Source organism: Erpetoichthys calabaricus, chromosome 9, assembly GCF_900747795.2.
Source record: "Erpetoichthys calabaricus chromosome 9, fErpCal1.3, whole genome shotgun sequence".
Taxonomy (NCBI): domain Eukaryota; kingdom Metazoa; phylum Chordata; class Cladistia; order Polypteriformes; family Polypteridae; genus Erpetoichthys; species Erpetoichthys calabaricus.
The window spans coordinates 163,034,652-163,323,009 of record NC_041402.2 but is presented as its reverse complement, the minus strand read 5'-3'; the positions used below and the strand labels follow the sequence as shown (position 1 = coordinate 163,323,009).

Here is a 288,358-nt window from a genome sequence, read left to right as displayed (position 1 = left end):
GGCTCAAGGATGGGTGTGTTCCTGTGATCCTCGTAGTAAAATAAACAAATTGCCATGTTTGGACGGTATGAATCTTGCCTTTCTTGCTGCCGCTACAACTTTACAGTCAAGATTATTTCTTGCTTGATTACTCTGTGTGTTTCTGCATATTGTCTTCTTATTCTTTTTTCATTCTTCATCACTTTGTCGATTATATTGAGCTAATAGACCTTTTCCATTCAAAATAGTTTTTTGTTGATGCTCAGCATGTGTCGCTGCTCTTATTTTTCTTTGTGGTATTCTAATTATTATCACTTGATTTCTTGATCGCTCTGCCATAAAAAAATGACCACAGGTTATGGACACCAGGTTGCCACTACCTACATTTTTTAGTTCTATCAGTTTTATTGTTGTTTGTGTCTTCTGTATCCCGCACTTGACATACAGCAGATGTTGCTGCTCTTCTTCTTCTTCTCATTAAGGGTGTTTTTCATCATGTAATCAGCTTTCACGATTTTCATGGTGCTAAGCAAATGTCAGTGCTCTTCTTTTTCTTTCTGCCATGTCACATGGTTTTGAGAGTACTTTGCCATAATAAACACACAACCAAAGGTCACTTTGCCAACATTGCCACTACACCATTTTTTTTTTTAATTTCCAGAGTGCATCAGGTCATTGGCTTTCGAATAAAACCAAGATTAAGGTCCTATCCCCAGTGGTTAGCAAGTAATCACATGATAGACAGACAGGCCTTAGCATTTTTATTATATATGATGATTAAATGTTTAGACTATAAATTCTCTCGGGTGTTAGAATACAGGCAATCAATGAACTTCCTTCAAGTGGCTCATTCCTGCAATAGGTGTTGACTGGTTTAACCATCTTCTTCCCAAGCAACATTCTTCCTTCTGCTATTGTACTTCCTTTGGGTTGCTCAGAGGGGAGAGGCAGCAGGTTTGGTTTGTCTCCATTAAGTCATTGTACACTCCAGCTCCTGGTGACTTGTGTGTGATCTCCATCTTCAGATTTTATACCTCTGGCTGGGTAACAGCTCCTTCCAATTGCAAGCTTTGCTTTGACATCAATAGATGTCTTCCTGGCCTTTCTTGTTTCCAGCATACAAACTCCTAACAGGAAGGCCTCTGTCCTGACCTTCTTTAAATGTCTGAGTTGCATGTGACCACTCAAGGAAAAAGCAGCAGTGCCCCCTAATGATCTCTAACACAATGCAACACCTCTTACTTAGAAAATTCATCTTCTTGTAAAGTGTGATGAGAGACTTAGTTTATTTTTGGATGGGTTGTAGTTCTAAGAGAAATGTAAATGCTAAAATGTGATGGTGCATGTTATTAATGACACCACATGAAACAAGGATCGATTGATTCATTGATTGAAAGACAACTGGGGGTCTGGGAGAGATGAATTAGGATGGACATATTGGAACATCTCTGCCTATTTCTTCATGTTACAGCTTGTAGACTGGACTGTCAGACTCACACTTGTTTATGCCTGCTTGTCTTCTGCTGCTGAATAAATCTGAATGTATTATTAAGCAATAAATGATGGTTGTTAATAGTGCCCTTGTAATTTAAAGCAATAAATGAGAGACACCAGTGGTAACTGGCTAAGGAACACCTCATGGATTGACTCCATGCCACTCCTTGCCAAGCACTGTCATAGAAATTGGATCAGGATGGCATCACTGCTGAAAAAAATGCCATACTTAAAAATCAACAACCACAAAGCATTAAAATGGCTTTCCCACTACCAAACTCAAATGGACGTTTCAGGGACAGAACAAAAATTAAGCATGCAAGGTAGGTGATTGACAGGGTTAATCGAGGTACAGGCTTCAGATTTCATTGGGTAACCATTCAGTGCAGACGCTGACTATAGAAGTACAGTATCTGTTACTGTTTCAATAATTAAGACAGATTCCTTTAAACTCCATTCATTTTTTCATTTGGCTGTTTCAGCTAGTGATATTTCTTGAGGCCCCTTTCCCCCAGACAGTTTTGAAGTCAGTGGTATAGCAGCTGAAGTCAAAGCCGGCAGTCTAGCAGACCCAAACTTCATTCATCTCCACGGCTGTGTCTGAAAGTCTGGATTTAATAAGGCTGGCCACAAGCCAGCTATATTTCCTGCAGAAAGTGGCCACTAGGGGGCTCTGCATCATAGGCTACATGCAGGAGAGAGAGAGAGAGAGAGAGAGAGAGAGAGGTGGTGGGGGGGGGGGGGGGGGGGGGGGGGGGGTTTGAAGATTATCAGCTGCATGAAACAAAACTGCCACACTTGAGGCTTTACTATCGATAAAAAATGCGGATGAAAAGCTTCAGATAAAAACACAACAGTACTAAAAAGGAAAAAAAGTTATCTGTGCATACTTCTGTTCATTTAATTTAATTTGAGATCTTAGGAGGAGGAGGTTGGGAACAGATGCTGATACAGTGTGTTGCCGCAGATCTTAGAGATAAAACAAATTAAAGTTTCAAAACCCTCCTTCAGGTTTTTATGAGAATATTTTAGATTTGTGATACAGTATTTTATAATTCTCCGTGAAGGTTCTTTAGTCACAGAACTCACAGGTCTGCTGTCACTTTCCTAATACATTTGAATAGATCTTCATTTATCCTCAGCCTTTTAGAGAAAACTCGTACTTGCTTGCTGGAACAAGTCTTTGTCATAGCTGAACCTTAGAACCAGAAGAGCAGCAATATGGATGTGGAAGAGTCAATCAACTCTTTGTTCTTTTGCAGATATTTAAGGGCTCAGGAGATCTTGCCAAACTTCTTTAGTCATTGTGAAGGCCTTCGACTGTGTACCTTGTGGTACCTCATTGAATAAAGCTTGAAAAGCGTAGGATTAATGGACCAAAGCAGTGCTGCCATTAAGTTTCATATTTGCAGAGAAAGTGTTGTGTTTGCATGCCTACCAATCAGCGCAGTCCATTCCGATTGGGTCTGCGACTCTACCAGCTGTACATTTTATTTCTTCTTCTGTTTGTGATTTTCTTAGACAAGGTATATACTGTACAGAGATAAGACAAGGCAAAGCCAACATTTTGGGGAGAAGACAATTTGTGTTGTTTGTGGATGAATTTGTCCTTGTGGCCTTGTCACACTACAGTCACCTGAGTACGCTGGAATGGTCCATAGTGGAGTGTGACACAGTCTTGGTTAGAATTAGCCTTTAAAATCTGAGCTCATAGTATCATAGTCCCTACAGGCAAAGTTTGAGTAAACACCCTGAGTGGAGAAGTTTGAATATGAAAGCATCTGTACTTAGATGGAAAAAATATATAAAAAGTAATAATGAGATTAACCAATTAATTAGTTCAATAGAAGCACTTTGTGGATTTTGTTTTAGGCCATGGTAGTGATGCCTGCCTTAAGTTGGACAAAGCTTTCAAATACCAGTCTGTCTATACTCCCATTCTCACCTATGGTCATCTCTTTAATGTGACTGAAATTTGGAGAATAGAAGGACATGCAGCTAAAATGAGTGTCCTACTCTCTGTTTTGAAACCCTGTACTATCTAACTGGGAATTGTCACTGTTAAACCCTGCACCAATATTCTATTCTCTTCTGTTCTATTCTCAGTCCCATTTAATCCAGTATAAAATTGTAGGCAAGCAAAGTTGATTTCAAAAGCACTGGACTGCAGGCTGGAACCAGCACTGGACTGGGCCCACTTGCACACACAAGAACAATTTGGAATCACCAGTTAACCTTTACCTGCGAGTCTTTAGTGGGATGTGACTGCAGGCACCATTATGAGATGTTTACAAAATAATAAGTGTGACAGAACTAATAATAATAATAATTCTTTGCATTTATATAGCACTTTTCTCACTACTCAAAGCGCTCAGCAATTGCAGGTTAAGGGCCTTGCTCAAAGGCCTAACAGAGCAGGGTCCCTATTGGCATTTATGGGATTCGAACCTGTAACCTTCCAATTGCCAGTGCAGATCCCTAGCCTCAGAGAAGTGGCACACAGAAAATCAAGAGAGATGATGTGCTCACAATCAAAAGATTGGCCGCATTAGGAGGTGGCACACACGAAATGGGAGATGCAACAGCAATTTGGTGTTGACTAGATAAATAAGATGCGTGCGGATCAGGGACGTCACAAGCTTCAGCAATTATTGGGGGCTTAGTCTCAGCTCTGTGACAAGTGGATTGGGGTTTTGCGCTATTGAAAGCCATTACCAGAATGATAAATGCTCGAGACCATAGCCTATATAAGATCAGTTTTTGGAGGACTCTCGAAGATGATGCTAAATGCCTGAAATCGGGGGCTGAAGTCCTGGAAGCTACCCTAATGACTCCACTGGTGTAGATTCAAAATGAAACAAGAAGGCTGGTTGGGGACATGATGTACTTTACATCAGAAATGTTTTATGGTGTAAAATAATTAAATAAATTATATATTTTTTTCTTTGAAAGAATAAAGAATGATTAGAAATTAATCTCTGTAAAATAATGTATTAATTTCTGTAATGCCTGGATTATTCTGTTCACTAATGAAGTGAAGCCTGTTTGGATATTGTTTGAATTTTGCATTTATTTTTATCCATTGCTCAATTCATGAATCACTAGGAAGAAGACACACAACAGCTAAACGTATAAGATACAGAGAAATAGATATTAAATGTGTATCAAAGTTTAAACTCCATTGTATGCCTGATTCAGACCATCCAGCTTTGTTATAATAGGGGTCTGCGTCGGAAACCTCCTATTAACACTTTAGCCAGGCCAGCCTTTAAAATACAGAGGGAAATAGAAGAAGATAAGTTTCTTCAGCTGCACAGTGACTAATGTGGCCAGTTTAGCTTCACAAAACTTGAAACATAATACTTTAAAGCAGAGGGAGATACAAAAAAGGAATAAAAATATCTGGGTTTTGATTGTTGTGAGCTGAAAAATAAGAAGAATAAGAGATGAGTTGTAGAAGTCACTGTCATGGTAACCTATTGCCCAGACTAGAAACATCAGCTAAACTGGGTTCACTGGATATGGAAGTGTAATGTTTAATTTTATCCTTCTGTTTCTGCCTTCACAAATCCTCGTTCAGAAACAGTTTGTCAAACTGTCCTCATGGAAAAATTCCAGAGATCTGGTTTTAATTCCCAGCACTATCTTTGGAATATGCATGCTTTGGTTATTTATTTGTACTCTGGATAGCTCACACATCTGTAAGACATGCATGCTTGGTTAGTGGTGACTCAAAACTGGCACTGTTTGGGTCAGTGTGGGTGCGTGCCTGTAGATGCCCTCTGTCTGGCCTCCTTTACAGGTCTGGCTGGTGTGGAATTAGTATTAGGAATAAAACTTTATCTGTCAAGCTTTTTTATTTAAAATTTGCTATAACTGGTTATAGTGTCAGTTGTATGTGCCTTTTGCTAAAATGAAAAATGAAATTTTATTAGTATATCTATCAAACTCTTGGAATGGGCATGTTAAGGGTGATGCCCTTGGGTCTGGATGTCCAGTGTGACTCACAGTTATTGTGGACTGCGTTTACACTCACTTGAATTCATTTTGATCTATAATTACATTTAATAACTAGACCAACTATCCACAATAACAACAACAACAACAACAACATTTATTTATATAGCACATTTTCATACAAAAAGTAGCTCAAAGTGCTTTACATAATGAAGAAAAGAAAAATAAAAGACAAAATACAAAATTAAAATAAGATAGCATTAGTTAACACAGAAAAGGGGTAAGGTCCGATGGCCAGGGTGGACAGAAAATACAAAAAAAAACTCCAGATGGCTGGAGAAAAAAATAAAATCTGCAGGGGTTCCAGGCCACGAGACCGCCCAGTCCCCCCTGGGCATTCTACCTAACATAAATGAAATAATCCTCTTTGTAGTTAGGGTTCTCACGGAGTCACTTGATGCTGATGGCCATACAGACTTCTGGCTTTTAATCCATCCATCATTGTTGGAACATCATGGAGCTTTGGGTAGATGGTGGTGGCACAAGCCACCACCAAAAGGACACCGGAAAAGGAAACAGAAGAGAGAGTAGGGGTTAGTACAGATTTTGAATGAATAGTTGTTATAATGAATTGGATATACAGAGTATCAGGATTAAATTACAGTGAAGTTATGAGAAGGCCATGTTAAAATAATGTGTTTTCAGCAGTTTTTTAAAATGCTCCACTGTATTAGCCTGGCGAATTCCTACTGGCAGGCTATTCCAGATTTTAGGTGCATAACAGCAGAAGGCCGCCTCACCACTTCTGATAAATAAAAGAAAATACCTCATTCAGATTGTTTCTATCCCTTAATTCAATACTTTATAAATGAACCATTGGAGAAAACAACAGCAATGACTGTTTTAGGAAATCTCTCTATAAGTATTTTAATCCATTCTTCTTTTTGGCCAAGCTATGAGTAATTACCTGCTGCTTCCTTTTGGTTCCAGTGCCCTGGGTCCAAATCGAAGCCTTGTTACCTTTAATGTGGTATTTAGGCTTTCAAGATATGGATGCCTTGGCCTCCCACAATTCAATATTGATATTATCTGGTTCAGAAAATGAATGTTGTATAGGAATCATCAGTGAGGTGAAATTCTCAGCTGCTCCCATATTCTCAACTAGACTGAGATGCAGGCTTTGGCTGAGCTCCTCCAGCATGGCTCTATGTTCAGGATCATTGTCATGGTGGAAAAAGTTTCATCCTTTAAGTAAAAGGTGTCTTATGCCGCTTTCTGCTAACAACTAGGTAGTAGATAGCAGCAGGCAAAATATACTTCTGTTTTGTAAGAGAAATTCTCAGTTTCCTGATCTGTATGAGAAACCCTTGTGAACTTGGAAGAGCCCAATGCAGGTCATGGGGGTGCTGCAATCACTGACTGGTTACACCCTGTGTCACTGTGCAGATGACAAGTCTGGAAAAGAAACGTTATTTCTATGCATGCTGTTTTTAATTTTCTATATTGCTTTGGGATCTTGTATCTTTTTTTGTCAAATTGAACGATAAGTGCAATGGAGAACTGATGAAGTGCATTATTAACAGCATTCAAAGCAGAACTCTCCTGAAATGAGAGTCCTGCAAAGCACCAAATACAGTGTAGAATAAAATAACACCAAAAACAGTATTAAAAAAATGACAATTAGGTCAACTATATTCCCACTATATTTATTTTAAGTTTGACCTTTACAAACCACTTTCTATTAATTTCATACCACTACCAGCTGCATGCTTCTTGGGTAATCCTGTGTGACCCCCTTGAACCCACCTCATACCATGCAACAACTCTACCATGGGGCATCAATTAGTCATAAAGAGAAAAAAAAAAGGTTGCGTGTGAGAGACACAGACAAGATGGTACCAAAAAGTTCAGGGGATTTGAAAATATCAGTTAAAGTGAAAAAAAAAACATACTGGTAAATCCATCCAAAATTTACAGTTCTTCTATGTACATAATTATGACAAAACATTCAGAAACAACAAGGGCCTTCCAAATCACAAGCAAAATGTAACTCCCATTCCTTTCTCCCTTTTTTTTGGGCTACTCGATGGGACCGCAAGGACTTTCACAGCCTAAAACAGAAACTCAACAAAAATCCCAGTCTTTTTTTCCACCAAAAAAAAAAAACCTTCAAAGAAAACAAATGTCCAGCTCACCACATTTATTCCCACTTCTCTGTGCTCTAGGGGATAAATAAGAGTGCGTTCATCCCCCTCCTACCAATGTTCAGGCTACTCAGTAGTTCAAGCTCCACTACGACAGACTCCACTGCCAATGAAGATGACCTCTGCTGGCCATCTTCCACTTCTTATAGGCCCCTGGGATTCCTTCCTCCAATCCTGAAAGATACCTCAGCTGACTTCCTCCAATTACCAACCCCATTTTACATAATTTGCTCTACGTGCTGTGATCCCAGAAGAATGCCTACAAATCTGTGCCCACACAGGCTCGTGTTTGATTGGCCACAGATGCTCCAATTATCGATTACCCTTCTTTAAGTAATCACTATCATGTTTCTCTCTCGGACGCTTCTCTCACACTGAATGGGCTTCACTAACATTTAATCCTGTACCTCACACCTGGAGGTCTCTTCACGTTCCGAAGGGGCTGACTCACATTTTGCAAAGTGAGACCTCTCCGCCCCCACTGCACCGTGAACGCAGCTGCCTTATTGTTCCACACTACCAGGGTTCTCTGTGGTACTACCTTACAGTGCTCAAAATAATGGCCACACATATAACTTTTTAAACTCAAGAGAAAATCTATAAATACTGTAGTTACATACACACACATGCAGGCAAACACGTTCACCATAGTGCTATCTACTGTACTGTACCACAGCATAGTATATGATATGCATTTTTTTTTGCATTTTATTGATTTTATTAAAATCAAAAAACATTCCATGCAAGCAATTGAAGTTTAGCAAAACTAGGTACGAAACACATCAACCCCCACCCATGAGAAAGAGAGCTAGGCCAGCAGAGTAAAACTTTAAACTAGTAAAAATAAGTAAATAGGTAAATTAATAAATGAATAAAAATAACTAGAATAAAAAAGAGGGGTGAGAATCTGCTTCCTCAATTTAAATGCTTTTTCTAAAATGTTATTGATTAGATCCTGCCAGGTTTTGAAAAAGTTTTGCACAGATCCTCTAAGTGAGAATTTGATTTTTTTCCAATTTTAGATAATATATGACATCAATTAGCCACTGACTTAAGAGAAGTGAGTTAGGATTCTTCCAGTTCAGCAAGATATGTCTACGTGCCCATAGTGTAGTAAAGTTTTATTGGGGTGCCAAGTCTGCACTCTGATTAGTTAGGATGGCATCAGGGTTTTATCAAATCACAGGCATTTGTTACGCTTGGTCTCAGAGTATTTTTCTGGCTGACATTTATTGGTATTTAAATATATCATGTTAATATGTGTCTTCAAGTAATGCCTTAATTTTGCTTTTTCCTATTAGTCCAGGTTTATTAAGCAACAGACAGTTATTGTCATATGACAGACTAGCACTCTTAAGAGGCCATCTTATGAGAATGTTCTTTTCTACACCAATTCATACTTGTGATATTTTTTCTGGATTTCTTTATATCGGACATCACTGTGCTTTGTAGAACTGTAAGTATTTTGAACACTGCATGCTATTCTTCTCCTGATTGGTGCATTTCAATAACTTATTATCAATTTTATCTGAATTATTGTTTGACTTCTGCTTTGCTGTTATTAATAATTTAGGAAAACTTCCTAAATTTTGTTTTCAATTTGACATTATCAATTGTAGCGCACACTCTTGAGCCATTCTCAAACCCTTTATACAAAGGTTTGTATAAAATAAAATTCAGACACGGGTGTCAGTTGGCTTTGCACCCTTGGAACCAAGTTACCTGAACTATTCTATAACATTTCAGTAACTATTTACCGCTCTGATGCTGATCTTTCTGATTATAAAATAGGTCATTACGATAGCAATTGATGAGAAGAATTCATAATTAATTGTAGAATTATGGTATTTGTGGGTTTCTCTAGAAGTTTCATTCTTTTTCACGATTTAGCTCAAAAAATAATCAGCACATCGTCATCTTATAACAGGCTCAAGTTTCGAGTTTGTTATTTTTACGTCCAGCTGTTTTAACTCTAGACTGTCCTCAAGAAACTGTAACAGACAGACACACAGCCATCATCAAGATATCAGTGTTTTCGGTATTGGGGACCCTAATACATCGAGATCCGTTGAAAACCAGAGATCAAAATTTTTGATGAATTTAAAGTTTCGCTCCTTCCCAATAGATGATGGTTATGGTGGGGGAGGGTGTAAAGCAATAAGAAATTTATATCACAAAAATAAATAACAAGGTGGTATTTGCAGTGGTAAACACAAAGTAATCAATGAGAAATAACAGGAGAAAAATCCTACTGCCTCTTTGGGTCTATCTAAATAGATCTTGATACCCTCTCCGGACGTGAGGTGTCTGAAGCACTTACCCACTACAAATAAGGCACAAGTACTTCTTTTACCAGCTGTATACCTCTGTTTTATACCGGGCCACTTTCCTTCCTACCAGCCGAAACCTTGTCCTTTCACTCCTCCTAACTTAATAAATAGAAAGGCCTTTTAAACCTGAGCATGTTAACATTCATGGGGTGGCTTTATGTTCCTTCAGTATTACTTCTGCGTCAGGGAATCATTTCCAGTTGAACCAATGACACCAAGATAGAGCTCCACCTATTGGCACCTGATATAGTTGTAATCCCAGACCAAATATTTGTTTTAAAGGGACTAAACACCATGGTGCCCTCTTAGCTGCCAGACACTGAAGGTCAACACAATCCCATGTGAGCACATTTAGGACATGTTACCCCCGAGTATCTTGAAAGAAAAATATATTTCCTCTCAAGTTACACCTCAGTTTTGACCCTGCCGGTGCTCTATTACGTACCCTGATGTGTAATATAAAGGATCTGGTTGGTAATCCCTTTTCAAGATGTTCTGTGCAGGCTATAGGACAAAAGTCAAAGTAAAATACAATAAGATTTAAAAGCCTAGTGCAACAAAGCTTTAAAAATTCCAGAGTGGTAATTAACAGCCACTGCATGGATGTACAATATATGCTCTTCTTCACTGTGCCAATATAGGAGTACATGGAAGACCAGCTATAAAGGGAATTGAGGATTATGGATCCTTCACTTACTGTTCTCCCCTTTTACAGGTAGGCACCGGAAACCTGAGCCCAGACAGACTGAATAATTTCATTGCTAAAAGTACTCATTGTTACTTTGTCAGCAGGGATGTGCAACTTTGTTTATAATGGCTGTCAGGTTTTCTTTTCATCCTCTCTTCCTCTACTACCTTGAACGTGTAAAGAGTTCAGTTTATAGTAACTGAGTCTGCTTTCATATTTAACTTTTATATACAGCAGAAAATCAAAATGTAAAGGTAATTTGAAAATTATACAGTAACCCCAATGGACAGAAGCTAACACAACACAGCATGGTTTATGGGTAATTCAAATATTCACAGCGCAGCACTCAGCCATTAGTCTAGTTGAAGTCAAGGTTAAATGAACATGGACCTCTGTGCGGGATTGCACCATTGTTGAACAACGTACTGTAAAGGTCTTAGGGACTTTAGATAGCTCTTCTAAATATTTGTCTTAGATAGTTATTCTATGTCAATTGAAAGCAGTGGGTTTTAGAGTTCCAAATATTTGCAGTGCTTGATTAAGGTGCTAATGATCAATGACATCATGTGTAGGTTGAACCAAACTGTAGAAAACAAACTCTGTAAACAAACTTCATCAAGAGGCAGGATGCATCAAAGACCAGACAAAGATTCTTTAGGAATAAGATATATAGACACATACAAACTAAATGATCAACAACAAATCAAAAATGAACAAAAAACACATAAAAAAGGAATTTGAACCGCAGCCAGAAGGGGAACCCTGGCTGAAACATAACTCAGACTAAAAAGCTGAGGTTGCAGTAGATGTAAATGTAAATCTTACAGTTAGGGCAAAGATCCAAGGATTCATCCTGCATCATCAAGGTCTCTCCTAATTAGAACCTTTGCAGTAGATAGATGTTTCTCAGATGTGCTGTCCAAGCTCTTTTGCAGAATCACAAACAAATGGGCCAGGCTAAGGGGTAGAAATGCACTGGTTGGCAAAGGAAACTGAGGGCAGCAAATGAGAAATCAGAAGATATCCAGCAACATTGTCAGTGCAGAACTGGCAGAAACCACTAGGACCATGGAAATCTCATCTATGGTATAGAGAAATCTTATCAGAAATGGTCTTCATGAAAGAGTTGTGACCAAAAAGTCATTCCTCTGAGATGGAAATAAATGCAATCTATTAGGGCCGCTGTGGTCTAAATGACATCTTGTTGTTGATGATTGCATTCCTGGAAACCACAGTCAAAGAGTCAGTCTGGTAGAAATGAATGTGACCTCAATTGTTTTTGGCTCCGTCTTCCTATATAATTGGGAAGGAAATGGAAATCACTGTTATAGTAAAAGTATCTATCTATCTATCTATCTATCTATCTATCTATCTATCTATCTATCTATCTATCTATCTATCTATCTATCTATCTATCTATCTATCTATCTATCTATCTATCTATCTATCTATCTATCTATCTATCTATCTATCTATCTATCTATCTATCTATCTATCTATCTATCTATCTATCTATCTATCTATCTAGTAGGTATAACCCTATTTCTACTCCCCCAGTACATCATGTATGTATGTATGTGTGTCACAAAGTCATGAATAGGAATATTTTCAGGGCTTCTACATTAGCAGCAACTTCACCCCAGATGATGAATTGGCATGCATCATTTCATCTTTTGTTCCCAGAGATGACATTGACATGCTGGAGGATCACTGAAGTCACTTTTGCTCATCCTCAGGAAGTCCTACCTCTTCCACCAGGACCTACTTAAAAACCACGGCCCACTGGAAGTAGGCAGTCATAACAGACTTGCATCTGCATGAGACATTTCGTTCTGGCAATGCATTGTTACTAATCTCTTTTTCTTTATTATTTTTGGAGAAACACCTGCCATTAAATGGAGTTCATCCTGTGGTGCCCAAATCCTTCTCATGTCTCCTTTCTTACAATCTCTCTCTCTGTATATATATATATATATATATATATATATATATATATATATATATATATATATATATATATATATATACAGTAACTATATATATATATATATATATATATATATATATATATATATATATATATACATACACATAGTATACAAATATAATACACAGCATACTTACAGAGATATTATTTAAGGTAGCAAAAGTGAATAATTAAAGTGCAGACAGTTTCTTTTTTTATGCAGTGTTATTTTTAGAGTCAAGACAGACGGGAAAAAATAAAAAAGGCCAAACTCAACAGGAGTCTTTAAAGAAAAAAAAGTGTACTTCAAAGAGCTGAAAATGAAGGAGTCAGCTCTGGATTGGGCACACATGTCTGAAATCGAGAACAAAATATCTTTATAAGAATCCCCAATGTCTCTAAAGTCGAATCAACTTATTTAAAACAGGTACATCACTAAATAGTCTAACTAGGAAAAAGTATCACTGTCAGTACTAGTATATTATTCTAATTCATATACACATGAAAAATCAAAAAACTCCAGTATTCAAGACTACCTAAGGACATGGGTAAGTTCTTCATCTGCTTGCTCTTCACAGCTGCATAGCATGAGGTGTATAATAAGTGCAGTCCCAGTGGCTGATTTCAATGAGACTAGAACACAGCAGTATCCGAAATTAAATTTTTAACCAACAGAGGGCACACATGAGCTTTCCCTTTGACAGTTTCTTCAGAAAGCAGATGCTGGCCATTCAAATAGTGTTGCACATTTTTAATGAAATGGAAGTCAAATTGAAATAAATACCTAAGCAGTTTCCAAAACTGAGGATTTTTCACACTGCAAATACTATGTTTGATGAGTGGTGTTACTGGTTCAGGAAAAATGCAAAGAATAGATCAAATCTATCTTTGTAATGCTGTGGCAGCTCAGCCTTCCTGACCCAAAATCATTCCTAACGCTCTGCATGCTGTGGTCCTATCCAGATGAATGGCTGTTTGGCCAGCTGTTTGTGAAATTTGTCTGCTCTCCCTGCCATACTGTCACTCTTATTTAAAAAGTTTCTAATGCTTTTTAGCTCAGTGAACTCTTCTCTGTTTTGACAAGTTTTAAAATGTTGTTTCAAACCATCTGGAAGCGTGGTTATTTAGATTTATGTTTATGCTGCAATTTCTAAATTTGTATTTTGTGTTTTTTATGAAGTGCTCTGTGGTGGTTGGTGGTCGTTGAACATTTGCTATTCATCTCCATCGCATGTCTGCTGAGCTTTGTGTGTTTCATGTGAACATTTGCAGAACCCTTGAGATCCTGACCCCGGTGATGGAATGAAAGAAAACTACCCGCCAAGTGGCCCTCATGGGCATAGTTAGTGTTCTAAAACATAATCACGCATCATTGTATTATTATTTTCTTGCTTAATTTTCTTCTACAGCATCACCACTATTCATGTGCCATTTATAGAACAAAGGCTTAATGAATGACTGGTTCTACAAAAATTATATTTTGGCACTTAATGATTGTTTATTGTGTGTAGAGCCTTGGAAGAAAAACATCATTATAAATCATACTTTTATTTATTTAGCAGATGCTTTTATCCAGCGTGACTTACAAATTACACTGGTACAGTTGTTGTTTGGAGTTCTCAGAATCACACATCTTGGTATTAGTGGGGTCTTAACGGTTAGTCTTAGGGGGTGCATCTCCCTCTTTTGGCCACTAGACTATGCTGCAGTCACAGATACTTCAACTCTAAATGAATGAGAATTATTAATGCATGATTAAGAAAAAAATAATTAGTAAAAAAGAATAATTATCACAGGTGGTAAATAGTGCATCTGTTAGCTTCAGAGCCTTCAATTTTATTCCCAGGTCCAGGGCACTGCCAATTAGGGATCTGCTCAGTCTTCCTGTGTCTACACTGTTATTCCCGACTATTCTTGACAGAAAGCATTTCTTGTAGCAAATATGCCTTGTTTGCTGGTGACCTTGTTTGATGAATTTTCTCCTGGAAATTTGCTCTGCAGCTGGCTCAGATGAATATTTTTCCCTAGTGCTCCATGATGCTTTGCAAGGCCAGGGGGACATCACACGTGTTGTAGCAGCCATGTCCAAGAATTGTCACACATACATTGCAATGGTACTCCACCTCACATTTAATGTCGCTGCCCATTCTCTTTTGTGAGTGTGTGACATCACTACCCACTTGTACTCCGGCCCACATCCATTAAAAAAAAACAAACTTTCAGTAATGTTATTTGAGGGGCACATTAGCTGGCCATAATGAGAATATTATGAGTACTGTTTCTGAGCATATAGCACTAATTCCTATTCACTTGCTCAGTCACAGCTGCACCACATGGCTAATTTCATATGCAGGCCAAATGCATTCTCGATTAGCCACATGCTTCAGCAATGAGTCAAAATAATCCTTAAAAGACCCCTCCCAAAAAAGATGTGCAGATTAGTTAGTTGCCAATTCAGAATTGGCCTTGTGTTAGTCAGTGGGTGTTTTGGTGAATTTCCACCTAATCCTTGGATTTTCAGCTCGGCTCATTATCACTGGCACACACCAGGTCTGTTCACAATCTTGGTGTAATGATCAGTGAATAGCTGTCTTTCAGTAACATTGTCACAATAGTCTATTGGCTTTGCAGATTCATTCTGTACAATATCGGTGAGATCAGACCATATCTAACAGAGCATGTGACACAGCTCCTGGTCCAGGCTTTGGTCTCGTTTCTGCTGGCAGGAGTAACAGCATGTGTCACCAACCACTACAGATGATTCAAAATGCAGTAGAACATCTGGTGTTCAACCAGTTGAGGTGGGCACATTTCATTCCTCTTTTCAGATCACTACATTGGCTGAACGGGCACATATTAGGTCCATATTCTTGATGCTTGCTTATAGAGTGGTCAGCGTGTCAACACCTATATATATGGAGACACACATGAGGTCCTATGCTCCTTCTCAACCACTCACGTCTGCTGATGAATGGTATGTGGCCGCTGCACTCTTTGATTGTGTGGGTGAAATGACCTGCCCAACTCCATTTAAAATTCTAACTTCCTCAAAGTGTTTAATAAGTTTATGAAGACTGTCTTATCTGGTGAATCTCTGTCTTATTGTTAAAGGCTTTGATAGGTTCTTGTAACCTAGGAATTGTAACTAGTTTGCATTTTGTTCTGAGCTCTTCAATTGTGATGATTAATTTTGTAACCTTTTCCTATAACACTATCTCAAAAACAGTCCCCCAGACTGCTATTTAATCAGTTATGTTGACCTCATTTGTAAGTCACTTTAAAAGTGTCTGCTAAGCAAATAAATGTGAATGTCAAACACTATCAACAGAAATACTGCTTAAGTAGTGAAATGAAGTAATACACCAAACAAAGTGTGTATAGAGCAACACCTATAAAAAGTAAAAGAATGTGAAGCACCCCCAAATGAAATGACCTCAAACTGCCAGTGAGAACAATAATAAATATTAAACGATTATAATAACACACCATACAAATAAAAACTAGTATCAGAAAAAACAATAACAATCCATAAATACTATTCTGAAATAAAACATTTTTAAAATGGTTTAACCTGACATCAGCCTTTGTCCTTATGATGTCCTCTTACACTGTATATAACATCTTGGAAGCTCTCACAGAAAAGGTCCTGTTACCTTTATTTTTTAATGATGTCTTTTTTATAATACGGAGTTCTCACTGGGAAGACTTCCACTCCTTCTTTGAATTGCAGGGCTCAAGTAGTTACGATAAAATGGCTAGGGCAAATCCATGTTACAATTTTAAAGTAAATCCAAAATGCACTGATAACCAGTGCAAGGATGCTAGTGTTGGGTTGTTCTTTAGTTCTTTACACTTGGTTAAAACCCTGTCTTAGTCACCTGGGAGGGAGAGGCTGGTTAGAATATTATATTAAATAATTTACAAAAAAATGTAATTAATAAACTAGAAAAATATAACATTGCCTTGATCAAAACATGACAAGTCAAGAGAATGTTTGTTAGGGCAAAAGACATAAGAATCAATTTTCAAAATATGTAACATAACATTCTCAAAAGTGCTATCACACACACACAAGCAAGCAAGCACATACGCACTTCCTCTGCACAACTGTTTTAATGTAAAGCTTCTCAGGATGGCGCCCCCCTTTCCTATAGTCTGTACCATCAAAATATTCATGTCTTTTACACCACTGCTTGCATGTGTCAAGATTAGGCTTTTACCTTATTTTTTTGCAGTTTCTCCTTGTCCTTTAAAAATAATTGAAACTTCATTTTGGGGGTTGTGGCAGTCATGGAATCGGGTTGTCACATTGTTTTTTGATCATTTTCATAAGTAAATATGTTCTGCCGCAGTGCTATCTTGGTTTTGTTGTGGGCACCTCTACTTACGGACATGTTCACTGGTTGATGGATGACGTCTCCCAGAAGTTGCGCCAAGCAGCAACATCAGAGTGATGACTCATAAGACGGCAGCAGGGAACATTCATTGTTCACATTTCTGGATACAACCTAATAACTAATGTTTTTATTTAAGCATTTAAAAGAATCTCTGCTTTTGAACTTTTTTTTTTTGCCCCTTGACTAAGATTTGCATCTAACATTTTGGCTTTGGGTCTATTCAGTACTTTTGTTTTCTGACATTTTCACTACAATTCTCTTCTTGTGATTTTTGTCTTATCTCTGAGGCAGTATTTAATAAATCTTGCCTTGCCACTTTTGATCTTAGCTGGTTATATTTTCTGCATTTCATCTTCCAGTTCCCTCTCCATTCAAAATGACTGCTGTTCTATGTAGTTAGTATAGCAAGTGTCTAATTTAGAGCCACCAGCTAACAAACCAGCATGTTTTTGATGGCGAGACAGAAAAGCCAGAGTACCTGGAGGAAAACTAATGTAGAAACCGAAATCACATGCCAACTCCTCACAGGCAATGACCACTAAAACCCAGAATGCTGAGTCTGGATCTACATGTAACTGCATTTACTAAATTAAAAGAAAATGCTATTATACTTGAGCTTCAAGTGCACCAGAAAAGCATAAGCTTTCCCCAAACTGACTAAACCAGTTTCAAGAGTATCCATCCATCCATCCATCCATCCATCCATCCATCCATCCATCCATCCATCCATCCATCCATCCATCCATCCATCCTCTTCTGCTTATCCAAGGTTGGGTCGCGGGGGCAGCAGCTTGAGCAGAGATGCCCAGACTTCCCTCTCCCCGGCCACTTCTTCTAGCTTTTCCGGGAGAATCCCAAGGTGTTCCCAGGCCAGCCGAGAGACATAGTCCCTCCAGCATGTCCTGGGTCTTCCGGGGCCTCCTCCCGGTTAGACGTGCCCGGAACACCTCACCAGGGGAGGCGTCCAGGAGGCATCCTGATCAGATGCCCGAGCCACCTCATCTGACTCCTCTCGATGCGGAGGAGCAGCGGCTCTACTCTGAGCCCCTCTCCCGGATGACTGAGCTTCTCACCCTATCTTTAAGGGAAAGCCCAGACACCCTGCGGAGGAAACTTATTTCAGCCGCTTGTATTCGCGATCTCATTCTTTCGGTCACTACCCATAGCTCATGACCATAGGTGAAGGTAGGAACATAGATTGACTGGTAAATTCACCACGACAGACCGATGCAGAGCCTGCATCACTACGGACGCTGCACCAATCCGCCTGTCGATCTCACGCTCCATTCTTCCCTCACTCGTGAACAAGACCCCGAGATACTTGAACTCCTCCACTTGGGGCAGGATCTCGCTCCCAACCCTGAGAGGGCACTCCACCCTTTTCCGGCTGAGGACCATGGTCTCGGATTTGGAGGTGCTGATTCCCATCCCAGCCGCTTCACACTCGGCTGTGAACCGATCCAGAGAGAGCTGAAGATCACGGCCTGATGAAGCAAACAGGACAACATCATCTGCAAAAAGCAGTGACCCAATCCTGAGTCCACAAAACCGGACCCCGTCAATGCCCTGGCTGCGCCTAGAAATTCTGTCCATAAAAGTTATGAACAGAATCGGTGACAAAGGGCAGCCCTGGCGGAGTCCAACTCTCACTGGAAACGGGTTTGACTTACTGCCGGCAATGTGGACCAAGCTCTGGCACTGATCGTACAGGGACCGAACAGCCCTTATCAGGGGGTCCGGTACCCCATACTCTCGGAGTACCCCCCACAGGATTCCCTGAGGGACACGGTCGAATGCCTTTTCCAAGTCCACAAAACACATGTAGACTGGTTGGGCAAACTCCCATGTACCCTCCAGAACCCTGCTAAGGGTGTAGAACTGGTCCACTGTTCTGCGACCAGGGCGAAAACCACACTGTTCCTCCTGAATCCGAGGTTCGACTATCCGACGGACCCTCCTCTCCAGGACCCCCGAATAGACTTTTCCAGGGAGGCTGAGGAGTGTGATCCCTCTGTAGTTGGAACACACCCTCCGGTCCCCTTTCTTAAAGAGGGGGACCACCACCCCAGTCTGCCAATCCAGAGGCACTGTCCCTGATGTCCATGCGATGTTGCAGAGGCTTTTCAACCAAGATAGTCCTACAACATCCAGAGCCTTGAGGAACTCCGGGCGTATCTCATCCACCCCTGGGGCCCTACCACCAAGGAGTTTTTTGACCACCTTGGTGACCTCAGTCCCAGAGATGGGGGAGCCCACCACTGAGTCCCCAGGCTTTGCTTCGGAGGTCTTCGAAGTACTCCCCCCACCGACCCACAACGTCCCGAGTCGAGGTCAGCAGCGCACCATCCCCACCATATACAGTGTTGACACTGCACTGCTTCCCCCTCCTGAGACGCCGGACCAGAATCTCCTCGAAGCCGTCCGAAAGTCATTCTCCATGGCCTCCCCAAATTCCTCCCACACCCAAGTTTTTGCCTCAGCAACCACCAAAGCCTATTTCTGCTTGGCCTGCCAGTACCTATCAGCTGCCTCCAGAGTCCCACAGGACAAAAGGGTCCTGTAGGACTCCTTCTTCAGCTTGATGGCATCTCTCACCGCCAGTGTCCACCAACGGGTTCGGGGATTGCCGCCACGACAGGCACTGACCACCTTACGGCCACAGCTCCTGTCAGCTGCCTCAACAATAGAGGCACGGAACATGGCCCATTCGGACTCAATGTCCCCCCACCTCCTTCGGGATGTGGTCAAAGTTCTGCCGGAGGTGGGAGTTGAAGCTACTTCTGACAGGGGGCTCTGCCAGACGTTCCCAGAAGACCCTCACAACACGTTTGGGCCTACCACGCCTGACCGGCATCCTCCCCCACCATCGAAGCCAACTCACCACCAGGTGGTGATCAGTTGACAGCTCCGCCCCTCTCTTCACCCGAGTGTCCAAGACATGTGGCCGCAAGTCCGATGACACGACCACAAAGTTGATCATCGAACTGAGGCCTAGGGTGTCCTGGTGCCAAGTGCACATATGAACACCCCTATGCTTGAACATGGTGTTTATTATGGACAATCCGTGATGAGCACAGAGTCCAATAACAAAACACCGCTCGGGTTCAGATCGGGGGGGCCATTCCTCCCAATCACGCCCATCCAGGTCTCACTGTCATTGCCCACGTGAGCATTGAAGTCTCCCAGCAGAACAAGGGAGTCCCTAGAAGGTATGCCCTCTAGCACCCCCTCCAAGGACTCCAAAAAGGGTGGGTACTCCGAACTGCTGTTCGGTGCATACGCACAAACAACAGTTAGGACCCGTCCCCCCACCTGAAGGCAGAGGGAGGCTACCCTCTCATCTACTGAGGTAACCCCAATGAACAGGCTCCAAGTCAGGGGTCAATAAGTATACCCACACCCGCTCGGCGCCTCTCACCGGGGGCAACTTCAGAGTGGTAGAGAGTCCAGCCCCTCTCAAGGAGATTGGTTCCAGAGTCCAAGCTGTGCGTCAAGGTGAGTCCGACTATATCTAGCCGGAACCTCTCAACCTCGCGCACTAGCTCAGGCTCCTTCCCTTTCAGAGAGGTGACATTCCACGTCCCAAGAGCCAGCTTCTGTAGCCGAGGATCGGACCACCAAGGTCCCCGCCTTCGGCCACCACCCAACTCACACTGTACCCGACCTCCTTGGCCCCTCTCATAGGTGGTGAACCCATGGGAAGGGGGACCCACATTGCCTCTTTGGGCTGTGCCCAGCTGAGCCCCATGGGTGCAGGCCTGGCTACCAGGCGCTCACCATCGAGCCCCACTTCCAGGCCTGGCTCCAGAGGGCGGCCCCGGTGACCCACATCCGGGCAAGGGAAAACGCCGTCCAAAGTTTTCATTCATCATAGAAGGTTTGAACCGCTCTTTGTCTCATCCTTCACCTAGGACCAGTTTGCCTTGGGTGGCCCTACCAGGGGCATAAGGCCCCGGACAACAGAGCTCTTAGGATCATTGGGACACGCAAACCCCTCCACCACGATAAGGTGGCGGTTAAAGGAGGGGGGTTAAAGGAGTTTCAAGAGTATGGTTGCCAATTTAATAAAACAAAACAGAAGAAATGTTATTAGAAGTACACAGCATTTTAATAAATGAGACTGCATGAGTAAACAGAAGGAAATATTTATAAACTGTAGGTACGGGATAGAGATTCTGGGATAAAAAAAGAAAAAATATTTTCCTCAGGTGCTTTTTTGCTGCAAATGGCCAAATCTGATATTTTTTTCTTATCCAAGCTGACTTAAAAATCAGAAGAGCATTGCAGCATTTAAATTAAACTAAAATTGAAGAACTGTAAACCACTTGGTTTATGGGTCCACAACTTAACTACTATGTCACCTTGTGTATTATAAATACTTTGGCAATAGCCAAGGTTGACGCAATTTTATCATGAGTTGTCCGCAATTGTGTTGTTTTTGCTTTCTAACCTGTTTGTGTCAGAAGTGGGTTTTCTCTCCAGTATGGACCATCCTAAGGTTACAGAAAACCTCGATTCCAGCTACTAACTAAGATAAGTTGTTTAATTAATTAGATGAATCTGAAAAGGGGTAGAGGGTGTCGTCATTAGGAATACTTGAAATGGTGTCTCACTCGCCATCTTTCATGGATGGTTCTGAGAATCAGTTCATGGAGAATAAAGAGAGAGAAAGGATTAAAAGAGAACAGAATGACATTATTTTGGTAAGACATTAAAACTTAGGGAAGGGAGGCTTATAGAACACCATAAAGTCTCCATGATGCTGCAACAAAGAATAACCATGTTTGTTTTAGCCAGCTTTATTAACATTTGAATTATTTGCTTTGTTGGGCATACACACTACGATATACTAATTCAAATAATGTTGAATGGGTCATTCAGTAGTACTCCATGTTCTATGGAAGCTGACTAGCACACATGCAGCCATCTATATATCCATTGTGTATGACTGACTTAATCTTGTTAGGGTGTTGGGGAGCCTGAGGCTATCATGAAATCAATGGCCACTAAGAAAGGGTTAGCCAGATTATTGTGGGATCTCCTCAAATACACACCTTCACTCAAATTATACCACACAGTATGTCTTTGGAGCCAGGACAAAATACACCAGAAGACAAAGAGAATCATTCAATCTGCACACCTCTCACATAGGAATGAAATCGGAAGGCAAGAATTTAGACAAAGCACTACTATTGAGGGTGCCATCACTATACTGGATTTTGTCCCTTTCATGTCTTTTATAACAGTTTCGTTTATGTTTATTTGGTACAATTAAAGGTACATGAGCTGTAGTTATCAAAGGCTGTCAGGTCTTATTTTCTTCAATGTTTAACAAACTTTGAGAACCTCCAGCAATTAATAATTTCCTTGTTTTGACGTAATTGTTTATAAAAAGATGGTTAGAGTTTTTATTTATAATTAATATCTTCTTTGGGGTAATCTGGATGATCCTGTATTTTATGATCTTGATAGCCTATGTGTTTGTAGCCCTTTAAAGCTTTGATCTAACAAGCTGCTGCAATTGTAAAAGTAAATTCACAACTAACACATACTGTTGATTTTATTGGCTTAGAAGAGACAGAAGTATTTAATACAAAACAAACTCATAACCATCTTCCTGTTCCTAAATCTTCCTAATCCTAAAAGATTATCCAAATAATCTTTTCTGGCTCAGACATATAAGCAATGAAAAAACAACACTTATAATTAGCAGAAGCACAAGGTCAATAGAAGAAAATTTGCCATAAAGTCTATTTTTTAGGTTTTGACCATAGACTTTCAATGATCCAACAAATCTCAGATGTTTCTTCCATAGCACCAAATAGTCCTTTGTTATCTTATTTCTACCACTAACTTGACGTTTTCCTTTATACATTTTTGCTACCAATGAGCAAAGCTTTGTGCATCTCTTAGCAAATGCAAAGATCAAATAAAGCGCATGCTGTATGTTTTTTTCCCAAAAAAGCTGACTGTGACATCATACACTGGTGGGCATTAGTTATGACGCACATAGCACAGCAACAGTTCTCTTGTCGGACCCTCCGAGTGATAGCATACAGACCGCAAAAAAAGGCAGGCTGTCCAAATAATTAGAGTGAGTGTGACAGTGCAGGTTGACTTCATGCTTCCACTCCTATTTTGGGAGCGTGAAGCCGACCCGTGCCATTACATTTGGTGGCAGCAGTGGGATAAGCCAAGGCAGTGAAGACTAAGACTGGACTAAGGAGCAGCAAGTGTGGATAGGTGCCTGACTTTAAAGAACCCACAGAAACTCAAGCCTGAGGAGGACATTTGTTAAATCTGAACTGTTGCTGTTCATTTTTTTATTGCTGATTTTTTATCGTTTTACAGTTCTTATTCTTTTAATGTCCTGATTTTTAAAGGGGGCTTGGGTTTTGTTTTAGGAATGGGAGTTTCTTTTATTGCTGTTATTATTTATTTGGTTTTAGCGCAGTGACACAGCCATTCCGTGGACCAGTGGCACTAGTTGAACGAGGTTGGTTGAGGCATGGAACCTTCCAGTGCAACTAGCGGCTTTAAGGGGGAAGGTATGTGGAAGGACAGGTCCACAGTTTAAGAATCAGAAGCTCATTTTAAATAAATGATCATTTACACTTGTGTCTTTGGGGGCATGGAAAGTGGTATCATGGCAGGAGAGGTTCAAGCGTGGGAATGTGCACTTTGTGCACACGTACAGGAGTGTCCACAACTCTAATTAGTTCTGGAACTGTGATTGCTGCAGCTATCCCTCACCCTTGCTTTAAAAGGGGAAGCGCGAGGGTTAAAAAAAAAAGAGAGAACAGAAATTGAGCCATGAGAACAGCATTGGAGAGGGTGGAGAGGTAGGACATGCCAGCCAGCGAGTGTAGGAAAAGCAGTGCAGCAGATGTCCCCATGATGGAGCGAAGGATTGGCACTCTAGGGTGGATCGTCCCCACTGACTTGTTGTTGAGGAGTAGGTGCAATTGAGGTGGCATCCTCCCCAGGGAAACGAGGTACCTGAGGGAGCTAGAAGGAAGGTGGGAGGACAACAGACCTCAAACAGTTTTGCTTAGCTGCTCAAGACAACTAAGATGAGGATTGGGAGGTGAGGACCTCAATTGCTAGTGGTTCCGCCAGCTGAGGGAGCAATGGGTGAGCTGGGTGGATGAAGAGGGTGTTGCGCTGGGCTCATCTGTTGGAGTAGGAAGGACCCAATGTCTGTTGGTTTTGTTCTTGTTTTATTGCGGATTTTAACTTCACGGAGTAAAACTGTTTTTTTGGATTATTTATTTCTTGAAGAGAGCACTGTACTTTAATTTGAACACTTTTGTTTTGACTGTTTTTAATAAAAGCACTGAGCACTTGTTACACCTATGTCTTGCTTTGTATGCGTCCTCGTCTGCCTAGCTCATCCCGGTCATGACTATTGATTTTGTCAGGTTCAAGAGGCTCCCAAGGCAGAAGTGGGAGCATGGAGCCGACCTGAAATCTATGGTGCTCACTTAGATTAAGCAATTTTAAATGTTTTTCCCGTAAGTGACTCCAACCAGTGTATTTGGAAGAGATAAATTAGATATTGATCTGTAATTAAAACGTACATTTAAAAAAATAATTTTTCAATAGGTTTATAAGTTTACATACATGTGTACATTTTACAAAACCAAAAAAATGCAACTTAAAGCTGTCAACAGTTACACATATATAATTTAAATAAACCGACAAAATAATGAGGTGCCACGCAAGGTTAATTGCTTTCTGTATGAGTTTCTGTTCCTGTAGAAGAAGAATTTTTCAAAGCTAAGATTTCTGGTTGCAGGGTAAGTGTATTTCTATGTTTCAAAAATACTATATTAAGAAGTTGACTTTTTTATTTTGATTAATTTAACAAAACTGTGTCTTCTCGAATTTAATTGATCAAGTTAAGTTTTTTTCATATTCATAAAGCACAACTGCAAGGTATTTGGCACCATGCAATGCCATGGCTAGACATTCCAGCTGGGGTTTCTTCACTTCTTCTTGTTTCAGAGCTGGGGTGGGTGAACTAAGGAAGTGATATCAACTCATTGACTGCTTTCCATGAATCTGCACATGCATATCCCATAAACACGGAGACCAGACTGTAATCCGAAACTCTGTGTCTGATTCTTTCAATAACTTAGTTGTCAATGGTTTTAGATTAATTGATCCAAAACTTGAACAGATTTGCAGTGTACATCTTATTTGAAGGTTGTGATGTTGTACACCATGCTTGTGTACTGGCAGTAGACATTGTTATCATAAACATGATTGCCTCCATGGAAAAAATGCAGACAATGGCAGTGCCCACAAAGGAATTCATCCAGAAAATGACAAATTGGTGACATCTTCAACATTATGTTGAAGGTAAATACATACTGTATGCAAGTACCAATAATGCAACAGCAAAAAAATTTAAAAGAAGTAACCCAAACATGGTCATCACACTGGGTTTTTATTTCAGTTTATTACATTAGAACAGCTTTGATGAGAATGGGCCATTCAACCTAACAAGCATGCCAGTCCTATTCACACCACTCAGTCGGAATGAAGATACTTGGAAAGAATCACATCATTCATGTAAAAGTTACTACTGTACTTTATAAATGAATAAACACTTAAATAAAAAGCAGGAAACTAAACATTATAAACAGCATTTAAATCCAGAGTATCAATGCAGAATTACTGGGGAATGAACCTATCAAAGCTGCATAGCAAAGCAAAAGTCAACCCTGGACAGGGCAGCAGTCACTCAGACACCCCAAAATGTCTGACCTTCTTAAACATACTGTGAAAATAAAGCAAACAGAGTTAGTCGAAAACACTGGGGTTCCAGACAGATAGCACATTTAATTGGTGGAATTATGGTAGAGAAAAAATATTGCATGCAAGGGTGTAAAAATAAAGGATCAAGCCTACAAGAAGAGCAAGAAAAGGGTACTCCAAGAGAGGTGTCGCTTCTGAAGCAGTTAATGTTCTCTACGGATGCGGTTCATTATATAAACAACTACTTTTGTTGGGCTATGGAATTACATGCATGTCTATCGGAAGTGGCGTGATTTCTTGTGATGGAGAGGAAGTGAGATCGTTCTTCATTTGGCTTGTGTACTCCCTGAAATGAAGACGTGAAAAGAGTTTTTTATTAGTGACAGCACACCCATTTCCACTTGCGGTGGTATTGTTAGCCTTTTTTGGAGCCTTGATGATGTCTCCTGCTTGCAAGTGCTTGACAACACCAATAAGAATGTCTTCTGATACTTACCTTTTTAGATTCCCCCAATGAACACCCATTCTTCATTGCTGTATCCTCTTTCTCTGAATCCCTCCTAATGTGTGTATAGGACTCTCTTTGGATACCAAAATGTAAATCCATCCTGGGGCTCCACGTTCCCTTCAGTGCACTTCAAAGCGGATATTCTTGTAAAATCTTATACATTTGCCGTATCCTAATTTCTTTGAAGTATTTTCAAGTGAATTCTGCTGTCTTTATCCGCCATTAGTCTTATTCGATTAATTGATTTATTAATTGGGCTTTGTAGAGAAAAGCCAAGCAAAAACTGGTTAGTTCTTTAATATTGCAAGTACATAAGAATATACATAAAATATTACTTATAGTATATTTTTAATAGTCAGATGATAAATCAAGCCTTAAAGAGTAAGTAAGCCATCGAGACAGCTTAATCAGGCAGGATTATGAAAGATAAAAATTTCATGACAATAATCACTAAAGGCAAACATCTTATTACATACTGTACAGTATAAATGTTGGTGGGCTAAGTGAAGATGGAGCATCAATCAAGCTCCACACCTCAGTTCTTGTATGTTTTGGATCAGATATACCAAATAGTGGACCATCATGCTGGGTCACTTATGTACATTTCCGTGTCACATTCATTCAATGAATTGTTTATTAAGAAAGTAGCTTTGGTTTGCTGTGTAGAAAACGTGACACTAGCTGAGCAACTGTAGAATTGCTGTAACCATATGCACATAGAACACTTTTTTTATACTATTTCCAATAGAAGCCAGATGCAGTGTTAAGGTTTAAAGTATGTAAATGTGTATGCGTCAAGGACTTCCTAGTGTACTGCTGGAGTGCTTCTCATGTGATGCAGATGTTCTGTTGAGTGTTAAAATATTGGAAAGCCAAAGGCCGTTGCATTCTTGCACAGTATAAATGTTACAGTATTTTTAAGTGACCATTGAAATATCCTCAACCAGTCCGACAAAGTCAAGTAAAAAGCGTTTTTTTTTTCCCCAGTGAGCCCATAGTTAATAGATTATTCCTTGTCCTCTGGCATAAAATTAACCACATGTTACAAATATTGCTAGAAACTTTAATCATTTTTTCTCCCAAAACATGTCTCAACACTGAATTCTGGAAGTGTTCACTTTTCTCTGAGCTCAGTTTGCACTTCTTAATCTTCATTTGTTAACTCATTGGTAAATTTGGGATTACAATAAAGAAATCTCATAGTGGCTTTGAAATCTCTATTAAAGCTTCATTTGTTATGATTCTTAATATTCTTCTATTTTGAATTGTTTCTAGTAATTTTTTAACATATATATTATGTTTTTCAATGATTTAGTTATTTTTATTTCATTTCCAGCAACTCCATTTTCTTTTTCTGGATTTGATGTGGTTGCTACCATTTGGTGTCTATCCTTATATGGCCACACTATTTGTTTCAATTTGAAGATTTGCTTGTTGATGGATAGTCGCAAAACCGCAACCTCTGGTTTAGAGATGAGCACTTTGCGGCATGAGCTCAATGGAGAGTTACATTTGTCAGCCACGCACAGCGTTTCCCTGAACACTGTGAGTGGTGTGCCAACTGATGACATCAGCTGATCTTTCTCTGTGTCAGCCCCCATCTTCACTTGTGTATTGTTGCACAATTATTATGTGACTATGAAGTCAGGTGGCATGTTGGGTCAGTTGCAGTGTACATGAAATAGTACTGTGCTAGCAGCGGATCCAGACTTAGACTATGTAGTACGGAACTAAGAGGAGATGATCCTCAAGTCTAAGTGCCGTCTCAGTGAAGACCAGAAGAAGATCAGTCCCAGGCTTAAATAATCTGCTGTTAGTCTTTTTTTGACCTCCTGTTTTTCCTCGGTTTGCTTAGCTGGCCATCTGATTGCCTGTTAACTAAGGTGCATTGGCAATTACCGCCACACCCTCTCTCAAATAACAATGTTCCTCTACAATTTCAAAGGGACAGAGCACAGAGAAAAGAGTTCATCTTCATGTAAACATAATAAAAAAATTGCAGTCTATGGTTGTTGGAAGGATTGCAGGTGTACAAATAGTACTAGGGTGTTGTACCATGTTAGCCATTATGAATGTAGAGAAAAGCCAAGCAAAATGACACCTTTTATTGGCTAACTAAAAAGATTACAATATGCAAGCTTTCGAGGCAACTCAGGCCCCTTCTTCAGGGGCCTGAGTTGCCTCGAAAGCTTGCATATTGTAATCTTTTTAGTTAGCCAATAAAAGGTGTCAAATAGAAATGTTGAGACGCCAACCTGGTCATCCCTGTTTAATCTAAAGAGAAGCACAGACAAAACACACGCTGAATGGCGCTAGAAACAAATAAAAAAAAAAAGGGTTTCCTTAAGCCTGGGGACCTCTCTCGGCTTTGCTGTGCATGGTTTTAGTCACTGGATTAGGAGCTCCATCCTCTGGTATTCTCTTGTATTGAGGGACGCCTCCTTCCGTGGACTGGAAGGGATGGAGTGAAATGCCATCACTAAGCATCTTCTCAGCATTATGAAGGGATATGAAGAGGATAAATTTAGCTACAATGCCCCCTCTCAACCCAGGTTGGTAATACATACCTCAGATGAGCCCAGACGATGATCCACTGATGCACATGCGTGACAAGTCATTAACCTACCAACATCGAATGGAGTGTCACAGTCACTATTCTAAACGTTAGTCACTTCATCCATATGAAAAGGCCCTGAAATCTATTGAAAGGGAATAGAAAGTAATGGTGTCAAGAGGTACGTATCAGAAGAATCATATCTGAAGCATAATTGTCTCTTTGTAATTTAATTCCCACTTACTTTGATAATCCAGCAACGTAAGAGTTGATCTTTGCCATTCATTATGTCCCAATCTTTTTATAATAGCTGAATTAATCCAACATTCACCAAAGTGTATCAAATATCACGCCAGCGGCAGGACAAAGAATGTTGCATTGCAGCACAACCTTCACAGTAGAGACTAAGCTCTATATAACACATATTACGAGAGATCTCATATCAGATCTGAAAGACACACACAATGCTGGAAGTTCTAATATGAATTAGTACGGTTTTTGGTTTTTATAGTATTAATAGTTTTCTTGAACTTTTATAACTAAGCATTTCACTACAGTTTTCACATTATGTATAATTGTATGTGACAAATAAAATTTGATCTGATTTGATACCTCCATGAAATGGCAATGGAATACACCATGAAAGAAACTTGCGGTATCGTTCAATGCATATTTTCTGAACTGGCATCCCAAGTGATTTCTAGCAACAGTGTTATACAAGAAAGTTAATCTTGTTATTGTAAATACCTACCAAGACCAGATCATTATAGGATTATCCCGAGCTCACAGCACACTGCAGCTGACCCCACATGTCATCACTCTCTACTTAATTAGGCTGCACACAGCTTCAAATTTCTTGCACAAATTCAAAGTCTTTTCATTTGTGTACTTCAAAGAATTTGTTTTGGTTAGGAATTCATTTTTGTTAGTTTTGTATTATTGCCCTTGACTATGTTTTTTGACCAAAGACTTCTGTTATGTATTTTGGTTTTGACATTTCTTAGTTTGTCCTTTTTGGAAATGACTTTTGTCTGTTCTTTTGATTTCACCTGCTCACTTTGTCTCACAGATGTGGACAAATTTCTTGTCACCCCTCCACAAAAAAAGAAGAACCCACAATTGTTTTTAAAATAACTTGAAACTGACATAAGTAATCGGCACTCATGATTGTTTATCCCGTATTTAACAAAACTCAGACTTTGCTTTACAGTTTTGATTCAACAGAATATTTCAAATAATAGCACAAATGAAAATGGCATGGACAAAAATAATGGGACCCTTAACCAAATGTTTTATTGCATAACCTAAAGAGTCAATAACTACAAACAAGCAAGTCCTCTAGCTCTCAATGAGACTTCTGCACCTGTCAACAGGTAGTTTGGCCCACTCTTCCTGAACAAACTGCTCCCACTGTGTCAGGTTTGAAGGGGTCTTTCTCCAGACTTCATATGTCAGTTCTTTCTATAGATCTTTGATATGATTCAGCACAGGTCTCATAGAAGGCAGCTGCAGAATAGTCCAATGTTTTGTTCTTAGCCATTCTTGGGTGCTTATAGCTGTGTGTTTTCATTATCCTGTTGGTGGATCCATGACCTGCGACTGAGACAGAGCTTCCTGACACTGGGCAGTACGTTTCACTCTAGAATGACTTGACAGTCTTGAGATTTCATTGTTTCCTACACAGACTCAGGGCATCCCATGCCAGATGCAGCAAAGCAATCCCAAACATAACCGAGTCTCTTTCATGTTTCACAGAGGGTATAGTGTCTTTTTTCTTTGAAAAGTTTCATTTTCATCTGTAGACATAGAGCTGATGTGACTTGTCAAAAAGCTCTTCTGGGTTGTCAGTATGTATTTTAGCAAATACCAGTCTGGTGTTTTTATGGTTTTCATTCAACAGTAGAGTCCTCCTGGATCTTCTTCCGTTGAGTCCACTGTTACTCAAAAAGTGACGAATGATGCAATCAGACACTTGATGGTCCTTGACCTTGGAGTTCAGCTTGTTTCTCTTTGGAAGCTGTCCTTGGCTTTTTGTCTACAATTCTCACTATCCTTCTGATCATACTGGTGTTGATTTTCTTTTTGCGGTCGCATCCAGGGAAGTTGGCTATAGTCCCATGAACCTTAAACTACTTAGTAATATTTGCAGCTGTGTTCACATTAATATCGAATTGATTAGAGATGGTCTTATATCATTTACCTTTGACATGCTTGCCTAAAATATTCCTTCTGATCTGCTCAGAAAATTCTCCTTTGCTTTCTCTGGTCCATATTCAATGTTGAGATACACAATGATACCAAACAGAGGAGTGAATACTTTTCTCCATTTAAAAAAATTTAGATGACACATTGCATGATTGAAGATGTGTGAAACTAATTAAAGAAAACAGCTAGTTTGAAAATCACTCTAATCCAATTATTTATATTTTCTAGGGGTATCAATAAATGTGTCCAGGCCATTTTAGAATATAAAATTAAGATTAAGATACCTTCATTGTCACTGTATAATCCAATGAAATATTATATGGAGCAAGCCTTTAGATTTGTTATATATTAAAAAATTAAGCAATATATTTAATCTTTTTTCACACTAGCTTTGCTTTATTTGGCAACTTATTAAAATGTCCAACACCTAGTGTCTGTGCCCAGGCATAATGGTGTCCAGCAACCACAGAATGGCAGGAGTGTCTGGAGAACAAAGAGAAGTGGCCGGCATAAGATGCATGCGGGTGTCATGTCATCCAACGTCCACAAAAGGCCTTGAATGTTCAACAAAGAAAGGCAACAAGAAGCACAAAGAAAGGGGGATGTTAGGGCTAGAATGTCTGATGAAAAAAGGCAGCAAGACACACAAAGAAAGAGGAATGTAAGGCGTATCTGTTGAATAGAGGCTCATAAATGCATAATGCCATCGAAACAGAGAGACTTGGCATTCAAACATTAAGCACATTATAATAAACAGTTGTTTTACTATGCTAATATAATCTTATTTACAAATGTCTACGCGTGGAAGTGTTTGTGTCTGTCTTTCCGGCCCAAAAGTGAGAGGTGGAGTCGGGGTAAGGGCTCCACCTCCAAGGAAAGATAAACTCATTTAGCTGCTAATACACAAGCGAGGTGAACACATCGGCAAAATGGCATCCCTATCTCTTTTCCTCCTGCTGCTAATAAACAACCGAGGCGAGCACGTCGACAAAACAAAACCTCTGAAGAAAGACAAAGTCGCTTAGCTGCTAATGCGCAAGCGATGTGAGCACATCGGCAAAACGAAACCTCCTAGGACAGAGACGCCCAGAGTAGTTCCTTTCAATTACCTGACATCTCTACATTTCATTTTTTTTCTGATGATTTCAATAGTTCCTATGACCCCTGGCTTTTTACAGTACAGGCTTATACAGCTAATATAATATAATCCATCCATCCATCCTTTATCCAACCCACTATATCCTATCTACAGGGTCACGGGGGTCTGCTGGAGCCAATCCCAGCCAACACACAGCACAAGGCAGGAAACAAACCCTGGGCAGGGCGCCTGCCCACCACAGGGCGCGCACACAAACACACACAAGCCAAGCACACAATATGGACAATTTAGAATCGCCAATCCACCTAACCTGCATGTCTTTGGACTGTGGGAGGAAACTGGAGCACCCGGAGGAAACCCACGCAGACACGGGAAGAACATGCAAACTCCACACAGGGAGGACCCAGGAAGTGAACCCAGGTCTCCTAACTGCGAGGCAGCAGCGCTACCCAATCCGCCACCGTGCCACCAATATAATATAATATAATATAATATAATATAATATAATATAATATAATATAATATAATATAATATAATATAATATAATATAATATAATATAATATAATATAATATAATATAGAATGACCTGGCGGTGCAGTGGTGAGTGCTAGAGAATGCCTGTGCCCAACTGCTCTCTGTATGGAAGCTACACATCTTTCCAGGTGTGACTGAATTTTTACTCAAATTTCTCATTTCTTCCCTCACCACAATGATGTGCATTTGGGTTAATTGCCAGTTCTAATTGGCTTGATGTGAGCGTGTATGAGTGAGCCATTTTATATTATATTATATTATATTATATTATATTATATTATATTATATTATATTATATTATATTATATTATATTATATTATATTATTCTTCTGTCGGCTACTCCTGTTAGGGGTTACCACAGTAGATCTTCTTCTTCCATATCATCCTATCCTCTCTCCATCTTTCTCTGTGACATCCATCACCTGCATGTCCTCTCTCACCACATCTATAAACCTTCTCTTAGGTCTTCCTCTTTTCCTCTTCCCTGGCAGCTCTATCCTTAGCATCTTTCTCCCAATATACTTAGCATCTCTCCTCTGCACATGTCCAAACCAACGCAATCTCGCCTCTCTGACTTTGTGTCCAAACCATCCAACTTGAGCTGACCCTCTAATGTCCTCATTCCTAATCCTGTCCATCCTCATCACACCCAATGCAAACCTTAGCATCTTTAACTCTGCTACCTCCAGCTCTGTCTCCTGCTTTCTGGTCAGTGCCACTGTCTCTAACCCGTATATTATATTATATTATATTATATTATATTATATTATATTATATTATATTATATTATATTATATTATATTATATTATATTATATTATATTATATTATATTATATTATATTATTCCTATGACACATTCTTAGCATACACCCACTGGAATTAGCTCTGCTTAATGGTCACTCTGGACTGGAGTTGTAGGATAAGGAAATAAGCAAATGAATGGATCATTGTTAACATTACATCTCTTGCTGTCTTGTTTCTCTAATCCACGTGAACATTAAAAATCAGTCTGTGAGATGTGCTCAGGTTAAAATTCTCCATGAATTCCCGGGATGTATGCAGTTATCTCATTGTAAGAAATATAAAATTTTTCTTTTTTCTTCATCTTATTAATTTTGTTGGGAATAGGTTAGACCTAAGGTCATGCAGCAGTAGTGTATGCAGCAATCTGTTTCAGCACTCTTTGTCTTTCTTTGTCAACATTCCTGTTACCTCTGATTAAACCCTTCAAAAAAAGAAAAAAAAAACCCTCTCCTTAAGGTGCCCCCAACCAGCGAATCCTGGACAGCCAGATTGATGATGGGGCAAAATTCAACACAGACTCAAAAACTCACCAATATGTTGCTGATAAGAAATTGGAAAGTTTTTAATAAGCAAGTGCTTGCGTAGACAAAAGAGAGCGAGAGAGGGAAAGCAGGCTAATCTGAGGCTTTACATCTGTTTCTTAACAGACTCATGACACAGGATAGAGTTTACATCCTAAAAATGTCAAAGTCTTCTAAAAATAACCCAGGGCTGTTCAAAGCATGTACAGAGTCTGGCAGTGGAGGGGGGGGTGGTGGGGGGGAGTGCAATCAATGTTTATGCAGACATGACCTGGCCTCCTGAAGCAGAGAGAAATGCTCCAGGAGCAGGGATAGGCACAGCCATTTAGCGATTAATTACTGGAGTGGATCTGTAAACATTTCTACAAGGAGGAACGACAGAGAATGTAGCTAGGGCTGAGATATTTTTTCTGAGAAGCAGATAGCATAAAGATTCTATTTGTTATTTATCTGAAACATTTTTTACTATGAAGATACAGGGTGGTAGCCTAAGGCATTTTACTCATAAGTAAAGCAAAGTGATGTTGACAAGGCAATGCATTTTTCTTTTGATTCCATGTTTTAAATAAGAGTTTTGTGATGTGAACTACCCTAAAAAATGCTATACAAAGATACACATTCATGCAAGCAGACTATTTGACTGACTCAATGTCACACCATAAGCTCTTAGCAGAATTTGGACTGATGTCGTTGGGTATTCAAGATCAAACTTATAATCAAAAGACTAAAATGTAGACCTTCTTCTTCTTTTGGCTGTTCCTGTTAGGGGTTGCCACAGCGGATCATCTTCTTCCACATCTTCCTGTTCTCTGCATCTTGCTCTGTTACACCCATCACCTGCATGTACTCTCTCACCACATCCATAAACCTTCTCTTAGGCCTTCCTCTTTTCCTCTTCCCTCTATCCTTAGCATCCTTCTCCCAATATACCCAGCATCTCTCCTCTGCACATGTCTAAACCAATGCAATCTCACCTCTCTGACTTTGTCTCCCAATCGTCCAACCTGAGCTGACCATCTAATGTACTCATTTCTAATCCTGTCCATCCTCATCACACCAATGCAAATCTTATCATCTTTAACTCTATTACCTCCAGCTCTGTCTCCTGCTTTCTGGTCAGTGCCACCGTCTCCAACCCATATAACATAGCTGGTCTCACTACTGTCCTGTAGACCTTCCCTTTCACTCTTGCTGAAACCCGTCTGTCACAAATCCCTCCTGACACTCTTCTCCACCCATTCCACCCTGCCTGCACTCTCTTTTTCACCTCTCTACCACAATTCCCATTACTCTGTACTGTTGTTTCCAAGTATTTAAACTCAGCCACCTTTGCCAACTCTACTCCTTGAATCCTCACCATTCCACTGACCTCCCTCTCATTTACACACATGTATTCTGTCTTGTTCCTACTGACCTTCATTCCTCTCCTCTCTAGAGCATATCTCCACCTCTCCAGGGTCTCCTCAATCTGCTCCCTACTGTCGCTACAGATCACAATGTCATCAGCAAACATCATAGTTCACGTCTAATCTTGTCTAATGTCAGGAAGGGCATCTGGTGTAAAATTTTGCCAAATCAGTATGCGGACAACAACTAAAATGTAGAGCAATTGGGGAATGTAATGTCACCTTGACATTGAACTTGGCAGAGAGGTTGATTTAGTGTTTAACCACCTAAAATGTTCAATAGGGTCTGTGTGCCTAGCCCCACAAAAAAATTCAGTATGCCCAGATCTCTAATATGCAACAAAAGGTCTCCTGAAAAATAACCCTCTTTGTGAAGGATCTTTCTCAGGTTTCATTACTTCATACCTGCATCCTGCACCTTTTGCTCTCAAGATAGAAACCCCAAGCAGAGGCATTTAAATGCTTTGGGTATATCACAGTTCTAAATAACAAACTTAAATTATACACCATGCTAAATCAACACAGTGTTAGAAAAATAAAAGTCAGTACACACAAGAGTAGTGATGAGCAAGATGAGCGAGAGGATTTGTCCAAACTGAATTCCCAGCTAAACTCAGTGTTTCACTTTGCAAAAAAAAAATTACAAGAAAAAAGGCGTTTAGTCCCTGTTTGAAAACACTTTCATGCATACGTCTGTCTGTCATTTAGTATTCAAAGAAAGATCTCCAGTGTATAAAAAAATAATCACTGGAAATCTGTATATCTTCAACTAGGATAAACCAGGTGCAGGAAAGGGTAGCAAAGTAACAAATCTCGGTGTAGTAAGAAAACACAATAATGTGCATGATGGTGTATTTTAGTGTGTCGCTGTATGGAAATCTTGTAGCATGTCACATTTTTAGTAAGCATACTGCACTTCTCCATGGTGACGTGAACGAGGGGCATTAACTGAATTGATTTTACCGGTGTGGTAAGGATTACATGCTTTACACAAATGAATGCAGAGGTGTAAATGAGGTAAATGGTGCTTTAAGGAGCAGTATTCCTGAAATCTCCAAAAAACCCTTTAGCGAGTTTCATGTTTTGTAGTTATGTAATCGCCTGTGACAATAATTTTAGTGTCAATTGCACAAATATATCTGTGAATCGAAACTTGCCTGTTTAGCTTCTTTACTAGTTAACAAAAATGTCCTTCTGGCTTTGCTGGGATTCACTGTAAATAATGGCAAGCAACATTTTGCCTTAAAATCAGCACAGTCAGACACTGAAAGGAAAAACCAAGCAGCCTTGAATCAAACCTGAAGTGCATCCATCAGTCTACTAATCATTGGGGACAACTCATTAACTCTCATTTAAGTTTGATGTATGAATTCTGCTTATACAACAAACTGCAACAACAGATGAAAATAAATAAAAAAAACAATGCATTTTTAGAATCTGATTCCTTTTTTGATGGCATCTTATCAAAATGGTTTATGTGCATATGCTGATTAACATCTCTGTTTGCCCTTATATATTTAAACATTTATTTATTTTACATCCCAAGTAGATGTTTTTGAAGAGTGCTTATCACAGTGGAAACTTTATTTCATATTTCATGTTGACATTTGCAAGTTGGCATGACTAAATGGTTAAGGTGTTGAACTGTTAACCACGAGGATGTAGGTCAAATATTACCTCTGATACACTAGCTGACCATGACTTAGTCACTTAACAAGGGGGCTCCGCCCCCTGCTCGCTTCGCTCGCCTACCCCCGGCGTTGGGTATCCTGAAATATATTAGTCGAGCTTGTTCGTTTTGGAGCTGTGGCTGCTTTGCCCACGGCATTTCAGACACGTGTTGTAGGCGCCTGCGTTCATTGATTTTATCCAGGCGGGCTCGTGTTTGTATCGTTGAGCTGTATTGTGTTTGAATTTGGTGTAAAGCGTTCAGCGGTTTGTACAATCCCAAGCAGCACATTATTCCTAACTTAACTCCGCAGTAGTGCCACTCACAATATGGTGGTGACGGCGGCTCGCTTCGCTCGCCTACCCCCGACGCTGGATATCCTGAAATACATTAGTCGAGCTCGTTCGTTTTGGAGCCGTGCCTGCTTTTCCCGCGGCATTTCAGACGCGCGTTGTAGGCGCCTGCGTTCATTGATTTTATCCAGGCGGGCTCGTGTTTGTATATCCATCAGTCGAGCTCGTTCGTTTTGAACCCGTGCCTTCTGTGCTTCCGCAGTTTCAGATGCACGTTGTAGGCGCCTGCATTCATTGATCTTACCCAGGTGGGCTCGTGTTTGTATCGTTGAGCTGTATTGTGTCTGAATTTGGTGTAAAGCGTTCAGCGGTTTGTACAATCCCAAGCAGCACATTATTCCTAACTTAACTCCGCAGTAGTGCCACTCACAATATGGTGGTGACGGCGGCTCGCTTCGCTCGCCTACCCCCGGCGCTGGGTATCCTGAAATACATTAGTCGAGCTCGTTCGTTTTGGAGCCGTGCCTGCTTTTCCCGCGGCATTTCAGACGCGCATTGTAGGCGCCTGCGTTCATTGATTTTATCCAGGCGGGCTCGTGTTTGTATATCCATCAGTCGAGCTCGTTCGTTTTAAACCCGTGCCTGCTGTGCTTCCGCAGTTTCAGATGCACGTTGTAGGCGCCTGCGTTCATTGATCTTATCCAGGTGGGCTCGTGTTTGTATCGTTGAGCTGTATTGTGTTTGAATTTGGTGTAAAGCGTTCAGAGGTTTGTACAACCCCAAGCAGCACATTATTCCTAACTTCACTCCGCAGTAGTGCCACTCACAATATGGCAGTGACGCCTGCGCCTTCACTCCGCACCATCTTTGTGGACCTGTGGGGCCTCCGTAGCCTCTTCCATTTGAATCTGGGCTGCAGCGCAGAATCCTCTTTTTTGTGTGGCTGTGTCAGTAGTCGTTAGCTATGGGCGCATTGTTGCTTCATTTCTCATTCATGTCAGTTGAGCTCTTTCGTTTTTGGGCTCTGACTCCTTCGTGTGCGGTGGATACGACTTCGCTTGCGGTTTATGAGACATGCGCTGTATGCGCCTGCGCAGTACGTCTCATGGTCCCATCGACGTGTACCTGCGTCCATGCCATCCGGTTTACCATTCTCGGTTAGTAATATGGATATTGCGGCCAAGATACATGTTAAATTTGAAAAAAGTAAATCTGTGCCTAATATTACAAAGAGGAGCAACTCTCATTGTAGTCTCCGCACACAATAATGCCAAAAATTTTAAAAAAGGCTGCATTTATTTAAAAGAAAAATTGGTTAAGGATGGATAAACAGAAGGGAGACTTCAAAACACAAAGTTAACAGAAGTGAAAAAACACTTCTGAAAGGCCGTCTCTCATGCCCCTCCAAGCTGTGCCCTCCTTACCGCGTTCTCTGTGTGTCTTTCACAACAGACCACTGCTCTATTCCTCCCACCAGGACACCTCTGCACCAAACTCTCCTCCTGGCTGTAGACTGAATAAACTCTCTGGCATGGAGTAGCATTAAAGGAACATTCCACCTCAAATTGTTGTTTTTTGTATTTGATGCTTACCCCATATAGTTTGTATTGACAGCAGATAAAAGTGTCAAATCTCATATTTTCTTTTACAACAGAAATCAGAAAGTTACAGATGAAGTAGGTCTCTGTGGTAACCAAAGCTGGATAACAGAAAACAATATAAAAAAATGTCAGATCATCCACATGTCACATCGTTCTCATGCCCATAACATCCCAAGCATATTTTTTATTAAAACATCGATAAATAAACCACTTCTAGTAAACCCTTTTCTGAGAGAAAATGGAAAGCATTTCAATGGAAGACCAGCGTCCCTTCTTCACATGATATCAACATTGCAAAGTGCACTATGAAATGGGTGCAAGTAAAGATTCAAAGTTAAGGAAAAGCGAGTGTAAATGTTATCGGGAAGAGAACCTACCTTGCATTTGTGTGAATCCGAGATGCTTCATTGAACAGATTATCAATTCATCTGTGCAGTTTCATAGGCTGCCACAAAGTAATCCTGAGGTACTCCATAATGTAACACCGGGAGGCAATTCTACAAATCAAATGACATGTGGATTGCGTAAAACGACTCGCGTGGAAACATTTTTGATATCTTTTGCTGTTTTCCAGTATGGTTACCAAAGATGCATATTCTCTCAGAAAGTTTATCTGTGCTCTGAAAGAAAACAAAAGATTCACAGTTTTCTCTGCCATGTTTACAAACTACTTGGGGAAAGTTCAAGTGGATAGCAAGAGAATTAAAGGAAAAGACGTTTTATACTTGATGTCTATAGGATTTGTTATTGAATATTTTATGTGTTATTACTCTGGTGACTCTTCCTATGAAGTCAGTAGATGGATTAGGAGAGCATGGGGGGGTCATGAGGTTGCTGGAAAGGGGTGTGTGGCGCTCCCAATATCTATGCAAAAGGATGAAGGTCCAAGTCTTTAAAGTCCTGGTGCTTCCTGTCTTGCTATATGGTTGTGAGACATGGACGCTATCCAGTGACCTGAGATGAAGACTTGACTCCTTTGGTACTGTGTCTCTCCGGAAAATCCTTGGGTACTGTTGGTTTGACTTTGTGTCGAATGAGCGGTTGCCCGAATGAGGCACATTACCTGCATTGTGAGGGAGCGTCAGTTACGGCACTACGGCCATGTGGCATGTTTCCCTGAGGGTGATCCGGCTTGTAAGATCCTCATTGTTGGGACCCGAGTGGCTGGACCAGGCCAAGGGGTCGCCCACGTAACACTTGGCTGCTACAGATATAGGGTCATTTCCAGAGGGTGGGACTGGACCGCGTGTCTGCCTGGGGGTTGCAAACTGGGATCCCGAGTTGTTTCGTCTTGTAGTGGGTGAAGCAATGCACTGTACCAGTGCATGCTACCCAACTTGACTTGACTTGACTTATTACTGATGGTTTAAAATGAATCATTAACCATCTCCATTTAAACATTATTAGGCGGAACAGCTGAACTTCAGGCAGGTATTGAACATTTAACTGAGCAAACTTAATGTGGTGTAAATTTGATTCAATGCACATAAATATGTTTATTGTTAAATATGGTCATTCCATATAATCTATGATTCACATAACATTATAATGATGAAAACAGCATGAATGTTTTATTCGTCATCTTCTCTTTTAGTGGTACTACATAGAGTCCTGAAAGTGTACTTGCAGCCATACATCTGATCAAAATATTTATATGTTCCAGTGGGGTATTCAGTTTTAGTACAGGGTTTTCATGCCTTTTGTGTTTTTAGTTATTTTATGTTTTATCTCCTGCATATTGAGCACAGTGCTCTGAGCTTAGAAATTCAGCTTGCTAGAAAAACACTTTAAAAGAACTGTGTGCTGAATTGTAATACTCACACAAAACTTGTCATGCAGTGTTAGGTTGGACCCCCCTCATGTGCTTTGTAAAAATGCGTTTGGTTAAAATAAATAAAGGTAACTATAAAAAGTATCCCGACATGCACATTCAAATCACTTGCTTTCCCCCAAAAGTTGAGATGTACATCTGGAATTACTTAACAAAGGGACACCTCCTCCTTGGCCTACCCATAGAATTTTTTGGCTCATTCTCCATATGAAGGACTTAAAAAATGATGAGGTGCTGCTCTTTATTAATGGAAATGAGATAGAAAGGGCAAAATAGCATCATGGAATGTTCATGAAGATCATCTAGCAGAAATCTATAAATTTGTTTTTTAAATATTAAACATTTTTAGATTTTTTTATGCACAGATAGCAACACATTTTCTAAACATTCTTGAAAAATCTGCCATTGTCCAGTGAAGTTTATAAAAATCACTTGCTCTTTATGGCGTCTTTGCAAAATATGTTCTCTGTTGAAATTCAAAATCATGTGTGGAAGCAGATTCTGGCTGTTACTCCTTTTGCCCATTTCCAATGTGTTCTTTTTTTATTATTTTCTTTTTAATTGCAGGTAATACTTCACACTAAGTGAAATTCACAGATGTATCTTTGGGATATAAACTCAATTACTCTGCCAAGATGTGCAGTTTTAGGAGATACAGCTGCACAAATGGCTGAAGATTATCTGAAAAATTATGTGTCAAAACTGTTTGCGTCTAGTGGAAACAGGCTGTTCCTTGAGGACTAACTCGTCAGAAAGCTCTACTACTTGCAAAATGAACTGTTGTATAAGTGCCCAGTTAAACCTCATTGCTCAAGATAAAAGAAAAAAGAAAAATTGCATTGTTCTGACTTTGGGGCAGAATCTCCAGTAACAACATTGTGCCTTTCCGGATCTCTCACACTCAGTGACGCAGCTAAAGAAGGTTAACTGGTGTTCTTTTTTGATACTGCCTTTGTTTTGAAAGTCTACTCCCACCATAATTAAAGAGAATTGTTATCAAGCACTCAGCACACTCCCTTCCTCATTAGGAGACAAGCATCTTGTTTTAGTGTCTAATTATGAATAAACCACTAATGTTTTGGACTAATGAGAGAAAGGGGGCTTCAGCTTATCTTGGCTCCCACCCAGCATATTGGATTCTACCCAAGAGTATATTCTAAGAGAAGTAGCCATCTCCTTAATGCTAATTTGCAAACTGTAGAAATACCTACATACTGTAATAAAAATGCATACATACACACACACATACAACATGCATGCATATAGGATAGATAGATAGATAGATAGATAGATAGATAGATAGATAGATAGATAGATAGATAGATAGATAGATCAGACTTCATCACCTTTTTCACATTTTGCAAAGTTGCAGCCTTGTGCTAAAAGTATTTAAATTCATTTTTCCCCACATCATGCAGAAATCAGTACCTCAGAAAAACAAACCAAAAACAGGATTTATTACAAATAAATACTGAAACATCACCTTGACACAAGTATTTAGACCCTTTACTCAGTAACTAGTTGAAGCATCTTTGGCAGCAATTACTGCCTGGAGTCTTCTTCAGTATGATGTGACCAGCTTTACGCACTTGAATTTGGTGATTTTCTGTCATTCTTTTTGTGGATCACTTCAAGCTTTGTCATGTTGGTTGGAGACAATTAGTGAACAACTGTTTTCAGGTATCTCCCAAGGGATCTTCCTTCATTACATCTTATTAATGACAATTAAAAATGAGCAGAGCATACACGCTGGCAAACAACACTGAATAATCAAGGACTGAAAGTACTTTAGCATCAGACCCACTAATTAGTAAATAATGGATTAATTAAACAATTAGAACACTTAGAAAGTAGAATGAAAATCAAGATGAAAATATTGTTAAAAAGAAAAAAATACATTATTCCTCTATAACTGCTTGATACATTTTAATATATATCCATCCATCCATTTTCCAACCCGCTGAATCCGAACACAGGGTCACGGGGGTCTGCTGGAGCCAATCCCAGCCAACACAGGGCACAAGGCAGGAACCAATCCCGGACAGGGTGCCAACCCACCGCAGGACACACACAAACACACCCACACACCAAGCACACAGTAGGGACAATTTAGAATCGCCAGTCTACCTAACCTGCATGTCTTTGGACTGTGGGAGGAAACCAGAGCACCCAGAGGAAACCCACACAGACACGGGGAAAACATGCAAACTCCATGCAGGGAGGACCCGGGGAGCGAACCTGTGTCTCCTAACTGCGAGGCAGCAGCGCTACCACTACGCCACCATGCCACCCTTTTAATATATATATTTTATTTTTTTTTTTACCAAACTTAATTTTCTAATTTCTATATTGTTCCCAAAACACAGAACTCGGGAAATAACAGTTCACTTAATTAGCCCAGGTGTCCAATTAAAAAACAGAAACTGGTTGGAACAAAAACCTGTAGCCACAGGGTGTCCACGGGACCGAGGATGGGAAACACTGATCTTGAGCAACTTTTCATTCTCTGTACTTTGCTCTGTTCAGTTTTTTCCTTAACTCTGTCTGGTCTCCTAGTCCCTACCAGTGAAAAACAACTCTATAGCATGATGCTGCCACCACCATGCTTCACTGCTGGACTGACATTGCACAGGAGATGAGTGGCGTCTTCCTCCAGACTTCCTTCATGTCTTCCTCCAGACATGATGATAATGTTAGTTTCATCAGACCAGAGAATCTCGTTTCTCACAGCCTCAGACTCTATTATGTGCCTTTTTGGAAACTCCGAGTGGGCTTCCATGTGTCTTGTACTGAAGTGAGACTCCTCTGTCTGACCACTCTGTCATAAAGCCCACATTGGTGGTGTCTTGCAGTGATGGATGTCCTTTTTGAAATTTTTCCATTCTCCATGCCAACTAACTACAATTTTGATTTTGCACACCAAGCTTGATTTCTAGATTATCAATCTCCCGTTAGTTCACCTTGGCTAATTTATATTTTTCCTTTTCTTCTGATTCCTTATCCTTTCAAAACTGCTGTCATCCTATGTAGTCAGTACAATTGGGCTCCTCCCTGTTAGTCCAGTTTTCTAATTATATATATATGAAATAAGTGACTTAGAGAGTAGTGCCATTGAAAGCATTTAAATATTTGCAATAAATAAGTTATAGATAAATAATCCATGAATACAGCCTGTTTGAGGTGGTAACCATATGGTAAGAAGCAGGCAGGGGTAAGGGCATCCCCAAGTTGTCACTTAGTCACATATTCAGCAGTAGAGGCTCTGAATAAGCATTAGTGGGAGTGCTGGAACCTCTAGGTTCTGTAGACTGTCATTTCTGGGGTCTCTTGGCACTCCAGACCCTCAATGTGCCCTAAATCAGGGAAGGCTAACACTGATCCTGGAGAGCTACCATGGCTGCAGGTTGTCCTTCCCTCTACTTTCTTAATCAGTGACCAATTTCTGCTGTTGATCGACTTCTTTTCCCTTGTTTTTAACTGCATCTCCTTTGAATTGCTTCTTTTTTTATTAAATGGCAATTAAACAAATATAAGATGTGAAGTGAACCAGCAGATGACCAGCTAAGCCGGGGCCTCGGGCTCCAACCAGTTTCACTGCAACCAGTTTCTTAATTAGAATTCAATTCTTGTTGTTAATTAAACCCATTATTTAATTCTGTTGCTTTTTAGTGTTGCCATTCTGCCACAGCAGACATTTCCAAAAACTGTTGATTATTTTTTTTTTCCTAGCACACAGTGAAAATGTCTGTGGGCCTGAGTAGATCAGATACCTTCACCTTTCTTTATCTTTATATATAATATGCTACCGTAACTGTCCGTTTGTCTGTCCAGGATTTTAAATCACCTGTAGCTCGCAAACTGTTTGACCTATTGACCTGAAATTTGGTACACATATACTACGTGACATCTACTAACCGCTTTCGGGGTGATGATGGACCTCCAGTGTTATTCCTCTTTTTATTTTTATTTTATTTTATTGTAGAATCAACCAGCAGGGTGGCCATGCAGTGCATGCGTACGGGCGCCGTTCTCATCCCTACCACCTTCGCCGTCACTTTCCCTACCTCTTCAGATCTTAAATCATTCTTGCAGCAGATTGAAGACTTAAGTGCCAGCTTAAGTGAAAAATTAAGGAAAATGTGCTAAGTTATTGCAACACCAGCGTTTCTCAACCTTTAAGTATTTGCGACCCGAGTTTTCATAACAGTTTTAATTGCGCCCCCCTAATGTTTTTTATGAAATCCTAATAAAATTTATTCCTATATTTTTTGCTGCCGATACACTGCTACAAGTTAAAAATTTCCCTACGAATAGCGAAATTACGCCACATATGGCAACATTCGCGCCCCACAGTTTGAGAACCACTGCACAACACAAACACTGACTTTATCAGTTTTAACGTAAAAAGATGCTGACGGAAGAAGACAAGAAGTGGGCAGCTAGGGTGGAGAAAAGAAGAGCTGCTCAGGAAGCAACAAGTGCCTCAACCTCTGAGCAAACGAATGCTAAACATACAGAGAAAGAGGATGAAAACTAGGAATGTTCAAGTCAAGTGTATTCACTGCACGTTATCGTGCAATGTCCCCTTTCTGGTTTTCAGATATTATATGATGTATACAGGATAGCTGGTCATGTGTTGGCTCGTTTTGTGTCTTGTTATTGTATTTTTTCCTGGGAACAAATGTTTTTGCCCAATGGAAGAATTCCAAGACATGTCCAAGTGACGTTATATTGGTATGCTTAGTTCGCTTGAAAGTTTTCAACTCAACCAAACTAACTGGAAATTGACACAAAGTAGCAAATTATCCCCTGATTTGGAACAAAGCAATAGACTAAGAGTGTGAAAATGCCCTAAGTCAAGCAGTAAATCAATTGAAATTAAGGCAAAAAGGGTATTTAGCAGCAAAACCTGCACCCTAATTAAGAAAGTGGTTAGAATAAAAACCTACAGCAACTGTAGCCCTCCAGGATCGGAGTTGGACACCCCTGCCCAATATCTCCTGACAGGGACTTCAGAATGAACAGTCATCTGGGCTGAACCATGTGCTGATCCCTGGTATACTAAAGGGCAGGTGATAAGGACTAACCCTGTGTTAGAGAGAATGAGGCCATGGACATTAGGGTGTGGCTGGCATGTTCCTTGATTAATAGGAAACAATACATGTATTTAAGACAGTACAATACCATTCTGCTGTTTTAAAGAGAAACCTCCAACCTGTTAGGTATGAACACGTAGACCCAGACTAGGAATACTGGAACAATGTAGCTTTTTTAGAAGAGGGAGAAGGACGCACTCTTGAATGAGTGGGCATTTTATGAGCAACTCTAACTCAGTAGTGCAGGGACACAGGTGGCCACTATAGGAAGTCATAGCTTAAAGTACATGGAGCAAAACAAGGCCACTGGAGATAGGGTAAGGTTCAATTCACCTGATGCCGCAGGACAAAGTCTCAACTGATGGGGGAAAAAGGTCAGGATCTAGTGAGATAGAGAGAAAGAGAGGGAAGGAGATGTGAGAGGTAAGAAAGGAATGCTTGCTGCTGCTGCTTTTGAGGTAGGTATATGAGTAGACCATGCCACTTGGCAAAAACAGTTCAAGATCTAGGGTGAATTTTCAAAAAACAATAAATCTTAGGGATTTAGAAGAAATGCATGCTTAATGTATGGGCACTTTTGTGTGTGCTTTCCAAAACCACTCTTTATTGGAGATTTTAGTGAGAGACAAGTATAGGAAAATACTTCTTTGTTTACCCATCCCTTGGAGTCACCTAGCAAAAAGCATCACAAGTCAATTTAAAAGAAAAATCAATTGGCAAATACTTTATTATAGTGTTGTTTTTGGTTTTTCAGTGGCATTAAAATAAAGTTGTGAAAAGTAATGTGAAGTAAATATAACATTGTAATTGTATAAGTAATGAAGCCAAAGACAATAAATAAGCACCTACTTTCTTAATGATAAAATGAGCACACACTGTAAAAAGTAAACCACAGTTTTCTAAAGAAGAGCTAGTTCTCCTTTCAAATGGCAACAGAGCATGGTTATTTATTAAGATACGTGACAGTCTTTCCAACAGCAAAAAGAAGTGAGATAAGTTAGAAATATACAAATAATAACTCAAGAACTCTTTTAATTAGAATCTGAAAAAGAAAGCAAAATATTTCTGTTAAAATCATAGTGATAGTACCACAGCAGCCTGGCACACATCCTCTGCTCAGAGATCCGGAGTTTTTCCCTGTGAAGTGTAGGTTTGCTGATGTGTTGCATTGCAGTCTTTACTGGCTGCCTTCTCTGGCCTGATTGTCTCAAATCACTTATCTCTGATGAGTTCAACAATTATTTTCTTTATTGTTTTTAATAAAGGCATTTTGAAGATATCATGTTCTTGGCCAAAAAAAAAGGCTTTACCTTAAAAAGGCAAAAAAATGAAAGGACCAGAAGATGAACTGAGCACAGGGAAAACAAAAGTATAATCAAAAGACTAGCAAGGGTTTTGCTGTCAGGATGCCAAAAAGTACTGTGCTCATCAGAACCAAAAAGACAAAAAGGTTCAGAGCCAACACTAGAAGTAGTAGATGCTAAACAGTAAAATAAAGCAGTAGCAGTACTTCGTGTAAGTTTATCCAAAAATCTTACTCCCTGTATGCATCATGCCATGTTTTATACCCATGCTACATTGGTGTCAATGTGTCACGCTACATGATTTATTGTGACTGGCAAGCTACTGTGGCAATCATAAACAGTATGGCTCTGCTCATATTGAAAACATAATAAAATGACAGCACTTGCATTAATCAAAATCGTATTATGTAAAAAATGAAGCAATAAAAAATGCATGATATTATAATGTCAAAAATATATCCCAGAAGGATCACAACTGTTTTGACTAGTATAGAGCTAACTGACAATGTCTGTGTCCCTGCTTTACCCGTCGTCTGACACTGCTATTATCTTGAAGTTCAGTCTCTGTGATTTCTTCCTTTGCAAGACATTCATTCACTATTTTAGAAATTACATATTTATATTAGCTATTTTTCAGACTGAATAAAAAATAACATATTTGAGGTGAGTGATGCCATTTTCCAATCATGAATATAACAATACATTCGATGAGCATGCTAGTTACACATTTGAGTAACTTTAGGTATTTATTTGTATTTAAACTGTACTTACTGTATTTCTTTCTGCACACCTCTCTTACATGTATAATACATGTAGTTGACCATTGTGAACGATAAAGTAGTTTTTATCAGAATAAATTCTCCATAACTTAAAAACTCGGCTGTCAAAGTATAAGACATCTTTACTGAAACTTAGATACTGTATGTGTCATGAGGTATTCCCATTAGTCAAATATGGAAAAAGGAAAAAACAAATTAAAATTGTGAATGACTAAAAGTAAGACTAAAATTTAAATTCAGGGTCGCTGAGGTTTAGAAAACCATTACAAGAAAACAACCAACTCTCAGTGTAGGTCCATATTAACAAAATCCGGTTAATATATCACAACATAGATAGATAGAAAAGATAAATATTACTTTTCCCAAGGGGGGTATTTGACTCAATAAATAAATAAATATAGCAAACAAATACAGACCAGAATTGCTAAAAACAAAGAAAACCCTGAACTTGGCTAAAGATAAGAGAATCTTCACAGTGAGGCATTATAAGACATATTTCTGTAGGTATGAAGGAGCCCTGCTAGTGTCTGTTGACACACTTCTGCTCAATAAGCTGTTGGCTGAAAGTCCTTAATGCTAGTGTGTGTGAAAGTGAATGTACTGCATTGTTTATAATGGCCATCGGTTTTGTCTTCATTCTGTCTCCTCTTCTGCTACCTCCAGGGGATTGAGAGTGCATCATAGAGTGTTGATCCATTGGGCCTCTCTTGAAGTGATGTTACTGGCCCACATCTCATCACTGCATCACAAACATTAATAATGCTTTAACACACCACATAGAAAATGCCATATAACAGAAACATATGCATTGCATTTGTTATTCCAACAGATGGAATAATGCATACCATTACTACAAATGTTTGTGATGTGCCATCTGTTGGAATGGGAAATGCAATGCATTTTATTACTACATGCATTACAAAATACATTCCAATAGATGGTGCACTGCAAACTGAGGTCTATACTGATTACTTGGATTTCAGTTCGTCTTAGACATGTAGCACAGCTATATCTGGTGTCTGTGCTCGGGTGTAATGTCATCTAACATACAGTAACATAAGAGGGCTGCAATGCCTCATAAACAAAGACAACATGAAGCACAAAGAAGGATTGCCGTAAGGGCTAAACACACTACCACATGCCACTTTAAGTTTAAAAAAGTTCAATGTTCAATAGTCAAAAAAAGCAACACTTACATTTGAGTATGAATTCTGACCATGTATGCACAATGCCCTGGAGGATTATCAACAGATGGGTTTCTAAATGCATGACGTGATTGAAATAGACAAATCTAGCATTGTGCCTGTTTAAATAAACAGGCGTTCCACTGTGCTGTTTAGTACAGGCCTGACTTGGTTAACACCGTTGGTTAATGACATTGCATTTTAATGGCGGAGCCTTACACTGAGATACAATAAATGAAATGACACAACAGCACATCCCTGTGTTCTGCTGGCGTGCGCTAAGTTTTTATCGTGTGACATTAGACACAGTGGCTCGCCCCCATCCTCTTAATATATATCAATGCCCTTAATCTGGAACTATAATTCAGAACCATATGCCATCATTAAGTGAGACACTATAGTACATGAAGAAAAAATCATCAAAACATACCTCATGACCCCTTTAATTAGTTATGCTCACACATAACTGTTTTTATTTATTTATTACCACATTTCTTGATAACATTTATTTATTTACACATTTATTTATTTAATTTTTTGAAATATTCCTTTAAAGAAATTGTCATTCATCTCCCAACAAGGACCATCTGCAGAGCAGCCTTTATAAACCAGTTCTTTGTCTTGCGGGTTAGCGGTCCTTCCTTTTTTTGTTATTTTTTTTGTTTGTTTATTCTTTCAAGGGGCTGATTCCTGTTAAATGGAGTTACTGCACTAGCTCCACAACATTGTTTCCTCCCAAAGTTCTTACAATGTCAGGTTTACATTTTCTTGATATTAGTACATGCCGGAATGTGCCCTGCAATAGATGGGTGCCCCATTGCTGACATACTGTTGTTCTGTGTCCAGTGGTGCTGGAATGGGCCTCAGTTTCTCTAAATTAGATTAAGTTGTTTAGATAATGGAGTGATGAGTGACTTTCACCAAGGAAACACTTTAAAAAGACAGAAATATCAGTGAAACAAAATATCCAACTACTCTGAAAGAAGCAGTACATTACAATAGATTAGATTAGGTTAGATAAACTTTATTAATCCCAACGGGAAATTCAGATGCATACAGCAGCAGAAACATAAAAAACAAGGATTCAGACTCATAGGACAGATACAGTAATACAGTGCTAATCAATCAATCAATCAATCAATCAATAAGTAAATAAATAAATAAAAATAAACTTAACAAGTACATCGGATGGAAGCATTGAATTGCCTGATAGCAGTGGGCAGAAAAGACCCCAAAGTGGCACTTCTTAGCACACTGTGGTGGAATGAGCCGGTGGCTAAAAGCATTCCAAGGGCGCACCTCCTGGAGGGGAAGGAGGCTATTTTACAAAATGGCATCCAATTTTGTCATCATCCTCTTTTCCACATCAGTTTCCAGTGTGCCCAGGGTTTTTTTTTTTTTATGTTCTTTATTTCGTCTTATACGATTTCTCGTATTAGAAATTTGTTAGTTTTCGCATACCCCTTGGCATCAGAGCGTAGGGTCAGCCATTGTACAGCGACCCTGGAGCAATTACAGGTTAAGGGTCTTGCTCAAGGGCCCAGCAGAGTAGGATCTCTTTTGGCAGTGAAGGGGATTCGAACCGGCAACCTTCAGGATACCAGCGCAGATCCTTAGCCTCAGAGCCACCACTCCACCGGGTTTGCCGGTAATGGAGCCGGCTTTCCTGATAAGTTTGCTCAGGTATTATGCTTCTTTTTTAGCTTAGGTTGCTTTCCCAGGAGACCACAGCATAAAACACCACACTAGCCTTTATGGACTGGTAGAACATTTTCAGCAGCCTGCTACACACATCAAAGTACCTGAGTCTCCTTAGCAAGTACAGCACCACTGTGTTGTCAGACCAGTCCAGTTTGTAGTTCATATGAACCCCTCAGGTACTTGTACCTCGACACCACTTCCATGTCCTCCTCTTGAATAGTGATTGGTCTCAGGGGCTTCTTGGCTTGCTCTTTATAGTCTTGTTGATGTTGAGTTGCAGGTTGTTGTCCCTGCACCACAAAACAAAGTCCTCAACAACCTTTGTGTTTTCTGACTCATCTCCATTATTAATATACTGCATATATATTTTAACACAATTTTAACTTCATATATTTGTGTATAGTAACAGATTCGACCAACATCTCATCAGAAAATAGTTAATTATCTGCTGTAAATTGCGCTGTGTGTTGATCATGGGAGTATGAGTGTATGTATGTGTGTATGTGTCCCGTCTGTTATGAAACAGTTTTCTGTCCAGGGTTTTCTTACTTCCTTGTGCTCATAGCTGCTAGGAAACTCTGCATCCCAATCCTGTATAAGAGCATGCACACAAATAGTGTTGATGGAAGAATGGACAATAGTCGTAACACTAAGCTGGTCTGTCTCATCTTTAAGCTCACATATGCTGGACACATTTTTTCCTCTGCTTTTTGAAGACCATGGGCTACTATTTGACAGCGCCTTTTGTGCTAGGAAGGCTCCATGAGAGGTCATTGGTCAACAATGCAGAGGTGATAACCTAGGCGTTTCTACACCCCTGACCTCCCCATACAATCAAGGTCGTGCCCCTAATGTCCTCAGCGCAATCAGCCTAGTATGCCCATTGCAAGCTAAACAATCTTGAGCCTATCTGTAACAGAAAGGCGGACATGTAACTCTTTCTTAGTTTTGACCACACAGCTTTTCTACAACATATGCCCTGTCTTTGACCTCATTAATTTATTATTTATTTTACTTCAAAAGCAAAAAAAAAAAATACTTAAACCTATGCATTGTGCAATATTCTATATCATTCACATTTGGACTGGGCTTAAATATGTTCTGCCCTCACTAATTAAATTAAAAACCCCTACAGCTCTTTATCCCTTGCAGAGCCAAGGGCCATGGGAAGCAAACTGAAGAGATTTCATGGCATCTCTCGCTCCTGTTAACAAATTAAACATTTGCTTTTCAGTGCTGTCGAGGGAAAGGCATTTTAATAAGGCTGTTATAAACACACACTTAAAGTCTCTGAGCTGTTTCTGTTAAAGCGCTTTCAAATGAAATGTGACCCACTAGCACTAAATGGCATTTTTATTCATCTCTTTTATTGAAAGGGGGGGCAAAGGAATGCACAGATTTATCAATATTTATAGCTGCAATATTTATCAACTATTTTTTTCTGTTTGTAAATAAAACGGTCTTCTTATAAAAATCAGGAGGTGTGTATTTTGTGCACGGGAATGATGTGAAAACCCGAATGAGTTGGAACAGCAATGTACCAATAAAAAACATGTAAAGCTCTCAGCTGCCATTTGTTACAACTTGATCCAACATTTGCTGTAACCAGCAGCAGATTCCAGACTTCCATTATCAGAAAATGTACATACTTAAGAGATCCTCTTTGTCTGTTTTTGGAGATATTTAAGTCCCCCTCGCTGTGCAGAAGATGACACGACTGTAGAAGGATATGGAGCCTTTTGTCGTAGAAGCCAGCAGAAAATAATTAATGGCAATGACTCAAGAAAATGTAACTCAATGAAGCTGAAAACAGAGGCGTACAAAGAAAGAGTGTTGAAGAAGATTACCAGTGACTGAAAGAATGATTTATGGACAGTGTGGAGAACAAAGCTGTCCTGTTTGCATCTGCTTTCAAAATGAGGCCCGACAAATCATATCAAGTCAATTCACATTTCCAATTAACGTTATGCTTCTGGTATTTAAAGAGATGACTAAAGTCAATCACTCAATCATTCATTCGTCATTTCAGCACTTATAAGAGAACAAAATAGAGAAAGAGAGAGAGAGGGGGAGAGAGCAATGAAGATATAGGGTTTGTCAAAAGTTGTGAAGTGTAAATTAATGTTTATTTGGTGACTTTGAGTAATTGGAATTTGCAAGTATATTTGACAATGTGTACATGTTAGTATCTGGCATGAGGTCTTATGTGGGCCATGTTCCACCCTAATAGACACTTGGCTGAACAAATACAATTGGTAGAATTTTATGGTTAGGACTGAACTAGAAGAATTAAAAAGAAAGTGTGCAGCATGTGAATGAAACATAAACAATTCATCTTAATAAAATGATGACGTGTCTGTGGATCTGTGTGTCTGTCTGGTTGCTTTGTCTGTCATTCCAACAGATGGCTCAACACAAACATTTTTAGTTATGCGTCTTATAGCTACAAATGTTTGTGTTGCATCTGTTGGAATGGCAAATGCAATGCATTTTATTACTTCATGTGTTGAAAAATATATTCCAATAGATGGTGAACTACAAACATTAATGCTGAGGTCTGCATTTGTTATTTAGAAATCAAATCAGATTAGGTGGGTGACACAGCTAGTCTATCTATCTATCTATCTATCTATCTATCTATCTATCTATCTATCTATCTATCTATCTATCTATCTATCTATCTATCTATCTATCTATCTATCTATCTATCTATCTATCTATCTATCTATATATATATATATATATATATATATATCTATATATATATATATATATATATACTGCGGTGGGCTGGCACCCTGCCCGGGATTGGTTCCTGCCTTGTGCCCTGTGTTGGCTGGGATTGGCTCCAGCAGACCCCCGTGACCCTGTGTTTGGATTCAGCGGGTTGGAAAATGGATGGATGGATGGATATATATATATATATATATATATATATATATATATATATATATATATATATATATATAATGTTAAGGTTTTTCTGTCATGGGATTACTCTGAAACTACTGGGCTAGAACCTTGATCATAGTCTTAATCAAAAGCTATGACCTGATATGTTCAGGAAACTTAAAAAAATTAGGGAGCTACATCCTACTGACCATAAAGGACAGAAACATGTGTTTATGGCACAGTGATTGAAAAAATATGATAACCACCATTATGGCAGAAAGAAAAAGAAGAGCAGCGACATCTGCTTAGTATCAAGCAAATTACAGAAGGAGCTTGATTGTTTAAAAACAGCAAAGAATGATAATCATAATAATAATAATACATTTAATAAAAGACAAGACACTGACAAACTTAAATACACAAAAGTAATGCTGAATATAACCTGCAATGTTCTGGAAATTCAAAAAGATTCGGGTTGTGGCCAATTTAGTGGTGGCCAGAAAAGTTTCTTGCAATAAAAGCACAGATCCCACAATCCCATCTGTTGATAATCCTCCAGGACATGGTGATAATAATGGTCAGAATTCATACTCAAATACAAAGAATTGCTTTTCTTGACTATTGAACATTGAACTTTTTTAAACTCAGAGTGTCCTGTGGTAGTGTGTTTATTTAAAAAGTGATTGCATTACAAAGTGCTAACCATGTAATGGCAGAAAGATAAAGAATAGCAGCAACATCTGTTAAGCATCAGGCAAATCCTAGAAGGTGATTAAGCAATGACCAGTGAGAAAGAATAAGAAGACAAGATGCTTAAGCACATAGACAAGCCAGAAGTAATCCTGAATATGGAACAACTAAGCAACGGACAAACACAATGGTTCATAGGCATACAAAACAAAGTCCAAAATACAGGGCAAGAACAAGAAGAAGAGAGAAATACATGTCGACATACAAGAAGTTCATCAATAGTCGAAACATCCAACCCTATGAAAGCATTGCTTTTACATCCTTACAGCAACGTTTCTTCCAAGAGCACTACTTACCAAAGTTAACTCACCAATGTGATCACTGTCAGGCTGTATTTTTTAATGTTGGTAACAATGTGTTGTCAAAATAGAGAAGTTCTGCTAGCTCTAGGTGAGCACCCAGAAGTAATAATAATAATAATAATAATAATTCATTACATTTATATAGTAATAAAATAGATTATGACTCCTAGAGCAACTGAAAGAGATAACTAGAAGACATAAGATGTGCAAACAGCTCCTTATCTTTAACTCGCCCTTTATTCACATTTTATTTTTGGACCGTAGGTCTGCATGTTCCACTAGAATACATTTATTGTGTTTTTCAAATAGGTGTTTTCTTCAGCTAGGTGTTTATTAGTCATATTCTTTCCTCTTTCTCCTCCAGTCTCTTTCATTTGGTGGAGATAACATTAGCTAGCTGAACAGAACTATGCTGCCATGATATGGATTTAGAACCATAATGAGAACCAAATTTAGAACCCAAAATAGTAGATTTCAGTTGAAAACTCCCAGCTCTATCTTGGTTTGCTTTTTTTCCCAGCTGTCACTATGATGAAGGTTGTTTTTAGATTCAACCCTCAGATAACTAGCTGCACCACAATCTGAAATAGTTATGACACAACACGTCATGTGACCAGCAATGAGTATATCGTCTGTAAAAAGTGTAATTGTGGCCATGCAAAGACAGTCACAAAATGTCAGACAACTTGTAAAGAAGACACAAAGGAGTGTGGTCAGAAAAATGACAGAGTAAATAAGTAGAACTCAGGATCCACATGTACCAAAAATAAAACAAATTAAATGTTTCTAATGTGTTATGGTTCAGCCATTATTTGTTTCTTCGTTTGTAATTATTTTCCATTTTTTTATTAATTTCTGTTGTTTTTAAATTATTATCTTTCATGTGGTTTCGTTTTTATGTAATTTTGGTTAATTTTATTATTATTTATTGTTTAGTAATCCCGTGCTGTGTATTTATGCTGTTCACTTATGTTCCTTATGTCTGGTGGATGGAGCCCCAAGAGGCAGGGCCAACATTATATCACTGCTGAGGGACCACCCTCAGCCTTTTTATTTCATGTGAAGAAGTCGGTCCCTCAGAGGTTCATTGAGGTTTGTAGAGTAAAGATTATTTATTATCCATCCATCCATTATCCAACCCTACTAACTACAGAGTCACGGGGGTCTGCTGGAGCCAATCCCAGCCAACACAGGGCGCAAGGCAGGAAACAAACCCCGGGCAGGGCGCCAGCCCACTGCAGGGCACACATACACACACCAAGCACACACTAGGGACAATTTAGAATCACCAATGGACCTAACCTGCATGTCTTTGGACTGTGGGAGGAAACCGGAGCACCCGGAGGAAACCCACACAGACACGGGGAGAACATGCAAACTCCACGCAGGGAGGACCCGAGAAGAGAACTCAGGTCTCCTAACTGTGAGGCAGCAGCGCTACCCACTGTGACACCCAGATTGTTTATTATGAGTATTGAATTAGATTTTCTGTTTATTATGGAGTATTGTTTTTGTTTATTGGATTTTCCTTTGGTTTATGGATTTGGACTTGTTTGCCTCAGTTTATCTGTTAAGATATTCTCTTTTTGCTTCATTTTTAGATTTTTTTTAATTCAAATTTTATTTATATAGATTTTTGACTGGTCAATTCAAGGTAGAGGTTTATAGTCATCCTCTCCCTTCAAGGACTTTTTTGTGTATCTGAACCAGTTAGAAATATTTTTAAATGTTTTAGCTTGAAGCTAATTTTAGGCCTGTGCAAACCTTGGACCCTGTCCTTTTCAGTATAGGGCTAGGTTGCCTGATGTGAGGCCTATTTCAGAGGTCCTATTCTGGTTTTTTATTTATTTAGAGCTCTGTTGCGTTCTATTTTGCCAGTTTTGTGTCATTGTTCATAACACAACAGATCTCTGTCAATGTTATGTGAATGTCAAATTTAGTGATTAATGAGTAGATATTGACCTTGCAACTCTTTTTTATGATATTTGTGCTGTTCAGAGCTTTGTGTAAAATAAATATGTTCATTTTATAAATATTCTTCATCTGCCCTTCATCTGTTTTCAAAAGCCAAAAGTTGACAGATCATTCCAATACTGGTGCTAATACTTTTGAGACCTTATGCTAAAGTTTTCTCAAGGTCATGAAAAACTTCAAGAGAAAACCACCAAATAAATATGCTGATTAAAAAGGAAGGATTAGTTATGGGACACACTCTTGACTCACAAAGGGTAGTAGAGGAGGAGAGAATGAAAAGAAAACCATTATGCCATTAGGAACAATGCTACACATCCTCTCTTTGACACACTAACACTGAGGACTTTCAGCATAGCTAGAGTTTTTGTCACCCAGGGTGGGCTTGAAGTTTGCCAACTCCCCCCCCCCCTTACAAAATTAAACATAATACACATCAAACAAAAAAATGAAGACGAAAAAAATGTAACTAAATTTTTAATTATTAGTTACGATTGAGGTATTAATGTCCTTTCATTCTTTTTTAAAACTTTTTCCCTCACCTTTTTCTTTTTTCTAAAAGCAGCACCGCTCTCTTTTGTTAGCATCATCTTGAGATAGAATAACAGAGAGAATAATAACATATTAATAACTAGCCATCCCCCGTGGCTCCGCCCGTATATTAGTGAAACAGGACAGTGAGGAGGTGCCTTGTTCATCCCCCTACTCCTGACGTCTCTTTTCCCCCTCCCCTCTCGGATTAGCACGAATATATCACTCCTGCAAGCGAACTGTGATTCTTAGCACAATGAGAGAAGTTGCAAAATCAACCAGAATGTTTAAACAAATTATAGTAAAAAACCCAATTTAAATCCTTTAAGTAGTTCTCTCGTTCACTAGCTAAGTGGAGGTAAGGACCACACCCTGAGGCTGGCATGTGAATGAGGAGGGCCCTGTCCCCCTCCCCTCGGCCCATTGCGTGTTTCTCGGACTTGCGCAAATACAGTAAATCAGCACAGCAAGCGAACTATGATACAGTACATAACACAATGAGAAAAGTCACTATCTATCTATCTATCTATCTATCTATCTATCTATCTATCTATCTATCTATCTATCTATCTATATATCATAATAATAAGATTAATAATTCTGTACATTTATATAGCACTTTTCTCACTACTCAAAGCGCTCTCCACACAGGGAGGACCCGGGAAGCGAACCCACAATCTCCTTACTGCAAAGCAGCAGCACTACCACTGCGCCACCTATCTATCTATCTATCTATCTATCTATCTATCTATCTATCTATCTATCTATCTATCTATCTATCTATCTATCTATCTATCTATCTATCTATCTATCTATCTATCTATCTATCTATCTATCTATCTATCTATCTATCTATCTATCTATCTATCTCCTTATTTCTTCTTATTAGAAAATAATGTTATATTTTTGACATTAGCAGGCACCATTTTTTTTCCTGTCTGTCACTGCCATGTTTCATGGTGTTGGCCAAATTATTCATTACTGCCATGTAATAGTTGTAGTAGTAGTAGTAGTATTATCATGTGTACAGATTACAGTGCGCAGTACTGTGTGCAGTTTTGGTCTCCAGGCTACAAAAAGAACATAGCAGCACTAGAAAAAGTCCAGAGAAGAGTGACTCGGCTAATTCCAGGGCTACAGGGATTATGATTATGATAATTGTGAGGAAAGATTAAAAGAGCTGAGCCTATACAGTTTAAGCAAAAGAAGATTAAAAGGTGACATGATTGAACTGTTTAAAATTATGAAGGGAATTAGTACAGTGTTCATCAAGAACATGGGGACACAGTTGGAAACTTGTTAAGGGTAAATTTCGCCTAAACAGAAAGTTTTTCTTTACACAAAGAACGATAGACACCTGGAATAAGCTACCAAGTAATGTGGTAGACAGTAGGACTTTAGGGACTTTCAAAACTCGACTTGATGTTTTTTTGGAAGAAATAAGTGAATAGGACTAGCGAGCCTGGTTGGGCTGAATGGCCTGTTCTCGTCTAGCTCTAATGTTCTAATGTTCTAATATACAATGAAACTACTGCTTGCATGTCTGACCAAAACATGAAACATGCCACCTGTCTCGGGTGCCGTGGTGAACAAGAATGTGATAAAGCACTTAAGTCATTGTTACACGTTGTATCATCACACTACCAGTAGTGGGGGGAGCCCTAAGGCGCTGTGGATAAAGGATGACATGGCAGGAACTCTGTGGCACAACTCACCGCATTAGTTAAAAAGCTGGGTGGTATGAATGCAACTGAATGGATGACTTACAATGTGCATTTCTTGGTCATCTGAGTTTACAGATAAATCTAAAGACATCTCTACATAGTTGGTGTTATTGTATTGCTGTTAATGTTCAATACCTCTTTTTCTGGCTTCGACTTTGATTTTAGGTTGAGTGGTTTCATTTTGACAAAAGATAGGACAGATGATTTGTAATGATTTACACGGCTAGTATTACTGATGCTCCTTTCCTTGTCACCATTGTTTCAGGTTTGCCTTTCCTCATGGCAAGCATAAGAAATCTGACATCATTGGCCTCTGCCAAACTGAAAAAAGGTTCATTCTCTACAAGTAAGGAGAAAGTAGCTGACCCAAGAGGAAGAGTTTAAGTACATACATGTCAGATTATCATGAGACTGATCATCACACTGCTTCTGCAGTACTACATGCATTGTAATGTATGGTGAGGATAAAGGAATAGCTAAGTAATCACGCAGAGCTTCAAAATGGTTACCAGTCTACAGTTTCTACTCACAGAAAAAGTCACAAGCATTTGTTCCTAACTAAAATTGTGAATAATATAGGGTTTCTGCTAAGGGTTGTAGAACTTCATGGACATCAGTGTAGAGTCCTTTGCTGCTCCATCAAAATGACAGAAGCTAGCTGATCTGATTTGCACATAGTGATGATACACTATGGGTGTCTAAAATGTGAGGTGCATCAGCCAGGCCCCACTGGTAACAAACAAATGGATGAACCCAGAACACACAAGCACTAGGAGGGCCCCAGTGGCAGCAGGTTTTCATTCTAACTCTTTTCTTAATTAGTGACCTGTTTTTGCTGCTAATTAACATCTTTTGAGTTAATTTCAATTGACTTGTTTTTTTTAAGATTTTTTCCCATGAATTTCTTCATTGTTCCTCTGAATTGCTTCATTTCTTTCCTTAAATGGCACCCAAACAGAAATGAAACGTGAAGTGAGTGAGCCAACAGAAGACCAACTAACTCAAGGCTTCGAACTCCAACCAATTTCACTCCAACCAGTTGCTTAATTTAGGGTCTGAATCTTGTTGTTAATTAAACTCGATCTTTAATTCCATGGCTTGTTGCTGCTTTCATTGTGCAATAGCATATATTTTCAAAATTGTTGATTTTTTCTAAGAGCATGGGTAAAATGTTTTTTGGACCTGAGCAGATCGACATTCCTGACACCTTCACCTTTCTTTATTTTCAGATATTGTATGATGGACCTAGTTTGCTGGTCATGTTTTGGCTCATTTTGTATCTCACTATTGTTTGGCCGCTAATTAAGAAAAAAGAAATAATTAAGGGATTTGAGTCTTCAAGAGTAAATCTTAAAATTAATTCCAAAGAAGTTAATTAGCAGCCAAACCAGGTCAGTAATTAAGAAAAGGGTTAGAATGAAAACCTGGGGTCCTCCAGGACCGGAGTTTGGGACCCCTACACTAGTGAAAGCTCATTTCTCAGCTGGCACAGGAGCTTCTGGGAATTTCCCAGATCAGGCTGAACAGTCATGATCATGAAAATCAGATTGAAAAGAACAGGTATGATTAGGGTACTGTTACACTTAAACAATTGCGTGTGAATTTTTACACACGTTAGCAAAAGGGTTAAAATCAAATCTACTCCAGGACAAGAGTCAACCTAAAATATTGCACTTACTTTTTTAATTAATAAACACTTTCATCTAAAAATAGCAGCAATAAATAGAAATCTGTCTAGAGATTACCGTCTACCTCTCAGAGTATCAAAGTGTGGAATTAGAGGCCTAAAATAGACATCTCATATAAAGACCCTCTCTTTGTAATTCTGTGAAGAACATCTGTGGAACAGTTTCTTTTAGGGGGAAATTTTGGGAATTGCATCAAAGAAAATTGGGATAATCGAAAAACAGGAGGGATTCATTTCAACTGCAACAATAAAGAAAAACGTAAATTTACTAAAAAGTCCTGAAATGTTTAGTTGATGATTTTAAGCAGCCGTCAATGGTTGTGTGTGATGGGGCTTGGCGAGCTCGGCTTGCATGTTGCAAACAGGTGTCACAAATGAGAGAAAGAACAGTCAATCAGTAGCCAGAAATGACTTTGCGTGGTGTTTATTTTCACAGTACATGTTACTGGGCTTGTTTGTTGATTAAAGTGCGGGAAAACTGCTTATAATGAATAGATCCTCAGGTTTTGATAATATTTTGACAGCAAAGAGTGAAGTGAGCGGCAATTGTGGCCCTAACCACTATCACAATTGCTGGCACATTATTGTTTGTCTTCTTGTAGAAGAAATGCTACCTAACATGGAGTATTATTTAGAGTGGATTGAGAAAGTATCAGACCCCTCATGAGACTTTCTGCAAATTTTATTGTGTTTAATTGTAAATCTGCAATTTTTGCCCATCATTTTGCACTCAATAATCCTTAATGACAAAGTGAAGACAAGCTGCTCAATATTGTACACCACCATCCTGACGAGAAGTCGAGAGAAGGGGTAAGGGCAGTATGCACCCAGAAGTTGCAAATGGAGGTTAAACGGCAGTCATTGCTACCTACCTCATTGCTCCGACGCAGGGGCATCTCGGCTTGTTTCGACGCTCCAAATACTGAGGAGCACATTGCACGTTGTTTTGTTCAGATTGTTTCGTCCTAGCGAGAGTTATTACTAAATATTTGGGGCCTCTTTCGAGTGAATTTCCCTGTACAACACAATAAAGTTAGCAGAAAGTTAAGGGGTCTCAGTACTTTCTGAATCCACTGTAGACTGCACTGTATGAGTTCAGCAATCTTTTCTATAAATTTGAAGAAAAGAAGCTGCTGATTATTTAAAGACATATCAGATTTACAGTAGATATCGCTTTTTTGCTGTTGTTTAGTAACAGAGCCATGGGCACAGAGGAAAGTCTGCTTTCAAAGTTGACAGTATACTTTTTTACAATGTACCACATTCATTTTTTTGGACACCCAATTTGAGTTACAATGTGTCCCTCAGTAACTTTTCCCAATTCGTTTGCATTTTTACATAAACAGACAGAACATGTGAATGACTTTTCTTCAAAGGCATTCACCCCGTAGGCAACACATTGATATGGGCACAGAGGTGCATTAACAGCCTGATGCATGGGCATATCCCAAGCCATGCCTGACATTACTGTGAAAATATCTACAAGGCCTCCACCCTGCATAATCATAGCTCTAAAAACCTGAGGACACGGTGTAGGGGAATAGAATCATGTGTACCGAGTAAAACCGGCATTTATTAAATAAATATTCTTTTCTTCATCTTTGAACAAAAATCAAATGCTTGAAGTAGTCAGGCTTTTAATATACTTTGGCAGAGCAATTTCAAAACATGTATACAGGCTGGCAGATTCATGTTCCACAGGCTCCATGAGCATAGCCCCTAATATGGATTGGCAAATTTGGTTTCTGCACATACCTCAAAGGCATTTACTATTAACTGGTGACTTGGAATTGGTGTTTTGTTGGCAAGTAATTTTCTGCCCTAAAGTGTACTGGCAACCATTCCAGTTCTGGCTCTTAATGTCTAGTTGCCTCCCATCCCATTGCTGCTAGGATTGCCTCTGAATGGATTACGTTAGGTTAAAAAATGGATGAATGTATGCATGGAAATTGGGCTAAGTCTTTGTTTCTTGCCCACTTTGTTTTGTTTTGACTTTGTTATAGGCAAACATTAGATTCAGGAAGTATTCAGGCCCCTTCAATTTCTAAACAAAAAAAAACTAAATTATGTTATAGATTTAATTTTAAATGAATAAATTGGTCATTTTTGCCTATCAGTCTACACTCAATAACCTTTAATGGCAAAGTGAAAACAAGTTTTCAGAAAGGTTTGTGAACTTATTAAAAAATCAAAAACTGAAATCTCTCATTCATACAAATGTGCCTACCCTTAATTCAGAACTTTGTAGAAACCCCTTTGACAGCAATTACAGCTTGGAATCTCCTTGGGTTAGTCTCTACAAGCTTTGCATATCTGGATTCGTGTGGCTTATGCCATTCCTCCTGGCAGGTTCTCTCAAGCTCCGTTAGATTGGATGGGGAGCAACTGTAAACTGACATCTTCAAATCTCTCCACAGATGTTCTGTAGGGTTTTAAGTCTGGGCTTTGGCTGTCAGAAACTTGTCTCAAAGCCACTCTAGCGCAGTCTTTTTCTTCGAGGACCTTTCTGTATTTGGCAGTAGTCATCCCCTTCCTTTAATTCTGACCAGTCCCCCTGTCCCTGCCACTGAGAAGCACACCCATAGCATGACGCTGCCACCATCATGCTTCAGTGTAGGGGTGGTATTAGACAGATGCTGAGTAATGCCTGGCAAATGCCAAATCGTTCTGTTTAAAATTAAATCTACAACACAATAAGGTGTGCAGAAAGTGAAGGGGTCTGAATACTGAATCCAATGTAAAACATGTTAAATTTATGTATCTTAATGCTTGCTATTTAAAAACTGTGGTCATTTAATAACAGCAACATTTATTTCTATAGCACATTTTCTTTGAAAGGGTGGAGCTCAAAGTGGTTTAAAACATGTCAAAGAAGTAGTTACAAACAAAGAAAAACTAACTAAATTTAGATAAGAATAATAAAGATTAAATTGTATACAACAAATAAATAATGCACACCTACATAAGAAAGATATACTATTAAGAGAACAGAGTCCTTAAAATATAGAATTGTTTTGTTTTTACATTTAAAAATGACAGAAAAAAAAAGGAAAAAAAAAAGAAAACTCCAGTTCAGCTGGAGAATAAAACAAAATCTGTAGGGGATCCAGGCCAAAAGACCACCTAGCCCCCATTGGGCATTCTACCTAATATGAATGTTCTTAGGTTATTCCTTATTGATTCTTTTTAGGCTTTGTCTTCAAGTATTTGATGCAGTGGGTAATGTGACAAGTTGGGGTATCTGCTTTCATTCAGACATCACAAACGGTGACACAGGAATTTAATCAGGACCACAGAAGAACTGGAAAAGAAAATAGAAAAAAGTTAAGATTAATAATGATTGCCGATTCACTGAAGAAAGTGATAATTCTATGAATATCTAGAGTATTTAGAGTAGAACTAAATTGACGCTGTGAAAAAACTGTGGCCAGGTCCAGGAATGACAAGTTACAAAGCAGATAGCTGGGACACCAACCAGGTTGTCCTGTTTAATAAGAGAAGGTCCAACAAAAAAGTGTGCTTCTTGGTTTCTATGAAGCAGCCCGCTAGGGCAAATAAACAACAAAAGATATTTGCAGTGGACAGGGGTGTAGCAGAGAACTCTGGGCCCTATAATCTCTGTGGGCCCCTTCCTCTCAAAAACCAAACTTTTTATTTGAGGCTTCAAGGGCAGCCCCCAGTGGACCCTGGGAAATCATTATGCTTTTCCCCCCCACTAGGATACCTATGGCAGTGGAAATAAAGGTCAGTCACTGAAGCTCTGTCTGGCGGATTGCTCTGTTTGCAAAAGATGCCTCCTTCTGGGCAGCCAGGCTTCTTATATCACACAAACAAGAGAGGGGCGGGGCTAAGTACCCACACTGGGCAGTTTCTCAATGCTCCAGGAAGAGAAGGAAGAGAGAAAGTTAGCAACAGCGCCCCCTCTCACCCCGGTGGGTTATCACATACCTTGATTGAGCCCATGAGGAGATCTTCTGATGTGTATGTGTGACAAAGCAAAATTCAAAAGGTGGAATCTAAGAGTTTCTTAAAATGTTCCGCTGTGTTTGCCTAGTGTATGTCTGTTGGTAACATATTCCAGATTTGGTGCATAATTTCAGAAGGTTGACTCACCACTTCTTTAAAGTTAGCTCTTGGAATTATAAGCAGACCACCATTAGAAGATCTAAGGTTATGACTTGCAAAGAGAAAAATGATTTAAAACTTTAAACACCCTTAGTAGTATGTTAAAGTCAATTCTAAAGGACACGGATAACCAATGTAATAGTGCTAAAGCTGGGAAGATGTGCTCAAATTTTCTTTTTTCTGGCAAGGAATCTTGCTGCTGCATTCTGGACTTAACTGCAGCCGACTGATACTTAATTCCAAGTGTCTAGAACTGTAATCAAGGAAAGTCTGATTTTTAGGCCAGTTCCCTTGTTAGTTTCAATAATGTGGGTCTTTCATGACTTTGCACATGCCCTCTCCCTTGCTTGCGCCTTTTTTAATTTTGCATAATATAAACATTTTAAAATTATTTACTATTTTTGCTTACAGAAATGAAAAAGTGTCTAATTAAAAAGGTAAAGAGACACCCACTCATGCTTAAGTATGTCGTGGGCAATGCAGTCGCAGGCAATTGTTCAACTCTAATAATTGTTCATTTGTTTAGAAAAATAGACTATAGAAAAGATGAATCTAAAAGTACAGTTAATGGCTTCCTGGGAAATGAATAGCTTTGCTTAATATCAAGGAAAAAAGAATGTATACTTAAAAAGATCAAATGTTGCAACAACCTACCATCTCTTTTGTACATTGTTGATTCTCTATAAATTTTACAAGATTAGAGAGTAAGCATTTAATAAAAATGAACAAATCACCCACGTGTATTAAGGCAAAGACCTTCAAAAAAGATGAACTAACCTTTATAAGACAAAATAAAAGTAGCCAATACTCTCTATGGTATCAATGTATTCAAGAATTTCTGAAAAATCCAGTTACTTACTAACACATTTGCAGCCTAAATGCAGATTAAACACCATATGCATGCAATTACTTTTGAAACACAGTAATCCCTATATGCTCTCCAATGTTTTGTTACTTGGACCCTGAGACAGGAATTTGAATTAGAAAAATAGACATCTCTTCATCAAAAGAGAACTACAATAACTGCCTGGGTTTATGTTTCTTTGCCAAATTAACAAATATGCAGTTGTAAGCCTCCATCTTTCATTTTCTCATGGAAAAATTTCACACGTATTGATACGCTTCAAATTTTCAGGATTTTTCATTTTAATAGCTGTCTTTCCACATGATTGGATCCATGTGTATAATGATTAAGCAAAAGAGCAGCAGATAAGACGGAGGTGATAAGAAAGAAAGAAAGAAAGAAAGAAAGAAAGAAAGAAAGAAAGAAAGAAAGAAAGAAAGAAAGAAAGAAAGAAAGAAAGAAAGAAATTTTATATAATAATCCAGTAGTTCCTATAAATGTAGCAGTTAAATAAAGTGAGACTCTAGTTAAATAAAGGCCAAGCAAATGTAAAGGCTTATGAATTTAAGGCTAACTAGTGTTTGGCATGTCACACATTTTTCACACATTTTGTCACAGACTTTTTTCTCTTTGATCAATAAAATTCTCATAATAATAACCATATCTATCTATCTATCTATCTATCTATCTATCTATCTATCTATCTATCTATCTATCTATCTATCTATCTATCTATCTATCTATCTATCTATCTATCATGGAATAAAGCAAATGTAAACATGAAAAACATTGATATCCTAGCCCAGGAAACTCCATTTAATCAGCACATTGTGGTTAAATGGTAAATGTGGAAAAAAATGGAAGGAATAACAATTCTGGGAAGACAATTTTAATCTAAGTTTAACACAACTGTACTTCCTTTAGGTTTGTGAGGTCACCTGCTGCCAAAGTAGGTGCTTATAGCAAATTTATAGTCCAGGGACCAGAAGGAAGGGAGGAGTCCAGAAGGAGCAGAAGTGATATCACTGTTCATTGAGCGGGACTTCTATGTGTCCCTGAACAGGAGTGAAAATCAGTGAATAGCTTATCTATCTATCTATCTATCTATCTATCTATCTATCTATCTATCTATCTATCTATCTATCTATCTATCTATCTATCTATCTATCTATCTATCTATCTATCTATCTATTAAGGTTCTAGTAAACTAAAAGCATAGTAAAGCCATAAAATGTGAAATTATTTTCTTGAAAATACAGAGTTCATAAAAGTCAGAGGCTGTTCAGGTCACAGTCTAGTAAATGTAATGTCCTGCCAAATTTATTCCATTTTAAACTGTTTGCTTAGTGTGCCAAAATAATCATTGTTTATGGTAAAAGTAAGTAACACATAACATAACTATTTTTCACTCATTTATCACGGTTATTCTTTTATCTATCTTACTAAACCACAGTTAATTTATGCACAGCGGACACACCGAGGCGCATGCTCACTGCGGCTTTTGCGTCCGCCCCAGAGTCCAGAGTCAAACGCAGCGGCTTCCCAAAACACGGCGGCGCCCGCCCCAGAGACAAACGCAGCGACTTCCCAAAACGCGGCGGCTTCCCAGAGTCAGTAGGTGGTGCACAAATAACACAACCTTCTGCACCGTGGTGCCCGCCCCAGAGTCAAACACAGCGGCTTCCCACAATGCGGCGGCTTCCCAGAGTCAGTAGGTGGTGCACAAATAACACAACGTTCTGCGCCATGGCACCCGCCCCAGAGTCAAACGCAGCGGCTTCCCAAAACGTGGCGGCTTCCCAGAGTCAGTAGGTGGTGCACAAATAACACAACGTTCTGCGCCATGGCACCCGCCCCAGAGTCAAACGCAGCGGCTTCCCAAAACGTGGCGGCTTCCCAGAGTCAGTAGGTGGCGCCCAAACAACACAACCTTTGAGCGCCCCCGCCCCAGAGTCCAGAGTCAAACGCAGCACACTACACTTGCTCTAATCCACTGTGCCAGTAATATACATCACATAACAGTCACAGACGCTAACCCAGCGGCTTCCCAGACTTAGTGGCTGGCACACGAACACCACCACCTGTAAACTAAACCTGCTGTGCTCCACTCTGCCAGCAGTCGGTGTCAGCAAAGGCAACGGAATCACGTCTCCACAAAACAAAACTACCTTAGTACAGATATGCTTATTTAATTAAATGACATTTCCCCAGACGCACCCACCCTCCATCATATGTCATCCATCCAAATAATTTATGCACGGCGGACGCGCCGCAGTGCACGGATAAACACAATGAACGAGCGCGCCCACAACGCGCTTTTGACACAGCACAGGCAAAGGAGGCACATATCCAAATGGAGAGAGTTCAACGATTAGTAATACAAACACGAGCTTGTATGGCTACGACCTGTAAACAAGCCCGTATGCATACAAACAATGAACGAAGGCACCCACACAAAGAAACCGCTTTAGTTCAAATAGGGTTATTGAATTAAATGGAAACTTTTCCATGCCTACGACCTGTGAACTACACCTGAGGTAAAGCGTGCACGCCGGGTTGTACAGCCGCCCAGACGCGACCATAACTAAACTTGCTGTGCTCCACTCTGCCAGCAGTCGGTGTCAGCAAAGGCAACAGAATCACGTCTCCACAAAACGAAACCGCTTTAGTATAGATATGCTTATTGAATTAAATGACATTTCTCCAGACGCACCCACCCTCCATGATATGTCATCCATCCAAATATCGGACGGAACAGAAACTGATTGCCATTCTTGGAATTCCGATTCACTAGCGAATCGCGGGCTTACTAGTTCTGTTCTAAAAGCCTGTTGTGCATACCAATGCACATGTTCAAGACCCCAGACTATACATGCAATATACCTATGGCACATATAATATCTGAAAATGACGCTGTTCATTCATTTCACCATCTCTGACACAAGGAAGGAAGTTCCTGCACAAAGAAGTAATTGATATCAGAGGCAGTAAGGGTGCGCAATCCTCAATCACACTACATAACTTCCTGTCGAAACTCTACGTAGCAAGTTGTGTGCTAGATCAGGGGTAGGCAATGTCGGTCCTGGAGTGCCACAGTATGTGCAGGTTTTTGTTCCAACCCAGTTCCTTAACGAGAACTCAATTATTGCTGATGAAGCACATATTGCTTAAGTGACATTTTAATGCTTCATTTTATTGGTCTCGCTTGTTAAGGTTCTCCAACCTTAATTGCTTATTTCAATCTTAAACTGCTGCATTCAGTGTTTTAATTGCTCCTTATTAGCAATAAGATGTAAAAGACAAAGCAGCCAGCAGTTCTCCAGCTAGCTTTTTTCCAATTACATCTGTGTGTGTTCATCATGCACGGTTTGATTTAATAAAACACTTAATAGAAAAATGTGTCAGACTGAAAATGATCTGTTTTAGGCTTCAAATCATTTGGATGATATCCTTGGAAAGGAAAAAAATCTACGATATAAAAGCCTTACATTGCAGACTAACAAGCCATAAAATTAAATAAGGTCTGAGATTGGCAATGATTGGTTTCTAATTAATCAATTGGGTTGAATGAAAACCTGTAGCCACTGCGGCTCACCAGGACCGACATTGCCTACCCCTGTTTTACATCTTATTGCTAATAAGGAGCAATTAAAACACTGAATGCAGCAGTTTAAGATTGAAATAAGCAATTAAGGTTGGAGAACCTTAACAAGCGAGACCACTAAAATGAAGCATTAAAATGTCACTTAAGCAATATGTGCTTCATCAGCAATAATTGAGTTCTCGTTAAGGAACTGGGTTGGAACAAAAACCTGCACATACTGTGGCACTCCAGGACCGACGTTGCCTACCCCTGTGCTAGATGACAGGGAATGGCAGGAAGTTGCACCATTTTGGATTGACCCTTGTTGGGACAGGGGGGTGGTTGAATCAGTTTTATTTTGGACCTCACCTCTGACCTTGCCACCATGGGTGGCCCCACCAGAAATACACGACTCCGGATGACATCGCTCAGGGGATCATTGCTTACGCAAAGCACTCTGCCACATTAAAGCACTGACTCAGTCAGGGGTAGGTCTGCTATGAAACTAATGCAGCTTAAGCTTCAGGGCCCCTAATCCAGAAGGGGTCCCAGAAGCAACATTATTTTTCACTTGAAAACTATAAGGCATAGGAGATTTTTATTCATACAAGTGACTTTGACATGTGAGATAATCCAATACAGCAGTTTTAATCCAAGTCTTAGGTTTAGTGGTTAAATATTTAAAACATTTGTGATTATCTGTCATGGAACAACCCCATTGAAGGAGATAATGGTGGTTATCCAGACGTCTTTGCTGGTTGTGAAAGGGCCTCATTACAGTTCAAGCTTCAGGGCCTCAAAAATGTAGGTCCACCACTGGGGACTGCACCATTGTTGAACAAAGTGCTGTATTGAGAGTTAAACCTGCTGAAATTCAGTTTTGATCTTGTCATTAGTCATGGGGTGGGCTCTGTGGGCATGAGAGCTGACAAACAATGGATGTTCATCCAGAAATACAATGCATATATTGTAGCAATGAGGAATAAGGTATGTCAGTGTTTTGGACCTCACAAATAGAAGTGAAGCTTTGTCTCTCTGATGTCTTGTATATTTTATAACATTACAGAATGGGAAAAAGATAGAAAAGGGCTGAGCTTGCAGCTGAACTTGCAGTACCTGCTAACCCTTCGTACAGCACTAGCTCCATCAGGGAGCACATTATTGGTTTTCACAAAAAGAAGTGAGCCAGACAATGTTGGAAGGTCAGCATGCAGTCACTAAATGTGATGTGCCGAGTGATTTGCACTTTATGTGAAGTGATGTGATCCAGTGATGAGATCAGCAACTTGCAGTCGGTAAGGCTAACATAGCCTGCGACTAGTTGTCACATGATGTGACACTGGGTTAATAAACACAGTTCTACCTGTACCTGCACAATGGCACAGTAAGAGGAGGTGGCATACTGGCTAAGGAATGGATTAAGTCACTTTAGCTGCTCTACACCCTCACATAAACATAAACACACACACACATAAACAATTGTACTATGTCTCTGTACTTGTACAACTCTTTGGGATTGTGTTTGCCCTAGAAACCTACTTATATTAAACTACGATTGGATTTTTTGAGTTTGTTTTTCTTACATAAAAAAATATTAAAAGTTACAAAATTCCTTGGCATTAACCCTGAGTGTGAGTCTAGGGTTGATCTTTGTGTGTGTGCGAGAGGTGAGAACAAATGAACATACATCCAGTACAATATATAATGCAGCTAAGTGTAATAAGGAGTGTGGGTGTTTTGGACCTTGCAAACAGAAGAGAGGCTTGTACCACAATGGAACTGAGAAAATAAGAAAAGGGCAGTGATTGAAGCTGAACTTGCCATACCTGGAAAGCATTCATACAGCATCAACTCTGCCAAGCAGCACAATATTTGCTGCAACGAAAAGCGGTGCCTGTGACACTCTGAAAATGTGTAATTATACTGGAAGGTCATCACGACGTCATCTAATTTCTGATCCCCTGAAATTCCTAATCTTGTAGCCTGATACTGCAGTGGGTTGGCACCCTGCCCGGGATTTGTTCCTGCCTTGTGCCCTGTGTTGGCTGGGATTGGCTCCAGCAGACCCCCGTGACCCTGTGTTCGGATTCAGCGGGTTGGATAATGGATGGATGGATGGATGGATGTAGCCTGATATATTTAGGCAATGAGATCAACAACTGTTTTCATCAAGTTTGACAACCCCTCCAACTAGAACTCATGTAATGTACCACCAGCTTTAGTGTTAGTTGTATTAGTTGAGTCAAGCCAGTTGCATTTCGGAAGTACATCAACACAACATTTTCTCCCAGCAGTTGTGTGGCATCTCCCCTCTCTGGTCTCTGAATATCTATACTTGAAAGGTGTATAGTGAATGTGTCTTTAAACGTACGTGTCTGTGGGTGCATTTCAGAATCCCTGCACATGCAGGAAGACCACCTTTTACTAAAATAATCTCTGGGAGCATGTCAGGTCAAGTGGCTTTATCATCTTATCATAGTTACACTGTATTGCAGCATACAGAATCTCTTTATAAAGATGTATTTAATGGGGGTCACAGATGTAGCAATGATCATTTCTGCTGTGTGCACTAGCCGTTGTAGGACCTTGCAGTCAGAGACATTGCACTTCCCAACCCAGATAGTGATGTAGCTGGTCAGAATGCTCCTCATGCTGGCCTGGCAGAATGTGATGAGAACTGGGGGGAAAGGTAGGCTTGCCTTTCTTAGCCACTGAAGAGACATCAGTGAAAATTAAGGGGAAGCTCATTTAAAACTGAAGCCAAGAAACACTTCTTTATGCAAATAGTTGTGGAAATCTGTAACAAACTACCAAGACATATACTGTATTTGAAGCAGAAACCTTGACAACCTTTAAGAAGAATCTGGATGAGATATTGGGGCCGCTTAGCTATTAAATGAAACAACTGGGCTTGGTGGATTGAACTGTTTCCTCTAATTTGTTAGATTTGTTATATTGTTACAGTATCCATCTTACTAACCGAAGGTTGTAAACCGGATATGGACGCAGGGCGCTGGGCACATCGAGGCGCACGCGCACTGCCGCCCGCCACAGAGCAAAAAAAGAAATGAGAGGATTCAAAGGTTGTATTACAGTACGGAAACCCCAGAGGTTTACTAACCGAAGCTGTGACAACGCGCGCGCCTACAACGCGCTTGCGAAAGGAGTCATGGCTCAAACCAACTGTGACAACGCGCGTGCATACAATGCGCTTGCGAAAGGAGTCGCGGCTCAAACCAAAGAAAACACAGAGACGAGACTACAACCTGTGGACTGCACCTGGGGTAAAGCGTGCATGCCAGGTTGTACAGCTGCCTGGACGCGACCGCCCACACCACCGCATATACCTTCAATGATATGTCTTCACGCAGCGGCTTCCCACCAAGGCGCATATTGCGCTGTGGCGCTCGCCCCACAGTCAGACGCGGCAGCTTCCCAGAGTCAGTAGGTGGCCCCCAAACAACACAACCTGTTCAAGCAGTCGGTGTCAGCGAAGGCAACAGACTCACGTCTCCACAAAACGAAACCGCTTTAGTACAGATATGCTTATTGGATTAAATGACATTTCCCCAGACGCACCCGCCCTCCATGATATGTCATCCATCCACATATCGGACGAAACAGAAACTGATTGCAATTCTAGGATTTCCGATTTGCTAGTGAATTGCGGGGTTACTTGTGTTCTTATGTTTGAAGAAGAGTTGCTGTTGTATCTTCTTGGGAATGGAGGTGATGTTAACTGGTCAAGTAAGGTCAGCTACCAGGGTCAAGGAATTTAGTGCTCTTGACAGGGTTTTACTATACTGAGCACTATGGGAAACTCAGTCTTGATTTAAGGTTGCAGGGTTGCTTTTGGCTGTTTTAGTACTGCAGACTAGATAACACAAATGGCATCCTGGTCCTGGACTTGCTATGTAGACCTGAGAACATTCATTTGAGCAGCTTTTTCAGTTGAACCTACTGGTACAAAAAACGCCCTGACATTTAAACCCTTATGGTGATCCAATAGTTTATCATAATCCTAATGTCATGGTGTCAATATCCTATAGATGTAGGTGTTAAATATTTTATATTTATAATTATAAATTATAAATATATATTGATTAATAATATTAATAATTAAATAATATAAATTATATTTATTGACTGGAGCTGTAAATCATTGTGAAAATGCGTTAAATGTGTAAATGTTATGAGACAAAGTCTCCAGGGATCATGTGAAACAGAAGAACCAGGAGGTAGTAAGATAAGACAGGCAGAATTAAAAAAGGGAAGCTCATAAAGATACACGAGAAAAAAAAGTACTGGGGCAAATCAAAAATCAAAGTTTAAAGTCAGGAAGGAGATCAAAAACTAAAAGCAAAACCTTGCACTTGGCCAACTTAATAAGCAAAGTAACTACATAAGGATTTTGAGTTTTATCCAGCTGAGGGATACAGCTACATGGAGTCGTTACCATATTTGTAAGGGAACTACATCAATGCAACGATTGTGGTCATGCCAGGAAATGGTATAAAAATTAAATAAGTAATAAAAATTAATTGCAAAAAGCCTGCAAAAACAGCATAAAATACTATAGTAATGACTGTACTAAACTAGCCAAGGTTGAAACCGAAAATAAACAAATATCGAAAATTAAGCTCAGAATGAGAAACTAAAATCATAGTGAAGGGGTGTAGCAAGAGAGTCAAGAACCAGTAAAGTGCTTAGTAAACAGAGCCAAAACGTAAACCTAAATACTTAGTCAAGAGGCTGTGCTAACGCTGACCCTGAGATGAGGTTTTTGGACAGAGTGCATTTACATTTAAGGGTGCAGATTGATAGGGTAAGCGCAACAAAGTGGGAGAAACAGTTACAGTAGAGTTAAAAATCTCCATATATAAAAGGTCTGTTGCCTGTCACACAATTACTAAAGGGGCTAGAACCTTGATCTTAACCAAAAACCTATGACCTGATATGTTCTTGAAAAAAAAAATATAGGTAGTGGCGACCTGGTTGCCATGACCTGTGTTTTTTTGGTTTCAGAGCAATGTGATGGAGAAACTGATAAACATCACTATGGCAGAAAGAAAAAGAACAGCAGTGACATGTGCTGATTGTCAAGCACATTGCAAAAGGTGATTACAGAATAACAAAACAGTACGCTAACACATACTGTATGGACAAGCAAAAAATAATCCTAAATACAAAATTTCAGGTAATGGCAAAATGGTGGCCATAAAGGAACGACAAAGTGATCTGAGGTTGTGTGTTTACAACAAAGCGATTGAGAAGCCAAGTGATAACTGCAATAATGGCAGAAAGAAAAAGAGGAGTAGCAACATCTGTTGAGCATCGAGCACATCACAGAAGGTGATTAAGTGATGAAGAATGAGAAAGAATAAGAAGACAAGATGATGAACCACATTAACAAGCAAGTATCTTAAATATGGAGCGCTTGAGCTGCAGACAAATCCAATGGCTCATAGGCATGCAAGACAAAGTCCAGGATACAGAATGCAAAAACATCCCAGGTACAGAACTGCACAGCAACAATTGAGAGATTTTCAAATAGTTAAAACTTCCAACCATATGAAAGCATTGCTTTTATAACCTTACATCGATGTTTCATTGAAGACCACTACTTACTGTAGCAAAGGTACATCAACGTCATGTTATATTTTTTGAATGTATAAAGCAAAACAATATGCTAAAAAAGTCAAAAACTTCCACTTGGCCTAGGTGAGCCACCAGAACTAATAAAATACATTGCGACTTCTCAAGGAACTGAAACAAGTAAGTACAAAATTAAGACATATCAATAGCTCCTTATCTAGGTCTGAATGTTTCAGTAGTAGAGGAAAAAAATGAGTGAGAGAAACAAAAGGCGAGAGCTTGTGGTGGACAAAGGGTTGACTCACCACCTATACAGACCGTGCATCAAGGTATGAGCAGCTTTAGAGAGAGACATGGTCTGTTTAGCTTCTGATACTTTTATACTTAGCTTATTTCTTGTATTAATCCCTGTCTTGTGTTTGTTTAATTTAATAAAGGTCCTATTTGTTTGTGCTGGTTCATTGCTTGCCTGGCAGTTTTCAGGATATAGAGCACAATCTCAAGGGACCCCTCATACCACAATATATATGCAGTATGATCAAAAATAAACTGAACTTTGCATACTGCACATGAAAAGCAGTGACTGTGATCTTCTTGCCTTTGAAGTGTTTATGAAGTTTAATCAACTGGCAGTATGGTCTAATGTTGTGAATAAGGCACAATGTAATATAACAGAAGATGGTTGTCTAGGCTGACAAATCTCATGCATTAGATAAAAAGATGGATTACAGATAAGAGATTTGCCTTTTGGCATAGTAGCACCATAAAAATAATCTCTTTTAATATCAACAAAACTAGGGATCTGTTCATAGATGTAAGGAGGCAAACCACACTTCCATTTACACTGGAAAGGATTCTTCAGAGAAATTCAGCAGCTTTAAATTTCACTGACAACCTGATGTGAGCACAACACATCTTAGCTTTGTACCAGTTAGGAAAGTTCACCATCACCTTTACTTCATCTAATGTTGTTTTCAATGGTAACCATCTTCAATAGGTACACAGCAGACTGCATTCTCCCTAACTTTCCAACATCCTGGTACAATACCTGTTCAACCCAGGACAGAAAAGAACTACAGAGGGTGGTGAAGTTAGCACAGAATGTCACTGGTACATGGCTGTCTTTAGTTCACAATCTGTGGCCACTGCTCATTTTTAACATACATAAATGATCTGGACAAGAATATAAATAATAAGCTGTTTAAGTCTGCAAATGACACCAAATGAGGTGCAAAGGCAGATGTTGTAAAATCCGCTGTTATTACAGAGGAACCTGGTCAGCGCTCAGGCTTGGGCAAATTTGTGACTGATGAAATTGAATGTAAGTAAATGTAAAAAATACATGTAGGAAGCAGAAATGCTAGATTTGAATATACGATGAGAGGTCTGAAATTTGAAAGTACACCTTAATGGAAGGACCTAAGAGTCATAGTGGGCTTGACATTATCGATATCCAGAGAGTGTACAGTAGCAATCATGAAGGCTAAAAGTAAGATAGGTTATGTATCATGAGGTGTAATGTAAGTAAAGCAAGGTAACACTTAAATTATATAACACACTATTGAGGCCTCATCTGGAATACCGTGTTCAGTTTTGGTCTCCATATTACAAAAAAAGACATAGCAGTACTAGAGAAAGTCCAGAGGAGAGCGGCTATGCTGATTCCAGGTCAAAGGGGATCAAAGAGCTATGGGGAGAGACTGAAGTAGTCGCATCTTTTCAGTTTAAGCAAATGTGATTGTAGTGCTTAGAATTATGAAAGGAATTAGTACAGTGGATACCAGTTGTTACTTTCAAATGAATTATTTAACAAGGGGCACAGTTGGAAACATGTTAAGAGCAGATTTTTTTTTTATATAGAGAACCATGGCATAAATTACCAAGTAATGTGATGGGTGTAGGACTTTAGGGCCCTTCAAATCTTGATTTGATGTTATTTTTGACAATCTATATGAAGAGGATGGGTGGACTTGCTGAGCTGAATGGCCTTTTCTCATCCCAATTGGTTCAGAATTGATCACAAGTAATTTGCACTTGATCTCCATCCATACAAGCATTTTCACATTGTTGTAAAAAGTATCTCTATCCACTCTTAAATAACCAAAATGCATATGACACAGATGCTCACCCTATACTGGGTATGCACACATTGGTAGAAAAATCCTTGGAAGGATAGTAATGATCTCAGCCATGGGTTTTATTGCAAAACTGTAACGACTAGTAAATTATTTGCCTTTTGTGCATGTGTGCAGCATTCAAAATGTGCATGTAAACAGCACAACAAGCACCATGGAAAGCAACTCTTCTGTGTCCGCTGTGCTGGAATATGTTTTTTTTTTTTATGTAAAGGGTGACCAATCAGGGAGTGACACATGTAATGAGAAGGATACAATCAGGTAAGGACAACTATAAATGCCATTAAGGAAGAATGGTCAACCCGGCTGGATGAGAGAACGACTTCTTGTCTGGCCTGAGGGATATAAGGGATGGACCAGAAGAAGCCAGAGGCCAGAAGCAGTTCAATTCCCCATACGAGGTGGCAGTGGTCCTTTCGAGGCATCCCAGCTTGGACACCCACAGGGTTGCATGGGAGTTGGAATCTGGAAGTGCAGTCCTCTTGGTATCCCTGCACACCATTAGAGGGTGCTGTCAGGGTTGTGGGAGTCTTCCTGATTCCCACATGACTCAGAAGTGCTTCTAATAGGACATACCATGACACCAGAAGCATTCCTGGGTCCTGTTTAAAAGGGGACTGCTTCCTCATCTTGATAAGTCAGAGGCAGTGGGTGACACTAACAATGAGGGTGGAAGGAGAGAAAATAATCAGCTTATTTTGTAATTGTGTCTATATGGATGTGTTCACTTTAAAAAGTATCGGTGGTCAATAAAGATCCCTTATTTGAACCTGGGACTGTGTTGGGCATTACTGTGTCTGGGATTTGGGGGCTCAGTGGCGCCTCCAAATGGTTACACTATGTAATAAGCACAAACAAATCAGAACATGATTAGAGTCTGCATTTTAGATAGTGTATGTTTTCACTTGTCTGACGTTGTTCTGATGTTATAATCCTGCACTGTCCCTTTCCTCCCTCCTCCATTCTGGAACTTTGCCGCTTGCACCACTGGATTCAAAGACAGTTTTCTCCTCAGGTCATACTGACATCTATAAGACTGTTTACTTGTGTGTATTAATGGATGTATTTTAATGTATGGGATTGTATTAGTTTATTGGAGAACATGTGAAATTAAATTTAAACTTGAAGTTGAAAAGAAGATTGCCAGTATGTGACAAGAGATCACATCAGTTAAGCAATCACAATATTTCATGTTTTTACAACTCTACAAAACCTTACTTTACAGAGAGTAGAAAGTTTAATACACTTTTTAGATTTAGATTGAATACTGCATATATAATGGAATAGAAGTACAGTACACCCCACCTCACATAGGATAATTGCAAATGATGCCAGGTAAGTCAAAAATTGTGATATTTGTTCTTGGAAAACACAAGAGGGAGTAATAAGGAATGAAGAACTTGACCAATCAAAGTAACATGATTTGGCCTAACTATAAGATCAGTTAGATCAGATAAGGACACTTCAGGACTGTTTTTAATTGTTCAGTCTGGGATGATGTCACTCAAAGAACTGAGAACATTAATGAGTCAGTAGCAGCCATTTCCAGATATAGCTGCCTCTGTGAGGAATTAGTCATTCCAAAAAAATTGAAGACTTACCCAACCAATAAACTTCAAGTAACCCTTTAATGAAAATAACTTCTAAAACATAAACAAAAGCATTGTTTAAAGATAGGGCCAGCAGAGAAGAAGTGAGAATTGTGCTGAAGAACATGAAATAGGAATGCAAGGTGAATTATTAAAAACCTTACTTGTTTTTCTTTATTGATCCAATGAGAAAACATATAAAGAATATTAATTACAAGCACATAGAACACCATATGATTGTTGACAATTAATTTCTTTTATCAGACAACCAGCATGCTGTCATTTTTGCTGCAGGGTTGAATCCATGTATTTTTCATTTTCAATGGACAAAGGTTATCCACAAAGCAAGGACTAGAGACCAAATGTCTACCAGTCTTATAGCCAAAGTTGTAATCTTAATAATAATAATAATACATTTTTTATAGCGCCTTTCCCATGCTCAAGGTGCTTCTCAGAATCTTAGAAAAAAACAGCAGGGACATAATAGCAATAGAATTTCTGCTTAATGGTAGAATAACTAATATGATTATTATTGGGACAACACGGGACAGCGATCAGTGCTGCATGCACTCAGTGCCTGAATGTTGTCATGTGCGGTCACCTCCATTGCGGATTTACTCATATATTATAGTACTAGGGTGTTGTACTATGTTAACCATTATGGATGCTATGGGAAGTCAATCTTAGTAACATTTACACAGTACTCCAGTTAGAACTCCCATTTCAGAAGTTGCTTCAGATAGATAGATAGATAGATAGATAGATAGATAGATAGATAGATAGATAGATAGATAGATAGATAGATAGATAGATACTTTATTAATCCCAAGGGGAAATTCACATACTCCAGCAGCACCTTACTGATACAAAAAACAATATTAAATTAAAGATTGATAATAATGCAGGTAAAAAACAGACAATAACATTATATAATGTTAACGTTTACCCCCCCGGGTGGAATTGAAGAGTCGCATAGTTTGGGGGAGGAATGATCTTCTCAGTCTGTCAGTGGAGCAGGACAGTGACAGCAGTCTGTCGCTAAAGCTGCTCTTCTGTCTGGACATGACACTGTTTAGTGGATGCAGTGGATTTTCCATAATTGATAGGAGCCTGCTGAGCGCCCGTCGCTCTGCCACAGATGTCAAACTGTCCAGCTCCATGCCAACAATAGAGCCTGCCTTCCTCACCAGTTTGTCCAGGCATGAGGTGTCCTTCTTAATGCTGCCTCCCCAGCACACCACTGCGTAGAAGAAGGCGCTCGCCACAACCGTCTGATAGAACATCTGCAGCATCTTATTGCAGATGTTGAAGGACACCAGCCTTCTAAGGAAGTATAACCGGCTCTGTCCTTTCTTGCACAGAGCATCAGTATTGGCAGTCCAGTCTAATTTATCATCCAGCTGCACTCCCAGGTATTTATAGGTCTGCACCATCTGCACACAGTCACCTCTGATGATCACGGTGTCCATGAGGGGTCTGGGCCTCCTAAAATCCACCACCAGCTCCTTGGTTTTGCTGGTGTTCAGGTGTAGGTGGTTTGAGTCGCACCATTTAACAAAGTCATTGATTAGGTCCCTATACTGCTCCTCCTGCCCCCTCCTGATGCAGCCCACGATAGTAGTGTCATCAGCGAACTTTCGCATGTGGCAGGACTCCGAGTTGTATTGGAAGTCCGATGTATATAGGCTGAACAGGATCGGAGAAAGTACAGTCCCCTGTGGCGCTCCTGTGTTGCTGACCACAATGTCAGATGTGCAGTTCCCAAGATGCACATACTGAGGTCTGTCTTTAAGATAGTCCACAATCCATGCCACCAGGTATGAATCTGTTCCCATCTCTGTCAGCTTGTCCCTAAGGAGCAGAGGTTGGATTGTGTTGAAGGCGCTAGAGAAGTCTAGAAACATAATTCTTACAGCACCACTGCCTCTGTCCAAGTGAGAGAGGGATCGGTGTAGCATATAGATGATGGCATCCTCCGCTCCCACCTTCTCCTGATATGCAAACTGCAGAGGGTCGAGGGCGTGTTGAACCTGTGGCCTCAGGTGGTGAAGCAGCAGCCTCTCCATGGTCTTCATCACATGTGATGTCAGAGCAACAGGCCGGAAGTCATTCAGCTCACTAGGACGTGATACCTTTGGGACTGGGGTGATGCAAGATGTTTTCCAAAGCCTCGGGACTCTCCCCTGTTCCAGGCTCAGGTTGAAGATACGCTGTAGAGGACCCCCCAGCTCCAATGCACAGACCTTCAGCAGTCGTGGCGATACTCCATCTGGACCCGCTGCTTTGCTGGCACGAAGTCTCCTCAGCTCTCTGCTCACTTGCGCTGTTGTAATTATGGGTGGGGATGTCTCTCCTATGCTGGTATCAGCAGAAGGATGTGTGGAGGGTGCAGTACTCCGAGGTGAGAGTGAGATTGGGTTAGGGTGGTCAAACCTGTTAAAGAAGTTGTTCATTTGGTTTGCTCTCTTCACGTCTCTCTCGATGGTTGTACCCCGCTTCGAGCTGCAGCCAGTGATGATCTTCATCCCATCCCACACTTCCTTCATGCTGTTATTCTGCAACTTCTGCTCTAGCTTTCTCCTGTACTGCTCCTTCACCGCCCTGAGCTGGACTTGGAGTTCCTTCTGCACGTGCTTGAGCTCATGCTGATCACCGCCTTTAAAAGCCCTTTTCTTCTGGTTCAACAGACCCTTGATGTCACTTGTAATCCATGGCTTGTTGTTAGCATAGCAGCGTACTGTTCTTACTGGAACTACAATGTTCATACAGAAGTTGATGTAGTCAGTAGTGCAGTCAACAACTTCCTCAATGTTCTCACTATGTGATCCCTGCAGGATATCCCAGTCTGTAGTTCCAAAACATTCTTTCAGTGTGTGGTTGATCGTGTGGTTGCAGGTAGGACCCTCACTTTTGGTTTGTAGTGAGGCTGAAGCAGAACCAGCTTATGATCTGCTTTCCCAAGCGCAGGCAGCGTGGTGGCACTGTATGTGTCTTTAACGTTTGCATACAGTAAATCAATAGTCTTATTTCCCAGGGTGTTACAGTCCACATACTAGGAGAAGGCAGGTAATGTTTTGTCCAGCGTCACATGTTTAAAGTTTCCAGTGATTAGCACAAGCGTCTCAGGGTGCTGCGTTTGTAACTTAGCAACAGCAAAATGGATGATGTCACTCGCTGTCTCCACGTCCGCCCGAGGAGGGATGTACATGATGACAACAATGACGTGTCCAAACTCTCTGGGCAAGTAATAGGGACGCAAACTTACGGCCAACAGTTCGATGTCTCTGCAGCAAGTGGAGACTTTGACGTTAACATGTCCAGAGTTACACCACCGTGTATTAACATAGAGAGCAAGTCCTCCTCCTTTGTGCTTCCCACAGGTACTTGCATCTCTGTCCGCTCTAACTGTGCTAAACCCGGGTAGCTCCACGTTAGCATCTGGGATGGTGGTAGTTAGCCACGTTTCGCAAAAACACAACAACATTGCTTTCTCTGTAGGTTCTGACATTTTTCACCAGTGCAGCCAGTTCGTCAATCTTATTTGAGACTGAGTTCACATTCCCCAGAATCACTATTCTGTAGATAGTAGATTAGTCTCTGATCTCTACAGGAGACAAATGAAATGTTTTATATAGATTATTTTAAACACCTATTCTCAAAGAATACCCCTATCTGTCACCATGTCTTCTGAGTAGTGTAGTCATACTAAGCAACCTCTCCAAAAATATGGATCTAGCCCCAGAATCTAATTAAGGTTATTTTTATAACTTCTAAATGTATGTTTAGTACTGCTCAGAGTCACCTATATAAACAATGCACTTCCACAATGAGAAACTCAAGGGTTTCTTCTGAACAGTAGTCATGATGTTCAGACATTTGGTTGCTCGTAAATGTATTTATTTGCAGAATACCTCAGGGATCAAATTTGTAGTCATGTCTTTTCCTGATCATAAATTGTGGTTACTCATCTAAAGAAAGGTGCTAAACTGTCAATTAATTTGCACTTGGCAGCTCCTCTGGTCAGACAGAAAATAAAGCTTTGTTCACACTATTATATTTTCATTTAAAAATTGAGTTTTTAAATGAAAATGATCTTCATCCACACTCGCATTTTCACATTCGTTTTGAAAGTATCTCCATCCACACTTAAATGACCGAAAATATACTTGCCTATACTAGGTATGAAAGCATCGGTAGAAAAAATCCTTGAAAGGTCGGTAGGTTATTTGCCTTTTACACATGTATGCAGCATTCAAACTTTACAAAACACAATTTAGGAAGCAATACAACGAGCACCATGGAAAGCATTTCTTCTTTGTCCGCTATGTTGAAACATGGTCTTCTTTCATGAAGGATGACCAATAAAGTATTGAGACATTGGAGTGGTGACTTTGAGGCTAAGGATCTGTGTTGGTATCTGGAAGGTTGTCAGTTCAATTCCTGTTACTACAAGAGGGGATCCTACTCTGTTGGGCCCTTGATTAAGTCCCTTAACCTGAAAAATTGCTCTAGGTGTGCTGTACAATAGGTGACCTTGTGCTCTGACCTCCTAAGGTCATGTGAAAAGAAAATTTCCCCTTTGGGGATTAACAAAGTGTAACAAATCAAAAAAAATTCTAATTAAAATGATCCAATCAGGGAAGGGATATATAACAAACATGAACAAATCAGAGCATGACTAGAGTCTGTGTTTTAGAAAGTCTGTGTTTCCACTTGTACACATTGCAATGCTGAGCCAGCATTTCTTTATAAGTATACATCTCTTGAGAACATTTCCAAACGTCTCAGTTTTCAGGAGTTAAAAATACTGGTATAGTGTGGATAAAAGGGGAAACTGGAGGCTAATGTCTGCAGGTTTAATCTAAAACATAGTAGTGTGGACATGGCCTAAGACAGAGCCCATAGTGTGATTGTCTGAGAGATGGATCATTTGAAGAGGTGGTAGTATGCAGTCAGCTACAATTTGTGACCTGAGGGCTGAATCTCTAATGTTTGTGGATGATGTTTGTTTTCTTCGTTAAACAGTGGTCTTTGGCACAAACTGGAAGGCTTCAAAGCTTAGTATGATACAGTCTGAATGAATATTAGAATAATAAAATCTGAGGCAGTAGCTCTTTCCCAGGAAAAGAGTGGCTTGTTATCTGCTGCTTAGGAGAGAGCAGTTGCCCAAATGAAGCAGTTCAAATACCTTGGGGTTTTAATTAAACAAGCCTATGTCCTGTTTCATGACTTCTAGTTTGATACTATGTCAGACTTAACAACTGCAGTTGCTGATGTTGTTGCCTAGGCCTGTCAGTTTATATGACTAGAAATTGCTGGGGATGTCAAATTACCCAACTACACAACGACTTTCCAGCACAGTTCCTCACTTCCTAAGAGTTGCATCCTCACCCCTTTTTTGTGACAGCCAATAACGTGCTGCCTGATGGAGCATGATTATATTGCATGTTGTATGATTAGTTTAAAGGTGTGGCGAGTTCAGCCACTGTCTTGGCCCTTTTTTTCCATTCTAAAACATAAAACACAAGACATCAGACAGACAGGTCTCTCTTATGTATACAAGGTCCAAAACACTAGCGTTTCTAACTCCTTAGTGCTACATTTATATGCATTGTACTTCAGGGTTCGATGTCACCTCTCATGCATACACAGCCCACCCCTATGACCAAAGACAAAATCATTTTGTTGTTAGTGCGAACCACAGACTAATTGGACCGAATCACTGGCTATGTCATACTACGTGACTGGAGGTGATGGGAGTGCGCTGTGACTGTTTTTGACTCACTAACTTATGCATGTGACTGAAAATCACTGGAAAAAAATCATGTAACATGATTTGGCCTTAAGGCAGACTCAATTAAACAACCAGCTAGTTTCTGAGTGTTGCTGGTGTCATTTTCTGTCTGATCAACACAATGAAAGAAGTGGTGAGTAGAACCATTCATTTTCTAGGTTGAGATGTGCCTGTTGAAATTGTTTGACATGTAGTTAGGATGTGCATTGAGGCCTTGTCATTGAAGATAGGTAAGCTACAACAACATTCCATAGAAGAAACAGGAGAATCCACAGGATAAGATAGGATGACATTAGCATGCTGCTAACCCAAACTCTTATTGGACTAAGCAGATACTAAAGTGTTTTTTTTTTGTCAAAAAAGACAACTTTGAGAATAGCAATTATTTTAATTTTATATCATCCTCTTTATTATATGACTCAGGGCACTTAACAGACTTCTACTCTGAAACAGTGCCAACTAACAAATAATAAATAAATGTAATAATAAACACGTATACCTACTCAGACACAAATACATTTTACTTTTGCTATAATTTTCTTATATTGAGCACATATATTCAATTTGATGTCAAATTGAAAGCAAAAAAAAAAGAACACGTGGACAATAGTCTTGCCTCTTTCAGAGTGATCAGGTGTCCATTGCACAGCTAATCTTCATCTTAGTATTGCCTTTGAAGAGACAAAGTGCTAATTGAAACAATATTGTAACTTCAAAGGTCTGGAGTCAATTCGTTCTCCCTTTCAAATCCCAGCTGTCAAAGCTTGTACCCACCACCCTGACATTTCAAAGCTCAGTTTTTTCCCTGAATTTGCCTCGTTTTGTCTCTTTTTGGTTTAAAGAGGCCTAGTATGCCTGTTCATTTGAACACTCACTTAAACACTCACACTTTAGCTCACATATACAGTCTACTGTAGACATAAACAGTAAAGACAGAGTTGAAAAAATATACACAAACATACACATATACATACTGTATATGCAGTATACCCCTCTCTCTCTCTCTCATATACTGTATATCTATATAGCTTTATATACACAGATATATAATAGTATATATACAGTATATATATAGATATAAAAACTATGTAACATTCTATGATCTGCTTCTTGCAACTGAGAAGGGCATGGTGGATGTTTGTCGACTTGCAGACCAACCACATGCGTTACCTGATAGGAAACCACTCATACAATCAAATTGTGTATCAGACTACGAATGCTATGAAAAAAAAAAAAAAATATATATATATATATATATATATATATATATATATATATATATATATATATATATATATATATATATATATATATATAGTAAGTGAAGATCTTCCTGCTTGAGGCTTCCTGCAGCTGCTAATAAACATTCATCACAATTGAGTCTATGGCAAGACCAGTGTCAAAGGTGTTGTATGATGCATTAAGCCAGTCCTTTAGTTTCTTTTTGCCTAAAAACAATAAACAAAGTGACCTAATCCCAAACATTTTCTCTTGTAGTTTAGTTTTTAATATATATGCTCTTTCATTAATTTTCCATTTTTGAAGACACTTATTCAAACACAGGTTTACAGGACATACTGATTATACTAGATAGATAGATAGATAGATAGATAGATAGATAGATAGATAGATAGATAGATAGATAGATAGATAGATAGATAGATAGATAGAACAAATGAACAAACAAACTTTATTGTCCAAAGTGAGACATGTTTTCAGAAAAGATCTCATATTTATTAAAAATCAAAAACTGAAATCTCTTTTTCATATCAGTATTCAGACCCTGTGCTGTGGCACTCCAAGTTTTGGTCAGATGCTTCCTGTTTGCTTTAATTCTCCTAGACATGTGTCTACAACTTGATTGAAGTTCACCTGTGGGAAGTTGAACTGATTTAACATCATTTAAAAAGGTTCTCACATATGTATAGAAGGTCACACAATTTACACTGCATGTCTGGACAAAAACCAAGCCATGATGTCCAAGGAACTCTTTGTAGACCTCCACAATCAAGGGGACAAAACCACTGGTAAGGCTTTGGATGTTTCCAGGAGCAGAGTAGCATCAGTAATTATGTAACTGAAGGTGTTTAGAACCACTATGACTTTTCCTAATATTGACCATTCGGACAAACTGCATGATAGGGCAAATAAGGCCTCATTCAGGAAGGTAAATTTAAAACCTATCGGTCACTCTAACTAACATAGCTTCAGATGTCCTTGGCTGAGATGGGAGAACATGTTGGAAAGATGACCATCTCAGCAGTATGCACTCAACCAGGTATATGGCAGAGTGGCTAGACATAAGCGACTCTTGAATAAAAAGCATATGATGGCATTGAAAGGACTTTGATTGCCTGAGCAAAAATATTCATGGTCTGATGAGACAAAAATTGAAATTTCTGAGCAGAACTCCAAGCGCAATGTTTGACGATGAAAAGGCACTGCTCATTGCCCACCTAATACCATCCTTACAGTGAAGCATGGTGGTGGCAGCATCATGCTATGGGGTGATTCTTGGCAGCAGGACATGGGAGAAGAAAAAAGAGGAATGGGGCAAATACAGACTGGTCCTTGAAGAAAATACACTCCAGAATGTATGACTGGAGCAACAGTTCAACTTTCAACATGACAATGACCTGAAGCATACAACCAAAACAATGCTTGAGTGGCTTTGAGTCCTTCAGTGACCCAGCCAAAGTCCTGTAGAGCATCTATAGAGAGATTTGAAGATGGCAGTTTTCAGAAAGTTTCTATCCAATCTAATGGAGCTTAAGAATATTTGCCAGGAAGAATGAGATAAATTGCCCAAATCCATGTGTTTAGTGTTTGTAGATACTTACCTAGAAATGTCAAAGCTGTAATTGAAGCCTAAGGGGCATCTACAAAGTACTTAATTAAGGGTCTAAATACTTACATGAACGAGAGATTTCAGATTTTAATTTTTAATAAATTTGGAAACCTTTCCAAAAACATGTTTTCACTTTGTCATTATAGTTTATTGAGTGTAGTTTGATGGGCAAAACTGGCAAACGTATCCATTTAGAATTAAATCTTCATCAGAATAAAGTGTGCGCGGAAAGTGAAGGGGTCTGAATACTTTCTGAATCCATTGTATGTAGCCTGTCTTTAAATTGTACAATTCATTAAGTGAGTCATTACACTTACATTTTTAATACTTTTCTAGTATTACATGCAATTAGAATTTCATATTCATAATTGTCCTGTACTTACAAATGGAAGGAGAAATACAAATTTATGTATAAATTAAAAGTCCCCCCTTCAATGTTAATAGCCGCATTATTTAGTCTTGTAGGTACTGTAGTTGCTGAATTTCAAATGAGGGACTAAAAGTAGACATTTTATCCATTATAACTTACTTAGACATAATCAAATGACTTAGTAATCAATTTTATGTTTATTCTTTAATTTTTTATACAATAAAAAATTGTTTTTATGCACACTGAAAAAATAAAAGAGCAGTTCATGCAAATATGCTTAAAACCACATTATTTTTGGATGATTGTAAACTTTCACACACTTTATATACAAACAGTTCAATTGCTGCATGCATTAAGTATTTAATTGTATGTCCGCATTTTTGTAGGGGAGTGATGGAGTGGAGGTGAGAGATGCACATTTTGAACTTTAAACCTCTGCTCCCAAAAAGTTTTGTCAGTGACCCATTTTCCAAAAGCCAATGCTAACTAGTAACAGATTTTTTTTATCTTCAGCTGCAGCCACTGATGTGCAAAAAGTTGAGCCTATAAGCAATATATACTGTATAATCTGATAGAAACAACATCTAACCATTTTCAGCTTGCTAATAAGCTCAAATAAAATTGTTTTTTAGAAGACACTTTCCACACTTGTGGAAATAAATAAATACGTATGTGAAAATTAAATATATACATTCACATATAAATAAATGAGTTGTCATCTTTTAATCTCAAACAGTCCTCAGCTAATTATAACCCAGTCGTGGGGTCATTGTTGTTGAAATAGTTTTTTTTTCTCCTGTTAGGAATTATTTTTATCTCAGCTTTAGAGATATCACAGGTTTAGTTGTTCCTGCATGTGTCACTTTGCTGTCATTTTGTAGCTTTATCTTGACCATTTGATCTCACAGCTACCTAACCAGAGTTCTATTAATGTAAATTGATGAGATCATTAAATTACTACAGTTTATATTTTAAAGACTACATTTTTAAAATGTATGGGATGGTATCATGCTTTTCTTCATTCAATGAAATGAATCAATTGATTGCTCTTTCAAATACCTAGTTCATTTGCTTCTCCCGGAATTAGCATGAAGAAATTGTTGAGAAGACTTGCTTTGGTCATCTTTTGCATATTTTGTATTCACAAGTAAATGATGGTAGTGCTGCTGTAGTTTCCTTACAGCTCCAGTGGCATGGGTTTGATTAGCAGCCTGGTCTTGTGTGGAGTCTAAATGTTCTTCATGGACCTTCTTACGGGCTCCCTTTTACTTTCAATAGAATCAGATGTTCATTAGACCACCCCAGGGATTTGAGTGTGACATGTAATTGACTTGCCTGCTGTTAACATTACTTGCCATCTTGTTTCTGAAACAACTGGAGTAGGGTCAGGGTTAGGTATGTCTAGCCTTGAAAATTTAGGGGTGTATTCTTCTCAGGGTGAGTTCCCTTATAACCCCCTCACTCGCCTGAAGGTGAGGTGTTTGCAGTTTCCACCAGCTTCTTAGTTAGGGTTAGGGATAGGTTTTCTCACTGTCTCTTCAATGTTCTGTGAGCCAAAATATCGGGATGATTACACTTCTGAAAAAAACTTTAGACCAATAAATTATTCTTTACCTTGTGACTCTGTATTTAATAAATCATCCTTCATTGTGCTGGACAAAGGAGACTCCATGGACTGATAGGCTTAGGCCTGACTACAAAACTCAATCCATAGTGGGTCACAGCTTCAAACCTCTGACTTATGAAGTCCACACAGCAGTGTAATGCTTTTGTCACAAAACACTACAACCTTGGAAGGCACATTGACAGCAAATGAGGTGGTAGCACAAGTTCAATAAGATATCTGTTGCTTGAGTCCTATCCATATTACTAACCGAGAATAAACCGGATATGGACGCAGGTACACGGCAATGGGACCATGAGACGTACTGCGCAGGCGCGTACAGCGCGCGTCTCATAAACCGCAAGCGAAGTCGTATCCACCGCGAACGAAGGAGTCTCGGCCCAAAAATGAAAGAGCTCGACTGACGTGAGTGAGAAATGAAGCAACAACGCGCCCATAGCTAACAACTAACGACACAGCCACACAAAAAAGAGGATTCTGCGCTGCAGCCCAGATTCAAACGGAAGAGGCTACGGAGGCCCCACAGGTCCACAAAGATAGTACGGAAGGCGCAGGAAAGTACGAAAGGCAAAGGCGCCTACACAGCATAGTGAAACCTGACATAGTACGGAAGGCGCAGGCGTCACCGCCATATTGTGAGTGGCACCACTGCGGAGTGAAGGCGCAGGCATCACCGCCATATTGTGAGTGGCACTACTGCGGAGTGAAGTTAGGAATAATGTGCTGCTTGGGATTGTACAAACCGCTGAACGCTTTACACCAAATTCAGACACAATACAGCTCAACGATACAAACACGAGCCCACCTGGATAAGATCAATGAACGCAGGCGCCTACAACGCGCGTCTGAAACTGCAGAAGCAAAGCAGGCATGGGTTCAAAACGAACGAGCTCGACTGACGGATATACAAACACGAGCCCGCCTGGATAAACTCAATGAACGCAGGCGCCTACAACGCGCGTCTGAAATGCTGCGGGCAAAGTGGGCACGGCTCCAAAACGAACGAGCTCGACTAATGTATTTCAGGATACCCAACGCCGGGGGTAGGCGAGTGAAGCGAGAAAAGAAGAAAATCGTGAAAATGAGATGTCTGAAACCGGAGCTAAAGATCAGTAAAGCACTACAACATCAGGTATAGACAGAGCAATAGGAGAGCAAGAGTTGTATAATTTGTTTGAAATTATGCATGTTTATTTTTATAAGTACAAGTTGTATAAAATGATTATGTTTTTGTATTATTTTGAACCTTTCACATTATCTGAGGGGTGCCATTTTGTAAAGAAGTTTGCTCCACCATTTGGAAATATTGTCATTCTGTATGTGGCCATGGTGTTGGTGGTGACAGGGACATTGCTAGTCACACAGTCTGACTTCGGCATACATGTGACTTCATTACTGTTATGCTATTTAAATGAGGAAGCACACAGCACAAGGCATTAGGAGTTCTTGGATTGCTTAAACAATTCACAATTCATGCTAAAAATAATTAGAAAAAGCTTCTTTTAGTTACAGTTTTGATCTCCTTAGCTCTGAAGTTTTGAATTAGATTTTTGTCTAGTGTTTTAGTTTTGGTTTCTGGCGATATTGACATTTTTGCTCTGATTTTTGTGTTTTTTGACTACTCTTTTGATATATTGTACAACCCTAGATTCACCTTGGCAATTTTGAATTGTTTAGTTTGGGCCATTTCCTATCTTTTGGCAACAGTAAGAAGCATAACATTTAAAAAAATTACAAAAGTCAAAATTACTCAACCAAACTGTAATGATGAACACAGAGGCTGCAAGACTCAATTCTGGCAACTTGTGTTAAGAGTCTGCTCCTGTTTCAAAATTCAACTTCTAAAATCATGTGAATGGTGTGCGGTTAGCATTGCTAAATAAATTAAATAAATGGGCAGGGTAAGAGTGTTATAAACTGGAGGTTTTGGGACCTGTAGGACATATTGTTGCATTTATGTTGATTTTAATAGATAGATAGATACTTTAATCAACATCATATCAGGACCTTGCATGTTTTTTGGACTGTGAGGGTTGTTGGTGTGTTGAGTTTTAGCATTTTTAATCTTTCTTCTATCAGCTCTGTCCTAGAATATTCTTTTCCGTAATTTCATCAAAGCAGAACAACGAGGTGGGCAGCACATAACAGAAGAGTAAAGCAAAGTTCAGTATCAAATCTGAAGTACAATGGACATTTTCTTATGCACTTATCTTTTTATTAGGTGCAAACGTAGCTGTTTTATGCTGTGTTCATGAGAATTATGAGTTTCCCACTTGGAAACTTTACGTGAACACCCATCAAAGTGAACATTTGGAGAAAACAGTGAAACCCTAATTGTCAGAGTTGTGTAAATCTCAGGTAATAATACAAAAAAATAACTCGGTCAGTCGGAAATTGCATTTTTAAGGGTGAATTTTTATTTTAAGCAATGCAATAAACTTTTTAGGTGTTTATCATTCTCTTTATTTTCATGGAAAGGTGCTATATAAATTATATATAATTTAATAATAATATTAGGTACAAATTAAGCTTACAGTTAAGTCCATACCTCCGGGCGCTCCGGTTTCCTCCCACATTCCAAAGACATGCAGGTTAGGTGGATTGGCGATTCTAAACTTGGCCCTAGTGTGTGCTTGGTGTGTGGGTGTGTTTGTGTGTGCCCTGCGGTGGGTTGGCACCCTGCCCGGGATTGGTCCCTGCCTTGTGCCCTGTGTTGGCTGGGATTGGCTCCAGCAGACCCCCGCGACCCTGTGTTCGGATTCAGCGGGTTGGAAAATGGATGGATGGGTTAGGTCCATAAATATTTGGACAGAGACAACTTTTTTCTAATTTTGGTTCTGTACATTATCACAATGAATTTTAAATGAAACAACTCAGATGCAGTTGAAGTGCAGACTTTCAGCTTTAATTCAGTGGGGTGAACAAAACGATTGCATAAAAATGTGAGGAGCCACCACACTGCCTCCACCGTGTTTTACAGATGATGTGGTATGCTCTGCATAATGAGCTGTTCCAAGCCTTCTCCATATTTTTTTCTTGCCATCATTCTGATAGAGGTTGATCTTGGTTTCATCTGTCCAAGGAATGTTTTTCCAGAACTGTGCTGGCTTTTTTAGATGTTCTTTAGCAAAGTCCAACCTAGCCTTTCTATTCTTGAGGCTTATGAGGGGCTTGCACCTTGCAGTGCACCCTCTGTATTTACTTTCATGCAGTCTTCTCTTTATGGTAGACTTGGATATCGATACGCCTACCCCCTGGAGAGTGTTGTTCACTTGGTTTGCTGTTGTGAAGGGGTTTCTCTTCACCATGGAAATGATTCTGCAATCATCCACCACTGTTGCCTTCTGTGGACGTCCAGGTCTTTTTGTGTTGGTGAGTTCACCAGTGCTTGCTTTCTTTCTCAGGATGTACCAAACTGTAGATTTTGCCACTTGTAATATTGTAGCAATTTCTTGGATGGGTTTTTTCTGTTTTCACAGCTTAAGGATGGCTTCTTTCACCTGCACGGAGAGCTCCTTTGACCGCATGTTGTCTGTTCACAGCAAAATCTTCCACATGTAAGCACCACACCTCAAATCAACTCCAGGCCTTTTATCTGCTTAATTGATAATGACATAACGATGGACTTGCCCACACCTGCCCATGAAATAGCCTTTGAGTCAATTGTCCAATTACTTTTGAGCCCCTGAAATGAAGGGATTGTGTTAAAAAATGCTTTTGTTGCCTCACATTTTTATGCAATCGTTTTGTTCACCCCACTGAATTAAAGCTGAAAGTCTACACTTCAACTGCATCTGAGTTGTTTCATTTAAAATTCACTGTGGTAATGTACAGAACCAAAATTAGAAAAAAGTTGTCTCTGTCCAAATATTTATGGACCTAACAGTACATTTAAGTTCTTTCCATGGAGATCAAATAAGAAATCATCAGAAACCTTGTAATTCTCCCAAACATTCTACGCAAAATTCATATGAACACAACAAAGTGGGAAGGTAAGACGCCACAAGTGGGAACTCCAAGAAACTTCCATAGCCTGTGAACGTAGCATTAATCAACCCATTATTAATGAGATTTCTTGTTTCCTTGTCCTTGTGTTTAGACTGAAAAACCTGAATGAGCTCACAAACTGAGCTTTGTTTTTCCTGTGGCATTTAGTGAACCTGACGTTTGTTTTAGAATTGCAAGAAAAAGTATATTTGGTGTCCCCACTATGCTCACTTTCCAAACATCCTTAAAATAAGGGAGTCCATTTCTAATAAACAGATATGATGGTGTGCTCATACTTGTTTTAACACAATGCAAATTGCCTGCACTTAAGAAACAGAACAATAGGAAAATATTTACAAATCCAATAGATAGTAATTGGAACCATGTGGACAAACTTATGTCAATATTAACTCCCAGCTTCACTAATTTTCCTAGCTTTTGTTATTTAAAAATTCACATACTGATTGCAGAAACAGGATAACAATGAGACAGGGTTATAATACAACAACCAAAAATTAACCTCTGATTTCCGACAAAAATACTTGACGTAAATAGGAGTTGTCTATTGACCAAGATGTGTAACCCTAGGCCAAGATGATTGATACTTTTAAATGTAAAAAAAAGAAGGTCATGTATAAACATAATCTAATTCTACAAAATTCTCTGATGTTTAAATAGTGGGACATATACCTGTGGATACAAGTAGAAATTAAATGAAAGTACAACCCAGGATGAATTCCTTCTGTGGCTTATCTTGACTGAAATTAAAAAGTTTTGGACATTGGGAAAATGATGCCACTTTGCGGGATCCCCTTGAGGTTGCTGGATATCATGGCCGGCCTGTACACTGGTACTGTGAGTGCTGTACAGAGTGGAGGCAGAACTGCTGTGTTTTTCAAAGTTGATTCTGTGGTTTGTCAGGGGTGTGTTCTTGCTCCTACTCTGTTCAATGCTTGCATGGACTGGGTGTTGGGTAGAGTCGTGGGGTCCAGTGGCTGTGGGGCATCTGTTGACGAAGAAAGATTCTCTGATCTTGACTTTGTTGGCAATGTTGTGATCTTCAAAGAGTCAATCGAGGCTCTGATCAGGGCACTTGAGTGACTGAGTGAGGAGTCTGAGTGTCCTGGATAAAAACGAGATCCAGGCCTTTAATGACCTCTTGGGCACAGCCATGACCAGTGTACTTACCTCAGCAGTGACATTCATGTCTCTGTTGACTCTTCCTATGAAGTCAGTAGACGGATTGGGAGAGCATGGGGGGTCATGAGGTCGCTGGAAAGGAGTGTGTGGCGATGCTGATATTTATGCAAATGATCGAAGGTCCAAGTCTTTAGACTCTTGGTGCTTCCTGTCTTGCCATATAGTTGTGAGACATGGACGCTACCCAATGACCTGAGATGAAGACTGGACTCCTTTGGTACTGTGTCTATTCAGAGAATCCTTGGGTACTGCTGGTTTGACTTTGTGTCGAATAAGCGGTTGCTCACAGAGTCTCTAATGAGGCACATTACCTACATTGTGCAGGAGCACCAGTTACGGCACTATGGCCATGTGGCACGATTCCCCGAGGGTGATCCGACTCACAGGATCCACATTATTGACAACCCGAGAAGCTGGACCAGGCCGAGGGGATGTCCACGTAACACTTGGCTGCGGCAGATAGAGGGTGAGACTGGACCTGCCTAGGGGGTTGCCAACCAGGATCCCGAGCTGTTTTGTCATGTGATGGGTGCGGCAACACGCTGTACCAGTGCATGCTCACCAACCTGATTGACCTGACCTTCACTAAGAATGCTACCTTAATAAATTGCTCAAAAACTTAAAGGAACACTTTGAAAACACATCAGATCTCAATGGGGAAAAAAATCTTCTGGATATCTATACTGATATAGACTGGGTAATGTGTTAGGAATGAAAGGATGTCATATTGTTTGATGGAAATGAAACTTATCAACCTACATAGGGCTGAATTCAAAGACACACCTCGAAAATCAAAGTGAAAAAATGATGTAGCAGGCTAGTCCATTTTGTCGAAATTCCATTGCAGCCACTCCAAATCGTACTCAGTAATTTGTATGACCCCCATGTGCTTGTATGCATACCTGACAACGTCAGGGGGGGAGGAGGCATGCTCTTAATGATTGATGGATGGTGTCCTGGAGGATCTTCTCCCTGATCTGGACCAGGGCATCACTGAGCTCCTGGACAGTCTGAGGTGCAACCTGGCGGCATCGGATGGACTGAAACATAATGTCCCAGAGGTGTTCTATTGGATTTAGGTCAGGCAAGCGTGGGGGCCAGTCAATGGTATCAATTCCTTCATCCTCGAGGAACAGCCTGCATACTCTTGCCACATGAGACCGGGCATTGTCATGCACCAGGAGGAACCCAAGACCCACTGCACTAGCATAGGGTCTGCCAATGGGTCCAAGGATTTCATCCTGATACCTAATGGCAGTCAAGGTGCCGTTCTCTAGCCTGTAGAGGTCTGTGCATCCATCCATGGATATGCCTCCCCAGACCAACACTGACCCACCACAAAACCGGTCATGCTGAACGATGTTACAGGGAGCATAACATTCTCCACGGCTTCTCCAGACCCTTTCACGTCTGTCACATGTGCTCGGGGTGAACCTGCTCTCATCTGTGAAAAGCACAGGGCACCAGTGATGGACCTACCAATTCTGGTACTCTATGGCAAATGCCAATCAAGCTCCACGGTGCCGGGCAGTGAGCACAGGGCCCACTAGAGGATGTCGGGCCCTCCGGCCACCCTCATGAAGTCTGTTTCTGATTGTTTGGTCAGAGACATATAAACAATATAAAGCAGCCACCCTTTGCAGGTGGTTAACCTGGTTTTTCCATTGCAAAGATGTGAGAAGCTTTAGCTCTTTTGGATTTTAAATTTCAAGTAGCATGAAAACAGGCAATTTACTGTACGTTATGAATAATTGCTCATCTAATCTAGCCATCTCAGATGTGTTTAATCCAGTTACATTTACATTGTGAATTTCCCCTTGGGATTAATAAAGTATCTATCTATCTATCTATCTATCTATCTATCTATCTATCTATCTATCTATCTATCTATCTATCTATCTATCTATCTATCTATCTATCTATCTATCTATCTATCTATCTATCTATCTATCTATCTATCTATCTATCTATTTGCTTAGCAGACACTTTTATCAGGGACATCTTAACATATGTGAACAATGGGCACTGGTAGAGGGCCACAGGAGGATAGGGATGTTTCTGATGACTATGTTATGTTTCTGTTTTACTATCAAAACAGGATCCCCAATACATTACTTTGCCCGGGGCCCTATGATTCTATTAAGATGACCCTGATATCCACAGTGACTAACAAAGGAGGTCAGTGTTATTGAATAAACATCACTATGGGGGACTGTTTGCGAACAAGTATTACAGGACCAAGATCCAAAATTGATCATTATGAGTGAAGCGCTCAGAACAAAATACAAGCCAGTTACAATTCATTGGTTACAAGAATACATCAAAGTCATTATTAATTATAGTTAGAAATTTAGCTAACAAGAGAGTCTTCAAATGCTTCTTTACTCACATTAAGGGAATCAGAACTTTACATCTTGGTGCTATACATGAAAAAAGTATGGACTGAGATTTGACCCCATGCAGAGGAAGCATCACCAGGCACTGTTCATCAGCAAGTGAATCCAGAAGTAGCAAAAGACCTTTTAAGTGTCTACATATGTATAGGTGCTGAGCTGTTGACTACTCTTTTGGCACATGCGTCATGGATTCTGTCAGTATAGGAGTAAGATGCTCAGAGATTTTTCTGGCACCCCTCACTTGAAGATAGAAAGCAAACTTGGATGGTGTACCTGTCCATTACAGAACATACAGCCACACTGACTGATAAAGGGTAATTTTAGAGACACCAATGAACATATACTGTATGTTTTGTTGGAGGACAAGTGGAGTATCTGGATAGAAATTCACGGAAACATGGATGCAAATTTCACACAGGTAGTGCCTGTACATTGTTTCAAACTTCCATCTCCTAAGGATATGAAGCAGTAACTCTCAACTACATCATCATGCCACTACTCTTTTTGCAAATATACTTGATAACCAACAATATGATTAGTTCTGATTGATTGAAGATAATTAGTGCTGTTGACAAACAGTTCTGCAGTCTTTGGTTCCATTTCTGACCTAGTCACTGAGCTGTTTATAAAGTAGGTCGCCTAATCTTCTTGCGTGCTTGTAGGTTTTTACTTTCTAAAAATGTCCATGTTAGGTTAATTGTACTCCTGAATTAGCCTGTTATGAGCCAGTTCTCATCCTGGGCTTATTCGTCTCTTGCATTTGATATGGTCAAGTCAGTCTCCAGCACCCTGAAACTATAAAGGAAAACTCTGATTCAGAAATATAACTGATGAGTGACTTGTTTTTATAACTGATGAGTGACTCCTGCATTTTAACATAATTATGTTTCTTAAAATACTGCCCATGCCAAAGAAATCTAAGGCCAGTGATCCATTTAAGACAAGAGCACCAACAGGAGGTGACTCTACATACCATCCCACTAGCAGAAAATGTTACCATCTTTGAGAATATTTAAGGCTCACAACATTTCCTCTGACTTTTTTATTTTCATATGACTGATTGAAGAGCACCCACTTGTTGTCCCTGTGAAGTCTATGTCTACATCTTTCTTCCCAAAGACATCTGTGTTAGGTTTATTGGCAATTTCAGAATTACCCTGTATGAGTGTGGATGTGTGCATGATTGGACCCTAATCTGGACCCACATCAACTCCAAGCTTGCTTCCTGGTTTGTACCCAGTGTTACCAGGTCCAGCCCCTAATGATTGTTGATAAAGTGAATTTGAGATTACTATAGTATGAAATATTTATGATACATGTAGTGACAAGCAGTGGAAACACGGTGGGAGCAGAGGGTAACAATTCAAATTCAAATTAATTTTCTTTTGTACTTGTTAACAATGTTGTAGATGTTGTTTTGCTCCATGTGCTTTTGTGCTTTCTTCATTGTTCAAGATGTTTGCCATTCTTTTTTTTTTTCGGTATAGTCAACACAATGAAACCTCCCATTTCCACATTGACTTCCTTCCACTGACCACCGTTGAGTCTAACTTTTTCTCAGGTCAAAATAAAAATCCTTTGAAACTATAATTAGTCAAACAAACTTTAAATGACAGATTTAGGATTTCTTGCAGCTCAGGAAGGAAAAGGCTTAGGAAGAAGGTACTTAGATGTGACTGACTGCTAGCTTGTACGTCAGGCAGCACCAGCACTTTGGGAGAAATGAACTGGTGATCCTGAAGACTATAATACCAAAAGGAGACAGGCTGGGGATACATGTGGCTGCTTTTATAAAACCGAGTTGAAAAATGTTTAGCCTGCTTTTAAAGATATAAAGACACCAGGGATTTCAGCTGAACAGAAGTGAGTCCATCCATCCATCCATCCATTTTCAAATCTGCTTGATTAAATTGAGGATTGCAGGGGTTCAGAGTCTTTAAACAGTTTTCTTTTATGGCAAAATGCCCACTAACAACAGACTGTCTTTACAGTCAGACACATTACTTTAACATGGCTTTCTCATAACTTCATTATAATTTAATCCTGATGCTCTGCATATTACATTAATTATCATTACCATTCATGGTGGCTCCAATTCCGTACTAACCCCTATTCTTTCTTCTGTTCTTTTTCCGGTTTTCTGTGGTGGCGACCTGTGCCACCACCACCTAATCAAAGCACTGTGATATCCCTACATTGATGGATTAAAGGCCAGAAGTCCATGTGACCGTCATCATCAAGTCCTTCCATGAGAACCCTGAATACAATGAGGACTGATCATTTATGTTAGGTAGAATGCCTAGAGGGAGCTGGGCGGTCTCCTGGCCTGGAACCCCTGCAGATTTTATTTTTTCTCCAGTCGTCTGGAGTTTTTTTGTTGTTTTTTCTGTCCTCCCTGGCCATTACTTTTATTCTATGTTAAATAGTGTTCTCTTATTTTAATTCTTACTTTGTCTTTTTTCTCTTTCTTCATCAAGTAAAGCACTTTGAGCTACATTATTTGTATGAAATTGTGCTATATAAATAAATGTTGTTGTTGTTTACAACTTATTAAGCTGGCAAATTACTTATCCATCCATCCCTTATCAAATTTTCAAATTCACTTAATTCAGTACAGGATCATGGGTGTGCAAAGTCTATGAACAGAAGCCTCTTACTATAACATCCTTATGACAATTCAATTTTTAATAATTATCAATTAAAATCCCACATAGTAAAGCCTACACTGTCTATTCATCCATTTCTCTACTCATCTATTACCACAGCTCTTTCATTAAAGCTGACATTTGTGGTCATGCAAGGAATGACTGCTTACTTCAAAGTCTCAGTGTTGACAAAACAAATAGAAAGGGTGCTCAATGGCACAATTTATAAATGAAAAAACAAAGGAGCTTTCAAGTCTGGCTTGCCTTCTTGGCTGTTGGTCTCATGAGTTGTTCAGTCAACAAAAGACACCCCATTCTGACCTGCTCAAAATTTATGGGCCGACAACTGGAAGTGGTGGAGTCAGTGTCCCTCACTGGGCATCTTCTCAGCACTGTGGAGGGAAAGGGAGAGGACATGATTAGCACCAATGCTCCCTCTTATCCCAGAGGGGTATTACATAACTCTGATGAGCCCTGAAGGTGATAAACTGATGCTCATGGGTGACAGGCTGAACAAACTCCACTTTCTCAGGTGGAAGCCATCAACAAGACAACAGTCTATGGCAGGCTGCAACAAAACCACCAACGTGCAAAAATCAGGCAGAATGACTTTAGGGAGTAGAAAAAAACTGGAATTGTTGGAGTAAATTAACATCAAAGTGAACAGAAAATGTAAACCAAGCCTTCTAGCTGAGATTTGATTTGAGTAATGATGAACGCATTTGCTATGCAACCATCAAATTAAAATTATGACTTTATTTAAATTGGTCCTGTTGCACATAGAATGCATTTTTATGATGTCATTTCTTTTTTATTTTTTTCTAACCTTTGAATGGATATTTTTTAACTTTACATCAACCTTTTTTTGTTTTGAATCATAGATATTATATTCTCTGCATAACTTTTTCATGCTGATTTGTAACACACATGAGTGTAGGGAGTGTCTCATGGGAGTGTCTGTATCAGAAAATTCAGGGAGTGTTTTGGTTGGGACACCATCACTAACAGTATTTCCATTTCCATTAGAATGGAGGAGAACTACCCAGAGTGGAAATGATGAACTGCATTTCATCATTTCCACTTGAACTACATCATTTTCTAATTCCCTGTCACTGACACTGCCTCTTCTGCTTCTGCCACTAAAAAGATCTCACAGAGACAGGAAATCCCCTGGAATCTTAAACTGTTTGCTTTTGTTCTTCTCTTCATTTCTCTTCACAGAGTATTACTGAAGATATTTATGATGTATTTTTACAGTTTAAGTATTTTTCACAGGAGCCGGTGTTTGGGGGTGTTTGTTTATTCCTTGCCCTGGTAACGACTCAGAATTCCGTGGTGCATAATGCAATTGGGGCTACACGATAAAAGGTTGCTTCTGATGACCTTTCCTTACCCAAATCTCAATAAAACAAGAATCATCTTGAGGTTTTTGAAATATCCTTTTTCTTATTTTTGCTGTTCTGGTTAAGAATTTTTTCTGGTCCTTCTGATTTTGAAATTTGCTTCTTGTTAATTGCTTTGATGCTTGTTTTGGACTTCCCAATTATGATCTTTGCATGTCTTTTCTCCTGATCTCTTCGGCACTTGTTGCTAGTTTTCTCCTAGCACAACACATCTCAACCAATTAAAATAATTACACAACAAATAAGAGACAAATAATAAAAATAAAATTTGCAAATTATAGACTACAGAAATTCTACATATTATTCATCCATCCATCAATCCATTATCCAACCCACTATATCCTAACTACAGGGTCACGGGGGTCTGCTGGAGCCAATCCCAGCCAACACAGGGGGCGCAAGGCAGAAAACAAACCCTGGGCAGGGCGCCAGCCCACCGCAGACATATAATTCAGAGAAAGTAAAATATAGAGAAAGGCCATTTAATAAAAATGTAAATTAAATTTACATCTGCAATGAGTTGAGAATTGTCACCTGCAGAGGCAAAGCATGTATAAAATTTAGAGGCATATGGAGCAAAAAGTCAGCACTCCCCATTTAAAACTAACTGTGGGAATTACAAAAAGAAATGCATATCATTTATACTCGTGTTTAAGTTCTCCCACGGATAAGTCGGGGCTTGATTTTACCATATAATTTCCGGTATTTTATAATGTTGGTCATATAAGTCGAATGCAGAAAACTCATGTTATTGGTCCAAGAGATTATGATATGCAAATGCCCATCTGAGACAGTAACCACAGAGCACACTGCCTTTTTACTTCTATGTATTGTGCCTACGTGACCACACAGTAATACCCAAACTATTCCAAAGTGACGTTTGCACTATTTTGTGTTTTTTGTATCTCACATCCTCATACACCTTCATCGTATGAGCACCCCTTATTTACGATGGAGCATTCGATCAGAAGAAAATATGAAGCTGATTTTAAATTAAAAGTCGTTGAAGTGGCGAAAGAAATTGGTAACTGCGCTGCTGCAACAAAATTTGACATGTCTGAGAAACTGGTGTGAGATTGGAGGAAGCAAGAAGATATAAAAAAAAATTAAGTGTCACATTTTTGAATGGTCATATAAGTCGGGGTCTGATTTTATGATTATTTTTTTCAGGTTTCAAGACCCGATCTATATGTGAATATATATGGTATTTGAAATATGTATACGTATGTACCTAATACTATGTTACACAGTATCTACAGGGGGCTAATGAACTAATAATGAAAGTTTTTTCATGTGAAAGTATTCACGAAAGGTACTTTAACCTCTAAAATTCTTTTATATTAGTCGACAAGTTAAAACTGGAAATGCCTAAATTATTAGCCTTGATTTACATGTACAACATGCAGAGCTTATACTGTATATGCAACATTCACTCATCACACATTCTCATCCTAGACCTCCAGAGTCAAGGCTGGCTACCTCAGTTTCAGTATCTCAATAATCAAGGCTGGATACCTCAGCATTCATACCTTAGCAAGGTCCGGAGATTATGCCACTCACAAGCCACACTCCCAAATTGCTAAGCCTGAAAGGGCTACATTTTCAAACTACCTTAGCAAAGGACAAGATCCACTTTAGGAGCTGCACTCCTACGGGAATTTCCCAGGTCATTATTTTTGTAAGGGCTGCACAAATCAAACAAATGAGCTTATTAAGAATAGAGCTGGGGCTGGCTACGTCAGCTTCAATAACATAGCAGGATCCAGCGGCACACCTATAGTTAACCTAGTAGACCGCAGTGCTCTTGTTGGCACATACAAGTGAAGAAGTTCTGAAAGGTAAGATGGGGCTGTTTCATTCAAATATTTAAAAACAAGTAATAGAATTTTAAAATCAGTTCTAGAGAAAAGCCAAGCAAAATGACACCTTTTATTGGCTAACTAGAAAGATTACAATATGCAAGCTTTCGAGGCAACTCAGGCCCCTTCTTCAGGCAAGATGTAATGAAGAAGGGGCCTGAGTTGCCTCGAAAGCTTGCATATTGTAATCTTTCTAGTTAGCCAATAAAAGGTGTCATTTTGCTTGGCTTTTCTCTACATTCATAATGGCTAACACGGTACAGCACCCTAGTACTAAAATCAGTTCTGAAAAGGACTGGAAGCCAATGGAGCAAGGTCAGTATTGGTGAAATATGGTCATGCTTACAAAAGACAGTCAATAAGCGAGCAGAAACATTCTAATCTAGTTGTAGACATTGTAACAAGGCATGATCAACATCTGCATACAAAGAATGGCAATAGTCCAAACTGGAAGTTATAATAGTTTGGATGGGATTTTCAAGATCACTCAAAGAAAGAAAAGCCTTTACCTTAGCTAAAAGTCTTAGCTGATAAAAGCTGCATTTAAGAGGAAAATGTATCTGTTTGTCAAGTTTGAATGAACTGTCAAAGATCACGCCTGGGTTCCTAACTGAAGCTTTCTGATATATAGCAATCGGTCCAAGAGCAACATCAGAGACACTCAAAGTTTCTGAGCTTTTGAACACCACAGTCTCAGTTACAGTATCATTTAATTTAAGAAAATCCATTGCCATCCAGGTTTTAATATTACTCAAGCATGCATGGATTGTCTGTATTGTCTCGCTCTGATAGGAGACTGTGGAAGATTGTGGGTTTGCTTCCCGGTTCCTCCCTGTGTGGATAGCGCTTTGAGTACTGAGAAAAGCGCTATATAAATGTAATGAATTATTATTATTATTATTATTTAATAGATTTGAGTGTCATCAGCATAAAAGTGAAAGAAGCCATACTTTTTAATGATGGAGCCTAAAGGTAACATGTATAATAAAAAGAGAAATGGTCTAAGGATTATAGTTGCCAGATTAGAAAATTAGAAATACGGGACACTCTTAAAATCTCTCTGTATATTACTATTATATATATAAATTTATTTATGCCCCTACACACCCAGACCAATATATTATATAAAAGTAGAGACATAAGTTAAAAACATAAAGCAAGGATTTTAATGGGTTATAAGGAAAACAAAAGTAAAATCATTTGAAAATTATTTAATACAAGCTAAAAAAAATTCTGTAAAAGTGAAATCATTTTAAAATATTTAATAACAGACAGAGAAATATTATTATTTAATACAGGCAGTTAGAAAAAAAAAGTGGGCCGTGGCAAGTAATAACAACACCATTTGTTGACACTGTATGTTGCAATGCTGATATGGAACTGCACAGCAGCATGGCTTGAGAGCAAAACGGTAACAGTGTCGCTGTCCTCAGCCAACCATAGAAACTGAACAAGTTGCAAACAGGCAGCAAATACTAGTTTCCTCGTTACATATGGGTTATTTTAATCAAGAGAATCTGAGAAAAGAAAGTATAATTACTTACAAAGTCACAACTAAGTACCATAAGAAGGTAGTAAAAATATATTTTTATTACGAAATTTGAAAATGAACTAAATATGGGACATTTGGGTGTCCCTGAAAGGTCAGTAGGGGACAAAAATTATCAAATATGGGACATGTCCCGTATATAAGGGATGTCTGGCAACCCTACTAAGGATAGAACCCTGCAGAAACACATATGTAAGGAGAGCTAAAGAGGATGAGAACTCACCAAAATGAATAGAAACATTCCTATTGCTTAAATAAGAGTTAAACAATTTAATCGCATTATCTTGGATGCCTGCATACTGTTTAAGATGGGATATAAGAACTATATGATCCACGCTATCAAAAACTGAGGCAAGATGTAGCAGTACAAGAATGGCAGAATCTCCAGCTTCAGTAGTATTAGGAGGTCATTGTAAACCTCTAACAAGGCTGTTTCAGTGCTATAACAGGATCAGAAACTGTCATTTTTCCAGATACTATTTTTATCCAAAAATGTTTGTAATTGAGTAAGGATAATTTTTTTTACATAAAAAGGGGAGCTTAGAAATTGGCTTGACATTTGACAGATTTTTGGAATCCAGATTTTGTTTTTTGATAAGTGGCTGCACCCCAACATGTTTCAAGGTAGCAGGAATCCAGAAATCAAAGTAGCATTTATCAAGGTAGCAATACTTGTCTGTCAGAATCAAAAAACCTCCTTAAGTAATTGAGAGGGGCCACTGTCCAGGGGACAATTAGTAGGAGGCAGACAATCAGACAACAGAGACAATGATACAGGCTGAAAGTGGTCAAGGGCAGCAGAACACACTACAGGAAGAGATGAATCCTGAGCAGGCACTATGACCAATGACCTAATAATGTTAATCTTATTTAAAAAGAATTGTAAAGATTTTCACAAACAGCAGGTGATGTTACGGGACAAGCTGAATAACAGGGATTGATATCAGAGTTCATACCAGTAAATAAAATCTGTGGCCTGTCACAGTTGATAGAGACAAGTTTAGACAAGTATTCAGTTTTTGCAGATTTAACTGCAGTCTGATATTCAGATAAACAGTCTCTGAAAATGCCCCAGGACACATGCAGCTCGTCTTTTTTCCATTTGCATTCAGCTCGCCTGCAGGATTGCCTGAGTGCACAAGATGATTCATTCAGCCAGGGTTCCAATTCAGGCTTTGTGACTGTAGATCTAAATGGATCAATGGAATCCAAAATACTTGTTGAAGTGGAATCTAATAAAGTAAGAATTTCCTCTGCATCCGGATTGATGACAAAAGTTTCCATATCATACAATAAGGAGTTTCTGAATGCAGGAGCACTGACTCACATTCATCGGTTTAATCACCCGAAGGCAATGAACAGGGAGTTGACATCTGTCATTATGACAGGGTACTGATATAGTGAATAAAACAGGGTAATGTTCGGTTACAGGCAAATCACAGATCACACTACTTGATATGGATACAACAAAAGACAAAACAAGATCCAATGTATGCCCCAAACTGTAATATTAGCATGGATTTTGAAAAATATAAAGACATCTCCTCCTAAAGATGGTCTAGCTGTCACTTAATTAAGCTCAGATGTCAAACACACATTTCTGAAGAAGGCTCGCTGGTTGCTCCCAGCCTTGCACTCAGTTCTGTTTGAATAGGCATCAACTCTAAGCAATTGAAAACTGGGTAAGTTAAAAATGAATGAAAGAATGGAACAAAGAATTAGTGGGAAGGAGCCCACTTGCTTTCTTACTCTTCACTGTGTTTGCGGAACAAACTGAAACAAAATGCTTTGCATTTGCTTTTGAATAGACTGTTTTGCTTGGAAATCAATAGATACTATGACCTAGTCTTTTAAACTTTAATGTCACAGCACTGATGTGGCAGCATTAAATATCCTGTTTAATTCATAGCTTTTCATTATTATTAACAAACTTTCCCTACTAAGAATGACAAGAGCATGGGTTTGATTGCAGTAACAGGAACTCAAAGCGTCGGGGGTGTATATTTAATTTGACAACTTTATATTTCCAAGTTGTTCATGTGCCCCTTGATTATGATAGATAATACAGAGGATGTTCTTAACTTTAATTTTTGACATAAAGAAAGATGTGCTCAACTATCTAAATACTTTCAGTTTTAATTCCCCAATTTTCTCTTTGCTTAAGGTGGAATTGTCCAGCAAAAGATGGTGCAGTAAATATATAAGGACTGCAGACAAAATGTGTGCAAAGATTGGCTGCCATCAGTTCCTGGGAGTATTCTTATTTTGTGGTTTGTGGGATACTGGGGATTTAGAATGTGCCTGTATATAGTCTCCTGAGAAACTATTCATCCATTATCCAACCCGCTATACCTAACTACAGGGTCACGGGGGTCTGCTGGGGCCAATCCCAGCCAACACAGGGCACAAGGCAGGAAACAAACCCCGGGCAGGGTGCCAGCCCACCGCAGGGCACACACACACACACACACCAAGCACACACTAGGGACAATTTAGAATCGCCAATGCACCTAACCTGCATGTCTTTGGACTGTGGGAGGAAACCGGAGCACCTGGAGGAAATCCAAGCAGACACGGGGAGAACATGCAAACTCAACACCGGGAAGCGAACCCAGATCTCCTAACTGCGAGGAAGCAGTGCTACCCATTGTGCCACCGTGCCGCCCCTCTGAGAAACAATCACTACAAAAAATTATTGAAATTTTACCACAAATCCAGAGTTGCAAACATGTTGTTACTTTTACTACATTATAATTATTTTAAGGTGATGTTAGTCAATGGTAAATAGAGAAATATTGAAATTATCAGACCCCCTAGAACAGGGATGTCCAACTCCAGTCCCGGTGGGCCACAATGGCTGCAGGTTTTCCTTCTAACCGTTTTCCTAATCAGTGACCAGTTTTCACTGCTAATTAACTCCTTTTCCCTTCATTTTAATAGCCCAGTTTTGAAAGATTTAGTCCTCTGAATTGATTCGTTTCTTCATTAAATGGCAGCCAAACAGAAATGAGATGAGAAACAAGCCAACAGATGACCAGCTAAATTGGAACTTCAGACCCCAGCCAATTTCACTCCAACCAGTTTCTTAGTGAGAAGCCAATTCTTGCTGTTAATTAAAGCCATTATTGAATATCATGACTTGTTGCTGTTCTCATTCTGTCACAGCAGACTGTTGATTTTCTATTTTTTCTAAGACCACTGTCAAGATGTTTTGGTGACCTGAGCAGACCAACATGACCGAGACCTTCACCTTTCTTTATTTTCAGGTTAGCTGGTCATGTGGCGGTATGTTTTGTGTCTCATTATTGTTTGGTTGTCAAGGGGTCTGAGTCATGCCAATTAAAACTAAGGCAAAACAAGTTAATCAACAGCAAAGCGGCTCACTAATTAAGAAGATGGTTAAAATGAAAACCTGCAGCCACTGCGGCCCACCAGGACCAGAGTTGGACATCCCTGCCCTAGAATGACAAGCATATCTTATTCAGACTATTGATCAATAAGATCTGATGTACAATTACATTCCTACAAGTCTGAATGCTGAAAGCAGGATTAATTTGCCTTGAAATATTAATTTATTATTTTGGTAAATTAATCCATTATTTTATCGTGAAATGTCTGCAAAAGGCACTTTATAATAATAATAATAATTCATTACATTTATATAGCGCTTTTCTCAGTACTCAAAGCGCTATCCACAAACCTCCAAATTATTAACCTTGTTTTATGAGTTCACCATTGGAATCCTTAATAAAGACAGTCTGCCTTTATTAAACATTCAGCACTAAATCTCTGAAATACCTCAACAATGGCTCAGACGCACATTTGCTCTCAGTTTTCCATGCTGCAAGGGCTGAACCTCTGAATACCCTAGTGAAGTTCAGAAGCCTGCTCCTGCTTCCAGTTCACTACCTCTGGAAGTATTTAACTTGAATTAGCATAGCACATCATTTTTAATGTTTATGACCTAGGCTAGGAGTGCTATTGTTAGTAAACAACAAAGATATTTCAGTGAAACCCAAACTTTATTTCAATCTAAAATTAGGTTTGTTTTCAGACAAACCAGGCATACGTCCAATTGTAAAATAAAATAATGGATCAAAAACATTTAACCTGAATAGTTTGAATCAGGGTCACACAGCAAACTCCATATCATATAGTTAATAGGCTTTTGGTTGCTTCTGTCTTTGTCTTCTTAGGACAGACATGATACTGTTCTCTCTTCTCTTTTTGTGAAGTTTCTTCTCTATGCAATTTGTCTCTGACAAAACGTTTTACATTTTTTTCTTTATAGAGTGCCTTGGTGGCTGATTATGCAAGAATTACATCAGCTTAAATCGGACAACTGAAGATTTCCAACAGTCTTGTTGCTTGTCAGTGAAGCTGCTTTTTAGCTAAGTATGATAACAAGTTAACGGCAATGACCCAGGCTCATATGATATCTGCTTTCAAACATTCAGGTATATACTGGTTAGTTTATCTGAGCTTAAAGTTACAAAATCTAAATGTAATAACACTTTTTAGTTTTTGCTTTAATATTTGTATATCTCACAATATTTTTCAATACATTGGTACGCATCCCACTATTCTCACTCTCTCTTGAAAAATATCCCACGAATCATTGTCATGAGTGTGCTTCTCCCTTGTTTACAAAGTCTCACTTACAAGATGCATCTTATCTAAAAAATCTTATATTCCTCTATTAATATATCACACAAATTTAATATGAGTCTTATTTAACAAACTGTGAAAGGCATTATTTATTCACCCCACTACATCTATCTATCCACAATGCATTGGGTGCAGGGCAGGAACAAATCCTGGACAGGTTGCCAGGCCATTACAGTGAACACCCACAGCCACCTCCACATTCACTCATTCTGGACTAAGTAACCTAAATCCTTCCATTTTATTATTTAACTAGAAAACACACAGACCTCTGGTCCTCTCAGGATGAAGGTTCCAACCCCAGTAGGTTGCTAACACCAGCAGGCTGCGTGTAATAGAAGATGGTACTCTTCTTCTTCTTCTTCTATTGCATCTGCTTCATGGTCTGCAGATGTCACTGCTCTTTTTTTTGTCTCTGTCATGTCACTGTCTTGACCAGTTTCTCTCTGCAATTAACTGTAGGAAAGATACAAACCTTGGTAACTTTATGGAGGTTGCTGCTAGCCACATTTCACAAGTAGCAGGTGTGAAAGATGCCCGAACACAGACAGACACTGAGATAGCCAGATGTCTAAAACACACATTTTAATTTTACACACAGTTTAATTTTCTTCTCCTGCACACGGCACCAAACAATATAATACACAAAGCACCACAAAAATGCTCACAGTCCTTTCTTGTGCCACCTCTACTCCTCTCTGTCTTCTTCCTTCCGACTTTGGCTTCTCGAATGGAGTGAGGCGGCCCCTTTTATGTTGCACCCGGATGTGCTCCAGGTGTGCCTCGATGAACCTCCTGCAGCACTTCCTGGTGTGGCAGAAGTGATGCATGGGCACTCAGAAGCACTCCAGGTGCACTCTGTTCCTCTTCTGGCAGCACTTCCTGGTCTGGCAGAAGTGCTGCCATCCAGGGCTCTGGGATTGTCCAGGCACCCCATTGGCAGTAGCCACGGACCCTAACAGGGTTGAGCTTCCAAGCTGTCCATTCGTCACCCTAATGTAATCCAGGGGGGCTGCCCTCTTGCGCCCTAGGGAAGATATTGTCCCTCTTCCGGTCATTCCCTTCTCCAGGAGTCCCGGTTGGGTAAGGTCCCTGGTCATCTGCCATACAGGTTACAAACAGCAAAGGATAAAGCTGTCAAACTTCTTTTTCCAATACTTCTACTTTGTGCTCAGCAGATGTCTCTGCTTTCTTTTTTTCCTTCTCTGCCATGTCTCCTTGTTGATCATTTTCACCATGCAGTTTGCCATAAGAAAGACGTGAACCTTGATAACTATATAGGGATTACCATCAGCCACATGTCGTGCTTCATCAGTGTGTATCACGTCATAAGCTTTTGATTAAGACCAATATGAAGGTTGTAGCCCCAGTGGTTTGTGAGTAATCACACAACAGGCAGACACATCCTTTGCATTTTGTATATATAGATTGCATTCAGTTATTTCTGTCCTTTAAGTTAATGTAAAATTCTTCTCATTTGTTTTTACTATAAAAACCAAAACCTAATCAGTGCAAAATTAAATAATAATGTGACTGAGCAGTCTGGGCAGAGTTAAGCTGATAAATTAGATCAATTACAAGAGAAGAGAGTCAAAATCGACATTCATTGAAATCCATCCACTACTGAGACACTCAACTGTCAGAGCTAAAATGCAGCCTTCAAAAATTCGAGTTGCAAGTGACATTAGAAGACACTTGAGATTTGTATCCAGGCTTAAGTAAGCATGAAGGACTGCACTGGATGTAAATAGATGAGGAATTCAAGCAGCATTCTTCAAACAGAAATATGGTAGTTTGAGAGGAACGGATAGAGGACAAAAAGGTATGGTTGGCTAACATAATACCAATACAATTGGTCAAGAAAAATAGAGCAATAAGAGCTGTTCACATTCAATCAAAAATTAAAGAGCAAAGAAAAGGCAAATCAATGCCAAAGGGGTGACTGTAAACTGTCAGGCAATGGTCTATAGAAAACTCTAAAAAATACAAAAACCAAGATTCAAAAAGAAGAGGCAGAACCCAAAAGCAGAGTTCTTATTGAGCATTAAAGTTTTTCTTAAATATACTTCGAATTTAGATTCATATGGGTCTCACGTGGCTGGAAGGTAATTGCCCTTGCCACATAATCACAATCATTTATGTTATGTTTTGCCAGGGTTAATGTTTACTTTCCTTATATTGTTATTTCTGTCATTTTGCATTCTGACACTTCTGTCATTTTATCAGGCCTCAAAATAAATGAATCCAGATCAGGACTTCACTATTCTGCCTCAGAGACCGGCCTCACTCCAGGCAGCCTGACTCCAAACTCAAATGGCAGATTCCCAGCTCGCCTAGGCCCACAATGAGGATCAGGCTTTAAAAGTTCAAATAAATATTCAGAATACTCAGAATATTCAGAATATGCAAAGGAGAGAATTACCATAAATATTCCTCTTGAAATAACAAAAACAAAACAAAGTTCCCTATAATTAAAAAAATTATGCAGAATATGTGAGAAAAACAAAGAAAATGTGAAAACAAAGCAAAAGGGTGTGCCTAAAAAGGCAATTTATAAAGCAGAAAAGACAAGTCCAAAATCCAAAAACAGTTTGTGCAAAATAGAAGCAAAAATTCAACAACCAGAAGAATCCACACAGTACTCATAAAAAGTTATTTTTGTCATGTATCTGTCTGAAGATATTTTTAATTTTATATTTTATTTATATTTTTGTTAATTTTAAATATTATTCTCATACCTTCATGTTATTTCTGTTGGTTTTATATGTAATGTGATAGCAGTGTGCTGTCTCTTTAAATGTAGTTATGTTTTATGTTCTTTGTTGAGCCACCCCAAGAGGTGGGACCACCCTGACACACTGTTTCTGAGCCCTCCCTCAGGGTATTTAAACTGCCTGAGAAGACTCGGGAGTTTGAAATCATTAGTTTAAGGAGTTGCTGTGAGTTTTGCTGTGTTTTTGCAGTTGGATAATCAGATTTTTGGTTATTTTGCTTCATATTAAAGATTCTGATTACTGTACTGTGATTTGGACTTTCTTTGCTGTTAATCGCCTTATAGGCAGCTTTTTTGCCTCTTTTTGCTCAGCTGGTCTATTGTCCTTTATTATATATTTTTGTTAATAAATCTTTAATTTATAAACATTAACTGTTTCCCTTTTTGTGCAATAGCGGGGAGAGATTTGATGGTAATTTGCCAGATTCTCGCTTTTGGTTCTACCAACAGGTAACCTTAGGAACCTGGGTGAAGTCAGGTGATCCTCTTCTGTGCAGACCAGGTAGGATTCTGGCTTGCTTGCTAAAACTTTTTGGATGCCTCACACAAATTTACCTTGGAGGAAACTCACAGATCGTAACACTCTTAACTTAACAAACCATAATAAACCTTTGAGGAACCTACTCCTTAGCCTAAATATAAAGGTTGATGGTGGTGCCTCAGCAGTGACATCATGGCTGTCCCACCTCTTGGGGTTCCATAAATAAATCACATGGCCCATACTCAAAAGAACATGAATACCAAAAACATAAATATGGTATTATATAATGCATAAAAAAACATAAGCACAGTATTATATAATGCATAAACATAGCAACATTAAACAACAAATGAAAAATATTAATCAAAACATTAAAGGAAAATTAACATAAGTCAAAGAACAAATTCTGGCTGAAACATAATGGTATCGCTTGAACAAGACATTGGGTGTACACACTAATAAATGCAAGCAGAATTCTAGGATAATCTAACTGATGAACTTAAATAACTTAGCAATTCTAAACCCAGTAAATCTATTTCAGATCATAAGGAAGGGGTGTCTTTCCATTGCAGGATCCATTTATGCACACACTCACCTGTGGCCATCTTAGAATTAGTGATTAGCTTAACACATGTCTTTGCAATGTAGGAGGAAAACAAGAGTAGCTGGAGGATAACTAATGCAGACATTGAGAAAATCTTTAAGTACCACACAGGCAGTGATTAGATGTAGGATGCTGGAACTTAGAATGCTGAATCTGTGAGACAGGTGTTACTATTGCATTATGATGATGAATAGAAATACTTTTCAATATTGCACATGCAGTTACATCTTGGCAACAGTATAACCTACCTCTCTTATTTTCTCAAATTCCTGATAGATTATGTATAGGATGACTACTGTGTGATGATGGTGATATCAGACATAGTTGGATTTTGTTGAGTTGGTTCTTCTAATTCTCCTTGTGACTTAATGGTGAAGAAGGAAAGCTTCTAATGTCTACAGTATTTAAATTTAATGTTTTACTCAGCAATTAAAGTTGAACACAACCCTACTGGTAACTGTAACCATGAACAGTTCACTAATCCAGCCATTTTCAGAACAGAGATGGGAATATTCATGTATGCTGGAACCTATCCCAGTAGGACTAGGTGCAAGGAAGGAAATGACCCTGAATGGAATACCAAACACCAATAACAAATTCCCACATAATCACAACAATCATGTTTTTTTATGCAACCTTATATTTCTGAAAAGTCCAATGCTTGAACCACTGATCTTGGGAGAGTGGGAGCAGGAGGGTCTCTTTGGGAGTGTCTCTGCAAATAAACAGTAGTTTTGTCTCTCTCTTCCTCTGTCATTTGTCCACCTCATTAGTAAAGCTGTTGCTATCTAAGTGAAATGCATCTTTGAAGTAATGAGGATGGGAAATAGAATGTGACATTATATACCCTTATGTGCAGAGTACAAGTCGAGGAAGGTTATTATTAAATTGTACAACAAATTGGGGAGGACATATCTGGAGCCCTGTATGCACTTTTGGTCTTTGGCAGTGCTACATAAAGCATAGAGAAGAGCAACTAGACTAGATACTATGATTGTAACGTATGAGGTATGAGAAAAGACTGAAAGATATGAACTTTTGAACAGACAAAGATTAACCGGTGACATGATTGAAATGTCTAAGAGAATGAAGGGAATTAAAACAGTACATCCCAGCTGCTACTTTAAAATAAATTCCTCAACATGGGGACATGGCTGGAAACTTGTTAAGGCAGATTTCACATAAATGTTAGAAATTTTTTTTTTCACACAAAGAATCATAGACATGTGGAATAAACTACCAAGTACTGCAGTAGAACAGTAAGGCTTTAGGAAGCTTCAAAACTAAAAAAAAAAAATTAAAAAACAAGTGAATAGGATTGGATGGTTGTAAACACCAGTGAAGAAACAGGAAGGAAAAGATTGCAACCAGAAGATGATACTGTATGTTACCATAACCAAGCCAAGATTCTTAAACCAAAGTCTATTCTATATTTCGCCAAAAATGAGACTTATAAACAAAAGTCAAAGTCAGAGAAAAAAAACACGAATTCTGTTTAACCAGACAATCAAACATGAACAGGCACACCAACAAGGAAAGGTTTATTATTATCCAATCTTGGATAGGAAGTGCTTGGATCAGCCTTTTATACCCTTAACTTCTGATGACGTGTGCAGCATGACCCTGGATGCCACCCATAGCAACACCATAGCAGCTGCTCCAACAATACTGCACAAAGTGGCACCATCCATAATAAACAAAATGGCATCACAGGAAAAAATAACATTTTTAGGACCAGTGAGCCCATTTTGAGCTCTAGGCAGGGTGGAAATTGCCCCTTGTTTTCCAAAGTGGGTAGTCCATATTTTTAGATGTTGATGACTGGTTGAGTCCCTCTTGGTGTCTGAGCATGCACTCCTACAGTTGCTAAAAAAGGTACCCCTTTGTGTATATACTGTAGAATTTAAGGAGCACGTGACCCTTGTTGTACAGTGCGAGGGCACTTTTAATTTTATAAACAACGCCCATTAGGTAACAGGGTTCACTCAATATCATCACAGTTTGGTGATATCTGGAGTGTGTGCCCTATAAGTTCATAAATAGCGGCCCTCAGATGACTGTGCCCTAAGGTGTAGGACCCTTAAAACAACAGAATCCCTGAAAATAAATGACAGAAGTGAATTCCATGGATAACAAATGGATAAGAAATATTTAAAAAGTAAAAATAAAATAAGAAAATTTTTCATTTTTAAATGAAAAGCAAATCATGACAACTGCCTGTTGTTGTGAAAATTAATTAATCATGAGGCGCCAAAAGGGATGTTTCATGATTAGGATGGTTAGGATTGGCTTGCTGAATATCAGACATCAGCATGTCATATCAGAGGGCCTGATAGTTGTTTTTCTGCTGTTGGATTATCAGCCTTCTTCAACTAGAAATTTCCATCTAAAAGTTTCAAATGTCAGAAACTAGAGTAAAATACATTATTAATAGGTGGATTAAATTCTCACGCAGTGCAAGCTACAATTTTCTAACCACTGCCTGTAATGAGTCAGTTTCATTGTGATGTTGGACACTACTCAGAAGATCATCAATGGGGCCAGATTTGGGTCACAATAGCACATTGTCCATCTGATCTATAATAATGATGTGTGGCTCATCTTTTAGAGATGGTATGTTTAGGCATTTTTCTTTCCAGAGGTGTGTGTGATCAGAGTATACTGCATGGCAGTGAACTAGCAAATTTAACCTTAAAACTCGGGGTAATGGTACTGAGAAAGAGATGTGATTGTATACAATAAGCTTAAGTTTTCATCATAGTTAACAAAATACATTCATTAACAATAATTGAATTTTTAATTCATTAAGGTAGTCATTTTTCCTCTAGAAATGTTCTTCAAAATGTTACAGAAAGTCCATTTTGGAAACTGAAAAACTGGGTATATATCACCAGAATTCATTTAACTTAAGAAACAAATACATAACAAATCAAAAATATGGGTACATATCACCAGAATTCAGTTAATTTAAGAAAAAAATACATAACAAATCAAAACCATTCATCGTAAAGAATTTAAATACAACAATAAAAGATGAAAAAGTTCAAATACAGTAAAATTGTAAGTCTTGATGTTTTCTGTGCTTAAGTACATTTTTCAAAAGTCGCATACATAAACCTGATTGATAAGCACTGAATAAAAACATGTTCAATATATGGCATATAAATGAGAAAATTATAGAATAAATTAAGAGCACTCAGAAACTAAATGGGGACAGTAGTTAGTGGTGCTACCTTACAGTTGTAGAGTCCTCGGTTTGGATCTTGGCTGAAGCACGACCTGTGTAGAATTTGCATGTTTGTCCTGTGTTTCTTGGGAATTTAGCACTCCTTTTTCTCCTACAAGATGTGTTTGTTTGACTTGACTGGAGATTCTAAAATGTCCCAGAAAGAAGGAATCTGGTTGACTCCACCCTGTATTGAACTGGTTCCCAATACAGGTTTTCACCCTTTCTTGCTCCCAATACTGCCAGGATAGTCTCCATACCCCATGATGCCAAGCTAGACTATAAAGACTTGATAATTGGCAGAAGGAAGAAGAAAGCTGACTGAAATTAGTATAGCCCTGTTATATGGTAAACATAAATTTATTATTCTATGTCCAATCAGTGATACATTGAATGGAAGTAAGATGGCCTATACCTGAGTTTATGGATTATCAATGTAAATGTACCTTGTCTCTACTAAAGAATATATCTGCAGTTAAGGATAAGTAAAAAAATATGTCATAAGAACATAAAACGCCTGCTCAAAAATGTTCTTTAATGTCCAAAACATAGTTATACAGTTGTGTTGACTGTTAGATAAACCTCAGTACAATGTTTAGAGTTACTGTTTTCAGTTTCTGGCAACTGTCTTATGAAAAAGCACAAAGCGCTTTCCAAAAATCAACATAGCTAATAAGAAGTTTAAAAGGGATTAAGTGTAAAGTAATTGTACAAATAAAAAAGAAGAATCCAGGAGATACTGTACTTAACACAGATTGTTTATGTCCCGAGTGTTACATTACATCTAAGATATATTGTTGCCAGATCTTGAGGACTTCTCCTACTCTGACATACTCAAAAAAATTAGTCTCAAGCAGAGAAGACTGCGGGGGAACCTAATCCAAGTATTTAAAATCCTCAGAGGCATTGACAAAGTAGTTCCAGTAAAATTCCTTCAGCTTAAGGGTGAATCACATACTCAAGGACATTATTGGAAATTAAGGGCAAGTGCATTTAAAACTGAAGCCAGGAAGCACTTCTTTATGCAAAGAGTTTTGAGAATCTGGAACAAAGTAGCAAGACATGTAGCTGAAGCAGAATCCTTAACAACCTTTAAGAAGTATCTGGATGAGATACTGGGGCAACTAAGCTATTAGCTAAACAAACGAGCATGATGGACTGAATGGTCTCCTCTCATTTGTTACATTTCTTATGTTTCTTATTTTTTAAAGATTTGCTTTCATAAAACTGCACAAAGAGAAACAAGAGGAATGGAAAACTGTGAATACAAGCAACAGATGACTTTCACAAGAGAGGGTTGTTGACCTGGAATTTACTTTCGAGATACATTGTGGGAGCTTGCAGGCTTAGTACACATCTGTTTAATTCTCTCTGGTTATTACAGTTTCCACCAAAATCCCAAACATGTTGAATTAACTCAATTGGTCTTGAATAAATAAATGATTATACTTTGTGACAGATTGGAGTCTTGTGTAGAATTGGATCCAGTCTTTTAGATAAAGTTGCCAGGATCATCACTTAAACTTGCATTGAAATACACAAATAAATACACTAAAATATACTGAATTTTTAGTGACCCACCTGTTAAACTTCTGAAGTTTGCTGATGTCACCACTCTGATTGGTCTGATCACAAACAGGGAGAAGGTGCCATATTGAAGGGAAGTGTATTGGCAGGCCAGTTTGTACACCCACCACAATCTTAACTTGGATTCCTTGAAACAGTGGAAATGATTGTGGATTTTAGAAGACATTTCTCATTTCCTACACCCCTGGTTTCGAATAATGTCTCTGTGAACTGGGTGGAATTGTTTCAATTTTTTGGCAAAACTATCACTCACAGTCTGAACTGGGATGAAAACATAACTGCTCTTTTAAACAAATATCAGCAGTGAACAATTTTTCTCCATTAACTTAAAATGTTTAACCTGTCCCAATCAGTAGAGTTTCATAGAACTGGTATTGAAAGCATCCTCACTTTCTCCATTAATACTGTAGTACGGCAATACATGTGCTTATCCAAACCATAAACTGCAGTGTGTTATTCGGACAGCAGAAACAATTGTAGGCCTGAAACTGGACTCCACTGGCGTTCAGTATACATCATGGGTCAAGAAAAGTGTCAGATATATAATTAAAGAGAACCCTCACCTGGGCCACAATCTCTTTCAGTTATTACCATCATGGAAATGTTACCAGTAATGAAAAAGGCAAGAAATGCTACACATATAAACAATTTCTATCCTACTATATAGTTAAACATTTTCTGATTCACCTCTGTCATTTCCTGATTTCTAAATTTCCCCATTCAATCTAAATGATGTTTTTCTGTGTTTATTTTATAAATGAATACTCCATATATTACTGGATGTGAATGTAATTCTATACCAGTATATTGTTTTACATATTCGTGTGTTGTGCAATATATTTTTGACCAACTGTATATAATATTGAGATGATGTCATGAATTGTACATTGTTTTGTTTAATTGTAATTACATTGTTATGTGTATGTATGTAACACCAAGAGTTTTTCTTACAACTATATTGCTTGGCGATAAAGTGTAAAATACATTCATTTCTTTTCACGTTTTTTTTAGGTTTACAAAGGCAAATGGCAATAATATTAAAGAATTTAATTCTTAGGTTTCTTCTTCACATAAGTTTCATAAGACGTACCAGGCAATGTAATGTAAGGCAGCCCAGACCCTTGAGCGAGCAGCTTTTGCGGAGGGTGGGTCTACTCGAGTAAATACGGTAGCTGCATCCTTTAACCGCTCGCTCTGTGGGCAGCCCCAGGTAGTGCGCGTACATTGAGCTTGGAGCAAACGGGGAGAAGAAACCAGGATTCATATCTGATACAGCCCTGTTCCAAGACTGCAGGTGAGTACGCTTGTCTGGTTCGATACGTAAAGAAGAATAGATGGCGAAGGAAATAAAAGTATAAACCGGTAAATACGCACCCTGGGCGCCTCTTGAAGTGAAAAGTATCAATTATCCTGTCGCTGCTATTGCATAACAAATTCCAGAAACGCGTCAGTTGAGCGCAGACTGTTGCGAGAATTCATGACTAACTAGTCCTTCGAAATGGACATTAATTGCAAATTTAATTTAGACGGCGACAGCGAGGAACGAAAGTACAGCTGAAAGGTGCATCGTGCTGTGCCGTCCGCGTGCGCGCGCTCGCTTAGTCGCACGAGCTTCTGCGGCCACCGGCTGCTTCGGTGCTCGACCACCGCTGTCACGTGTGAGCCTACCAGGTACTGTGCGTTTACTTTTATAGCTAGATTTGTGTTCTGTCTCCGATATGAGCTTGTTGTTGCAGAACGCCTTCACGATTTACAGGCTGCATTTATTCAGAACTGTATAACGCAAAGTGCTGATAAAAACTGGTACACCTCAGTTACCAAGCTTTTATAATATCATCGGTATAAATAGCGAAATTCATATGTTGGTAAAATAATAATGATGGTGATAACATAAAAATCTGTAAAAGTATTATTAGGGAAAGAATTTGATAAAACTCCTTGCCAGTCTAGAGGAGAATGCGTAAAACCTAGATATGCTAGCTGAAAACTCGGTGCATGTTACCATCCGTTAGAGGGATATTCTTGAACTGATGCAGAGCTTTATCATCCATCGCCGTAAACCAAAGCAGCGGTAGGTACAGTCCGCTGCAGACCGCACTCACGGGCACACTCGCATCCAGTCACAGCGGGCCGTGAACTTAACACTGGACGAACGGGGAGAACCTGCAAACTCCTCACTGAGCTGGGATTGCAGTTTAACATGGTAGAGATTTGAGCCTGCTTCTTCTCGTGAAATTCATATGAAAAATCGAAAAGATCGGTTTGTCTTCAAATCATTTAAACCGGGAGCCATTTTTTGTTCTTGAAAACAAGAGGGTTACGTGTAGAACTATAATGTGTCATGGTGCTAAGTGAACTCAAGATAAAAACAACATTTTACTGATACTTCAAAATCAAAACAGATGGAAAAATAAATAATATAGTACATGTTTAAAATGTGATGGAAATGTTTGAATGCGTTTATGGCAGTCCTCACCATTAAACGAAACATACATGTAACTACTTTAGCCTTTGAAATTGATGTACCAGCATTATTTACATAGTAATTGGTAACACACACACATATATTCGATATGTAAATAGTATTTTTATTTAAATTTTTTTTCTGGGGAGAAATTCAAAGTATTTTAGGACCCTGTAATACCTTTTTCTGTAGTTCACATAGAGACAAATGTGCTTTGCATTGTTGTCTAAGCTTTCCAACATAAATGCATAATACAACCGTTTCAGGAAATTGTCACCTAATTAAAAGATTAGACTCTGAAATGTTAATTTATTATTGTTTTTCTTAACTCAGTTCATGATTATTGTTTTTAGTATTATAAATATATTGCATATTTTGTACAAAGCTCCAGTGCAATCCGTACACTTTGTTCGGAATCACTACATGCATGAAGATGCAAATGCTGATGTAAACATATTGTATCATGTACAGGATGCCTGGAGGCTGGAATAATTGCAGCATCTGCTGGTCCTTAATACCACCATGGAGATTTAATAAACTAAATATAAAATATTGGAAAAAAATGAAGCAGGAAAACGAACAGTTGACTCAAAAACGAAGAATAAGCCTTTAGTATGTGTTCTGGGTGTAAATAGTGATAAACTCCTAATTTTATTTTCAGCATTGCTGTATTTAATTGTTATTTAACCTAAAACAACTGAAGCATTTTTAAATTAAAGATTACTTTTAAAACAAATTATTCATCCTTAAAAAACACACACACACAATTTACACAATATAAGTATATTAAACTACTTATTATAGCATCCAATTTGTGAGAACATTAAAAATGTACTCTATACTGTATATATATATATATATATATATATATATATATATATATATATATATATATATATATATATATATATATCCATCCATCCATTTTCCAACCCGCTGAATCCGAACACAGGGTCACGGGGGTCTGCTGGAGCCAATCCCAGCCAACACAGGGCACAAGGCAGGGAACCAACCCTGGGCAAGGTGCCAACCCACCGCAGGACACACACAAACACACCCACACACCAAGCACACACTAGGGCCAATTTAGAAACACCAATCCACCTAATCTGCATGTCTTTGGACTGTGGGAGGAAACCGGAGCGCCCGGAGGAAACCCACGCAGACACCGGGGAGAACATGCAAACTCCACGCAGGGAGGACCTGGGAAGCGAACCCAGGTCCCCAGGTCTCCCAACTGCGAGGCAGCAGCGCTACCCACTGCGTCACCGTGCCGCCCACATATATATATATATATATATATATAAAATTTTGTTTATAAAATATACCTGTGATGGACTGGTGCCCTGTCCAGGGTTTGTTCCGGCCTTGCGCTCTATGCTAGCTGGGACAGGCACCAGCACATAATATACAAAATATAGATGTGTGGGTGTGTGTGTGTGTGCGTGTGTGTGTGTGTGTTTGGATTGTGTGTTTGGATATATACACATATTCACACACACACAAATATATTATGAATATAGATTAAGTTATCGTTTGTCCATTTAAAGAGTTATGTCTATTGTATAAAAATAATCTACCTTTTGTACAACTTTCCAGTGTGTGTGTGTAACAATATTTATTCTGCAGAAAAGAGTTGCTAAACACTTAGCAAAATTAAAAATATATTCAATAGCTCAGTCCTTAACACTTAAACGAATGTGCTTATGTTCCCTAAAACTCAAAATCTTACTTTGCAAAATGGCAAATAAATGTTATTATTGGCAGACTGGTTAGGTATGTGAATAAGTAAAATCAGCAGGGCGTATGATATGCATGCAGCTGAAGCTACTGTACCATCTGAAAGCAGTTATGTTACATGAAATGTGTAATGTAGGAATATGTTAAAAAACTGACATACATTATACATAAAAGTTTTACATGGAGTGCAGCTTAAGGTATATTATGAGCAATCAGTGTTATGCACAAATGCATTGAGCATATTGTTGTTCATAATCTTTTATCAGCTGTTACAGGCTTTTAAAAAGTTAGTGTGAAAATAGAGGTGTAAATCCTGAGATCAGCCAAGTTAATCAGATGTTTTTAAGTTTGACAAAGGAAACACTTGTCCATTAGAGCATCTTACTCATAAAAAATCAATTTGAATTGCTTAAGAAAGAAACATTTGAATCCCTTTAGATATTTAACCTATGTAGTTAAATTGTAAGCATTCTACACTTTTTAATTTGAGGATATTGATTGTCCCCGATATTACAAAAGAGAATTTTTTTTTTTTATGGATGTAGCATATGCGTGTAATTGTAATATTTAATAGAACCTTTGGAATAATGTGCATATATAGTAAATTGTAATGGCTTGAACATTAACATTCTGATAGTGATATTAATATGGCGTGTCAATAAATTAGGTGGGCAGAGAAACAACACCTTCCTTGTGTTGAAAAAGTGCATGAATAAGATCTTATAATTTTGATAGAACCCCCATTCAGTAATAATTTCTTATATTTCTAGCACATTGAAAATTTTTTAACAAATTTAGCTATCTAACATTCTCTTACATATTTGTTTAATCCTTGTAGTGGAATGAAGGTTTTGCTAAAGAACTAAATCTGTATTCCTGATCCTTTTGTTTAACGTCATCAGCTGTCAGGAAATTTCATTTCCCATGCAGACTTGGTTGGACTGCTTTCTTGTGGATACCACACCCTTTGCAGCTGGACGGCTGTTGTGACTGTAAAAATTTGCAATGACACAAGTGATCTCTGAAAGAGGGCCTTGATTACTATATCTGTTCTACCTGTAGTTGACTGGCACTGCTATAAATAAACAGACAAAATAAGCAACATTCAAGTCGTTGGAGGAAACCCCATACGTTTTTTGCTAAACTAATGAGGTAGCCCAACACTGAATGGAAATGGTTGTCAAATGGCAAATGATTCAATGCAGTACTAAAATTAACTCTTTTAATTAGGGGATTGAGAAGGTGTGGATTAATAAAGCCATAGTGACCGAAAGAATGAAATTGCGAGGACAACTGGCCAAAATGAGGATCCTGCTTAGGTTTGCTGGGTTTGCTTATGTTATTGGGATAAAGAGCTCAGCAATATGGGGAGGTGGTGGTCCTTGGAGTAGAAGCACTATTTCTCATTACTGAGCAGTGCCATTTTTGGTGGTTTGGGCATGCAGTTAAAGTGCCCTGTTCGGTGCTTCTATAAGGTAGAGCCTTTTGAGAAACATACTAGGAGCAAACCCAGGATATAGTGTAGGGATTATATGTGTCTGATGAACTGGGAACTTCTCCAAGTAGTATTGAAAGAAGTTGCAGGGGATAGGGTGGATTGGTCAGCTCATCCTATTATGTTGCTGCCAGGAATATGATCAGGATAAGTGGAGTGAAAATGATGACGAATATGTGAAAGCATACTACAGGTAGGAAAGCAGTATGAATATTACTAAGGTAAAATAAAGGATCCTTTAGTGACTCTTAAGAATGTTGAAGAGGAAGTTAAATTATGTTCACTGTTATTTTGAAACATGGCAAAAGAATTCGGCCTTGACTATCAAACGTTCTGAGTATGTATTCAGCTCCATGTTACTTTCTGTCTGGAGTCTACAAATTCTGTGTCTCCAATTATTTTTGTGATATGGATCTTGTGTTAGGATGATTAGTGTGAGAGAGAGGGCCCTGCATAGAGTAATGCCTTGTCCTGAGTCGGTTTGTGCCTTGTATCTTTTGTAGCCAGGATTGTCTTCAGCCCCTGCAATTCTGAACTGGATTAAGCAGATTTAGTTATGAATGAATGATTTACACTGAGCTTCTTTATCTGCTGCAGTTCTAGGTGTATAAATTTACTTCATTTCCCACTGCCTATGATGACATAAAATATGGACTATATATTTTAAAATGTTAAGTGTAAACTTTTGACAGTTTTTATTTTTTTATTAGTTGACTAAAAAAGGAAAGATCACTATTTATTTACTTTGGTTGCTAGTATGAGAGTGCCAGCATGGATCTAGTTTTTTGTACAATTAGGCAAACAAGTGGTTTGATCACATGTATTTAGAATTGGGAGGATATAAAATACTAGCAGTGTAAGCCCGTGCTGTAAAAAGCCTGGGGTCCTAGAAACTATTGAAATCGTCAGAAAAAAATTGAAACGTAGAGATGTCAGGTAATTGAAAGGAACTACTCTGGGCATCTCTCTCCTAGGAGGATTCGTTTTGCCGACGTGCTCCCATCGCTTGTGTATTAGCGCCGGGAGGAAAAGTAAAAAGGATACCATTTTGCCGATGTTAGCAGCTAAGCGACTTTGTCTTTCTTCGGAGGTTTCATTTTCCTGATGTGCTGGCCTCACTTGTGTTATTAGCAGCTAAGCAAGTTTTCTGTTTTCTTAGAGGCAGAGCCCTTATCTGACTCCACCTCCCGCAGACACACACACTTCCACGTGTAGTTTATATATAAAGTGTTATAAATTGCCCAGAGAAGCTATTGATTCCCTTTTTTCAAAATTTAAGATAGGTTTGTGCATATTAGTTAAAACAGCAGATTAAAGAGAACATTTGCTAACAGTAGTTTAAAAAGTCAAGTTTTGTCCCTCTTCATGTAATCCTCCAGGAGAAATCCATTGGTTGCTATTGGGGAAGGGGAAAAAGTACAACTTATAATGGATGATCATTAGCTCTGACTCTGTCTGATTAAAATAAATTTATGAATATTCTTTAAATTTGAAAGCATTTATTCTGTGACCTTCATCCACTACAGCAGGGGTGTCAAACTCAAATAATGAGTGGGCCAAAATTTAAAACTGAACAAAGCCGCGGGCCAAGGTTGAAAAAAATTACCTTTTAATAGGCACCCAAACAAGTTTTGCGTTGAAAATTGAACAAGCAAGGCTTATATAACTTTATAATGACATGCAAACCCGAGTTTCATGTTTAAATATAAAAATTGAATGCCTCTTTTCTATTTGCAGCCTTCTGAGGTAAATATCAAAATAAACTTTTTTCCACAGGCTAATAAATACATTTGAAAACAAAATAACAATAATGAATGAATCAAACATTCAAGCCTTGAAGTAGCAAGAGAAGAGTGCATGAATAAAATGTTTTTGCTCAGTTTGCTACACTGATTTGCTTTAACACTGAATATGGAACAAGCCATGCTTATAGCTTAACTTAACTTAATAGTGCAAAATCAACTGTCAAAGAACAAACGAAGAAACATCAATGGCATATTAAATAACATTTAAATAAAAAATGAATGCCTCTTTTCAATTTGGTAAATATCAACATTAACTTTTTCCACTGGCTAATACATAAATCAATCATTCAGGCTTTTTTACTGTTCAGTTTGCGACACACTGATCTAACATGGTGTGTTCAAGCCAGACACCTGGCATCTTTTCTTGGATGCTAGTTCATCAGTGTCGGGGCTCAGGCTTTGAGCTGAGGCAACCTTCATTATCGAACGAAGGTGTTCATCAGTGAGACGTGCCCTGTGAGATGTTTTCGTCATCTTCATTGAGGAGAAAAGTTGCTCACATAGGTAAGTGCTGCCGAACATGGAGAGCAATTGAGCAGCTTGGGTGCGGAGCTGAGGCATTGTGTCAGGGATGTGTTGTGGAAACGGTGCGGCGCCAACAGCATCATACTTTGACTTCAGCGTGTCATCACACTGGAGTTCAATCAGCTCCATTTGAATGTTAGTTGGTGCTTTTTCCACATCGACTGCGAAGGGATTACTAAGCAGTTCAAATCTCCATTTCTGACCATCAAAGTCGCCAAATCGTCGGTTAAACTCAGCGCCGAGTACACTGAGTTTTTCAGCAAACTGTGCGCACACGGCGGTAGAGATCTGCGTATTTATGGTTTGGCAACAGGGGAAATGGCCAAGGTTTCCTTGCAGCAGCTGATTCTCCCACAGGCAGAGTTTAGCTTTAAAAGCTTTCACTGACGAGTACATCTCGGTGATGATGCGGCCCCACCCCTGTAGCTGCAGGTTCAGCGCATCAAGATGGCTTGCGATGTCAGACAGAAAGGCCAGCTCACACATAAACTTTTGCTCCTGGAGTTCTGCTGTGTCCTTCCCTTTGCTTTGCAGAAACTGACATATTTCTTCACGCAGCTCGAAAAATCTGTTCAGTACTTTTCCGCGGCTTAACCATCTCACCTCTGTGTGATACGGCACGTCTGTGTGTTCCGAACCAAACTCTTCCAGAAAAGACTTAAACTCGCGGTGATTCAGACCTTTGGCTCTTATAAAGTTAACAACTTGTGTTACTGTGGTCATAACATGTTCCATCTTTAGGGCTTTAGCACACAGTGACTCTTGATGTATAATGCAGTGATAAACCGATAGCTCACCTGCACAGTTCTCTTCCCGCATCTTTTCACGCATCCTGCCCACCAGACCATTCTTTTTACCACTCATCGCTGGCGCACCATCAGTGGTTAATCCCACGAGTTTATCCCACGGCAGGTTTATTTAAGTTACACATTTGCAAACCTCCTCAAAAATGTCCGTCCCTGTGGTTGTGCCATGCATGGATTTAAATCCCAAAAGCTCCTCCGTAACACACATTTTTGAGTCGACACCGCGGATGAAGACTGACAGCTGCGCAGTATCAGACGCGTCAGTGCTCTCGTCCACAGCGAGGGAAAAAGAAACAAAATCTTTCCCCTTTTCCATCAGCTGGTCATGCAGATTGGTGGCAAGATCACATATGCGCTCCGCTATTGTGTTCCTGCTCAGGCTTACGTTTGAAAAGGCCTGTTTTTTCTCTGGGCACACTTGGTCACAAACTTTCAGCATTATCTTTTTAATAAATTCTCCCTCATTAAAGGATCGGGTTGATTTGGCGATTTCTTCTGCCACGATATAACTCGCCTTTACAGCAGCCTCGTTTTGTGCTGTGGCTTTTTTGAACATATTTTGTTGTGAAACCAACCCTCTCTTCATCTCCTCTACTTTCTGGCTCCTTTGAGTCGTGTCCAGGTCCTTGTACATGTCCTGATGTTTCGTTTCATAGTGTCGCCTAAGGTTGTACTCCTTAGGTACCGACACGTTGGCTCCACAAACGAGACAAACAGGTCTGTCTTTCAGATACGTAAACATATATTCTGTCTCCCACCTGTCCCGAAAAGTTCTGTTTTCTCCCTTCCTTTTCGTCATTTTTTGGTAGGGGTAAAACAGTGACACCTAGAGTTGTAGTATTGGGCCGCAGCACGTCTGGAAAGAACGCTGCTTGCTAGAAATCTACTGACACAAAGCTGGCGCGCCAAAACAACCGCAGAGCATTATGGGATTTGTAGTATTCGCAGTGAATGCGGTGTTACAGCAACACCGCCGCTGTATAATACCGGTGGGCCAGCTCTAATGTTAATTTGATATTGCCCCACGGGCCAAATGAAATTACACGGCGGGCCAAATTTGGCCCGCCGGCCAGAGTTTGACACCTGTGCACTACAGCATATAAGGTTTTTGGGCTACCCATACATCACCTAATGTTTAATGTATTGATTAAGTTAGGGAAAAAATACATAAATGCACTGGTATCCACATAAATCAGTTGTGAAAACTTATAGGTGCTGCCATACAGTTTGCATTTTGTGGACTGGTATCCTGTCTAAGCCAGGTTCTTCACGTACACCCATTGCTTTTAGAATAGGATCCAGCTTCTTTGACCCCTGTATTGGATAAATGTGCTGGAGAATAGATAAATACATATCTTTGCTCCGTTATCTCCTGCAGAAACTTTACTGTAATGCAGTACACCTAATATAGGAAACGTATGAAAACTGTACCAGTGCTTTCACCACAACATGCCCTTAGAAAATTTGCAACAGTGGGAAAAGGAGCTTACGATTATTTTCTTGGGCAATCTGTGGGAAACAACTTTAGATAGGATATACTTTTCCTCAGTTTGTGCCATAAATGGGGTCTTTCAGTTCTCTTGACCTTGACTGTCAAACTTTCACCCATGAACGGAGAAGCATTCAAGCAGTTGCTTACCTTGAAAACATGTTCTGGATCTGTCCTTCACTTATCTACCACTGAACAAAAACACATTTGTGGGGTTACCATAGATCCTAATTCTATAAAATCTGCTTCTCAGATTAATAATAGAATGAACATCATTGCCCTTGAAGCACTCATGAATTATAACTTTTACTATATAGCATTACATAGTCACCATCTCATTTTGTTCCATTTCACCCATTTAATATTTTAAGGAGGTAGTGAGATGTATCATGCTACTTGAGATTAGAAAAAAATATCACTCAGTGCAGAGCAACTCTCAAATTCTTCCAGGTATTGTAGTCCTTTATCAACACAATGAGAAACTAATAATTGATTAATTATAATAAAAAGTCATGAAATAAGTGGTCCACTGTAGTACTGTATCTTTTTTTTCAATAGTGAATGGGAGCATTTAGTATAATGTTGTATACAAAACATCCCTGTTTCTTTTTTCAGTGTATAAAACTTGGTTGGTAAGTGTTGTGCATGGATTAAATAAACAGTATTGACTGATGACTGGATAGTTTGACTTGACCTTATTCATGTTCTCCTCTCTCTTGCAGCTGGCAAGCTCAAAATGAGTTACTATCCGGAGCCTGTTCTTGTATGCTCAGCCCCTCGTTCTTGCAGTCATCTGGGTCTCATGGTAAGGGCTGACATAAATCACATGCTTTTTGTTTAGGTGCTGTTCTTGCACGTGAGTGTGTCTGGATTTAATCACAGTTTTACTAGGACTGAAGGCAGACACACGTCAGGCTGTACATTTGTTCTACAGAGTGAGATGCTTTGTTAATTAGTCTAGACAGAAGGTTTGAATTCAGGATAATCTTTAACTAATATTAAACCAAAATTTAAAATAAGTTCCTTTTTAGTAAAAGCTGTATTTGTGCTATTTCAGAGTAGACTGTTTTTATCTTAAAAAGGTTTTTGTCAAAATGCTTTACAAAGGGAAAAAAAAGTAATTATTAATTTCACTCTGTTAAAAAAAAGGTATGTGCATATTGTTTTAGCTGTTCACCCATCACATATCTAATTGTGTTTGTTTTTATTTTAACATTTATGCTGTTATTGACTTAAAAACACAACATGTGGCTAAGTAGGTAATAAATGGTACTTGTCTTCCATTTAGTTTTTGAACATTTATTACCTGCTCCTGTATGCTAACTGCTATCCTTGACATTTTTGGGACTTTGGACAAATGTAGTGGAGCTGTTTTATCACTTTTTTCTAGCATCTTTGTTCACTTTTAAGTTTTCATCTTTTTGCTGGTGTCAGTGAACATTACATGTAAGTGCAACGTTGAAACGGTTCTAAAGATTAGTCTATAAACAACAGAAACAGTAATGTGAGAAGGTGATTATTTTGTCAGCTTGTATTTGTTCTGTAAGCTAACTTTTGTAACAGGCAAACAAACCTACATAAAATTTTGTATGATGCCCAGTGAATGTTTGATAGATAATTGGAAAGGTAGTAAACTGTGAACCACAAGGTTGCAGTTTCAATATCTACACCTGCTCACTGTGTATCTTTATGCTAGTCACTTAATCTGTCAGTTGTTGGAATATGTAAGCAGCTGAATAATTGTGATTTGTGACGTTGTTTTGGATAAATGTGTGTGACTAATAAATAAAACTAATTTCTCTGTTATTTAAATCAAAGATTGTAAATGTTGTGTAACGAATAAAAAATGCAGTCATCAGCAGCTTAACATCCATTTTCTGGGTATACCTTTGTTTTCTAGTTGCCTCCCCACATTATGTTCTTTCTGTCTCTGCAATCTTGAGCATCTCTTTGGGGTAAGACCCCTTCATCTTGTGTCAGGTGACACCACCTCCAACCATGTTTTCTTTGACCTCCTTCTGGGCTTATCTCCTCTACCTCCATCTTACTGCACCTTTTCACCCAGTCATCCTTTGCTTTTCACTGCACATGCCAACATCACCTTTGACTGCTTCTCCTCCGCACAACACTTTATCACCTCTACACCATATCTTCCTCTCAACCTCAGCATTTGTCTTCCGTTCATTCAATGGTACTTCACACATCCATTTTGTCTTTGTTATTTCTGGATTAGCATCATGTTCTGCTTTCATCAGCTACATGTCACTCCTATAGAGCATACTCCTCCTAACACAGCTTTAATAAACCTTTCCCTTCCCTTTAAATATCAGAATGGAGGGTCTCTCTTGGAGTTTCTTCTGTGCTTCTCACCTGTTGCACGGTTGCACTCGGGTTCTAATTTGGTATCCTGAGGTGGTTTGTCATGTAGTGGGTGCAGTAATGCTCTGTATCAGTGCATGCTCCCAACCTCACTCTGTCTCTCTCTCTCTTCGCACTCTTGCTATCACTGCTGTGCCTGCACCTCCACCCCTACATAACATGCCACCTAAATAGTAGAAATACCCCACTTTTTCTTAAACAACTCTGATATCTATATGTACACTTACTACGTCAGTATGTTTCATCATTCACATACACTTTCTATAAACAAAGCTCACACTCACTGCCTACAGATTACTCTTCACACTGCTACATCTTTTATGCGCCCCCTTCTGGCAGACCATGACTTGCATTGAATTTCTCTCAACAAATGTACCGCATGCACTATATGGCCAAGTACAAACCTCTCCCACGCCTTCGATTCCTTCATCTCCAACCATCACCTTTTATGATGTTTACCTTGATACCTTTCGCTTCCAAACTTTTTGTCCATTTCAGCATATTTTCCTATAGGATCTCCAATAGAAATCCTCTGCACTTTGTACTTCTCAGGACATTTCACCATCATGAAAAGCAACATTCAGAATGGATCCTGGGTGCAGCCCCAACTTCACTTTAAAAATTTCACTACTCCCATTGGCTGTACTGACCATCTTTCTTACTTCCTAATACATTGACCTCACCATAGACACTAACTATGTGTCCACATATATCTTAATGCCCACATCATAACCTTGAGTAGTATATTGTCACACACCTTCTTCAGATATACAAATTGACTGTGCAATGTCTTTCCTTTTGCCTAATGCTTTTTTCTGCATTTGCCTGACAATATCACATCCATTGTTCCCTTCCTATGAAATCAAACTGCATTTTGTTAACTTTTACCTGATACCTGATTCTTTTCTCTAGCACTCTCTCAATCAGCTTAATTACCTGCTTCAAAAGCTTGATCACTTGACAATATCCATGCTTCAACAGGTCACCCTTTCCTTTGTAGATTTGAACAAGCACATTTCTTTTATAGTCTTCTATAACCATCCATTTACACTCAATTGTGTTGCATGGGGCTGTCAACTATTCAACTTCAAGACCTTCAGCTGTCTTCAACAATTCACAAAGCACTCCATCTGGACCAGCTACTTTGCTTATCTTCATCTTCTTTAGACTTTTTGCAGCTTCCTCTTTTGAAACTTGCAGCTCAGATCTTCTGTTCTTTCACAAAAAAATTCATTATTTCATTTGTTGTGCTTCTTCAGAAACTTCTCTGTGAACTTTTTCAAGGTGTCCTTAATCTTATTACTGTCAATCATAATGTTTCCTTAAGCATTTTTTTAAGCGATTTGTAGCCACTTTACTCTTTCTCTATCCTTTTTTGTGATCCTGAACACATTCCTCTTTCCTTTATCATTTTATAGCTGACTTGCAAACTCCAACCTCTTGCCTTGTGCTATTGCAACTGATTTTGTAGTATTCTGTTTTTCTGCCTTAAGTCGGTATTATTATGTCAGATTTGTTGATTGCAGTCTCTGATCTTGTCGCAAATCAGACAACTGAAAATCACAGCTGATGTCACATTTACCAGCTGAGAGCCAGTCTTCCACCACAGCCACAGTTGCCCCTTTTTCTGTTAGCCAGTAGCATGCTCCCTGATGGAGCCGGTACTGTACGAAGTGTTAACCGTTGCAGGAGGTTAATGAGCAATCTAATCCCTTTATTTCCTTTTTACATTCTGTTATGGAATGTAAAATATGAGACATCAAACAGACAAACATCTCTTCTGCTTGTGAGGTCTACAGTCCCCATGCTATCTGACATACCCAGTGCTGTGCCGGTGCTATGTGAAGGGTTAATAGCTGCGGTGTATTCAGGTACAATCTTGGTAGCTTTTTCTTTTTTCCACTCTGTTTAGGTACTAATAATGCAAGACATCAGAGATTCAAGCTTCTAATTTCTATTTGTGAGGTTCAAAAACACACATGTATCTTCTTCCTTGTAGCTACATTCTGTGCATTTTACTTCCTTTTCAGTGCTCATTGGTGCTCAACTCTTGCATGCAAAAATACTGGCTCTCCGACCAAAGAAAAAATCCAACCTGTTTAACTTTTATCCTAGCCAGTCGCAGACTAGTTGATCTCACTTTGTGAGAATCTCATCTACTACACTGGTGCATAATGATGACTACAGCTGAAAATCGCTGGTAAAGTCGTCTAATATAATATAGTCTTTTATATGTCCTTTATACGGTATATGGCCTTTTCACCAGCTGTTTTTGTTTTCTTCAAATCCATACTGTATATTATCTTGTCTTTATGTTCAATTGCCAACTCTTTCTTAATATTCCACCATCACATCTCTTTGTATCTTGGTGGTATTTTTGTCCAACCGCAGGCTTCTTCCATTGTTTTCAACCATACATTCTTCGTTACTTCCTACTTGCCATTCACACCTGACATTCCCAAAACCTCAGTCACTCTTGTTGCCAAAATTTATACTAATATACTTTCCACAAACTCCTCCCTCAACTTTTAGACTTTCATCCTCGGTGCATACTCTTTAATTTCCTCATGTCTCTGTCTACAAGGTGTTTTATAACTAAACATTGTTGTGGCACATATACCCATTTCTCAAAGTTACATTTTTGACAATGCTTAAATTTTTCCAGTATATTTTGCTCCATATACCACTAGACTTAAATATCACTAAATTGTTTACCTCCTTTTTAAACATGGTTGTGCACTGAACCATTTCCAACACAAACTCTAGAATCCTCTTGACCTTCATATTCCTGGTTCTAAAGCTAAAGCCCTCACAGAGTCCCTCATAACCATCAGCACTGGTTCTGACATGCCCATTGAAGTCATAACCCAGTACAGTAACCTCCAACTGAGATACCACAGATGTCACTCCTTTCATCTTGTTTGAAATGTGTATTTGTCTTCATTTCTTCTGTCTGTCTGGAATATGCCAAGAGTATATTCAGAAATTATTTACTAACAATTATCTCAACAACCACAATACACTTTATTTACCGTCTTCAACTCCACCCTTTGTGATGGGAAGGCAAAGTACACCAAGCTCAGCATTGACATAAATAATAATAATTCTTTGCATTTATATAGTGCTTTTCTCACTACTCAAAGCGCTCAGCAATTGCAGGTTAAGGGCCTTGCTTAAGGGCCCAACAGAGCAGAGTTCCTATTGGCATTTACGGGATTCAACATCACTACTTCTCTACCCGAAAAAAACTTATTTGGCTGTTTTCAGTAAGTATTCTTGTACCATTCCTTATTTATCTTTTCTCCTATGTGCAGTGCACATTTACTCCCAATATCATACTCCCACTATTCTAATTTGCAATCTTCATGCTTACTTCTTCAAACCTCTTACTCACTGCCTTGCTTACATCTGCCTTGCCACCATATCAGCCTCCCTAATGTGTTTCAAGTCTAAGGCTGTCACAAATTGGGTTCCCCCACTTGTGGTTAGACCAGTACCTCCAACTTACTGTTTGACATAGGCAGGTGGGGGAATCTAAGAGGCACTATTGGATGTACCACACAAAACCTTTATATCTCTCATCTTTTGTATCTCTTCATGAAGAGGATATTTACTATTGGATAATAAATTTTAAGGCAATATGTCCTTCTTGATGTCAGTCTCCTGTAGTTATATTTTACAACCTTATCTAACTCCATGTTACCAGGTATGAAATACAATTTTCATAATAAAACCAACATTGCTCGTTTTAAAAGAATGCTGGCTTATTATGAAAACATTGTTTCACACCAGGTAAGAATTCATCAGAAGCAAGATAAAAAATTTTCTATTAGTATGCAGAGCACACCTCCCCACCCTCATACCCCACCTTATGGGGAAGTGAGGTCACATGCTAATCACAGTCTGACCTAGACTGTAGCTGAGGCTTGAGCAATAAAGCAGGAATACAGCTTTATTAGCTCAGGTGAACTTGCTGCTTTGAAATTTAGATTACGACACTCCAATCCTGGGGCAGTAAAAAGGTTAGATTCTAAAATATGTTTTTTTTTTTTGATATTAAACCTTCAACCTGTATTTTGGTCAGTTGCTCTTCCCTTAACTATTTCAGAGATGTTGGAAATGAATACATTCAAGAGTTGTATATATGTATTTTTAACTTATACAGATTCCTGACATAGAATTAATTGTTTTTTCTTCTTCTGTATTGACTCCATCCATCCACCCATCTTTCAAAACATCTTACATTACAGTGTGTTTAATAGGCAGAGCCTATGAAGGCAGCAAATAGTGGAAATATGGAACTAGAATTAGATAGGTCACTAGCTGGGCAAAACTACAACAACACTCATATTTATTTGTAATGAAGCAAACATTTTGATACAGTATTTTTGTTTATTCTCAAAATAATAATAATACTGTACATAGTTACAAATATAGTTTAAAAACAAAGTGAAATGTATTATGCGTAATGCAAATGTTAGCCTTTCCAAAGTAATAAAAAATACTGTACATTAAAATGTAGCTAACAGTATATCTGTTTTGCCAGATTTTGAGAAGAAACAGAAAGCCAAAACATGCATTCAGAATGCAAGATCTGAATGACTAGTATGCTGATGGGCAGTGGTTACTTTTTGTCATCTTATTTAAAACTCACTATTGATAATTATAAATCTGGTGTTTTTTTTCAACTGTGCTCATCATGAAGAGCATACTGCAGCTTTATGGATAATTTTTTGTAAGGCCCTTTGAGATTAAAATATGTCAAAATAATATCACAGCTATGAGTACCTTTCTTTTCATTCATTCATTTTCCCCATTTTGTTTTGGAAGTCTCATTGAAAAGGAAATTCAGTGTCAGAAAGCAGGGACAAAAGCCAGTTAGATATTGAATTCATAGTATGTGCCACTGCTACTACTAATAGTTTTAACACACTTTTAAATTAATGTGAAATCTCTGAAACAATCTTGTAATTATTTATGCATTGTGATTAACTTTAGATGATAGCAGTAGCAACTAAGACTTGGTGAGATTTTTGCAACTTCAGGCCTTGAATATGAGCTTGTCTTCTATCTAGATCTCTTTGCGAGATGTAAGTTTGATACTGACTATAGGCAATAACATGATTGCCCCCTCACCCTCAAAGCAAATGCTTTCATGTAATTCTCACTCCATTTGAATAACTTAATTTTAAATGCAAAGCAAACAATAGTACTCTGACCTCCTACTTTTGTGAAAAGTGATTTTAGGCCTTACATTTTAACTAGTTGTTATCAACATTGCCCTTCATGACAATCTCATTAGTCATGTGACCTCCCCAACTGCATAGCTGTAAAATATTGATGTGTGGTTAGATCTGTCCTATCCCGATTCTTATGAAATGCCAACAGACTTTCCATCAAAGGTCTGATGGTGGTGTGGTCCTACCTGATCTGGAACTATATCATTTGGCATTCAGTTTGAGATATGTGTAGTGCTGGCTGGAAACTCCAGGAGGCCCTCTGTCCTGATTTCAGTTGAATCTAATGTGGTTAGCCCCAGATCTCTTCATCTTCTTCCGTTTACTTACATGCGCTTAAAATCACAATCCCTTAATTTAGGCCTACAGATTCCACATTGCTAAACTGAGTGGAACTTAAGTCCCTGCCCTGGTCTACATTTCCACAACCCCAGTGTCTGTACTATAGGTGATCTTGTGTCATTCTTGGGTTGGACATAGCAGGACATTACTACAAATGTTTATTTATAATGATATGGGGCTCAGAACATTCCAATTGCTCAGGTCCACTTTTTTCCTTTACTCTGTTCAGTTTTCACAACCTGTGGTATTTCTTTGTCTTCTCTGCTATCTTTTCACCCTATTTACTTTCAGTTTTTGTCCTCTAAGATGAAACCTGTTTTTGCAACATATGCCTTTTTACTCAAAGCTACCCCTAAGCTCTTACCTATTCAAAGCATCAGGGAGCGTGAATCTGACTTTGAAGAATATTTTGTTCATTTCTAAAAACCAAAATCATTAATATACCCAGTTCAAATTTGTACTTTGCCCGTATCTCACGCCTGTAAGCATTTTGCTGTGGGCATTTCTGATAATTCCCTTTGCTTTCTTTTTTATCTCTTTCGCAGGCACTTCTCTATGTACATTATATGTATATGTAATATCCTAAAGTCTCAGCCTTTCTGAGAGCTGTTTCACCTGTCCTCTCCTGTGATATCCCTTTTACTTCTCAGGTCTTCGCTGTCCTGCATTTTTCTGCTCTTTCTTTTTTCTTATCTTAACAGGGCCCATTTGCTTTGGGCACAAATGCTGTAAAGTTTGCTTTATTTTCTAGTTGAAAATCCCCTGATTCTCTGTCCCCTCATTTTTGGAAATCCTTATTCTATTTGAACTGTCTGTGGTAAGAATTAATGGCATGGCCAGCTCCAATATTTTGTAATTGGCAATCATGTGCAGGTTGTTTCAAATCGCATGCATGGGAGCCATCCCTTGAGGTCTACCTTTTTAAATTTTATTTGTAGCTGTGCCTTCCCTCTTTTTAATTTATTTCCTGACTTACATGGGGCTATGGTGTGTTTTGGTCTTACTTAATGATGTTTTTATTGTCCAGTATTTGATTTTTCACTAATTTGTATTTACTTAATTATTTATTTAATACGTAATGTCTGTGCTTACTAGGTTGCTCAAAAATGTTCTTAACACTAGAATCCCTGAAGCCTACGAAAAAACTCAGAATCCCGGCCCACCTTAAATCCCTTCGCACCTCTCCATCAGTGTCTTTTGTTTTGTAAATGCGTTGATCAGCACAAGCAGCAAGCAGCCTGCTGTCCCATCCCCCGCCTTGACGGATTTCAACTCGGGCAAAAAGTTCTCCCAGGTCAAGCCAAGGCTCCTTATCTGCGTGTAAGGTGCCTGGAGTTGTATAGGGTAAATAATACAGTATATCATTATTTGGAATACACGTATTTCATGTGTGTTCCGTGTCTGGGTAAGTGTAGGATGAAAGTAAATGCTGAACACATACATAAAGCAGAAACTTTTTCCGTGTTATACAAATAATGATGTGAAGTGTATAATGTATGAAAGACATTAGTCCAAATATCAAATAAACATGTGCACTTTTATTCAAGAATATAACCAAAGAATATAAAAAGCATTTGATTTACATACCTAAAGCAGAAACGTTTTCCATGTTATACTAATAATAACGTGAAGTGTATAATATGTGAAGACTTTAGTCGAAATATCAAATAAACACATGCACTTTTTATTCAAGAATATAATGGCATCCCTAAAGCACACAAGTCCCATAAATACTTCCAAAATTGCCCTCTAAGGGAGGAATTTACCATAAAAACTCCAGCTAAACACCAAAATGGCCTTGAAAAGTCTTTATAAAGTAAAAGATTTATATTTTACCAAAATGCTCAGTAGCACAAGAAGCTCTGTGGAGCACAAAAAGAAATTGCCTCTGAAAGCGAGGAAATCCAAGGCAAACACAGTCCCAATACAGACTCTTAAACAAAGTAAGAAACATGGCACAGGTTCAAAAATCCAATAATCACAAAAGGTACGACGCACAGCAAAACTCTCCACTCGCTAGTGCATTCAAAATGAACTGCCAGGAACTATGGTAGTCCCTCCATATGTAGAGAACAAAACCACCCACAAAACACAAGAAACATGACACAGGCATTGGCAACAAAGCAGATAATAAACAAAAGTAATATTAACAGAGATAAATGGCACAAAAATGGTCAAAAAATGGCAAGAAACATGACTTTTCAACCCTAGCAAGGGCAGAAACCCTAGTTGAAATATAACACTTAGAAGGGGCTGGCAATTAAATGGCCGTGGTCATAAATTACACGCAGACTAAAGCTGTTTTGTTTTTTTTTTAGTTTGGAGAATTGTATATAAATTTCACATCTTTTTCTGTCTATAGAAACCTTGTCAAGTGGATGTGTACCAGGAGCCTTGCATAACCATGGGGTGTTCCCAACCATATTATCAGATTCGAACAATTCATTCAGTTCAGACTGACTTGCCAGTTCAGCCAGCGCAAGAAGTACCAACTGGAAGTGAATATTGTACTACAGGTAGGATGGGTGTCTACTTTAAAGAGGTTGAATATGCTTATACATTCATTCCCCTCTACAATGTAACACGGACCTTTTACATGTATGTAAGTGTATATACTGCTCAAAAAAATTAAAGGAACATTTTTTAATTAGAGTATAGCATCCAATCAATGGAACTTCTGGGCTATTGATCTGGTCAGTTTAGTAACAAAGGGGGTTGTTAATCAGTTTCAGCTGCTTTGGTGTTAATGAAATGAACAAAAGGTGCACTAGAGGGGCAACAATGAGACGACCCCCAAAACAGGAGTGGTTCAACAGGTGGAGGCCACTGACATTTTTTCTTCCTCATCTTTTCTGACTGTTTTTTCACTAGTATTTCATTTGGCTACAGTCAGTGTCACTACTGGTAGCATGAGGCGGTATCCAGACCCTACTGAGGTTGCACAGGCAGTCCAACCTCTCCAGGATGGCACATCAATACGTGCCATTCCCAGAAGGTTTGCTGTGTCTCCCAGCACACTCTCAGTGGCATGGAGGAGATTCCAGGAGACAGGCAGTTACTCTAGGAAAGCTGGACAGGGCCATAGAAGGTCCTTAACCCATCAGCAGGACCGGTATCTGCTCCTTTGGGGAAGGAGGAACAGAAAGAGCACTGCCAGAGCCCTACAAAATGACCTCCAGCAGGCCACTGGTGTAAATATCACTGACCAAACAATCAGAAACAGACTTCATGAGGGTGGCCTGAGGGCTCGACGTCTTCTAGTGGGCCCTGTGCTCACTACCCTGCACCGTGGATCTTGATTGGCATTTGCCATAGAATACTAGATTTGGCTGGTCCACCACTGGTGCCTTGTGCTTTTCACAGATAAGAGCAGGTTCACGCTGAGCACATGTGACAGACATGAAAGGGTCTGGAGAAGCCATGGAGAATGTTATGCTACCTGTAACATCATTCAGTATGACTGGTTTGGTGGTGGGTCACTGATGGCCTGGGGAGGCATATCCATGGATGGACGCACAGACCTCTACAGGCTAGACAATAGCACTTTGACTGCCATTAGGTATTGGGATGAAATCCTTGGACCCATTGTCAGACCCTGTGCTGGTGCAGTGGGTTCTGGGTTCCTCCTGGTCCACGACAGTTTCGGTCCATCTGACGCCGCCAGGTTGCACCTCAGACTGTCCAGGAGCTCAGTAATGCCCTGGTCCAGATCTGGGAGGAGATCCCCTAGGACACCATCCATCATCTCATTAACACCATCCATTGTCTCATTAGGAGCATGCCCCGACGTTTTCAAGCATGCATACAAGCACGTGGGGGCAATACAAACTACTGAGTACGATTTTGATTTTGAGTTGCTGCAATGAAATTTCGGCAAAATGGACTAGCCTGCTGCATCATTATTTCACTTTGATTTTCAGGGTGTCTTTGAATTCAGCCCCTCTGTAGGTTGATAATTTTCACTTCCATCAAACAATGTGGCATCCTTTCGTTCCTAACACATTACCCACTTCATATCAGTATAGATATCCAGCAGGATTTTTTTCCCATTGAGATCTGATGTGTTTTCAATGAGATCTGATGTGTTTTCAAAGTGTTCCTTTATTTTTTTTGAGCAGTTTAGGCCTACTTGTAGCTACTTGCCATCAAATCTATTTGAGTTTGATGTCTGCTTGTTTTATGCTGATACGTGTGTACACATTTCTAAACTATGTTTTTATTTTCTTGGAAGGAGATAAGAAGTTGTACAGGTTTATAAACTGATAAGTATTTTTTAGCCATTGTAGCTATAGAACATCCAAATCTATATTAACTTGTTCCGTTGATGTCTTGTGGTTTTTTATATTTAATAGAATTTTAAGCACTAGTGAAATAATAAGAATAGGAATAGTTTTTACCTTATCAAAATTATCATGTTTTTCACCTCTTAACCACTCATTCTATTTTTTTTAGTTTCTCTTAATTTTAACCTATTTATAACTTGAACATTCCCCTTAGCATGTTATTTTTATTTTGTTTTCTGTCACTGACCAACAACCCTCCTTTTTTATAATTATATTTTGTTTTAGGGGGAGAGAGAGAGAGAGAGACATGCTGTAATGTTCAGCTGCAGTGTTTGTGTAATTCCTAGTGATAACAAAAAGAAAGGAGGTCACAAATACTCTTCTTAGCCTGCGCATGTTCATGGTGGTAGAATTTTAGTTTAGGTGATCTTATCTGTCGAATGAGGGAAAGGGGGCAGCTGTCGTAAGCACTGCTTTCTCAAAATTCCGGTTTCTTGAGTCCAGATCTTAACCCAGACATGTTTTTGCCAAGTCTGTTGTGTGTTACTACATCTATATTGGTTTCCATCCTGCATGCCACAGATTTGCATTTTATGTTATTAACACTAAATTGAGTAAAATTGGGTGTGCAAGTGATTGCACTCAGTGATGGACTGCTGTCTCATCCAGGATTGGGTATCCAGTGTTAGGCCAAGTTTTGCTAGAATGGACTCCAGTTTACCACAACCCTAAACTGGATTAAATGGATTTTATTGTGGATGAATATAAGATATTTTTCAAAGTATGTTTTTGTGTGAATATTAATGAAATATAATTATTTGATTTCTTAAATATATAGCTGGAAAAATGGGGAAAAGGCCTTTCCATAAATCATAGCAGCTATTACTGGTTCCTATTTTATGTACGATTATGTACTTTTTTCTGAAAGTTCCAAAAATCACCAGTGTAAATTCATGATTTGTTGGTTCTTACTGTGTACATGTACCCAATACATATTTTGTGAGGAAATGATAAAAGCATGGCCAGTGGTCGGTTTTGTTCTGTGTCATAACACAGATAAGACTTTTGCTTATGCATTATAGATCCAGGCACTCTTTGGTTGTTTAGACCAGTTGAGTCTTGTACAATGCTCAATGTTTTGTGCAAGATGGAGTGTCAAAGCTGTACCCAGGACAAAGTATACTTGCTGTTTAAATTGACTGCAATATTTACAAATTTATTAGTAACAAACTGCATAGTGTAAGCAATTATGAAATAGCTTAGAAAAAATAGGTATATTATACAGAGTAAAAGTTTCAAAACAATATTGAAAAAATGAAAAGTTTATGAAACAGGAAAGAAATAATAATAACTGCTAAACTTTCTTCAGGTATTTCATTTAGGTAACTGTGGAAAAATACATTGCTCTCCTTTTGATGTAATCAATGTTCCCAGTAATATCTATGAGTGTTCTTACTTGTAACTGAGAGAAACATGGAAGAATGGCCCATGTTTATCAAAAGTCTCAGAATAGGAAAATGGTCCTACCTGGCTCAGAAATCAGAGTGACACAATTTTGGCCCTAATCGTACGAGTAGCAGTGAAAGCATTTGATTAGTTTTCCTAAGTTAGGAATCTACTCCTGACTTAAGCAGGAATTAGGAGAACTCATGAGCTATTATACTTCAATATGAGTTGTCTGAAGATGGCATTTGGGTAGAGATAAGCACCACAATCCTGGAAGTGATGAGTGTTTTGTAAATACTTGACAACAATGAATTCATAAAATATACTGATTTGACAGAGGAGCATGCACTGATAGCGCATTGCAACACCCACCACATGACAAACCTCCTGGATTGGGACCTGAGTGCAGCCGGTGACACTTCAGCACCACACTTGAACAGTGTGACGTTTTTCACAGTGGCTGGAGTGCCAATCCTGCCACCAACCCCCATATTTTCCCTGTAAGTTGGAAGACCTGCTTGCAGGGCTGGATGCAGATTAACGTCATACCCAGGATGAAGCAATTGCAGGTTAAGGGCTGTGGAAACCAGGGGTGTGTATAGCTGCCCCAACCCCGACACAGACAGGCAGAGAAGAAGATCTAACACACACCACACTTTTTATTCCGAGGTGGGAAGCACTTTTTCTCGCTCCCCAGAGAACAGAACAGCACAACACAGTACCAAAGTACACAGTCCAGCACAAAACCCTTTCCTTCTTCTTTCTCCGCCTCCACTCCTCTCCCAGCAAACTTCGTCTACCTCCTCCCGACTCTGGCTTTCGGAGTAGTGGCCGCTGGCTCCTTTTATAAGGCACTCAAAGGTGCTTCAGGTGCTTGGTGACCTACAAATAAGGGCTCATCAGTTCTCCAGGCACCCCCTGGCAGTGGCCATGGGCCCCACCAGGGTTGAGCTTCCATGCTACAACCCTGTGGCACTGCTGCATGCCGGTGGGCTGCCCTCTAGTACACCAGGGGCCTCATGTATAACGCCGTGCGTAGAACTCACACTATAACATGGTGTAAGCACAAAAGCGGGAATGTGCGTACGCAGAGAAAAATCCAGATGCAAGAATCTGTGCGTACGCAAACTTTCACGTTCTTCCACTACATAAATCCCATTCAGCGTGAAAAGTAACACACGCACCTTCTGTCCCGCCCCAACTCCTCCCAGAATTATGCATCTTTGAATATGCAAATCGATATAAATAGCCTTCTGTGAAAAGACGATGGGAAAAGCACGGGGGAAAATATAAGAATTTCGGCGAATACCAAGTGGAGGCAAAGGAAAAACGTACTATTTGTTGGTTTAAACAGTGGTATAATCAACAAAAGAAAGTTGATCGAGTGACATAGTCTCGGAGAAACTCGAAAGCTCAAGTTCACAAAGTCGCACAGTGCCCGAAATAAAAAAGTTGTCACATATTAAAGTCGGCGTGAAAAGGCCACATGTAGCGGACCGTCTGAGTGTCATATGAAAGCTTATTAGGGTACAGAGAAAAAAATAGGCACACAGTGGGAAAAAAAGCACGAAATGTCAACTTTAATCTCGAAATTTCCACTTTAATCACATAGTTTATTTTGTCATTAAAGTAGAACATCGTAAACTTCATCTTAAAATCGTTTATTTTACTAGTTTCTCAAATCCCATCGTAACTAAAGTAGGACGTTAAATGCTTTTAAATGCTTTGTTCTGTGTTTGATCTTCTATGTGCTCTATGTGTGTGAATCACTACCTGCTTCCGTTCTTTCTTTTTCTCCGACAGGACACATAATCCATTACATTCGTGATGTTACAGCTCTCTGAATAATTAAAATACTGAGATGTATACGTGATATCTTTTTCATGATGATAGGAATGAAAGCATGTTATTAAACATGGGAACACAGTGGCGCAGTGATTGTTCATATCTCACGCAAGAGGCTTGCTGTGCCATGCGCGACCTTCGATGAAATAATTTATTACAGAAGTACTGTCTCTTTCAAACGTACTAACCTCCAATTCCTGTCCTTACTTTTCTTTCTCCAAATACCCAATCGCCACACAATCAGCTCTGTAATAGATGTTAAGCCATCTGTAAGCTTAGAACGCCGATTCTTTAAAACTTTTAAGGAACATTGAAATATCTTCGTAGTACATGTTTAATTATTCTATCCATCTATCCTTCCAGTGTCGCGTCAGCACCAGCAATAATACAGCGCAAGGCAGGAGCTATCCGTGAACTAGCTAGGGCTTCGGCACCGTGTCCTCACATGTTTAATTGTTAACAATACTGATTATTTAAATGAAGTTAAAGTTTTATCTGTATACTATAAGCAACATATTTTGCTGCATTTCATCTTACAAATGATATCGTTATCATACGCGCTTTATAAAGTGGCGCAGGTTGTGCAATATTATAACTGTAGTGCAAGTTTACAGTGGGGTAATTGTGCTTATAAGTACAAACAGTTCTACAAGGAGCACTTGATGGACTGATTGAGTGCGTTTATAGTTCTTGGGATGAAACTGTTTCTGAAACGCGAGGTCCGTACAGGAAAGGCTTTGACGCGTTTTGCCATGGCTGAGGTAGTGTGTGCTTGAAACTGTATACCGATAATTCTCTTTCCAATCAGCTGCTGCTGTGATTCCCCACTCAGATACAGTGATATAAACACTCCGAGTGGTGCAGTGAGAGTAATATGGAGAAAGATGATCCGCTGTGGCAACCCTTAACTGAAAGAAGAACAAGATGCAGTGAGAGTAACAACGCTAAAGCAGTAATGGTATTTGGAATACTATGGCTATTCCCTGGACCATTATATTGCTACAGGTTAATTACAATCAGATGCATTACACTAATAAACAATATGCAGTTAATTTCAGTGTATTTATAAAGCCGCGTCAGGAATGTGGCTCTAAGAAAGAAAGGGTAACCACACAGTAACAGTAGCACTGCTTTGACGCTGGGTGCCACCAGTCTGCAAAACCGAGCGGAGAAATTGCATACGCCAGGCTATGAGGTACCGTGGAAATGTGCGTGGCTTTACGCCAAGTTTAGGTTTTATACATCGCGATTTGAGCGTGGAAACGTTCGTACGCAACATTTCTGTGCGTACGCATCGTTTATACACGAGGCCCCAGGAGAGGTAATGGTCTGGATGTGTTGTGCCCCTGGACCTTCCATTATAGGGGCATCCTGATCAGGCAAGGGCCCTGGCTGTTGTCCACAGGGCCTTGCTCAAGGGCCCAATGGAGTAGTGTCACTACAAGTGTTTGTGGGATTGGAACCTTCCCATTGCTAGCACAGATCCCTAGATGGAATAACAAATTACGTAAATTATGTCATCGGTTCCTCTACGTGAAGAAGCCATGCACTGTCAGCTAAAATGAAAGTGTAACATTACATGTAAAATGCAACTTCTTATTTATATTATGTCAGAACCAAACATTTCTCAAATTTTGCACCAAACTTTAAACAACTTGATTACGTGTAAGGTAATACACACATTTCTACATTTCCACATGACACTTGAGGTAATGTTAAAGCAAGCTGCTTTCATGCAATTCAGTACACACATTAAGATTATTGCCCCAAGTGCAGATGAACATACAAATATTAATTTGCAAGCGATATCACAGTATCAACACGCAGGTGGTCATGGTGCAAACTGTGCTGTAGTAGCCAGCATATTACCCTGAAGATAGGCGGGACTGCATGGGTGAGTGACACTGAAATGTTACATAGATACATTGAACTTTGCATTCCATGAACCCCTGGAACATTCACATTATATTTTACAAGTTTGGGAAGGATGAAAAAGACAGGCTGAGACTCCTAGGGCATTGGAAAAACAGAGCCTAGCAGAAGATAATGGGGTATCATGGAGAGATCCTGGGCACGGCACAGTGGCTGACATTTGGAAACACTGGAAAAGTGAATGTGACTGCAGAAATAGCGCAAGAAATTAGCTGTGGCTATATTCAGTAAAACTCTTACTGTACAAGGCATTTTCTGTTGGCAAAACATCAGGAAGGTGATTCATCTGTAAGAATGGATAGATGGATAATCCATCCATCAATCCAGCCATCCATTTCCTAAATGCACTTTATCCTGAACAGGGTCGCGGAAAAACTGTAGCCTATCTGAGCAAGCATAATGCACAACAAGGCAGGAACAATCCCCGGAGCATTCATTGCTAAATAAATGTGCCTGTTATTGGGCTTTACTCTCATTTGGTGTATGTGTCTTGGTCTTTCCATTTTGTTGTTCATTACAATATTATTCACGATGTTGCAAAGTAGCAACAATTACTTCATGCTTAGAACAATATACAGTGGAACCTTGGTTCACGAACGTCTCGGAACACGTACAAATCAGTTTACGACCAAAAAGTTTGCTAAACATTTTCATCTGTTCACGACCACACACTCGGTATACGAACAAGCCAGTTTCCCTTTTGGTTTGTGCGTGCCGATGATTTCCACATGTGTTCAGTATCTCCCTGTGCATTCCCTGTGCAGCGAGCGAGCCAGATAGAGAGAGCCAGAGAGAGAGAGCGAGAGCGAGAGCGAGCGTTAGAGAGTGCAGGCACGTGCGAGAGAGACACACACACAGGCGCGTGACAGAGACACACACACACACACACAGGGGCGCGAGAGAAACACACACACACACAGGCGTGTGAGAGAAACACACACAGGCGCGCGAGAGAGAGACACACACACACACACAGGCGCTCGAGAGACACACACACACAGCGTGAGAGGGACACACACACACACAGGCGCGCGAGAGAGACACACACACACACAGGCGTGTGAGAGATAGATACACACGCACGAGAGAGAGACACACACGAGAGAAAGAGAGGGGGCTGGAAGCATAAGGCAGAGAAGGCAGTTAAAGAATGCACCGGGCTTGATTTTGTTTTCACTTTTGTTTACAGCGATCGGTTTGTAGCGTGCATTGTTACAATGTTACTTTTCTTGGTGGTTTATTAAATTACAGATTTTTCAAATGTTCATTTTTTTCCCTGTGCTTAAAACTCATTAAAAAAGTGTTTTTAGCGAGGGGTTCGTAAGCTATAGCACAAACTCTTGCAGTGTTAAGTTTTCTTTGTTGTTCAAGGTTTTCTCAGTGTTACAGTAATCCCTCCTCCATCGCGGGGGTTGCATTCCAGAGCCACCTGCGAAATAAGAAAATCCGCGAAGTAGAAACCATATGTTTATATGGTTATTTTTATATTGTCATGCTTGGGTCACAGATTTGCGCAGAAACACAGGAGGTTGTAGAGAGACAGGAACGTTATTCAAACACTGCAAACAAACATTTGTCTCTTTTTCAAAAGTTTAAACTGTGCTCCAAGACAAGACAGAGATGACAGTTCCATCTCACAATTAAAAGAATGCAAACATATCTTCCTCTTCAAAGGAGTGCGCGTCAGGAGCAGAGCATGTCAGAGAGATAGAGAAAAGCAAACAAATCAATAGGGCTGTTTGGCTTTTAAGTATGCGAAGCACCGCGGCACAAAGCTGTTGAAGGCGGTAGATCACACCCCATCCTCAGGAGCAGAGAAAGAGCGAGAGAGAGAGAGAGAGAGAGACAGAGTTTGTTTTTCAATCAAAAATCAATATGTGCCCTTCGAGCTTTTAAGTATGCGAAGCACCGTGCAGCATGTCGCTTCAGGAAGCAGCTGCACAGAAGGTAGCAACGTGAAGATAATCTTTCAGTATTTTTAGACGAGCGTCCGTATCGTCTAGGTGTGCAAACAGCCCCCCTGCTCAATCCCCCTACGTCAGGATCAGAGAAAGTCAGCGCAAGAGAGAGAGAAAAGTAAGTTGGGTAGCTTCTCAGCCATCTGCCAATAGCGTCCCTTGTATGAAATCAACTGGGCAAACCAACTGAGGAAGCATGTACCAGAAATTAAAAGACCCATTGTCCGCAGAAATCTGTGAACCAGCAAAAAATCCGCGATATATATTTAAATATGCTTACATATAAAATCCGCGATGGAGTGAAGCCGCGAAAGGCGAAGCGCGATATAGCGAGGGATTACTGTATTCAATGTTTTTACATTTAGTTTACTATTACGCTGTGCATTCTATGGTGTAATTAACTATATTTGTGCTTAAAAACTTTAAAAAAAATCTATTTACATACAGTTCATACGGTCTGGAACGCATTAATTGTATTTACATGCAATCCTATGGGGGAAATTACTTCGGTTCACGACCAAATCGGGTTACGACCAGAGTTTTGGAACAAATTATGGTCGTAAACTGAGGTTCCACTGTACTACCTTGTTACATTTTCCTTCTTCTTTGTTTATTATTATCTTTGTGGTGAATCCTTACCATTAATATCAGAAAACTACAAAATGTCATCATTAAGTGTAAATTTGCAGCAAATTGTGATGTCATTCATTCTCAGACGCATATTCTTACTCCTAAGTGGGGCTGGGACTAGGACGCCTCATAAATTTTTCTTAAGTCCTTAGGACACATTCTTATCCTACAGTGACCTTTACTTTAATTCCTAGAAATAATTCTGAGATGTTTGATAAATATGGGCCCAGGTCTTTAGTCTTGTTCTGGTAGTCTCAGTCTTAGACAAAATTTTGTAGAAATGTCAGAGAAAATGCCACCTACTGTATAAATATATATCAGCTGCATAGAAAATTTAGGCAGAGGGAAAAATTTTCCATGGTGATTTATTTTGTATCATGTGCATTAGTTATTTTAGTAAGAAGTAGGTTATTCTCTGTCTCCCTTCCTTTTGTTTATTTTCTAAACTTAATTAATCTTACTATTAAACTTGAATTAAAAGCGGACAATTCAGAGCTTGTGGTTATACTACAGTACAGGTGATTATAACTGTACATATATTAATGTATTCTTTAAAATTTTTGCAATTATTGTTTTACTTAGTTTGCATTTTCACTGGTGGAGTTTTGCAGCTATTAGTGTGATGAAGTGCTGTTTGGCTTTCTATTTTATTAGATTTTTTTTCTTGTGGTAGTATGGTAGCATTGCAGCTGGCTTGAGAGTGAGAGCCTGTGGAGATTGCAGAGCAGTGCTCAATCTCGTGGGGGTAGGCTCACTTATTATTGTTATTATTTTTTTTCCTATAAGTAAACATACAGTGCGGTAGGGTCTCAAGGTTGTGGGAAAGAAGGAAACAGTGATGCTAATCAGCCAAACACACACTTCCCCCCGACAATATAACAAGAAAGAAACATAAATGTAATTATTTTTATATATATAATACACATATACTAACATAAGCTTTGATTTGTACACAGAAGATAACTTGCAAAGACAACAATGCATAAAGATTTAGAAATTGCTTACAGTTGGATGATTTTTTAAGTTAGGAATATGTCACACAATATTACATGTTTTGCTTTGTTAAGTCGGATTTTATTTTAGAGAATGAGAAAATAGAGCAAAGAAAATTGGTGATTTGTTCCACTGTGTAGGAAAAGTATTACAATATTTCACTTTATATGTACATATTTATTTAATATCTTTATGCATTTATTTTTGCCCTAACATTATTGTTTTTTATTAGAAAATGCTGTATTTCTGGTTCATTTGGTTGGTGCTGAGCTGGTGGTTATTTTGGAAGTAGTACCCCTTCTCTAAGCCAATCATGGCCAAAAACTGAAATAAACTTAAAAGGACTTACTGGTACTTTGCTGCAGTGTCGGTGTAATAAAAAATAAATTCCTTGAATGAAGCTACAAGTATACAGTATATCCTTAAACACTTTATTAAATCATAATTTAGTCAAGGATGGCACAGTGGCACAGTGGTAGCGCTGTTGCCTCGCAGTTAGGAGACCCGGGTTCGCTTCCCGGGTCCTCCCTGCGTGGAGTTTGCATGTTCTCCCCGTGTCTGCGTGGGTTTCCTCCGGGCACTCCGGTTTCCTCCCACAGTCCAAAGACATGCAGGTTAGGTGGATTGGCGATTCTAAATTGGCCCTAGTGTGTGCTTGGGGTGTGTTTGTGTGTGTCCTGCGGTGGGTTGGCACCCTGCCCGGGATTGGTTCCTATCTTGTGCCCTGTGTTGGCTGGGATTGGCTCCAGCAGACCCCCGTGACCCTGTCTTCGGATTCAGCGGGTTGGAAAATGGATGGATGGATGGATAATTTAGTCAATTGCTTAATTTTTTTTTTGCTTATTTTCCATTTTACTACTTCTGTTAATGAAATGTAAATTAATTAATGGTCACAAAAAGGTGAGCAGAATATGAAATAATTAAACCTGACTAATCCATTTCAGAGTTGTGGTGGGGCTGGAGTTTATCCTAGCAGCATGGTTCTGTCCGTTCTGAAGTATTAAAGGTATACCAGTCTGTTCTTAGTAATCCCACCCTGTCAATATATTTGGGATGTATAATTGTACTTTTTTTTTACATAAAACAGTATTCTTTTTACAGTAGCCTCTGTACATGTTTCAGCCAAGTTAAACAGTATGTGCCTGCAAGTGTGAGCTCAGGCTATATATGTTGGTAGGTGTCATCTGAGTATAGCTCACTTTATTTAGCCTTGCTTTTTCAACATAAAAATGACTCAATACACCTGTTGTTTGTGGCTACATTCCCCTTTCATTTGAGTAGAAACACAATGGAGAGACTCAGGTGCAGTTTTACATATTAATTGTTCAGATGTTTTTGAAACGGATACATCTTAATGAGCTACACAATGGAAGTATTTATATATTCTATTTTTCCACAATAAAATAAACTCATTTGAAATAATTTATGCTACAGATCACTTCTAGACTAATGGGTGAAAGAGCATTTAAAGTTATGATGTTGAAAATTAAACTCAAAATGCTTAGTTTATTTTTCCCCAAACTGAACAGAATAAAATTAGTCTTAGATGAAGGTGACAGAGTAAAATCCAGCTGAGACTTTTAGTTTTAAACCCTGTCAGGACTGTATGAGAAAACCACGATTTACTTTGTTCTGTTTGTCTGCTTTGGAGTAATTTAGTCAATGTGACTACTTTATTATCTTGGCAGCACTGGGCACAAGGCAGGAATTAGCTCTGGAAGAACATCAGTGCCCTATAATCCTCACCTGAATAAACAGATTAAAAATGGGTAAATTGGTTTCTGTGTTCATTATGAAAATTATTGTAATCTAAACATTGGAATAAAATTTAATAGGTATTTTGTTTTTTTTATCTTGGCTACTTTCAGTCTAGAGATTCTACTTTAATTCAGAAGGTATGTTGGCAGTATGATTCTATGTACAATACACACTGCATACAAATTGTGTACAGTATATGTTGTATGCATATGTTTGGCTACTGTGGACAAAGCAAATGGTCAAATCAGTTTTAAGAACTAGAAATGCATTATTGAATGCTGTCATCCTTGTTCACATGCATATTATTTCAGCAGTATCAGGTAACAATTACTTCCAGGTGGTAATTGACATGCATTCATAATGTAGGTTTAGTTTTAGAGATTTTTGCACTATGATCAATCTTACATATGCTGGTAATGATGTACAAAATCCTCTCCTTTAATACGGTAAGAAATGCCTCAACTGCAGATCAACATACTGTACTATACTGTAAATATGAGAATGCCTTCCTTCTGGTTTTATTTGTGGAGCATCTCCTAATGTTACCTTAAATCTTACCTCAAATTTTGCATGTGCTCCAGCAATATTCAGAAAAAATATTTTTTTTCATTGACAGCTTTTGCAGCCTTTTATACTATTTATAGAAAATCATAAGGAACATAATAGTTAAATCCATTACATGTGTTATACAACTGTTGCAATAGGAATCCCTTTAAAAATGAAAAATGAATTTGTGATTTTGTAAATGTTCATTTAACAAACATGTCTCGGCTCGTGTCCCATGATTTTTTTTTTCATTTTCACAGTTCCCACTCTGCCTTAAAAATGGATCCTTGCAAATTACAGACATTTATAGGTAAACAATTATGAGTATAGGCAGTGTGTGTAAAACAGAGTGTTACAGGGAATTATTATGACTGGTAGTTCGATATTTTTGTAATGTTATTTTATTTGCATTAGAATCTCTGAGCAAAAAAAAAGGTTTTGTTATGAGAGTACTAAAACATAGAAATACATTCCTGTTCTAGCTAATGGTGTATATTTTTTGTCTCTCTATTTAAAAAAGTAATTAGATGTTGATAACATCTTAATATATAATATTTTAATCTTCCTACTTTTTGAAATTGCTGGCTTAATTTTATCCTTGTTAAGTAGTAGGTACACTGATGGGTAAGAAATAACACTGCAGCATGTGTTTTGCTCTCTCAAAGAAATCGGAATAGAAAGAGCCAAGTTTTGGTGAAGCCATTAATTACCATGTGATTACTAGATAAGTTGGAATGAAAGTATGTAGCTACTGTGGCTCTCTTTGACTGAGCTTGATGTCTTTATTGCAAAGGTTACTGTACAGGTTTTTGTTTTAAGTCTTGCAGGTAGGATAACTTGAAATGAAGTCCTTAAACTGAAGTTTAATTCTAATATTTTACTTGTAAATGACCTAATTCTTATGCTAGTTTAGGCATGGATTGTGAAACCTTTCTTTTGGTAAGCTGAAAATATGAAATGAGTTGAATACCTTGGAGTGTTTTAATTTTGTGCAGGGGTCACTTAGAGGTCAGAAGGTATATTTTAAATTGATATTTAAATTGGATCAGAGATCCCGGATATATAACTTACCCCTTCCCTGTTTACATGCAAGATTTGCAACTATGGTAAAAGAAAAGGAAGAAAAACAGAAAATTGTTTTGTTGAAAAAAATGTTTATTGGATCATTCAGACCAGTTTTTGTGAGTGTGTGTGTTTGTGTGTGTGTGTTCTAAGTGCTATACTATTAGTCACTGCCAAACACCATTGTGCCTTTTGCAAAATTGGAAGAATAAGTTCGGTAATTAGTTAATGACTGAAATGTTAGCAGAATATTGACAAATTGAACCATGCAATCCATGCATCTCTCATCCTCTACTTGTGTAGTGACCATTTACAGAATAAATCAGCAGAGTAAGGCATAGAGAGTGCACTTGGTCTCCATGGGCTCAGACTCTTGAGGGGAGGGTTAATTCAATTAGTTCCACAATAGACTGATGAGGGGCACGTGGTGCCACTAATGGAGGAGAGAGATGTCCTTTTAGCTAGGCTAATTGTTCACAAAGAGCTGAGCCTTTGTTATACCCAGTGGGGGTCCTGTGATTTCTCCAATGTCTGAATCAGTCTGCCTTCTCTATAGATTGCAGTCCCATGGAGTCAGGGAAGCGTTTAAAAAGAAGCTGCAAGAAGTCTATTGTACGGGTTATTGGGGCAACATGTGAGACAACTAGTCAGGGACCTTGGGGAGGTGCTGATAATTCCCAAATACACACAGGTAGTCACACATACACAGCAGGGTCTTTTAACCATGAGGCAGAAATACAGAAAATAAATCAGATACCTCTGTTAACAGCTTTAAGAAAAAATGATTTGTAGGTATTTATGTTTTATATGCGTTTATCTAAAATTAATTAGAATAACCATCTTTGTAAACAAATTAGAAATTATATCAAGTTTTTTTTCCGTCACTGTACACATTCAGTTTTCCTCTGTTTTTTTAGTTGCTGTTTGCTGAGAATATGTTTAGTGCTGGTCCATTGTTGTACCACCTAATAATAAGAAGTTCTGTCTTATAAAGCAAATTAAGATGTATAGTATTTTGTATTACAGACATACTATTATGATATTTTGACTGAACTTGCTGCACAGGTTTTTTTTGGCAATATTTTAACAAGTTGTCGGAGCTTCCAGTTATAGTTGCCAAATGTTTTGATAATAACTATTGTCTTATGTTGTAATGCATTGTCTTTCTGACATACACACATTTTGGAATTACCTGCTGCCTATTATGTGCACTAATACTGTTGCTTATTCAAAAATAATCTGTTGTAATTTGGTTAAACATACAGCAAATGTCTTTGAAACATTAAAGGAAAAATGTCTTGTTACAAGCTGATTTCTTTCATGTATTTGAGTATAATGCCTGTTTATCTACACTGTTGTTCATTTTTATGAAATATGGCTAAAATTGACATGAAACAATGCTAAAATTTATATGGAGGTGTGATCAACCTAATTATGTCCTTTCTCTATTTTTATATTGTTGGCAGTAAACATTCCTATATATATATATATATATATATATATATATATATATATATATATATATATATATATATATATATAAATGTGGGAGACAATTTATAATGTTAAACTTTATTTTGAAAAGTAAATAGGTGGTGGCATGGTAGTACAATTATTAGAACTGCCTGTCTGTGAATTCGGTATGTCAACATTGGTTTCCCTCTGATTTCAAAACATAGAAACTGGGAAATAAATCCTTGCATAATTAAGATGTGAGTCCAATTAAAAGCAGAAGTTGTTTGGCAAGAAATCTTGCAGCTTCACTGGGTCCTAAGGACTGGACTTGAGATCCACTGGTATAGGAGACGTTTTACAGTTTTTGTTATCTTGGCAAAAAATAGGCAAATCTGTGTGTAAGTTGGTTTGTAAATAAGAGTCACACTAATGCAAATATAAATTTTTGCCTTCACATTTCTTTTCTAACATCATGATATATCTACAGGAATGCTACATTTGTTATGAAAATAGATTTGATATAGAAATACTGAACCAACGTTTAGTACAGTCACTGTTTCTTACTAAAGTGTTCCATTGAAATTACGTTTAGGATTAATTTCTTTTGTGTAAATATTTAATTGCTGAAAATATATTTGAAATAATTCCCAAGAACACCTTTAAACTTTTCAGTAAAGTTCACTATAATAATACTAGTCATTCAATCCATTCTTGAAACTGCTGAATCCAATTTCAGGTTGCAGACAGCTTAACACAGCAAAACACATTGCATGTTAGACAAGAACCAGCTCTAGAAAGGAACCATTCTTTTGTAGGGCTAATTCTCATAGACTCCTTCACTTGCTTACAAATAGACAATTTATAGATAACAGTAAATCAGACTTGCCTTTAGGATGTAGGAAAAAAATTCATGCAAACACAGGGAGAATATGCAAACAGATCCAAAGCCATGAGTGAAATGGTAGTCAAAGTGGAGCATCAGGGCAGTAAATATGTGCAGTTATTCTTTTGTAATTGTTTGAGAGGTGTCAACATTTGTAATATTTTATAAGAATTATGCTACTTTTGTTTTTGAGAATGTAGGGCCTGGTTGGAGGCTAGGACTCCAAGATGCATTACAAGTCATTATTCATATTGTAAAAGCATTTCTTGAGAAAATGTATTGATAGTGTTAGAGCTGGCATTAGTTTGTGTTGCTTTCAGAGATACTTTTACTTGCATTAACCATCATTGCACATTATAAAAAACATAGAATATTGTCGTATTTTTCATAACTGTTTTATCTATCTAGTTCTGTAATATCAAAAATAGATCCTAAGGAAGTGCACCACACCATACGCTCATGCTTTCATCACTTTACTATTAAACTTAAAAAAACTGATATTTCTAAATTGTGTAAAATCATTTTCTCTGACTTAGAATTACTGAAAACTTGGGTTGCTTATAATTGCCTGCTATTATTTTCCTAAGCAAATTAATATCTAATGTTAAAGTTTATCTAAAATAGAAAACTGCTGTAGTACTGTAGTACTACTAGTAAATACGGTATGCAGTTATTAACTAGTACTATGAATTTTGTAAATACATTTTGGTGGAGAATCCACAATCCTCCTTTCTGTCTGGTACCTTTACATCTGGAGTGGAGTTATTTACGACCCTAATTAAATATCCAGAGGGCCTAACAATTCTAAAGTTGTCAAGATTGTTATCAGAAAGTTTGTCAGTGTGTCTCATAATGTAAGCAGCTAATGGATATTCAGTTTAACTGGGCGTTGTTCATAGTACACACCAAACCTTAGTGTCATCTGTAAAAATTAAAATGGGAAAAAGAATACAGACACCTCCCATTTAATCTTTTCTTTTTATTTGCCAGTTTCAGATGTGGCTTTTTCTTTCCTTTTTAAGGCCAGCTAACTATAGTCATCTTTACACTGTTTCAGATGACACTGAAATTTGCCGTGTACAATTTAAGGGAGCTCCAACTGAAGACCTGTAAGGCGTCTGTTTCCCAAACTACTACTAGTCTTCTTGTGCAGTTGTTCATCTGGTCTTTCTGCCTCATTTTCTATCATGTTTAGATCAGGTTTGCCGTACTTGCTTTAGTAGAGACCTTGCTATGAAATCTTTAGGTTTTTGGCAGTCTTTGGCATGGAACAACATTCATTTTGTAAAACAACAATATACTGAAGTGTTTCTTCAGAAAGATGTTTTTATTTTGGCCATTTTTGAAACCATAATTCGAATTTAGGAATGACAGTACTTTGCTACTCAAGGTAAGACAACTTACTTGGTTTATTGAACAGGATAATATGCTTTAGCTGGACTAACTCAATTACAAAGGTTTCTCTGATAACCAATTACCATTTAAATATGATTAATTTAGGATGAACTAAGAGAGTTTGAGAGTTTATAAGTAGTTCACTATAGTAATGGCTGCAGAAAATTGGACTTTATAATCATATGTGTTTAATAAATTATAAATCAGTCATTTGAAGTAATAATAGTCATTTGCAAAATTAAGGATGCAATGGTTATATTTTAATTCAATTTAATGGTAATTTGATATAAAGTATAAATTTCTATTAAAAACATTAAACTTTTTGTGTGATTGCAAACCTTTGAGCAGTGATGTTTATATAATAATAATATTTACAATATATATATGTGTGTCTGTGTGCATCATATTAGTCCATAATTCGGAAGTTCAGTAAAAGGGAAAAATAAAAATGGCAATTCTGTGTTATTAGCTTATGATCTGAATGCAGTTAAATTCGGCAATGACGTCTCTGAGATTTACTACAAAGAGAATTATCTGGGCTCATTCTTCATTCCTAAAAGGTTCCTTGGAGCTGCAGTGATAAAAATATGTGAATACGTTAATTTTCTCTGTCATCTGAGACTTAAGGAACACCATGTATATTTGTGAATATGTATGTCTGTGCGTGTATATTGTTTTCTCGAGCTATTTCACTGAAAACATAATGATCTTTAATAAACACTTGATACAGATATGGGCGGCACGGTGGCGCAGTGGGTAGCGCTGCTGCCTCGCAGTTGGGAGATCTGGGGACCTGGGTTCGATTCCCGGGTCCTCCCTGCGTGGAGTTTGCATGTTCTCCCCGTGTCTGCGTGGGTTTCCTCCGGGCGCTCCGGTTTCCTCCCACATTCCAAAGACATGCAGGTTAGGTGGATTGGCGATTCTAAATTGGCCCTAGTGTGTGCTTGGTGTGTGGGTGTGTTTGTGTGTGTCCTGTGGTGGGTTGGCACCCTGCCTAGGATTGTTTCCTGCCTTGTGCCCTGTGTTGGCTGGGATTGGCTCCAGCAGACTCCCGTGACCCTGTGTTCGGATTCAGCGGGTTGGAAAATGGATGGATGGATGATACAGATATATTTCTAATATATTCAACAAGAATTAATTAGATTTTTTAAAAATATTTTAATATGCCCTAGCTATATTAGTAAAGAATTCAATGTTTTCAATCATTCTAGTTCTACATACAGTGGGGCAAAAAGGTATTTAGTCAGCCACCAATTGTGCAAGTTCTCCCACTTAAAAAGATGAGAGAGGCCTGTAATTCTCATCATAGGTATACCTCAACTATGAGAGACAAAATGAGAAAAAAAAAAAAAACTTGTCCGATTTTAAAGAATTTATTTGCAAATTATGGTGGAAAATAAGTATTTCGTCACCTACAAACAAGCAAGATTTCTGGCTCTCACAGACCTATAACTTCTTCTGTAAGAGGCTCCTCTGTCCTCCACTCGTTACCTGTATTAATGGCACCTGTTTGAACTCGTTATCAATATAAAAGACGCCTGTCCACAACCTCAAACAGTCACACTCCAAACTCCACTATGGCCAGGACCAAAGAGCTGTCAAAGGACACCAGAAACAAAGGGTATATAACAAAGTATTGAGATGAACTTTTGTTATTGACCAATACTTTTTTCCACCATAATTTGCAAATAAATTCTTCAAAAATCAGACAATGTGATTTTCTGGATTTTTTTTTCTCATTTTGTCTCTCATAGTTGAGGTATACCTATGATGAAAATTACAGGCCTCTCTCATCTTTTTAAGTGGGAGAACTTGCACAATTGGTGGCTGACTAAATACTTTTCTGCCCCACTGTAAAGTGCATAGTGAATTGGGTTGGGATGTATTAACAACAGAAAACATGTGATTTTAGATGTATTATGTAATGTATCAATGTACAAAGATTAAAAGCCAACTCCGCTTTTTAGCCTTGTTTTATGAATGTTCCATCAGTGTCCCACTGATACTGTAGCATGTTGTATAGCTTACTAGTCTGCTTTCTATACATGTCCCAAATTCCTCCTTTATACCTAAGTATACTTCTTTACTCTTTCTTCTTTCTATGTGGCTTTCTCATACTTCTCAAACGCTAACCAACAGAATATATGGCATAGAAAGGCTTCTGTATTTAAAACAAATTTTAAGGTAATTTGTCAGTGTGCGTTTAATAAGAACTGTGGTCAGTTGGCAGTATGGCATCACTTTGATTAGCCTGCCATTACTGCCCTAGGAAGTTCACACACCGTTCTCCGCTCAATATTGAAACACTGAAAATAACAACACACCTTAATGGTCTGTGTTTTTGTACATTTGTAGGTCCAAGTCAGCATCTTGTGTTAGTGCAGGATAAGTCTTCAAGGTACCCAATACCTGGCCAAACAACAACCACCGCCTCCCACCAACAAAAAAACCCCAACAAAAACAGGAACTCCAAATAAGCCAGTTTTGAAACCCTTCACAGATCTCCACATACTTTTCAAGATACATACTTTGTCCAACCAATAGAGCTCTTTCCTTAAATGTCTGTTGTACTTTCTTAACATTTATGTACAGTATTTTATTGGAATATAGCTGTGAATACTGGTTGTTTCACTTGGCAATGCTTAATATAGTGTCTCTTTTAAATATGTTAACCATAACCTGTATTCCTGGAGTGTTTAGTATTCCAGCTCCAAAATTTTGGATTTGAGTTCCAGCCTGAGCACAGTCTGTGTGGATTTTATCATGTTCTCCCCATGCCTCTGTTGGTTTTTCTCCTACATCCTGAATACATGATTGTAAACTTACATGTTGAGTCTAACTTTGCCTTGCATGAGTGACTGTGCCCTGCAATGTTCTGGCACTGGCTTTAGGGATGGATCCTCCTTTATATTGGATGCTGCTAGAATGGGCACTGGCTCCTTGCAGATGTGATCAGAATAAGGTAGCTATAAATGAATAGATGAGTTCCTATAGGGACAGTCGTGACATAAGCATTTGCAAGGTGTGTGTTGTAGTGATGCATAGATGCAGAACTTACCTATTTGAGTAAGCAATCTCTAAAACTACACTCATGAAATATTGAGGTAGGACATCCATGTCTATCCCTACTCATTTCAGAGTGGATATTCCTACAAATCCCATATGACCAAGTAAATGGTGGTAAATAGTCATTTGTGCAGGTAAAAATGAATCTATAAACCCACACTAATTTATATGAACTGTTGAGATTTACTGCTATTAAGGGTAAGGGGGCAATGAAATGGGAGGTGTGCTCTTAATAAATATTCAGCATAATTGTAATATTCTTTTACTTAAGTTCATGAGTATGCTTTAAAGTTAATCAAAACAGTAGCAGTGGGGCAACCGAAGGCATCTTCCCCTCACTTAGCCTTTAGTCAATTTAAAGGAAAACCCACCATACTTTATTCACATCATACAAAATCAGCTTAGTCCCAGAACCAAGAAATTACTTAACAGAATTACTTACATAATATGGTAATTTCCTTTTATCAAGTTTGTGATCTAAAAATAAATACACAAATTTAAAATACCTCACAAATCAAGACATGCTCATTGACTGTGATGAATAAAACCTAAATTTAATTATGAAAAAGATTCATTCATTGAAGTAAATATTGGAATGAATGCCAAGCATGCAAATGTGAGGACTTGATTTTTTAGTAATGCATGATTGTGAATGAAAAATACATATCTGAAACTAAATTTCTTTTTTCATCTTTTATGTTATAGCTGTTTTGCATATTTGGAAAAAAATGCTGCATTATTTATCATATAGCCTTTACAAGCATGGTTAGTTTATGGACATTTGAGTTGTAGTGCAGAAATGAATCTAGCTGCTTTATACCAGCATTATGTATGTTTGTACTGCATGCTAGGTATTTATGTTGTTGTAGACTTGCTCTATAGATTTATAGCATCATTACTGTCAATTATGCAGAATACTGTGAAATTCTGGCATTCTCCATTGCTATGATTAGTTTGTGCAACTACCCTACCTTACTTCACCTCCGAAACTCTGTTTACCTTGCCTGAAAATCTCCAAACATATTGGTCATTAACAAACAAAAAGATTTAGGGAATTTATATTTACATATGGCAGGATGTTTATATAATACACACACTTCCCCAGTTTTATGCACCCTATCTATCTATCTATCTATCTATCTATCTATCTATCTATCTATCTATCTATCTATCTATCTATCTATCTATCTATCTATCTATCTATCTATCTATAACATCATGTGGTTGAAAGATTTTTTTTTTTGCAACATTCAAAGATTTTACCTAATTTGTTCAATATAATAGTTAATACACATTGTTAAAATATAGCAATAGTTCTTGGACAGGTTTTTCAAAATTACAGTGTTATGACAAGGCAAAGTTCAGAAACTTAAACTGACACTAAAATTAAATTAATAAGTAAATTAATTTAAAATACTATAGTTTTTTGTATTAGGTTTGATTTTCACCAGATATTAATTGCTTATAAAAATGGAATATAATTTGAATATTTTCTTTTATAATAATAAATCCTGCAAGATTCCCATTGAAAATAATTAAAATGACAGAGGTTTTTGAAATGACAGTATGACAGATTGGCTAATGCTTCAGCATTAGACGTTAGATTGAATCACTGTGTATCTTATTATTGCTTATTCTTCCCATACTTGTGTGGATTTGTCTTAGCACCTGCTGTTATGTTATTCATGTAATTAGCCTTTAAAAATACAGTGCCTTTAAAAATAATACACCACTTGGACATTTTCACATTTTATTGTTATAAAACACTGAATCACAGTGGATTTGACTTGGTATTTTTGACACTGGTCTACAGAAAAAAACTCTTTAATATCAAAGTGAAAACCGGTAACTGCAGAGTGGTCTAAATTAATTCCAAATATAAAACAACAGCTAATTGATTGCATAAGTATTACATACGTAAATCACCACAAGTGCAGCCAATTGGTTTTAGAAGTCACAGAGTTAGTTAGGTGAAGATAACCTGCATGTAGTCATGAGGATTCAGTTGATTCTAGTCTAAATGCACCTGATCTGGAAGGTCCAACTTACGGTTAGTCAGTATGGTGACCTAAACTACACAATGAAGAGAAAGGAACACTCCAAGCAACTCTGTGAAAAGGTGATTGAAAAGCACAAGTCAGGGGTAATATATAAGAAAATATACAAATCAATTAATATCACTTGCAGTCTAGTTAAATTGATTAAAAAACTAGAAAGTATATACTGTAACATAGCTGTAAATCGTCTTAGAGTAAGTCTGTTTACAAAAAACGAATGATTGTGTAAAAAGATGATTAGTGAGGAAAGCCACTAAGATACCTCTGATAACTCTGAAGAAGTTACAAGCTCCAGTGGCTGAAATTGGAGAGAGTGTGAATGCAACAGCAGTTGCTTGAATGCTTCACCAGTTACAACTTTATGGGAGAGTGACAAAGAGAAAGCCATTGTTAAAATACTAATACTACTACTACTACTACTACTAATAATAATAATTAATAATAAAAAACGTACAACATCTCAATTAAGAGTTTGCAAGAATGAAATTTGGTGACTTACAGTATGATGTGACCAGACTTGAGTTTTATGACCATGTTTGGTCATGAACCATGTTTGGCAAACATTTTACATTATTTAAAACAATAACAACAACATTTATTTATATAGCACATTTTCCTACAAGTGATGTAGCTCAAACTGCTTTACATAATGAAGAAAGAGAAAAAAAGATAAAATAAATAAGAATTAAAATAAGGGAACACTAATTAACATAGAATAAAAGTAGGGTCCGATGACCAGAGAGAACAGAAAAAAAACAAAAAAAAACTAGACGGCTGGAGAATTAAAAAAAATCTGCAGGGGTTCCGAGGCCACGAGACCGCCCAGCCCCCTGTAGGCATTCTGCCTCACAAAACAAGCCACGGAAGGCTTCAGAGGGTAGAGGGTAAAATTAACATTGTGAATTACAGGGAAATCCTGGAGGAGACCTTAATGCAGTCTGCAAGAAACTTGCATCTTGGGAGATTATTTATTTTCCAGAGATACAAGCCAAAAGCATCAAGCAAAAGCTACACATGAATGCTTAAAAACAATGTTAATGCAAAGAGTGGCCTAGTCAGAGTCCAGATCCCAATCTAACAGAGAATTTATGGCTAGACTTGGGAAATGGCTGTTCATTCATGATCCCCATGCAGTGTGACAGAGCTGAAGCAATTTTGTAAAGAACAACAACAATATTTATTTACAGTGCATTCGGAAAGTATTCACAGTGCATCACTTTTTCCACATTTTGTTATGTTACGGCCTTATTCCAAAATGGATTAAATTCATTTTTTTCCTCAGAATTCTACACACAACACCCCATAATGACAACGTGAAAAGAGTTTACTTGAGGTTTTTGCAAATTTATTAAAAATAAAAAAACTGAGAAATCCCATGTACATAAGTATTCACAGCCTTTGCTCAATACGTTATCGAAGCACCTTTGGCAGCAATTACAGCCTCAAGTCTTTTTGAATATGATGCCACAAGCTTGGCACACCTATCCTTGGCCAGTTTCGCCCATTCCTCTTTGCAGCACCTCACAAGCTCCATCAGGTTGGAGGGGAAGCATCGGTGCACAGCCATTTTAAGATCTCTCCAGAGATGTTCAAAAGGATTCAAGTCTGGGCTCTGACTGGGCTACTCAAGGACATTCACAGAGTTGTCCTGAAGCCACTCCTTTGATATCTTGGCTGTGTGCTTAGGGTCGTTGTCCTGCTGAAAGATGAACCGTCGCCCCAGTCTGAGGTCAAGAGCGCTCTGGAGAAGGTTTTCATCCAGGATGTCTCTGTACATTGCTGCAGTCATCTTTCCCTTTATCTTGACTAGTCTCCCAGTTCCTGCAGCTGAAAAACATCCCCACAGCATGATGCTGCCACCACCATGCTTCACTGTAGGGATGGTATTGGCCTGGTGATGAGCGGTGCCTGATTTCCTCCAAACGTGACGCCCGACATTCACACCAAAGAGTTCAATCTTTGTCTCATCAGACCAGAGAATTTTCTTTCTCATGGTCTGAGAGTCCTTCAGGTGCCTTTTGGCAAACTCCAGGCGGGCTGCCATGTGCCTTTTACTAAGGAGTGGCTTCCGTCTGACCACTCTACCATACAGGCCTGATTGGTGGATTGCTGCAGAGATGGTTGTCCTTCTGGAAGGTTCTCCTCTCTCCACAGAGGATCTCTGGAGCTCTGACAGAGTGACCATCGGGTTCTTGGTCACCTCCCTGACGAAGGCCCTTCTCCCCTGATCGCTGAGTTTAGATGGCCGGCCACCTCTAGGAAGAGTCCTGGTGGTTTTGAACTTCTTCCACTTACGGATGATGGAGGCCACTGTGCTCATTGGGACCTTCAAAGCAGCAGAAATTTTTCTGTAACCTTCCCCAGATTTGTGCCTCGAGACAATCCTGTTTCGGAGGTCTACAGACAATTCCTTTGACTTCATGCTTGGTTTGTGCTCTGACATGAACTGTCAACTGTGGGACCTTATATAGACAGGTGTGTGCCTTTCCAAATCATGTTCAATCAACTGAATTTACCACAGGTGGACTCCAATTAAGCTGCAGAAACATCTCAAGGATGATCAGGGGAAACAGGATGCACCTGAGCTCAATTTTGAGCTTCATGACAAAGGCTGTGAATACTTATGTACATGTGCTTTCTCAGTTTTTTTATTTTTAATAAATTTGCAAAAACCTCAAGTAAACTTTTTTTGACATTGTCATTGTGGGGTGTTGTGTGTAGAATTCTGAGGAAAAAAATGAATTTAATCCATTTTGGAATAAGGCTGTAACATAACAAAATGTGGAAAAAGTGATGCGCTGTGAATACTTTCCGGATGCACTGTATATAGCACATTTTCATACAAATGGTGTAGTAGCTCAATGTGCTTTACAAGATAATGAAAGAAAAGTTTTTTTAAAATAAACATAACATTAGGCAATACTAAATAACAAAGAATAAAGTAAGCTCCAATGGCCAGGAGGACAGAAAAAAAACACCAGAGGGCTGGATTAAAAAAACAAAATCTGCAGGGGTTGCAAGGGAGAATGGGTGATACATAGAGATTCAAGAAGAATATGGAATGATGGCAGTGGCCTGACATGCAAAGCTGATAGACCTGTGCACACAGACTCAGGGATGTCATGGCTGCCATCTACTAATACTGATTTGAAGGAGGTGAATACTTATGCTGTCAGTTATTTTGTATTTTATACTTGTAATTAATTTAGAACACTTTACTGAGATCTGATTTCAGTTTGACATTAAAGAGTCTGTTTCTATTGATTAATATCCAAAAAGCCAAATAAAATTCACAGTGATTCAATGTTGTATAACAATAAAATGTTAAAACCTCCAAGGAGGTGAACACTTTTTTTAGGCACTGTATGGTTTGCTTGATCATATACAATACTTACTGTTATTTTTTTAATTGATTCATTGCAAGTTGTGTGTGTGTTTGTGTGTGTGAAATAACAATAAAGACATAAGAATAATGGCAAAGTAAACAGTTCAAAAAAACTAAAACAATAATAAATGTAAGCATTAACAGCAGTTGCATTGTGATTCTTCAGCATCTTGTGCGACTCCTACAGCCACCACTGCTTGACACCTCTGGCATATTGAGCCAGTGAGTCTCTAAATCTACACTTGTGGTATGCTGTCTAAAAGCTGTTGTGGGTCCTGTGAAGCTGCTGGCCATTGATAAGCAGAGGGTCACATCTCTGGATTTTGTGATACAGGACATCTGTAAGGTGCTCAGTGGGGTGTTAAGGTCAGGGAAGAAGGCCAGCTGAGGCAGCACCTGCACACCACCATTCATTCCTCAGGAGAGGTATGCCTACAGCAGCTTTGTGTGGCCTGGGGCATTGTCCTATTTTCTTGTAAGGTCATGTAGGAGGTGTGATGAGAGGACTTCAGACAGGTCCTCTCAAAATAGCTGTTTGCATCCAGTCCCTCATTGTCCTGATACTTATGAAGGTATTATGACTGCCTGTGGTTTCACTGCAGTATGAATGGCATATCTACAGTAAAACAGAATGTCATATAAATTAGTCTGGTGTGTGGGTCTGGCTCTGGTTTAGTCATACTTAGAAGTACCAGATCTTGCCAATTTGATAAAACATTGACTGCTTTTGTGACAAAGTACAGCAGGTTAATCCATAGTGTCTGACAACACTGTCACACAACATGAAAAGCACAGAAAATAAATAGAAACCTGATTAACTATGATCTTGTCTTGTTGTTACCTATGCTTTGAAATAAGACATTTTAAATAAAACCTGATTGGACAATGTTTCACTTAGATATTACTTAGATACACTTAGACACAGAGTATTATTTCCCCTAATGAGTTCCCATGTGCTCAGAAAGTCACAGTGCCTCACTGCATAACCAGTGTTGCTTTTTCAGAAGGCTAAATCAAATTGACAAATATTTGTAAAATTCAGAATCTAATTTTCTCATTCCAAAAATGTAGCTTTTTTCCATGATTATATTTTCATGATGTTTTGATGTTTCAGAGCTGGCTTTCTCTCATTCTCCCTCTCTCTTTATCTGTCACTCTCTTGAAATAAATCTCAAAGGAGCTATTTGGTTAAATAAAGGATTAATAAATGTAAAAGGCTCCAGAATCTTTGGTTTAAATCATAGCCCAGGCACTGCTACTATGGAATTTGTATTTTCTCTTTGTATCTGTGTGAGTTTTTCGTGGGGTGTTTTGCTTTTCTTCTAAAGTGTATGCATAATAGTTTAATTTGAGACTCTAAATTGGCCAAGTATGAAAGAATGTTGGGGTGTTGTGAGCTTTCACCCTGCAATGGTTTGACTCCACATGCAGGGTTGGCTAGCTGCAACATTGAACGTTAAAAAATAAATAGTGGCTCTAAATTGGCCCAGTATGGGTGCACACATGAATGTGCCATGCAGTGGAGAGGTGTATTTTTTAGGTTTTTGGTTATAATAATCATACTTTACGGTTTTTACACCCTATGATTTCCAGCCGTCTCACTCTCATTGTTAGTGACAAATGACTATTGTCTTGATTGCTTTCAATTTGTATGTAGCATTAAGTTTTACATTGTATTTTTATTAAAAAAAAAAAAGTTGTGTGCGAAATTTGGAGCTCATATTATTTCACATTATAGGTTAATGAGCACAAAGCTAAGATGTTGTGTACTTAGTCAATTTGGATGTTGCAGTTATCCTGGCTGCACTGGGTAAAAGCCAGGAATGAAATTTAGATGGGACACTTGTCCACAGTAGTACACACTCATGCATAGAGTCGTCATGTGACCTAACATGTACATTTTTGTGATTTTAGTATGCTCAAAATATTTAAATTTAGATGGGACACTTGTCTGCTGCAGCACACACTCCTATATAGAGTCACCTTTTGATCTAACATATACATTTTTTGTGATTTCAATATGCATGTTACTAACGTGTTTGTTATTCAGTATACTTCAGTTAATTCAGTATTTTACCATATTAAGCTTCACTTTTGGTTTCTTCTTGCTTATTATACACATGTGCAATGCAATTTGCTTGAAAAACCCAATGCATTGAATCATTTTTCCCTTTTCATTATAAAACAAATTGGACAATTCAGAAAGGTAAATTTCCTTTGTGAATATGTGTGTGTGTGTATGTATATATAATAACAATATAACCTGACATTTCAGAAATTTAAAACCTGTTTCAGAATGCTACCCTTTAACATGGATACTTTTGGAGACATTTAATTTTTGGTTGCATACTTATTTTTGATAGAATGGCTCATAAGAATGAATCAATAGCTCCTGAATAATGATTGAATTTTTTTTTCTCAGTTGCAATTATTGGCTACTGAATTACCATTTTTGTGTAACTTAATGTACTATTGTACAGTTTTGCATTACAGTCTTTAGGGATTTCATACATACTGAGTACTTTTTAAAAATACAAGTACAGTACTAACTAAAAAGATCACACTCCACTTTCTCCATGCCTTCAGTGTATTTATTGTCTGTCCATGTTACATTAGCTCTCAAGCACAAATAATTGCATTTGTTATCCATTTTCTCAAAATTTTAGAGAACTAACTAATGAAGCTCTCCAGTGAAATCCCATACCAAGCCATGTGTCTCCACAGCAAATCCCCATGGTGTCTGTGCTGTTCTTTGTTGCTTCCATGGCCTCTTGCACCCTGCCACTAGCTCATTTAACAGCACCTCACTTTCCCGATCAGCACGTTGCATATTGGCATGCTGTGTATACTGTAATGCTGATAAAGAATAAGGTCATAATATGCTGCAGAAGAGCCTACAGAGCATTAGATGAGGCAAGAATCACTATCTGTACAAGCTCCATGCGCAGTGCCTTCCTTACCAGTCAAACTAAATACAGCAGCACTTCATCTTGTTGTTTAGTGACCAGTCCATCTAATTAACCACCGTTTTTTATACAAACACTCTCATGTAATTGCTGTTTTTTGTTTAGTGTCCACATCAACTGAGATTATTCTGTCACTGTCATACACTTTGAGGTGTAGAACTGGGCAGGGATGAAGGAACCAATTAATTATGAATGACCATTTTAGTAATGACTGATGTGTAAGTTCACGTATATAATCAACGATGATAGAAATATTCAGTTGTATACACGCGAGTTTATTGGGAAATGTATTGCCTATCAATTCATACATCGTCTAAACTCGCCCTTGCAATATTAACTCAGGACGGGACGTCCTACTGTTGCAAGGCACAATTATGTTAACACATATAGTCAATCTGTAATTCTTGAATATATAGAACACGTATATCCATGAGGTGTGGGAGGAAACTGAAGTGTCCGGAAAAATGCAAAGCAAAAACATGGAGCATTCGGTAAAACCAACAAAAAGCGAACTCGAGCCTCTTTTGCTGTGGCGCTTCATTGCTAAACGTCACGGCACTGTGACTCGTCCCGTCAATTGTTTTTTTTTTTTTTTTATTAATAGTACTGTACGGCGAGTTTAAAATTTTAACGGATTATTTTGATCAATACTAAAAATTTAGCAGACTCTTAGGATTTTTTGGTTATTTTTCATTTCAGATGCACCTTTACTCCGCTGTGTTAAAGATGAATGTTGTCGAAAAAGCTTGTAATGTAAACGCAAGGCCACACAAGAACATAATTGATTTGTAGAGCCGCGCAACAAGCGGCTTCACAGAGCCAGCCCCTCATAAGCGTCTGAAAATGGTCCGGCCTCCTCAGAAAGCTAGTGAAACGGACTGAGAAACGCCCTTAAAGGAGTGAGTGAACGAGCGAGAGAGTGAGTGCAAGAGACAGAGATAGAAAGAGAGAGAGAGAGAGAGGAAGGGGGGAAGCGGGGGAAACATCACCAGAGACAATTTTGAATTTGCAAAAGAGAAGGAAAAAAGCAAGAAAGAACGTGGGAAAGAGAAGAAAAGTTGTGCACTTTGTTGGTGAAAAGCCAAAAAATAACATCTGGAGCAGTACTGAGCTCGAAACATTAAACGGGAGGCTTTCGCAACTGCTAACTAGACTCGCATATACAGAGTAACGAAGGAGAAAAAAGGCACAAAGGCGTCAACATACATTTGACTTAGAACGCCGATCATGAAGGCAGCTGTTGACGTGAAGCCGACGTTAACGATCGTAAAGACTGAAAAGCTTGATGGTAAGTCAACACGCTTATTTTTTGCGATTATTGGTGTCTGACTTCAACGCAGCCGGCCGCTCAGTTTATTGCAGACTATTCCCTGAACGGTTAAAACCTATGCTTGGTTTACTACACGTTGAGATCAGAGTATTGATGAAAGTAGAAGTCTGTCTTGGACATACGCATTCTAGTCCGGCAGTCGGAAAGTAGTCTTAAAAACTTAAAGCGACAGTTATATCAGTTATGTCGCTAGAACTCCTTTAATTTGTCACTTTCGTTAATACGGTATCTACCCGAGATGCGCTGGGCGGGGTGGGGGTGGTAGTGCAGCAGTGGCTAGACTAACCGAGGCGTGGTCTCAAGCAGTCCAGAGAAATGCTTAAAGAGTATAAATGCATTATTGATCAAACGACATCTTTCATGTAGTTTAGTATATTTCGAAAATTAATTTTACTTGTTTTCTTAAAAGCTCCGGGTGTTCAAATGCATTGGAACGTGGCGTTTAAAAGTGCTTATACCGTGTGTGTTGAGTTTGACACTCGTTTGTGACATCATCGGCTCTTCTGCACGTGTGCTGTGGAATTTACTTAAAAAATGAAAATATTTCTTGTGCTTGCAAGCAAATTGAATTCAGAAAGTATTTTTCTGAGTATTTTTTTCAGCAACCTCTGAAGCAGCAATAAGGAAACTACTATAACTGATGCAATCTCGTAGTATTGTTGCAATTTCTGTTTTGTTCGGGCTTGAAAAGCCTTATATTAGAAGCTTCTTTAAAATATACGGTAGGTTCAGTTGCTTTTGAATAGCCAAAAATGAATGATTTACAGATTAGATACACTGTCCAGCTTTAATACTTTCACTCTGTTCTCCGTACTAGTTGTATACATGATCATTTATAATGCTGTTTTTTGACTGTTTAAGTATATTGAAAATCCATCCATTTAACCTTTTTTGGAATTTGCTTATTCAAGCACATGATTGTGGAGAAAAAAAAAAAATCAATGTTTTAAAGAGTATTTGTGTCCTATTAAGTTTCTGTGTTTATGTGTCTACATTGAGGTTTCCCCTTCTAAGGACTGCCAGAAAGTTTATGTAGATTTTCAGAAATGTGTACCTAATATTGAGAAAGAGGAAAGTTCTTAAGACTAGGTGTGACAAATGTATACTGGGTGTTTGGCAGTTGCTTGGACTCAGTAATGGACAGCAGAAATGGAATAGATGTGTGGAAATCTTTATGCATCCATTAGGTTCAGTCCTAAGTTTAGTTACTCAATATGGCTGTATTGTGGTTGACAGTATAATGACTGGCACTGGCACCATGTGACCCTGAACTGGATATCCATTAAACATATGGGTTGTTCCTAAATTGCACTCAATGCTTGCTGAGATGGCCTCCAGCTTCCCTGTGACCCTGCTCAGGATAAAACAGGTTTGGAAGATGGGTGGATAAATGGATAAACTTGCTTATTTTGGTTTAGAGGTGTGAAGACCTATCCTCGCCGCACTGGATGCAAGGATGAAACTAAACCTAGGTTCTAGGTTTGCAGACAGTATTCAGTGTTTATATCTAGACATTACAGTAGTGTGAGGATTTTGTTAGTAAATCTGAAAGTGGTATATTTCTAATAATTTATTCACTACATACTGCATAAATCCAGTTTGAATCTTCATTAATGTCAGAACAACAATCCTGATATACAGTAAGTACTTTTACACGCAGTCATTGTGTTTATGTTTTTAAAATGTTTTTGGACCTTAAAAGTGGTATCACTTTTTTTTTTGGTCGTGTCAAAGTACTGTTCTGGAATTGCTTTTCTATGTACTCATCCATCCATTTTCTGAACCCAATTATTTGCGTACAGACTTATAAACAGTTGAATCCTTCAGGTCACCATCAGGTAGAAGGCAGGAACTAATCCAGGAAGCAAAGCCTGCACATTACAGGGGACTCGCTCAGTCATACAGTTCCAATTTAAAATTGCTTATTAACGTAATAAGTACATATGTATCATATGACTGTAAACCAAAGAACCTGGAGAAATTCACCCTGCGACAGAGAAAAAATGTGCAAACTCTGTACACTGAGATGGCTGAGGCCTGTGAGGCAGTAAGGGTAAAACCTGTACTTTTGTTATACTCCAAATTAGGATATTTGTTCATTTTATTCCTCAAAAATGTTTATCTTGCACATTTTTATAAAAATTAGTATTTAAATGTAGTTGTAAAATGGATAGTGGATGCTAGAAGTACATTTTTGTTTATATGAAAATAAACAAAAAAGGATCATGTTTCTTATTCATCCATTCTATCCTTTTCTCTCCAGGAGTTTAGAGCCAAAGTCCATCAGCATCAGGTACAAGGTAGCAACCTAGCATTCATTCATTGCAGGGCACACACCCCAGCTCACTCATATGTCGGACTTTATTGTCTCCAGTCAACTTTTGAAACACTAAACGTGTTTCATCTTTTGTATGTAGGAGGAAAACAAGCAGTATGCAAGGAGAAAAACCTTTGCAGCTATGGGGAAAATGTACAAACTCTACATACAATAGATGGTGACCAATCCAGCATTCAAACCCAGGTTTAAGCAGATTAAACTCCATGTATGCAATTTCACCCCCAGTCACTTTATATATCAGAATGCAATGGTTAAGAAATGATAATTTGATCAGGCAGCCACTTTTTACTTTCAAAAAGCAGTGTCTCCTACAGTAGGAAACAGAAACATTATGGTAGTTCTAGATTTAAGATATAGAAGTGATGAGAAGGACTTCGAATTAAAAGATTCTGGTTGTTAATTGAAAACTGAATTGCATGCATATGGTTTGATTAGTCCAATGACGATGAACTGGATAAAGGAATTAGAAAAAGGATAGATGAATAAATTCATGGGTCATCTTCCTACTATTCAGAAACATTGATTTCTAAAATTATTTTACCCTAAAATACATTAGCTTCATAAAAATAGCTATTTGTTTCAATTAAAATTAATTGAATGTGCTTGTCCTCCAAACTTGTTCTGTTTGTTTGTGTTTTAATCTTTGTTTAATTTAGCACACTTTTCATCTCCTCCTTTTTTTGATTCTTTAAATATATAGTTGCTTATGTGACAATTTAAAATATCTTCAGTCCACCATTTCTTGCATGAATGTGAGGTTGTATTGCTATAATTTAGAAGACCTTTGCCACTTATTACAGAGGGTGAATAATATATACAAAGTCTGTATGCTGTATATCGATGTTTTTTCTGTGTAATTAGCACTTTCCTAAAATTTATCCGTCATCTTGTCAATATTTCATCACATAGGCCTGTATCAGAGATCTTTTTTAAGTCCTTGCCTCTTTGATCTGGTTATGGATTGAGTCGTGGGATAAAGAACCAACTCCTCGGTGCATGCTTTTTGCTGATGACATTACGTTGGGTAGCATCAGAAAAGAGGAGGTACAATGGATGTTAGAAGAATGGAGAAGGGTTTTGGAAGATATAGGGTTGAAGAATAAGACGGAGTATATAAGGTTGAATGATGATCAGGTTTCAGAGGTTAGCCTTCAGAAAGAGCAACTGAGAAGAGTGTATACATTTAAATATCTAGGATCAGTGATAGCCCAAGATGGAAAACTAAATGCACAGATAACCCTAGTGTCCAGTGTGGATGGAACAATTGGAAGAAGGTATCAAGAGTATTGTGTGATCTTTGAATTGTGGTGAAGTTTACAGGTAAAGGTTTTTGAGACAGTGGTAAGACCAGCAGTGATGTATGGATTTGAGACATGGGCAGTAAAGAGAGCGCAGGAGATGAAGTTAATAATTCATTTCATTTATATAGCGCCTTTCCCATGCTCAAGGCACTTACAGAATATAAGAAAGAACGGCAGGGTATACAGTATATAGCATTGTACAAACCAGATAAATAAATAAAGAAGATTACGACAGTGAATTCAGAGAAAAAAAAGCCTAACAGACAACATAATTGATGGTCTAGCACACACACATACAGGTTACATGAGCATCTTGACAGAGAAGTAAACCGAGAGAAGGGTAATAAAGTCAAGTAGAGCTAAAAGCCTTCCTGAACAGATGAGTTTTGAGTTGTTTTTTAAAAGAATTCATGGAGTCAGTTGATCTAATTAATTTTGGTAGGTCATTCCAGAGTCTGGGCGCTATACAGCTGAAGGCCTTGTCACCCATGGAGTGTAGATTAGTGAGGGACACAACAAGATTGCCAGAATCAGAGGACCTTAGTGGGTGGGCAGGCACATAGTGATGGAGAAGGTCACTGATGTAGTTTGGCGCAAGGTTATTAAGTTAGAGGTGGCAGAATGAGAATGTTGAGATGGGTGTGTGGAGTTACAAAAACAACAGAATAAGAAATGAGACATTCAAAGGTACAACAAAAATGGGAGAGATATCTAAGAAAGTACAAGAGAGTAGGCTGAAGTGGTATGGACCTGTGATGAGGAGAGACAATGAATAATATGGGTAAAAGAGTTGATAGGAATGTAAGTGCAGGGGAAGATAAAGCAAGGGAGACCAAAACAGAGGTGGATGGATAAAGTAAAAGAAGATCTGAAGGAATAGGGCTTGACTAGCAAGGAAGTGCAGGACTGAGCTGTTTAGAGAAGGTTGGTCAAGCACATTGACCCCACATAGAAGTGGAAAAAGATGAATAGGGAGAAATAGAAGACCAAACGACATGTAAATTCATTTTTAGCTAATTGTCAATGTTAATTTTGAAGATTTCAATTGGAATGAGAACATTCACCCTTATTATTGTTTTTTTTTGCTCTGATACTTTTTCTTTTGTGCTGCAGTTTAATTAGCACTAATCAGAAAACTGCTGAGTAATCTGAATAAACAGAATAATGTTTGTCAACTGATATGATTATGTAATTTTACTATGGGCAAAATGATTTCCTTTTAGATGAATAGATCTATCATTTACAAACATGTAATGTATGCTTTCCTTATATACAGTATTAAATAATGTACCAATTAGTACATATTTTTATGTCTTCTATTTTTCATATTATTACACTCTACTTATATTTTAATTTAAGCATAGAAGTGATAGAATAATATAAATACTCAATTATTTTAAATACTAATGATCTCATATTAATGAGGTTTGTAATTGGTAAAAGGATGACTGCATTTGGTGTACTATATAGTACTGGGAACATTCAAAGAATGCAGCAATTGTATCCAGGACTAAACTTTGCATACACCAACCATATGAGAAGTTTATCAAATAACGTGCTAATTTATTTTTATGTATTGATTTTTTGTTGTGGTAAGTTATACCACACTCATGAAGTCTTCTGTATCAAGGTTTGCTGTATGTTAGTGATTTAGAATGAAAAACATTTTACTGATATCTAACAATCTGTAAGAAAAGTCGTTGACTGAACATTTCTTTGGTGATGAGGATAGAAGCAGGCAAAAAAGTATTATAACTCCGATTTAAATAGGTAGACATTTTTCTTTACCTCCCCTAATTTGCAATGCAAAATGTTTTTATTCTGCGTGAACTACTCTAATCTTTCCTTTTAGATAAAACACAAGATTTGTGCATTTCTCTTTAAGCTTGCAGGTGTTTTGAGGTTAGCAGGAAAGTGTCTGAATTTGAAGAGTTGAGCATCAGTTTCTATGGTTGCACTGCTTTGCTGCTTGCTCAGAATCACCCTCAGATGTTTCAAAAGTGCTGCAGACCGTTTGTAGACGGCATATAGTGCTTTGCAGGAGATGCCTCAGTGGTTTTAGAAGATCAAATAAACTGGCGCCTGTGATGCTACAAGAAGCGAATGTGCTCATATGAGATCTTGCTCACAAATGTGGCCACCAGTGTTTCTTTAGCGTGGGGGTGGCTGGCTGCACATTTACACAAGTTTTACAGCATGTAGCATTTTCAAATGTGTAGTCAGAGCTTTTTTAGCAAACATTTCAGTCTCGGTTCTTTTTGTGTTTACATAATTAATGCACAAAAGTGTCTGCTAGTTTTATTTGTAATGTTGTGTTTTTGGCATGTTTAAATAAAGTTAAGAATAATTTTCAGCTTTTTCCTTTTTTACTTTTCTTACTCTGTCAAGAATATGTTAGTACTATATTTTTCATACTTATTCTTTTAAAATTAACATATTTTTAACTGGCAAACCATCAACAGTGCATTTTTGCCTTGATAGATAGATGTTGAATTTCTGCTCTTCATATTTAAACTCACAAAATGATATGTACAATGGCTGAAAGAGAGAGACTTCAGTTTCATAACCATGCTAAAATGATGCACACCCCATCTGTGGTTAAACCATTATATATGGCTAAATCTACTTGGTGAACAATCCAACAAAACCAATTTGTGACAGACTGATTTACCTACAAGATGGATCCATATGCTAAAAAGGAGATTCTTAGCCCACATTATGAGGTAGGACTTCAAGAGGGCCGGTGTTTATTCTCCGGTCAGGCAGATTGATCTTTGTGGTTCTTAGCCTCAGGCCACGTGGAGTCTTCTGTTTATTGAACAGAATCTCAGGCCCATGCAAGGAGTGGATATGATATTTAGTCTTAGATGCAAGTAGTCAATAATGTCTATTAGCGCATTGCCTTGTAAGTGTATTCACAATGGGCATTAGCGTTAGGGCTGGTCAGTTGCACACCTCAAAATAGCATTATATGTTTAGTGAGATAATTTGTTTTGTTCAGAACAGTCCTTACTTTTGAAGTGTAACACATTTCTAAAGATTTGAGCCATTTTTTAGGGTACTTTATTTTCTTTTATGATGAACACTTCTGCTAAACAAGCTCCTTTCTAAAAGAGTATTGCTTCTAACTGTTAATTATCAAATCAAATATGAATTAGTCCTTCACCTTTTGGCATACCACCCTTTTAAGTGCTCTGACACATTCATCACACAAACAGATAATAATCACAATAGAGTGAGAAATTAATTCTGGTACAAAAAAAGATGTGTGATAATCAGTTTGAAAACTCACATATAAAAAACATTTAGACATATATTCCACTCTGTTCTGTTAAGCATGACATGAAGCAAAGAAGAGCATTTATTCAAAAACTTCTAAAACACATGATATATTCTGTTATCATTTTTCTTTAATATAAGTAAACTGTAAATCTGTTATTTCTATGTCATGCATTGCTCATACTGTAATGTTTTAGTGGAATTTAGATGATCAATGATTCAGATTAAAATAGGTAATTTATTCTTGATATTTGAGGAAACAGCATAACGGTGTTCAGAATTTCTGACAAGGATGAAAATATTTGGTAGGGAAAAATAGTCTTGAGATATTAGGCATTAACCCTGGCATAGATGCCAATATTTCAGAGTACATTTATGCAAATCCTTGCACTCATCCAATCTGAGCCAGTTTAAGGGTAATCCGTTAACAGGATGTGTGTGTGTTTGGGTTTAGAAAATTATTGTACATGTACAGGAATAAGACCCATTCAGCAGATAATGACTAGGACCTGGACACTACTGGCTACATTTCTAGTCACTGTATCAGTGTGATATACTAGTATTAAAAATATGTTGAGTAAAATAATCTCTGAAGAATTTGTTTACCATTTACTAATGTTTTTGCAAATTATACGTTAAGGACCTTATTTAAAAAAAAAAAAAAAAAGTTACGTCCCCCTTATAACTTGGAACAGTTTTTTTCTATTTACAAGGAAGCAGTCAGCCATTTACTGTACCTGTTTATTTCGGTGTATGAATGTGATAGCTTTTGTAATGAGGGACCCAGTGAGAAGAAAGAGTGCAGTAGGCTAGTACAGAAGGCCATTTTAAACTTGTATAATGACCTTCGGCCTTATCTAGTTTATTTATGTGTTCAGCAACACAAGGTTATGTTTAGTATCTCAGTTGGGGTTAGACACTAAAGAAGAAAGATTCAATGAGATAGGTGTTATCTTTTTTTTAATTTTTTTTTTTTTATTCTGGCTCAACTTGGTTTATAGCAGGTACAAAAATGTTTACAGCTGTCACCATGGTTAGTACATATTTACTTCAAACAAGCTTGTCATTTCCTTTTGAACATTAAATTTATAGATCTAAAGAGGAAAAAAAAAATAAACAGCTCATCATAACACATTATTGATTGCATAATGATAATGGAGACTTTAGGATAGTTCTTTTCACCATCTTTGGTGGTGATTTATGTGTTATTGTCAGTGGTAGCTCAACAACTAATGCAACAGGCTACTTCAGATATCTTCTCGAAGTTAGGGAGGATGTATTGGTTAATATGTTGGTCCGGAAAGTAGAAATTTGAAGGATTGCTATTCCTATACTACATTGCTCTGTAACCTCAATACATTCACTTCAAGATGATTGTACTTGCATAGTGTGCAAATATATTTCTTCTAATATTGTGCTGTAAGGTGCTTCAACATAATATTTACAGTGAATGTTTCTATGGTTCTGTGGTTTTTTCAGTTCCACTGCAAGTGAGTGCTGTGTATGCATGCCACACAGTTTATTCGTTTTGCAACCAGCAGAGTACACAGGATTAGGACACTTTTGGACTTGGTGGCACCAATTGATATATTACTTCTAATAATGTCCAGTCTGAAAGCAAAAATGTGCAAGACACTCTGGCAATATTTTGTATAGTGCCTCCATTTTCAAAATGCATCTTTTACGCTGAATATTTTAATTTTGTTGTGTTCGTATTTTACATTTGGTCAATGCCTTTATTCAAGCAATTGGTCAATGCCTTTAACAGTTGGTGCTTAGGTAGGTTAAGCGACTACGTTAAGGTCACCCAGTGGGTCGTTTGTAGACAACTGAACCAGCAACCTGCGAAATATAAATATAGTGCTTTAGCCAATAAAACAAATTTTCTGCCAACTTGGTTTTGCAAAATATGTTTTTTTAATTCAAAATAATGTACCTTTTTCATGTATGCAACAGCTGTGTGATAAATGCAGCGAGTTTGTGTAATAGTATTCAAAGTAAGCTTTGCATATAAATTTTTTAAAATATATTTAAATATTCAAGAACCTTCTTTTTCCAGTTTAAAATTGTTACAAGTGATAGACTTTTTAGCTGCATTGAGTAAAATGCAGGACAAACTTCAGAAGGATTAGCAGGTCATTGCCATGCAAATCTTCTTGCACACTTCCCTGCACATTCATATCAGGCTAATGAAGATTGTTCAATTATCCATGCATGCCCTTCCAAGGTGAAGGAAGCAAGAATAAATGGAGAAAACCTACTTGAACATGGAATGTTAGTGAATACTCTACATAGAGAATCCGACCCATATCTTAAACCATTTCTTGAATCTTAAGAAGCAGCAATATTTATTTGTTTGTTTATATATTTGATCTGTGAAAATTTAAAAAATTACAGTGATTCATGAATTACATTGTACTTGAGTCCTCCTAAGCTAGGTTGTCTACATTTTTCAGATGGGTCTGTTAATACTTGCCTTAATGTTGGAACTATTGTTCTCTTTAGTTGTTTGGGAGGTGAATTATTTTAAGATAGTTGAAAATGTTTGTTTGTGCTCTTTCTATTTACAAAGTGAAATCTTCTCCAAGTAATGAGTGTTTGCTCTTTTATCACCATAGAACATAAGTGAGAGATGCAGCTGTTAACCTATATCAGGAATAAATTCTCAGGCGATAGATCAGATATCTGTGCATCATTTTTGCATCTTACACTCGGATTGATGTCCACTTGAAGTCACTATAGTTGCTCCTTTTTTAGTTTGATGAATATCTTATGCCTATTTGAAAACTATTTGATTTAATGTAGTTGATTCTTTCTAAAATATACACAAATCATAATTGGATATAGTATACAAAGGAAAGCATGGCGATCTATTCAAAATAGTCAACTTGGTGAAATATTGCATGTAGTTATATTTTTTCACATCATGACCTAGATTTTCCCAGAACTGATGCTTAACAGGTATATGGCAAAAAACCACGGGAGACCAGAGTAACATTATTATTGTGTTTGTGCTGTGAAAGAGAGAAGAGGAGAGAAAGAAAGCAGAGGGAGAGAATGGCCACCCTCTAAGTTGTTGAGAAAATATCCTCTTCAGCTCAGCTGGGAAGGGGTGGTTTGATCTTAAACATGCTATCCTAATATTAATTTCACAAGAACACCATAACAAATGAAAATGAGTATGGAAATGTTTTAGATAAAATGTCATTATCAGATGGAATTGATTTAAAGTTGAAAAAACCTTTGAGGGTTAGAAGCTCAGAGGAAGTTAACTCGGTGCAGCTGATAGTGGAAGTAAAACTCATCTCCAAATGAAATATGGCTTTTTCAAAATGGCTTTTTGTAAGAAATGACAGAGAAGAAAATAAAGGTGCTATATAATGGGGAGAACTATGAACAGGCAAATCATGATCATTAAATTGCCTCTGCTCCATGATACTTGAATACTTAAAAGATGTCCACCAGTAGCAACAGTGTGTCATCTGTGGTTGTTATGCATTGTTTTTTATAGAGTTAACTCTATTTAATTTGGTTTATCATCTTTAGTGGCTAGTAAAACTGTGATATAAAGGTTTTTGTTGGGAAATAAAGTATGTTAGCCCTAATTAACATAGGGGTTCATTTCTGCTACTTTTATGTAAACTTCAAAGTTTCTTTTGTTACTTAAAATAAACTTGCAATTTTCAAGCTAACAAATTGGAGACAAATGCAAGTATGTTTTATTAGTTAACCAGTAGTGCACAGATCAGCTGTTAAAAACGGGTCAGTCTCCATTTGTACCCTGAAGCACATTTGTATTACTTTGTCATGCTGTGTCCTTTAGAGGAAGCAATGTGGCGTGGTGGTTGAAGAATTTCAAACCAGGCAGTTTCACCTACTTGATGTGTAAATTTAAATAGGTTGCTTAATTTAATCTTGCTGCAAATGAGATTCAAAGGTCACTGTCTTCTTTTGACATTCTATAAGGTTTTTGTTGCTAAGTTTTGCACTTACTAAAAGAAAACCTGTGAGCAAATATGTACAATTTCTACTAATTGTGTGAATGCTATTATATTTAAATTAATGTACTACATTTTATTTACTGCATAAACATTTTTTAAGAGTGTAAAAGTAATTTTGAAGACCAAAATATACATGCATTTAAGTATATATAGGAAGCAAAGCTCCATGGGTTAAATGTTGATATTTACATGACTAATGTTTCAGATTAATAAATAATATTAATTTCTTCATAATGTCTTCAGTATAGTTGGGTTGTTTGATTTTGATTTGATATACTAGTTTACAACTCACTGTCGTAATCTTCTTTACTTATTTATCTGTTTTGTACAGTATACTGTATATTCTATAAGTTCCTTGAGCATGGGAAAGGTGCTATACAAATAAAATGTATTATTATTATTATTAAATTACAGTTCAGCCCTTGCGATTTGCAGGTTTACGATTTGTGGATCTACCTATTTGTGGGTCTTTCATCAGTAATTAAATGGAAATTATTTTGCAAGTTTGGTGACCTGTTGCTGAAAACTGTGGACGATGCTGCAGCAAATCCCAGCAACTCCTGGAGTTCTGTGTTATTGGTCAGCTTTGGTGTTTGTCAAAAGGGATGCTGGGTGAAAGGCAAGGGCACTAGTTTTAAAAGGAATGTCTTTACATGGTCACATTTGGTGGTGTCTTTTTTGTTTCAATGCTTCACTGCACAATTGCATTAAAGTTACACCTATAGAATTACAGTTATCTCTGGATATATGTTGTTGCCGTGGCCCACTTGTTCATATGATTTTGTCTATGATGGAAAACATCTTTGTCATGATAGAAAAACATACTTTCAGGAAGACTGTTCACTGGGAATTTCATTTCATAACTATACCACTGTCATCTGCATCAATGAAACTGGAATGTATTGTTATTGTTTGTTTCATGCTTTGTTGTATTTCTTTTTGTAATATTAATCATTGTTGTGATTAATATCCTCCTCGAACCGCCACCTTATCGTGGTGGAGGGGTTTGCGTGTCCCAATGATCCTAGGAGCTCTGTTGTCCGGGGCTTTATGCCTCTGGTAGGGCCACCCAAGGCAAACTGGTCCTAGGTGAGGGATGAGACAATGTGCGGTTCAACACAACCTCCCATGATGAATAAAAAATTTCGACGGCATTTTCACTTTCCGGATGCGGGTCACTGGGGCCCCCCTCCGGAGCCAGGCCTGGAGGTGGGGCTCAGTGGCGAGCGCCTGGTGGCCGGGCTTGTACCCATGGGGCTCGGCCAGGCACAGCCCGAAGAGGCAACGTGGGTCCCCCTTCCCATGGGCTCACCACCTATGGGAAGGGCCAAGGAGGTCGGGTGCAGTGTGAGTTAGGTGGTGGCCGAAGGCGGGGACCTTGGCGGTCCGATCCACGGCTACAGAAGCTGGCTCTTGGGACGTGGAATGTCACCTCTCTGAAGGGAAGGAGCCTGAGCTTGTGTGCGAGGTTGAGAGGTTCCGGCTAGATATAGTCGGGCTCACCTTGATGCACAGCTTGGACTCTGGAACCAATCTCCTTGAGAGGGGGTGGACTCTGTACCACTCTGGAGTTGCCCCCGGTGAGAGGCGCCGAGCAGGTGTGGGCATACTTATTGCCCCCCGACTTGGAGCCTGTACATTGGGGTTTACCCCGGTGGACGAGAGGGTAGCCTCCCTCTGCCTTCGGGTGGGGGGACGGGTCCTAACTGTTGTTTGTGCGTATGCACCGAATAGCAGTTCGGAGTACCCACCCTTTTTGGAGTCCCAGGAGGGGGTACTAGAGGGCATACCTTCTGGGGACTCCCTCGTACTGCTGGGAGACTTCAATGCTCACGTGGGCAATGACAGTGAGACCTGGATGGACGTGATTGGGTGGAATGGCTCGCCCCAACCGCCCCCAACCCCCCCCCCCCCCCCCCGATCTGAACCCGAGTGTTGTTTTGTTATTGGACTTCTGTGCTCGTCACGGATTGTCCATAACAAACACCATGTTCAAGCTTGGGGGTGTTCATATGTGCACTTGGCAGCAGGACACCCTAGGCCTCGGTTCGATGATCGACTTTGTGGTCGTGTCGTCGGATTTGCGGCCACATGTCTTGGACACTCAGGTGAAGAGAGGGGCAGAGCTGTCAACTGATCACCACCTGGTGGTGAGTTGGCTTCGATGGTGGGGAAGGATGCCGGTCAGGCCTGGTAGGCCCAAACGTGTTGTGAGGGTCTGCTGGGAACGTCTGGCAGAGTCCCCTGTCAGAAGTAGCTTCAACTCCCACCTCCGGCAGAACTTCGACCATGTCCCGAGGGAGGTGGGGGACATTGAGTCCGAATGGGCCATGTTCCATGCCTCTGTTGTTGAGGCGGTTGACCGAAGCTGTGGCCATAAGGTGGTCGGTGCCTGTCGTGGCAGCAATCCCCGAACCTGTTGGTGGACACCGGCGATGAGGGATGCTGTCTAGCTGAAGAAGGAGTCCTACCGGTCCCTTTTGTCCTGTGGGACTCTGGAGGCAGCTAATAGGTACCGGCAGGCCAAGTGGAATGCGGCTTCGGTGGTTGCTGAGGCAAAAACTCGGGCATGGGAGGAGTTTGGGGAGGCCATGGAGAACGACTTTCGGATGGCTTTGAGGAGATTCTGGTCCACCGTCCGGCATCTCAGGAGGAGGAAGCAGTGCAGTGTCAACACTGTATATGGTGGGGATGGTGCGCTGCTGACCTCGACACTGGACGTTGTGTAGTACTTCGAAGACCTCCTCAATCCCACTAACATGCCTTCCAATGAGGAAGCAGAGCCTGGGGACTCAGAGGTGGGCTCCCCCATCTCTGGGACTAAGGTCACTGAGGTGGTCAGAAAACTCCTTGGTGGCAGGGCCCTGGGGGTGGATGAGATACGCCCGGAGTTCCTCAAGGCTCTGGATGTTGTAGGGCTGTCTTGGTTGACACGTCTCTGCAGCATCGCATGGACATCAGGGACAGTGCCTCTGGATTGTCAGACCGGGGTGGTGGTCCCCCTCTTTATGAAGGGGGACCGGAGGGTGTGTTCCAACTACAGAGGGATCACACTCCTCAGCCTCCCTGGAAAAGTCTATTCGGGGGTTCTGGAGAGGAGGGTCCGTCGGGTAGTCGTACCTCGGATTCAGGAGGAACAGTGTGGTTTTTGTCCTGGTCGCAGAACAGTGGGCCAGCTCTACACCCTTAGCAGAGTCCTGGAGGGTGCATGGGAGTCCGCCCAACCAGTCTACATGTGTTTTGTGGACTTGGAAAAGGCGTTCGACCGTGTCCCTCTGGGAATCCTGTGGGGGGTGCTCCGGGAGTATGGGGTACCGGACCCCCTGATAAGGGCTGTTCGGTCCCTGTACAACCGGTGTCAGAGCTTGGTCCGCATTGTCGGCAGTAAGTCGAACCCATTTCCAGTGAGAGTTGGACTCCACCAGGGCTGCCCTTTGTCACCGATTCTGTTCATAACTTTTATGGACAGAATTTCTAGGCGCAGCCAGGGTGTTGAGGGGGTCCGGTTTGGTGGACTCAGGATATGGTCACTGCTTTTTACAGATGATGATGTCCTGTTTGCTTCATCAGGCCATGATCTTCAGCTCTCTCTGGATCGGTTCGCAGCTGAGTGTGAAGCGGCGGGGATGGGAATCAGCACCTCCAAATCCGAGACCATGGTCCTCAGAAAGAACGAGATCGCGAATACAAGCGGCTGAAATGAGTTTCCTCCGCGGGGTGTCTGGGCTCTCCCTTAAAGATAGGGTAAGAAGCTCAGTCATCCGGGAGGGGCTCAGAGTAGAGCCGCAGCTCCTCCGCATCGAGAGGAGTCAGATGAGGTGGCTCGGGCATCTGATCAGGATGCCTCCTGGACGCCTTCCTGGTGAGGTGTTCCGGGCACGTCCAACCGGGAGGAGGCCTCGGGGAAGACCCAGGACACGCTGGAGGGACTATGTCTCCCGGCTGGCCTGGGAACGCCTCGGGATTCTCCCGGAAGAGCTAGAAGAAGTGGCCGGAGAGAGGGAAGTCTGGGTATCTCTGCTCAAGCTGCTGCCCCCGCGACCCGACCTCGGATAAGCGGAAGAGGATGGATGGATGGATGGATCATTGTTGTAGTTTACTACATAACTATATGCAAAAGTTTATTATAATAAGTTACTTTTTGTAAAACGTTTCAGTTCACTAAACAACTGCTGAACTACACACTTTGGGGGATGCCACAGATCTTTGCCTCAGAAGCTAGCGTTAAACATGATTTGATTGAGCAATGATCATTCTATTTCACTTTTTCATTCTTATTTGTGTAGTAAAACTAGAAAATGCAGTAATCCTGGGCCCAAAACATATTCACAGGCTTTCACATCCTTAGGGGTCTTGTGCCCCTAACCCTCGCATGTCATAAGGGATTACTGTAGTGTTATGTGTGCCTGGCAATTATAAATAGATGTTAGCCCAGCCTAATTACAGGTCTAGCATCCTAGATTTGAATCCTGACCAGGCCACTGCTTTTGTTGTGTCTGCCTATTCATTTTAGTACAAAATGGGGTTACTTTTGGGTACTGTAGTTTTCTTCCCATATCTTAAAGTCATACAATTAAGGTTGATTGGTGAATCTAAAATGTCTCTGTTTGAGTTGGTTTGGATATGAGTGTGCCCTACACTGGTCTTGCATTCTTTCCAAGACTGTCTCCTGCCTTATGATGAATGCTGCATAAATAGGCACCAGCACCCAATAATCCTGAAATGGGTAAGTGGATGAAAAAAATGGGTGAATGGATAGATAAAAAGTACATATTGAATATGGAACATGTAAGGATTTTTTTAAATGATGCAATGATTACAGATTAATTTTAGTTTTTTTGCTTTCCTTTTATAACATTTATTTAGCATTCCATTTACTTAGACTAAAAAATATGGCATGGTATTTAGAAAACTGTAGGCATTTGGAAGAAGACTAAGGCTTTTGTTTCAAATGTTGTGCTTGTTAGCTTTTGGTAGAGCATAGCACTTGTGACATTGGTGATGGATGAATTATTATAACATTAAATAACTTTTTTCAAAATGGAAATATGGAATTTTTGTTAGGAATTTCATAAAAATCACTTTGAAAATAGTGGCTACCTTGAAAAGTGCTTAATAAAATTAAAATTGTTTGATTTTCTTTAATGGTTATACATGTTAATCTTATGGTGGTGCCAGGTTACATTTAACAGCCAAACCCAAAAATTGATACAAGTGAACACTGGTGATATAGCAGTCAAAGAAAACAAGAGGCATGGGAGAAAGACGCAATGAAAGATGGTATGATAGGAAAATAGATTGGGTGTATAAATGTGCATATGTAAAAGGAAAAGATACTCTCAAGCTTAATTCCTGTTATCCTCTTTAATAAAATCCCTGTGTGCGTCCATGTGTCCGTGTGTGTGTCATCTGGTGAAGTGCGCACACGCGGGGTACGGTGTGATGCTTCAAAGGCCACCTGACGCGTCACACAAGACAGAGAGGGTGGGACCTATAAAAAAATTGCGCGGCCGACCCAATCGGATTTCGGTACATGAGGTAAGACCTAAAACATAACGCACGAAAAATCCAATCGGCTACTGAGACGCGGAGACCAGCTTCCCCAAAGAGGTGGTATTAGTGTTTGTTGTTGTGCAAGTGTTCACTCTGAGGATGTCAGATTTGTGATTAACAAACTTGGCCCGGTCAAGTGTAAAGTGTTTTCCTAAATATACAAATTTTCATGATATTACAATAGGATGACTTTTAAAAGTAGATTTATTTTTGCGCACATAAAATCCGTTGCTGGGGAGACGCCATACATACAATAATCAGCTGCACGCCAGCACAGATTAAAATACTTGCTGGAGAGACGTATTACTGTGAGAGAAAATTAAAGGCACACAATACAGTGATGCATATTACAGCCACATACAAGCCAGTATTACTGTAACAGAAAATAGACAGTCCTTTGCCATTTAATATAGACTGTTCATACTAATGTTTATGCACTACTGTTCTAGCGCCTGTTATTGTAACGGGCTAAATGACTAGTATGTTAATATTAAATGATCCTTTAAGCTGTACTTTATTTTTCTATAAGGATGTTCTTATTGTCTTATTGATTACTTCCTGAAATCTTCCATTCAACTGCCATCTGCTTTTAGTTCATGTATATTAATTAAAAAATAGCCAACCCGCGGCGTAGCATACGCTGCATAATTATGTATTGATGTGTGAACACTTCCTGAAAGACACAGTTGTCCAAATGGGGTGGGTTTGAGGATATGACTGTAGGTGAATGAAAAGATGGAACTCTGGAGAGGGCAACATACAATTGTCCGTGACTGAAAACTGGAGGACCGCCGTCGCACCTCCACCTCCCAGAGCGAGGGACGGGGCTGGAGGGTGGAACGGGGGGAGAGGGTAAGGATGCCCATTCCGCCCCCTCTGCCCCGGCCCCCCCGCCATTCTAGTTTGCTGATTTCTTGGTCATCTCTTAGTCATCGTTCAGTACGCACTGCCTGCTCATGTGCCTGCCCCCAACTCCTCACCTGAGTCTCTTTCGTCTGTGTGCAGTCCACATGCACCTGTGAGTCATGTTGACGTTTCATTGTTCTTTGCGGTTCCGGCTGCTTTTCTATATATAATCCAAGTCACCTGACCATGGTAGTAGCGACGGGGGGTGTGTACAAAGGGCAGGAACTTAATCAGTGTGAGCGTATGACCCGCACTTAATGGGAATTCCTCGCCACTTGTCCCTCTAAGAAGTTGGATGCTGACCGCTCGGGGATCGTGTAACTATTTAGCAGGAGGGAGTTTCATTCGTTATCGGAATTAACCAGACAAATCGCTCCACCAACTAAGAACGGCCATGCACCACCACCCACAGAATTGAGAAAGAGCTATCAATCTGTCAATCCTGTCTGTGTCCGGGCCGGGTGAGGTTTCCTGTGTTGAGTCAAATGAAGCGAAAGGCTCCACACTTGGTGGTGCCCTTCCGTCATTTCCTTTAAGTTTCATACTTCATCCCCCCCACCCCATCCCAGGAACCCAATGTCTTTGGTTGCCCGGTCGGCTGCCCAGCAGGTCATAGGAATAACGCTGCCGGATCACCAGTCGTCATCGTTTATGGTCGGTACTATGACGGTATGTGATCGTCTTTGAACCTCCGACTTTCATTCTTGATTAATGAAAACATTCTTGGCAAATGCTTTTGCTCTTGCTCGAATTGTTGGTGGGCGGGGCTCTGTCTTGCGTGCGTTTTGCTTGCCATGGACTTAGTGAATTCTTAGAGTTGGTGGGCGTGGCTCTGTGAGTTGTCGTCGTATCCCATGGTCTTAGTGTTGGTCGGCGGGTCTCTGTGAGTTGGCAGGCGTGGCTATGTCGTGCGTATCCCATGGTTGTCTTGTGTGCCCTGTCGGCTTAGTGAATTATATATATAGATAAGTCCCTTCCACACTTGTAGGCTATTCCAGGAATAAGACAATCAATTGCAGTATCAAACACATATGTACAGAGCTAGAGTGGAATACAGTAATCCCTCCTCCATCGCGGGGGTTGCGTTCCAGAGCCACCCGCGAAATAAGAAAATCCGCGAAGTAGAAACCATATGTTTATATGGTTATTTTTATATTGTCATGCTTGGGTCACAGATTTGCGCAGAAACACAGGAGTTTGTAGAGAGACAGGAACGTTATTCAAACACTGTAAACAAACATTTGTCTCTTTTTCAAAAGTTTAAACTGTGCTCCATGACAAGACAGAGATGACAGTTCCGTCTCACAATTAAAAGAATGCAAACATATTTTTCTCTTCAAAGGAGTGCCCGTCAGGAGCAGAGTCTATCAGAAAGACAGAGGAAAGCAAACAAATCAATAGGGCTGTTTGCTTTTAAGTATGCGAAGCACCGCGGCACAAAGCTGTTGAAGGCGGCAGCTCACACCCCCTCCGTCAGGAGCAGGAAGAGAGAGAGAGCCAGAGAAAAACAGAGTCAAAAATCAATACGTGCCCTTTGAGCTTTTAAGTATGCGAAGCACCGTGCAGCATGTCCTTCAGGAAGCAGCTGCACACAGAAGGTAGCAACGTCCCTATCGTCTAGGTGTGCGAACAGCCCCCCTGCTCACACCCCCCTATGTCAGCGCAAGAGAGAGAGAGAAAGTAAGTTGGGTAGCTTCTCAGACATCTGCCAATAGCGTCCCTTGTATGAAATCAACTGGGCAAACCAACTGAGGAAGCATGTACCAGAAATTAAAAGACCCATTGTCCTCAGAAATCCGCGAACCAGCGAAAAATCCGCGATATATATTTAAATATGCTTACATATAAAATCCGCGATGGAGTGAAGCCGCGAAAGGCGAAGCGCGATATAGCGAGGGATCACTGTACCCTAGAAAAATCTGGCAATTTCACCGGTCAAGACCAAATATAAATCCAGGGAGATTCACAAGTCTGCTTATGTGTGACAAAGAACAACATCATAGTAAAAGCATGCAAAGTGCCTTGATGATCTCACGCAAGTGAAACATTTATTAGACTGCATAAAACTATTCTAATGTATGGAAGAAGGAAGAGAGAACCACAAATGCAAAAATTAGTTCACTATTGCAAAAGAGATGTTTGAAATGAAGTCCTACAAACATCACAGCCATATATCCATTTTGCAACACAAGGCCTAAGAACATTCTTTCTCTATCTCCACTCCATCACTCGAAAAAGATTATTTACTTGAGCATGCCTGTCAGTGGAATCTTTTGGTGGAGCATGTTTGTCTTTGGGATCTTCTTGATGATGTCTCAGTTCAACTAATACAATAGTTTATCTGAACACATAATGGGCTTTTGGTGTTTGTGGAGAAGTAATGTTATCTGATCTACACCAAGAGTTATTATTGTCACAGTAAAATGTAAGATGCACTTTGTGATTTGTGTTCACTGTGAAAGGCACAGACTGTGTAAAATAAAATAAAAGTCGGTTTAAAATTCTGCTCAAGCTTAGCATGGAATCAAAATTTAAACTTGTATGATGTGCTGAATATGGCATTGAAAATACAGCATATTTAGTGGTCTAAATTTCCATCAGATCCCTCTTCGGCATTAGCTCTGTAGTGATGCTGCTTTTGTTTGGTTGCTGTATTTACAGATTCATGATGTAGATTTGATGCTTAAAATGTGCAAATTGCCTTTATGTTTAAAAAAAAAAAAAAAACAAACAAAAAAAAAGCATATAATAATATGTAAACAGTTAAAGGGGAAAAAGTAACCATTTTAATATAAAAAGTACATGACTGGCTCTGCAATCACCACATGAGCAACTCTTTTGCCAGCCTATGTGTAGTATTGTATTGCCAGCTACCGTGTTGTCACTCACCTCCTCTTCTTCTAAAGATGCCAGTTTCTTTGTTTTTAGTTATTTTTCACTGCTCCTTTGAGGTGTAACATGGTTAACTAACGTCAGTCAATCACACAAGTGCCTTTTGGTTGTGTGGCAATCTAGGTAGTGTGGACAGCCTCCATCAGTGAATAAAGTGGCATTCTGCCCACTTAATGTATGCAAGTAAATACATAAGTAAGTAGAATAATTCTTTGCATTGCTAATATGATGCAGAGGTAATTGAAATACTGTTTAAGTCATATTGCTTTGTAGGCTGAAATATCACATAAAGTAAGCTTCTTTGGATTATGCATAAATTACATAAATATATACTGTATAAGCATATTTCCAGCACTTCCCACTTCTTCATTTCTGCTGATAGTTTCGATGTGCGATTGTATACCAAAGTATACTACTACTACTACTACTGCTAAAAGCTTTCTGTGCACTAATATGGATCTGGTAGGAATGAGTTCATCTCTCATTTCTGAAAGAGCAGCTTCTGCATCTCTGGAGACATCAGAGGAATAGAGTGTACTGTACAAGTACCTTGTTAAAGTCCTTTATCAAGAAATCTGCTGCAAGCATCTGTGAAGAAAGGTTGCTGGTGCATTTTATGGTGGTGACCCCAAGAACCATTTTGAGCCCTGGCAGTAAGGGAAGGTTTTAGTTTGAGGACGAAGATAGTCCATGCAGTGTTAGAAGTATTTCTAGGTCAGTGTGAAGTCAGTGTGAATGTGAAGAGTTGCTCAGGCCATGACGAAGGACTTTTAAATGGCTTTAGAGTATCCAGCAAACTATTAGAAGTATCAGGAAGACTAGACAGGATGTTGTGTAGGCTGTCCTTAACAAAGTTGAAAAATGTGTCCTCCGCTGCAGATATAAAAGGTGGAAGAAATCCTTTGAGGAGCTCCTACACTTTATGGGTTTGCTCTGTTTGAAGGAAGCTTTGGATGGGTTAAAATCTGTAGTCAAGGTCTCTGCACTGGTATAAAAAGCCTCAAAATGGCAAGAAAGCAGGGGTGAATGAGATGTATTCAGAAATGTTGAAAGGTCTAAATATTTTATGGCAGTGGTTCTCCAGTTCATTCCTAGGACTCACCATGGCTATAGAGGTGTTGTTTTTTTTTGTTTTTTTTTTATTCTAACCAGTTTCGCAGGCAATGAACTAGTTGTTGAATTGAACTGTGCTTTCTCCTTCACTTATTTTTCATTTAGAAGGATGCAGTGGAATGAGATTTCTATTTGTAAGAAAATGTATATTGTTTGCTATTTCCTTCAATGCTTAACTCATTGTTATTTTTAATTCACTATTTCTTTGGAATATGCTCTTTTATTTTTGACTAGATAAAATTAAAAATGAGCTGAGCAGACACTAGTACAAACAACACAGAATACTAATGAGCATAAATTTTATTATTAACCACTTGAGTGCTAATTAGTGAATCATGCCTTAAAATAACCAGGGCATTAAACATGACAGAATATTAAAAAGAAAAGAGTGAAATTTTACCGATCTAAAATTGTTAATACTGTATATTTAGCAAATTCACTTTCCAATTTCTGTATTGATGTCAGAAAAAGCAAATAACCCAACTAGAAATTAACTTCTTGTGTAAGTGTTGTATCCAGTTAATTAACAGCACCTACAGAAGGTCCCCAGGACTGAACATAATAGCCATTGTTCATTGGGCATTTTGACAAAGATGGAAACAATACCTTGGAACCAGCAGATGGTGATCCCCTATTCTAAAGGAAGACAAGAAAGTGTGTTGCATTCCCCAGGTTAACTAAGAAAAGGTCACACTTTTCAGCTTTTTAACATATCATATGCTAGAGTTCTAGAATGGAAATTACATCTGATAGTTGAGACTTGATTCATTAGGCATAATATGAATTTGTTTTTACCTGTAGAAAGTGAACCAACTCCTTATTTTTGTGTAGGTTTTTGGTAGATAAGATTTTACCAGTCATTTCTATAAATGCTAGTGGACTTGAAAGAAGTACATGATCTTGTAGCATTGAATGTGTGGTGCTGGGACCAATGTTGTATGCCATTTAGCCCCCATATTTGAAGAAAGAGTTGTGCTTGAATACTTGGCATTAAGTTAAGGGCACTAGACTCCACTACAGGTGTGTCTTATCTTCTCTCCTGTTCACGATCTTCATTGACAGGATATGAAGGCACACCCAAGGTTCAGATAGGATCCAATTCGAAAATAAAAGAGTTGCATCACTGCGCTTTTCCTATGATGGTGTCTTTTGGCCCCATCCAGTTATTACTGTTAACAGTTCACATCAGAGTATGGTGCAGTTGGGATGTAAATTAGCACCACAGAATCACAAAAGGTTTATGGCCCTCTCCCTGAAAAGTCACTTGTTTTCTGCAGATGACGGGTGAGCAGCTGCCCAAGGTGGAGGATTTTTAGGCATCTTGGGATCTTGTTCATAAAGAGTACAGGTGATCATCACATTGTCCAACATATCTTTGTGACGGCAGCATGTTTGTGGATGTTGAACAATTCTGTGAGGGTGAAGAAAGCTAAGTCATCAGGGAAAGCTTTCAGTTTATCTGTCTACGATTATCCCTAACCTTTGCCTATAGTCACAGTCTCTGACTAGTGAGCAAAAACAGTATGATTCCAAGTACAACAGACGAAAATGAGTTTACTGTTCAGGGTTACTGGACTCTTTCTATGTGATTAGGTGATAGGGTCAACAATTGGATTGAAATGGGTGGTTGTTTGTGTGGCGATGCTGAGTCCCAGTGGTCTTTAATTCTTCCCACTCACTGCACACTTTATGGCCGTGTCTGTTGTGCAAGTCACATTTGGTTGAAACATGTGTCTGTTTATAGTCTGTTGTCTAGAGCAGGTGTTTGTGCTTTATTAGACAACATGTGTATACAGGCATTTAATTGTAAATCAGTGTTTGTTAGTTTGTACTGAATTTGTTCACTTTATATAGCAGTGACCACGTTCAGTTTATTTATAAACTGAATTTTTATAAACTAAATTTTCAAATTATACCATGTAATGTCAGCCATGGTATTAAGACATCGATGTCTACATTTTAGTACTGTATTCTCAGAATCTTATTTTGATCCCTTTGAAGAACTCCTTAAAAGCATTTTAATATTTTGCCTTGTAAAAGTAAATGTAATTAATTGTGCATATTTTAAAGAATCAACTAATGATTACTCTCTGTGGACATTACCACAGATTTTTTTTCTTTAATTTCCCCTTTATGGGTGAGTTTTGTTTCCTACCACAGACCACTAGTATCAACAAAGAAGTTGCAATCACTAGTTAGTCACAATTCTGCACAATAGTGCTCACAGCTGTTACCAAGAAAGCTAAATAAAACCAATCCAGTGACACTGTCATGCTGACTTTCATAGTATCGATTACTTGTTAAGCATAGTGCCCACCCATCGATACAAGATTACATCTGGACATAAGAGACCCTACCTGCGCTGCTGTTTTCTTCTCCTAGTGTACTTTATTTAGCATTCTCTTTATTAGTGAGTGTTGTGGAGAAGGATTGTTTAGCATTGCTAGCTCAGTAGCTCAGTGCTCTTTGAAACTGTGTTTGAATCCCATCTCGATGAGTCTCTGAGTGATTTATGCACATTCTCCTTTTGTTTTCGTGGGGTTTCTTGTAGTTGTCGGTATGGGAGAATAAGGTTTGTTTGTTTGTTTGTTTGTTTATTTATTCTCAATGTCAGGAAGATTGGTTATTGGAGTAATTGTGTAAGCTGGTGGATAGTAAGTTATTCAATACAGCATATGACATTTTTAATAAATATATATATACAGTATATATATAAATAATACTTTTTTTGCACAAGTGAATTTAATTTCTGGAACAGTCATAATTTCCCCCCTCCTAAACCTTTTTTTTTTTAATTATTCAGCTTTGTTAAGGATCAATCGTATTGCACTCTTTATTACAGATAAGTGCTTTATCGACTCCCTTGCAAATGTGTGTTTCATATTCAGTCGCTGGAAAATAGAACTGCTGAATATCCTTGTTATTGTCATTTTTTCTTATTGAACTGTTAGAAAGTGGCACAGTGGGTAGTATTGATGTTGCTTTGTGCCTGAGACCCTTTTAGACTTAGATGTTTTCTGTACCATATTTGTTTGTGCTTCCTTTAAACTATTTACCACTTGGGCCCCCCATTTCCTTCATAGTCCAGTGACATTCCAGTAGGTGGGTTAATGTGAATCACTTGCCATAGTGTAATGTTTTTGTGTCTCTAGAAATGGACTAGTCAGCTGTATAGAGCAGGTTCTCTTTTGCACTCAAACATACCAGAATGTGCGCCTGCAGCTTTCTTCAAGTACTGGTTTATGTTTTATTTGGTTACCCTGTCAGCAAACCTATTAACACCTGACATTAATTGAATAGTATTTTTTTTACCTTAACAATTAATTTGGTTTTAAGATAATATATACTTACTTTCTGTGCATTAAATATTGCAATTATGTTTATCTTTGGGGGATGAATTTCAAACAAAAGCAGTGCTTTGTAGGAGTTAAATTATAGGTTAGTTTTTCACTGATCACGTGATTTGTGATGAAGTGAAAGCAATCATTTGGGAATTTGATCAATCTGATAATTTAACATCGGCTATTTAAGCCCTCCCTCCCTCTTTCCCTCCAGCCCCACTAAACTATTGAACTGACAAACCACTTAAAAGCAGCAATCACTAATTATCCTTAACAGCAGAGATGGGTCTAAACACACTAGGCAGCCACAGATATTTGCTTTATAGTAAAACCCAGAAGATATAGCAGATGTACTGACACAACACAGAGACTGACCTCTCATAATCTTTCTGTGTGGTTGTTGTTTCTTAGAAATGATATTGCGTCATTTTGTAGAGCTAACTAAGTTTAACTGCATTGATTAATCTTGTGAAGTACAACAGTAAGTCACTATTGTTCCTTTTGATGTCCTCAATTTTAGGAATCCCTAAGACTTAATTCTATATTTTTTTTTCCTTAGGATTAGCTTATTTTACATCATACTGATTTAATATTAGATAATGGAGCCATTCAACTGGCTCACAGTTTTGAAATTTCACACAGTGGTTTTACTCTTTGGTATTCATCTATTGCAAATAGAGGTGTTACATTTAGGAATTAAGATTGTTACAGTTTTATAAGAGCATCCTGGCAGTTTCTCAGTGGTCCCTCACTTCTAAAGAAAAGGGGAAAAAAATAGATCCTTCAGGCTGAGTTATTTTGGTGCCTGATATCTTTTTGATGTTAGTTTTCAGTCTGGTATGTACATAAGAAAAAATCAGTAAGCCCCATTTATTTGGCTGTTCTGAAATTTTGGGGTATTGACAGTATTGCTGAGGTTATGTTTAATTTCAGTCTAAAGCACATTCTGTTTTACATGCATTTGCCATTTTCATATAGTGTTTCTTGAGAGTTCTGAGCTTTGTTCATAATTCTCTGATATTCTAACATGTTTATTACTCTGATAAAAGTATCTAATGTGTTGTTATGCATGCTACAGTATTCTGGCATCTAAAAAAGGTGATCCCCCAATTGTTAGTATACACTTGGATTTGGAGCCGCCCAGTAATCCAAATGATAAATAGAGTAGACATCAGCATTGCTGTCACCATAGATAACCTTCCCAGTTCATTGCCTGGTGACTTCAGGTTTATCCACAGATCTGCTGTCATTTTATAGTCAGAAATTCCACTGATTAACTATTTCTTGTAAGAAAAACGGTAAGTTTTTTGGCCACAAATGTTAGTAATGGAGTACCTTTTATTCAAAAAATAACAGTTTATTTAAAGCTTAGCATACAAAGTTGCAAATGAAAATGGGCACATATTGCCATATATAGTACTTAATAAGGAGCTTGTAGATGTACATAGTAGCTTAAATTATGACAAAATATTTCAAAAGATAGAAATGTAACATTATCAAACCAATTCAGTGTTACAGGTACACAGGAGAGGGCATCAGTATATTGTAGATCCCAAACACCCACATTCACACATGGCCAGTTTAGACTCACCAGTGGAGTTAAAATACATGACTTTAGCATGTGAGAGGAATACCAGAGTACCCAATTGAAACTCCATCCAGATACCGAGCATATGTACGAGTTGTTTACAGACATTTGTGAATTCCTTCAAAGGAAAATTAAACCTCCTAATAATTTATTTTAACTTTTCTTATTATCTGTACTTGTCTAGTCCTCTTCTTAAATGTGAAACAAAAACTAATTGTGAGTTTCTGGAGTGACATAGTTAATATGGAAACTAGGAAATGGCAACATGCTTTAATTAAAGTTAGCGTTCTTTTGAAAGATGGGAGTTGGTAAAAATGAAAAACTGTAGGCAGGTACAACCTAGCCAGAATTTGAGAAGCACTGTTTTGGAGGTTTAGAACATTGTAAAAGTCTGTTACCCATTTCAGTGTTTCTTGATATACAGTGTATTTGCATATTTAATCTGAAATAGCGAACTCCGTCAGCTACAATAATGTATTTTTGTACCTTTACCTTACAAAAAAGCAAAAGACAAGGATTACCTTGCTAAAAATGGTAAACTATTTATGGATGGTCAGTATTTTAATGGTAGCTTTGATTGCCATAACTGGAAAGAATTGTAAAATGAGCAATTGCAATGTTTAATAGCAAAGGTGTTTGCATTCTGTAGGTTAAAATGAAGACCAGTTATTGGAGAGGTGGTTTGGAGGGAAGAGAGATAACAATTGTTCTTCAGCTAAGTTGTGAAACATTCTACAGTAGAATACTTTATTACAACCCGCAGTGTGAGGGCCAATTCATAATTTCTGTTTATACAGATCCATACTCTTGTTCACAAACAGACAACATCATTTTGACATCAATCTGGATTACTGCACACATCTATAAACTGACAATCCAACTGCATGTGGACTTGCATGGGCTGCAATCAACAAGCGTGCAACATAGAACAAATACTTGTAAGTAGTAGCTGACACACAAATTTCCAAATTGTGGCAACAGCTTTAGTATGAAAAACATTTTGCACACACATACAGACATTCACTTTTTATGTTTTTATAGTAGGTGTACTTATACAAAATGTGACATAAAAATTATATAAATTTAATGCAATATTGTCTTGTTCTTATTAAAGGGTAAAAGAGCTACTAATTCACAATATACTTCAGTGAATAGTACTAACATTTAAGCTTGCAGCAGAATAAGATTCCAATAACCATCATCAAAAGTGTTGCTTTATTATGTGATTGGAATACTTGTACTCTGATCAAAGTTTGACTTTACTTCATCCATCCATCCATCCTTATAAAGGTTGAAAAATCTGCTATGCTATGTGTTAAAGCATTTTACTTATGTATTTTCATTTCATTGTCAGATCTGGTGTGGTTGGAGGTGTTTTTGGTTATTTGAAAAATAATCTTTCTTAACCTTTAAACATGTTGAGCCTAACTTTAGAATTAATACAGGTTATGTTGTTTAATATGCCACTATCCTGAAACCACTTGTTAAGGTTAGGGGTCTGGGTGGTAAGCCTACACATTGTCAATGTTATTCTGACCTGTATATTCTTCGAGGCTGGCACTGCTCCTGAAATGTGTTTTTTTTTTTTTTTTTTGATAAAGAAGTCAGTATTGAATAACAGTGTATTATTTGAAGTTATTAGTTCATCTCAGTATATTTAACATCTGATTTATATTTTTATTTATTTTGTGAGGTCAGAATTCATGGTATACATTCTATTTATATATAAACATGTGAGCACAAATTATGTGACTGGTTATATTTTCATCCATTATTCTATTAGACTAAGGATGAACTCAACAATTTGGACAACATATTTTTTATGTCATTGTGTGTGTGTGTATGCTTTTGGCTTTCAAAGTTAGTCATTAGTTGTATTTAAATTATGTATGTACGTATGTATGTATACAATACATTTTAGATGTGTGAAAAGGGAAGCTGAATGTATTTCAGGATGAATGCTTTTTTAGAAGTAAATTCAGCTTTTATGATAGCAATATACAGTCAAGAAGCAGTTTTGAGTGACCTTTAAAACAACTATAAGCATAACAGCTACTATGTTTGGAGAAATTTTTAAAGTAACAAAAGTTCCAGATAATCTTTCCTCTTATCACAACACGGCACACAAGTCTAGCTTAAGGAATTAATAGCTGTAAACAAGAATGATGTTGGTCTATGACACAGTAGTGGAGCAATGTCTAGATTGCAGAATGCACATAAATTCGGAGTACATAAATTAGCATGTATCAGACTGCTGTGTAAAAGGCCAGTGAGTTGTAATGTTGAATGGAACTTTCTGTTAAAGGGTAAAGCAAAATAATCTATTAGGCTAACATACAGAATATATAATATGTGTATATATTGTGTGTGTGTGTGTGTGTGTGTGTGCGTGTGTGTGCGTGTGCATATATGTGTATATAATACACACACACACACTTTTGAACATAAAAACATAGCTGTATTGTTTAAAATGCTATCAAAGTATATCAAAATACTAAACTAGAAAACAGGTCTCTGAAGCCCATCTCTTCTCAAAAACTAGCCTTAAACTATGCTTCAGAGAATATGTCAGTGGTTAAAAATAACATTTTAACAGAAACCATAATAGTCAAACAACAAAGGAATTTTGTTACTCCTAGTTGCATTTCCTGACTTCCTTGTAATAGTTGTGAGTTGTTGTAATTGTTTAATTTGGCTTTAAATGCTGCATCTTGAAAGAAAAAAATACTAATTTATTGGTAAAATCACAATAAAAACAAAAAACTTTTTCTTGGTTCATTCCTTTAAAATTCTGAAAAACGTTGATGTGTGTGTGTGTGTGTATATGTAATGTATGTTAGTTTTCGTAGTGACAGATAAAACAGAAAAGTTAAAAAAAAAAAAAAAAAAAAAAGGGTCATAATGGGTTTATTTTTTAAGAAAACAGTACCGTTTAAGCAATGAGCGCCCCCGCTGTAACCACAATGTCACACTAAAGAGGTGCTTTTTGAGAAGGCCTTCATGTTAAATGGTTTTGCTTTTGTGTAAAAGGCCTTCATGTCAAATGGTTCAGAACTGTGTGGGAGAGAGAGAGAGAGAAAGGAGCTTGTTAAAGTGTGGGGATGTTCAAACTTGTTTTAATAAGATTTTGAACAGTTTTAGACCGATGTCTGCTTGATCTGATCAAATAAGCTATAGTCAGGTTTGGGGGAAAAATACTTACTGTATCTGAATATTCTACATTTATTTTTAAGGTTGCAAATATTTTTTCAACAACAAAAAAAGTACCTGAATATTTTGTATTTATATTTTTATTACATTTTTAATGTATGCATTTTCTAAGTTTAAGTCTTGAACTTCTGCACATGACACAATGTTTAAGATACCTAGCATAATGCCGTGCATTTTTTGCAGATGTTTTTTCTGTACTACATTATTTGGTGTGTATTGAAGGAACTTAATGCAATATGTTTGTAACTTTTAGTTGCTGATGTAGTGGCACTGAGGGTTTTTGTACATTTTGACGAAGGGCAGCAGTATGTTATTGATATTTTATTCCTTGTGCATAATCTTGGGAGGCTTATCTTGTCATCAGACATTACTAACAGTCTGCACTATAAAACCTAAATATTTTTGAAAGCTAAGATGAGCAACCTGAAAACTAAACTTCATAAAACTGATTTAATTTAACATTTTGGATTAATTTACTGCTGCTTGTGGTTAGTGTTTAGTACAGAAAGTGACTAGTAACATGATTCGTTTTTGAGTCATTGTAAGATACCGTTGATGGTTCAGTTGCTCAGATGATAGTCAGAGGTATGCTTGCAACATCTGAAGAAAAAAAAAATCTCTCCTTTTTTCCCCCGCACATGAAACGTCAGACTAGCTGAAAGAATTACAAGTTCATATTTGACATATTTCATCTGTCCATGCTTAAGGGAATTGATTGATTTGACTATGATGATAAATGTATTTACCTGTGTATGAAATGCTTTTTAAAGCTGCATAAAGTGTTTGGAGAAGTTCCACAAGCAGTTTCATCTTCCATATATAGATCTGTCAGAATTACGCTATCTTCTACTCTATTTCCCTAAGGCTGAAGGATCTAATCAAATCTGTTGCCTCTCAGCATGGACTGTTTAAGTTATGAAAGAGGTCTCTGTTTCAGTTCTGATACCCTGGTGGTTGATAATAGGACAGTAGCCTTGTTTCAAAAGAGGTTTGCAATTGAGAAAGGCACTGTGTGACATCACCCGCCTGACCTTCAGCCTTTGACTCCAAGAAACTGACCCCTGTTGTGTTGGAATACACTGCTCTTTCTGTGTCTGCCTCTGTACATTCTGGGTAGACTTGGCGATCTACTTCATTAATTAGTATCTAAGGCCTTCTGTTATATGCTGGATAGAATAAGGGGGGTCTTGCGGTACGTGTATGTCATGTTGGTGATTCTAATTTCTGGGCAGTTTGGCCCTGAGGTATGATATCAGCTGTTAGAGGTCATTCAGATATAGTATGTATTTCAAAGCAGGATAGATTGATTTCTGATCTTCTAGCATAGCTGCATTTAGTATTGTATTGAAAGGGGGCCCTGGAATAGATTCGTATGTATCATCTATGCATGAGTGTGTTTATGTCTAATATACTGTATATAGTATATAGTATGTAGTGTGGCGGTCTATGTTTGTGAGTATATGTATAATACATAAAAATGCACACCCTTAGAGGGATCAGAAAGCCTTTAGCTGGACGTATTTACTAATACACCTGTTAAGATGTTCACAAAGCTTTTCTGCACCACCTTTTTTTTTTTTTTGTAACCACTCTTTTATGACTGACTTGACATAACAAATCCTTTAGAGCAGGGGTGGGCAGATTCAGTCCTGGAGGGCCGCAGTGGTTGCAGGTTTTTGTTCCAACCCAGTTGCTTAATTAAAAACCAATCCTTGTCAATTATTTAATTGCATGGCTTGCTAGTGCTTTAACTCTGCCATGTCAGGTCATTCTCATATCCTAGATTTATTTTCCTTTCTAAGGATATCCTCCAAATGATTTGAAGTCTAAAACAGATGAGTAATTCTCAGTGCTTCACTTTTTTCTCTTCACTTTCCTTCCAAGTATTTAATTAAACCAAATAGTGTGTGATAAATACACACAGGTATAAATGAAAACAAGCTAAATGGAGAAATGCTGGTCTCTTTTGTCATTTGCATGGTATTGCTAATTAGGAGCAATTCAAAACCAAGAATACAGCTGTTTAAGACTAAAATAAGCAATAAGTGTTCAAAATCTTAATGAGCGAGACAACTAAAGTGAAGCTGAAGTGTTACTTGAGCAATAAGGGCTTCTTATTAAGCAATTGGGTTGGAGCAAAAACCTGCAGCCACTGCGGCCCTCCAGGACTGAATATGCCCACCCCTGCTTTAGAGGCTTCACTTCAGATTGGGGAACAGAAGATAATCGTATGGTGTCAGTTCTAGAGAACAGAGTGTGTGTGGTTTCACAGTTTGACAGAGCAGCTTTTGCAACTCATGTAGTTTCAGCAAGTGGTTCTGTTGTGAAACAGAATGGGTAACAGTATTCCTTGGTACTTTTTCCATAATTGAATGATGCAGACGTTAGAGCAAATGAGAATAGTATTGACTGGTTATGTGAACCTTTCGAGGTATGTGATCAATATGGACAATACCTTCAGCATCTTAATAAATTCTACACAAGATGCTGCCAGCACTAGTTTTGTCCATTAGTTTCCTTTTGCTTTGAAGAATACCATGCTTTTATTGTTTTGATTGTTGTTTGGTCTCTGCATCATAGTCATGATTCCAAGTTTCCTTCCATTTTTGAAGTGCTTCTTGAATTTCTCAGTCTGAATTAATTAGCCTAACATTGCTCATTCTTGACTTGCAGAGATCCTCATAATGTTGAAATTTCCATGAAAAATGGGTTCAACTAATTGATATTTAAATCCCATTTTCTTCTGTCGCATGAATCAATTGTTGGCAACAGTATCTTCTGCCATAATCTTTGAAGGCTGGACAGACCTTGGTTCATCTTGAAGATACATCCTACTACAGTAGATCTTGGCAGTTCAAATCTTGAGTATAACATATGAAGGGTCCTAGCATAAGATTATCTCAGGTGTTAAGAATTCACAGTACTTGATTTTGTAGCTGTTGGCATCAATGTTGACTTGGATCTGAAACAAGAAGCATACACTGTTAACTAACTAACTCCTAGACACTTGAAATTTACATATTTGTTACACAGAATCTAATCATGCAGGTTTATGCACAAAACATTTTCATGTAAAATATAGAGATTTCCGATGTGAAAAGTTAATTTAATTTTATGTTTTCTGTATAAATTCTTGCTAAATACACAGAAGGTCACATGAGAGATTGTAATTGATGATACAACTGTTTGTACTGTTTCGTTAAATATTGTACGTGAAGTAAAAATCATTGTCTTAAATGCATAAGGCCTAGGATTCTGCTGTCATTCACAAATGAAGACATAAAATGTGTTACAAAACCGAACATTTGATTTCCAAGTACAGTAGTAATGAGTGCCTAATAACGTCAAGTTTTTTGCAGAGTGTTCCTAAAGAATTCAGTTCCTTGACCAATTATCTAATTTTACTGAATAAGATATTCAATAGTCAAATACTTTTTACTGCAAAGCCCCGATATTCAAAAGTACTGATTAAATGTGAAAGAAGTTTGCGGTAGGAAAAAATTAGAGGAAAAAAAAGCATATATCCTGTTTATCTGGGTATTGATCCCTATGTTGTGAAAGCTCCAAGTTTGCATATGAAATGTAATTGCCTGGCAAGGGTAAAATTGTCTTACAGTTACCCTTTACCAGTGAAAAAATACACTCCAAATAAGTTGAAGAATATTTACCTGTCAACGATCATCATCCAGTAAAAAAATGAAAAACAGCAACTGCTTTTTCCTTTTATAAAACCTATAGCTTTTAAGTGGAAAATCACCAAAGAATGGAAAAGAAAGCAAATGTCTTTAGTATATTATTAGTTACAAAAGTTCATATAGCACAGCTTCAGATTGTGAGTCTTCACAGAGAATAATACTCATGTTATGGCTCTTTCTTTTATTCCATCAGACCTTGAATGTGGAGATGTGCCCTTGCTTACACCAGGCAGTAAAGAGATGATGTTTCAAGCCGTAAATGCATCATTCAGTGACTTTGCAAAAGTACAGCAACGTCTTGGAATAGCAAAAGGTAAAAATAATTTAAAAAAAAATTCTGTGCTTCAGTTTCCTTATCTGTGTCTAGGGTTGTGAGTTTTTGATGATGTTGTATTTTCTGCATTATAATCTTTGTTCGGTTAATGCGTGACTGTTTATTTCTAGTTTTTTTTTTTTTTTCTTTTCCCCCTTACCTTGATAAAGCAATACCCAGTTAGAAAATTGCAAACATGGGTTTTAAAACTAAAGGTTATCCTGAAGAATTTGTTAATGAAAGATACAGGTGTTGCAAATTTTAATTTCTCACATTTTATTGTTTCCCTTCTGACCTAGAATTATATAAAAAGAAAAACTAAACCAAGAGTGATTAGACACTAAGCCACTGGACAGAATTTTGTATTTCTAATGTCACTAACCAAAGCCTACCATTTCCCCTTGAGTGCACTGTAGTGATCCATGAGGATTTAGCATGAAATAAGCTTGGGAAAATTAATCATCATCTTAAGTGTCTATGTTTAGTTATATATATATATTGTAATAATAACAAATAAATAAAATTGTTAGTACTATCACAAAATTACCCATGGTTAAATGTATATACTAATTAATGGCTAACATTATTTTATCCATATTGTCACCTTGTAAGATCTTTCATGATTAAGAGGTCTATATTGACCTTGTTGTTTCCCTTGCCCTTGCATCCTCTTGCAGATCAAATGTGCCTCTAGAACCTATTTTATTAACTATACAATGAGTGGTCCTCCTAATATTGCTGTTTATAATGTATAGCGTAGGCATATAACAAAGACTGTGGAATACAATCCTTATGTGAAAAGGTCTTTCTGTTGTCTTCATCAATATGCAAATTCTACAGTTTTTGCCTCCTATTTGATTTTTTAGCATTATACAGTATTTTACACCTTTTTGTGGTTTGTGTTGGTATGTAAAGGAAAGTTTGAAACAACAAGAAATACAAAAATATGTTGCATCTTTTAATCATTTATGTATAAGGGGAACATGTACAGTTGGTTGTCAAAGGTAGTTGCCCAAATAAGTGATCCCAGTTAGAGGAGTAATAGATGTCTGCTGTTTGAATACTTTTGGTGGTATATTTTTTAGTGTTGATTTATTGCTCTGAATATGGTCTGTTTGCTATCTGTGTGCAGTTTTCATATTCTCCTTGTGTTCATTGGCATTTTTATTTAGGGTAGCACAGACTTATAGGATAATTTAAAACCATAGCGCTAAATCATCCCAGTGTGAGTGAATATTGCCACATGGATTGAGAGTACCTTGTGATTGACTGATGCCTAATTAAGGTTAATGCCTTGTGCTCATCTCTTATCAGGATGGACTTGACAGCAGTCCAATATGGTAATTGAACTTTAAATTTTGAAAAGTAAATTCATGAGCTTTAAAAATGCTGTCTGGATTCAAGGGCCTGTTTAAAAAATAATATTTATACTTTGAACTGTTTAAATCAAAATATTGTACTTTTTTTATTGTCTTTAAGAAAAGTTTGGCCTGTCATTTAGGGACACCAAAAAGCTATTGGCAGTTACTGGAGAGCGTCTGTATGGCCCTCAAACACAAATAAGTATCTGTCAGCTTCTGCAGGTGAAAAACTGGTATAGAGACAGAGAAACTGTATCATTGCTGGAGGTGGCAGCTGCTGGATGTGTGCCTTCTTACCAGTGATGCCATAGGATAGTAGAGGTTTGTTTTTGGTTGATGTTTATGGTATATTCAGCAGTGGTGATAGTTGAATTAAAACAGGCATATAACATTGAGGTGAACAAATTATTGTTTTCACAGAAAAGCATTCCTCCTTCTATCATTTTGTAGTACTCCCTTCTCTCCTACATACTTCTGCACTCTTTCATTTACACTTTTACTCTCTTACCTTAAAAGATGTTTCATAAGTATTTAAAGTTCACCTTGCAGAGAAAATATTCATGACAGCTGTTTCATAATAATTAGTCTGTTGTGTCACGAGTTATAAAGGTGTTAATAAAATACTACAATTAAATATTGTGTCCTGCTGACAGTAGCTACAAGTGATTGTGAATTCTTTAGTTGGTTTCGGCTGCAAGTGTATTTATCAATATTTTAATCACTCACATTCTGTTTTTACCAGTTATATTTCCTGGATAATAATAATATTTTATGTAAAGCAAAATTAGATGTGTAGAATACCCCATATTGAACACCATGTAAGTTTATTATATGTTTTGGTTTAAGGTTTTCATAAATAGAACAAATATGGGGGAAAGCAGTCCAAATATAATGATTATCAGTAAGTATTTTTAATTGACATCTCAATCATTATGCCTAACCTTGATTTAAAGGTTTTGTGCATGCCTATACGTTCCTCCCAAGTTTTCTCAAGATAACTCCAGTGTTTACTCCCTCATTTGAAAGATGTACACATTTGCTTGATTACTCCTGTTGTGGCTCATTGTATACCTTGCGTGAACATATGTTTTTAGTGATCCATTCACAATTGGACAGCACCTTTTCACACATTAAAAACCAGGGGAATGGATTGTGAGCAGATTGCTTAAACCACATTGAGAGGTGGTCATGAACAGACAAAGACCACATTTAATCAAGTACTTTCTCTGCTTGCATACAACAACCACAAAAGGGGAGCCGATTTAATATATTGAATTTCTGCTTGGTCATGATATGGACATCTAAAAAACATTTTAACAACAGATGAAAACAAAATTTGACAAAATGATATCTGGATACTATCAAGATACAAAATACTTGCTAAGGCTTGGCGTAAAGTGGGGCATTTTGAGTAAGTGTGAAGTAGGCATGAACTGAAATAAGCGGGTTAGGAAATAGGTGTATGGGTGGTTTGTGTGAAAGTTATGTTTTTATGACTTTTGAAGAATTTTAATTGAAGCTGTTGTAGTGTGGCAGCTGTACTGAAGAAGAGTTGGGGCCCTGAGGTTTTTGTGACCAGAAATGTATGTTTGCCTTTTAGGTCTGGATAGCTGGAGCCTCAGGAATCCAATTCACATTTAAATAAAGAAAAAATACATACAGTATGCACTGTGTAAATTGTGAAAAATGAATTTCTAGTTTGCACTTGTTATACACTTGGCAACAAGAGAATAAATGATTTCTCATTCATGCTGTGAAAAGAGCGTACCCTTTAAATATAAGCAGTTTTAGTTGAGACAATGCATCTTAGTTTAGTGTTAACTGTGTTCATTGGAATTTCCCATTTGAAAGAATAAATTGTTGTGTTGCTGCAACAGTCGTATTGTATTGTACATCCACTAGCTTTTCACAAATTGCTTTTATATATTTCTAGATCCCCGGCAGTGGACAGAGAGCCATGTGACTGAATGGCTGACATGGATAGTGAATGAGTTTAGCCTAAAGAATGTAGATTTTCACAAATTTTGCATGAATGGTGCCACCCTTTGTGCCTTGGGTAAGGACCGTTTTTTGGAGATTGCCCCAGACTTCGTTGGAGACATACTTTGGGACCATCTAGAAACGCTACTGGAAGGTACATGTATTTTTCCAAGATAGCTTATTTGCCAAAAGCATGTATGCATACGTGTGTGTGAGATATATATGTCGGTGTATGTGTGTGTATATGTGTATATATATATATATATATATATATATATATATATATATATATATATATATATACTAGCAAAATATATATATATAATATTATATATATAATATTATATATATTATGTATATAATATTATATATATTATGTATATATATTATATATATATATATTATATATAATATGTGTGTATGTATATGTCCATCCATCCATCCATTTTCCAACCCGCTGAATCCAAACACAGGGTCACGGGGGTCTGCTGGAGCCAATCCCAGCCAACACAGGGCACAAGGCAGGAAGCAATCCTGGGCAGGGTGCCAACCCACCGCAGGACTGTATGTATGTATGTATGTATGTATGTATGTATGTATGTATGTATGTATGTATGTATGTATGTGTGTGTGTGTGTGTGTGTGTGTGTGTGTGTGTGTGTGTGTGTATATATTATATATTATGTATGTATATGTGTGTGTGTATATATATATATATATATATATATATATATATATATATATATATATATATATATATATATATATATATATATATATATATGTGTGTATATGTATGTATATATACATATATATACACATATATACATACACATATGCAAGAAAATAATTTTCCTCAATTTCCTGGATAATACTAATATGAAGAGGATGGCCCATGTACAGTTGTATTATTTTGAGATCAACAAGACGACAACAAATAATTACATAATTAATGTTTTAATAAAACATATTATTTTGCATTTCAATAAACCTAATTTATTTTTCTTTTCTTATTTCCAAAGAACAAAGAAAGAAATCATATTTAGAATAGGAAATTTTGCTCTGTATATCTTTAATTCTAAGATTGGCAAAATTAGAGATAGTGAATGCTAGTCTGATTTTTAAATCACAATGCCAGAGTTCATATCCATAAAAAAAATAATGATCCTTATATTGTTTTTGAACTGCCAATGAACTGTCTAAGGAGAAATTGAGAAAATCATGAAGCGTACATACTGACTCTTCATATGTTCTACTGCTATTAGCAAAAGAAATCACTTACAATTGTTATGTAAACAGCAAATTTCTTATTTCTAATGGTTTAGAAGCCGTTCATGTGTGAACAGTACAAGTTTTCAACTCTATAAATGTAAGAAAGCATATAGTTATTTGTTTATTTCATTTTAGTTCAGTAGCTGTAGATGAAAAATAAGAACTCAATAGAAATGTAAAATAATTGCATTTTTTCATGAGAGCTATGAGCACTGTTAGTAAGCAATTTCTTGATCTTTGAAATTTCTTTTCATTTAGAAGTTGCAAAGCATTATCCTGTCAATGGTGTGACCTCTAACTTCCCGGAATCCCGCTATACTACCGATTACTTTAATAGTAAGTATTGCATTGTACTATGCATGTCCTCCAAGTGGCATGTAACCTTTGCTACTTTTGTTCCTCTTGCTGTTGTTTACAAATATTTAATTGAAAACAGCCTGCCTGTTTTAGTTATTTAGTCTTTTTTGAGTAAAATGATAATACTGCTTGCATAAAATTTGTTGTCTTAATGGTATTTTTTATTATTACTTTAGGACAGGTAATCTAGGGTGATAGACAAACTGTTTTATTGTATTCTTTTTTTATTTTGTTTGATAGCTGAAGTTCTGGAAATAGATTAAGAAATAGCTTTATGTAAAGCATAATATATTTTATGAAAATAAATGTTTATTAACTTCCATGACAAGTATAACCTGCTATCTGTCAACAGTAGATGACATCTGTAGTTTTGAAAGGTAGAATGGAAAAACAGGTGCTTTAATCCATTCCATTCAGGTGTGTGAACTTACAAATAAGTCATTTTTATTTATGTATGCACAAGTTAAAAGTTTTTGTGCTTTTTATGTTTTGCCTACAGGTTATGGAATAGAGCATCCTCAGTGTGTTCCACCTTCAGAATACTCAGAGCCTGGTTTCATCACAGAATCATACCAAACGCTTCATTCAATCAGCACAGAAGAACTACAAACACTTAAATTTGAGGATTATCCTTCTGTAATTCTGCATGATTTACCCCTCAACCCACAACCTGGTGACTATTTCCCAGTTAAACAGGAAGTTATCTCTCCAGACAATATGTGTGTGGGGCGGATCAGTCGAGGTAAGATACTGTTCTGTGGGATCAATTCTATTCATGGTTGAGTTTATTAAGTTGTAAAATTTAATTTTTGTATGTACTGAGTAGAGTAGCAAAAGCTAATATTGAAGTTTTAAGATATTAAGGAAAGACATTGCTTCCATTATCCAATCCGTACAGCTAAAGAAAGGTGCTCTACTCTCTACTTTCTTTTTCTTCCCTCTCTCATAATAGTTTCAGCATGGTGTGGAACAGAAGTTTTAGTTATATGTTTGATAGTACTGAAATATATTAATTTAAAAAATCTGAGGTGACTAGTAAATGCTGATTATTTTACTTGACTGTTACTTATATTAATAAAAACATAATTACAAATGAATAGCGAGGACAAAAGCTTGGATCCTTAAAGGGCATTAGGGTTAGAATTGGCAGGTAAGTTAGTCACAAATAAATCAAGCCATGATCAAAATTAATGGTTTATCTAGTTTGCAATTATCTAATTTTAGACAATATATGTCAAAATCTTTTATTACTTATTGAGGTAATGATTATTTATTTTCTAAGAGATTTAGTTTCCCCTTGATTAATTAAAAATAACAAGCATACAGTTTTTCAACATATGACTTAGAATGTATACAATAAATTTTGGAATTAGTTGTAACAGGAATTATTGATTAAACCTGCATGAAAAATACTAGGCAAAAATAAGAAAAGAAAAACAATTGGAAAAAACAGATCAACTTAATGGCTTATCAGTGCTCCTTGAAGTTATGTGGGGATATTGTTGTTGATCTGCGGTATTGTAAAGGCTGGTGATATAGGTAACTCTACATAGGGTATGGGTTGAGCTAAAGATGGTATCCCAGAATGTCCCACCTATGCTTTGTTAGAGATGGTGTGTATACTTGTCTAATATTTCCTAGGTATACTTAAAAAAAAAAAAAAAAAAATCCCTACCCTTGTTTGGGCAGCCATGTATTATTTTGCATTGATATTGGGAAATGTAAGACAGCAACAAATCAATGACAGAATGGTACATCTTTCTATGGTTAAGCTGCTCCTAACAAATGGCAGAGTTGGCTGTCTAGTATTGGCTGTGGTGCTATAATACAGAGTTGGCTGTCTAGTATTGGCTGTGGTGCTATAATATTACACCTGTTTTCTCGTAGTGTGACTTTTGAAATTGTTTTTTATGATACATAAATTACACCTTTGTCCACATAGTCTTTAAGTGCAAATTTAGTGGCCATCAGCCCTAAGGGAGAAGAAAGACTCATCAAAGAAGATTGTTCTGCGGCAGTTCACGTCTTACTCCATCTCAGACCCATTTGGCAACTGTGAGCAATTAACAGTGTATATATAATAATTAGTGTCAAAAATGAAGGCTTCAGTCCATGCTACATGAGACTGTGAAGCTATTCATGAAGGACAACACTTCTCAATAGATGGCAGAGAGCACTGATGCTGTAATGGTTGGCAAGATGATTCAATAATCTCATGGTGATGTTCCTGTCAACCTCCTGAATTCCTCCCAGTCAGCGTGAGAGATGGTCTTTCATACTCTTCCACTTTCACATTCATATGGCAAAGGTGTGACACAATATTTAAAAATTTGAGAGACTATTCAGTCTCACAAGGATCAAGAATTCAGCTCTTACCAGACTGACTCACTTGTTCAAACAGTTGTTCTCAGATTTGTTGTGACACAAACATATCTATTTGTATGATGCGGCTGCAACACAAAAATGCTAAAGCATTGTGGTCTAGTAATGACGTGGTTATTTCACTTATATAATAAGCCTGGTTAGCAGTTGAGAATGTGCCATTTAAGTAAACTTTTTCTTATATTTGGCCATGTTAATCTCCCATTCCAGTTTTCATGTAGATTGGTTCACTGATTTTGTACCACATACGACATATTCATTTATAAATTAATAAAGAGGATAGTTCTATGTATGAATACATTAAGCCTAACCACTGTAATTATTAAGTTGTCATTTAAAAATATATTTACAAATTAAGTAATATGTTGATGTATTTTTCAAGTCAAAGTTATTTCTTCACAAACATGGTATGTATGCATTTGCCACATGAAATTGTGTTTTAAATGAAGTTTTCTATGAATTAAAAAAAGTAAATCACCAGTGTGGGCAAGGAGGGTGAGCTGGCATACAGGGACGAGGTGGAGCGGCTGTCTAGAGTGGTGCAGAGTCAATAACCTGCTCCTCAACACCACAAAAACGAAGGAGCTTGTTACTGACTTTAGAAAAAACAAAACTGACATCCAGCCACTCTTCATTGGTGGGGCCTGTGTGGTGAGGGTCACGGTGTTCAAGTTTCTGGGCATTGAGCTGGAGGATGACCTGACCTGGAGCGCCAAAACCAAGGAGCTGCTGAAGAAGGTGCATTAGAGACTGTATTTTCTGAGAATCCTCAGAAAGAATCATCTTCCCAGAAATCTGCTCCTTTCCTTTTATCACTGTTCCATCGAGAGTGTGCTCACGTGCGGACTGTGTGTGTGGTACGGCAGCTGCACTTCCTCAGAAAGGAAAGCGCTCCGTAGGGTCGTCAGGATAGCGGAGAGAATTATTGGTTGTACCCTCCCCACTCTGGAACAAATCTACACCTCCTGATGCCGCAAAAAAGCAATAGACATTTCTCAGGATTCATCACATCCCGGTCATTGCCTCTTCCAGCTTTTGCCATTGGGCAAGAGATACAGAGCAATGAAAACTAGGACAAACCGCCTTAAAAACAGCTTTTATCGAAAAGCAATCATGGCCCTGAACTCAGAATAAAACTGCTCCATATCATTACCCCAATGTGCAATATAGACCTTAAGTCAACAAGTGCAATTTGTATATATAACAAGTGCAATTCATATATTTTGTAAAGTACTTTTATTACTATTCGGTTTGTTATTATTTTCTCTGTTCTTGTCTTTTTAACTCTTATGCCTCACACTGAGTCGACTGCACCTTCAATTTCGTTGTTCCTTTGTAAAAATGACAATGATGATAAAGGTCTATCTATCTCTCAGATAGATAGTACCTTTCATATCTATCTATCTATCTTATCTATCTATCTATATTCTAGGCTGTGGTGCATGTGGTAATAGTTTAGAACTTTCCAAATATGTCAGTTTTTCAAGCCAAGACAGTTGTTGAGTATTGATCTGTATCTGTATACAATTACATACACATTGCAAAATAGATTATACATGTCATTTTTTGAAGAAAAAAAAGTATTATGGGATTCAACCATTTTAATAGAAGACCAGCCTTGCATGATAACTCAGCACTTAGCCTTCATGCATGACAACCTTTCATTACCCATGGAGGGGTGACTTCCCCTCAAAAGACCAAATCACAGAAAAATTTTTGTGTCACATTAGTGCAGGGAGGTATACCGGTTCATACCGAAAACCGTTTTTCATTTTTGTTATGATATGGATTTTTCTTATACCGCAATACCGGTTTAAATAGCCTAAACAATGTTCGGAACGTGGCGCAGGGGGAAACTGTTTAAGGGGGGATGTTTTTTACTGCTACAACGCTAAACACGCATGCAGCGGAGTACATGCATTAGTGGAGGTATTGAGCGGTGAAAATGGACAGAGAACATTCTGAAACTGAAGCTGTAGCAGACGATAAAGTTTAACATGATGACACCGAAGAACTTTTGCCGAAAAAAGGAGCCGCGTCTGTTGTCTGGAGATTTTGGTTTTAAAAGGTCGGATGTGCACCAAACAACTATTTACTGCAAATGGTGTCGAGCTAAAGTTGTCGCCAGAGGCAGCAAGACGAGCAATTTGCTGCACCACCTTAGCCGCAAACATGCTTTGTAGTACCATGAATGTATGGAACTAAGATTGGCACCCTCCACCTCCTCAGGTAAAACTGAAAAAGCTAGAGGACACTTGAATCAGACGTTACTTGTAGACATATTTGTTAGAGGACTGCTTACGACAAAAAAAGCAAGCGGTGGATCGAGATAACCAACGCCATTACAATCCATATAGCCAACATGTCAGTGGACAGAGATTGTTAACATTAACAGATGGTGTAGTTGGTTTACAAAACATATTTACTATTTATTCCTTTTCTAAGACATGTTCAGTGCAATACAACTTTTGACAAGCACCTCTGGATATTTTACTCAGTCTAAATGCCTCTTTGGATGGTTGAAAATGTGTTGTCAAAATTAGTTGTTTGCAAACTAAATTCAGTAAAAAGGCTCTATATTTTGACTGCATCTGTCATGCAATGTGATTCCTTCTCTTCATTAGTGCCACCCCCTTGAAAACTATCACTTTATGGGGCCATGCAAACCTGTATTAATACTTGTGTGCACATTAAAATGTTTTCTTGTACAATGTACAATTCTCATGACAGTGGAATAGGTCATTCTTAGCCAGTCTACTGCAGTAATTGCAGTGGAAAATGTGGTTAACATCCACTCATGCATGGGGAAAAAATACAGTGGAATACTGTGAAACTGGTATTATTTTGGAAAATACCATGATATAGAATTTTGGTCATACCGCCTAGCCCTACGATTGGCTTTGTTTTGATATACTTTTGTGTTTATATGAGAACTCACACAGCAATAGAAAATGTATCCTTACCATGTGAAAAATAATACCAGGCATATGTGATAAAACGATTATTTCCAGATCCCTTATGTTGTATCAAACATGCATCGGAAACATGGAAGGTGTAGATCAAAACTCTGCAACTGTCTTGGCTTGAAAAATAGATTTATTTTGTATGCTTTTTAAGGTTTTCCTCCTTGCCCCATACCCTCCCTCTAATATGGGCAAAATATATATATTTAGTTTTAAGAAAGTGGTTCACTTTTGAATACAGTGTTGTGTGGCACATGCATATGTATCATATTTTTAAAGAAATAACTTTTGAGTTGAAAAATACAAAACTTACCCTTTTAAGTAGCAGTAGGTAAGGAAGGATTTATTTAACATTTCAAAGTTCTCAAAGACTCAGTTACAACATTTCATGGTTGAACCACTACAGGTAAAAATATAAAATGTATGTAGTATTAGATTATCATATACAGTACATTATAAATATAAGACTCTGTATTTAGTGATTTGTATTCTCATAACCAGTTTATTACCAGAGATCTTTATGAGTCCAAATGCATTGTCTACGAAAGTACAACTTTAGAACAGGTTATGAGGCTAAGTGTGGTAATAGCAGCTTGGGTACTTTTTATTTATTATGTCTCAAACATTTCTTATTTTCAAGTGTACAAGTCCAGAGAGTTTTACATATTTTATTCAAAGTCATATTCTATGGTTAAATTGTTTTCTTACAAAAGATAATTCTGTCATTCTGTTGTTGCTCTCTTTATATTTCAGAGTTATTTATTTATATTTCATCTTTTTATCATAATGTATTATAGTCATTGTGTTTGGACTTGTATATAGACATGCACTTAATAAGAATAAAGTAAACTCAACTTATAATTGGATGTGAGGTTTTTACCAAAAGTATTGAGTATATACTGCAAATTTTACAGATTAATGAGGATTTGAATAGGAAATTGCTACATGTTAATCAAATCTTTGTACCTTAGTTTACATTGTCCATGCATTTTTGCCAGTAGAAGTCTGAAAATTCATTTGCAATTCCGTTCTACCTGCACCTGCAGTAGCTGGACCAAATGATACATTTTTCAAGTGTTCACTATAATTTCTGTCATTGTTGTATGCCGTTTCTTACTCTGCTGAAGATGGGGTGGTCACATTAGTGGGTCGACCACTAATATGACTAATTGGTCCAGGATTTAAAATAATGTAACTGTTTTCTGGCACAGATAACACCCATTAAGGCCTTTTTATGTGCATGTTGAAGTTGCTTGTAGATCTTCACAAGAAAGATAAGCAGAACCTATTGTCAAGTAAATGTCCTTGTTAACCATTTTCTCACACTCAACTAAGAATACATAACTCAGGCGGGAGACTGCACATTTCATTCACTGTGTGAAATGATATAACTATATATTAATGCTATTGGACATTTCTTAGTAATTCCAGTGTGTTCATTACTTTTATGAATATTGTGTTTATAAACAGGTGCTTGTGCAATATTCATATATGCATAAAATAGAGGGCAATGGGTCTATTTATATTTAAAGTGTGAAAATGTGAAGTACAAGGTATTCAATATTTTTTATAGATTATGATACGTTATTCTTGTTTAACAGAATACTGTACATTTTGAGCATAACACATTGTACCTAGTGTTATTGGATAAATCTTTTTAAATAGTGTGTGTTTTTACAATTATGGATATATCAGTTGAATTTTAAAATATATCTTTCATGTGTGACTATTTTAAGAGTTGTAGATGCATCTAACAACTAGGATTATAGTAACAAAAGCTTTCAGTCTGAGTATCTATTTATCCTATCAAATTAATGTTCCCCAAGGGTGAGATAAAATAAGATAAACCAGATAAAAAAAGATAATGTCATTTCTAGAAATATGTTTTAAATCAGAGAAATCTAAATGTTGTAAATTCCTTGTTCAAGTTTATTAGGAAAATACTAATATTCTTAAAGGAGATTATTATGTCCTCGCTCATTGCTGAATATTGGAAACAATGTTTAATTATTGACCTTGTGTTTTGGCAAAATGCTTTATCTAAAATATTGTTGTTGCTCTCTTTCAAAGGGAAATTAGGTGGACAGGACTCTTTTGAGAGTATTGACAGCTTTGAAAGTTGTGATCATTTGACTCAGTCCTGGAGTAGTCAGTCCTCCGTTAGTAGCCTTCAGCGTGTACCATCTTATGACAGCTTTGATTCTGAAGATTACATGAACACCCTTCACAACCATAAGCCTAAGGGCACCTTCAAAGATTACGTGAGGGAACGCGCTGAGCTGAACAAGGACAAGCCTGTAATACCAGCTGCAGCACTTGCTGGCTACACAGGTAAGAAAGAAGTCTCTCAAAAAGAAAAAAAAACTGCTGCAGTCTTTTAAAGCCATCTTATTCTGTGATTAAACTGCTCCAGTGTAATTTGCAAAGTTACTCTAGGAAATTAAAAAGCTTTCTAACAACATAGCGCAGAATTCCCTAACCAATTCAGTTTAATTTTGTGGATGAGCTGGAACTCATCCCAGCACAACTGGACACAAGGCAGAAACCAGCCCTAAACATAATGTCTGTTTATCACCAGGCACACTTACTGACATCTGTCCTTGCACAGGGCCAGTTTACACTTGCAGGTTATCCTAATCTTAACAACTTTCAGGATGTAGGAGGAAAAGTGAAGTACCCAAAGGAAAATTCATGAATCGAAAGGGAATGTGCAGACACCACACAGATGATGAGGATTATTAAATTTAGATACATATGTTTTAAATTAGCATGTTTTGTTTTTTCTTATTGGCAACACATAACATCAAAATACATACTTCTTATTCAGCATTCACCTGATCTTACATTTGTTTGACTCGGTCTCTTCTGATAACTACTATATATAAAGCTATGTATGAATAATTACATACATTTTTAAATGAAAGTTTTTAATGAGAAATTTCAGAAATAAGCAACAGAAATTGTGTAGGCCCTGACAAGTGAGGAGTTCAAATGCCCTCAGAGGTGCTCATGTATGATACATTTGCTTTGTTTTTTTCAGGTTACAAATGAAAATCAAACAAGTCCAGTATTTTATTGACTGTTAAGTATTTAGGATTGTGTAGCTTATGTAACAGTTTAGGACTTTATAAATAGCAGAGTAAAGTAAAATTGGATGTATTATGTTTAAAGTTCTGTTTCATAAATAGATTAAAGTTTATATTCAAAAAAGTTTTATATGTAATTATGGAAAGTAAAATCCACTTATGTTAGAGTGTACTTTGCAAGAAGTGTAAATTTGTTATAACTTATGTTTGTGTATATGTATGTCTGTGCATGCAGGCATGCCTTTGTGTGCTCGTCTTTCTTCATTTTGAGGCAGACTAAAGAGTTTTCTTCTTTGCTCTGTTATCTATCCCACATCTTGACCTATTTATGGGGTTGTCTTAGCAACCTGGGAGCGGTGCACAACATTTGTGATACCTGTCTGTATTTTTTTTTTTTTTTTCATATGAGGCTTATCTTAAAAACATTTTTTTTTGCCTACACTTTTCTTTCTTTCTTTCTTTCTTTCTTTCTTTCTTTCTTTCTTTCTTTCTTTCTTTCTTTCTTTGTCAGAAATATATTCTTTAGAAAAATAATTCGGGGAAATTTTATTGGTTTAGTACTTCATGGTGCTACCAATCCAATGCTTTGAAAACAGCTGCAGTTTAAAAAAATATATTTATTTAGAATAGTATATTTATATTAGATTTTATTTCTTTTTTTAGAACAAAGTTTTAAAAATTCATAAGCCTAAAATTCTGTAATTAACATTGTAAACATATAGTCTGCTTTCTTCTAATTGTGATGTTGTAACCAACCAGGTGATCACTTTAACTACCAGAAAGACCTTAATTTTTAAAATATAGTAAAAATTAAAAAAAAAACCAACTGTTTCTGTTTTGCATTAATGGATTCAAAATATTTCAACATATAGAACACTTTGCCAAAGTTATTTTCTTCTAATAATTACGAAATTAACTTTCTCAGTTATATACCTGCTTTGTATATATTAAATCAATCAAACATTTTTTTAAATCTAATATATATTTTGCTTGGAAGTCATTCTGAATTTGGGTAGGGGATCCAGGTATTTTTGAATGCCTACTTGTACGTGAAATGGAACTGACCAAGTTCTACCTCAAAAGCAAAGTTTTCAGTTTGCCCTGTAGAAGATAACTAGAATTTGTGTTTGTTTTACATAATATTTATGAATTAGGCTATAATTGATAATTTAAAAATGTATTTCTGTATGTCTCAAACTTTTTTTTGTGTGCAGACTGATTCTGATACAGTCTTACTAGCATCAGGAGCAAGATTGAAACCATCCCTGGAAAAGGCACTAGTCTATCAAAGCCCTGTTCATGTTGAAGCAGACCAGGCACATTTGAAGTTGGCAATCAACCTAATGGGCACACACTCCCATGTGAAACACTGAAAGAGAGTGCAAACTTAACATGCACAGTGTGCAGACTGTTATTTAAACTTGCGTCTCGGAACATTTGGAGCAGCAGCCGCCTTTTTCTAAAACAATAAAGTGGATTATTTTAAAATAAAAGTAAATTCAATCATTTCTTCAAACTAGAAAATGGACTATAATTTTTATCAATTATAGTATGTTTTGGGAAACAGAAGAATTGTTATGATCAACCACAGCATGCCACAAGTTATGGAAATTACATTTTCTGAAATGCGTATATGTCCATCCATATATCCAGTTTCCTGTGACATATTTCTTCATTGCAGATAGGTGGAGATTATTAGCATCAGACACAAGACAGGGAGCAGCCCTATGTGGAATGCCAGTCATCAAAGTACACACAGTCACTCATATATTCAGAGCCAGTTTATTGTTACCTATTAATCTAACTTGTGCATTACTGAGATGTAGAGGAAAAACTATAGTCCCCAGGGTAAAACCCCACCAGAATGCCTCTCATAAAATTAGTTTAAAAAAACTTGAAGACTTAAAGCAAAAATGCGTCGATAACACATATTAAGAAAAAATTAAACTCTAGCAATAGGGGTTTAATAAATTGAATGAAAAGAACTGAATCTTTTCAATGTTAATATATTAGGTTAACACGTAGCTGTGCCAAACCTTTGGATTTAATATTCCAGAGACAAATATGTGTGAAGTTAACCACATACCTAATAAAATATTAGAACTATCTAAGGGGAGTACATATTATTAATTCTTGAGCAACCTGTGTAAGAATCTGTGAGAAAGTGGACAAGAGTAGGAATGTTTTAGAGGCAGTCATCCAAGTAGTGGGTCAGAAGTATGTATCATGATGTGAATAAATATAGTACTTCAGGTTTAGGAAAGCCTAGACAAAACAAAAATTTAATTTGAAAAAAGACTACATCTGATAAGAATTTACCAGTGGGTTTGGGTCCCAAAATTAATTGAAATTAGTTTTGTCCTTTGTTACTTATCCTTTGCTCCTGATTTATTTGACTTGTTTATTAATTCAGGCCAAAAATATGACTATCCAAGTTTAAATTTCATGCTGTAACAAAGATGCCAGAAAATCAACATTTTGAATTAGTTAACCTAGAGCTTGTTAAGTAGGTATATTTTATTTATATATATATATATATATATATATATATATATATATATATATATATATATATATATATATATAGGCGGCACGGTGGCGCAGTGGGTAGCGCTGCTGCCTCGCAGTTGGGAGACCTGGGGACCTGGGTTCGATTCCCGGGTCCTCCCTGCGTGGAGTTTGCATGTTCTCCCCGTGTCTGCGTGGGTTTCCTCCGGGGGCTCCGGTTTCCTCCCACGGTCCAAAGACATGCAGGTTAGGTGGATTGGCGATTCTGAATTGGCCCTAGTGTGTGCTTGGTGTGTGGGTGTGTTTGTGTGTGTCCTGCGGTGGGTTGGCACCCTGCCTGGGATTGGTTCCCTGCCTTGTGCCCTGTGTTGGCTGGGATTGGCTCCAGCAGACCCCCGTGACCCTGTTTGGATTCAGCGGGTTGGAAAATGGATGGAATGGATGGATATATATATATATATATATATATGTTGTGATTATACTGTAAATACTGACAGTTTGACCATAAAATTAATTTTGAAATTTAGGGAATTTAAATCCATGTATTGTTGCTTGCTTTGTTGGCAACATAATAGGCCAGAGAAAGGGTAGTAGATAAATGGAGTATTAGGCACAAGGTAGGAAACAGCTCTGTTTGCAATACCAGTTCATTATACTACATGTTTTTACAAATATATGGCCGTAAACACTTGTTCAGAGCAAGCCAGTATAGAGTTGCCTAAAACAGCAGCCAAAAATATGCTGTTTTAATGAAATGGAGGAGGTGCACAATTTGAATGCTAACTTTGTGTAGATGGGTGTGGAATTTATGTCTATGAATGTAAGGGCAAGCACGTTGCTATTGTTTATCCAGTTTACTACATGGTGTTAGTGTCTAGTCTTCCATCCATCTATTCATCTATCCATCTATCCAACTTGCTAATCTAGGATAGGATCACAGTGCCCCTGGATCATATCCCAGAAATTAGCACACAAGGCAGGATCAATCCCTGGACAAGGGTGTCAGTCCATCACTGGTCAAACACACAACCACACACACACACTCTAGGGTTAATTTAACAATGACAGTTTGTACAACCTGCATGCTTTTGGACTGTGGGAGGAAACACGGATTCCAAATGTGAGTGACGTAAAATGAATATTTTAGTTTCTCATACAAAGGCTATAAAAAGTGTTTTTTTTTATTATTAAAGATTAATATATATTTTTCATGCTGGAAGCCATATTACTAGAGACGTGTAAATACTGGCTACACTCCAAATCATTTTCTGGAAGGATCCTTAAGTGTGCTTGTTTGTGAATATGTATGTGTGGGTGTGTATTTATGTATGTGTATGTTCAAAATAAAATAGATTTGTGATGTATGGGGACAATTTACATTGCTTCTTTGAAGAAAACTGGCAGATGAGAAATGTTAAATGTTCATAATAAGAATAACATTTTATGAAAATGCAAGCATCCATTTCCTGTCACAACACCACAGAACAGGCACTGAAAAATAGGTTGATAAGACGGTAGAGAGAAAGGTGATAGGTTAATATACAGCTGCTTTGAGCTTGAGGTTTTCTTGTTTTTCATTGTTATGAATTCAATGACAAACCCAGATAGATGTTGGCCTGGAAAATTAGTTTCTGTTAAAATTCAGAAAACCATTTTCATCTAGGAGGAAACCATTTTAGAAGAGATGTGTGTCTTTTTTCAGTATGCTTACTAGTTGCATCAAAAATATTGTTATTATATATTTAGCTGTTTGGCCTTTGCTAAAAATTGTAATCTTTTGTTTGTTAGGTCAGGCCACAGTAAAACATGCTGAGTTTTAAACGTGAATGAATCTTAAGATAAATTTCTAAAGTTTGGAATAATCTGCCAGGAAGTGTGACAAATGGCCATTCAGTCTTAACAGTAAAAAACATTACCAATGACCATTTTTTGCTTTTTTAATCCTTCTGGTATTGTGTTATAGTCTTGTCTATCATTCTGTTCTTCCCTAAAGTTCATGATAATTATATCATCTGGCTGCAACTGTATTTTCTTACTGCATTGTTGGTATGTTCTTTTGCCAAATGACACATCTATATATATATATATATATATATATATATATAATAATTCACTAAGTCCATTGCAAGCAAGACAGAGCCACGCCCGCCAACTCACAGAGCTCCGCCCACCAACAATTCACTAAGCAGCCGACCATGGCATGCAAGACAGAGACCATGGGATACGCATGACAGAGCCCCACCCGCCAAGTCTAACCCTCCTCCCGAGTCCACCCTCGCACTCGAGGCACGCAACACCTCACCAAACACCGCCTCAGTCGCTTTCGTCTCTGCTACAGTCCACATGCACCTCTGAGCCACGTTGACTTTTCATTGTTCTTTTCGGTTCCTGCTGCTTTTCTATATATAATCCGCCAAGTTGCCTGACAATGGGATACGCAAGACAGAGCCCCACCCGCCAACTCTAACCCTCCTCCTGCGTCCACCCTCGCTCTCGAGGCATGAGCAGGCAGTGCGCATGGGGTACGCACGACAGAGCGTTGTTCTTAGTCACGGAAGCATAGTCATACAGTCTGCTCAACAATACGCTGACTACATGAATGCTTCCGGAGTTTATGGTGGCGAGGCAGAAATTGTGGCGATGTCCCAAATGCTTCCAGCTACTATCACCATTCACTTCTGAGATATCCTTGCCTTTTACTTTTACACACAAACAATTTCCTGTTAGATTGGCCTTCGCAATGACAATTAATAAGGCACAGGGCCAAACTTTCAAAAAGATATGCCTGTATCTGCCAGAACCAGTTTTCAGTCACGGACAATTGTATGTTGCTCTCTCCAGAGTTCCATCTTTTCATTCACTTACAGTCGTATCCTCAAACCCACCCCATTTGGACAACTGTGTCTTTCAGGAAGTGTTCACCCATCAATAAATAATCATGCGACGTATGCTACTCAGCGGGTTGGCTAGTATAAATTATTATGCTTCAGTTAAAATTACTCTGGAATGGTGTTAACAACTGTTAAAATTGAAACTTTCTTGAGAGAGCCATTGGTTTCAGTCCCCCTGCTTCAGCACCGTGCTTTTGATCAAGTCAAAATTGTTGATTATTTCAAAGATATTAACCTGTACTATAAGCAGTTGTTCCCTAAAAAGCAAAGTCACTGTGCCATGACCAGAAAAAAACTTTTCTCTACAATAAACGTAAAATGAATCCAGACAGGAAATGGTTCAGTGCATTAAAAAATGATTGGAATTTAATTTTGTTGACTGTAGATTTTTTTTTTACACATTTTTAAAAAGAGATTTGTTAGAATCACTTAACAGTGCAAAAAAAAAAGGAATTTCTATTAGTCAGTTAGTCGGTTGTTTTTATTTTGTGTTTAGGCTGATCTACAGTTTTATGTGTCTGTACTCATGTTCCAGCACTCTGAGCCTGTACTCAGTGAAGAGCACGGTACACAAATTAAATTGAATTGGAATATTTGTAATTTAGTTACAATTGGTTGGTCTGTTAGCAATCCTCTGATAGACACCTTGGTCACATAGTGTTCAATGAACAACTGAGAGAAAATTCATATTCCTGCAAGTGACACTGACTAAAAGCTATTGCCTTCAAATTTTAGTCAATGACGTTTCAGCACGATAGCCTCTTAAATTGTCTCTTGTTTGCATGTCTTATTCTTCATTTGGTAAAGTTTGTCATTTGCGTTCTGTGTTAGTTTAACAATTCAAGACAAACATTTAAATATTAGAATTTTCTGAACCACAAATGAACTGTTAATAATGCTAAAACGAGCATTTTATGTGTTGTAAGTTTGCACCCATAATTGTGCATACTGTATGGACTTAGTTATTTGGAAAGTAATACATTTAAAAGGGTAATGTTGTGAATATACACAATTTGTAGCTCCTTAAATCAATTATTTAATCCATTCTTATACTGAGTATTTGTTAAGAGGGATTTTTTGTCAGTTCAGACTGCAATGAAAATGTACTGTATTCTTTAATTGCATTAAATAACAGTTGATAGTTTACTGTTGCTGCTGAATTTCACAGTTTCGTCCCATGTATTACATCAGATGATATACATATGATATACCAATATGAATCAGTGCACATAATGCATTATAGAAGAATAGGTTATACTGAGCAAAGCATACACATAAATGCTTTGATGCACCTCATCGTTAGTGATCTTGTGGTTTCATCTAAATCCGAAATTCATTATTAACTGGAGTCCCTTTTCCATTACCCTGTGAAAAGGTGGACAATGAGGGTTTATGATTATTCTGTAATTGGAATGTGCCCTGTATTTTCCCTTTTTTCATTACATTGTGCACCAGTCCAGGGGTACTTCTGAGCAAAAATGAAGAGGAATGTTATTCACACCCGTTAAAGAATTTCTAACACCATTAGCATAATTTGTCTGGCCAGTTCTTTAATTCTAACTTCAGTCTCAGAAATGGACCCTAGCCCAATAAATGCTTTTTACCCTGCCCTGGGGCATAGAGCTGCCTCATGTAAGATTCAAGCATTTTCTACCACCTCTCTGCAATATCTCTAGTTACTGTATTAAAAATTCAGTTTAATTCAGTTTTTACCAAGGCTCTATAAAACAACCTTAGTAATGGCCTTTCCTCTTTTCATGTGTCATTGGAGGCTTCAATATGTACCTGCCTTCATATCCCTCCTCCACATCGTGGTCAAATCCAGCTTCTTAAAGTGCAAAAATTGTCTTTCTTTGACTAGATGACTTTCCTTACCATTGGTGTTAACAAGTTGATCCTAGGTTTACCACCAATGCAGAAATAAACCACTTTTCAGTCATGGTTACCTTTAGTTGCCCTCACTACAGAGATCATTAACAAGCATTATTCAGGCTCCATGTATTCATGTCTTTGACCCTCAATAGACATAGATGAGAGGGTGTCCTCTCATACTGTTAATTATTTTGGATCCGTAGATCTGTCCATCTGATAAATCTGCAAAATCAAATGTTAACCAGATTTTTTTTTGTGACAATGCTATTATGTGTTTCTTGTTTGGTATGTAGATACACTGTACATAGCATTTACAGCGTAATCAAAAGGTTGTATGGTTTCTCTGATGTCTTAAAAAAATATAGTTTCCAGTTATTTCCACACATGATGTAAATTAAGTGTTATCGCTTCCTATTATATTATGCTACTTTTTAAAATAAAGGTTGTATGCATCTGAACAGTTTATTCTGCAGTGGTTTGCTTCAGTGGTGTTAATTTGTAGGATTTCACAAATACACATAAATGTAGTTAAGTGAAAAGCATAGAAAATTGTGAATGAGACTTGTTCCATTTCATCAGCTTCCTACAGTGATCATGTGGCACTGTCTCATTCTTATGAAGAAACCCCTATCAGAATAAGACGGCTGATTTCATCTTTGTGGAATTTGAAAGAAAAAAATAGATAGACTTAGCTGTAGGGAAAAAGAGAGCGGAAAATAAATCAAGACACCAAAATGCTTCTTCAGTAGAGTTGCTTCAAATCTCAGTTATTTAAATAAGATCATAAACAAGTTAACTTTTATTAGGCAGGACCTTGTAAATTATAACTATAAAAATCTGAATTCGAGTGATTCATCAAGTGTCAGTCTATGATGAGTTTTTTCATTTCTTGATTGTGGAAGCTCATAATAGGGCCTTAGATTTTTGTTTCTTTGTTTTTTTGTTTTCAAAAACCAGAACATTGCAATGGCATGTTACTCAGTCAAACGTATAATAAAAACATAACAGATTGCAACCATTTTCTTTGAAATGAATGTAAAGAAAACAAAGGTAAAATAGAAATACAATGGGGGAAAAAAAACAAAACTATTCAAACCCCATTCAAGAGAAAGAGACAAAGAAGAGAGGCACAAGCAAAAAAAAAAAAAAACAACTTTTTAAAATATGATAAAATAATGACTAACATAAGAGTCAATCACAGGCCCAACATGCTTATTTTGAAATAATAATAATACATTTTTGACATGTTTATATAAAAAAAAAAAAGTTTTAGATATACTCTAAAAAATATATTTTTTTTTTTCAAATTTTAGATAATATAGAACATTGTTTACACTTTTAGTTATATAGGGTGGGTTGGGATTCGTCTAGTTGAGAAAGATTAAGTCTGTGTGCTGGTACAGTAAGTGTAGTATGGACTATTACAATCAATTTCTCCCTATGCAATTTAATGCTACCTGGGAGGATACTAGATGTTGTCATTAATGGATAAGGAGTGAAGAAAATTACGTTAGCTAATTAACAAACCATTTTAATTAATGATCATGGGCCTAGTGCCTTTCTTGGCAGGATTAAGCACAAAGCAGAAACCAGCACAAAATGAGGCACCAGCCTATCACAGAGCACACACACATATGGGACCAGCTCATATGATTATTATTATATCTCTGTAATGTGGAAGGAAATCTAAAGTACCTAGACAAAACTTCAGGGTAGACATATAAACTACAGAAAGAGTAGCTGAACTTCCTATGGGGATTCTGAAACCTAAAACATTGTGTTCTGCGTCAAGCATCATATTCACCTGGATTATTATTCACAAGCCATGATTTATGTTGTTTCCTAAAGCTTTCTTTAGATTTTAACATACTCTTGCTGAATTTAAAGATGAAAATTCTTTTCACTCTTTCCCTGTAAAATATGGCTCATTTTTAATGTGAACCATTTGGCTGTGTTACTGTTTAATTCTACTTTCTTTACATCCCCTGTTTTCACTATCACTAGTCTTGCTTTATTAACATGTTAGGTCAAGGGTGGCACAAAAATCACTTGGGATACGTGTTATGTTCAAGCCTTCAAAAATGGAATATTAACAAGTTGGCAACAATTTTTATAAAACCGAAAGTTACAGTTGGAAGAAAATGTCTCTCTCAACATAAGTTATTACATTTTCACCTTGGAAAAATATCTGCAATGGAGATGCCAGGGCCCGGCCCGCACAGTTCCATGCTGTTACTGGTTTCCATTACCAGGTACAATAAATTATATTAGAAACTTTCAGAAAAGTGCATTTATTTCTAACTCTTGTGGTTACAGTGCTGACCTGGATATAATGCTCATGGCCTATTTAAAATGCATAGTTATATACTTTCCAGGAGCAGTCATCAGAGACGCACATCACTGTCATCTGTCTCAAGAAAGTTCACTTCATTGGCAGGCTGGACTGGTCTTATAGAACATTAAGAAAGGTCAGAGCAGATTCTTTCCATAGGAGACTGTGTTCCTTTATGACATCCTTCACATTTTCTACAACTCTGTGATAGTCAATGCAATTTTTTATCTGGTAGTGTGCTGATTAGCAGGACATATTCTTCGTCTACCTGACCATCAACATCCCAGGATAGTAATGACGTGGATACCACCAATGGGGAAGACATAAGTGGGAAGACCAGTAAAGACATGATGAAGAACATTCCAAGAAGACCTGAAACTTATCAACATCAAGTGGAAAGATATGGATACAATTGCAAGTGATCGACAAAAGTGGAGAAGGCTTATTGGCCAATTTGCTCAACAGCACAGGAGGAACTAAGTCTAAATAAGTGTGCTGGGCCAGTAACACCACTTCAAGAGGTCCACTAAATCAACAAAAAAAAGGGCAGGCTCAGCTATGAGATGCTCCCCTCAGGAGGAAGTAGCAAAGTAGACAATGAAGACAAAACTGAGTGCCATTATGTACAGTGTTTTACATTCTCTCCCTGACACACTAACACTGAAAACTTTCAGCCAACAAATTAGTCAGCAGCCCTGTGCCAAGAAACACTACTGGGGCTCCTTTATACAAATGGCAATATGCCTACATAATACACCGTGACTGGAACTGCCAAGTCAGACATTTGTTTTATTTATTTATTTATTTATTTATTTTCCTTCTTCCTTTTTGACATTCTGGTGTGTGTTTAGAATATAGTGTTTGTTTATTTATCTGTTCATTTATTTATTTGATGAGCTTCTGTAAAAAGCGTTCCGTCTGTCTGTGTATCTATCTATCTATCTGTTTATCCATCCATCCATCCATGCATGCTAGCTTGAAACACAAGTTTAGATTCATCATTAAGTCAACACTGGGTAGTAAGACAAAATAAATTCTACTAACCAAAAATTTGCCTTTGAAAAGGGGAAAATCAGATTACTTTCTTACATATGAAGTACTATCATTTGAATTGAACTTGTGTTACCTAAGATTTTTTTGTTTAATATTTAGGTTGAAGTATATTGAGGCTATTACTGACATGGTACTAAGTACTGTAGATGTGTATAACAGAAATCTAGCATTTCTTGTTTCCTTCATTTTCTTGATTCTAGGCATTAGTAGTCATCTTAACTTTTTGATTGGTTTTGTTTTTTGACAGGCAGTGGACCTATCCAACTCTGGCAGTTTCTATTGGAATTACTGACAGACAAGTCATGCCAGTCTTTCATCAGTTGGACAGGAGATGGGTGGGAGTTTAAACTTTCTGATCCCGATGAGGTGTGTAAGCAATGTTTTTCTGAAAGTACTTCTAATGAAACTTTTAGACTTTTTTGTGACATTCAGCTAAAGTGTACAGTTCTTATACAGTATACTGTACATATGAAACCAAAGTTCAGATTTTTCCCATATTATGTAGTGCTCAGATGCACTGTAGCCCATTCATCTATCCATCCATTTTCCTATCCCACTTATCCAGGACGGGGTTGTGGGGCAAATGGAGCCTATCAGACATAAGGCAGTAACAACACTGGGACTGGGAACCAGTTCATCACCGAGTGAACACACACACACACACTAGCAATGCCAATTCACCTACCCTGGGTATCTTTTGACTGTGCGAGGAAACAATCCATAGATTCCAGTAACACTCATGAAATCTACTATCATTTCCTAAATAATTAATTATTTTTTCCAAGGATTCACAGTGCAAAACTAATTTAATTTAAAACGTTTAGTAACAGAAAAGTTAACTTGTATAACTTTTGTTTCGATTGTCAGGTTGCACGAAGATGGGGAAAGCGGAAAAACAAGCCCAAAATGAACTATGAAAAGCTGAGCCGTGGATTGCGTTATTATTATGACAAGAATATAATTCACAAGACATCTGGCAAGAGATATGTCTACCGCTTTGTGTGTGACTTGAAAAGTTTGCTCGGCTATACTCCAGAAGAACTGCATGCCATGCTGGATGTAAAGCCTGACGCAGATGAGTGAAGCCATGCCAGACAAGGACTGTAAAACTAGGGGGACAGAAGTATTGGTGGGTGCTTTAAGATGTTGCAAAACGTGTCTTATTTTAAAAGTTTGGTATTTGCTTTGTTTTTTTTTGTTTTTTTTAAGTGCTGTTGTCATTTGTAATTTGAGCTACACAGGGAGCTTAAAAAGCAGAAGTTTTAGTTTGTTTCTTTATTGACCTTTGTCAAAAATTACACAGAGCTATCTAAAAAACAGATTTTGAAGACAATGCAGCTCAAGGCAGAGACAAATATGATTATAGCGATTATATATAAAAAAAAAAATAAAAAATAAGCAAGCAAATACATTTTGAAAGGTTTTGGGTTTTTATGAGCACTAGAAACTGACATGGGAACGAGGCAGAAGAAAGCCAAGGTAGACTGAAGGAAAATCGAGACGGGGTGAATATTTGTACTATGAAAAGTGTTGCCAAATAAACTGAAACATAAAATATTATGTATGTATTACTGCCAACTTACTACCTTTCAAAAAGAAAGGTTTGAGTGGCTTTTGTTCTCATTTTTCCCCCATCCATAAATCTTTTTTTTATATATAATTGTTAAAATAGTAATTATTATTTTTTAATCTTTTTTTTTTTTTTTTTTTTATAAAGTTATGTGCCAGTATTCTTCATGTGTTTAGCTTGTCAGTATCAAACTTTTGTGTCTTTTTTGATTTGATGTGTATGGAATACTCTATCAGTGTTGTTTAATTTGCTGGTTATTTGATAATATATGTATAAAACTGGGCTACAGACATGGGTAATATATTATTCACTTTGATAACAAACTATGTATCGGCTTTTGTGGACCTGATTACTCAGCCACCACAGAAAAACATATGTCACCTCATGAAAGAGAGCTTTTTTTTTCCCCCTGGTGTCAGAAGGCTTTTGTAACGGTTTCAGCTGACAGTCTTTCTGCAATAATATGCACAAATACAAAATTTTAAAGGCTGCTAATTGGAAAAAAAATCTTAACTAAAATCGATCATTCTTACCTGAACTAATTGACTGAAGAAACTTCACATCAGATTTCAGGATTTATAATTTAAAGTCATTGCTTTTTCATTAAAAGTCATTTGTATTAAAATTCCTTTCAAACAAGATATGTACTTTTAATGTTAGACACATAGGAATGTGAATGCCAGATTTTCTGTATTTATTCTAAACAGTCACTGCCTTTTTTTCTTTTCTATTAATGCAGGAGACACAGTATAAAAAGATGTTTAAAATTTCATTTCATAAGCGTACAGTAGTTCCATTCAGTCTTACAGTTTTTCAGGGCTAAGTAGCAAAGCAGGGATATTCTATGAGTGTGAAAGGAGTATGGCTCCAGGTTTTGAAGTTGAATTGTTTTGGGTATTTTTAGTTTACTTCAGTGTTTGAATATTGTTCTTTTAATTGCCTTACTGAAAAGAGTTATGATCAATAATCAGCATATGTTTATAATTTAGTGTTGAAGAACTTGAGCTCTGAAGACAGAAGTTTAACACTGCCAAGTTTAAATAATGCTACCATGCCATTATGTGAATAGAATGTCCCAGAATGCAGGTGGAATGTATTTTATTAGGAGTTTATTACTGTTTGCTGGGCAAATAAAAATAGGCAATAAGAGTTATTTTACTTGATTTCATAGTAACAAAGAGAGTAACTGTGGATTCCAATGGAGTGTGTCATGCCTTATGTCCGAAGGGGAGTGTCAGAAGTAGAAAGTGGATGGCCTACTTAACTGAAAAGAGTGCCTTAAACAGGAAAGAATATGGATAGTGTTAGAAGGATGAGAGTAGTAGCATTTTATTTAGCTTCCAGGTTAATAAGTTGTTAAAAAAGGCAATTTTTTGAGCAAATGATCAAGTGAATGTTGCAGGCAAGCATTTAACCTCAGAGGCTGCATTGTTACTGCGTCTGTGCTAAGATTGGTCATGGAAAACATTTTGTTACCCATGTAGTACAACAGTAGCTGTTAGTTATTATGTGGCAGTGGTAAGGTAAGATAGTAAATTCATAAAAATTGTATTTTAGTAATACAAAATTTGACAAAGAATGCAAAACTTTTCTTTTTTCCTTGGAAGTTTTTTTTTATTATTATTTTTAATCTCAGGAGAAGTAATGATGAAGAATTAACCCATCATTATCTGTTGTATTCTGGGTAGGTTCTTTTGTTATCCTGGTAAGTCACAGGCAGTGCTATTTGTAAACAAGTAAAATGATTCCCCAGAATAGGAACAGGAGTTAAAATTCCAGATCCTTTTTATCTGATTTGAATAACTGGCTTAGCAATTCACACCAGCAGCTTCAATAATGTGCAGTTGCGTAAGCTAGATCATTTATCAGAGTGGTGCTGTTTTAATGAAGGTGACCAAAATACTGCTGCAAGTGAGTGTTAAAATCTCACTTCATATCTCAATAATCTCAAGAAAGGAAGAAGTTGTTACTGAACTCTGAAATGTCCTTTTGTCACATCACTCCATGTTGAGTATCTTTTTTATAACCCTTTGAAGTCTTGATATGTCTTGTACATGTCCCCCTAATTAGTGAAATATTTTGTTCAAAAGAAATCTATTTTTTTTTCTGAAAATAGGAGTGAAGCATTGATGTAAACACTGTGCTACTTTCTCCTAAAATGTAAACAAACTATATCTGCTTGGCCTTACTTATTTTCCTTTTAAGCTAAATGTTTCTTGCTCAGGAATGTTCAGTGCTGGATTAGCAAATAATGGGATGTTTGATGTTTGTTGCAGAGAGTTAAAAGTTCTTTTCTTCTGTTCTATTACATTACCCCCTCAGGGGCTGGGACACACTCAGACGTCCATGACGCCTCAGAGACTGGGCGGTGCTGCTGAGACCTCATTATAGGCAGCATCACAGGAATGTTTCTTTGATGTCTAGACCCTGCTGTGTCTTAATGACAATCAAAAAGATCTCCTCTAGTGGAAGCACTCTTATCATATTGGAAAAACAGCTGACTTTTATGATTAGAAGTTTTTTTAGAGGATTTTTAAAGAGCAGTTTCTATTATTTTTACTTTTATGTTGATCATTGTGATTGGGGCTGCTCAGTTTACTAAAAAATGAAAGCTAGTATCCTGGTCACATGCCAGTATTTTATAGATCCAAAGAAATATTTGTATTATTGGTCAGTGTGAAAATAGTAAACCTTTTATGTGATGTACAGTATGTATACACTGGTATTTGTAACAAATGTATATATGCGGTACAGTTTGTTCATTACATTTTCTTAAGAGATTTCATTAAGGCCAATGTTTTTCACTGTTAAGTTGCGAGTGCCCTGCACTATCAATTTGCCACAGAGTAAATGAATCCTTTATGCTATACTAACTGTAATGAATACCGGTTCATATTTGGAGGAGACAGATGTATTTATAAATCAGTAGTGACACTTATTTACCACCACCTTCAAATTAATTGCAGCATTAAGAAATCTGCTATATCCAGGGCATTTTTTATTAATTTATATTGGCATCTTAATACTAAGTTGCCTTTTCTTCCAATGTAACTGTATTACTTAAGAGATCCATAAATGTCACTCTACTTTTTTTGTCCAGTTATATACAATTACAAAAAAAATCAAGCAAACTGTACATTGCAGTTGCGATTTTTGTTTTGTTTTAAATTTTCTTTGTGATGTTACATTGTTGTTACATAAGATCATTTCTATGTATTTGTTTCTCAACCTTTTCTGATATTTTTCAAATAATTTATATTTTATAAAATTTTAAATGAAAAGGAGCAGACTAAAAGCTGGTGCTTTAAAGGAAAAAGTAGTTTAGAACTTAAATGTAGCAACTGTATTTTTTATTTTAGTATTTGTTTTTATAAGAAAACAAAAAAAAATAAAAACATTACCTGTCTGCCAAAAGATTTGTTTAAAAACAGGCTGTGATGCTGGGCCATCGTTCATTTCTGCTGGAAAGTTTTATAAATCGTAGCCTTAATTCTTGTTGTACTTTAAAATGGTTATATTACAAAAAATATATGTGAAAGAAAGATTTTATAACAACCGAGTTGTGTTTTTCTTTCGTCCTGAAAACCTGTGTGCTTTTTAATGTGTTTACTCCTTACTTGTTTTATTTGTTAAAATTAAATATACATGTTCCCACGTGAAAAAAGTCAAGTGTGAAGAATGAACAAATCACAATGACAGTTGAAGTGTATTGTGAAGGTTTTAGTAATGAGCACCTTAAGTTAGCAAAGGTAATTGTGAAATATAGGCTTTATCAGATGGAAAATGTTAGCAGGATATTGTGTCTCGTGACATAAAAATGCTTATCAAAGACCTGCCATACGCATGCATCCACAGTGCCCCCTCACCCTGAGGCAGACGGCCAGTCAAGCAACATTGGGGGAAAAAGTTAATGTCTGCAACATATGTGTTACCTTTTATATTGTTCTATCCTTTACTCTGTGATTGTGAGTATAGATGAGTGTGGCAACGTGAGAGCATTGCCACTTGTTATCAACCATGAGCCGTGACATCCACCATGCTTCCCTTCATCTCCAGCAGTGCATTCTGTTTTACAATACTAGTGTAGTGTTCTGAGAAACTTCTTCAATGAGGTAACAAAAAACTTTTGAAATTTTACATGTCAAGGTGATTAGATGCTTCACACATTTTGGAAAAGTTTTTTTTTTTTTTTTTTAAAGAGCTTTACTTGACTCAAGTAGGCTTGAGTCATCTGCATTATGGAAACTGTGTCAGCGCAAGACTCTCATAACTTCGATGTATGTAAGGTTATGCTAATTATTTCGAAGTAAAGGCTAGCTTTTCATGTCTTATTCATTGCATTTCTTTTATCCTCATTACCTCACATTTATTATTTACTTATTCCCTTCCAGCACATTGAAGCTCATTCAGTTTTGCATGTGAACCAAACACAGAGACACACAAAAAATGTCCGCTCCAATCCAACATCATACACTCACAAGATAGAGCCTGTGTCATTACAAAGCACCTTAGTAATCTTCCATTGCACACACTGTAGGGTTGCATATTCATCTAATGCAGTTAATAAGATTTACTGAAATTTGTCATTCATCTTGTATTCTGTAAACAATTGCTTTCAAAAGTTTGGACACTTCTGAACAAATTAAATGTTTTTTTGATGTTTGAAGTAAAAATAAATACAACTTTTACAGTAGACAAACTAAAACAATGGTATTTTTTTGTAAAAATCAATGTACAGTAAACCAAAAAAAAAAATAAAACTAAATGTGGCATGTGCAAAAGTTTGGGACCCCAAATGCAACCTTTGGTAAAAATCGCAGCCAACTGTTTTTGTAGCTAGCTCTGAATTTTGGAATTTTTTTTTTTTGGAAATTTTCCCCTTTCTTCCTTGCAGATCACTTCCATTGTGAGATATTCTTGAGCTGCCACAGCACATTTGAGGTGACCCACAGATTTTCAATGACGTTCAAGTCTGGGGACTGCAAGGATTATTCCAAAATTTCCTGTTGTGCTTGTTTAGGTACTTCATAGAAGATTTTGAAGTGTGTTTTCAATTGTTGTCTTGTAGTAGAAGCCATTCTTTGTCAGTTTTCTGACTGATTGTCTGACATTCTCCTCCAGGATTTATTGATGTTTAGTTGGATCCATTCTTCCCTGTACTCCCACAGTGTTCCTTTGTCACCAGCTGTCACACAACCCCAAAACATAATAGATCCATCCCGTAAGTAACAGTTGGCAAGGTGTGCGGTACTTCAACTGCTACTCCTTTTTTCTCCAAGCAAATATGTTGTAGTTGTGGCCAAATAGTTTGATTACAACTTCATTGCCCATAGTATTTATTTCCACAATGCCTGTTTTATGCAGATGTTTTTTGGTGATAGGAGCATCGGGAAGGTTTCCTTCTGATGTCTTTTCCATGAAGACAATATCCATGCAAGTAGTACAGTGTACCACCACTTAGTTTTCGGCTAAACCTGCCAGCAGGTACGTTGCAGTCATCTGGGGTTTTGCTTTGCCTTCCTACCACAGTACACAGGTCTTCAGGATCTTGTGTTGACCTCCACAGTTCTCCTCAACTGTCATTACTTAATGGCATTTCAGATGGTGGAAATTCATGGCTAGAAGTGAATTGATTTCTTTTTATTGTCTTCCCTTGCTTTGTAGGTATCAGTTAGTTAAATTTTCACATCCTCAGTCAGTTTCTTAGAAGAGCCCACTGTTGCTGAGTGTTGAACAATATTTGAAGAATTTATTAGGCTCTGCAGTAGACAGCTCCTAATAACAGTTCTTACCCAGACTAACACAATATGAGCTGATCCAGGCCAGACTAACAAGTTCTGAGACCTTACAACTGAAAGGTTGCCCAAACCTTTGCAAATGACACATTTATTTAATTTTTTTTTCTTTTTTTCAGTCCAAGTAGATAATAACTCTACTTTAAAAATTTTTGAGTTTGCTATGGAATTTGTATTTACTATATTTTACCTCAGACGCCGGGTACAGTAATATGTACAGTAATATGGCTCAACATCTGCATTCATCCATTGTCTGTAACATTTTTAGGGTAGCGTCTCCGAGTAGCCGGAATTCTTTTTTCTCTAATTAGACACTCTATTAGGTTTTCTATTCATAGTTTTTCTCTTAACCTCGTTAGCATTACATTTTTTCTCGAAAGAAACATGTAAAAAGTGTTGCATTTTTAGGCTTGAAAAGTTGCATATTTATAAAATCTCATCTTTCTACTCTAAAAAGTGCAAAACACTAAAAGTACAAAGTCAGAAGCGTAGAAGGTATAATGATATAAATAATAATAATGATTAATAATGCTAATACCGTATATACTGACAAAATGTGTTGTTTGTGTGGTATATCTTGAAGCACGGTGAAATACACAGTCCAATGTCATAGTGTGATTCCTTGTGGATTTTCTTTCCAGCTGTTGAACAGCACACTGCACATGTGCGATTGACATGAGTGTCACTTTCAGACCCATCAAAATCACTTTCGGTTTCACTGTCCGTTTCAATTTCACTACCTGAAGACCAATTCATTTAGTCATCACTGTCAAGAGGGTGCAGCACCTGGGCTACTGAAAAATGTTTCTTACAAGACGGCATTATTAGTCAAGGAGAAGATATGTCTGCACCGTTGCCTGGGTAACACGTGGGCCTGTCACTCATGCAAGACACGCCTATATCGTTTCCCGAGTAACACTCGGCACTAACACTGTTGGCACTTTCATAGCCCGAGTAATCCTCAGGTCTAAGGCTTATGCAAAAAGCGTCTATGCAGTTGTCCAAGTGACTCTTGGAACTAACACTTTTAGCACAGTTCACAGACCGAGTGATGCGTGGGTCTAATGCTAAGGAGGTTAATAACATGAAAAATTAAAATTGCTGCCATGCAATATACAAGACACTAAGCCATATGTCCATTCTTCCAGTTTCTCAACCTGTTTAATCCTTCATATGAATCATGATGGCCTGGAACATACAACCCTGACAACACCAACCTCGGACAAAGTGCCAGTCCATTGCAGAGCATGCTTTTGTAAACTTACTCTTATCTTCACGCCTTTGGCACGTGGACAAAAACCGTAACTCTGCAAGAAATGTCTCCATAGCCACAGAGAGAATGGGCAAACTCCCATAAAGAGTGTCCAGGCTGAGATGATGGCCTACTCTTGGAGCTGTGAGGTAACCACACTAACCACTTTGCCTTCATATGATCCCAAAGTAATGCAGTGATCTGCAACACAAAAGTTTGGCATTGATGATGGATCTGATCCATCCATACTGCTTGGGCCCAAGATTGCAGAATGTAAAGAAGAGAAAAGATTGTGTCTAGTTTTTATTACAATCTTGTATAGTAAACTATTGCAGTAATGCACAGTTAGAATTACTGAGCATGTTTAATCCACTGTTGGGGCCCCTGGACATTACAGCCTGTCCAGGAAGCTTCAGTACAGTGCAGGGGCCAAGCAGGAATTAGAAGCCATGTTAAGTGAGATTAAGTAAGGCTGACAGGAACTAGAAAAGAGGGTCCAGGGATAACGGCAGCAATGACAGAATGAAAATGCATCAGACAAGAGTTGTATGTTAAGGGTGGAGAGTGTTTGGAGTAAAGGCATTTTAAGAAGAGATCTGAACCTGAGACTAAATGGCACTGAATCAAGTAAGGACTTCTGGAGGCTGTCGACGAACACGAGATGCAGTTTCTCCTGTCTTTGATGGGCTATAAGCACAACATCAACTGGGTTCAGGTGATTTGACTTTGAGGACATGCAGGAGAGTAATGAAGTCTTGAACATATTAAGGCTGCCAGTGGTTCCAGCTGTGGGGTAATGTGGTGTGAGCATTTGGTTCAAAACAGGAGCTTTGAGAACGTGTTATAGTCTGGTAGCCTGCTTTAAGCAGCATGACTGTATAAAAGAAAACTGGGGCAGTCCAGCCCAGGCTTATTTATTTATTCTTTTTAGAAGGTTTAAGAGACAAAAAAATGCTTCACTACCTATAAAACATATTCAGCCCTTTGGAAGTGTTCAGCCATTAGCTGTTAGACAAAATTAAATTCACAGTGGGTTTAATTTGGCTTTTTTAACAGTGATCAACAAAAAAAGACTTAATGTCAAAGTGAAGCACATTTCTGCAGAGTGGTCTAAATTAATGACAAAAATATAACACAAAAATTGTTGATCACATGAATATTCAGCCCCTTTAATAGAACACCTCTAAATCATCACTGGGGTAGCCAATTGGTTTTAGGAGAACCAAAATTACTTCAATGGAGATCACCAGTCTTAGGCTTTCAGTTGATTGTAGTCTAATGCACCTGATCTGCAAGGTCCATCTTGTGGTGAATCAGTATGGTGGACTACCCTACATAATGAAGACAAAAAGAACATTCCAAACATCAACGTGAAAAGATAATTGAAAGCACAAGTCAGCAGATGGAGACCATAAAATATCAGTTCACTGAATATCCCTTGAACTCCAGTTAAATCAATCAATAAGTTATGGAGAGTATGGCACAGCTGAAAAATCCGTCAATAGGCCGGCCTCAAAAAAAAAGAGAGTGGTTGTGCAAGGAAGATTGAAGCCGCTCTGCCAGATACCAGGTAGCTTTATGGGAGACTGGCAAGGAGAAAGCCACTGTTAAAAAAAAGTTTTCATTAAGTCACATGAGAGACACTGAAGTCCGCTTGAAGAAGGCTATCTGGTCTGGTGAGAACAAAATTGAATTTTTTGGCCAACAGACTAAACAACATGTTTGGGATAAGCCAATGCTGCACACTAACAAGAACACGATGTTCCAACTGTGATGATTGGGGGCGGCAGCATCATGTCCTGAGGATGCTTCTCTGCAGCAGGCCCTGGAAGGCTTGTGAGGGTAAACTGAAAGCAGCAGGGTAGCATTGGAGGAAAACCTGATGCAGCCTGCAAGAAACCTGCGCCTTGGGAGAAGAACTGTTTTCCAGCAAGACGATAACCCAAGCGTAAAGCCAAAGCTACACAGGAACCGCTTCAAAACAGTAATGTTGATGTCCTGGAGTGACCGAGTCAGAGTCCCGATTTTAAACCAACTGAGAATTTGCGGCAGGACTTGGGGGGGGGGGGGGGTGTTCACCCACAATCCCACCTGCAGCCTGACAGAGCTTGGGCAAGTTGACAGGGAAGACTTGAGGAGGAATGTCAGTGTACAGATGAGCAAAGCTGGTGGAGAGAGGCCTGACACACAGACTCAAGGCTGTCATGGCCGCCAGAGGTGCATCTCTTAAAATACTGACTTGAATGGAGGTGAGTACTTATGGAATCTATTTTTTTGTGCTTGATATTTTTAATTAATTTAGACCACTTTGAAGAGATCTGTTTTCGCTGTTACATTTACAGTCTTTTTTTGGTTGATTCAGATATGTTAAAATAATGGTACTGTGATTCAGTGTTGTATAATAATAAAATGTGTGTGTGGATACTTTTTTGTAGGTATTGTGTGTGTGTGTTTGTATGTATGTATGTATATGTGCATAATAAATAAATAAATCTTGGAAACAGAGACAAGACATGACTTTCTCAGAGGGATACTTTCACGTCCCGCAAGACAAGACTTTTTGCCAAGAGATTTCACTATACCTGGGGCTGGAAATCAAAGACAAAGAGTAGATGACAAAGTAGAACGTCGTAAATAATTCAAAAACGTTGGCTCATTGATGCCCTCTCCCCCGGTCCTTCAATCTCGTTGCCATCCCAGCTAGGTAATGGCCATGGCCACCCATCACTATACAGTATATATGTGTGTGTGTGTGTATATATATATATATATATATATATATATATATAAATATATATATATATATATATATAAATAAATAGAAAAAAAATCTTTGGGAGGGAGACTAGGGAGACGAGATGTGATCTTTTCGGAAGACGATTTGAAGACTCGCGAGAGACACTTTAACTTACTCCCAGCTCTTAAAACAACGACAAGTGGCAAGCAAAAAACGCAGCTCACCTGCAACAAAAAGCCAGTCACAAAGCAAGTGGCAGAGACACGAAGTGGCAAAAGGACAACTACTGTACAGACTTTAATATGATCAACGGGCAACGTGACAGCAGCAGCAGAAAGACAGCAGATGATCCGACCGCTTCTCCTTAGCGTGCGTTCAGCTGCACCCCCTTCACAACGCAAGCAGCGTTATACGTTCTGCGAGTAAGAGATATAACCACACCTGGGGCCGGAAAGGATAAGTAGTGTTTTTACAAAAGTTTTGAAGTAAAAGTGAAAATAATGCATATGTAACAATTCCCATGAAAATAACAATCTCTTTAAATTGTATATCCAGTAAACCAAACCCGGGGGTGGGCGAGCAAAGCAAGCAGAGGGCAGAGCCCCCTAGTAAATATATAAATATGTGTGTGTGTGTGTATTTGTGTGTTTGTGTGTGTGTGTAGGATGTGTATGTATATATGAAGAAACTAAAATGTACCCTGATGTAATGTTGGTAGATGAGGGCATCTGCAGAAGGTGAAATCATCAACAACAGCTGTTATTACTGCCTGGCAGATTCGCTTATCCTGACAAAAATAAGTTGCATACTCTGAAATGTAATTATTTTTTAGCAATTGATTGGTGTAATAAATACTATTTTAGCCTGCCTATGATCAAGTTGTTAAGAAAAGTTAAGCGTCCCAGATTGGTTCCTGCTTTGTGCAGTTACAAAAGGCTTCAACTCAGTTAAATGCTTTGATATGTGGTTGGATTAACACTTTGACTAATTGAGTGAATGGTTGTTACCATTAAATATTGTTGTATATAAAAAAACAAACAAACAACTTTATATTATCTTTTGTAGACAGCCATACATGCCCACACGCTATAGATAGATAGAATTTTATTTGCCCCTAGGGGTACATTAGCCTTTTTACAGAAGCTCATTAAATAAATACATACAGTCATATGAAAAAGTTTGGGAACCCCTCTTAATTCTTTGGATTTTTGCTTATCATTGGCTGAGCTTTCAAAGTAGCACCTTCCTTTTAATATATGACATGCATTATGGAAACAGCTGTATTTCAGCAGTTAAGTTTATTGGATTAACAGAAAATATGCATCATAATAAAATTAGACAGGTGCATAAATTTGGGCAGAGATATGACATCAATACTTAGTTGAGTCTCCTTTTGCAAATATAACAGCCTCTAGACACCTCCTATAGCCTTTGATGAGTGTCTGGATTCTAGATGGAGGTATTTTTGACCATTCTTCCATACAAAATCTCTCCAGTTCAGTTAAATTTGATGGCTGCCGAACATGGACAGCCTGCTTCAAATCATCCCATAGATTTTCGATGATATTCAAGTCAGGGGACTGCGACGGCCATTCCAGAACATTGTACTTCTCCCTCTGCATGAATGCCTTTGTTGATTTCAAACTGGGTTTTGGGTCATTGTCTTGTTGGAATATCCAACCCCTGCGTAACTTCAACTTTGTGACTGATGCTTGAACATTATCCTGAAGAATTTGTTGATATTGGGTTGAATTCATCTGACCCTCAACTTTAACAAGGGCCCCAGTCCCTGAACTAGCCACACAGCCCCACAGCAAAATTTGACAGTAGGTAGCAGGTGTTTTTCTTGGAATGCGGTGTTCTTCTTCCACTATGCAAAGCGCTTTTTGTTATGAACAAATAACTCAATTTTTGTCTCATCGGTCCAAAGCACTTTGTTCCAAAATGAATCTGGCTTGTCTAAATGAGCATGTGCATGCAACAAGCGACTCTGTTTGTGGCGTGAGTGCAGAAAGGGCTTCTTTCTCATCACCCTGCCATACAGATGTTCTTTGTGCAAATTGCACTGAATTGTAGAACGATGTACAGATACACCATCTGCAGCAAGATGTTCTTGTAGGTCTTTGGAGGTGATCTGTGGGTTGTCTGTAACCATATGGCGCTCCTGTATTTTTCTTGGCCTGCCAGACCTGCTGGGTTTAACAGCAACTGTGCCTGTGGCCTTCCATTTCCTGATTACATTCCTAACAGTTGAAACTGACAGTTTAAACCTCTGAGATAGCTTTTTGTAGCCTTCCGCTAAACCATGAGACTGAACAATCTTTGTTTTCAGATCTTTTGAGAGTTGCTTTGAGGATCCCATGCTGTCACTCTTCAGAGGAGAGTCAAAGGGAAGCACAACTTGCAATTGACCACCTTAAATACCTTTATATCTCATGATTGGACACACCTGTCTATGAAGTTCAAGGCTTAATGAGCTCATCCAACCAATTTGGCGTTGCAAATAATCAGTATTGAGCAGTGACATGCATTCAAATCAGCAAAATTACAAAGGGACCCACATTTTTGCACAGGCAGTTTTTCACATTTGATTTAATTTCATACGACTAAATACTGCTTCACTAAAAATCTTTGTTTAGAAAACACCCCAGTACTGTGATGTTCCTAGGAAATGAAAGACATACCGCTGTTATCTTTTTTGTTGAAAGTTGAGTACATTATTATGCCGGCTGAGAGGGGTTCCCAAACTTTTTCATATGACTGTACATAAACACAAAAACATTCCATGGTCAGAATACACACCAGAATGACTAAGAAGAAACACAACTAAAAATAAAAATCTTATGACTTGGCAGTCCCAGTCCTGGTGAGGGACTGTGCCGGTATATTTCTGTTGGTATAAAGGAGCCGCCACAGCGTTTCATGACACAGTTTTGCTGAATGATTCATTGGCTGAAAGCCCTCAGTGTTAGTGTGACAAAGAGATGATGTGCAGCATTGTTCATAATGACACTCAGGCTGTGAAACCACCAAGACTTAAAACCTGGAATCTTAACAGGGGGTCATAGATCAAAGAGAACACGTATGGGAGTAGATGTTTCAGGACTGTGGTGGAACCAGAATGTTGGAAAATAAAGTGATAGCCCAATACCAATAAGATAGCTGCAGGTACCAATGAGGTAAGTTAAGAGTAGAGATGATGGTCCTGTGTGTGATGATCTTCATGTACAGTCAGGTCCATATGTATTTGAACAGTGACACGATTTTCATAATTTTGGCTTTATACACCAGCACAATGGATTTGAAATGAAGAAATTATTACATGATTGAAATGTAGGCTTTCATCATTAATTTAAAGGGTTTAACAGAAATATAATATAAGCTGTTTAGGAATGGCAGGCATTTTTATACATGGTCGCCCCATTTTCAGGGAATTGACTGACAAGCTGTTCCATAGCCAAGTGTGAGCAGGTCCCTCATTATTTCATTAAGCATTATGCTGGTAGAAGGTCTGGAATTAATTTCAAGTGTGGAATTTGCATTTGGAAGCTGTCACTGTGAACTCTCAATATAAGGTCCAAAGAGCTGTCCATGTAAGTAAAAACAGGCCAGCATTAGGCAGAGAAAACAAAACAAATCCATAAAAGTGATAGCAGAAACACCAGGAGTCATCAACTCAACCATCTGGTACATTCATAAAGAGAAGGAACACACTGGTGAACTCAACAACACCAGAAGACCTGGACAATCATGGAAGACAACCATCCTGGATGACAGCAGAATTCTGTCCTTGGTGAAGAAAAAACAATTCATGATATTTAGCCAAAACAAGAACAGTATCAAGCGAAGTCTTCATGAAAGTAAATACAGAGGGTTCACCACAAGGTTCAAATCACTGGTAATCCTCCAGCATATCAAGGACAGATTAGACATTGCCAGAAAACATTTTTAAAAAGCCTGCCCAGTTCAGGAACAGTTTTCTGTGGACAAATGAAACTGAAATCAATATGTACCAGAACGGTGGATAGAGAAGTGTATGGAGAAGGGAAGGAATGGCTCATGATCTGTAGCATGCCACATCATCTGTGAAGCGTGACGGAGGTAGTGTTATCGCATGGGCATGCATGACTGCCAGTGGGAGTCAGTCACTCGTGTTTATTGAGGATATGACTGCTGGCAGAAGTTGCTGGATGATCTCTGAAGTGTTCAGTCTATACTGTCTGCTCAGATTCAGCCCAATGCTGAGAAACTGAAAGGATGACGCTTCACAGTACTGATGGACAATAAGACCAGCCATACTGTGAAAGCAAACCAAGTGCTTTTCAAGGCAAAGAAATGGAATATTCTTCAATGGCCAAGTCAATCAACTGACCTCAACCCACTTGGACATGCATTTCACTTACTGAAGGCAAAACTGATGGCAGAAAGTCCAACACACAAGCAGCACCTGAAGGCAGCTGCAGTAAAGGCCTGGCAAAGCATTTCTAGGGTGGAAACCCAGCACTAGGAGTTGGCAATGGGTTCCATACTTCAGGCAGTCATTGACTATAAAAGATTTTCAACCAAGTATTGAAAATTATTGTTATACTCATGATTGTATTAGTTTGTCCAAATGCTTTTGAGCCCCTGAAAATGGGGACACCGTGTATACAAATGGCTGTTTTTTTCTAAACAGCTTATACAATATTTTTGATAGACCCATTAAATTAAAACTGCCAGTTTACACTTCAATCATGTAATGATTGCTTTATTTCAAATCCATTGTGGTGGCACACAGAGCCAAAAGTATGACAATTGTGTCACTGTCCCAATACTTATAGACCTGACTGTGCTTGTTTAAATAAAATCATTATAAAGAAAATTGACAGAAAGACACTGAGGGTCACTAATTCACTTTTACTTGCAGTATTTACACACACAGTTTGTTGATTTTTTAGTTTTTTTTTAAGCTGCCTGTCGGCATCATGTATAAATGGGCTAAATACAGTACGTAACGCTTTCAATTAATGGTAAGGATTGCATGCTAAATCTGATATTTTTTAAACAAACTTATCCAGAAGAGTCTCTAGGTGGGACTCTGTAAGTGGAAGACATTGCTTCATCAATGTTAAGTACAACAGAAATAACATTTAAGTTTGTTTCCCAAAGAAAAGGGCAAATAGAACATAAGTTTAGCTCAAAAAAAAAACCCACACAATTTTAAACTGCATTCACCCCACCCACAGTATTTTTGGTAGCACCGTTAGAAAGCAGCCATTGTTCTGTCACTGCTCAGATGGCAAACAGATGAACTGAAGTGTGGCATCTATAAGATGAGAAAAAGGGCATGAAGAACTGAAGTGTGGCATCTATAAGATGAGAAAAAAGGCATGAATAATTAGTCTGCAAAGAGGGCAATGCAAGTGTTCCTACACATGGCACCCACTCCAAAATTGATTCTGGAAACAACACAGATAGAAAACTCTTGTTACATCTCTAGAAACCTTAACACAGTGAACATTCAAGTTTGTATTATATAGCATCTTTCACAAGTCACACTCTCTTGCAAAACCAAGACACTTCTGGGAGTCCCATTTTGAAAATCTATGAAGTTGGGTTCCAGCCATTTCTTGACAGTTTTATCCAGCCAGTAAGAGTAGCAAGAGCCATTTAATTTATCCATTTTCTTAAATGTTTGTCCTTAGAGTACTGGTGGCTCCATGGGTGGGAGTGAGAACAAGGAAGGTACCAAATATGGAAAGGGAGTGGGCCAATGCAGGTGACACTCACTCCCCAGAAGGGCCCATTTAGAACTGCTGGTTGGCCTAAACTACACTTGCTTTGGATATAAGAATGGAAACTGGAGTCATCAAAGATTAACTGATTAATATACAGAAAATGATGTCCTCTTTGCCTCATCTTGCTGTGACCTTCAGCTGCTCCAAGTCTGAAGTCATGGTTCTTTTTCTCAGTACAGAGTGAATTGCTTTTTCAGGTGAGGAAGGAACAACTGTTCTTAGTGGAGGAGTTCAGGTATCCTAGAATATTGTTCATGAGTGATGGTTGAAGGGAACGCGAGATTGACGAAGGAATTGGACCATCGATAGCTATTCTGCACCTGCTGTGCCGGTCCATGTTGGTGAAGGTGGAGCACAGTCTAAGGGCAAGATTCTTAGTGAACCAGTCAATCTACATCCCTGTTGTCACCTGTGATCATGAGCTGTGGGTAATGACCAAAAGCACAAGATTGCGAGTGGCAGAAATGAGGTTTCTTCCCAGTGTGGCTCGGCTGACACTCCATGATAAGGTGAGAATGTCAGTGATTCAGGCCAGCGTCAGAGTAGAGTTGCTGCTCCTCCAGATTGATAATAGCCACTTGAGGAGGTTTGGGTATGTTGTAAGAATGCCCACCCCCACCACAGGTGGCTCTCCCTAGGGTGGTCACTTCTTAATGGACGGAGACCCTGGACACCTTGGAAGGATTATATCTCTCGGCAGGCTTGAAAATACCTAAGAATTCACCTGGAAAACCTGTAGCTGGGAACTAAGAAATCTGGGCTGACCTCCTTGGTTTTATTGTGACCATGACTCTCAGCAGGAAAATGAGATGAGATATACACAAGAAGAACAGAATCTGAACCCAGGCAGTAGTACTATCCACCAAAGTAGACTAAGTGGCCTTCCATTATAGGGTCTCAAGCCAAACACGTTCATTCTCATGCTTTATCAGTTTAACTAGCATCTTACCCACCACGACAAATGGTGACGTCAACTAGGAACACAAGACCCATTCATGTGATTGTAACTTCTGGCTCATATAAATTTCACATGCTAAATGGAAAAAAAAAAACCCATGCGTTCTGAAGTCTCCACCCTGGTGTCACTCGGAGGGCACACAGAGAAGCAGCCTGGCAGCATGCAGCTTTGTTTCATGCCAAGAGAAAGGTAGGCCAAAGAAAGATGCAAGTAATTAGTTTGCCGTCAGCAGGCCGTGCGCTCTCAGGCACTCACAGCTGGACGGCTGCTTTTTTTTACTCTTTTTTTTAAGAGAATGTTAAAATAAGATCATCTGGGATTCTCCATAGACCCAAATGAAATGAAAAGCAAAATGTACAACTTGGAGCTCCCACAAGCCTAAAGATAATAAGTCCATTATTTTCATCAGGCACATTGATTTATTTACTCCCTTAATTTCTTACTTTTAAATGAAAAGGCTTGTTATGTTTCTTGGAATCTTTCACTGTGACTGAATGTATTTGTTTGTTAGGTCAATGCTGGGCCAGTCATAAAAACAACAGCAAACCATCAACTGTGCACTTGATTATTCACATCCATCCATCCATCCATCCATCCATCCTCTTCCGCTTATCCGAGGTCGGGTCGCGGGGGCAGCAGCTTGAGCAGAGATGCCCAGACTTCACTCTCCCCGGCCACTTCTTCTAGCTCTTCCGGGAGAATCCCGAGGCGTTCCCAGGCCAGCCGGGAGACATAGTCCCTCCAGCGTGTCCTGGGTCTTCCCCGGGGCCTCCTCCCGGTTAGACGTGCCCGGATCACCTCACCAGGGAGGTGTCCAGGAGGCATCCTGATCAGATGCCCGAGCCACCTCATCTGACTCCTCTCAATGCGGAGGAGCAGTGGCTCTACTCTGAGCCCCTCCCGGATGACTGAGCTTCTCACCCTATCTTTAAGGGAGAGCCCAGACACCCTGCAGAGGAAACTCATTTCAGCCGCTTGTATTCGCGATCTCGTTCTTTCGGTCACTACCCATAGCTCATGACCATAGGTGAGGGTAGGAACATAGATCGACCGGTAAATTGAGAGCTTTGCCTTATGGCTCAGCTCCTTTTTCACCACGACAGACCGATGCAGAGCCTGCATCACTGCGGACGCCGCACTGATCCGCCTGTCGATCTCACGCTCCATTCTTCCCTCACTCGTGAACAAGACCCCAAGATACTTGAACTCCTCCACTTGAGGCAGGATCTCGCTCCCAACCCTGAGAGGGCACTCCACCCTTTTCCGGCTGAGGACCATGGTCTCGGATTTGGAGGTGCTGATTCCCATCCCAGCCGCTTCACACTCAGCTGTGAACCAATCCAGAGAGAGCTGAAGATCACGGCCTGATGAAGCAAACAGGACAACATCATCTGCAAAAAGCAGTGACCCAATCCTGAGTCCACCAAACCGGACCCCCTCAACACCCTGGCTGCGCCTAGAAATTCTGTCCATAAAAGTTATGAACAGAATCGGTGACAATGGGCAGCCCTGGCGGAGTCCAACTCTCACTGGAAACGGGTTCAACTTACTGCCAGCAATGCGGACCAAGCTCTGACACCGGTTGTACAGGGACCGAACCGCCCTTATCAGGGGGTCCGGTACTCCATACTCCCGGAGCACCCCCCACAGGATTCCCTGAGAGACACGGTCGAACGCCTTTTCCAAGTCCACAAAACACATGTAGACTGGTTGGGCGAACTCCCATGCACCCTCCAGGACCCTGCTAAGGGTGTAGAGCTGGTCCACTGTTCCGCGACCAGGGCGAAAACCACACTGTTCCTCCTGAATCCGAGGTTCGACTATCCGACAGACCCTCCTCTCCAGAACCCCCGAATAGACTTTTCCAGGGAGGCTGAGGAGTGTGATCCCTCTGTAGTTGGAACACACCCTCCGGTCTGCCAATCCAGAGGCACTGTCCCTGATGTCCATGCAATGTTGTAGAGACGTGTCAACCAAGACAGCCCTACAACATCCAGAGCCTTTAGGAACTCCGGGTGTATCTCATCCACATCCTCATTGATTATTCACAATTCTTATTTATTTATTTATCTACTTTGCACCATGGATTCAGAAACTATTCGCACTCCTTTTTTCACATTTTGTTATGCTTTCTGCCTCATAATAAAATCATTTCATCATATGTTTCTCCACATCAAACCACCATCAGTACCCTAGAATGACAAAGTGACAACAGAACTTTAGGAACTTTTGCAAATGAATAAAAATCAAAACTGGAATATCACATCAAAACAAGTACTCAGACCCTCTACTGTGACACTTGAAATCTGATTCAAGTGCATCCCATTCTATTTATCGTTTTTCAGATGTTTCTACATCTTGTTTGGAGTCCACATGTGGTCAGTTCCACTGATCAAACCTGACCAGAAAAGTCACACATCTATCTATAGACATTCTCACGGTTGATAATGTGTATGAGATCAAAAACCAAATCATGAGGTACAACGAATTGCCCGCAGAGCTTAGAGAATGACTGTTGAGGCACAGATCTGGGGAAGGCTGCAAAAAATTTTTGCAGCATTGAAGGTTTCCAAGAGAACTGTGGCCTCCATAATTCTTCAATAGAAGATGTTTGGAACAACCATGACTCTTCCTAAAGCTGGCCACCCAACCAAAGTGAGCAATCGTGGGGGAAGGGCTTTCATAAGAGAGGTGATCGAGAACCAGCTGAGCTAAAGAGAACCTGTGGGGAAATAGAAAAACCTTCTGGAAGGACAACCATCACTGCAACACTCCACAGATCTGGGCTCTCCTCTGTAAAGGACACATGAAAGCCCACTTGGAGTCTGCAGAAAGATACCAAAAGGACTCTCAGACTGTGAGAAATAGGATTCTCTGATGAAACCAGGATTATCTCTAAAGGAAACCCGGCACTGCTCATTAACCTGCTCATAGTGGTGGAAACATCATGCTGTGAGGTTGTTTTTCATCAGCAATTACTGGTAAACTACAGTAGAGGGAAAGCTAAATGGAGCAAAGTACAGAGATACAGTATCCTTAATGAAAACCTGCCCCAGAGTGCTCTGCACCTCAGACTGGGTTGAAACGTTACTTTTCAACAATGAACCTAAGCACAAAGCAGCGAAAATGGAGTGGCTTAAGGGACAACTCTTGGGAATGCCCGGACTTGAACCCTATCAAACATCTCTAGAGAGTCCTGAAAAAAAGCCATCTAGCAATGGTCTCCATCCAGCATGACAGCACTTGAAAGGATCAGCAGAGTAGAACTGCCAAAAATGTCCACATCCAAGTGTGCAAAGCTTATTGCTTTGTACTCAAGAAGACTCCAGCCTGTAATCGCTGCCAAAGGTCCTTCAGTGAAATACTGGGTAAAGGATCTGAATACTTGGGTCAATGCGACATTTCCGTTTTTTATTTTTTATTTTTTTAAAATTTCCTAAAATCATGTTTCCATTTTGTCATTTTTGGGTATTGAGTTTTGCCCAATCGGGGACAAAAATAACTTGATTTTAATATAAGGCTGCAAAACAACAAAAAGTTAAGGAGTCTCAGTACTTTCTGAATCCAGTGTATGTTTTAGTTTAATTAAACAGACTTTGAATTTAATTAAGTGGATTCAATAATGACTGCATGAAAATGACTGGTTAGCAATGTTGCTGTGCTGGGGTCACTCCTAGCCTTTCTATCTCTCAGATTTGAGGAGAATTAATTTGCTCCCCATGTTGTGTGAGTTTCCCACCAAGTATTCCAGTTTCCCACTGAGACTGTTCTGATCATAGATGCCATTTAAAAGGGGGGTACGGGGCATTGGGTCAAAGCCACTTCCTTTCCCAGAGTGGTGCTAGAAAAGTCATGATAGTGAAACTGAGTACAAAATTCTATGCCAGATGTGTTTTGAGTCTTCTAATGCTACATTCAGAAAGCAGCAAAAGATGACAACATTCTAATTTTTAGCTCATATGTGAGTTTTTCACATGCACAAAATTAATTTAAAAAAACTGAGAAACCAATGAACCAAATAGACCGTCACAGACATAAATATCATGCTTTCTGCTGCACTTCATCACATTGTTTTCAGTGCAGGACCTCAGCTAATTCATCAGCTCAGGATGGCAATAAGAAGAAACAGAAAATGAAAAGTTATACCTGTTGCCTTGAGCACAATATTATCACTGCACTTCATGGGTTTATTGAAACCTTGGAAGATGTGAAAGCAGATAGAACTGGTGAGAGCAAGATGTGGAAGGTCCAGGGGGATATTAGACTGCTTATGTCAGCTGAGATCCAAGGCTCTCTCCAGAAAATATGTTCCTGAGAGTATAGAAATTGGGCTTAAATTTCCGGCAAAAGGTGCAGTGTGTTTTGTGTTTGAAGTTGTGTATTATATATTACTAGACATTACAATAACGGGCGCTAGAACAGTAGTGCATAAACATTAGTAGGAACAGTCTATATTAAATGGCAAGGGACCTTGACCTCATTCTGTTTCTTGTCTTCATTTTTTTTTGTCAAAAATATTTTTGCAAGAAGCCTAAAGTAAAATAATAATAAAAATAAAATAGAAACGTATATGACAATACAGTAAGTATAATTAATATTACATTTATCTTCTCCTGTGTGGCTGTTGATTGATGTGTTGTGTCTGTCTGAAGATCTCCCATCCTGCCTCTCTTTATTTTAGCTTGCTGTGGCGTCTCTCCAGCAAGTACTGTGCAGTCCTCCAGCAAGTATTTTAATCTGTGCTGGCATGCAGCTGATTATTGTATGTGTGGCATCTCCCCAGCAACGAATTTTATGTGGGCGAAAATAAATCTACTTTTAAAAGTCATCCTATTGTAATATCATGAAAATTCGTATATTTAGGAAAAACCCCTTCAACGACTGACACTTTACACTTTACCAGGCCAAGCTTCTTAATCGCAAGTCGAACACTTGCACAACAACAAACACTAATCCCACCTCTTTGGGGAAGCTGGTCTCTGCGTCTCAGTACCCGATTGGATTTTTCGTGCCTTATGTTTTAGGTGTTACCTCATTTACCGAAATCTGATTGGATCCGCCGCGTGATATTTTATAGGTCCCGCCCTCTCTGTCTTGTGTGATGCGTCAGGCGGCCTTTGAAGCATCTGCTAGAGGCCGGTGACTCTGCCACTCATTCAGCCCTTCCCTGTACTTCCGCCTTGTCCGTAATATGTATTTAATTTTCTGTCACAACAGTGGGCAATCAGCAGAGTCTCCCCAGGAACTGATGTAATGTGTGGCGTGCAGCTGATAATCATGGCTCTGGCGTCTCTCCATCAAGTACTGTTGAGTTCCCCAGCAAGTATTTTAATCTGTGCTGGCGTGCAGCTGATTATTGTATGTGTGGCATCTCCCCAGCAACGGATTTTATGTGCGTGGCAGCGAGTACCCAATCAGCACTCTCCCCAGCAATGATGTCCTTAATTAAAGAGTGCCCCTCGCATGCGCACTTCACCAGATGACATACACATGCAGACACATGGACACACACAGGGATTTTATTAAAGAGGATTGTTTTTGTTAATTTTGAGTTATTTTTTAAGTCTCTGTGTTGTTGTTGTTAATAATATATGCAATTGTGTTATGTAGTTTTAAATGTAATTCTGTTCCTTTATTCTTTGTGGGTGGAGCCCTAGGAGGCGGGGCCACCCTGAAGTCACCACCCCTGAGCTCTCCCTTACCCTATTTAAATTGTCTGAGAAAGTTCAAGAGTTGGGAGTCATTCATTTGTTGGTGTTTACTGTGATTGTTTCTGTTTATTGTTGGATTTTCTGGTGTTTGTGACTCCTTCTTACTGTTTAAAGGATTTTGACATGGTATAAATATCATTTAAGCCTTTTGTTTGTTCTCAGATAATTTTTATAAGGGCTAATTATTATTATTTAAAACCTATTTCACTACTATGTCACCACTTCGCTATACTACTACTACTACTAATAATAATACTACTACATATTATTTCATCACTATATCCATGTTTTTGGCATCTCAATAATCAGTTTTGGTTCTTTCTTGCATTTAGATTTTTTGGAAATAGATTTTTTTTTGCTGATGGTTTATTATTTTTGTCAATTTCTGTTTTGTTTATTTTAGTGTGTTTGCCACCATTTTATGGCAATCCTTGCATGTTTATAGCCAGGATATTTATTGGTAATAGACTGGATGTTGTGGAAGATTCTGGAAAGTCAAATGATGTGCTATGCCATTGCTCCCTGCCTAGTCACAATAACTGCACACAGCTTCAGACATCTAAGTTTCAGCATAATTTTAAACAACAATGTATTGTACTTTAAGCTTTCATTTTGGTTAGAGATTGTTACTCTTAAAATGTTGAGTGCTCCTACTGATTTTGTAGTTCGGTTCTAGTTTTGGTTCCTAGATAATTTACAATCATTTTCAAACTCAATGTGACTTTCGACCAGGATTTTTTCCTAGATTTCAGTCATCTCCTTGTCCAGTCTTTCACACTTTTTTTTCAAGCGTACGCATCTTTTTTTTCCAAAGTATCCAAAAAAATCTATGAATTTAAACTACTGATTTTTGGATATTTTTTTCTGTCACTTCCAGTATTTTTGAACCCTGCTATCACCCATCTGCATGGTGGAATTTCTTTCCGTCATCAGATACATTTTTATTTTAGAAATGGTGAGGCATTTAATTATCATACATTGTGACATGTGAGTCCCGGTCTTGCACCCCAAAACACGAGGCTGAGTCTCAGTACTTAAGCGACACCAGCTTTATTCTGTTTGAAACCGGGACAGCACGGTTATTTATTGTAGCGGGCTATGCCACTCTCCTATACACAAACACAGCAGTCAGGCAGGGTCATGGCCAGGTTAGTGGCCAAGTTATACTGTGCCCTGCATTTATAATGTTCCTTGCATCGCCCATTGACGACAGGCGTTTATAAGGCGACTGCGATTGACTCGGATCTGCTTTAGGTGCGAGCCACTTCTGCGTTGGGAGCCCGCAGTTTGATGATAACTGATAAACTGTCTTCCACAGGCACGGTGATCGCGCTTCAGGAACGCTCTTCAGCCCTGGGGAGAATCCCAAACTAATTAAGAAACCTTACAACAGGTAAATGCACATTTATGGAAGCTTATTCCAGCCATTCAAAAAAACACATTTTTAATGCATTTTTTTGCAAACGTTTTGCATTATTTAGAAAAATCAGTGCAGCTCTTTTGCAAAATAGCACAATACTTTAGCAAAATAATGCAATTAAAAAACAGTTTCCATGCTGTTCTGGACTCCCAACCAAAGATCTGTAACGATGTGATGTTTCTGCCATTATATCCCTGTGTATTCAAACTATCTAAGATGACGTGACTTTCTTCTAGAGAGAAAGAAGAATGTCATATTAAAGCATGTGATCATATCATATTTCTATGTAGTTCTGTAAAGTCAAATTGCTTAAAGCAAAAAACAAAGCTTCATTCCTGAGGAAATGTGACCACGGCTGTTTTCAGTGATTATGCAGATTTGAATTTCAAGAAATTTGGTCTCTGGTGAAGAATATTCACTGTTTATTAATGCAAAAGACCCCCTTAAAAAACTTGCACTTGTAAATGAAGCACAAGAAGGCAGACAAAAAATCTGGGGTCCTGAAGGAAACTGTTTAATGTTCAGAGATTTGAAAAAGAATATACGTGGGCTGCTGCACTTCCAGTGTAGTGTGCCAGTCATTACAGACTTGTTAAGGCACTCTGTATTTTCAGTTATTTCAGTGAACTGACGTTCAATAAATGACTTGGAGATAGACGTTTGGACAGATAGGGGATTAAAATAAGCAGAAGAATTAATACCAAAACAAGAGACAAAAATTACAGTCCAAAAATGCAGCAGCAAAGCTAAGAACTAAAAGATGTTTTTTTTTTTTAATTAAAGATTTTTCAGCAAAGACCAAGAAGCCAAATGGTTTTGTTGTCTACTGCTTGGATGAGGAAATGAACATTTGGACAACCATTTAACCCATTGTGTTATTTCACATTTACCAAGACCCCTAACAATGCTGCCTTGATGACAGGAGCTGAAAATGGGGATGATCTTTTAAAAATATCAAGCTAATATACAGTAATTAAAGTAGCCAAGGGATTTAAAAATACCCATCAGAGTGAAATTCTGTGCCCACCAGAAAAAAAACAAATGCCAAATTCCTAAGAATGGTGAGAATAAGTATATAAAAATAGACATAAAATCCAGTGATACCTGTGGTAGAACTTAATAGGGATTTAAAAATACCCATCAGAGTGAAATTCTGTGCCCACCAGAAAAAACAAATGCCAAATTCCTAAGAATGGTGAGAATAAGTATATAAAAATAGACATAAAATCCAGTGATACCTGTGGTAGAACTCAAACATATTAATTAAAGAAAGAAACTTATCCTTTACTGGGATAAGTCTGGTAAAACCTTTTTGAGTCAGTAATCAGTCAGGAGAAAGCTTGTCCATCTGTGCAATTTATTTACGCTTGCAGCATCATGCTGAAGAGGGAGCATCCGTCACAGCAGTCTGTTATAGAATGGCCAGAGTGGTCAACAAATATAAGTAGAGGGTTATACTTATAGATAACTGAATTTGCAAAATAGTGTTGTACTAGCCAACCCGTGGCAGCCGCATAATTATTTATTGATGGGTGAACACTTCCTGAAAGACACAGTTGTCCAAATGGGGTGGGTTTGAGGATACGACTGTAATTGAATGAAAAGATGGAACTCTGGAGAGAGCAACATATTGTCCGTGACTGAAAACTGGTTTGGCAGATACAGGCATATCGTTTTGAAAGTTTGGCCCTGTGCCTTATTAATTGTCATTACAAAGGCCAATCTAACAGGAAATTGTCTGCGTGTAAAAGTAAAAGGCAAATTTGAATCTGATGGGGTCTGGGAAATCCAGGGAATTCGGACAGTTTGTGAGGTAGGAGCTGCGATAGTTTTACACTCCAGTACATTGCTGTGAATGCTGAGAACAGTCAGTCTAGTGCTTTTACAGAGACTTCTTGCTGGCATAAGGTTTCTGAGGAGCATGACGACTGAACCAATTTAAAGTTTGACTTTATGCGGAGGCATGCCAGTGGGAGTAATGGCTGCCCGGCGGGTCATGGGAATAACGCCGCCGGATCGCCAGTCGGCATTGTTTATGGTCGGAACTACGACAGTATGTGATCTTCTTCTAACCTCCGACTTTCGTTCTTGATTAATGAAAACATTCTTGACAAATGCTTTCACTCTCGCGCAAATTGTTGGCTCTATAGTGCGTGTGCCATGGTCGGCTGCTTAGTGAATTGTTGGTGGGCGGGGCTCAGTCTTGCGTGCGTCTTGCTTGCCATGGACTTATTGAATTATATATATAGATTAATGCTTATATGCCATACTCTGATTCCCAACAGGAAATGAAGTGGTGGGATTGAGAACTGTGCACTCTCACTACTACCGATGTAAACTACTCCTTTCTTCTTCTTCTTCTTCTTACATAATTCTCCTTTCCCATTGTTCATTGTGATGTGCATTAAATCTACCATTCTCTAGTCTTTATCTTATTTTTCCACCTGCTTATATTTTTTTTCTGGATGGACCACCAATATCTTTAGTGGTCTTTTTCTGGCTGAAGTGTATGAAAGTTTGTAAATTAACAAATTAGAAAATGTACACATGGTTATGTTTAATGGCTTAGTTAAGTGGTTTCAAAGTTGGGGCATTTCAAGTTTATAATTGCTTCATTGAAGAGTCAGTTATCACATTTTTGTCCATTAAATATTTTTGTAATGGCGAATGTTACACAAAAATAGCAGTGATAACAGAATGCAATTAAATGTATTAGTACACTACATTACATCTATGCTTTTTAACAACATTTTACAATGTCATGTAGTTAAAAATGCTACCTAAACAGGCTTGTGGTGCTTCAGTACCTTTTGTGGACAGTTGACTCCACTTAAGTGATGTGAAAATGACATTAGTTGATATTGCATTGTTAGTTATTGTTGCAGAAGTTCTGTGACTAATTGTATTTCAAATTTCTTAAACATAACATTTTTGAAAAGTTAAAATCTCAAGGTAAACTTTTTAGCTGCTTCAAACCATGATAGAGAGCAAGTCTGGAGCTTTGCGGATAAATTATAGGCATCAAGAGTCAATCAAGAGTCATCTGAGCATTGCAGTATAGATCAACTTAAAATCTTTTATTGATCATATTTATCTCATTTAAAATTGCCCAAAATGTTTCCAGGGCAAGATTCAACCACTGAACTTTGCAATCCATTACCTACCTTATTAGGCCACATGTTCTCAGCGTGCACCAAATTAACAATATTTTGGGCAAAAGTCTTTGAATGCCTATCAGACAGCCTCGTCGTCCCAATCCCTCCTAATCCATTAACAACTGTGTTTGGTGGACTTCCAGATGAGCTTAAAGTGGAGAAGGACAAACAAACTGTAATTGCCTTTACTTCACTATTAGCATGTCGACTTATCTTGGTCAGCTGGAAGAATCCTAACCCACCTCTGTTAAGTCAGTGGGTAACTGATGTTCTATACTATTTGAAATTGGAAAAAATCAAATTCTCAATTAGAGGATCTGTACAAAAATATGGTAAGATTTAATTACTAACATTTTTAGAATAAGCATTTATATCGAGAAAAGACACAGTCTTCCTTCTTTTTTTTTATTTTTCATTTTTGCCCATGCTGTTGGCTCTCTTCTCTTTCTGTTGGCTGGGGGTTGAATTCTGTTTTGTTAAATTTGACTTGACTGTATGTAAATTTATCTTTTTTGTTGTATAAATTAGACTTGGGGCGGCACGGTGGCGCAGTGGGTAGCGCTGCTGCCTTGCAGTTGGGAGACCTGGGGACCTGGGTTTGCTTCCCGGGTCCTTCCTGCGTGGAGTTTGCATGTTCTCCCCGTGTCTGCGTGGGTTTCCTCTGGGCGCTCCGGTTTCCTCCCACAGTCCAAAGACATGCAGGTTAGGTGGATTGGCGATTCTAAATTGGCCTTAGTGTGTGCTTGGTGTGCTTGGTGTGTTTGTGTGTGTCCTGTGGTGGGTTGGCACCCTGCCCGGGATTGGTTCCTGCCTTGTGCCCTGTGTTGGCTGGGATTGGCTCCGGCAAACCTCCGTGACCCTGTGTTCGGATTCAGCGGGTTAGAAAATGGATGGATGGATGGATGGAAATTAGACTTGATTGTAGAGAAAGGGTATTTTCTTCAAATAATATTAATAAAAACAATAGCATTGCAGTGTGGATTACTGAAAATGTACAGTTCAGAAAAGGCAGAATCTAATTGCACTTTGATTGGTTTGTGCTTATCACATGGCCCTTCCCTCATTGGATCCTGCTCATTTCAATGTCTCATTCCCTGATTGGTCACCCTTCACATGAATGCATCTATAGTTTGAACGCTGCATCGATGCTCAAAAAGGCAAATAATTTAACGGTCACTACAGTTTTGTACTAAATCCCGTGGGCGGTGACATTGCCATCTCTTCATGCCCAGTGTAGGTGGATGGCTAGATCATATGCGTTTTCAGACATTTCAGTGTGGCAGGAGATACTTTTGTAAATGATGTGAAAATGCTAGCATGGGCAGACATAGTTCTGTAAGTACAACTAGATTAGTGATATTTGTCTTTTATTTTGGATTTTAACAGTTAACTTATCTCAAGTAGCAGGAGACATGAACTTGTGTCCCAGTGACTTGTGTGTGTGCCTGGTATGCTGTTTGATGAAATTCTATTGACGAGCGGCTGTAGTATGAGTAAAAAAGGAAAATGAAAAAAATATATAAGCTGAGGTGACCTCTTTCAAGGTAAACTTGAAACAGTAGACAAATCAGAACGTTCTGCTGTTTCAAGTTAGATTAGTTTACAAATTAGACAGTACATTTCAATGGAAAATTATGAAATGAAAACATTTTACAGCTTAGTCTACAAATCAGACACTGTATTTCTATGGAAAATTATAAAATTAAAACATTTTTACAGCTTGCCCTATTTGAGATATCTTAATTAAAACTGAACTTTCTTAACAAATTTCCTTGTGTTAAATTTCAGCAAAGTTGGTCCAGTGGGAGCCTAGCTGTTTCATATGTACAGACTGACAGAAACTCAACATTATAATCGTAATTACTGACCTTGAAATAGTCTAAAATGATACTCAGACATGGTTATGTTTGAACTTTGTGATTTTATAACCTTGTTAGAGGGCTAAGACCACTGTTAAAGAATTAAATAAATCAAAAAATATAATCATATTCATGATCAGAAACCTCAAAATATCATAAAAACACACTCCATGTGTTTATATCACCTATACCTATGCCAACATAGCAAAAATCAAAAATGACTCAGAAGACAGCACTGCCATTATTTAAAAAATATTATCATGAGAGGAAAAAAATGTCCAAAACAGTAAAACTATAAACAAATGAGATTATCGAAGAAAAACTCAGATTTACTATAGTTTATGAAATTTCATAACAATCCTCTGCCTTCTTCTTTAGAAAGATATGTCAGCTGACCATAACTGATCACATGTATCCAAGTGGCGTCACTTCCATATTATGACAGTTTATATGAGGTCTTATTGGGTCACATGCTCTGTGTTAAGGAATGCTTTAGTTTTGCTGACCCTTGCCAGAGAGGTCACATGATGCAAATTCAATGTGTAATAATCCATTTATCAAACCCTCTTAATCCAGTTCATGTTCACCGTGGCCCATCCTGGCTGCATTAAGTGCAAGGCAGGAGAATGCCTGTCTCGGAGCTCAGTTTTGCATATACCCACATTCCCACCTAATAGGTCCTGAGATGTGGGAGGAAAACCAGAATACCCCAAGAAAATTCATGGACAGATACAAAATTATAAAAATAATACATAGAAGAAAAACAAATGGGAGCTCCTCAGATAGGTTTCAAATGCCAAGATGTCATATTTAAAATCCACTTCTGCCTCACTGTGTATCCTTGAGCTGTTTACTTAACATTGCTTAGGTCCGTTTAGAAGGCCCGTATGCTGTATAGAGAGTAACTGCACTAGAATAAATATTTCTTTCTAGTCACATTGTTAAACAGAGATATTCTGGGAAGACTGAAAAATAAAATCTGAGCTGTCCTTACCGCAAGAAGCTGCTTAATGCTGGCCTAAGCTCACAGGACTCTCTGTCACTTGCTCGTTTTATGTCACACATGACCATTCTGCTGGTGTGTGATGGGCTGCTGGCAGCAGCATGGAGGAGCAGCCTTTAAGAACACATTTGTTCCAGCATCTCAGTTAGCCTCCCGCCACCCTATGTTTACAAAAATGACATTTTAATTACAGGAGCCAAAATGCAAGATTCTTCTTCAGCCTTGAACGCAGCATTTAGAAACTGCTGCCAAGAACCATGGTGTTTATTAAGGCAGCAACATGTTGCTTGTCAGTAATGTCACAGACTTGCCTGAAGAGCTTTTTTCTCTAATGATAGCATGTTACTTGTTGGCATCTGTCCACACCTTCCACACGAACTTGTTCCAAGTTTAGCATTTTTCTCACGAATACTCCAAATCTGAAGTAAGAAACACAGGGAAAATTGTACCAATCAGAACTTTAAGATAAGGGGTTGTCCAGCTGACTGGCCTGATGCAGAGATGACATTCTGGCAGCACAAGACAGTGATAAGTGACTTCAGATACGGTGCAGGTAGCTTCCATTGACAGAGCATCTCTCACAGCTGTGGAGAGGTAGATGCTACCAGGGTCAGAGGATAGGCCATGTCATTATGAAGGGAGAGAAGAAAGGCTATGCATCAGACCATCAAGGGACTACAACTAGTTATCCCAGGGGCACCATGTTGTCTGTGATGGAGGGCAGAGAACCAACAAGTAATGAGTGTCTAAAAATTAAAGTGAAGATGAAACTCCCCCGACCAATAGATACCAGTTGAGATACTCTGCATGAAGTAGGTGGAACCCTGAAGACCAATTGAAAAAACAGGAAGACTGGAAGCTGCCATGAAAGCCTGGCCTTTTGAACGTCCTTAAGGGCCAACCCCAAAGTGTTGTCTCTGTACCTATACAGGCTTTTTTGCCAGATCTGAAAGTGACTTTACAGCTTGAACCCTGGGATTGGTTTCAAACGCTGCACAATTTCAGTGGAAGAATGAGTTTCAGTGATAGAGGTGAATGGAAAGAAGGAAGAAAGGACAGGAGTTTGAGAAAGACAGCGAGGCAATACAAAAAGAGCAGGGGAGAACTTAGTGAGGATGAACATGGTGAAGTCATAAAGCCTAACAGACAAGGCAATATTTTGTAATAGCTGGACTCGATTACTTTGATTTCCTTTATGATTTGGGATATAGGTCATTACATTGTGTTCTTGTTGCCTAATTGTAAAAGAAACCTAATGTGTTGTACACTTCACCATCTTTTTCCAATATATTCCAATATATAACAGCAATATTTAAATTACAATTTAAAATGTAGCGGTCAGGTGCTGCTAAGATTCACACCGTCAAGATGAGGGTGATTTATTTATTTTTACAGAGGATCCCAGGGACCATGGCCGGATTAAGGTGGGTGCTATTGATGCTGCAGCATTAGGCTCATTCTTGAAATAGGCCCAGATGAAAACAGACGAGAATTTTCCGGAAGCTGAATAGTTTTCCTTTGCTATATTAACCTCAAAATAATTCTTAGAATGAAATTTGGAGTCCGACTTTTGGACGCCTAGAAACAGCATTACTTATTATACCGTTACTATTGTTCTTTGTGCTGTGATGTAACTATAACGTCGTTGTGTTTATTGTTAACTGAAGATTTCAAGTTAATGCTATCAATTTTATGTTAAACAGTTTACTTAGTAATTTAGTGGCGTTTTTTGCAGTATCTTGGGGATTCTTGCCACTTTATTATTGTTCGGTAAGTGCCACATAGTAAGTTTTTCACCTTGAAAGTTAGTTGTACAGTAAAAATCGATGGCTCTTTAAATGGTTATCTGTAAAGGTAAAGCTAAAAGCCCGTAATGAATGTTTAGAATTTTTAAAATCCTCGACAGGATTCTGGTCTATTATGAAATTTAAATCGTGGACAAATTTTTACCCTCAGGAGCCTGAACTGAGTCACTTTGACCCAATGTCTCTGCAAATTCATTTTTTCTTACTCTGTTTCGTAAGAGAATTGTGAAATTTTGTGTATTTCATTGTTAGGTTTTCTGCATTAAGTGCACTTTTCAGACAATTGCTATCGAATGTTGGTGTTACATAGTTTGATGTTAATCTCGAGTTGTTATGATACTATGTCGTTATTATTATTCATGTTCAATAAAGGCTGGCTGGTTGTGTCGCAAGCAATTAAGGCTCCTTGGTCGGTCTGAGTGCGCATGTACAGTGAGTATCGAATGCACATGCACCAATGGTGAGAAAAAATAAGCCTTTTTTGCACTGCAGCATCAGGCCCAATTTCGTCTTAATTCGGCCCTGCCAGGGACGCTCTCAGCCTTGGCCCGACCCGCACACACTCACAAACAGAGACAAAATAAAGCACACTGGGAACTAAAAACAATTAAGGAATATAATAAAATTAAATAATATAAATGAAAACAATAATACCACCCCAGTACCCCTACGGCAATATTACACTAAGCACAAAAACACAACTCCACACAGCAAAGTCCATGGAAAACCACACCGGATGTAAAGAGAGATGACGAGAGTAAGTCCAGAGATCTGTATGTTGAAAGGGAATGAAAAAACAGTCCTACTGGTAGACACTGTAAGGGTGAAGACAGATGGAAGGTTCAGGAGCGCTCCTGTACTTGCGGGAAAGCCATGAATCCACAATCAGTCCTCAGCCTACAGGTATACAGATGATCCAGACCCCAACAATGAATACAATCCAGGACACAGCAGCTAAATATGGCTTAATTAACAGAAGGCAGTCCGACAGGTAAACGAAACACAAAATACAACAAAAAACACTTTTTTCCCTTTCGGACACCTGTCCTCCTTTTAAACCCCTCTGACCACCTTTGACCCCAACAGCCCTTGCAGGGACTGCTGGGAGATGCAGTTTTAACTACTAGTAGCCCTGCTACAAACTCTTAAAGAAAAATGAAAGAAAACCAGAAAGGCAAGAGTTGCAGTTTTGAATTGAATATTGGATATCTATGCAAAAGGACGAAGGTCCACGTCTTTAGAATCCTGGTGCTTCCTGTCTTGCTATATGGTTGCGAGACATGAATGCTATCCAGTGACCCGAGACAAAGACTGGACTCCTTTGGTACTGTGTCTCTCCAAAAAATCCTTGTGTACCGTTGGTTTGACTTTGTGTCGCATGAGTGGTTGCTCATGGAGTCCATTACCTGCATTGCGAGGGAGCGTCAGTTACGGCACTACGGCCATGTGGCGCGTTTCCCCGAGGGTGATCCGGCTTGTAGGATCCTCATTGTTTGGGGACCCGAGTGGCTGGACCAGGCCAAGGAGTCGCCCACTTGACACCTGGCTCTGGCAGATAGAGAGTCATTTCCAGTGGGTGGGACTGGACCATGTGTCGGCCTGGGGGGTTGCCAACAGGGATCATGAGTTGCTTTGTCGTGTAATGGGAACGGCAATGCACTGTACCAGTGCATGCTCCCCAACTTGACTTGACTTAGTCCCCTGAGATATACATATGTACTAATATACCTGTAATACAAGGACAAACCAATACTGTACATATCGTAAATATATGTAAATACACTAATTCAGCGAGCCCATGTCATGATTCTGGTGAACTGATAAAGATTTTGGCCCTGGGAACACCTTCAATGGATCAATGCTCACTGCTCTTGTTAAGTGTAGAAGGAGAGCAGAGCAGCCATGTTTACTCCTAGAAAACAACCGATCAAGTTCAAAACTTTACCACTGTGACCACAGACATACCATGTTCCAACATGTGCGTGGGAAAAGCTACAGCCAACCAAAATCAAATCATCACAAAAGTGCACAAAATGATTGATTTACCCTTGTATATAGTGTAGCAGGTGACAATAATGATGAAACAGACAGAGCTTGTCTCTGTGTAATCTGATATTCTTGCAGCTGTAGTAGAAGGCACAGGGCTCCTTAAGCATTTGAAGGAGAATGATTTGCCTTCATCTCAAACGGATAAGCTGCTTACAGACTTGGTAGCCCAGAGTTCATGGAGTGTCTCTACATGTAGGAGGTAAAAGGGAGAGAAGCACAGCCCTGTGCAATTTCTGAGCAGTGACATCTCTGGACGCTTCAGGAGTGTAGTGGGGGACAGCAAGGCTCTGAAGGAAAGCCTGGCATCCTGTCCACAGATTTTTCTTGCCTTGTGTCTAGTGTTGCCATGTTTGACACTATTCCCTTGTGACCTTGTATTGGATTAAGCAGGTCTGAATGTGTTATGTTATACAAGGGGGCTCTGCCCCCTGCTCGCTTCGCTCACCTACCCCTGGCGTTGGGTATCCTGAAATACATTAGTCGAGCTCGTTCGTTATGGAGCCGTGCCCGCTTTGCCCGCGGCATTTCAGACGTGCGTTGTATCTCCTGCGTTCATTGATTTGATCCAGGCGGGCTCATGTTTGTATATCCGTCAGTTGAGCTCGTTCGTTTTGAACCTGTGCCTGCTTTGCTTCCGCAGTTTCAGACATGCGTTGTAGGCGCCTACGTTCATTGATCTTATCCAGGTGGGCTCGTGTTTGTATCGTTGAGCTGTATTGTGTTTGAATTTGGTGTAAAGCGTTCAGCGGTTTGTACAATCCCAAGCAGCACATTATTCCTAACTTCACACCGCAGTAGTGCCACTCACAATATGGCAGTGACGCCTGCGCCTTCACTCCGCAGTAGTGCCACTCACAATATGGCGGCGACGCCTGCGCCTTCCGTACTATGTCAGGTTTCACTATGCTGTGTAGGCACCTTTATCTTTCGTACTTTCCCGCGCCTTCCGTACTATCTTTGTGGACCTGTGGGGCCTCCGTAGCCTCTTCTGTTTGAATCTGGGCTGCAGCGCAGAATCCTCTTTTTTGTGTGGCGGTGTCGTTAGTCGTTAGCTATGGGCGCGTTGTTGTTTCATTTCTCATTCACGTCAGTTGAGCTCTTTCGTTTTTGGGCCATGACTCCTTCGTTCGTGGTGGATACGACTTTGCTTGCGGTTTATGAGACGCGCGCTGTACGCGCCTGCGCAGTATGTCTCATGGTCCCATCGCCGTGTACCTGCGTCCATGCCATCCGGTTTACCATTCTCGGTTAGTAATATGGATACTAACAGGACACTTTATTAGGTACCCCTAGCCAGTACCGGGTTGAACCCCCTTTTGCCTTCAGATCTACTGTAATTTTTCATGGCATAAATTTAACAGGGTGCTGGGAACATTCCTCAAGAATTTTGGTCCATATTGATATGATATCATCTCACAGTTGCTGTAGGTTTGCCGGCTGCACATCCATGATACGAATCTCCTGGTCTACCACATCCCAAAGGTGCGCTGCTGATCTGGTTACTGTGCAGGCCATTTGAGTGCAGTGAACTCATTATTATGTTCAAGGAACCAGTTTGAGATGATTTAAGCTTTGTGACATGGCATGTTACCCTGCTGGAAGTAGCCATCAGAAGATGGGTACACTGCATTCATAAAGGGATGGACATGGTCAACAACAATACTCAGGTAGGCTGTGGCATTTAAATAATGCTCAATTGGTATTAATGGACCATAAGTGTGACAAGAAAATATCCCCAATCACCATTACACCAGTCTGAACCACTGATACAAGGCAGAATAGATCTATTCTTTCATGTTGCTGACACCAAATTCTGACCCTACCATCCAAATGTCACAGTAGATTCATCAGACAAGGCAACATTTTTCCAGTCTTCTATTGTCCAATTTTGGTGCAAGTTGTAGCCTCAGTTGTCTGTTATTAGCTGACAGGAGTGGCACCCAGTGTATTCCCCTGCTGCTGTAGCCCATCTGCTTCAAGGTTCGATGTGTTGTGGATTCACAGATGCTCTTCTGCATACCTTGGTTGTAACAAGTGCTTATTTGAGTTACTGCTGCCTTTCTATCAACTTGAAACAGTCTGGCCAATTTCCCCTTGGGATTAATAAAGTATCTATCTATCTATCTATCTATCTATCTATCTATCTATCTATCTATCTATCTATCTATCTATCTATCTATCTATCTATCTATCTATCTATCTATCTATCTATCTATCTATCTATCTATCTATCTATCTATCTATCTATCTATCTATCTATCTATCTATCTATCTATCTATTCTCCTCTGACCTCTGACATCATCAAGGCATTTTCTCCCACACAACTGCTGCTCACTGGATATTTTCACTTTTGCGGCCCGTTTTCTGTAAATCCTAGAGATGGTTGTGTGTGAAAATCCCAGTAAATCAGCACTTTCTGAAATACTTAGACCAGGCCATCAGTCACCAACAACCATACCACGTTCAAAGTCACTTAAATCGCCTTTCTTCCCCATTCTGATGCTCAGTTTGAACTTCAGCAGGTCATCTTGACAATATCTACATGCCAAAATACATTGAGTTGCTGTCATGTGATTGGCTGATTAGACATTTGTGTCAACATGCAGTTGAACAGGTGTACCTAATAAAGTGGCAGGTGTGTGTATATGAACATCCGTGAAACATCTGAAGTAGGTGGCCATGGTGGCAGGGTGATACACAGAAGTTAGGACAGCAGGAAACAACACCCATAGCGGTATTTGTTAATGTGGAAGATTAAAAGTCACACAAAGTTGATTTAAAAATGCTACGAATCTCAACTGTGTATTACCATCAAAGTCTAAATCAGAATTATTTCATGATATTGTGGACTTGAAAAAATTATCTACTGACAAGAAACAGTAAAAATGCCATTCTTGATTGTTGTCTTACATTCTTTCTGCCATATTCTGAACAAGAGCAACTCTGCATGTGCTATAAAATTGGGTAATTGGTTTAATTTTGGTTCATGGTGGCTTAGCTATGTTACATAATCTGGCTTTTTTTAAATTTCCTCATAATGTTTTATTCTTCATGTTCCAGATATGCCGCAGAAACCGTGTAACTCTGAGTATTGATTGATATTGTGAACTTGGTGACCACATAAAAGTGCGCAATGGTGTTAAATCTTCAAAATATTAAATATCACTAAAGTACACATACACATACAGACTAGAATAAGATTTTAATTTCCATGCTTAGCTAATATGCACCATGCCCCCACTTGCTGGTGCTATGATTCTCGCTCCATAAGTTATGTGAAATTTAACAGCACAGAATGTAATTGGCAAAAAGTGGCCCAGGCCTGGACCCGGGTGTCCTCCACCCCAGTTGCATAATCAGTGATGTTATATATAGTCATAATGAGGACACTAGAAATAAAATGCATTGTGGAAACTCCCAGACTGGTTTATGTTCCATGATTTTGGTTAGCTTGGGAACTGGCTAACATGTTGCTCTGGACTGATCCCACAATGCTTTGGCTCTGCACCTTGTGGGTTTTTGGGAAGATGGATGTCATTCTTTACAGGATTATTTTTCTTTTTTGTCTCTCTCAGTCTCCATCTCTCTCTGCTCCTGGGTCATTAGAATATCTTTTCAGGGCCTATGGAATAGCCAATATAATGGGCATTTCCATGTTACTTTCTGTGCCATAAACCAACTGTATGTTTGCCTAATGTCTTTGTTTTTGTGTAGTGCACAACAAATTAATTTTGGTCTTTGACACAGGCAGTGCAGAACATTGGAAAACCGGTCAAGTATGAAACCCTGAAAGGGGAACAGAGCTGTTACACTGAAATGTGTTTGAATCTGCTCTGTCAGAGCAAATCACAGGCCATCTCAGCAGGGTAGTACCACATATATATAGGGGCATGACACCATTTTGGGCAAAGACTCTTAAAAAGTCTCCATCCCCTCCACAGTTTCTTTTATTTTTTTCCCATTGAACTGATTGGATGATCACATTTATGTTGTACAAGCCAAAGTTCCCGACGTTACCCAGGTATATTTGTAGAATAGGTTAAGATTAAGAAAGTAAAGCTTTTTGTATTTTTTTAAAACTGTGACCCTGCTCTTATTCCTAGCTGTCCCATCCATCATCCCTACTGCCTCTCTATCAATGTCTCTGCTCTTATGAATCAAGAATGTGTCCTTTTTCAGTCTGATTGGATTCCAGAATTGTGGTATGTCTTTACTGGGTTGCAACCATGACTGCCATCATGTCTGACTTGTCCTCTTAGTTCTTATTGCTTAAATTATGAAGAAAAGCTGACAAAGCAGGAATTGAACAACAACCTTTTGAATCTACTTTGTGTTGTGCTGCACTTGCACTCCCGATCAAGCCTCATCCAACACCTCCTTGCAAAAGCACAAGATACTCCTATTACAGTAGATACAGGAGCTCATGGCGAGTTGATAATTTGTTCTTTTTGGATTCCAGAATTGCGTGAACCCCTTGCTTACAGGGAAAACATTGGGGTTGGTGGCAGGACTGGCACTCCAGCCACCGTAAAAAAACAAAAAATCTCCTACTGTTCCAATGTGTTGCTGAGGTGTCCCCTGCTGCACTCGGGTCCCAATCCAGGTGGTTCGTCGTGTGTGGTGGGTGTGTGCAGCAACACGCTATCAGCGCATGCTCCCAACCTCCTTCCCTTTTACTGAGTTATAATCATGAATACTGTCGTGTCTGACTTGTCCTCTTAGTTCAAGGTGGAAATTTTGTTGTAACCTATTAGTTGACCCCTGAAGAAGGCCCTTTTGTAATCTTATATATAATTTGCCAGTCTCCTCACTCACTCACTCACTCACTCACTCACTCACTCACTCACTCACTCACTCACTCACTCACTCACTCACTCACGTCCATCCGAAGCCGAATGCGCAGTCGCCTTCTGCGCATGTCCGAAGCCGAATGCGCAATCGCCTTCTGCGCAGCTGCCCAAAAACCTTACGAGACTGACATCGCGGCAGGCGGCAGATTTACGGTTGTGAAAATTCAAAGAAAAAGGCGACTTCGACCAACATTGTGGCAGGCGGCGGATTTACGTCCGCGAAAATTCAAAGAGAAAGGCGACTTTGACCAACATCGCGGCAGGGTCCGTCCGAAGCCTAATGCGCAGTCGCCTTCTGCGCATGTCTGAAGCTGAATGCGCAGTCGCCTTCTGCACAGCTGCCCAAAAAACCTTACGAGACTGACATCACGGCAAGCGGCAGATTTACGGACGCGAAAATTCAAAAAGAAAGGCGACTTCAACCAACATCTTGCCAGGCGGCGGAATTACGGCCGCAAAAATTCAAAGAGAAAGGCGACTTCGACCAACATTGCAGCAGGGTCCGTCCGAAGCCGAATGCGCAGTCGCTTTTCTGCGCATGTCCGAAGTCAAATGCGCAGTCGCCTTCTGCACAGCTGCCCAAAAAAACTTACGAGACCGACATCGCGGCAGGCGGCGGATTTACGGCCGCGAAAATTCAAAAAGAAAGGTGACTTCGACCAACATCTCGGCAGGCGGCGGATTTACAGCCGCAAAAATTCAAAGACAAAGGCAACTTTAACCATCATCATGACAGGCGGCGGATTTATGGCCGCGAAAATGCAAAGAGAAAGGCGACTTCGACCAACATCATGGCAGGCGGCAGATTTACGGCCACAAAAATTCAAAGAGAAAGGCGACTTCGATTAAAGCTCTAGAGGCCTGAAAGGCGATTTCGACTACAGCTCCAGGCCTAATTACGCATTCATTCAATACACCTATATCAGATTTGTGGTGTTTATACTTATTACTATTTCACTCGTGCCCGTTTCATCTTACGTTGTCGAAACGGGCTCTTTGTCTAGTATTCTGATATTTCCTTTTTTTTTAGTTTTTGCTAAACTAAACTTTAAATTTTAATCTCTGGCAGTTTACTGCTTACCTTTTCATCATTTATTGATTTCAACTGGTTAAATCAAGAAAAACTGGACAAACTGAGATGTTCAAAACCCAATTTGGACTGGTAGCATCACAACAAGACATTATTCAGGCATATTGGTATATCGAAGGCCCCATTGTGTTTCTTGACACACTTCTGCTGAATGATTCCTTGGCTGAAAGTCCTCATTGTTAGTGACAGAGAGCTACCCGTTTACATGCAGCTGTGGAAAAGAACACAGGCAAATATGAAATAGTGAATGAGGCTTTAGAGAGGAATATTTGATGTTTTCCAACATGAAAACCCTATAAAACTCCCAGAAAACTCTTTTTAGTGAGTTTTGCTTTTCAAAGATCTAAAATCACCTGCAAAATTCATTTTTGTGTCAGTTTCCTGGGTATGACGTTAATCTGCATCCAGCCCTGCAAGCAGGTCCTCCAACTTGTAGGAAAAACTTGGGGGTTGATGGCAGGATTGGCACTCCAGTCACCGTAAAAAAAACCTCACGCTGTTCCAGTGTGGAGCTAAGGTGTCACCCACTGCACTCGGGTCCCAATCCAGGTGGTTCATCGTGTGATGGGTGAAGGTCAGATCAGGTCAGGTTGGGGAGCATGCACTGCTACAGCGCGTTACCGCACACACCACATGACAAAACAACTCGGGATCCCGGTTGGCAACTCCCCAGGCAGATACGCGGTCCAGTCCCACCCTCCAGAAATGACCCTCTATCTGCCGCAGCCAGGTGTTACGTGGGTGTCCCCTTGGCCTGGTCCAGCCACTTAGGTCCTCAGTAATGAGGATTCTGTGAGCCGGATCACCCTCTGGGAATTGCGCCACATGGCCGTAGTGCCATAACTGACGCTCCCTCATAATGCAGGTAATGTGCCTCATTTGGGACTCCATGAGCAACCGCTCGTTCGACACAAAGTCAAACCAGCAGTACCCAAGGATTCTCTGAAGAGACACAGTACCAAAGGAGCCCAGTCTTCATCTCAGGTCACTGGATAGCATCCATGTCTCGTAACCATATAGCAAGATGGGAAGCACCAGGACTCCAAAGACTTGGACCTTCGTCCTTTTGCATAGATATCAGGAACACCAAACACCCCTTTCCAGCACCCTCATGACTCACCATGCTCTCCTAATCTGTCTACTGACTTCATAGAAAGAGTCACCAGAGACATGAAAGTCGCTGCTGAGGTAAGTAAACCTCTCAACGTGGTCAACACTCTCTCCGCAGACCGACACACTGCTGATGGCCGTGCCTAAGAGGTCATTAAAGGCCTGGGTCTTGGTTTTTATCCAGGACACTCGCAAGCCCAGACACTCAGACTCCTCGCTTAGTCTCTCGAGAGCCCTGATCAGAGCCTCCATTGACTCCATGAAGATCACACCATCGTCAACAAAGTCAAGATCAGTGAATCTTTCTTCACCAACAGATGTCCCACAGCCGCTGGACCCCATGACCTTGCCAAACACCCAATCCATGCAAGCATTGAACAGAGTAGGAGCAAGGTGCGACAATGTCCTATCAGCGCATGCTCCCAACCTTTCTCCACTATGTGGAAATCTAAACTGGCCTGTCTCATTTTTCAGTAGTAGCTATCAGCCCACTCCAAAGGAAGACCTCGAGCTGGGGTTTTGTTAGGCGTTCCTGCCTCAGAGAACTGGGCTTGATTCAGTTAGTGTAAAGTCTGCATGTGCTCCCTGTGTCAGTGTGAACTTCTCCTCTGGATTTTCCAGTTGTGCTCACCTCTCAAAGATGTGTCCTTTAGGTTAACTGGCACCTCTCGGTAATCTCTGTAGGAGTTGTTCTGGTGTTAATGTGCCCTGGGATGGACTGGTGCCCCTTTTAAGCTTAGTGTCCCATCTGATCTCAATGGGCCCAACTGCTTCACACTCTAATCTTTGGTAAATGGATGGACAGAAATTCGGAAACTTTAAGCTACAAACACTATGTTAAGTTATTCTTTACGCTCTTAAAAATAACAGTTCTGTTTTCTGAGTTGTGTTGTTCCTTGTAAATCTTGTCCTTTGACAAAGAACCATTTAATTCTGGGAAGAGTTTGTTACATATAAAATTGGTTCTTTGGTCTTTGACTAGATTATTATTATATGGACAAAACCAAAATCCTTAATGTATGGTAAGCTATCTGGCAGCATACTAACAGATCAAGAAAACCTGAAGTTAGCCTGTGTGATTGTAAGCAGCAGGAGTTCTTTTAAAAGCAGGAACTCATTGATATTTCACAAATGTTATTTTTAAGAATGTACATGAATAAATTTTTTTAAAATTAAAATGAAAACAAACAAAAACAGAGCGCCAAAGACACACCTGAAAATGAAAATACATGAAACTACAACATGAAGAAAACAGAGAGCGGTACAGGAGGAGCTGGGCCATCGATGGCATTGTGATGGGCGAAAGTCAGGCTGTGTCATCATTTGTGAATTGTGGCTGGCAAATTTTAGGGTGCACAACTGAAATTGGTGGTGGGGGGGGGGGGCTGAATACACACATCTACTAGTGACCCAGTAGGTCAAAACCTGGGGGTTTGTAATTAGAGAGTGTCCTATCTGAAAGCCAGAGGGGGACAGCAACACCAAAATAACCCAAAACCAGGATGGACAGTCTCAGAACCAGGCAGGCTGCTGCACTCTGATGTTATTCGCTTTAGTTGAAGGTCGGCTCTGTGGGTTGGATGGACTGACTTGCTGATAGTTGAGTCACAAATATGAAAAAGAACATTCAAAATGTGACCTTCACTGGGCTGTTTGGAGATTGCAAATGCGACGCCTTTTATAACTAAACATTTAGTTTGCATGGGACCTTTCTGCCCCAGCAATTCGAGAGTAAAATGAATGCTTCACGAAATCCAATTTACAAAGGTGCCACTTGGCTGCACTCATTTTCATTGCTTTCTAACTGATAAAGATTGATATTTTTTAACAAGATGCAAACACAGTCGTTTAATTCTAATGCTAAGCAATGGAAAAAAAAGCAAAAAAAAAAGCTGCAGTAGTTAAAAATAACTTGAAGAATTCCCCCAAATTTTAATGTGGTACTTTTTCAGTGTTCATCATGACCTTTCAGCTTCAACTCTGTGTGACAATATAGTGTGTGAGTGTGTATGTATGTATGTAAGAGTGTATGTGTGTGCGTGTGTGTGCAGGAATGTGTGTTTGTTATGAAAATTGGTATGGGAGTGTGCACATGTGTGAGTGTGTGCATATTTATGAGTACTGTATATGGAAGTGTGTGTATTCACGTACATGAGCATGTGTGACATGCATGCGTGTGTGTGTATTTGTATGTATTCACCTGTACGTGTGAGTGTAGGCATGTACGTGCCTGCATATACATGAGCATGTGTGTGGGTGTACTTGTACATATTCATTAGTATGTGTGAGTGTAGGTGTATGCGGCCAAGTGTGCGCCTGTATGTCAGTGTACTTGTACATATCAATGAGTATACAGTATGTGAGTGTAGGCGTGTGTGTGCAAGCCTTTACATGAGCATGTGTGCTTGTGTCTGCATGTGTGTGAGTGTATTTGTACATATTCATGAGTGTGTGTGAGTGTAGATGTAGGTGTGAATTCATATACATGAGCATGTGCGTGAGTGTGTACATGTGTGGGTGTACTTGTATGTGGCAGAATGGATGTGTGTGCAAATGTGTGTGTATATGTATACTTTATCACGTGTGAGAGAGTGTGCATGTGTGTGAGTATATTTGTACATATTCATGAATATGTGTAAGTGTAGGCATGTGCAAATATGCATGAACATGAGCATGTGTAAGACTGTGTATGTGTGTGTATATGCATATTTCTAAGTTTGGTGTATGTGCAAATGTGTGCATGCATATACATGAGCATGTGTTGTGTGTGTGTGTGTGTGTGTGTCTAACATGTGTTAGAGTGTACTTGTACATATTTATGAATGTGTGCAAGTGCGGCCATGTCGTACACATGGGCATATTTGTGCATGTATGTCCTACAAATGAGCATTTATGCGAGTATGTACATGCATGAAAGTGTGTATATGAATATTTAGGAGTATGTGGGAGTATGAGTGTGTGTGCAAATGTGTGTGTGTGTGTGTGTGTGTGTGTGTGTGTGTGTGTGTATATATGGGTATGTCTGAGAGTCTGTGTGTGTGTGTCTATGCATATGTGCGTAAACAATTCTTCTCCGCACTTATGATTTGCAAGTCACTGTAGAGACAGGTGTGCGTTAAGAAATGCAAATTCGAAGCTGATGACTAAGGCCTGTCGTAAAGTGCACAGCTTACTCTACAAGATACCAGTGACCCGTGTCACAGTGTGAGGACTGTGCACACTGAGCCTAGGCCAGCATTCTTAAATATGTTTCAGTCTTTGCTGTAAATTTCCTCTGGCCCAAGATGGACAAACTGACTATTAATAGACTATGGATGCTAAGAAGAAGGTTTAAGTTTATGTGTGAGAAGTCTCTGTTTGTAATTTTTGTCTACAGTAATTTCAATCTTTATTTTTTTTCCTAATTTATTAAAAAGTTCATTACTACATTGCTTCTCTCCATCTTTATAGAGTGTCCAGTCATCCATCATGGTCCCAAGGGCTCACTATCACTCAATTATAAACGATGTCTATTTAAAGATCATGCATACAGTCCAGGTGTGACTGGGCCCGAGGCCTGGGGGTGCCACTCCTGGGGTGTTAAATCCAACGGTTCACAGCAGACACCGTAGAGTTTGGAATTTTAGAGTAATTACTCAAAGCTAAGAGGCAGTGGGGATTCCAATGAGAAGTCCTCTTAAGTCCTGCTGACTCCTGGCAAGAGCCAACAGCTAATAACGAGTCAAACTCCTTAGCAAAATATCAGTGTTGAACGGTGAAGGACCACCAGGAAGAACAAGAGGCCATGCTAACCTTGTGTGCCAGTCCTTTCAGCAGGAGATCCCAAGTGAATCTTTGAATACTCCATCCATCCATCCATTATCCAACCCGCTATATCCTAATTACAGGGTCACGGGGGTCTCCTGGAGCCAACTTTGAATACTCCTCCCCCAAATTTTTTTTTTTGTTACTTACTCCATGCCGTTTGTAGTAATGACTGAGATTATCTTTAATTATCTCTAATTTATGTTGTTTGTGATTGAAATGTTTATTATAAAGATGAAAAAGTAGAACATTTACCATCAAACGATGTTACATAAACAATTATTTGGATCAGAAACATGCAATAAAGAACAATGTTGGAAAAAAATGAGAAGAATGAGGCTGGAAAACCCAAATCAAAAGACCCCCAGCCAGGGCCGTCTTAACAGCATTATAGGCCCCTGGGGGAAAGTAGTGCTCTGGGACCCCAACTTACACAACCACTCACAGGAATAAAAATGTAAATGGCTGATAAAATTAAACATATATTTATTGTATTGGTACTTCCAACAAAATCAGTGTTTAAACATTAACAACATGCCGTACAGCAAAGATTAATGAACACAAACGTTTGAACAAAATAACATGAGCCTTGAAAAATACAAAAATTTCAACATATAAATGATACTCCATTGGTAAATCATACAGATGGAGATGGCACAGTATGAAATTACTTTGAATTATTTTTTATTAATCAAGTGTTCAACACAAACATTTGCAAATTTTTTTGCAGAGAATTGAGTTGAAGTGACGTTAACATATACGCTTTTACATGATGTAGTGCGTGAGATCCGTACACATACAGGAACATGAGGTTGCAGAGGTGACCATGATGCTAAATCACAGGCAAATGCCAATGTCCACTTGTAACACAATAACAAATATTTATAGTTTATTATACTGTAGTATAGTATGTATTCATTGACAGCAAGTCACAGCATACATAGATTAGCGTGAGGCACCCCGGGTAACTGCCCAGCATGCCCATGCATTAAGGCAGCCCTGCCCCAGCCAGCAAAAAAAAAAAAAAGCCTTGTGAGTATAGCCAGACTGAGATGTGGATGATGATTTTAGGTAATCCTACTCCTGAGGTGACACACTGCATGAGGACCAGTTCTGAATATTTAATTTTGAGAACCCTTTGATTCTGCTGATTTATAAAATATTTTTTTAATAAAGAGGACTTCAACAGATTTTGGTAAAAAGAGTCAGCCTCTGTCGAGCGAGATGCAAGGGCCAATTTGGCAGGTAAAGAGCTGAAAGAAAAGATCTGCTGGAAGGAGAAGGAGACAAGAAAGATCCAGTAGGATGTAAATATTACGAGATAAAGGAATGATCTCAGAACTTTATGGAGAATGGAAAGATAAAGTTCTTGACACAAAAAGCTAGGACCAATGATGAGCAAACAGCAAATAATATGAAAACATCTCCATTCTCTTGCATAACATAATCCGTGCTTCAGATGCTTAGTTGTATGATCACAATGTCCTAAGCACTTTTGTTTTTGCTAAAATGTTATTAAATAAACCACTTCCGGAAAATCCTTTTGTGAACGCCTGGGGAGTGCATTCAGAGGGATTGAACGTTTGAATTGAGGACCCATCTCTCCCCTCAGTCATTGGTTGTTAATCCACAACAGCTACTGCCCCTTGTTTCAGAACGTCTGGATACTCTGTAGTAGGGGTGTGGAGGATTCTCTGATCTACATTCTCCACAGAGCCTACACCCACTTGGACAAAGCTGGCACCACAGTCAGGATAATGTTATTTGATTTCTCCAGTGTCTTTAATAACAACAACAACAACAACATTTATTTATATAGCACATTTTCATACAAAAAAGTAGCTCAAAGTGCTTTACATAGTGAAGAAAAGAAAAATAAAGGACAAAATAAGAAATTAACATAAGACAACATTAGTTAACATAGAATAAGAATATGGTCCAATGGCTGGGGAGGACAGAAAAAACAAAAAAAAACTCCAGACGGCTGGAGAAAAAAATAAAATCTGCAGGGGTTCCAGGCCACAAGACTTCTGACTTTTAATCCATCACTGTTGGAACTTCACGGTGCTTTGAGTAAGGACACCGGAAAAGGAAACAGAAGAGAGAGTAGGGGTTAGTACAGATTTTAGAGCCACCACGAATAGTTATTATAATGAATTGGATATATAGAGTATTAGGATTAAATTAAAGTGAAGTTATGAGAAGGCCATGTTAAAATAATGTGTTTTCAGCAGTTTTTTAAAGTGCTCCACTATATTAGCCTGGCGAATTCCTATTGGCAGGCTATTCCAGATTTTAGGTGCATAACAGCAGAAGGCCGCCTCACCACTTCTTTTAAGTTTTGCTCTTGGAATTCTAAGGAGACACTTGTTTGAGGATCTGAGGTTACGATTTGGAATATAAGATGTCAGACATTCCAATATATAAGATGGGGCAAGATTATTTAAAGCTTTATAAACCATAAGCAGAATTTTAAAGTCAATTCTGAATGACACAGGTAACCAGTGACATCAAAACTGGAGAGATGTGCTTGGATTTTCTTTTCCTGGTTATGATTCTAGCAGCTGCATTCTGCACTAGTTGCAAATGATTTATGTTTTTTTTTGGGTATTCCTGAGAGGATTGCGTTACAGTAATCTAGTCAACTGAAAACAAACGCGTGAACTAATTTCTCAGTATCTTTCAATAATATAAGAGGTCTAACTTTTGCTATGTTTCTTAAGTGAAAAAATGCTGTCCTAGTGATCTGATTAATATGCGATTTAAAATTCAGATTACAGCCAACAGTTACCCCTAAGCTTTTTACCTCCATCTTGACTTTTAATCCTAATGTATCCAGTTTATTTCTAATAGTCTCATTGTATCCATTATTGCCAATCACTAAAATTTCAGTTTTCTCTTTATTTAGCTTGAGAAAGTTACTATTCATCAATTCAGAAATACAAGTAAGACTTTGTGTTAGTGAATCAAGAGAATCGGGGTCATCAGGTGCTATTGATAAATACAGCTGTGTGTCATCAGCATAGCTGTGGTAGCTCACGTTGTGCCCTGAGATAATCTGGCCTAACGGAAGCATGTAGATTGAGAAGAGCAGCGGACCCAGGATACAGCCTTGTGGAACACCATGAGGGACTGTGTGTCTGAAATGGTAGTGTGTAGCACCTCAGGGAACTGTCCTGTCTCCCCAGGATAATGTTCTTTGATTTTTCCAGTGTCTTTAATAACATTTTGCCTCATCAACTGGGGTAAAGGCTTAAGGCCTTGACTCTTGATGTCCCCACGGTCTCCTGAATCATAGACTACCTGACCAACAGACAGCAGTTTGTGAGGCTGAGGGACTGTGTGTCCAAAATGGTAGTGTGTAGCACCTCAGGGAACTGTCCTGTCTCCCTTTCTATTTATCATCTTCACAACAGACTTCCAGCACAATACCAACGCTTGCCACCTACAGAAATTTTCAGATGACTCGTCAAACAGAGGCTGCATTAATAACAGAGACATGTTGGAGTACAGAAAGGTTGTGGAGGACTTTGTCTTGTGGTGCAGGGAGAACCACCTGCAGCTCAACCTCAGCAAGACAAAAGAGTTAGTGGTTGACTACTGGTGTGCCAAGGAGCCTACTCAGGTAGAGGACGTGGAAGTGGCGCAGAGCTACAAGTACCTGGAGGTTCACATAAACCACAATCTGGACTGGTCTGACAACCCAGTGGCACTGCCCAAGAAGAGCAGAGTAGAGTGGAGTGGTCTTCATAAGGAGACTCAAGACTTTTGATGTACTGTATGCAGCAAGCTGATGGAAATGTTCTATCAGTCCATAGTAGCCAGTATGGTGGTGTTCTGTGCTGTGGTTGTTCTGTGAAGTGGTGCAGAGCTACAAGTGCCTGGAGGTTCATATAAACCACAAACTGGACTGGCCGGACAATACAGTGGCATTGTACAAGAAGGGCCAGAGGTTTCAGATTTTCAGGAGAATTGTGTAGTCACTTTTGAGATGTTACCTGGTCTGAAAAAATGTATTTATGTGAAATCAAAGAGAAAATTAAACATATTAAAGGAGCATCATGTCAGTCCAAATAGAATTCAACTGCAAAGGTCCCATTTCTGGCTGACCAGAATGTATTTTTTATTTTATACAATTGACTAAGGCCAGTCTAAAGTCACAACTCTGAGAATTTGTGGTGCATTGTTTTCTTTGAATGGCCTGACTTTCTGACTATGAAACTCTGATTTCCCTTCAGTTCAGTAACATGTGAATGGAACTTTAGTAAGGATTCCCATAACAATCCCAGCCTACACCTCTAACTCCACCAGTTTTGTACCTCAATATAAAACAACACAAGAAATCATCAAAGGTGCCATTAGCTAACCAGACAATGAGAGGGGCACATCGGGGTCCAAAACTGGTTATAATAAATGGTTTTTTATGTCATTTTTAAACCAGCCTCAAGGCTATACCTTTAACTTCCTGGGGGAATTTTTCAGCAATCTCCACCTGAGTACACCAAAATAAAGCCTTATTATTCAAACAATAAAGGTAGAACAGTCCATTTTTCACTAAAACCTGACAGATAACTTCTCAAATGTGATAGAATCTGTGTTTGCGTCAAATTTAAACTTAACTAGGAAAACAAAAACAGGCACTCACAGTAGTATTTTCAAATTTTTGTTGTCTGATAACGCATATCTGATGCACAAGTAATGCTGGGACAGTTTTTTCACCTCTGAGGTGTTCCAAGACATAACAGCTCTAACTGTTTGAAGTTTCATGTTCATAACACATAAAACAGTGAATCATATAAAAACTCTGAACCCTATCCCCTAATACACTCTTACACCCAAGAACCCCCCATCCCACCTACACATTTACATGAAACTATTTACATTGTTTGCTCCTGCTTCAAAAAGTGTATTTTTTCAGTACACACACCCTCAGCTGTGTATCATAATGTCCACACATGGAGATCAATGGAGACGTCATAGTCACTGCCATCCAATGGTATGAGGTTGGCAAGTGTGTGACCTATCAAGTCAGAGCTAATGACCCAGAAATGTGAGGTAGTACTTGCCAAGGGTTGCCTCGTGATATCCTTTTATTTGGAGGATATCTCATGATCGATTTGCATCGTACAATAATGTGCTTGGCCCTGGAACCCCTGCAGATTTCGTTTTTTTCTCCAGCCTTCCCGAGTTTTTTTTTTGTTTTCTTCTGTCCTCCCTGGCCATCGGATCTTACTTTATTCTTTGTTAATTAGTATTGCCTAATTTTTATATTTTGTTTCTTTCTTCATCTAGTAAAGCACTTTGATCAGGAAAGTCTACTGTAAGTAGTGATGTGTCACTTGTTCATATTTACTGTTGTTTTGTGAAGTAATATGCAAGGGCTAACCATCAGAAGAGCGGTGTCACCCTGTTTCTGGTTTTCAGCCTATAGCTTGCATTTGCTCGGTTGGTGGGAGGGTTCAACTTATTTATGGATGGTAAATTGGACTGGACTGTCAATACTGATGCTCTGTGCAGCAAGAAAGGACAGAGCCGACTATACTTTCTTAGAAGGCTGGCGTCCTTCAACATCTGCAATAAGATGCGGCAGATGTTCTATCAGATGGTTGTGGTGAGCGTCCTCTTCTACGCGGTGGTGTGCTGGGGAGGTAGCATAAAGAAGAGGGACGCCTCACACCTGGATAAACTGGTGAGGAATGCAGGCTTTATTGTAGGCACGGAGCTGGACAGTTTGACATCCGTGGCAGAGCGACAGGCGCTGAGCAGGCTCCTGTCAGTCATGGAGAATCCACTGCATCCACTGAACAGTGTCATCTCCAGACAGATGAGCAGCTTCAGCGACAGACTGCTGTCACTGTCCTGCTCCACTGACAGACTGAGGAGATCGTTCCTCCCCCACACTATGCGATTCTTCAATTTCTATTTATCTATCTATCTATCTATCTATTGGTTGAAATGTATTGGATGACACTTTTTGATTGATGCATAACACTTGGATATTCTTTATACAGAATAATTACTATGATTTTTTTTTTCAATTATTTTTGCGACAATTTATAGAACACCACATGTATGATTTCATATCAAAATAAAAGTAAACCATAAATATTGTAACAATTTGAGTACTAGTAGTATGAAGTCAAAACCCATTGCTTGCAAATAAGGTATTGTTTGGGTCGGAGTGCGCCATCATTCACCAGTATGATATGGCAAAAGATTTTTGAATGATCGCTCGGCCCAGTACCAGGCCTCTTAAGGTGTGTGAGGCTACATGGGGTTACCCTGGGTGCACCAAACCTCTATCTTGTGTTTTCCAGTTTTATAAGAGTGTTGTTACAAGGGATTGCCTTCCACCTGATGTTCTTATGTTAACTTTTGCTCCTATGGTCCTACTTTGGTTAGGTGGGTTTACAAATAGTTATGCAGTACATTCTTATATCTACAGCAGGCTACAGAGCTTGAACACTTTAAGTTAAGCTACTCAGTTTGGAGGCACAATCAACTCTACGATGGGTCCTGGTGGTCCCAAACTTCTTCCATTTCACAGTTACTGAGGCCATTCTGCTCCAGGGAACACTCAAAGGCTTACAAATGTTTTCATCACCTCGCTATGCTCTGTGACTCACCATAATTTCATTGTGGGGGTCTGCAGAGAGTTCCTTGCACTTTATGGCTTGGTTTTTGTCTTGGCATACAGTGTGGATTGTGGGACCTTCAATACACAGATGTGCGCCTTTCTAAATGATATCCAATCTATTCATTTTGCCTCAGTCAAGCTCTAGACACATTTCAAGGAGAATTAAAGCAAACAGGATGCACCTGATCACAATCAGCAAAGAGGCCGAATACCTCAATGAATGAGAAATTTCAGTTTTTGATTGTTTTTATAAATTTGCAAACCTTTCTGAAAACATGTCTTTGTTTTGTCATTATGGGTTATTGACTGTAGATGGATGGGCAAAAATGGCAAATTTATCCATTTAAAATTACATTTACAGCACAAAAAAACTGCACAGAAAGTGAGGGGGTCTGAATATTTTTTGATTACACTTTTAGGATTTCTGCTTTGTTTCCTATGCTACTAAGATGAGCCCACCTGCCTATGACCCCAAACTGCATTACGGGACTGAAGCGTCACATAACATACAGTAGCAGAGTATTCTCATACAATTTTTTATTCTCAACATATTTGGTCCACTTAGTAGTTGTGGGGGGCACTACTCCCGGGCACGAAAAACCTGTGGACACAATACCAGTCCACTGACACACCCACACACACACACTCACACACACACACTCTCTCCATTCTCTCAACTTAGAACTGTCAGGTGGTCTAACTTACATGTCTCTGAGTATATGAGAAAAAAATGGAGGAAATTTTAAGTAGACACGGAAAGAACACACTAACTCAAAAGTGGAATTGAGAGTGCTATGTTAAATATTTATAACCCAGACAAAATTATATAAAATAGTTTTAAAATTAAATGCAATTATTATTGTTCAAAGAACTGAAACACTTTACAAAATCCAATTTCACTGTTTCTTCTGTTGCTGAGAATGAACATCTTCACATCTTAATGGTTTCTTACTAAGACAGATAACAGTCTGAGGTGTGGCAGAGCACTTATCAGTGCTTATCAGGGCAGCACAGTGCTTTTTACCCACCCGTGCAGTGTGTGCTGATTTTTGGACTGACCTAAAGAAATTGCAGCCAACCCAGACTAGCAGATAAGAGTAACCAATCAAGTTATCAAGCAGTCTAAATGATGATTGCTGAAGAAGGCCAACCACCCCACATGCACACAGATGAATTTTCAATGAAAGATAAGAAACAAATGCTGATTGCGTGACAATGCAAAGACAAAGACCGCATTTTGATCATAGCTCTAACAATCTCTAGAGTTTGCCTCTGCCTTCCATTTGCTAGCAGCCATACCACCTGCACATCAGAACAGGTAATCCACCTGAAGCTCAGTATGCTTGGGCATAACCAATACTTGGATGAGAGACCAACTAGGGAAAGCTTGAAATGCTGCTGGAAGAGGTGTTGGTGAGGCTAACAGGGAGTGTTTACACTTTGGTCTACTGTATGTGTGAATCCCAATACCCTAGTGCAGTGAGGGGGAACCTTGGCAGTGACATTCATGTCTCTGATGACTGTTCCTGTGAAGTCAGTAAATGGATTGGGGGAGTTTGGGGGGATCATGAGGTCACTGGAAAGGGGTGTGTGGCGCTACCGATATCTGTGCAAAAGGATGAAGATCCATGTTTTTAGTTAGCATCCTGGTGCTTCCTGTCTTAGTACAGTATATGGTTGCAAGACACAGATGCTATTCAGTGACCTGAGACAAAGACTGGACTACTTCGGTCTCCTTTCGAAAAATCCTTAGGTACCTCTGGTTTGACTTTGTGTTGAATGAGAGGCACATTACCTGCATTGTGAGGGCACATCAGTTACGACACTACGAGGGTGATCCGGCTCACAGGATTCTCATTGTCGAGGACCGAATGGCTAGACCAGGCCAAGGGGATGCCCTTGTAACACCTGGCTGTGGCAGAGAGATGGTCATTTCCGGAGTGTGGGACTGGACTTTGTGTTTGCCTGGGGGGTTCTCAATTAGGATCCTGAGCTGTTTCGTTGTGTGGTGGGTGCGGCAACAGGCTGTACAAGTGCATGCTCCCCAACCAGTGGCGTAGCTCGAGTTTGCGCCACTTGGGGCGGGGCTTCAATTTGCCGCCCTCCAACGTATCTGAATATGTTAACCTATTTAAATAGAAAATTAAAATGACATATAGAGAAAAATTAAGATACATTTTGCATAGATTTATTTATATATAGAGAAACAGCAATATTTTTTTCACATATAATTATTTATAAGCATCAACTAGACAAGAATATAGTACAGATGCACTGATAAGCCGTGTTCTGATTATTAGTTTAATATAATTACGCTGCGAAAACCAGAACCGGTGTGGCATACAAGTGATAGGTGAAGATGAGCAAGAACGCATTCGGATTGTTAACGAAACGGAATGATACATTGTGAATTAGTTGTTTATCTTCCTAGAAATTATTATCAGTGTAATGAATTTGTGAATTTCCCCTTGGGGTTAATAAAGTATCTATCTATCTATCTATCTATCTATCTATCTATCTATCTATCTATCTATCTATCTATCTATCTATCTATCTGTCTGTCTGTCTGTCTGTCTGTCTGTCTGTCTGTCTGTCTGTCTGCCCGCCAGCCCGCCCGCCCACCCGTCCGTCCGCCCGCCCACCCGTCCGTCCGCCCGCCCGTCCGTCCGTCCGTCCGTCTGTCTAATGTTTCTGTTTATTTTTGTTATTGCCTCATAAATTTCAACTGCCATGTCTGATGCCGTCACAGAAGGAGCGTCTGAAAATGATTTTTGAAGCATTTGTGGATGAAAATCAGAGAATTCATTCATGAGTGATATTTTTTTCCGAACCCTGCTTCTTACACGTAAAGTGTTCTGAGCCTTTTGGCCAATAATGCCGCCCCCAAAAATGTGCCGCCCGGGGCAGACCACCCCCTCCGTCCACCCCTAGCTACGCCACTGTCCCCAACCTGACCTGACCTGAGTGTGGGGGACACTGTGCTGTAAAATTGTGCTGTACTCCAGATGAGGCACAAAACTGAGGTCCTGAAACTCTGTGGTAATAAAAGATCCTTGCACACACTGTGTGCTAGAGTTTCCTCCCACACTCCAAAAACATGCATGTTAGGTGAATCGGTGATGCTAAATTGTCTTGTGTGTATGCATGTGTATGTTTTGTTGTGGTAGGGTCTTTGGGGGACCCTATTCCCCTTTATACTTTAATAATAATAGCACATTTTATTTATATAGTGTCTTTCCCATGATTACGTTTATAATGCAGACCTTAACATAAGTCCCCAAATCCCATACTCGTTCCTCAGTTTCAGGGTTGACTGCTGCTGTAGTTCAATACTTCCCCCTTCCTTTTACATCTGTAACTCCAGGCAATTAGTACCAAAACAGGCAGGAGAGAAAGTTACACATTTATCCATGCATTATAGTTAATATGCTCAAAATAATAATCAGAAAACAATTGTGAGCATTGGTTAAAATAATAAAGTTTAATAATAGGCTACCAGGTGGCTGTCTGTCTTATTAGTCTCTGGTCCAGCTGGGACTTTGTTTCAATGCGGTCTGGCATGGCTCTTGGATGAACTGGCAGGCAGCAAGGAATGTATGAGCATTGTTGTCTAGAGTGAGAGTGAGACTTTCTTTGTTACCCTGCCCTTACGTTGGTATGGCTTCCTTGATGTACAGTACCAATGGATATCATTGTGCAAGGGGACTCCATACTTCATTCCAATCCTTTTTAGCACAACTCAATCCCCAGGCAGATTGCCCTTTCATCTCAGCCCACCTGTATTTCCCCAGGCTAGCTGACCAGTCATTTTATAAGATTTTCTTATTATTAGTTATAACCTGTAGTTACTTCAAAATTATTATTTTTATCATAATATTATTCCAACTGCTTCATGACTGACTCATTTAGAAGGAAGAAATTGATTATGTTGGGGTCCCCAGTGCGTCTAAGGCCATACTGCCCACACTCTCTTATAGCAGGCCAATTCAGAGTGACTGGATGACCTGACATATGTGGAAGAGAATGGCGTAGAAAAGCAAAGACTCAGCCTTGGCTGGGATTAGAACCTGGCACTCTGGAGGTTTTAGGCAGTAGTAATTATAAGAATTCTCTTTTTTTTAAGACTTAATTCAAGACTTTTCACTACATGACCTCTACAGTTGCTGTTACCTTGCAGCACCCACAAGCTCTTTATTCCTGGTCGTTTCTTGTGACTTTTTTAGGTTTTCTTTCACAAGTTGCATTTTCCTTGTAACTTGTGCTTTAGTGCTAAAATTAACCATCAACCCTTGACATTTCTAAAATGCTAATCAGTCCAGCTCTGTACAACAAAACTAACTTAACATAATGTTACATTTTCTTATTCACCTAATCTAGTTTAGAGTGATATACTAGGGCTGAATATCTCAGTAAAGTTTGATTTAATTAAAGCAGGAAGCAGCCCTGCATGGCACAGCAGTCCATTTGAGGACACAAACACACCTACAGCGCCAATTTCAAGTTACCATATTTTGGGAGAGGTGGGAAAAAAATTAGAGAGAAACCCCCACAGACACAGAGAGAATAAGTCCACTCTTCAGAAATGGTGACCAAGAGCAGATGTGCGCCTTTCTTAATGATGTTCAATCCATTCATTTTGCCTCAGGTGGACTTCAGTCAAGCTCTGGGCACATTTCAAGTAGAATTAAAGCAAACAGGATGTACCTGACCACAATCGGCAAAGGGGCCGAATACCTCAATGAATGAGAGATTTCAGTTTTTGATTTTTTTATAAATTTGCAAACCTTTCTGAAAGCATGTCTTTGCTTTGTCATTATGGGTTATTGACTGTAGATGGATGGGCAAAAATGGGAAATTTATCCATTTAAAATGAAATTTACAGCACAATAAACTGCACAGAAAGTGAGGGGGTCTGAGTATTTTTTGAATACACTTTAATGGATTTCTGCTTTGTTTCCTATGCTATTAAGATGAGCCCTGCTGCCTATGACCCCAAACTGCATTAAGGGACTGAAGTGTCACATAACATACAGTAGCAGAGTATTCTCATACAATTTTATTCTCAACATATTTGGTCCGCTTAGTAGTTGAGCGGGGGGCACTAGTGCCAGGCAAGAAAAATCTGTGAACACAATGCCAGTCCACTGACACACACACACACACACGCACGCACACATACACACACACTCTCTCCATTCTCACAACTTAGAACTGCCAGTTAGTCTAACTTGCATCTCTCTGAGCATATGAGAAAAAAAAATAAAGGAAATTTTAAGCAGACACGGAGAGAACACACAAAGCTGAGGACGCTGAATTGATGAGACAAAAGGACAAACAGCTGCACCACAGTGTGCCTTTAAGAAATTCTCAGACTTCTCCAAATGCTGCATTGTGTTTCAGTTCCCACTGCCGTTGTGTTGCAGCCACTGACATTTCCATGCCTGCATTAGCAGCTTATTCTGAATACAGTAAATGGGGTTGCAGGGTTTAATAGTGCTACGAGAAGGTTTATTTGCATTTTTATTGCTACTGTCATCTTTGCCAATCACAATTTGTGTCTGGTCACCTTTTCTAAAATGCATAAAGGGGAAAAAGAACCACATACATATGTACATAAACAAATAATGTGTACATCAATAAATGCAGAGACCTTTAAATGCATTCATAATGAAATAAATACATTCATACATGGCTCATGCATATTTATGCACACCGCATGCATAAGTAAATAAACAGAATGCAGACATTCATACATAAAGAATGATACAAAAAATAAATAGCTGTATGCAGTGCTTATGAAAAGTATTCACCCTTCGGAAGTTTTCACATTTTATTGTTGTACAATATTGAATCACAATGGATTTAATTTGGCTTTTTTGACAGTGATCATCTAAAATGGACACTTTACTATCAAAGTAAAAACAGTGTTCAATAAATTAACTACAAATATAAAGGACTAATAATTGGTCACCTAAGTATTTACTACTTGAATACGTCACCCTAAATCATCACTTCTGCAGCCAACTGGTTTTGAAGTCACAGAGTTAGTTCAATGGAGATCACCTTTCTCAGGTTTCAATTGATTGTAGTCTAAATGCACCTGATATGGAAGGTCCATCTTCTGGTTGGTCAGCGTGGTGGCCTATGCATGAAAAGGCGATTGAAAAGCACAAGTTGAGATGGAGACAAGAAAATATCCAAGTGTTGGAGTCCAGTTAAATCAATCATGAACAAATAGAAAGAGTATGGCAGAGCTGTAAATCTGCCTGGAGTAGGCCATCCACACAAATCGAGTGGTCATGGAGGAAGATGACTAACTAGTGAGGGAGACCACCAAGAGACCTCTGGAGGAGTTGCAAGCTACAGTGGCTAAGACTGAAGAGACTATGCAGACAACTTCACTAGTTGTAACTGTGGCAAAAAGAAAACCACTGCTAAAAAAGGCACATGGTATCATGGCAGAAGGCACATTGCAGACTCTGGGGTCAGCTGGGAGAAGGATCTGTGGTCTGATGAGACCAAAATCGAGATTTTGGCTATTAGACTTAAACACCATGCATGACATAAACTGAACAGTGCATATTAAATGAATACACGCCATTCCATCATGACACATGGTGGTGGCAACATTAAGGTTTGTGGGGTACTTCTCTGGAAGTTTGTGAGGGTAAAATGAATGCAGAAAAATACAAGAAAATCCTGGAGGAACACCTGATACAGTCTGCGCCGTGGGAGAAAATTTGTTTTTCAGTAAGATAACAACGGCAAGCATAAGGTATGCAGAAGTAGCTTAAAACCAACAATATTACTTTCCTGGAGTTGTAGAATCAGACAGGTGGCACGGTGGCGCAGTGGTAGCGCTGCTACCTCACAGTTAGGAGTCCCGGGTTCACTTCCCAGGTCCTCCCTGTTCTCTCCGTGTCTGCGTGGGTTTCTTCTGGGAAGAAACATGCAGGTTAGGTGCATTGGCGATCCTAAATTGTCCCAAGTGTGTGCTTGGTGTGTGTGTGCGTGTACCCTGAGGTGGGCTGGCGCCCTGCCTGAGGATTTGTTCCTGCTTTGCGCCCTGTATTGGCTGGGATTGGTTCCAACAGACCCCCGTGACCCTGTGGATAATGACTGACTGACTGTAGAATCAGAGCCCAGACCTCAAATTGATAGAGAATTTGTGGCAAGACTTGAAAATGACCAATAACTCATGGCCCCCATGTGACCTGACAGAGCTTGAGCAGTTGTGCAAATTAAAATGGGGACAGATGGCAGTGTCCAGATGTGCAAAGCTGATAGACAAAGACCTGTGCACAGAGACTCAAGACTATCATGGATGCCAAAAGTCCATCTATTAAATACTGACTTGAAGGGCGTGAATACTTATGTGATCACCTTGGTGTTCTATGTTTTAATGAATTCAGACCACTTTGCAGAGATCTGCTTCATTTTTGACATTAAAGAGTCTTTTTCTTTTGAACATCGACAAAAAAGCCAAAAGAAATCCACTGTGATTCGGTGTTGACAACAATCAAATGTGAAAACTTCCAAGGGGGAGAATGCTTTGCTTAGGCACTGTACATGAAATCATAACACAAAGAAGAGTAGTTTTCAAAATCTGAAAGGAGGAGATGGAAATGGCACTGAAACCTCTGTAGATCTTCTTACTGAACAGCCTTTTTTGACTTGTGGGATGGTGTGGAGGTGTTTGTGGAGCCACCTGACTAATAACAGGAGGACTGAGTGACTTACAGTACATTATATTCAGTGGGCATGGAACCCAGAATTGTAGTTTTACACTTGAGGTTTGACTGCGGGGCATGATTAGCATATGTGCAGAGAATGGCAAAGGCACCCATGGGACACACTTAGGCATCTTTTTCTAATCTTATAGCAAAAATGTTCAAAGCTCTATATTATGTTAAATGCAAAGTGTTATGTAAATGTAATTGATTGATTGATTGATTGATTGATTATGCCTATGCCAGTAGTATAACAAAAGAGGTGGGACAATCTGGAACTAAACAGCAGCACTTACATTAAGAGGAGACTCCATTGGGTGTGGGGGTGGGGTGTGGGTGACCATACACTTTATTATACTAGCAAGCTTAACTCTTTAAGTACTGCATATAGCACAAATAGAGTCACGCAGAGGAGCGTGTGTCATTAATTAACAGTCCTAAGTGTTAAAGTTCCAAAGCATGTAGTCCCAAATACTTTCAGTAATGGCTACTGGAGGGGGATATCACTATCCAGCCCCGGCAAGTAATAAGGGCAAGCCCTGAATCTTTATAAAATAAAAGATTTATTCTTCATAAAAATGTTTCCAATCACAATGAAGCTTTGTGGAGCACTGATGCAAAATGGAATTGCTTGAAACAAAGGCAATCCAAGTTGAATAAAGTCCCAACACAGAATTCCAAAGGCAAGGTCAAAAACAGAGCAGAAGTTGGAAAATCAGATGCACTAATTCACAGAAGTATACCCAATAACTCCTTAGTGTATTCACAATGAACTGCCAAGAACTGTGGAAGACCTTCAGATTTATAGGATGGAGGGCAGATCCTGGTGGCCCTGCCCCTTGGGGAACCATTCACAAAACACACATGGAGCATAACAAAGGCAGCTTATATACATAGACAAAATCAAAAATAAATGATGATACGCATAATAAAATAAATAAAAAATGAACAAAAGAGACCTAAAACATGAATTTAAACCCCGGCCAAAGGAGGAATCCTGGCTGAGACACGACAGCGTGACAAAGTTTTAAGCAGTCTGTGTCTTTCTAAGCATGTTATAAGATTCTTTGGTTGCTCAACAGCCTTTGTTGATTGGTCATTAATTAGGCATGCAGCTTTTATTTGAATGAATCAAGAAATGTTAGTGCACTGTCCCTCAGTCAGCTTGCGCTGTTATAGCCTGACCCTGTGCGGTCACCAAATAACTTAAGATAAGTGGAATGTAACAAGCCTCAGACACCATAGTGTCAGAAATGAGCATCAAAATGAAATAGTCTGGTACATTAGGATGTTCACAGTCATGCAGATGTTACACCGGTCAATCATCGTGAAGAAAGAGCTAAGCCACTAAGCCTACGTCCCGGTACTCACCTATTGTCACCTAGTGTTGGGTAGAGACCGAAAGAACTAAAAATCACGGATATGAGCTGCAAAAATTAATTTCTTTTGCAGGATGTCTGGACTCAGTCTTTGAGATAGAGTAAGGAGCACAATCATTCAGGAGGAGCTCAAAGTAGAGCCACTGTCCTCTGCATTAAAAGGAACCAGTTGAGATGGCTTGGGCATCTCTTTAGGC

At 38.7% G+C, this 288,358-nt stretch overlaps 1 protein-coding gene across 2 annotated transcripts; it reads left to right on the top strand.

Moving 5' to 3' along the window:
- The first annotated feature begins 118,803 nt into the window (after window positions 1–118,803).
- Window positions 118,804–231,594, top strand: ets1 (v-ets avian erythroblastosis virus E26 oncogene homolog 1). Of its 2 annotated transcripts, XM_028810346.2 has the most exons (10): window positions 118,804–118,904; window positions 128,657–128,739; window positions 138,255–138,408; window positions 202,293–202,412; window positions 205,707–205,907; window positions 207,284–207,361; window positions 207,882–208,124; window positions 214,798–215,058; window positions 226,717–226,835; window positions 227,337–231,594. In XM_028810346.2, exons 2-10 carry the CDS (start codon window positions 128,671–128,673, stop codon window positions 227,550–227,552), a joined length of 1,461 nt encoding a protein of 486 aa, XP_028666179.1. In that variant the 5' UTR covers window positions 118,804–118,904; window positions 128,657–128,670; the 3' UTR covers window positions 227,553–231,594. The 2 variants fall into 2 exon arrangements, with proteins under 2 accessions (XP_028666179.1, XP_028666181.1); XM_028810348.2 differs by lacking the exons at window positions 118,804–118,904; window positions 128,657–128,739; window positions 138,255–138,408 and adding an exon at window positions 168,216–168,840.
- Window positions 231,595–288,358: the final 56,764 nt, after the last annotated feature.

What these genes read in the sequence shown, in the direction of transcription:
- ets1 (XM_028810346.2), top strand. Translation starts at nt 128,671, where the DNA reads ATGAGTTACTATCCGGAGCCTGTTCTTGTATGCTCAGCCCCTCGTTCT. An exon ending in GCAGTCATCTGGGTCTCATG is followed by an intron (nt 128,740 to 138,254) that starts GTAAGGGCTGAC and finishes TTCTGTCTATAG; the next exon opens with AAACCTTGTCAAGTGGATGT. An exon ending in AACTTTCTGATCCCGATGAG is followed by an intron (nt 226,836 to 227,336) that starts GTGTGTAAGCAA and finishes TTCGATTGTCAG; the next exon opens with GTTGCACGAAGATGGGGAAA.